Below are 287,170 nucleotides of genomic sequence, written 5' to 3'. Positions count from 1 at the left end.
ATAGCACCCAACGGGCTTCCTCAGTAGCTGTGGGGCGTCCCCTTCTTAGGGGTCTCTGGAAGCAGACTTTACCCTTGTCCTCCAGGGAAGCTGTGGGCGTGAGGTGTGCGTCTCCTGGAAAGACTGGGATTGAACAAAGGATTTTAAAAGCATTCCTTTCTACGGTTTAATTTCTGAAAATAGGAATAGCGATGCAAGGGGCGATTGGTGCTGATGTGGGAAACCACGAGGAGGAAAGGCGAGGGCAGCGCTGCTTCTGAGCAGGTGGGTCCCTCGCTCTGCGGCCCCTTCTCCACGCCAGGCCCCTCTGCTCGGTCTGGGACTTGAAGACCCTTGTGCGGACCTCGCTGGGGAGGAAGCAACCTCCACACAGAACCTCGGGGCCTGCAAGGAGAGCTCTGAGTGGGGACAGAGCTGGAGGGAGGGAGGAAAGGGTCCTGATGCTTCTGTCTGGAAGAAATGGTTCTCTCTGGCAGGATGCAAAAGGGCAGCCTTCCAGGCAGGGTCAGCCTGTGAAAGCAGGCGACAGAGGGAGGAGGGAGCTGGGCGTGGCTGACGTCTGTCTCTGGGCCCCAGGCCCGCAGAAGGCGGGTGGGGCTCAGGGGAGGTGCAGGGGCCGAGTATCTGGAACACCTCCTGCTGTGAGGTTAGCTGTCCCTTCCAGGATGCTTCGAGCTGAGCGGGGGAGCCCATCGAGCTGAGGACGAGCCCTGGGGGCATCCAGACAGCCTGGTGCCCGCTCCAACCACCAGAGGGCAATGCAGATCAGACCCACCCGGGCTTCAGGGACCCGAGAAACCGGACCTGCGTCCTCTTGGGCAGGTGGACGGAGGACTCCTTACCCAGGAGTATAAACATGGGTGCCGGGGAGCCCTGGGGGTGGGGGGTGTCCATCCTGGGGAGGGAGTCCAGAAGGGGTGGTGCTGCACTCTGCCCGCCTGGACACTGGGGTCCCCAGCCAGGGGTGACGGGGGGAGCCGTCCTGGCGGCCAGGGCAGCGGGCTTCTGCCGGCCTCACCCCACCTCCCCGCCCCCCACTCCTGCATCCAGCCTCGGGGTCTCGCAGGTTAGGGCTCTGCTACCACGGGCCCAGGGTCGCTCCCTGTGCGCTCAGCTCTCCTAGAGAAGAGCCCGGCCCACAGCGGGTGGTCAGCAATATTGCCGAGTTCGCGAAGGAAAGGGGGCAAATGAAACCCCGAGCCTGGGAAGGGAAGACCCTCGCCTCCAGCCACTTTTTTTAGGTTGGTGATTCCCAAATTCCGGTCGTGGAGACCCTCCAAATTGGCCAGGAGACTTGTTCCAAATGCAGATTTCGGGGCCGAAGCCTGGTCCTCAGGACCGCGACGCCCCAGGAGCTGCTGTTTTAAGGCACGTCCGTCCCGGGCCGTCCTTGGGTTCACTCCACCTTTGTGATGTCTGTTTCCCCATCACCTAGGCCTGTTCTGGCCGTGCCAGGCGGCAGAGGGAAGGTCCCCAGCCCGCGTGCGGCGCAGACGTGAAGGGCGCCGTGGAGGCGGGTGGGGTGATGGGGCAGGCTGGGTCCTGTGGGACCGTGAGGAGGGCTGCACACGGGGGCGTGAGGACGCGGACAGAGGAAGATGCCGAACCACCCAAGTCCCTGGCGGACCCCCAACCCAGGTCACAGCTCTCCTTCCTGGGGGGGGCGGGGGGTGAGGAGCGTCCTCTGAAGTTTGGGTTTATCATCCCTCCAATTTTTTTTTTTTTTTTTTTTTTTTTGGCTGTGCTGGGTCTTCGTTTCTGTGCGAGGGCTTTCTCCAGTTGCGGCGAGTGGGGGCCACTCTTCATCACGGTGCACGGGCCTCTCACCATCGCGGCCTCTCTTGTTGCGGAGCACAGGCTCCAGACGCGCAGGCTCAGTAGTTGTGGCTCACGGGCCCAGTTGCTCCGCGGCATGTGGGATCTTCCCAGACCAGGGCTCGAACCCGTGTCCCCTGCATTGGCAGGCAGATTCTCAACCGCTGCGCCACCAGGGAAGCCCCATCCCTCCAGTTCTTAAACAAACTTTCCCCATACATGTTGCTAGGTTCTGTCCATCTTTGAAATTTATACAAATGGGCTCGCCCTGTGTTCTCGGAGTTCTCACGGGCCCCCCACCCCGGAAACGGACACACACGGTCTGTGCCGCTCACAGCGGCTACGGGCAGTGAGTTAACGCAGGTGAAGCCCCCAGAACGTGAGCAAAGGCCGTGATTGTTACCCTACCCACGGCCTCTTTCGCTCCACGCCCTGTTCGGGGCTGCCGTGCCCGCGCACGGAGCAGTAGTTCATTCCTGTTTTTACTGTGGAGTGATTCATTTGATGATTAACCGCAATTTATTTATCCATTCCATGCTCGTCTACAGTTTCCCCCATGACAAACTTTGAAACTTCTTGCATGTGTTTTCCAGGTGCCTCTGCGAGAGTTTTCCTCCGATGCAAGGTCGGGAGAGGGGCCCTGCACCCGCGTCCGCGTTGCAAGTTATTCCCACGTGGTGGGACCACCTCGTCCCTCGCCTGCAGCTGGGGAGGGTCCTGCAGTCACGTGCCCTCACCAACACAGTCACTTGTTGCAGTTTTGCTGAGCGTGATACGTTATTTTATTGTGGTTTGAACTGTGTCACCTCGGTTAACAGTGGGTGAAGCTGCTCTTCAACAACACGTTGGATCCACACATTCGTCGTCTGCAAAACGCCTCCTGTATTTTGCCCACTTCCCTGAAGGGTTGTTTGTCTTTGTCTCATTGGTGTTCCAGGCCTTTCTCTGTACTGGTGGCCAAGCCTGTGTCTGTATGTGGGCTGTAAATAATTTCTGGCTTGTAGCTGGTTTTTCCTTTTCTTTCCATCTCTGCACACTGTATTTTGAGAAGCAGAAGTTCTTCGTTTAACGCAGCCGAGTTTATTCATCTCTTTGTGACTTGAGACTTAATCTGAAGTGGTTCCCTGTGTACCTGCAGACGTAAATCCAAGCTCATTTAGTCATTCTTCACATACCTGACATGCTGTTCCAAATTACCTTCCATTACTAATTTCAGCCACATATTTCATTGTGGATGTTTTATTTGGTTCTTGTGAAGATACAATCTGTCAGTTCTGACAGCTGTATTTTCTTTCCTTACGTTCTCCATCTTTCATTTCTTTAAAAAAATGCCTCAAACATCACATTCTCCTTAAACTTGACTTCTGTCATCCTTGCGGGTCTGATTCTGTCCTTGGATGTTGCTTGGTGTGCTGTTTCCTCGTGTGCTCAGCGACTATTGACCATGAACTTAGGTTTCTGTGAACTTTGAGGGAAGGGCTGAGACGGGCGACCTGTCCTTTCAGGGAAGATGCGCTTCGGCTCCTGTCGGGTCCCAGGACCTTCGTCGACACTGTAGCCTGCGTTCCGGCCACTTGGCTGGAATCCCGGCTCCAAGGGAGGCGCACCCCAGCGTCTCCTGGGGTGGATGGGGGCTCCCCATTCACCCGTCTTGGGCCCCCATTTTCGGGGGAGGCTCCAGGGCAGGTGACGGCACCTGGCAAGGATTTATGGAAAAGTTACGACAGAAGCATTCAAGTTGAGATAATTATTTTTTTCTTGACAGCTGGAAAAATAAGATAAAACAAAACATCATGTCATGGTTAGATTTTATTACACCACCTCATTCCTCTGAAAGAATGTGGCCCCAGGACAGCGCTAAATCCTCCTCAGCTTGCGTCCAGGGCTGGAGATGGGAGGAAATCACCCACAAAACGAGACGCCCACTTCGCTTGTGTCCACCTGACATATTTTTCTGAAGTCCCATGACCGGCCCAGCCCGGCCCACTCATGCTGCCTCATTGCTCGTGAAGAAGAACAAATCCTGCCCCAAACAGCTCCCTTACGTAACAGGGACAGAACCAGGACTGGCCCAGGAGGAAGCGATGGGCATGGGGAGGCCCAGCCCCTACCTGCCAAGAGACTAATCACAACGGTCAGTGTGTTTCCACCGTGACCTGGGGTCGTGGACTCATCCCAGGGGAGAGGGCAGCAGCCTAGCTGGGGGTGAGGGCAAGCGGCTGCACCTTCTGGAACGGGGCTGGGCACACGGTCCACAAAGGGTAGGAGAAAGTGTTCTAGTCTTTGTGGGACAAGACACACATTGAATCTCCTGTAGGTACTCGACTAGAGAGAAAGCAGATTCCCACCAATTTTTACTGATGAAATCGTAAACTTTTTATGGACAAGGACATTTGAATTTCATCTAATTTTCACATGTCATGAAATATTCTCTTTCGATTGTTTTTCAACCCCTTTAAGATGTAAAAACCACTGTCCTGCTCACGGGCTGAACAGACGCAGCTGCGGCCGGCTTTGCTGACCCCAGGTGGGGAGCGGAGGCCGAATGGGGCAGGGCGGCAGGGACGGGTGTGTGTTCCCCCAGCACTTGGTACCCGGGGCTCTCAGCGCCCCTTGTAGGCCAAGCACACCGTTAATTTCACCCATAGTAATTCTTGCTTGTAAGTAAATCTATTCAGTGACAAATGACTCTAAAAATTCATCATTTTCGGTGGCAAACCCTAGTTAAAATCCATAACGGGGTGACTCAAAGCCCTGCAGTCCCCTGGCCTTTACGGAGCAGATGCTGAAACCCCTTGTTCTGATGGATTTGCTCTCTCTCTCCGGGCCACGTGGCAACGAGGGAGGGTTCAGTCACCGCCTGGGTGGCGGTGCCAGCCTGGAGAAACAGTTCACCTTCTTTCCATCCTGGGCTGCTTCCAGGGAGAGAAACCTCATTATGTTCAGCTAGTATGCAAGTGAATTCTGGTGGATGATCCCATGAAATTGTTTCTCAGGGTGACGCTGGGCTGGGCTTCCATCTGATTCGGCCCCTTGGGTCACCAGAATTGATTCTTCCCTTGGGGGTTATGGGTGGCAGAGTTGAAGGGTGTCCAGGGCCCCAGGTAACCCCGTCCCTCCAGGACCAGGTGCTTTTCTTACACTAAAAATGCACAGAAACACTGAATTTTCTTCTTTCCTTCCTCTGGGACGTAGGTGCCTACATTTTATCACCGATAAAACGGACGTGACTTACTTGTGACAAAGGACATATAAAACGTGACTTTCTGTGTTCATTATTATGGGCAACTGTGATTTTTAAGAAGAGGTTAGTGTACTTTGAAAGGGAACAACACAGTTCTAGGAAGGGACGGGAAGACTTCCTGCATGGAGTTTCCCACCGAATCAGGAAGCTCCTGGTGTCACCGGAAAAGTAACTTGGGTCTTCAGTGTAGAGACAAACCTCAGTGCCTCTGGTTCAAAAGAACCTGCCTGTTGGGCTTCCTTTCTTGAGAAGTATTTCCTTTTCTCCTGCCTGGTAATGGTTCTGAGCTGAATGTCTGGTTTTTAGGTAGAACATTAAGCTCGATTTCTCAATATGTTGAAAGGAATAAAGAGCAGGGGACAGGAAGTGACCCGGGGGAGCCCATCAGCCAATCAGGGATCAAGAGGAGAGAAAGCACATTGCACCCCAGGGACTAGGGGTTTGAGAGCAGGGGTTACCCTGGAGCATCGCCCCTCACCGGAATTCACTTGCAAATGTGGGTTTTTATTGTGTTCCCTATTTGCCTCTCAAAACATGTAAACAAATAAGACAATTCCAGAGATTTTTTTCTTTAAAATGGAAAGTGCTTCTTTTTCTAATTGAACAATGATGTTTACTGAAAAATCCAGGAATTAGTTTTAAAATAATCACACATTTAAAAATAAAGAAATGACCTGAGGATAGCAGATATGACTACTACTTTAAAGTTAATCCTGGGACTTCCCTGGTGGCGCAGTGGTTAAGAATCCGCCTGCCAATGCAGAGGACACGGGTTCGAGCCCTGGTCCAGGAAGATCCCACATGCCGCGGAGCAACTAAGCCCGTGCACCACAACTACTGAGCCTGCGCTCTAGAGCCTGCGAGCCACAACTACTGAGCCCGCGTGCCGCAACTACTGAAGCCCGCGCGCCTAGAGCCCGTGCTCTGCAACAAGAGAAGCCACCGCAATGAGAAGCCCGCGCACCGCAACGAAGAGTAGCCCCCGCTCGCTGCAACCAGAGAAAGCCCGTGTGCAGCAACGAAGACCCAACGCAGCCAAAAATAAAAATAAATAAATTTATATATAAAAAAATAAAGTTAATCCTGATCATCTAACCATGTGGATTAACATACCTTCTGGGAGAAAAAGCACCTGGATTGTGCGTAGTTGCTGCGTCTGCTTGGCTTTTCCAGTTGGATTTTGTAAAACTCTGCACGGAGAAGTGATTCACTTCCACATCTTAAGTGCCCAGCACACTTGCTGTTGCTCCACGCGTTTGATGAGACAAATGTTTGGTGATAAAAGAACCAGTATGTGTCCCGCAGAGGGGAAGACATACTTGCATCTATTGCTTTGATGTCCCTTAGTTGTAATTACGTTTTATAACATGAATGACTTCACTTTTTTTATTCTTTTTTAAAAAATTTATTTCGTTGACGTAAAGATTGATTTACAATATTGTGTTAGTTTCAGGTGTACAGCAAAGTGATTCAGTTATACATATATGTAATAGTTTTCATCTGCTAATCTGTATTTTTTTTTATATCTTTACTGGAGTATAATTGCTTTACAATGTTGTGTTAGTTTCTGCTGTATAACAAAGTGAATCAGCTATATGTATACATATATCCCCATATCCCCTCCCTCTTGCGTCTCCCTCCCACCCTCCCTATCCCACCCCTCTAGGTGGTCACAAAGCACCGAGCTGAGCTGATCTCCCTGTGCTATGCAACTGCTTCCCACCAGCTATCTATTTTACATTTGGGAGCGCATATATGTCAATGCCACTCTCTCACTTCATCCCAGCTTACCCTTCCCCCTCCCCATGTCCTCAAGTCCATTCTCTACATGTGCCTCTTTATTCCTGTCCTGCCCCTAGGTTCATGAGAACCATTTTTTTTTTAGATTCCATATGTATGTGTTAGCATACAGTACTTGTTTTTCTCTTTCTGACTTACTTCACTCTGTATAGAATGGACTCTAGGTCCATCCACCTCACTACAAATAACTCAATTTCGTTTCCTTTTATGGCTGAGTAATATTCCATTGTATATATGTGCCACATCTTCTTTATCCATTCATCTGTCGATGGACACTTAGGTTGCTTCCATGTCCTGGCTATCGTAAATAGTGCTGCAGTGAACATTGTGGTACATGACTCTTTTTGAATTATGGTTTTCTCAGGGTATATGCCCAGTAGTGGGATGGCTGGGTCGTGTGGTGGTTCTATTTTTAGTTTTTTAAGGAACTTCCATACTGTTCTCCATAGTGGCTGTATCAATTTACATTCCCACCAACAGTTCAAGAGGGTCCCCTTTTCTCCACATCCTTTCCAGCATTTATTGTTTGTAGATTTTTTGGTGATGGCCGTTCTGACCGGTGTTAGGTGATACCTCATTGTGGTTTTGATTTGCATTTCTCTAATGATTAGTGATGTTGAGCAGCTTTTCTTGTGTTTTTTGGCGATCTGTATATCGTCTTTGGAGAAATGTCTAGAATGATTTCATCTGAATCTTGACTAAAGCCCTGCGAAGCCTGGGGTATTTTCACCCTCATTCTACAGGTGGAGAAACTGATGCAAAGGCAAGTCAGATAATTTTCCCAGTATCCCTCTGCTGATGAGCGATGGTGCCGAGCTCACGTCCGGGCTGAGGGTCGGGACCCCCCACCCTGTCACTGGTCACGACTGTCTTTATTTTGCTGTCATGCTGCACGTTGCCACCTCTTGCAAGAACGTTTTCCTCACGCCAAATTGGAGGTGCAGAAAGTGGTCTTGATAGATTTTGGCTTTCCATTTGGCTTTCGATTTCAACATTCTCATGATAATATAATCTAAAATGCATTTAGTTTTTTTAAAAAGTGAATTCTATTAATTTTTCCATCTTAAAGTAAAATCACATATCACGTAAGATTTAGAAAGCTCAGAAAAGAAGAGCTAGAATCTCATTATTGGAACATGACTGTGCTAGTATCTTGGTTTAATTTTTCTGGCCTTGATCGCCTACACCTGTATTTTACACAATTGCAAATGCAAACTGGAACATTCTGCATGCTCCACATAACAGGGAACCATACCTTGATGTCTGCACTAATATTCTGTTGTGTGTAGGGACTAAGGTTTACGCCTATTTCAAGGCTTCCAAAGGGTTTTTGAACTGCTTTTATCAGAAATGGCACTTTGCTGAACATCTTTATGTATAATTTTCCATATTTAGGGCTTTGTTCCTTGGGTTAGAGTTCTTGAAGTGGATCTTGTAGGTAAAAGGACATAAACATCTCTGAAGCCTTTGCAGGCAGTCGTCAGGCAGCTTCCCGAGGCCAGGTGTTAACGCATGTCCATTAGGACGAGCAGGGGTGGAGAATGAAGCCTGCTGTGCTCCAGCCCAGAGGGCATCCTGCGATTTTTAAAATGTTTCTCTAATCCGGTGGGCTGAGAATTGATGTCCTGGGTTCAGACTGTGTCTCGATGCTCCGTTAGGGACACTGGGCTTCAGTGGAAGGCCCGAGTTGTCACAGGCAGCCCGGGACTCTCACCTGGGGGTAGCCCTGGTCTTCGGAAGCTGGCGCCCACCACTCCTCCCCTCGGGAAGGATGCCCCTGCCCGCTCCTCCTCGGACAGGGAACCGCTCGGATCCTGCTCTTTGTTCTGATCTAAGGGAGGCGGGAAGACCATAGCCTTTCGGGCAAAGCCCCCAACAGGCTCGCTGTGAAAATCAGAGGACATAGAAACTACAAGAGCTTTGAAATCTGAGATGCACGTTTGATCTCGGGGAGCACTTCTGGGCGGGCTGTGGCTCTCGTGGCTGCAGGAAGACGACTCTCCCATCCAGGCTGGCGGCCGGCTCCCCCTGGTGTGGGCAGGGCGCCCCCTGGTGTGCACGTGGGGGGCTGCAGAAGAACCCCATCTTGCGCAAACCAGACTCCAAACCCGGGCTCCCAGCAAACACCAACCTGTGAACCTTTCATTTCAGGTCCGTCCAGCCCATCCTCCTGGAGATGAGTCTGGGGCCGCTGCCCGCTGACCACACGGGCAGGAGTCAGGAGTCCTTCCTTCCTCTCCTGGTCGGCCCAGCGCCTTCCTCCCTCCTCCCTTCCCTGTGCTCCATCCTTCCTTCCTGCAGGTCAGGACTCAGGGCCGCGGTTCAAAGTCAGGCTTTGACAGTAACTCCCCTCCCACTCTGGACAACGTACTTAAACTCTTCCAGCGCAGTGAGTGTTACCGGTGTCTGCTCCGGGGAGACGCTGTGAGAAGTAAACGTGTTAACACAAGCCTAGTGCAGTGCCTGGAAAGTCAGCCCCCAGCACACGCCGGCCATTGTTTCCTTCCTTGCTCAGCGCTTGTGGGGCGTTTCTCTGGGGAACCAGCCCCAGGCAGGAGGGAGTGTGGGATGCTTGCTCAGCTGGTTATGGTGCCTTGTCTCTGTCCTTCAAATAGGCGGAATATAGTTTAAAGGACTTTGAATCTTGTCCCTTTCAAAGGACACTGAGGGTGTGTCAGTGCTCACCTTTTTTGCTGCCCTCTGGGTGCCACTTAGAGAAGCATGTTCTGGAATCTTCCACAGGACCATCCTCTGTGTCTCCTGCCCCTCCTCCAAACACACACGGGTTCCTCCTTTAAATCCACCACCCCTGCCCTCTCCTTTCGTCCTGCTGCCCTGCCCCCTCACCTCCACCCCCCCCAACCCCCCCGGGGCGCTGGTACCACCTCCTGCCCCATCCCATCCTCCAACCTCAGCATGGCTACCCTCCACTCACGCTCCCGTCGGGCTCCCGCAGAATCAGGTCGAGACCTGAGCCTGGCGTTCGTGACCTGCCCTGGGTTCATCCCAGTGTGCTTTTCCGGTCTCACGTGGCCGGAGGGAGTCCCACCTCGTGCTCTGAACACACGTCCTCCTCCGGGTACCAGACGCAGCAGGGGCTGGGATGTGCAGCGAGGTAGGGACCCCTGTGACATGTCCCAGGAGGGCGGATGCGGCTGGCATCTTGCATCTTGTACCGGAGAGGACGTGACGCTCAGGAGTTTACACGTGTCCTCTGGGTCACGGGAGCCGGTGGAAATGGCACACGACGTTGTTTCCTTAGCGGGTGACCCACGTGGGGCTGTGACGGCTCAGCTCACGGTGGCGGCAGAGTGCAGGCGAGGAGCCATTGCCGAGGGGGACACTGGGGAGACAACGAGGCTGTGAAGACGGCAGAGCTGGGTGTGGAGGGAGAGGAGGGGATGCCAGCCTTCTGAGGGTAGCTGACAGGCCGTGTGACTGACCCCCCGTGGATTTCTAGCCGTGACAGTGGAGCCGCTGGGAGCGGGTGGGGAAGGAGACCCACAGCAGACGCAGGGTCTGTGGATTTGTTCTCTGACGTAGAAGGGCTGTCACAGGGGAGTGTCCACAGGGGAGGGAAGGTCAGGGGTTTTTCCTTTCCCAAAACAAAATGGTATTTGGAAAATCTCAGTTTTACCTTTTGCCGCTTCTGACCCAAATCTGGAGTCTTCTCCCAGGGTGGTGGTTTACAGCAGCCAGGACGTGTTTACGCAGAAAGAGTGCCTCCCACACATCTTATCTTCCTGGACCACATCCCTCTGGGTCGTGCACTTTCTCAAGGCGTTTCTAATGTGCATCCCTTTTATCATGTCAACATCAGAGACATCTGTGCAAGGTTTTCATGGGCTCGCTTTCCAAAATTCACACTGTTCTCTAGGCTGAAATGAGGCAGTGCCTGAGAAAGATGTCACCACCAGACAGCGTCTGCAAATCACAAATACCACGCTCAACACTCATCTGAAGAGGTTATTTTCTACGCAGGTTAGGCGGTATCTGTTCCAATATAAAAACTAAGCAACTGCCTAGTAATTCAGTCAATATAAACTAACGTACACTCATCAGATCCCAATATTTTACTCAAAAGGAGAGGATTGTCTTGAATTTATTCAGTGTTGACCCGAATTAGCCACTTACTTCACTTTGCTTTGTTTCTACCATTTGGTAATCTCAGACAAATGTCCCCCCACCTTTTTATTTTCTTTTTTTAGCAATCTGGTTATTGTTATTGCTATTAAGTTGCTTTCGTATGTCAGCTAGCAATTACCACATTATTAGTGGGAACAGATTTCTTCCTTATGATGTTAATTGTCTACTGTACAAAATTATTTCTCATGCAGCGTTTAAAGAGATGCCTTTGATGGAGAAGCGGATGGACGTAGTGCGCTTGGGAGCGTTTGGGAAGCTTCTGTGATTCATTGGAGTACAGTTCACGTCACTGGGAGCTTTTAGCCTGACTGCCTGGTGTACGGGACCCGTTCTCCTCTGTGCTTTGATGGAAGTGGAGGAGCTCTCGGATAAACCACCTGCCCTAAGGCCCTGGCTTTCCGTGGGGTTGCGATGGTGTCTCCTGGTGGATACCTGCATTTAAAAAATAGCTGTTTTTTTATGTTCACAAGGAGGTCTTTCAATTAATCACGTGTGGTTTCACGGCTGCCCTGAGGAGGGACCTCAATCCACAGGAACGCAGGCCACTTGTCCTCTGAGGTCCCGTAATTACTCCAGGGTCAGAGGGATAACCTCAGCGTGTGCCCGCATTTGGAAGGAGACATCCGTATTTGGAAAGAGGAATTACTGTTGCTGCCTGGTGAAAATGCTCCAGGACATCAGGGTTTCAGAAAAATAAGGACACAGAATGAGGTGGTAGTTTAAAATCAGATGTACCTTACAACTGAACATGTGAAAGGGAACACGTGGAGACTAAGGGGCAGAGAGGCAAGATCGGGATATGTGAGACACGGCAAATAAATGGCTTTCTGTGTTTTTCCGGACAATTTTCTGAACAGAAGAGAGCTGCACTCAGGAATCTCAACTTTTTGGAGAAAGAGAATGAAATTGCTTCTTTAACACTGCATAAAACTACATTCAAATAATGACACATTTATACAAAAATCGAAAGTATGGTGAAAATAATTTTTCCTTCCTGAAAACAAAAGGGAGCACGTTGCCAATCTGATCCCACCACCTCTGCAAACTTCAGTGTGTATTTCCATCAGCCAGACATGGTCCTGTGGAGCCATAAGTCCTACAACTATCAAGGTCAGGACACTAGCAGTGCCCAATCACTGCCACCTAATCCATAGACCCTACAGGAGTTTCACCAATTGCCAACAATTCCCTTTCTGGCAAAAGAATTCAGGTCAGAATCAGCCTCGGGCTTCTTTGTCATCTTCCTGTTATCTCTTCTTGGTCTGGAACAGTTCTTCAGCCTGTCCTTGCTTTCTGACTTTGGCATGTGTGAAGATTATAACCTGTTACTTTGTGGGAGACTCCTCAGTTCAGGTGGGGCTCATGCTTCAGGTTACACAGTGACGCTTATCCCCATGGCAGCCTGCGGGCACACACAGGCTCCATGGTTCACCGCTGGGGATGTATTTTCATCGCTTGGTTGAGGTGGCATCAGCCAGGCACCCCCGTAAGTTACCTCTTCCCTCCCTGTGACCAAGTAGTAAATCATGTCCTAATGAAGTAGTAGAAAAAAGAGCATAGGACTTTTATTTACTTTCATTGCTTTTTATATTAGTATATCTTTTCTCTTGTGCCGAAAATCTTAGCTTCTAACATTACTAACAGAATAGATTTTGTTTTACTTTAAAATATACCTATATTTGTTTCAAAATTACAATATTAACAATTTTCTAACAACCTGGCTACTGAATGAGTTTAAAATTTATTTCATTTTTTTCCTATAGAATATATCCCACCAGAAATTTACAATCATCTGAATAAAGGAAATTAAATACTTCCCAACTCATTCTATAAATATTACCTTGATAAAAAAAGACTAGACAAGGATATTATAAGAAAATTACAAAGCAATATCCCTCGTGAACTTAGATGAAAAATTCCAAACAAAACACTTGCAAATCAAATCTAACAATATATATAAAGAGCAAGGCACTTTGACCAAGTGGAGTTTATCCCAGAAATGCAAAGATTGTTAAACAGTCAGAAGTCAATCAGTGTAAATCATCATATAGACAAACTACGTAAGAAAAAAGAAAGCAAATGATGACCTCAATAGATGCAGAATAAGCCTTTGAAAAAATTTAACATCCATTCCTAATTAAGAAAAAACCTCTAGGCAAACTAGAAATAGAAAACTTTCTGAACCTGGTAAAGGGCATCTGTGGAGAAACTACATACTCAGGGTGAAAGTCTGGGTGCTTCTAATATGATTAGGAATAAGACAAAAATGTCTGCCTCACCACTTCTATTCAGCGTCATACCGGAAAGCCTAGCCAGAGCTGTAAGGCAAGAAAAATAAAATAAAATAAAAGGTTATTATCTATGTTATTTATTTATCAATAAATCCAGAGCAGAAGACGTGAAGTTATGTTTATTTGCAGGCAATAAAATGCAAAGGAAACAACAAAAAATCCTGTAGAATGAATAAGTGAGTTTAGCAAATTACAGGATACAAGATCAATATTCAAAATAAACTATATTTCTATATATTAGCAAAAAAATACTGAGAAATTGAAATAAAAATGCAATTCCATTTACAATAGCATAAAAATACAAAAACTTGGGAGTAAATATGACAAACCATGTGCAAAACAGGTACAAGGAAAACTATAAAACATGGCTGAGAGAAACTAAAGATGATCTGAATGAATGAGATAGACCTCGTTCATGGGTTAGAAGACTTAACATTGTTAAAATATCAATTCTTTCCAAATTGAGCTATCATTTTAATGCAATTCTAATAAAAATCTCTACGGGTATTTTTGGGTATAAATTGACTAACTGATCCTAAAATTCATCTGGAGATGGAATGGATCTTGAACAATAAGCATCTTTGAAAGAGAAGAACCAAATTGGAAAACTAACACTACCTAATTTCAAGACTTATTTTAAAGCTACAGTAATCAAGACAGTGTGTTATTGCCATAAAAGCAGACAAATAGGTAAATGGCACACAGTAAAGAGTCTAGAAATGGATCTATGCATATATGAACATTTGCTTTTTGAAAAGTGTTTAAAGGCAATTCAGTGAAAAATGAAAAATAATTTCAACCAATGTTTCTGGAAAAATTATATAGCCATATGCCAAAAACAAACAAAAACTTTGATCCATACCTATTTGCACTATATACAAATATTAATTAAAAATGGATCATAGACCTAAATGTAAAACCTAAAAATCTAAAATTCCTAGAGGAAAACACAGGACAAAATCTTTATGACCTTGTGTGAGTGAAGCTTTCTTAGATATGACACCAAAAGCATGATCTCAAACAAAGCAAGATAAAGCAAAACACACACAAAAAACCAAGTTGATAAACTGGGTTTCTTTCAAATTAAAAACTTCTGCTCTTTGAAAGATGCTGTTAAGGGAATGAAAAGACAAGACACAAATTGGGAGAAAATAATTGAAAATCATATATCTAATAATGGACTTGCATCTCAAGAGTATATAAAGAACTCTAAAAAATCAATAAGGAAACAAACAACCCAATAAAAAATGGGCAACAAAATGTTAATAGACATTTCTCCAAAGAAGGCACATGGATGGCAAATAAGCACATTCTTTTTAATTAAAATTAAAAAGAATGACCACATCAAATGCTGACAAGGATGTGGGGAAGAAGTGGAGCTCTCACACACTGTGGTGGGAATGCAAAATGACGCAGCTGGAGAAAGCAGTTAGGCATTTTCTGAAAAAGCTAAACAAACACCTGCTACGCAATTTAGCTCTTCCCCTCCTAGATATTTATGTATCGAAGGAAAAGGAAGCATATTCTTCTACCAAGACTTGGACACAGATGGTCACAGCAGCTTTATTTGTATCAGCTTAAAACTGAAGAAAACCAAAACCCCCATCACGAGGTAAACAGATAAAAAACAAATTGTGGTATGTAGACAAAATGGAACACTACTAAGAAATAAAGGCAACTAACTATTGATACATGAAACACCATGGATGAATCTCAAAAGTATAGTCAATGAAAGAAACCAGACCAGAAAGAGTGCTTACTGTATGATTCTGTTTATATTAAACTCTAGAAAATGCGAGCTAATCTCTGGTGAGAGGAAGTAGATCAGTAGCTGTCTGTGAGCAATTACAAAGCGACCAGGAGAAATTTTAAAAAATTTTTATTAAAGTATAGTTGATTTACAATATTGTGTTAGTTTCAGGTGTACAGCACAGTGATTCAGTTACATATGTATATATATATACATATATATATATATATATGTATATATATATTCTTTTTCAGATTCTTTTCCCTTATAGGTTATTACAAGATATTGAGTATAGTGCCCTGTGCTGTACAGTGGGTCTTTGTTGTTTATCTATTTTATATATAGTAGCGTCTATCTGCTACCCCAAACTCCTAATTTACCCCTCCTGCCTTTCCCCTTTGGTAACCTTAAGTTTGTTTTCTATGTCTGTGAGTCTATTTCTGTTTTGTAAATAAGCTCATTTGTACTAGTTTTTAGAATCCACATATAAATGATATCATACAGTATTTGTCTTTCTCTGTCTGGCTTACTTCACTTAGTATGATAATCTCTAGGTCCATCCATGTTGTTGCAAATGGCATTATTTCACTCTTTTTAATGACTAAGATTCCATCATCTATATGTACCACATCAAGGAGAAATTTTTGAGGGTGACATGTTCAGTATCTTAACTGTAATGATAGTTTCATGGATGTGTCCATATGTTGAAACTCATCCAATTGTATACTTTAAATATGCAGCTTAGGGCTTCCCTGGTGGCGCAGTGGTTGAGAATCTGCCTGCTAATGCAGGGGACACGGGTTCGAGCCCTGGTCTGGGAAGATCCCACATGCCGCGGAGCAACTGGGCCTGTGAGCCACAGCTGCTGAGCCTGCGCGTCTGGAGCCTGTGCCCCGCAACGGGAGGGGCCGTGATAGTGAGAGGCCTGCGCACCGCGATGAAGAGTGGTCCCTGCACCACGATGAAGAGTGGCCCCCGCTTGCCGCAACTAGAGAAAGCCTTCGCACGAAACGAAGACCCAACACAGCTAAAAATAAATAAATAAATAAATAAATAAATAAATAATGTAGCTATTAAAAAAAATTATAAATATGCAGCTTATTGTATGTCAATTATACCTCAGTAAAATTGTTAGAAAAACAACAACTAAAGTTACCAGTAGTAATTTTTTCCATGTTTATGACACCAACTGGAAGTATAGTCAGTTTCATTTGTTTTCAATTTTGGGGTCTGCTGTTTTCTTTTTGATTTTATTTTATATGTAAAAATTTATATACTTCCCACTATAAACTGTAAAACAGCAAACATTCACAGAAATCTCACTCGTATCCCCCTACATAAAGATAAGCTTTTTATTCCTTAAAGTTTTGGTTTATTTTTCCATTGATTTCTTTTGAAAACCTCGTGGAATATGTGTGTGTGAGTGCATGTAGACACACACACTTGCAGACACGCACACTCACAGAAACACACACACACACATACATCCCCCTCCTCCTGTCCCAAGCAAGGCAGTGGTCTTCCAGGGCTATCTTCCTGGGGTCTGGACATCTGGTCCTGGCGCTTCATCAGGCTCAGGGGTCGAGGAGCCAGCTGGTGATTTATAAGGTGCTGTTAAGTCAGGGCCTGCCCTGGGGCCCTGGGCCTGGCTGTCATGTGGTTTAGGAGCAGGGAGATTGATGCCCTGCACCTGGAGGAGCCGCTCGTGCAGCCGGGCATGGCCTCAGCCCCAGGGGGTATCAAGGCCCTGCTGGGAACCGGGCTTGGACTCCACTGAGTCCGAGGTCCCGGCACTTATCTCGGTGGCTCTTGATCAGAGACCCTGTGTGTCCTCCGTGGATGCTCCAGGAGGGCTCTCGGTCCCCAATGACTGGTCCTTCAGTGCTGTCTCCTTCACCTGGATCCAGCCGGACCTGCGTGCACCCTGAGGCTCATATCTAACACGGGCTTGTAGCTCCTTGTTCAGGGCTCAGCTCCCGAGACCCAAGGCCTGGGAGCGGGTGTCTCATTTCTACTCTTGGTGCCTGGGAGGATGTAAAGTGTGGGGAATCGGTCCCCTTTTCTAAAGGAAAACATCTGTCCCAGCATTTTCTGGTGGGTTGCTGACACCAGCACACTCTTGTCCAGGAGCTCGAAGAGCACCGTGTCCACCCCACAGCGGCCCTTTGTGTCTCAGGATCATTTAAGAAAATTGCAGACATTGCAAGTTAGAAAAGCAAGGCTACCAGTTCCTATCCCTCACATAAAAACAGCAGTGGTAGGTCAGTATGCTCTTATAGAAACATTATAAGTATAAAATATGCACAAATAATTACTATATAATAAATAATAATTATATATATAGGGTGGGGGGGTTAGAGAGAGAGAGAGTTCCATGGGTTTTCATATGTTTTCAAAAAGGACTTTATCTTTGAAGATCCAGGATGTGGAAGCATTCTTCTAAGTGTGCGTAGTGTTAAAAGGCATTCTTCGAGGACGAGCAAGAGCCACCCCCGCTCCCCAGGGTGAAAAACATAAAATAAAATAAAGCTTTTTTTCATTCGCAAAGTTGATGGTTCAAATTTTAGCCAACATTGGAAATGGGATCCAGGTGTTGGTGATGACAAGCCTAACACTTTCTGGAACATGCTCTCTATTTATGTAATAAAAATGTGTTTTGTTTGTCAAACATAATTCTGGCATGTGAAATCGGGGTTTGTTTAAGGTAGTTGGTAGTTGGTGGTGTTGAATAGTCTGGCTTCCATGAAAAGTGCCTGGTTTTGGGCAGACAGAGCAGCGCTGGGCCCAGACTGAGAAGAGGAGGGTTAGCAGCTGGGGGGCCGGCCCTCACCCCCTTGGAGTTGGAGTCTGTGCAGCTTGGATGGAGGGAAAGCCCAGGGCCCGGCAGAGCTGATCACTCACATCAGCGTCCAAGGCGCACAGGGCCAAGAAGAGGGTCTCTCCAGAATCCCCACTGCCTGGCCGTCTTCACAGCATGACTGGTGGGTCAGAGGGACCCAGGAGACACATTCAAGTCCTTCCCCAGGGAGGAGGAGGGGCGATCCCATCACTGCATGGAGGGAGATGTCTGCTGCAGGGTTGTTTATAATCACAACAATTAGAAACCACACAACTTCCAAGAGCGGAACCATTGAGTACTTAACTAGAAACGATTGACTAAAGTAACACGCAGGAAAAATAACGGACCCCTTGAAATACTGTCACACCTGGGGAATGACTCCCAGAGGGGGTCCTGAGAGGTGGTCCTGGGAGGGGAGTCCTGGGTGCTGGTACTGGGAGCTGGTGATGGTAGTGGGGATCCTGGGGGGGGATCCTTAGGTGGGGTCCTGGGGGTGACCCTGGGCATCCTCCCTCCCAAGCCTCCAGGGGCAGAAGGGGGAGACTCTCAGGGGCCCGGAAAGTAGAGCCAGGTGAGCCAGGAGTGAGTTAATTGACAGGTAAAGAACTTACACTGGAGCGGTTTTGCACGTATTCAGTCGAGGGAGAAGGGTCTTTTTGGTGTCACATCATAATCCTTCATTTGTGCAGCACACCAGCCGACGTGTGACATGGCCTCCATGTTTTTGGCCCCCGGAGGTCAAAGCCGGGGCCACTTCAATCTGCTCCCGCATGGCGGGCTCCCCGCGGGATGTCTCCCCAGGCCACAGTCCCCCAGGCCTTCGGAAGCAGGGGTCTTCCCGGGGCTTGGGCATCATATCCAAATGCACCCACCTGAAATGTGTGAGGCAGATCTAGGGGCGGACCGGCGGAGCCGACCGCTCGCGGGCTGGAACGGGGCTGGAGCAGAGCACGGAGGGGCTGCCGGCACAGGACGCCTGCAGGCTGGAAGCGTCCATGGCCCGCCCCGCCGGCCCCTGCACACTGTGGTGCGTCTTCCCGAAATCGGATGGACGCCGCTGCTCTGTGCTGAGATGTCGGAGGGGGTGGGCGCTGACCCAGGCCAGGCCTGGTGGTGTGGACCACGGGGAGGGTGCGGGAAGGTGCTGTCAGTCCCGGCTAAGCCCGAACTTGCCCTGCGGAAGACTCTCCCCTTTCCCAGAGGACCTTTCTGGCGGCCTGCTTTAATCACGCACCGGTGAGTGAACACCCACTCCTGCCTTGGGGAGCCCGGAGCCCCTGAAACGTTCCTGATGCCGGTGCCTCAGCCTGAGATGGTGACGTCCTGGGAGAGATCTTGCCATGGGAACTGCTGTTATTTCCTCTGCTTTGGGCCAGAGACAGGGAGACAAGCGTAGGCTCAGTAGAGAGAACGGGGAAGAGGAAGTTCTTTTCCGGGGGGCCCGGGGCTCCAGGCCTGAACCGCAGGCCTGGGCGGGAAGATCAAGGTCAGCGGGTGGCCCCTCGAGGCCCGGAGCAGAGCCAGCTGATGGCCAGATGTCAGTTTCTCCTTGTGGATTGCGTTTCTTTTGTCCTCAAGGCTACCTGAGCTTTGTTTACCCCTGTAACTGGGGTGGGCTGTGCCCTGAGGCACAAATAAAGAATCCCAGTCACGCCTTTGGCAAAGAACCGCTTGGACCCCCAGTGAAGGGTGGTCCCGGGATGGAGGCGTGTCCATGAGACAGAGAAGGTAGGGCAGGCGGAGAAGTCGGGATACAGTCTGGAATGGGAACTTGACGTGTCGCTATTTCCCAGGGGTTCTCAGATGTGAGGACACGCGGAGAGGATGGGGCGGTGGAAGAGTGTGGACACGGACGGGCAGGGGGCGGGTTGGGATGGAGACCCCAGGGGCCGTGGCAGCTCCCAGACTCCACACACACGGATAGGCTGACACAGGAACGAGGTTTGGGTTCTCGCAAGCGCCGGCTCCCTAGCGGCGGAGAGAGTTCACGCCATCCCCTTCCTGCCCAGACATCTGCATGGACAGCAGGTGGCCTCCCCCTGGGGCCTCCGCTGCAAACACCCAGGGACCTGCCTGGCCCCCTGCCCCAGGGCCCTGACTCGCCAGGTAAACCTTTGGCTGAAGAGTCTGGGCCAATGCACCTGTGCAAAACTCCCTTGAAGAAATGCTCGGATGCTCTATTTCACTTTGGCTAGGACTCCTGCGAAAAGAAAGTATCAGACTTCTGTATTCGACAACATGATCTTCTTCTAAAGCCCCCGAACAGAAATGGCAGTTTTGGGAAGAAATACTGTGAGGAGATGTTATTTCGCCTCTGAGTTAGGAGTTTTGTCATCCTCGTGGCCGCTAATCTCCTCCTCTCCTTTTACCAAAGAACGTTGACCCATCACAGGCAACCGGGGGCAGAATGTACCAAGCCCAGACCCCACGCCCACCCCAGTTCTTGGGAAGGTAAGACGGGTAAGGAGATGACACTGTGGGGTGGAGGCCTGGGGCGGGGGCCAGGGGTTTGTATCTGACGTTTCCACATGTCACTCGCGGCCACTGCGAACCGCTCCTGCGATAAGGTCCATCTGCTTTGAGAACAGACCTTGCAGTTCCTAGGGGGTTCCCCGATGGGCCCGGGAGGGACTGAGGGCTGGTGGCACCCTGGTGGCCACATCTAGGTGTCCTTCCCCCTCCTCTCTCCAGCACTCACTCACTTACTCATAAAATACTTAGTAGGACATAGGGATCGGCTCCGTAATTTACCGCTGTTTCCTCCAAGAGCTCACGTGTAGCCATGAAGGAGAATGACAGGTTTGCCTGCAGTCAGTAGTTTGGTGAATAAAGCAGGACACACACACGCGTGCACACACACATACATATACTATCATCTTATTTTGGTAGAAAAATGTATGATAAGAAGTTTGGAAGCTTATCCCAGAGTGATTGTTATTGGGTGGTGGACATACTGTCCTCAAGTAGTGGGATTTGGGGTCATTTTCACCTTGTTCTTTATATTTTCTGTACCGAATATATTTGTCGCAAACCACATATATGTATATCTTGTGTACGGAGACAAAACAAGTACAGCTGTTTCAACATTTAGAATATATTGGAGCACTTCTCCCTAGACATTATTTTTTTTTATTATTTTTTTTTAAATTTATTTATTTATTTTTGGCTGTGTTGGGTCTTCGTTTCTGTGCTTGGGCTCTCTCCAGTTGCGGCAAGCGGGGGCCATTCTTCATCGCGGTGTGCGGGCCTCTCACTATCGCGGCCTCTCTTGTTGCGGAGCACAGGCTCCAGACGCGCAGGCTCAGTAGTTGTGGCTCACGGGCCCAGTTGCTCCGCGGCATGTGGGATCTTCCCAGACCAGGGTTCAAACCCATGTCCCCTGCATTGGCAGGCAGATTCTCAACCACTGCACCACTAGGGAAGCCCTAGACATTATTTTAAGAAAGACACATTTCTCAAGATTCACGGAGAAGGAAGCAGCCGCAGAGATGAGGCAGGAGCCGTCGATGCCACATCCCCTCCCGTCGTTTCAGCAGTGGCCTCAGAGCAGCAGGTGTAGAAGCCGCCGTGAGTCCGGTTCTCTCACGCCACAGAGAAAAGAGGGTCTGAGAGGCTCTTGGACGCTGACCGCTGGGGGAAACAGTCCCTGTGTGGTGGCCAAACTCGTTCTCGGTCCTGGCTGCGCTGGAACCTCCCGGGAACTTCACACATGCTAGTGCAGGGGCCCGGCCGAGGCTCTCCTCTGTTTGGTCTGGAGTGTGGCTTGGTCATCAGGACCTCATGAAGTGCCCCAAATTGTTATAAATATGCCACCCAGGTTGGGACCACTGTTCTCTATTCCGTCCTCTACCCTGGCTTCTTGTGTGTAACCGGGTCCTGGCACCATCCCGAGGAGCATGGTGGGTCAGGGGAGACCAGGATTCCGGCTCGGGTCTGCGCTACCCCTTTCTTCCCTCACAATCTTCAGTTCAACCAGCTCTGCGATGGAACTGGACACTCTTTCTCCTGCGTCTTGGATCCAGGAGCTGGGAGCCACCAAGGATGACGCATGCACACGCGGCGCTGGGAAACCAAACAGCTCTCTAACTTCACTAGAACCCTTCACCAGGCTTACGCTATTTGGGATTCTAGATTAACCCAACACCGGGCAGTTACAGCTCTGTTCTTAGTTGGAGCCTCTAGGTGAACACCTGGTCTCACTAAAATTGTCAAATCTCACCCTTACGCAAAGAAGTATTATTATTTTCATTATTCATCTTGAAAATTATTTGCAGACTTGCTGGCTCACTGTGAATCTTCCAGTATTTTGCAACCCCGCTTCACATATTTCTGCAAGGTTCTGGCAACTGCCATGCAAAATGAGAAAAGAGTGTTGAGTTGGAATCACAAATGTTTTTCCAGAGAGCTCTGAGACCTGGATGGAGAAAGCAGGGCGCAGTTATCTGCTGGTGGTTGTGACTGACCCTGTTCTCATGCTCTCCAGGGCAGAAAGAATTTGTCATCCTTGTGTCCTTTCTGTCTCCTCTTTGCATTTAAAGGAGAATTGGAAGAACAGGAATCACGCAAGGATTTTTATTCTCAGCGCACAAAGCGCCTCTTCGTTGAGGAGGGGAATAGCTTTCCCGGAGGCCGGAACCCGCAAGGCTGTCTGGGCGGAGCCGCCGCTGCCCGGGGCTTCCCAAACCTGGCCTCGTGTGAAAATCAGAAGGAAGAGGGTGGCCTCCCCCTGGCTTTCCGGGTCCCAGGGCTGCAGACTCTGTGTTGGAGGAAATCGAGGGCTGCATTTCTTCTATTCAGATGAACTGTGAGTGTGGCCTCGGGGGAACCAGAGGCCTTTCCCAGGTCCGGGCATCCCCGGCGCTGGAGGGAGCAGACGGGCCGTGGGAGCATCCAGCAGAGATGCGCGCTCTCTTTGCTGAGGGTGCGGTCCTCTCCCTGTTATCTATCCACTTGGATTCCAGGCGTAGAACCAAAACTTGGGGAAAAGGTGACAAAGGCAACAGGACACAGGAATGAAGCCACCTGACAAAGTGAAATTCTGCCATCAGGACCACGTTAGGCATAGTTTTGAACCCCCATAGAGAGAGATGGGTGTGAAACCAACACCATCGTCTGTGGCCTGCCTGCTGGCATTGCCACCATCCTAAGCCTGGGTCTGCATCTCCATGATTCATGCCCACCCCACCTGCCTCTCTTGTCTCCCATGAGACCCCCCAAGCCCACCACCATCATTTCCTGCTGCCCCTCTGCTCTCCCAACACGGCTGTGGAGGTGAGGGAATGAGGGAGGGTCCTTCCTAGGCAGCTAGAGCAGGCTCCCTGGGGCGTCTTCCAGTCTACACGGTGATGCCCATGCCTGGCTCTGCCCTGCGTCTCCGACGGCACCCGTCTCTGCTGCCCTGGGCTCAGCACCACGCCCCCTCCGCCTGGTCGCTCACCTGGGTTCCTCGGCCACGTCCTCCTGGCTTGCAGGTCTCTTCTCCGCAGGGGAGGTGCCTTCACCTGCCCGCCCCCGGGGTGGCCGCCCATCCCCCCAGCACCATCCTCTGCAGTTACTGTTTCTGCACCTGTGTGCTGTCCGTCCATGGCCCCCCTGCTCCCCACACTGTGCAAGAGGGGAGACCTCCACTGCCCCCTCCTCGCTGCCACCTGCACCTGGAACAGGCCGGCCCACGAGGGGAACTCAGGTTCCTCCCTGAATGAATGAGAGCACGCCCAACCGCTGTCCAATCCTGTGCTTCCAAGGCTTCCTCAGGTATTTCAATTAAGAACAGTATTTAGACATTTCTCCAAAGAAGATATACAGATGGCCTACAGACACATGAAAGAATGCTCAACATCATTAATCATTAGAGAAATGCAAATCAAAACTACAATGAGATATCATCTCACGCCGGTCAGAATGGCCATCATAAAAAATCTAGAAACAATAAATGCTGGAGAGGGTGTGGAGAAAAGGGAACACTCTTGCACTGTTGGTGGGAATGTAAATTGATACAGCCACTATGGAGAACAGTATGGAGGTTCCTTAAAAAACTACAAATAGAACTACCATACGACCCAGCAATCCCAATACTGGGCATATACCCTGAGAAAACCATAATTCAAAAAGAGTCATGTACCAAAATGTTCATTGCAGCTCTATTTACAATAGCCAGGACATGGAAGCAACCTAAATGTCCATCGACAGATGAATGGATAAAGAAGATGTGGCACATATATACAATGGAATATTACTCAGCCATAAAAAGAAATGAAATGGAGGTATTTGTAATGAGGTGGATGGAGTTAGAGTCTGTCATACAGAGTGAAGTAAGTCAGAAAGAGAAAAACAAATACAGTATGCTAACACATATATACGGAATCTAAGGAAAAAAAAAAAAAAAGGCCACGAAGAACCTAGTGGCAAGACGGGAATAAAGACACAGACCTACTAGAGAATGGACTTGAGGATATGGGGAGGGGGTGGGGTGAGATGTGACAGGGTAAGAGAGTGTCATGGACATATATACACTACCAAATGTAAAATAGATAGCTAGTGGGAAGCAGCCGCATAGCACAGGGAGATCAGCTCGGTGCTTTGTGACCACCTAGAGGGGTGGAACGGGGAGGGTGGGAGGGAGGGAGATGCAAGAGGGAAGAGAAATGGGAACATATTGTATATGTATAACTGATTCACTTTGTTATAAAGCAGAAACTAACACACCATTGTAAGGCAATTATACTTCAATAAAGATGTTAAAAAAAAACAAAAACAAAAACAAAACAGTATTTAGAGCAGCTCCTTGTTTGCGTTTTTACGGCCTGGGAGGACCGTTCATCTTCCTACAGCTCTTCATTCTCTCACCTCTCCTACTGAGGCAGGAAGAGTCTGGAAGAGGCAGCAGCCCTTGCCCTTCACAGACCCTGAAGCCGGTGCAGGCGGCTCTCCGTCCCGGAGAGGAGCCCCCGTTCCTGACCCTCCAGCGTGGTCTGTGCACACAACACAGAAGACTGCACCGTCCACGAGCCCATCATCCATGCAGACCTCGTATAAAGATGTGTGCACGTTTACCTTTTGTGTTGTGGCCGATTTTGCTTTCCTACAATATAAAATTCAAACCAGCATTTACTTTATACGGTATATATAACTGAACCTTGAATATAATGTCATATCTGACTCTGCAATTTGTGTATTTATATGGTAAACCTATTTTCATTGTAATGAGAAGATGAACGTAAGTATAAGCCGTACCTTTCCATAAACCGTCTGTTTACTACTTGGCATTAAGTTGGTAATAAGGAACACCGTTCCTTTTTCATTACTTCAGGAGAGCAGAGGCAAAGGTTTTGCGCCGCAGTGCTCGCGAGCTGGAACATGAAGAGCTGTGGTCGCCTCCTTAGCAACGCATCAGCGAAGGCGCTCGGACGGTGGATCTGGAAATCCCGTTCAGACGTGGGGCTAGAGGCTGAAGGGCCGGACCTCTGTGCAGTGTCACCTCCTGCCACCAGGGGGCAGACTCAGCTCGCGCTGGACGTGGTCCTGGACGCGGAGGACTGGTCGGGAGGGGCCTGGGGCGCAGAAAGGCCATTGTAGGGCCGTTTGGAGCCCGCGCAGCCGGCTCCTTTCCATCAGCCCAGCCCAGCTAAAGCCAGGACCCCTCAGGCAGCCGGAGCCCGGGAAGATCCGGACACAAGGACCCCCGGCGCAGCGGGTGCCCAAGGATGCACAGGGGCTGGACTCTTCCGAGCCGCCCTGGACAGCAGTGGGGCTGGGGGTCGGGGGCCGGGGGTCTTGTCACCCCTTCGCTTTCACAGGCTGTGGCTCCTGGGATGTGAAGACTTCCTGATTTGGGAAAACCCCCTGCAAATGAACTGTTAGTCTGCAAAGCTGGCTTGGAATGGAGACTTTGGTCAGAAAGCACAGGCTGCCTGACCCCTTTCTGTCATTTGCCCAGAGAAGAGGCAGAAGTGACACCGGGACCCGCGCGATGCCCGTCGGGAAAGTCGGAGGGAAGGGATCCGGCGGACATGCCGGGGCAGGTGTGAGCCTCGGCCCAGTCCCGGCGGGTGGGACGGCCGGTGTCCCCCATGTCCCCACGTCCCCTCGCCCTCGGTCGGCCACCTGCATCGCTGTCGTTTCTTCGAAAGCCACACAAACAAATGGGGCAGCAAATGTTTGAAAAGTGCCCACCCGCACACTCCTGATTACCTAGTGCCTCCCGTCAGCCCTCAGGTCAGGTCTGAGGCCGCGGGGGACCCGCTGCAATTATTGATCAACCCAAGTCCCCAGAGAGCATCATGAGATCAGCCTGAGGCTGACCTTGACCAGCGTTTCTGCTTTGGGAAAAGCCGTGTGCCCCCTATTGCCAAGACGACTGATAACTTGAGTTATGTGAGTACGTTCACTGTTTACAAGGCTTGACGAGAATATCACTTCCCTTAAAAAGGATGAATGTAAGCGTCCTGCGTTCAGTCGCCCTTTCATCTGGTCCCCAAAGGCCACTTTAATTCATCTGAAGTGGTTCAGAGGGGTCACAGCAGAAGCCGCTTCTCCGACACCCAGAGGTGCTGCAGGCTTTTCTGGGAGGAGCTCGGAGAATGTGCACCTGGGCCCAGGAACCGTCACAGGGATCCTGAGATGGGCACGTGGTATTTCCTGGCTTGCTGGCCCCTCCCCTGGGCTCGGCCGTGAGGGTCACAGCAGCCTGCCAAGGAGTAGGGAACAGACCCCGTTGCATCCACCGTACAGAGTGCACAGAAGTGACGTGATTTACCGGGAGCCCCTCCCCCTGCACGCCGTGGCCGGGTGCCGCGTGGACGTAACCCAGCCCCGATGCTGCTGGTAACACTCGGCAAGCCTTGGCGGAAGCTGGAGGTGAAATAGGCTAGTGACTGCCTCACCAATACCAGGAAGCCAGACTTCCAAACCCATTTAGGTTGTCGTTTCTTACCGGCAAAGACAGGTGGCATCCCTTTGTTCCTAAATTCACGGGGCCGGTGCCAGGTGGGGCACGTGGTAGCTGGAGATGAAAAGAAAAACCAGGAACCCTGATCCTGTCTTTACTTACACTTTTGGTATTTGGTCACCATGGACTTTTGCATTAGCTTAATTTTTTAAACACCGTTTTAAATGTCAGTTATCTTGAGGATTGATCTTCTCATTGCGTCATTGTCCTTACCTTAGTCCCAGCCCTGCGGGGGCTGGTTTGGCTTCAGAAACATTTCCTTCTTCAGAGGGATGACCTGCTATCTTCCCCCAGCGTCCGCGCTTTAAGACGATGAAACTCACAAAAAGATGGAAAACCAGACTTTTTCAGCTTTCCTATGAAAGGGTGGGGCTCCTCCTAGGCTGTGGATGGGTCACAATTCCCCTGCAACTTCTCTTCCGCAGCAGCTGCCCTGGGACCTCGACAGCTTTTCTCCTGCCCGGGGCTGTGCCGGCAGCTCAAGGCCACCTCTGGGCCCTGTTGTCACTGGGAGGTGGAGCTACCTCAGGGCCTGAGGCCGCAGAGCCGCTGGCCACATCCACTCCCCGCGGGCTCGGAGCCCCACTGTCCCTTTGTCACCTAAAGACACCTGCACACGTCCTTCCCGCCGGGTGAGCCTGCGTCTCTCCCTTTATCGTTCCTGCACCGTCCTGGCTGTGGATCCATCCATTTTCACCCAAAGCCCACCTCAAACTTCTGACTGTGTTGCGGAATTCCCTACAGAGGGTGCATGGGTTTCCTAGGGCCGAATTTCCAAATAAGGTCCCGTTCACAGGTACCAGGGTTGGGCTTGGGCACATCTTTCTGGGGACACAGTTCACCCCATTATGAGAGGTCAGGCTGTGGGTCCCTCCCAGGCGGGGGCTGCAGCTCGGACTCGGTTTGGGGCCCAGAACCGGGAGGGAGGCACCGCAGGAAGAGCTGCCACCAGAGGGCACTGCTGCCCAGGGTTTGTCCCAGGCCCGGGTTCCTCCCCGCCTGTCAGCCGGGAAACCTAGGGAAACTGATCTGGTCCCGGAGTGAAGACGCGGGGGAGCCGTTTTCCTGTCGGGCTGGAGGGTCTGTCTCCTGCCCCTCCGTCCTGTGAGGAGCACAGCGGGTCTGGCCTTGGCCTCAGTGCTGGTCTCCGTGCCCTGGCTGGGTCGGGTGCGTGTGCCGGTCATCGACAAGGGGGCAAGGAGGCGGCCTGGGTGCAGGAGGTCACAGGAGGGCCTGGGGCAGAGCAGAGGGAGGGAGCTGGGGAAGATGTCGGGACCAAGGCGCCAGCCTTGCTCAGTGCCCCGAGGGCGCGTGCACACACGTGCACACAAGCACACACATACATGTACACGTGCATGCGGGCACTGGGAGTAGACTTCAGCCCTTGGCCCCCTACAGTGTGGACCATCTCGGCGCTTGTCACCCTACAGTGTGGACCTTCCCGGCCCTTGTCACCCTACAGTGTGGACCGTCCCGGCCCTTGTCACCCTACAGTGTGGACCGTCCCGGCCCTTGTCACCCTGCAGTGTGGACCGTCCAGGCCCTTGGCACTCTGCAGGGTGGACCGTCCCAGGCTTTGGCCCAGTGCAGTGTGGACTGTACCCCAGGGTACAGCCCGTCAGAGAGTAGGGTAGGAGACAGCCCGAGCCTGGGGTCTGCCCTGGGGGCCTGACCTGTGGTCTGGAGCCTTGTCTCAGCGGTGGCTCGGGATCTCTCTCCCGGCCCGGACCTGCTGGCAGGCTCACGTCTCTCTCAGGACTGACACATGCCACCTGACCAGGTAACAAAGCCCCATTCACCCCACATTCACTTTTATGACCAATATGTGGTTTCCTTGAGGATCCAGCCACTTTGATGTGAATGTTTGTTCCTGCGGATCAGACACTGTTGATCTGAGCAACGGTCCATCCCCTACGGGCTGAGCTTCCTTGGCTCCCCGTCCCAGCAGCAATTCCAACAGTCTTTTATTGCTTCACAGGTGCCTGCAGCCAGATAAACGGGGCACAGAGCAGTTATTGATAAGGACATTTAATACCTAACAAGGCCGGGGAGCTTCCGCAGGGACTGGGCAGGGGCACGGCTGGACGGGACCCGGGACCCGGACCCGGAGAGCATGAAAAGGGTGATTGTGAAGGCAGGAAGCCGGCTCACCTGCGCCTCAATTAGAGACACCTGTGTTGACTTGTCCTGCGAGGGGAACTCATTTCTCAGCCCGTGTGATGCTTGTTTACCTGGAAAGACCAGCATCTGCACTCGCCCCTTTTCATCAGGAACCCACAGCACCCAAAGACGACTTTTTCCCTTTTAATTTGGGAATGTGGATGAAGGGAAGCAGCCTTAGCTGTGGTTCAGTTCAGACGGCGGTGCTGGGGCTGAGATGGGACCAGAACCACGACGTGGGCTCCGGGCCGAGTTCCGGTGGGCAGGGCCCTGGGGGAGTGGCAAGGGGGCAGGCGCCCCTCCTTGTCACCTTTGTGCAGGAGTCACGGAGCGGAAGTGGCCGCTCCTGGACGCCTTCACTGCTGCTCCTCCAAGTGGCTCTTTCTTTTCTTTGTGGCTCAAAATCTGCTGGGGTCCTTAAAGCTCGGACGGCCCCTGAGCTTCTCCTACGTGTGAGGATGCAGAGCTAGTTGGCAGATCAAGGCTTTCCCCTTATTTTTATTACATACTCTCCAAGTAAAGGTAACAGGTTCAAAGAACGGGTACGGTGGCAGTGAGGCCCTTCAGCCCATTTCTGACAGTCAACGCACAGAACATTTCGTGGTAGAGACGGCTCAAGCCCTGCTTTCTCACGCGCTCATTCAAGTTGAGGATAGGACGTGTGTGGCCTCTCCAGGTGCTGGTCCGAGGTGCTCCCGGTGGAGGAGAAGGAGCTGGGCCACCAACGCCCACACGTCAGGGAACTGGCCACTGGCTGCAGGGGATGCCCAGGGCTGGGCCAGCCATGGGAGACACCGGTGTCCCCAGCAGTCTTGGGGGGGCGCCAGCCATGGGAGACACCGGTGTCCCCAGCAGTCTTGGGGGGGCGCCAGCCGTGGGAGACACTGGTGTCCCCAGCGGTCTTGAGGGGGCGCCAGCCATGGGAGACACCGGTGTCCCCAGCAGTCTTGGGGGGGCGCCAGCCATGGGAGACACCGGTGTCCCCAGCAGTCTTGGGGGGGCGCCAGCCAAGGGAGACACCGGTGTCCCCAGCAGTCTTGGGGGAGCGCCAGCTGTGGGAAAGGCGGGGAGGTGACGCAGAGGGTCATCCTGAGGACCCGCACCCTCCCCCGGTCCAGCTCCGGACACACACTCCCTGTTCCCCAGAGGCTGCTGGGCCTGAACCGACGCAGAGCCAGCCCAGAAGGGATGCAATAACCGGCTTGAACGTGCGCCCAAAGCGGAAGCAGATCCAGACACCAACCGCGAGGAGGGAGGACATGTGCTCCCGATAAGCGGGGTCAGGAAGGGAGTGGACTCGGGTCTCAGCGGCCCGGCTCCCCGAGCCCTGCTTCCTGGGTGACACGTGACCGGGACGCGGGCACGCAGAGCCCGGGGACAGAGCCGCCCGGGGGTCCAGCCCTGCCCTGCCTGCCCCCGGCGGTGGGGTGGGCTTCCCCTCCCTTCTTCTATCCAGAGGGGACAACTGGGGGCCGGACACGGATCAGAGGGACCCTGTGACGCCGGCTGTCGCTGAGGCAGCAGGAGGGTCTCCTCTGCCCATCACCGCTGGTCACTTCCCTCTTCCTCAGGGGACCTAGGGCACACCTCTCCTTGGCCGGGCGTGAAAACCGAAACCCAGCACGTCCCTCCTGGGTCCCCTCTGGCAGTGGCTGAAATGCCAGGGCGCTACAGTTTGGAGATTCCAGGCGGAGGTCTCGGGCTGTGCCCTCTGAGCCCTCGGGGTGTTCAGGGGCCTCAGGGTGGGTCCCCGGGCGAGGGCCGCCCCACCTCCAGCCTCACCCCAACCAGATCGCCGCCGGTTGAAGGGAAAGCCTTTGTTGCCCATCACAGCTCTCAGGCCTGAAGGAAGCCCCATGCTGACCTTGGGCCAGCCAAGCGCACGACCCGCAGTTCCCTGGGGGAGGGGCAGGGCGCAGACCCGCCTGCATGCAGCCCAGGTGCTTGGTCAGGACCCTGTCCCTGTGCAGGTGACAGTGTTGGGACGCAGGTCAAACCGGGTGCATGTGAATCTCGGTGCTGTCCTGCTGTAGCTTCGGGCATTCGGGCGATCCTCTGGCCTCTGGATGGATCAGTTTTCTTATCTGCAAAACGAGCATAATGGTACATACTTCCCAGGAGTGTTCCAGTTAAAGAGAGAGACGTTCCCTGAACACCCTGCGGGGGCCGAGGATGGGAAGGGTTGCCCCCGCTGGTGGTGGGCCTCCCGAGCTCCCCCTCCCCAGGAAGCCTGGAGCAGGAGCCCCTGGAAGGGACCAGAGCAGCCCTTCCCAGAGGGGTCTCCGCTGGACCACCCCCAGGCTCACCTGCTTTCCCTTCTCGGGGCCCCTGAGCCCTTTCTCCCCAGGCTGGTGTGGATGGGAAACCTGGGCCACAAAATTCACAGCCCTGTTCTTTCTGTAACAGCACAGTCAACAGGCGACCGTCGGAGGAAGATTCGAGACAGAAAATGTTAGAAGCGTGTTCTGGAAGGTCAGCCGTGGACATTAGTCCTCGCCCAGGTGAGATACCACGAAGGGAGGAGCTTGAACGTGCGGAGAGTTGTAGAAGCTAAGGGGAATTCTCAGGTTACTCATGGTGGCGTTCTTGTTTGAAAATGGCCTGTGGATACCCAGTAATAATTCAGTTGTTAATCTGGTCTCATATCTTAAAAGCCGAGCTAACCACCTTTAATTTCAAGTTTCCTTTTAAAATTGTAAATGTGGAGTTGTCTCGGGGTGACGTGACACAGAACAGATCCAGGTGTGGCCACCCTCCCCACCTGGCCTCTTTGCTCAGCCTTGACACTTGACACGTGACGGCGTCCCTTGGCCATGTGACATTGCTCCTAACAAGTGATTCAACATGAACATTCCCGCCTGCCTTTCAGAGCCGCGTAGAATGAAAGGTCTGATGCCAGCCCCAGACTCTAGGTCCATCTGTTTCTAGAAGTGGGCGATGAAATGGAACAATTTAAAAAAGCAGTTTTCCCTTCTTTTAAAATCTTCCTCTCCATATGTCTGTTTGTAAACATCTTATCAAGGTAATGGTGTCCATACATTGATAATTTACGATATCTAAGCTAATATATCTTTTTTCCAGGGCCTCATAAAATCTGACATTTATAATCTCCTTGTAGTTACAATTCAAAATGAAAGGCGGCACCGCCGAGTGGCCGGCACATGTGCAGATGGTTAAATGCATTTTTAAAATAAAGGCATTTCTCAGGGGTTTTTTGTTTTTGTTGTTTTTGGTTTTGCGTTTTCATACCACAAGATGCTAAGTAATCTGTTGATTTAGTAAAGTATGTATTTAATCCTCAAAGAAAACTCTCAAAGGGTTAGCATAGAAAGCAGTGAGGGCATAGGACTCCGTTCAGAACCAAGGCCCTTAGAAGGGGCTGTGTGTGCAGAGGACGTGGTGCCCTTTCCAAAAAATCTGGGGTCACCGCACTGCACCGACGCAGGTGGCCTTTCTCTGAAGGTTCCCTTGAACTGGGCGGGCGGAAAACCCGTGTTCCAGAAGGGACAGAGGCAGACAAGCCAAGGTCGCTCTAAACGTGTAATCACGCTGACATTTCTGGTGAGCATTTCTGTTCTTTCCACCAAACTTCAGCTGCAAATTTAAGAGGAAGAGATCAGTGAGTTCTCAAATGCAGTGTTTGTATCTCCTCTCGATGGTGCCTTTCACGCACTGGATGTTGAGAGTGCGGGGGTCCCCCTTGCCCTTCTGACACCCAGGTCACCTCGGCCAGCACCCACTGCCCTTTGCTTAGCAGAACCTCAACGTCTATATGGTGGTCGCCCCTGCACCCCACCAGGCCACACACCGAGAAAGTGTGAGCTGGGTAGAAAGGGTCCCTTCGGCTCACCTGGCCTTTCCAGTGGGTCATCACCCACAGGCAGGCTGTGGACTTGCTTGTGGATTGAGATGTGTGAGAATTCTCTTTCTTGCTGTCCAGTTTGAAGAATAGATCTTTCAGATTTTCTCTTGTCCTTGAATTAAACAAGTACACGTTTCACGCACCAGCGTTGCCAAATCCTGCCAGGACTTGGTGAGCTGAGCCTCTCTTGCGAGGTCGTCCTGTCCCGTCTCTGACCCCAGCTGATGCACGGTCTGGGGGCCGTCGGCGGCCCCGGACGTCCCTATTTTCTTGTGGGCGAAGCAGAGGGCATCCTTGCTGGCCTCTCGCAGAGCCAAGAGGACCGTCCTGAGCAGCTGCTTTCAGCCAAGTCTGCTTCCAGACGCCTTCCTTGACCACCGGACTCATCAGCATCAGAATCAGAACCAACCCCGAGATGAGGGACTTAGTCCTGTAGCAGACGCTGTAGTCACCTCCTCAGCACCTGTCCTCTCCCTCAACAGCGTGTCGCCTTCCCAGCAGAGTGCAGGATTTGCTCAGACACCCCCGCCCCCCTCCCCAAATGAAACAGTATGTCTCAGAGGAAGCTGGTCTCGCCCCAGCTTCGGGGTCAGCCCAGCGTGTCCCGGGCAGGGTTTCTCAAGCTCAGGAGTGTGGGCTCGTGGGCCAGGGAGCCCCCTGTTTGGGGGCGTCCCGTGGTCTGTTACGTGCCCGGCAGCCTCCCTGGAGCCTCTGCCCTCTGGACGCTGGGAGAACCCTCCTCGGTCTCCAGACCCTGCCAGTGTCCTCTGGGGACTGAAGTGACCCCCACTGAGAGCCCTGGTCCCAGCCGATGACGACAACCCCCATCTCCTCTCCTGAGACCGTCTCGGAAGGTGTTCTTGACCCATTCCGGACAATGAGATGTGAGGAAAGTTTTCTGGAGACTTCCTGGGAAAGGTGTTTGGCTCTTTAAAAAGGCACACAAGGAAATGTTCCCTCTTTCTGCTGAATTTTGTCTGATTCGGGGTGAGGCTATGTCCCGTGGGAGCCGTTTGCTGCTATCCCGATAGGACACGTGAACGGGGCAAAGCCAAGCAAATGGAGGGAAGCAGAGTCCGAGCTCACCTGGGCCCCTCCTACCTTGGACGTCTTATCAGGTAGGGTGTGTTCGTTTACAACTGCCACTGTGACAAACCGGCACGAACGTGGTGGCTTAAACCCAGATGAATTCATTCTCTTACAGTTCAGGAGTTCGCAAGCCCGGAGTCTGTCTCACTCGGCTGGAGTGGCCGTTGGGCAGGGCTGGCCCCTCGGGAAGCTCCCGGGTTGTCCCAGCCTCTTCCAGGGGTGCCTGCAGCCCTTGGCTTGTGGCGCCTCCTCTGTCCGCCAAGAGCGTCACTTCAACCTCTGCCTCGTCCTCCTCATCACACGGCCTCCTCCTCTTCTGTGGTCACATCTCCCTCTGCCTTTTTCTTACAAGGACCCTTGAGATGACATTCGGGGCCCACCTGGATAATCCAGGGCAATCGCCCTGCCTCAAGATCCTAAACGCCATCACATCTGCAAAAGTCCCTTTTGCTGTCTCAGGTGACACTCAGGTTTCCAGGGATGAAGGCGAGGGCACATTTGGGGGCCAGTGTTCCGCTCACCACACAGGGTGAGCTCTTTCTTTAGCGTTCAAGTTTGGGCGTGGGGTGGGTACAGCTGAGCATGTCCTGCTACAAACCTTCCACGTTGATTTCCTCGTGGCACCAAAATTCCAGGGATGCCTGGCCTTTGCTGCTGCCGGTGCCTGGGCTCAAGCCTGAGGACCCTTATTTAGAAAGTTGCCCACTTCCAGGCTTAGACTGTGGGCACTTGGCACAACAGGGAGGTACCTCCATTCCAAGGAGATTCGGGTCACATAAAGGAGCCATGAGTCCCTTGCTGGGGTCCCATCTGCACCGGACGCCCTCCCTCCTGTAAACAGTAGGCGTGACATGAGGTCATCGGTAACAACGCCAGCCAGGGGCCCAGGCTGTTTTCTCTGGCATCTTCGCGGGCGTGCTGACCGCTGACAGTGGTCACTTGACCAGCCGGCGTGTGAGTCGATGGCGCCTGTGACGGGCAGGGATGGCTCCCTACGCTTTTCTTCTTATTTTTAATTTGGAGATGGACCAAATCTAATGTCGGGTGCAGGGTGGGGTTGAGGCTCCATATTGAGAAATAGGTGAACTAGAAAAGGCCCAGGTCCCTTCTGCTGCTCTGGACCCAGCTGCAGGTGCTTGCTCTGAGATGCTGCTGAATCCCAGCCCTGTGTCGGGTGGCATCTCCAAGGGTTGCTGTAAACTTTAAAGCGCTGTGGGCCTGGGGCAGGACCCTCTGAGCGCTCCAGGGGAGGGGAGCTGCCTCGTTACGTTTGATTACGCTGTTCTCTCCTCCCAGCACTGTGTCCAGTTCTGTCCGGCCTCCAAGGAGCCTCTGCTCCTCCCCTTAGAGGCCGTCAAGAGCTTCCTCCCCACGAGGTCAGAGGTCAACCGGCACTGTGGGTCCTCGGGGTGGGTCCCCATGCGGCACCCGGACACCACACCTCTGCCTGTGCCCGGACGCCTGACCACACCTTAGGCTCCGAGTGAGCACCAGCTCGGCCGCGCCGTCCTTGCCCTGGCCGGGCCGTGGGCTGGCCTCTCGTTCTCGCCTGCCCTGTGCCGTCACTGTCTCCCTCCGTGGGCTCTGTGGGTGCAGAGTCTCTTTTGCCTGTAGCCCCGGGGCCAGGGCCTGGCTCCCAGGAGGAGGGCAGGGACGGCAGAGTGAACAGATCAGTGAATGGAGGAGATACGGTTCACCACCTTCTCCTCCGTGCTGTATTTTTCCAACCTCCTTTTTCAGCAGACAGCCCCCTTCTCTAAGCTTGCACACCACTTATGACTAAGCAGAAAGTACCTGACGTCACGGATTTCCTTATACATCTCTGCTGCCCCATCCGCTCCTGAAGGAAGAAGCATGTCTGGGTTTGCTCCTCATCCCAGACCTGGAGCAGCCTCGGGTCATGGCAAACAGCTGGTAGAAGTTTCTGGGCCAGAAGCGGGAGGGTGAGTACAAAAAGGAGTGGGGTTTTGACCAGAGGTCAAGTAAGTTCATTCGATACTTAGGCTGCACTCTCCGTGTGTGTGTGTGTGTGTGTGTGCGCGCGTGCAGGTGCAGGTATATGCGTGTGTGTGTGTGCGTGTGTGCGCGTGCAGGTGCAGGTATACGCGTGTGTGTGTGTACAATAGGCACACTGCTCCCTCCTGGAGCAAAATTCATATTAACACGGTAAGTATGACAGCAGGGGAAGTCTGGTGTCATGACAGATACAAATGGCACGACGTTTGGTCCCAAAGCCCCCAGGACCTCAGCCGGGGGGGACACAGGGTGGAAGGCTCACCACCCCCGCTGCGGCCTCACAAACGGTGCATTTTTCAGCCATCCTGCCCCAGCCCCGCCGATGTGTGAGGATGGCCATAATCCGCGATGGGACGACAGTATGGTAGAGGATGGGGGGGTCCCAGCCCCTGGCCCTGGAGCGTGGTCTCTAGCGAGAGCGCCCGCCGGTGTCTCATATCTGCCTCTAAGGACAAGAGGTAAGTGGGCGGGTGGCGTTCGGACACGGAAATATTGGCACTGACGGTACATGTAAGGGGCTTTGCATGGGCATGACAGAAGAGAATATTCAAAATATCAGCCCTGTGCCCAAACAGAAAATAGGGCATCATTTTTGACAAAATGCACAAATTCCAATCTGTCCGGAAATAAAGGCAATTGAAGATTCTCCCGAGGTGCCGGTGGATGTCGCCCATTGGGATTTGACCAACAGCTCAAGCAGTAAAATGCCAGGTCACGGGAGGGGGCAGAGCCACAACACTCTCAGCCCGGGGTGGGCAAGACCCCCGGGGGCCTCCTGGGCATGCAGCCCCCCGCGCGGGAGCTCCAGGCCGAAATCAAGGCCACCGGGGCGCCCCTGCTGGGGAGTCTCTGCAGACGGGCCCACTGGGGGCCCTGCACCTCCTGTGGTTTCCTTTCCCTGAACTTCGCCTGGGTGAGGGGCAGCCAAGAAGGCAGTGCGGGCGGGAAGGGCCAAGGGAGAAGCAGCGAGTAAAATGGGCTCTGATGGCATCCGCCTGGCACGCGAGACCCCACGGTCAGCGGCCTTGCCCGGCCTTAGACGGGCGGCCGCGCTGTCACCCACGCAATGCGAACCCCGCTTCAGAGGCTTGGGTTCCCTCCGAGAACCCCGACGGTTCGGGGCAGTTAGAAGGCGCTCCGCCAACGGGAGCATTTTTTAATAAAAGTGTGACTCTCTTCTTCTTCATCAGCAGACTTCACCGATGGGCTCGGAACACAGAGACGGGGCAGACGGTGGGTCTGAGGGTGTCGAGGTGCAGGCGCCCCCAGCGAGCTTTCTGTCCATCAAGGGTGGAAGAGACCTGCTCTTCCAAGTCTGAAACCACCAGCAGATCATGGGCTGCAAGCTACAACAGCCACGAAGACTCAGTGCCGTGTTCACTGTGCACACGTCGTGGACGGTCCCGCGTGGTCACTATGGACCCGGGAAGGACGGCTCCCTGAGTACAAGGACGCCCGGCTTGGGGGCGGTGTCTGTGTTGCTTGCAGGGTCCGGGGCCAGCCCAGGGCGCTCGCAGAGACCCACCACCCACCAGCAGCCAGCGCGGCCGAGCAGTGAGCGAATCAGAGGTGCGCGGCTTATATTTCCCTTAAAATAAATGTATGCTAAAAATTAGAGGAAAATGTGGTTGGACAAATACATTTGGGGTTTTAATCAAGCCGAAGTTATGTGAAAAACAGCCTGAAATACTCAAGTACCAGAGGCCCAGGAGCCCCGGAGGGCCTGCATCAGCACGGAAGCCTGAGGTGAGTGGGGGAACGAGGGCTCACGCACGTCTGCACTCCCCCCTTCGTGGCGGCCTCTTCCCTGACCCCGAATCTGGGGCATTCCTGACATTTACGAGTGACGAGACAGAGGTCTATTTGAAGCAACTGGGAAGTTTATAAATCTAAATCTGAAATAAACATACCCATTGATAAAAGTGATGTTTTTCCCCCAACTTTCCCTCTTCAGAGAGGCCGAAAATAACCCTTTTGTGACATGAGGGTGGTCACAGGCGCCCCTAGAGAGTGCTAAGGAGGAAGACAGAGCCGAGTGGCTGGCAGAGGCTGATTTCAAGGGGTAAGTCCAGCACCTCGAGTCCAGGCATAGTCCTGTGTCTGATAAAAGTAGATGGAACTGCTATAAACTGACCATGGAAAGGCGGTTTGCATCCCTGGAACACCCTGCAGGCAAACAGGGCACGTCCCCTGATTCATGTTCGGAGCGATAAGAACCTCTGGGAGGAAAAGTCATTTAACAACCCCCCCGGCCCCAGCCAGCAGGAGGCGGTTCTGCCACTTCAGCCTCAGACCCAAGAAGCGGGGAGGCTGCCAGCCAGATGCACAGAGGCCTTTGGCCGAGGTGGCGAGGAGGACGTGCCAGGCCAGGTGTGCCAGGCCAGGTGTGCAGCCCTCATGCCAGTTCTCCCGCCCAGCTGGAAACCGACGGGGACAAATAGCTCCAGGCCCCGAAACTGGGAGCTGTCACCCATTCACGGTCAGAGGAGCTGTAATCCTCGTGGGAACAGCGAGAGAGCCCTGTGTCTGCGCGCGTGTGTGAGCGTGCAGGCCAGGGCACGTGCGTCCCTGGAGGAGGCCTCGCCGCGCTCAGCTGCCCTCTCAGAAACCGGCAGAATCCTTGACGTCAGGTTATGCAAGATCCCAAACTCGGCGGGAGCCGTGAGCTTCTCCGCCAGCGTTCGGCCGGGTTTGCTGCCAGAACCCTCGCCTCGATCAGCCGCTCTCAGAGGCTGGTCGGGCAGGCTTGCAGGGACCCTCTGCCCCAGGCTGGCGGTGTTTCCAGAAAGCTGCCTGCTGGGCGCACCCCTGGGCTGATTCCGGCTCTGAGGGGAGCCCTGCACTCCACAGCCTTCTGGTCTCTTTTATCAAGAGGAGGGGGGAGGCCGGGAGGAAAGACGGGTGTGATTGAAAGCCAGGTGAGCTTTCTGCAGACCTACTTTCTGCTTCTGCATTTCGTGGATTCCCAGAATCTAAAAGTAGTTCCGCGGATGCAAACACATAATTCAGCGCAGGTCGGCGGAAACAAGGGGCGCACAGAGACGGGGCCTCCTCACTCCTGCACCCGTGGAGACGGCCCTGTCATGCTTATCTAAGGGGGGCTTCCATGCCTCGCTTTGCAGGCTTTATGGAGCAGGGCAGCCTGAAGCGTTTTTTGTCCGGTTTTAACTTGTGAAACTATGTTTAACTATGTTTATAAAACAGCACAAGTGCAGGCATAGTTTGGTCTGAGCCCCACACCAGGCCTGCTGCTTCTGCTCTTCTCCCTGCCCACCCGTCCCATCCCCGCAACCAGCACGTTTGGGGGAGGGGGGAGGGTCCCACGGGGGGAGGGGGGAGGGTCCCACCCATGGCAGCTGGAATTTTTTTTTAGAAATTCACGTTCTTTTATTTATTTATTTATTTATGACTGTGTTGGGTCTTCGTTTCTGTGCGAGGGCTTTCTCTAGTTGCGGCAAGTGGGGACCACTCTTCATCGCGGTGCACGGGCCTCTCACCATCGCGGCCTCTCTTGTTGCGGAGCACAGGCTCCAGACGCGCAGGCTCAGTAATTGTGGCTCACGGGCCCAGTTGCTCCGTGGCATGTGGGATCTTCCCAGACCAGGGCTCGAACCCGTGTCCCCTGCATTGGCAGGCAGATTCTCAACCACTGCGCCACCAGGGAAGCCCCGGCAGCTGGAATTTAAGTGTCATTTTAAATGTTCCTGTTCCGTGTTCGGATTCAGAGCTTATGTCAGGGTGACATGGTACAGAGGTTGGCTGGGTTCGCGAGCGTTTCTTCTTTCACGGACAAACGCTCAGGAAGGGGGTCCCGCTGTGATGGACATCGGGGTGTGCCACCCCGTCCCCAGGGCCAGTGGGGCAGGAAGATGTCGAGCAGACTTCAGCCGCTTCCCTCTCTGTTCTCCGTGGCTCGCAGGGCCCTTGGCAGTGAGAGGAGCTGGCAGACACGGCGGGCAGGGGACCCCGGAGGCGCGGTGGTACATTTCCTAACACTGGCCGAGCCCGCGCTTTCCCTTGAGGCACGCTGGCATCACGGCCGCCCCGCAGGGTTCTCAGAGCTTGTGGTCTCTGCAGGCAAACAGGGCACGTCCCCTGATTCATGTTCGGAGCGATAAGAACCGCCAGGAGGAAAAGCCCCCGAGGGGCTCGCCAGCCGGGAGGTCCCCGCGGAGAGCGTGTGGGTGAGCCCGGGCTCCAGATGGGGCAGCCCCGCTTTCTCTGTTCCATTTGTTTCCACTTCTCGGCTGGATGCTTTTGGAGAAAACAATCTGATTCTGAGGCTAAGGATGTGCAGAAAACCCCACTTTAGATTTTAGGTGACTGGTGTATACTTGCTGTGCTAACATAAACACTGCCTGCTGCATGTCAACTGCACACACACCAAGTGAGTGCTCGTCCTCGGACAGCTGTGGGCCTCGAGGGGGCGTCCAGCCCGAGGTTGCAGGGCTGTCAGAGAATTGATGTGGCCTCGGGGCACTTTGCACAAGAAGTGAGGTTTGAGTTGAAAAACCCCAAACTTGAAAGCCATACTAACCTAAAATATTATTGTAGACCATGACAGAGAAATGCAAACATGGGCATGTTCAACCATACTATCCTCTTTAAAAGTACCCATCACAGGTGGGCTTTGTTGGCAACACAAATCGAAAACCGTTTTGGTCTCTGCCCTTGAAAAAACATTGAATAATGTTCTATTCTTTAAAATGTTCTAATCTCCTATAATAGCATGCCCTGGATGCATCTGAAAAGTAAGTTGTCGCCAACAGTTGTCATACAATAATATTCTTTCCGAGGGCTTCCCTCCCTCTGCTGTGCATTTTGTGACGGGCGTGGGCGACACCCCCGCCTCCTGTGCCCCGGCAGCAGAGTCTGGGCCGCCCGTCGGGCCGAGGCCGCTCGTCTGGGCCGGCAGTGCTGGGAAGCGGCCCCCGGCCCGTGAGTGGCCGGTCTGCAAACCCCGGCCCACTCAGCCCTGGTGGGGCAGCTCTTGGGGCATCTCCTGCCCTGGCTCCTGTGGGCTGGGGTTTGAGGCCCCCTTACTGCCCCACACCCCCGTTTGGCTCTCCCTGAACCCCTGGTTCGAGGAAGACACACAGGCATGAAAGCCGGGGGCACAGAGCCCCTCACTGTTGGCACGAACGCCCAGCAGGGAGCAGAGTGGGCGCAGACAGCACAGCCCCAGCCCAGGCCTGTCGGACGGCCTGTCCCGGCAGCACCGTGCCCACTCTCTGAGGCTCAGGCCTGCACGTCCCACTTCAGAGTAATCGGAGTGACTCTGGGGTCCCGGGTGTGTGGGGCTGGGCTGTGCGGGGGCCGCGCTCACCTCCGGCCTCTTGCTCCTTCTGCAAGGGCACCTCAGCCGGACGCCCTGCCGGACACACTGCCGGACGCCCTGCCGGACGCCCTGCTGGACGCACTGCCGGACACACTGCCGAACGCACTGCCGGATACACTGCCGGATACACTGCCGGATACACTGCCGGACGCCCTGCCGGATACACTGCCGGACACACTGCAGGACACACTGCCGGAGGCACTGCCGGACACACTGCCGGACGCCCTGCCGGACACACTGCTGGACGCCCTGCCGGACACACTGATGGACGCCCTGCTGGACACCCTGCCAGACTCACTGCCGGATACACTGCCGGATACACTGCCGGACGCCCTGCCGGACGCCGTCCACAACGTGAGATTCCAGGATGAGAAGAGGCTCGGGGGTGTCTGGGCGCCTCCCTGGCCCGCGGGGAGCTGAGGCCCCGGGGGAGGGAGAACTGATCCGGGCGCAGGTCCTCTCCTGACCTGAGAGCCTACCCCCACCCGGTAGTCGGGACCGCGGACCACGAGTCAGGGGGTCCCGGGGTGCTCATTGGGCAGCTATCGGCCTCCGATCTCACTGGCCACCTCAGCAGGACCCTCCGGAGCTGGAGGTCTGAGCTGACCCTCCGGTGGGGCTGAAGGCAGCTGACAGAGTTCTCCGCCCACCCCGCCCCAGTCCGCCAGCCTCCCCCGACTCTGGGGCTGGGATTAAAGACTCTGCCGTCAGGCCCTCCCTGTCACCGGCCTTGTGTCTGATTACAAACCTAGCGCGTTCGCGTAGGGAAACGAGGGCGTGGGGAGTACAGCAGGAAGGAGGAACTCCTGTAATCCTGACACGGAGGTTTCTTAACATCTCAGCTCATTTCCTACAACACGTGCACACCTGCACGTGCACACGGCGGGCCCACACACGCAAGCACACTTGTGTTCTGTGGCCAAATGGGCTGAATTCAAGCCTCAGAGGAAAGTGCACTTTCCCTGCTCCGTTCTGCAGTTTGAAGATGGGATGATCATAACGGTAATGACGCCAGGGCGCTGTTGAAAATGTGGGAGGGAAAAGCAGCGTGACGCGAGCCCCCGGGCTGCCTGCTTTCATGGTGAATGCTGCACTCACACCTGTGGGACAGCACAGGGACCTCCTGCCCCAGCGCTGTATTTGAAGGTCGCCCAGACGGCTGCCCTGAAGTGTATCTCTTCCTAACCTTCTGTGTGAGTAGAGCTTGGGGGCTTCCCCGAAAGCCCCCCTCAGGGACAGTGTGGGTGTCTCTGGCCACTCCCGAGGGCATGTGGGCAGGGACGCCCGAGGTTGTCCATCCGGCCCAGTGGCCTCAGCGAGCAGTGGACTTCAGGCCGGGCTTCAGGGTGTGGTCTTGCCCCGACAGCAGGGCCTTCAGTCGGGGGGATGCGCACCGACCCGGCCCTCGTCTGTCCAGGGGGAGGACAGCCTGCCTCATGTCCTCACTCCCTCGGCCCCGTCCACCCGCTCCTGTCTCCTTGTCACCAGAACCACAACTCTGTGCACGGGCCACCAGCTTGTGACACCTGGCCGTGCCGGTGACGAGGACGAGGCTGGGCTTGGTGCCCCCGTGCAGGAGGCGTGAGGGTCTCCCTCCGACAGCCAGGCTGCGGGAGAGGTCCCCGGGGACCCCAGCCGGCCGTGCTGGTCCGGGCGCTCGGGGTGGGGGGGCTCTGAGTCAGCAGACCGGGCCCCTCGGGCTGGAGGTCCGGGCGGCGCACACTTGGATGGAACCCGAGTTCGCCACATGCCACCTCCTCCTGCTCGGCCGCCAGCCCAGCGTCCCTGTCCCTGGGAGACGAGCAGGAACGGTTACCCAGTGAGGACTCACCTGGGCCGCAGAGGGGGGTAAACCCTGCGCCCTCCCCGGCCAACCTGACCCCCCAGTGCACTTGCCCCTCCTTTCAGCTGCCCGTCCTTCACCGCCCCCGTGGGCCGCCGTCCCACAGGGAGAGGAGGGCGGGGCCAGGTCCTGCGGAGACTTTGGGCGAGGGCCTTGGGATGCAGCCGTGGGCCCTGGAACAGAGCAGCCGTGTGAGTTTGTGTTTCCCGAGGTCCTCGTCGGGAGCAAAACTGACAAAGCAGCTGCCCCAGGTCTGCTTCAGAAACTGAGTTTGGAGGGTTCCTCCTTGTCAACGTGCATGTGTGAGGCTGTGTGATATGCGAGTGTGTGTGTGTGCGTGTGCACAGGGCGTTGTGTGCCTGTCACCTCTGAGCTGGGACCTCTCCACAAAGGACCATCCAGGTGAATCTCAGAAAGGCACACGTCAGGCCGGTCTCTGCCCTGCATCCCACGGGCTCTGCTGGGAAATTGGAACAGGGAACACACGCGCCACGTCTGTAATCCCCCGTAATCACTGCAGACTTGGTTTGGGGCCAAACTTGGACTTTTTTGATGTTTTGTGTTTGTTCATTCTAGGCAAATCACGAGGTTCTGCTTTGAAGAGAAAAGGATTAAAAGGCCATTAAGAGGCCTCTTTGACATTAAATAACTTTAATATTTCAAGGAGGTAAATGCAAATAAATTGGAATCAGACGTGAGGCTCCCATTAGATCTACCATGTTAAACATTCAAGGGCTGAGCACGTGATCAAAAACGTGCTGAGGTTCCGAGCCCCCCAAGTGAGCCCTGCATCTACATCCTATGTCCTCTGTCATCAGGAGGAGATACGTGTTCTCGACAGGTCCACACAGGTTTTCGACGTGACTCTGGGGACAGCAAAGCCACACTACGTCTCTCCCGGAACAGCCCTCCTGGTGGCACCAGCAGCAGCCACGTAAAGGACGGAACTTCTTCCAACTGAAGTCCATCCCAAGGGATGAGATGCTCTCCTTCCTCATGGAAACCGAATTTTCAGTTTTGGTGCAAACTGAACATTTTTTCTTTGAGTGAACCTACTTTGTAGTATTATTGTTCAGTCATTAAAAAAATATGTTAAAAATCTTAGGTGGGGGGCCTCCCTGATGGTGCAGTGGTTAAGAATCCACCTGCCAATGCAGGGGACAGGGGTTCAATCCCTGGTCTGGGAAGATCCCACATGCTGTGGAGCAACTAAGCCCATGTGCCACAACTACTGAGCCCTCGTGCCACAACTACTGAAGCCCGTGTGCCTAGAGCCCATGCTCTGCAACAAGAGAAACCACTGCAGTGAGAAGCCCCTGCACTGCAACAAAGAGTAGCTCCCGCTCGCTGCAACTAGAGAAAGCCCACACGCAGCAACGAAGACCCAATGCAGTCAAAAATAAATAAATAAAATAGATAAATTTTAAAAAATTACTAAAAAAAACTCAGGTGGGAAGGAGAGCATCTCTGACAATAAGTAGCTCATGTTCCATGGTGCATCAAGTCTTCGTGGCCACAGGCAGCGTTCCTCACTGTGGCCCACTCAGAACACCTGGGTCTTTGTCAGACTATGGGATCTCAGCTGCCTGCCCACTCCCCACCTGCTGTCAGAGTCTCGGGGGTTGGGGTCCAGAAATGGCATTTTTAACACGTCTCCTAGGTGATGGACCCAGTAACATTTAAGAACCGTTACCCTAATGGGTGCTTTTTTAGGGTTAATTCTTCCTGAGAAAGGAAGTTTGAGGTCCAAAATATCTTTGAGTCCTTGAGAATTATCACAGATTCTTTCATTCCAAAAATATTTACTCCTGTGCCAGACGCTGGTGGGTGAATTCTAAGATGACCTGGGTGGGTCTCCCTCTCGGACAAGCCCCTCCACTTGGGTGAGGGCAGAACCTGCAGACATGACACGTGACAGACACGACTCCCGTGATTAGGTCCTCAGTCAGGAGACTCAGTCCGCAGGGCAATCTCGTGGGGGTCTGACCTGATCAGACAGCCCCTTCAGGGAGGATCTGGAGGCCAGAGTGGAGGATGCTGGGAAGACCCACCCAACTGGCCTGGAAGGAAGCCCAGGTCCCGGTGTGAACCCCCAATGGGGCCCCATGACAGGGAGCGTGCAACCCCAGGACGTGAGAACCAGCCAGGAAAAGACCCAGATTCTGCCAGCACCTGAGGGGTGTGGACCAGAATCTCCGTCCTCCGAGGAGACCTGAGCCCAGCGACCCCTTGACCTCATCCTGGTGAGACCTGGATGGAGGGCCTGACCTCACCAGCCTCCTGATCACAGAAACCGTGAGATGCTGCCGGCATTCATTACGCAGGGCAGGTGACTCGTGCTCAGGCTCCAGGTGAGGAGAGAGAAGGCTGCGTCCTCACGGGGCTTGCAATCTAGCAAGAAGACACAGCAGAAAAGAAGCCATGGTGGATTTTAAAATGGTTATGAAGAAAATAAACTCAGGTAAAAATACAGGGAGTAGCCGGGGTGCAGGTGACCATGTGAGATTCGGAGATGAGAAAGTGTCTGGAATGGTGACACCTGGTGGGGACACAAGGATGAGGGCAGTGTGCCCGGCGGGGCCGTGACAGGGGCATGGAGGGGGGGGTGAGTGGGAGTGCAGGCTGGCCCCTGGTGGGCCTGGGCTGTAGGAGGCCGCCGTGCAGGCCGCAACCTCTCTGGTTCACTTGGCCCCGGGGCTTTAAGCATCTAAGAGTGGTGACTTACACATTGCCCACGTTTGTCATGTTTAATGCTCAGACGGGACTGGTGTTTGTGAGGAAAGATACAGTCCGTGAAGTTTTCTCCTTGTCTCGTCCTTGCCTGTTTCCTCACCCGTCAGACGAGGTGTCTCAGCGGTTCCAAGGCCCCTTGCTCTCCCCAGATGCTGTGGTTTGAGTGCCGCCTGCAAACCAGGAACACAGCCGCCCAGAGGGAGGGGCCCAGGGTGACCCCAAACTTTCCCGGGACAGGTGCCGGCCTTGCTTTCCTCCTTGCCTCTGCTTGCCCGGTGAGCACGTGTGTCCCTTGGAGCCCTGCCTGAAGGACAGCGTGGACCCGGAGGGGCCCTGAGGCCATCGTGTCCTCCTGTTTTGGTTCCGGGAACCTGGAGAAAGTGACAAGGGCTGGGTTGAGCCATGGGCACCAGGGCCCCTGCAGCTGCCAAGGGTCCCCCAGCTCTGCCGCCTGGGCAAGGCCAAGGCCCTGGGACTCCATTTCCTGGGTCCTTGTGCGTCCCCATGAGAAGCAGGGAGTATGGGGCCCGGACAGAGCACCTGCCCCTCAGGGCCGGCAGGTGGAGGGGCCCGGGGCTGGTTGAGCATGTGGACACTCAGCCCTCGGATGGGACCTAGCATCGGGGGGTCCATGTCCTCCACCGACAGAAAGGAAGCGAAGGGCCGGCCTCACGCTGTGTCCTGGCCAGAAGCAGTTCGAAGTTTTAAACTCTGGGCTTAACCTGCACACGCCAGGTCGGCTCCATCACTCCCTTCCCTGCCCCGACTCCAGAGACCCGGTCCCTCCAAGTGTGGCCAGATCTGGGGAGAGGGCCGTTTCAGATGTAACTAGATAGCACAGGTCCTGCTGGGGTGGGGAGGCCTGAGCCAAGGTGACCAGAGTCCTGATGAGATGACGAGGGACGCCTGCGGGGGTAGGGCAGAGGTGCGGGCCGGGCAGCCCCAGAGCCGGAGAGAGGCAGACCCCACGCCCGTGTCCTGAGACGGGGCCCCACTGCTGCACCCGCTCTCGGACTGGGAAGGAGAGGGCCCCCTGCTGAAGGGGAGCCGGGCAGCCTGACACCCCCTCCGTCAGCTCCACGCTGAATTGCTGTGCACACCCTTGGGCACGCGGCCCCTGGTTTGCCCTCGTGACGAGTCTAGATCTCTTTCTTCTTCTCCACCTGCCACAGCTTACACCCTCAGAGCTTCGTCCGCTCACTTGTGAATCTGATCCAAACTCCGCAGGCAGGTCTTTCTTCTTTGGCTCCCACCATGACGTGGCCTCTCGCTTTCAGGCTGGAGTCTAGTTTAGTCGCTACGAGGACCCTCACCCCTCGCTCCAAGCCCTAACGTCCCGCAAACGCACGGGCCTTCCAGGCACTGGTGGGTGTGCCGGTGCCGCCCCGGCTCCAGCTCCGATGGCCTAGCTGGGCTGCTCGGTCGCGTGCCTGGCGGGACCTCCAGAGCCGGAGAGCAGCCATCGGGAGGTCTGGGATGGGCCTGGAGGGCGCGTCCCCGGGACCAGGGCCGTCACCTCTCAGAGGGACTTCACCCCGAGCCCTGCAGGGGCGGCAGGCTCTGGACTTGCACCACTGTCGTCTAAGCCCCCTGAGACCCCAGGCAAGTCGCCTCCCCTGTGAGCTTGCCCGGCTGCCCGTCGAAGTTCCTCAAATGACCAACAAAGGAAACAACAGAAACGTCCCCTCCCGCGGATCTGGAGGCTTCGGGTCCGACATGCGGGTGCGGGTGGGCCCAGGAGGGTGCCCGGGCCGTGCTCGGTCCTCCTAGGTTGGCGGCCACACCCTCCAGTGTCCACGGGGCGCGCTCCCTGTGTCTGCATAAGAACCCCGGTCGTGTCGGATTAGGGCCCTAACGGTCTTGTTCTGCCGTGATCCCTCAGACAGGCCCTGGGCCGAGGTAAGCTCACACCGCGAGGAGCGGGCCGGGGTCAGAACGGTGCTTCTTATCTGGGGGGACCCCATTCACCCCGCAATGCCCTCCAGTCTTCAGTTTCTTCCTCCGAAAAGATAAATGGTAACTAACGCACAAGACGGTTCCAAGCATTTCTGGAGCTAGTGGATATAAACTCCTTAATTCAGTTCTGAACCCAGGAATATAAGTGATTCTCTCAGAGAAGCACTCAGGTCTGGAAGGTGGTCACTGGCGCAGGGACTCTGAGGCCACACGGCTGGGTTTCTACCGCGAAGATCCAAAGCTTTAGGCCGCACGCCTGATTGAGCCGAGGGCAGAAGGAACTCGAAGGAACCCTTTTAATCTGAGGTCCGATAGCTGGACTTGCAATTTCCTCCTCGGGGGCTTAAGAGATTCTTGACAACACGGTTATTCCCAGACAGTACAGTCGTGGAAATACAAATGCAATCAGGGGCCAGGACTTGTATGTAAAGATAAACAGATCGGCGGGAACACGTGTGTCATCACGCTGAAATGAATCTATTGAAAACCGAGAGGTCTGCGAGGAGACGGGGAATGTAAATAGACCTTGTTTTATAAACGGCACATTAAAGGTCCTTCAAATAGAGCTTGCGGACCGCCTGCGTGGGAAAATTTCCCAGTGATCTTTCCAGGGCTGTTGAGATCAGGCCCCGGATATTTCCTGTTAAATAAAAACCCTGGGACGTGCAACAGATTTAGTTGAGCAAACAGAAGACATTGCTGAAGCTGATAACTGCTTCCCGGGGGGCTGTGTCTCCGAGTGGATGGAATTTTGGATGCAGGAAGGGCAGGCACAGCCAGGACGCCTTGCTGCCAGAGGAGCATAGACTGCACGATGGACCGCGCTCTGCTTCTCCAGTCTCCCCAGTCGCCTCCCAGCAAAGCCGCGTGCCTTCTGAGCTTGTCTGATGGCAGTAACCTGGGCAGCCAGATACGCAGAGGGGCAAACGTGTTCTCACTACGCCCGTGGACGAACGCAGCAGCCTTGCAAGTCGCAAACAGATGTGTCCTAGTTAGGCCGGTGCAGATTCATCATCGTACGGGCATGAACTCCCCGAGTTTCATCCAAGAGCAGAAATGGACATGTTAATGCATCTTCATTTTCACATCTTCTGTCTCTTGTGGTCAATGAAATGCGTTTTCCAGGTGACTGACTGGGGTCAGAAGTGTCAGCTGGGAACAGAGGGAATCCATCGTCCTTCTGCAATGCATTCAAGATGTTACAGGAAATGAGTGCATGCTGATTCGCCTACTCAAAACAACTGATACTCCACTTTATGCTTTAACCTAGGAACCGACTCCCAGACTTTCTGTGGAGTGCCATGTTATGTATCCCCAGAGAGAGACAGCAGAACCCCCTACCCGCCGCCTTGGAATCCCTTTCTCTATGTGAAGCCAAGGCAGGTGTGCCTTTCCAGTTTGCTCACGGTGGGCCACCTTTTGGTCCATGTTTTAGTCAACTCACCCAGCAGACTCTCGGAGTCCTTCCTAACTCCCTGAGCTGTGGCGTGGAATGCAGACTCTGCTCAGTGGGCCCTTATCCATGAATTCGGCCGGATCTAACTTTGTGTTTTTTCCACCAGTATCCACATGTTCCCTGGATTTCTATCTGTATAATTAGAAAAATCAGGGAGGGAGGGAGGAGGGAAGGAGGAAGAGAAAGAGAGAGAGGGGCCAGTGAGCGACAGGAGCCGTGGTGACTGGTGGCCAGGGTGCAGACCACTCAGGCTCCTGAGGCCACACCAAAGATGTGGAGCTTTATTCTGATGGCACTGGAGGCACCGAAGTGTTTGACCAGGGGACTGACATTAGGAGACTTGTGTGCCTGCTGTGTGGACAGACTGGGGTCATGGGTACAGAGCATGGGCACGGGTAGAAGCAGCTGGCTGAGATGTAGTCTAGACAATCCTGCAGCTCAGGCCAATGTGGCAGTGAAGGTGTGAGTAGTGGTTAAAGCCTGGATAAAGTTTCAAGGCCGAGCCAAGAGAGCATCCTAACTGATGGGGTGTGGGATATAAGACAAAGCAAGGAATCATGAGTAACTCTGAAATTCTTGACTTAAACAACGGGAAGGATGGAGCCGTCCGCAGATGATGGTGCTGTCCACGGATGGTGGACCCACAGATGATGGAGCTGTCCATGGATGATGGAGCTGTCCCAGATGATGGAGCTGTCCCAGATGATGGAGCCGTCCACAGATGGTGGTGCTGTCCATGGATGATGGAGCTGTCCCTGATGATGGAGCTGTCCCAGATGATGGAGCCGTCCACAGATGATGGTGCTGTCCATGGATGATGGAGCTGTCCCCGATGATGGAGCTGTCCGTGGATGAGGTGGGTTAAACCATGGGGGGAGCAGCATGGGGGGTGAGGGGGATCGGAGGTTGGGTCTGGGGTGCCGATAGACACACAGGGAGAAATATCCCTGGGCAACTGGGTGTGGCAAGAAAGAGGGAGGGAAACTTGCTTCCCGTCTGGTGCCTTTTGCACGTGATGAAATTTTCTTATTCTGTGTTCATTATTACTTGCATAATTTTAAAAACTGAGAGTTGCAAGAAAACAGGGCTATCTAATCCACTGTTTGTTTTCTCGGTTGTACGATGAGTTCCTGGCACCCAGAGAACTTCACTGTGAGACCTACTGTGTGTGAGTGCCTTAGCTCCGGTTGATTTAAGAGGAAACTGAAAAGGTAAACTAGTGACTATAGACCGAGAATGGCTAGCGAGGTTGCTTGGGGCTGGGAGTCAGCCTCAGAGTCAGAGAACCTCTGCGGGGCTCGGGATGGGGGGCCCTGGGGAGCACCTAGACCTCGGGGAGGAGACCCCAGGATGATGGGGCAGAAGGACCTCTTGGTGCTCCCCCGGCTCCTTCAGAGGGGAGAGGCCCTCACTCTGCTCCCTGGAGGTGAGGCCGTGTGGGGACGTAAATTTGCTCACAGTGAATGAGGCTGGACGTCCAAGACTGAGGTCCGCAGGGGTGGTTTCTGGTGGGCCCCTCCTTCCGGCGTGCAGAGGCCGCCTGCTGGCTGTGTCCTCACGTGGCCTCTCCTCTGTGTGCGCAGAGAGGGCCTGGGGGGTGGGGCTCAGGGTCTCCCTTCTTCTCACAGGGACACCAGTCCTAGTGGACCGGGGCCCCACCCCCATGACCTCACTTAACCTACTTAACCTCCTGAAGACCCAGCTCCAAATACAGCCGCGATGGGGGCGGGGCTGCAACGTGTGAATTCTGGGGGCCCAGTTCAGTCCATAACAAAGTCGCTAGGCGTGAGCAGGAGCCCTGCTGTGGTGCAGCGTCTGGAGCCCGAGGGCCTGGGTTTGACTCTGTGTGAACCAGGCAAAGTTTTCTCCATAAAAGGAGAGCTCTGTCTTTCACCTCATCATGATTCTGTTTTGAGGACGAAATGAATTTCAATGCAGATAGAATGCTCAAAGCCGCTGCTAACGCCCACAGGCCGCCGGTAACAGCAGCAATAACGCAGCAGTACCGAGTGTGGAGTCGGCTGTGTGTCCGTCCTCTCTCCCCTCGCCCCCACCTCCATCCTCCTCGGGTCACAGCCGGTCCTGGTCACAGGCACGACACAGCCACGCCTCTGCTGAGCTGCAGGGGAGGGCAGTGCACACGGGAAGCATCGTTCAGCCCAGGAAGCCTGGGGATAGGGACGGATGCTGGAGAGCTGAGGTGGGCAGAGCGGCCTTCCTCGCGCTGGGAAGCTGGGGGAAGGGGACCCGGGTTCCCTCACAGGCATCCCTCTGGCTGGTGAGCCTGGCTGGGTCAGGGTTTGAGCTGGGCCTTCTCTCCCCAAATGGGGGTCTCTGGAGATCATCAGACTTTAAAACTGGGGAAAAACAGGATCCACCTGGCTTTTCTTTTTAGTTATTATAAACATATGACTGCCTTTCCTAATCTCTTCAGAAAACTGCTTTCCCCTTTTCCACAGAGAGGGCTGGGAGTCATGATCTTTGTGTAAAGAAGGAGGAGGAGGTGATACAGAGGGATCCCAGAGACCCCAGAGGGAGAACAGTGCTTGGCCAGCCCCACCCGGGCTGAGCACTGTGATTTCACGGTGGTTCAGGTCTCTCTGTTTTAGGCACTGCTCCTGATTTTACCTGAAAGTTCTCTTTTACGTCCAGAAACTATTAAACACTAAACGATTCACTGAGAAAACTGAACCATAATTACGGAATGAATCATATGCAATTTAATAAAGACTTAACTCAAATACTTATGAGAAAAGCTAAAAATATGCTGGTAACTGCTGTGTGGTTCTGATATTCAGCCAGGAGGGCGAACGGAGAAATCTCCCCCCAGCTCTCGCTTCTGTGTCTCCTGGGGGAGGGACCAGGGATCCCCAGGGTGCTGAGCTGTCCCCCTCACAAGTCTGGGAAGATGCTCACGTGATTCTCCAGCTCTCCAGCAGCAACCGTGCGAAGTTCAGACCAAGAGGTGCCTGCCGTTCCACATACTGCATTTCTCTATCTCGGTCCTTCTGCCTCTGCATTAGACAGGGAGCAGTTTCTCTTTATGAAAAGTCTGTTTCAGAATGATTCCTTCTATGTGTGCAGTGAGGCGAGATTTTATGGTTCTCCTGGATTCTGACAGAAAGATAAATGATACTTGAAACAGCCTGGATTCTGGAAAATGCAGAGAACTATGCTAGGAGCGTCTTCAGGGCTAATCCCAAGCCAGGTGCTGGACAACTGGGCACAAATGTGGCCGGAGAGGTGAGCTGTCTGTGACTCCTGGGTCACTGCTCACAAAGGCCGCCCGCCCTCTAAAGGGGACACGGCGTCTCTGCTCGGCTCCAAAGCAGAATTCCACAGATGGGCGGCTCCCGCGACAGACAATATTCCCCCCACATCCTGGAGGCGGGATGTCCAAGACGTCCAAGACTAAGGTCCGCAGGGGTGGTTTCTGGTGCGGCCCTTCCTTCCGGCTTGCAGGGGCCGCCTGCTGGCTGTGTCCTCACGTGCCCTCTCCTCTGTGTGCGGAGAGAGGGCCTCGGTGCCGGGGGGGAGCTCAGGGTCTCCCCCCTTCTCACAGGGACACCAGTCCTGTTGGACCGGGGCCCCACCCTCATGACCTCACTTAACCTACTTACCTCCTGAAGACCCAGCTCCAAATACAGCCACGATGGGGGCGGGGCTGCAACGTGTGAATTCTGGGGGCCCAGTTCAGTCCATAACAAGGGCGCTAGGCGTGAGCAGGAGCCCTGCTGTGGTGCAGCGTCCCACCCTACAGCTGTCTCCTGGGACTTCCCTCCTCCCACCTGGGCCAAGGACTCCGTCCTTTACTGGGGTTACCCTCCTCGGGCTGTCCAGCCGACCGCCCCCCAGCCCTGCCCCGCCCTGCCAGCCGACCTCTGTGTGCGGAAGGCAAAGGAAGGCTCACAGAAGCGTCCCGGGTGCCATTGCGTGGTCAGATGGGCTGCCCTCTGTCCCCACGCGTGGGCAGCTCTAGCTGACGAGGCTGCCTTAGGGGAAGGCCTGTCCCACCTGACTTTACACACGAGAGCCTTTCAATGTCCAGTTCAGCTCTTACTTCTGGCATTTTCTTCCTCGGGAAAGCGAAAAGGCTCTGATATTTGAGGAACAGCACCAGTATTTTGGGGAGAGGAAGAACGAATCTGTAGCCCTTTGGTTGATATAAATAAAGACCGTGTCCACAAACAAACCAGGCCAGTTGCGGGGAGAGCCCAGACCTGCTCCAGAAGCAAATGAAATCTAAATAATTTGTCTCCACCACTTAGAAATTATGTTGGAGGGCAAAGGAGACTATTTTTTTAAATGCTCTCTCTCATGACTCAAAAATAAAACACAATTTTTGTTCAGTCTTAAGCATTCACACAAAATCACCTCTTCGGAGGAAAAAAAAAAACAAGACTAAATGGTTTCAGCCAAAAAGTTTTCAGAAAGTTATGAGTCCTGTATATAGGGTTATAATGAGAGTCTGTGAGTAAACTTGAGCGCAGCACAGTGTTCTGTCTTGTGTGCGACGTCACGTGCACAGAGAATAGAGATTCTGTGAAACTACCGCTCGCTCAGGGCTTGTGTTTATCTTGGCCTGTGGTGACTTCTGCTCCTGGCTTTGCCAGCTCCTGCCTGTTGCCTGAAGACCCAGCTCCAAGTTCAGCTCCTTCAAAACCCTTTGCAGGTTCGTCACCCTCACCCAGATCCGTTCATGCCCACACGCCCTCAGCAACAGGCTGCTTTCTTACCGTATCATCTTGCAGCTGCTGACATATTGTCTCGTAAATATTTTCTCACACGTCCACAGGCGTTCTGAGCTTTAATCAGACTCAGACTCATCTCTGGGGTCCTTGTGTCTTTCCCACAGCGCTGATGACGCCGCTCTGAACACAAGTGCTCCCGATGCCTAAACCAGCTGCCGGTGGCGTCCAGATGTGCCGCCAGCTCCCCAGGGCAGGGGGCGGGCACCGCTGCAGGGCAGGGGGCGGGCACCGCTGCAGCTCCTGCGAGGTGACAACAAGTAACGGTGGCGGCAACAACGTCCCAAGAGGGAAAACAGGGCTTTTCCAGGAGATCCCCCAGCGAGCCCAGTGGACAGCATGATGGGACTGAGGTGGCTTCTCCAGGCGGGACCGGGTTGGGCGACGCTGAGCGGCCGCCCAGGGAAGGGTGCTGTGGGTGTGAGCTCCCAGGCAAAGGTCAGGAGGTCCTGGGGCTTTGACGGGGGGCCGTAAAGTCTAATAGTGAGCTGTAATCAGAAGCCAAGGCGGGGGCCATGCCTCCTGCCCTGACACATGCCTCGTCCTTCCCCTGTGGGTTCTGGTGAGCCCGGGCCAGACCCAGCCGGCCTCTGGAGAGCAGGGAAACATAAGCTCAGCAGGGAGGAGGGAGCTGAGGGGCTGCTCCCTGCCCGAGACTTTGGGGGATCACATTTCATCCTCACAAGTGTGCTTCAGGAGGGTGCAGCCTCCTTACTTTATATGGGGCGGGGGGAGACTGGTGTCACTTGCAGCGTCCAATCTGGAGGGCATTTTGCGTGGCTTCAAACTGCTGCCTGAAGCTGCCTGGAAGGGATCAGGCCTGCCCTTCACGATGATGTCCCTGGCCCCCGCTCTGCCCTAATTCTCTGTGCCCTCCTCAGGGACCCAGGGTGGACTGAGGGAGGCGTTTGGCCGATGGAAGCAGCTCCGGGATGGCGTGGCTCGGATGCACACGGTGGACCTCCAAGTCAGATGCCTCAGCCTGCCTCTCCTCCCCGTGCTGAGAGCCGGACCCAGATACCCTCGCTCACATCTGGCCCCATTCCCGGCCCCCTAGCTGTTCCTGGCAGCCCACCAGATGGCTCAGCGGCACCCGCTCAGAGACCTAGGTCTGGGGTTACACGGCAAGGCCCTGGCGAAGAAGGAACACGTCTTTATAATAAAAGCACAAACGGTTCTCTGGCACATGACCTCTTCCTTAGATATTTATCAGGTATGTTAAAAGTTGGCTTGAAGCAGCATGTGATTTACCAGGAGCCTTCCTTACAGCCGGAGGAAAGGAAGAACTCGCAGGGCGGGTCTGAGATGACTTTGCCCACAGCCCACGTTGCTGGCGAGCGAGCGGCTGAGCTCACCTCTCACACGTGCCCACGCCCGGGTTCACGCCTCCTCCCCATGACGTCTGTTCAGCTTCGGAAGATGCCGGGGTCTGGTCCCTGCAATCTGCGTGGACTGCGGGCCCCGGGCCTGTCTCCAGTGTCAGGAAGTACGCTTGGCTGGAAGGATGGAGGGCAGGGCTTTCTCCACGCGGAGAAGCTGAGCTGGCCAGGAGGACGTCAAGTGTCCTTAAGAGAAATAAATCAACAGAAAGAAAAATTAAGTGCCCATGTGAGTCAAACATGCTAACATGTAGTTGCACCATTTGGGTAGATTTCTCCATTTCCTCTCCTCTTCCCCTCCCCCCCCCCAATCTATCTTTAGAGGAAGAGATGTTAGGCCTCTGCTGAGGATTAATTCAACACTGACTTTGGAAAGGTTCTATGAAAACGCGGAGACTGGGTGTTGCCAAAGACACTCAGCAAATTTTCCTTGGGACCGTGTTAGAATTTCGGGCAGCAGGAGGCACCGTGGCTGGTGCAGAAACGGTAGCCTCAGAGTGTTCTGGTACCCTGGTGCACACGTGGAGCAGGCCTGGCGGGCAGAGGGCCAGCGCCCCGTGGCTCCACCCCCAAGCTCAGCTCTGTGGACACAGGGAGCCCCCGGTGCACAATGAGCTCTCATGAATCCCATCTTTCTCCTCCTAAATTCCCCTCCATCTCGCAAAGCAAACTTCCTTTAAGATATGTCAAAAGTGGTACACGTCCCAGGTGGGCCAAAGAGGAGGCAAAATTGATGTAAAACGAGCCAAGAATTTTCATTTGTTGATGAAAGGCAAGATTACACACCTGGCCCTTGCCGTGCAGCTGAGCCAGCGAAGAGCTGGTTTTCTCCGTTCTTTTCTAAATACATTTGCTGTGCTGGGCTTGAACAGAAACGCTATTCACATCTGGCTGAGCAGACCTCATTTCCACTTTCTCTGGATGTGCTCCGAGCCTGGGCTGCAGGCGATCTGGTCCCGGGGAGCCCTTGCCGACTCCGACCAGATTGCTAATATTTTAGAGAGAATAAACATCTTCTGAAGTCTTTTGTCGCCTACAGCCAAGGCGTGCCCGGGAGCCTTCCGAGAGGATGTGAGAGGAAGGAAAGGCATCCACACGGAGGAGAGACCAGAGGAAGAGCCGAGCGGCTGCAGGAAACATCAGGCTCAGGTCCCAGGGAAGGCGACACTCATTGCCAGGCGCTTACCCTGAGCTCAGCTGTAGCCCCACTTGGATGCTGCCCAGGGATGTCTGATGTAGCTCGGGGACCAGGTGAAAGTGCCCCGCCTCTGCGTTCAAGGACCAGCTCACAAGATTCCTGAAATTTAACCCTGGACTCTGCAAGCTGGCGGGCTCCTTGGCATCCAAGTCATGAATGTGCTCCCCTTTAGAGGAGGAGGAGATGCAGCAGGAGCTCAGGGGTGACCCTGCAGGCACCTGACGTTTGTATTCCAGTGTGTCTGCAAGACTGATGCTGTAAAGAGAAAAAAGTGGGAAAAAACTGGTCAGACTGACACAGATTCTGTGGTACGGCAGAGAGAATGAATCTTGCCTGCATTTTCTCCCCTTTACAACAAACTCCCAATGTCTGGGGAAAACACTGGGGCTGTGATGCAACGCGACAGTCACAGGACAAGGAAGAGTCAGACACCTCTTCGGTTCCCTCAGGCCAGAAACGGGCTGTCTTAGTCATTTTAGGCTGATAAAACAAAAATAACCATAGACGGGGGCTTAAACAACAGACATTTATTTCTCGCAGTTCCAGTGGCTGGAAGTCCAAGATGAAGGTGCCAGCGGATTCCATGCCTGGAGCGGCCTCCCTCCCTCCTGGGTCCTGGACAGCTGTTCTCTCGCAGTGCCCTCGCATGAAGGAAGGGGTGAGGAGGCTCTTAGAAGGGCACTCATCTCGTTCATGGGAGCCCCACCCTCCTGACCGCATCATCCCCAGAGGCCCCACCTCCTGACCCCATCACGTTGGGGGTTAGGGTTCAATGTGTGAATTCTGGAGGGATTCAGACACTCAGTCCATAATGAGGCTGATGTGATCTTCACGGGGGCACTTTTCTCACGAGGCCTTTGGGGAAATGAATCCTTGGAGTAACATGGTGTGCTTGGCTTCATAATTTAAGATGAACAGTGACGACCTGTAGTGAAGTCCCTCCCAACCCCACAGGCTCCAGCCCACATCGGGGCTCAGAGGGACCCTCCCCTCCTGTGGCAGGAGGGACACAAAAGCCCATGAGACCCCAAGGCAATAGGATTTCCAAACAGAAAAGGACAGGGCAGGGCCGGCATCCTTAAAGTCTTAAAAGCGCAGGACCTGGGAGGAGAGAGGGGGCAAGTCGGCAAGTCAGAGGGCCCAGTGAGAGGGTGTGAGGCTGCAGACTCTGGGACCCGCCCCTCCAAGTGACACAGGTGATTCAGTGCACGAGGGCCCAGCCCCCAGGCTACCTGCCCTTCCTCATGTCCCCAGCGAGACTTCATGAGACCTCGGGAATACGTTTGTAAGGACTGCAGGGCCCCGGGGGGAGCAAAGAGCAGAGGCCGTCAGCACAGGGCGTGGCCCCTCCACAGTGACCTTGCGGGCATGGGCATCGGTTCACCTTCATGGTGGTTTCCCCGAGCATCCCGTTCCCAGAGGGGCCCAGTGGCTCTGCATTACTGGACTAGTGCCACATTAGGTGTGTGTGACTTCAGCACAAGAGTCAGATCTGTTCATGCACACCTGGTCCACGCGTTTCCCTCTGCCTGGAACGTCCTTCCTCACTTTATCCACCAGGAAACTCCTGCTCGTCCTCAAGTATCCGCTCGGTGTCACCTCAAGCCACATTCACCCCACACCCACAGGGGCTTGGATGCCCTCTTATAAGCACACACACAAACGTACAGGGCGTCTACTCCCGTACACCAGCCGGACATCTTCCGTCCTGGACATCTTCTGTCCTGGAATTCCCTAAGACTTGGAGGTTGAGGTTGTATGTCTTTGTTAGTGATCCACTTCTACTTTACTAATCCATCTTACAAACACTTTTTGAGTGTCTGCAGCATGTGGTCCCAAGAGCTGGGACCATCAGGGACCTGCACAGGCAGAACCCCCTCCCAGCCCAGAGCTGACCTCCCTGTGCGTCCGCTGGGCCCCCCGGAGTGGGCCGGGCTTCTCGGGGGGCGTTCTGCACCGCAGTCCCCATGGGGATGCTTGTTCCAGACGAAGATGCCTTGCTCAGCCCAGATCGACTGAATCGGAGCCAACTCTGTGGATGGTTCCCAGGGCGCTGGAACGCTGGCCAGCCGGCCAGATGGACCGGACACAGGCTGAAAGCTGGGAGCCGCTCCTCTATGGGCTCAGAGAAAGGAAGGATACTAAGGAAAGATGCATTTTCACAAAATACCTTCTCCCAGAGGTGGGACAGCATCACAGGGGTAGCTGAGAACCGGAGGAGCAGACAGCTGTGTGTGGGGCTGTGGAAGGTACCCAGGGGCAGGCAAGCCAAGAAAGCAACCAGCTTGAGTCCCAGAGTCTCCAGCCACATGAAACACTCGAGAGGAGCAATCACTGATTGCTCCCCAAAATCTGATATACAATTAGCTTATTTTTTGGTTTTGAATGGGTAATATGCACGCATAGTACAAGTATTAAAGAGGCCCAGTGGAAATGACACCTTTGTTCTTTAAGCCAATGATTTCTGGGGTTTCTGGTTACTAAGCAACCCACCCCACCCTAACTAAAACTTCCCTTAACGAAAGCTCCTCTTTCCTCTGAGAGCACCTCCAAGATACACAGAGTGAACCAAGCCATTTCCAGGACGACGTGTCCTGGATGCTACCGTCTGCTGAAAACCGTGGCGAGTATTTGGGGGGAAACCGACCCACTGGGAGACGGGGCAGAGGGAGAACACCGTGATCTGTCGCTGAGGGCTGGCACTCATGCAAAACACTGGGATTTTGAATTTTGTACCATGTGAATATGCAATCTATAAAACAGTAGCGCTGAAACTAGAAAATAAGGAAATGTAAAAAACGGACAGAGGCACAATGGCGAACAGTGGGAATCAGCCTCCGCCGTTCCTTTAACTCCTTAGAGATGCAGTACTGTGCGTGGAGACCCCCGGGGTGGGCCTTCAACCTGGGCCTCAGCTGATGGAGAGGGAACCGACTCAGAGGAAGGAGCACCAGGCGGGGGGCACGGTCTGTGCGGTGGGACAGACAGAGGAGCTGGCGGACAGGACAGTCCAAGTTCCCTACAGCGGCTGGACATAGGGTGTGGCGTGGGGCACCAGCCGGTGACCTTAAAGCGAAAAAAGGCAGGGGGAATGCAGGGGGGAGTGAGCTTGATTCGTGGGGCCTGGAGAGGGTCCAGGAGGAGACGGCTGGTGCTGAGTTGACTCTGTGTCTTTAGAGCATCAGGCGTCAGCAGTGGAGATAATGAAGGAAATTTTCAAAGTTTCTGGAGGCAGGAATCTCAGATTCGATCCTGTGCTCCACAGAGCCAGGGAGGGAGACTGGGGGCAGGTGAACTGTCGCATCCCCCCTCCACCTCAATCGGTTTTCCAGAATGTCCACTGTCTACCCCTCCCAGCGGCGGTGACTGGCCACCCTCCTCCTCTACGTGCTCACCGCACGCACCCTTTCGCTGTCTTTATCTTTTATCCCTCTTGATGGTGTACTGTTATCTCGGCTGGTTTTAACTGGCGTTTCCCCGCTGGCGGATGGCGTAGGACATCTTTCCATGTGCTTATTTGCACTGGTCTATCATATCCTCTTTGGTGAAATATCAGCTCATGTCTTTTGCTTATCTTTTCATTGGATTTTTTAAACGGTTCTTTTGACAGTTCTTTGCATATTCTGGTTACAAGTCTTTTCCTTTGTTGGATATGTGATTTGTAAATATTTTGGGGGGGTCAAGTTAACTCTTTTGCTCCATGATGAATTACCACCAGTGCGACATCCTATTCATTATACATTTCAACAAACATTCACAGACTAAACAAAATTTCAGTTGATAAATGGACATGAGTGATTGAAAGTGTACGAATCGCACACGTACAACATGTGGCTGGCTGAAATTGTCTATCATGTAGGGTTTAGATATGAAAAGCCTCATGCTGGTTGTTGAACAGCTCTCAGACAAGGCTTGGCTCCCCAGGTTTTGGAGTAAACATGGGGCTTTCAGACAAGACACAGAGATTGCACTGGGACCAGAAACCCAAAGCCTGAAGGGAAATTTGAATGAAAGGGCAGTGGTAAATTATGAGCATATACATAGACTTCAAAGTGTGGTGAACATGTACACAACCAAGATCCAGGTAAAGACATCCTCCCAGCCCCCAGCGAGCCCTCCCGTCCGGCTCCTTCCCTCCCCCTGGGAGAGGACAGTATTCCGAAGTCTCTGGTCAGCACTGCCCTGTGCTTCTCTAAATATGACCTTATGCCACGCAGCTTAGTTTCATGGCCTTCACTTTTATACACTTAAAGCAATGTATGTTAGTACTTAGATTGACTGTTCTTTGCTACTACAGCCAAACCTACTTATGAGTTATAAAATAATGCAGAAGTAATGCAGAGTGGGTGCTTCCATCAATAATGAGCTAGTCGAAGCTTCAGTTCTCTTTTTCATCTGGTCAAGGCTCTCGTTGCCTGTACCTCTGACAGGACCCATAGGGACCCTCCCTTGATGAAATCCTTTTATTCCCTGTCCTCCCGCTCGACCCTATTAAGAAGCAGGAAACATCAAAACGAGGAAAAAGCAAAGGAAGCAGACAATTCACGGAGTGAGCTGTCCACTCTGACTTCTCAGGACTAGATTGTCTTATCTGCTCTATCTTTCCTTTGGAGGCGGGATCTCCCTTGGGGCAAGGGCCTCGTGCAGTGCCAGAAACATAGTGGCCCTTTTATTGTGCTTGTTTACGATGCTGTTAGTAAAACTCTGTACTGTCAGAGACCCCTTCCTAAAGAACCACTTTCACTATGTGCCAGTTCTACAATTTTATTGTTGATGTCACTTCCACCTCAAGAACATATAGTGGCTGGGATGGTGAATTTTACAGGTCCACTAGGCTGGGCCATGGAGCCCAGGGCTTGGGCAAACAGCAATCTAGATGTTGTTGTGAAGCTATTTCTAGATGAGATTAACATTTACATCAGTCGACTTTGAATAAAGCAGAGGACCTGCCATAATGTGGGTGAAGACACTAAGAGAAAAGACTGAGGTCCCCAAGGAGGAAGGAATTCTCCTCCAGACTCAGCTGCAGCATCTGCTCTTCCTGGGTCTCTGCCTGCTGGTCTGCCCTGCAGAGCTCAGATGTGCCAACGCCCACGATCATGTCAGCCAGTTCCTTCAAATCAATCGATCTCTCTCTCTCTCTCTCCCCATATATATATATATATATATATATATATGCATATGTATATGTTCTGTTTCTCTGGAGAAGCCCAATTAATACAGGCAGACCTCAGAGATAGGACAGGTTCAGTTCCAGACCACTGCGTTAAAGCAAATATCACAATAAAGCAGGTCACAAGAACTTGTTGGTTTCCCAGGTCATATAAAAGTTATGTTTACACTGTACTGTAGTCTACTACGTGTACAATAGCGTTATGTATAAAAAACAATTTTTATACCTCAATATAAAAATACTTTATCGCTGAAAAATGCTAACCGTCATGTGAGCCTTCAGGGGTCGGCACCTCTGTGCTCGGGGAGGGTCTGGCCTCGATGTTGAGGCTGCTGCCTGGTCAGGGTCATGGTTGCTGAAGGCTGGGGCAGCCGCGGCCGTTTCCTAAAGTAGGACAAGAGTGAAGGTTGCTGCACAGATGGACCCTCCCTTTCTAGAACACTTAGGGGGCGCTGTAGGGTCGTTACTGGGTCTAATTTCAATACAGTCATGTCTCAGGGAACAGGGAGGCCCGGGGAGAGGGAGAGACGGGGGAACGGCTGGTCCGTGGAGCGGTCAGAACACACACAACAATATCGATCACGTTCACCATCTTATACGGGCGCGGTGCATGGCGCCCCGAAGCGATCACAACAGGAACGTCAAGTATCACTGACCACCATAACAAACACGATAATGAAAATGTTTGAAATAGTGCGAGAATTACCAAGATGTGACACAGAGATACAAAGTTAGCAAATGTGTTTGGAAAAATGGCCCCGATAGACTTGCTTGAGGCAGGGTTGCCACAAACCTCCAATTTGTAAAAATGCAGTATCTGCGAAGCACCGTAAAGTAAGCACAATAAAACGAGGTCTGCCCGCACGGTGACTCGCTACTGTTCGTTACAAAAAAACAGAATTTTTTTCCTGAGATATAAGGCTCACCACAATTGGGTCTGACCTTGGACAAGGAACTTGATTTACTGCTAGGCTTGCATGAATTCTTCTATCTGGTCATGGAACCACGATCAGCTCATACTTCCATGAACCGTTTTCCTGCTGATGGGAATGCCTCTCTTTTCTTATCTAAAAACTAAAAATAGAGCTACCATATGATCCAGCAATCCCACTCCTGGGCATATATCCTGAAAAAACAAAATCTGTAATTCAGAAAGATACATGCACTCCAGTATTCATAGAGATGAGTGGATAAGGAAGATGTGGTTCATATATACAATGGAATATTGCTCAGCCATAAAAAAGAATGAAATAATGTCATTTGCAGCAACATGGATGGACCTAGAGATTATCATACTAAGTGAAGTTAAGTCAGACAAAGACAAATATCCCATGCTATCACTTATATGCGGAATCTAAAACAAATGATACAAATGGTTTATTTACAAAACAGAAATAGACTCACAGACACAGAAAACAAACTTACAGTTACCAAAGGGGAACGTGTGGGGGGGATAAATTGGAGTCTGTGATTAACAGACACACACACACTACATATAAAATAGATACACATCAAGGACCTACTGTACAGCACAGGGAACTATATTCACTATCTTGTAATAACCTATAATGGAGAAGAATCTGAAAAAGAATATATGTGTGTGTGTGTCATATATAACTGAATCACTTTGCTGTACACCTGAAACTAACACAACATTGTAAATCAACTATACTTCAATAAAAAATAAAGTAAAAAAAAATCCTCTGCACTCTTTAAAGTTCGTTCAAGTTCCACGCCTTCTGTGACTGTATCTAACTTAATCCACAATGGTACCTACCTTCCACTCCTCCCTTTTTTTTTTTTTAAATAAATTTATTTATTTTATTTATTTATTTTTGTCTGTGTTGGGTCTTCACTGCTGCACACGGGCTTTGTCTAGTTGTGGTGAGCCGGGGCTACTCTTTGTTGAGGTGTGCGGGCTTCTCACTGCGGTGGCTTCTCTTGTTGCAGAGCATGGGCTCTAGGCGTGCAGGCTTCAGTAGTTGTGGCTCACGGGCTCTAGAGAGCAGGCTCAGTAGTTAGGGCACGCGGGCTCAGTAGTTGTGGCTCATGGGCTTAGTTGCTCCGCTGCATGCGAGATCTTCCCGGACCAGGGCTCAAACCCATGTCCCCTGCATTTACAGGTGGATTCTTAACCACTGCGTTACCAGGGAAGCCCCAGTCCTCCCTTTATAATCCAATAATCACTCCCAGAGAAACCTCGTGTGTGCCTGGTGGGGACATGAAGACACAGTGTCTGTCATAGCCTCCCAGCGTAGAAGAAAGCTTGTGCTATAACGAGGTGGGATGGAGTGGCAGGGGGCAGGGGACAAAAAGATGAGCTGCTGGGGGGCAGGAGGGGTGTGAGGGGCTGGCCTTCGACCCAGGCCTGGAGAAGCAGGGGACCAGCTGGGAACCAGAACAGCAGATGTGTTAGTCAGAGACATTCTGGGGAAATCCAGCCGGGTGTCAAGTTCGATGAGTGCCTAGACAACTCGGAAACACGCAAAGGACCTGATCTTCTGTCTGGTCAGCCAAAGACCCTTCTCCCAGGGACACGGACGCCTGAGGAGCTCAGCCCAGGCTGACAGTGAGACCGGGCAGGCCCACAAGAAGAACTGTCCCTTTGAGCAGGGATGCAGATGAGAAATGAGGGCCAGAAACTGAACCCTGGAGGGAAATGTAAATTCTAGACGGGTGCCCAACTGCAGATGCGATTGTATCTGTGACTGTCCGCAGCTGTACATCACTTGCACAGGCAGCTCTGAGCTGAAGGAACGTTGTGCGTTCCGGATGCCTGTGTGCTGAGCCCACGAGCAGGGGCCAGGTGTAGTGTGGACACCGCTGTCCCTGTCACAGCCAGCACCCAGCAGAGCAGTCACTGGCCCTGTGCAAGATTTAACGTCCTGGGGAGCAGCCGCGCCCTGTCAGCCATCACGAGCTGGGACCCCTATTCTCCTTTCCTTTCCTCTCCCTACGAGAGACCAACTGACCAGTCATTTTATCCTCACAGTGTCTCGGTCAGCCTCTATTTCTAACCAGGTGCTTTATATCCTGCCCCCGATTCTGTGGAAAGTTATTTAAAATCCTTTCTCCCCCCCTGACACTTGTGACCAGCAAGGTTGCCCTCTCATTTCCTTGTCTGAATCCTGTGCAGTGGGCGTCCTTGGCAAGGGAGCCCGTGGGCTGGGGACAGCCCTGGTTAGGGACAGAGGCAATGACACTCTGCGACCACCCAGCATGCTGAACATGTGACATTCTCAGAGCAACCTGGTGGAGACACAAGTGTGTGTGTGTGTGTGTGTGTGCATGTAGGCATGTGTGCACGTTTGTTCACTTCTGTGTGTCTATGTGTGTGCGCATGTAGGCATGTGTGTGTGTTTGCCCGCTTTGTGTGTCTATATGTGTGTGTGCGTCTGCGTGTGTAACTCTCTCATCTCTCGTTACCCTTGCATGGCTGAGCAGCCCCAGGCCAGCCTGACTGGTGCTTCCCTGCAAAAAATCTCCTTTTCCTTATAGCTGTTTGAGGGGCTGCGTCCTCCTTTGTCTGCTCTGCTGGCTCCTGGGGATATGCCTGAATTTTCAGACTATTTTCCTTCATGTTTCGAGCCCTTGGAGGTCCTTTCAATCTCAGAACTTGTTTGGGGTTCCCAGGAGAGTGTGCAGAGCGTCTGTCCTGTTCGCGGTTTGGAGGGCCCCTTTTGTCCGCTCTCTGTTTCCTGGGAAGGATGCTCAGCACCAAGGGGTGGGGGAGGGGTGGGCGAGCCACTCTCTCTGCAGCTGGGCATTTGTTTCCATTTCTTTATTTAAATTTAAAATGTATTTAAAATTAAATTTTATTTAAATGACAGAATCACTGCATTCCTCAGCCACCCCATCCCAAGATCCTGGTTCTTAAGGAATCTTTGAAGACCCCAGCATCCCCGTCTTCTCCTTCCTGCCCACCCACTGCCCACAGCGTGGCCCCAAGGGCACCCCTTCCACCCCACACTCCCCTCAACAGGTCGGGGTGGGGCACCGCTGGAGGGAAACCAGGAAGGAGGTTACCTCTGCTGCTACTTTTACAGAAGTATCTTTGGTGGCGACAATCTCCTTGTCCCCCTGACTGTGAAGGACCTAGTTTCGTGTCTGTAAATATATTAGCAAGCAAGTCAGACTTGGGTAGGTCAATTCATGCCGTCTGGGCAGCAGGATGCCTGCTGTGAGAGCACCGAAGGGACTTTGGGCAAGGAGTGCAGCAGTTACAGGAGGAGGCCCCGGGGTCAGCCTGCCCGCTGTGGCGCCCTGTAGAGGCTGGGGCTCACTCCTGAGGGCTGAGGAGGCTGGAAGAGGGGGCCCTCCATCCTGCCCCCTTCTCTGACTTGGTCTGGGGGCTGGGGAAGCGGGAGCATCCTTTCAGCTCCTGGCCTCAGAGCGCCTGCCTTTCCCCACATCTTGGTGGGCGGAGGTTCCCAGGAGGCCTCCTTCCTGCAGGAGCCCCACAGAATGTGCTCCCTCGTTGCTGTGGTGAAGGCGGGGCGGGCTCTCTATCGCGACCACCCCAGATTCCCTCCCAGTGGGGGGCACAGGAAGGAGGTCTGCCTCCCTAGCCAGCTCAGCTCCTGGCCCCGGGATGGAGGGGACAGCGTTTGCTCTCAGGACCAGTTAGGAAGTCCCAGGTGGGTCCTGCCCTCAGCTCTCCCACTGCCATCCCCCGACCCACCTCCTGGGGGCCAGGCGAGATGTCTGTGCCCGGGCAGTGGGGCAAGAGCAGAGGTGGCCAGCCTTCGCTGTGTGACCCTGCCCTCCACCCCCTGCTCTGGGCAGTGTCAGGCACGCAGCAGTCCCCAAGCCCTGGTCCTGCTGCCTTGAGCAGGAATAGTCTCGCTCTTCTGCGGGAGAGGATGGGCTTCTTGGGCCTGTGAGTTTTCAGCTGGGCCCAGAGCTTTGTCTGCAGACTCCAGCCTCCCGAAGGTTCCCTGGCCTTTCCCTCTGCCATCGGTCAGGTCATTTCCACATGGGCATTTGCCTTCCCACTTTTGCAGTCTTCCCCCACGTCGTCTCCTTTTCTGCTCTCTTTTCCCTTGTAAATTTGTGGCTTCAGAAACTCTACTGCCCTCTCTTTGGAGGGATTTCTGTAGAGAGCAAGGAAGTCCCGACCACGGTCGCTGAGTGAACTTGGGCTGCGGATTGGGCTCCTCTTTTGTTGGTTTCCTTTTTTTCTCTTTGCTCTAATGGGTATGTACTTCTCTTATTTTGACCAAAATTAATAAACCTAAATATAAAACAAACCCATCATTAGCTATCACCGTTGTTCCAACAGCAGAGAGCAGATACCCGATTTTATACATTTGGGCATCTCTGATGGGGATGGATACTAAAGCATTTGTAAGACTCTGTTGTGTCATGACTTAATTGGAAACATTTTCTCCTTTCGTAGTGGTAGGAAAAATAACAGCATGCTTCCTATTGACTATGTTTTCTATGTTCCAATATTTTATAGGTGGAAAATAAATTAGGAATGTAAACAATTACTGAAGAGTTATAAAATAACCTGACAAATTCTTAAAATGACAAAACAATTCTCTAAATCAATAAAGGACTAGAAACAGCCCCTGATGATCCCCATCACCAACACTAAATAAACAAAAAAATAAAATTTGAGGACATTCTTTTTTGGCTAAATCTTTTCAGGCATACTTTCGTGCTGACCAGCATTCCAAATGATGTTCTTCAAAAGCTCAAGCACTTAGAAACTCTCCCTTAATTAAACATTAAGCAGATGTTTAAGAGATTGTAATATTAGTTGCATTGTCTGATTAAAGCAGATTTCTTTAGTATCCTTGAACCTCCTTCTAGATAACAGATTCAATCTGAATAGTCAAGATTCTCTCCTAGTAAATCAAGATGTGTTTCCATGGAAATAGTTTCCATGGAAATATATATATATATATATATATATATATATATATATAGAGAGAGAGAGAGAGAGAGAGAGAGAGAGAGAGAGAGGTCTCCTGTGAAACCGAATGATGCACATCTTATGTTGAACATCTCATCACCAAGAACCCACGTCAAGCAGCTTACCATCTGTTTTCTTCTAGGAGTTTTAGGGTTTCAGGTTTTATCTTCAAGTCTTTAATCCATTTGGAGTTAATTTTTGTGGAAGGTGTAAGATAGGGGGTCAGAGTCATTCTTTTGCATGTGGCTGTCCAGGTTTCCCAACACCATTTGTTGAAGACACTGTCTTTTCCCCACTGTAGATTTTTAGATCCTTTGTCATAAATTAATTGACCATATATGCATAGGTTTATTTCTGGGCTCTTTATTCTGTTCCATTAATCTATGTGTCTGTTTTTATGCAATACCATACTGTTTTAATTACTATAGGTTTGTAATATAATTTGGAACCAAGATGTATGATGCCTCCAGCTTCATTCTTCTTTCTCAATATTGCTTTGGCTATTTGGGGTCTTTTATGGGTCTGTGCAGATTTTAGAATTGTTCTATTTCTGTGAAAAGTACCATTGGAATTTTGATAGGGATTGCATTGAATCTGTACATTGCTTTCGATAGTATGGACTTTTTAATTATATGAATTCTTCCAATCAATGAACATAAAATATCTTTCCACTTATTTGTATTTTCTTCAATTTCTTTCATTAATTGCTGTGGCTAAGACTTCCAGCACTGTGTTGAATAAAAGTGGTGAGAGTAGACATTTTTGTCTTGTTCCTGATCTTAGAGGGAAAGCTTTTGGTTTTTCACCATTGAGTATGATGTTAGCTGTGGGCTTGTCATATATGACCTTTACTATGTTGAAGTATGTTCCCTCTATACCCACTTTGTTGAGAGTTTTTATCATAAATGGGTGTTGAATTTGGTCAAAGCATTTTCTGCATCTATTGAGATGATCATATAATTTTTACCTTTCATTTTGTTAAAATGGTGTATCATGTTGATTGATTTATGGATGTTGAACCATCCTTGCATCCCTGGAATAAATCCCACTTGATCATGATGTATGATCATTTCAATGTATGGTTGAATTAGGTTTGCTAATATTTTGTTTTGGATTTTTGCATCTATGTTCATCAGGGATATTGGCCTGTAATTTCCTTTCCTGGTGGCATCCTTGTCTGGTTTCATATCAGGATGATGCTTGCCTGGTAAAATGAGTTTGGAAGTGTTCCCTCCTATTCTAATTTTTGGAAGAGTTTGATGAGGATTGGTATTAATTCTTCTCTGAACATTTGGTACAATTCACCAATGAAGTCAGCTGGTCCAGGACTTTTGTTTGCTGGGAAGTTTTTATTTACTGCTTAATTTCCCTTGCTAGTAAGATTTTCTATTTCTTCATGATTCAGCTTTTGTAGGTTGTATGTTTCTAGGAGTTTATCCATTTCTTCTAGGTTGTCCAATTTGGCATATCATTGATCATAGTAATCTCTTATGACCCTTTGTATTTCTAGGGTATCAGCTGTAACTTCTCTTTTATTTCTGATTTTATTTATTTGAGTGCTCTCTCTTTCCTCTTGGGGGGTCTAGCTAAAGGTTTGTCGATTTAGTTTAGCTTTTCAGAGAACCAGCTCTTAGTTTCGTCGACCTTTTCTATTGTCTTTTTAGTCCCTACTTCATTGATTTCTAGTCTCTCTTTGTTATTCCCTTCCTTCTACTAACTTTGGGTGGCTGCATTTTAATATTCAGCTTAGAGTGGGGGAGAGGAGGGTTTTAATGGAATACCACCCTGGCATGTGCACTAGGCTAAGGAAGGGTGAGGGGTTTCTGAAGGTAATTGAAAGGTTTCTTAATTGGAGTATCTTCTTACACTGCTTTCTGTTGGTATAGCTCATATCTGTGTGGTCCACAGGCCATGGAGTGTTTCTGGCGAGTCATATTTCTGTTGCCATTTAAAAACTTTTTCCTTCCCTCTAAAGGCAGGTCTCACAAAAAGAAAAGATGCCTCCATTGTGGTTAATAAGGAGGGAGACTCCAAAGGTAGTTTAAGTCATCTGAGTTAGGAGGAGTTCGGCTGCTATACATTTGACTAGCTCTGCATCTCTCCAGTCTCACATGCCCACCATCATTAGTCTTGGTAGTGATGGGCTCTTTAAATTATTATTACTTTAGCTCTGTAGCTGTTATATTCTATACATTTCATATACTAATAAAAGTGATTTCATGAATGGAAAGGCAAAAATCGCTTCTGGTTGTTCTGGATACAAACAGATTTCAAGGAGCCTATGCTGGCTCTTGGCAGCTGTGCCGTGTTTGACCTGATGGAAGGTTGGTTCCTTAGACTGGGTTTGTCTCTGGCAGCAGAAATACATCCTTTCAGAATGATGCAGTCGTGTCCTGTCAAATTTAGAGGGAACATGCTCACTGTAAAAGTAGCAATTTTGTACTTGGCTTTGCAAAACAGAACTTTCTTTGAAAACGTTAAACCTTACCTTGGAAAACACTGCAGTGGGATTGAAGCATCACCAGTGAATCAAAAACAACTGCAAAGTGCTTTTTTTACTTGTTTGGTGGTGGATCTGAAGTAATATGCCAAGCAGCGCCAGGCAGTGATGGCGTCTCTGTGGCTCAAAGGTGTGGACGGTGTGGAGGAAGGGTCCGGCACTGCAGGGTCCAGGCTGGGCTAGGGTCCTTCTCCTACCACTTACTACTCCTGTAAACCCGGGCTGGCCCTGTAATCTCCTTGGCCTTATTTTTATCATCTGTAATATATGGGCTTTGCTGAGTTTCCATCGAGTTAATTAGATGACTTGTATCAAACACCCAGCACATTCCAGTCTATTAAAAATTTCCATAAAGTGCCTGAAAAGTGTTGTCATAATACATATCATCAGGCATCGTGAGATGGCAGAAGAAATTTGTCCACATGATTTTACTGAGAACAGAGACAGATTCAAGTTATCTGTTACTTAAATGTCTACAAATAGGGACAAGAGGCTTGGGTCAGGCTAAGGGTCCACCCAGTCTGTGCCTTAACAGAACCTATCCCACTGACTTCGTCTCACCGTCACGGCGAAGGCCAGCTCCCTGAGCACTGTCTAACTGTGTCAGACCACAGTCAGCTCTGTCTGTCTGTGACCCCCTCCTTGGCACTCGGGTTTCTGGAGTTGGGGGGCTTGAGCTAAAAGCCCAGGACTGATGTGAGGGTCATGGGCTGAAGAGAGCAAACTTAAGGGAAGACAGAGCTCATCCAGGTGAAGAGGCAAAGAAGAGGCCGGAGAGTCCAGAAACCACCGGAAACTGCCAATTCTCTTGGACAGAGTTAAACTCTGGGGGTAATTCTGAGAGTTGACAGGACACACAGGGACACAGAGGGGACAATTATCCAGAATTTACCCAGGGGAAAGAGAGTGAACTTCAAAGACTCTTCTTGCCAGAGTTAAGCAGAAACTGGGAGAACATATTAATAAGTGATTGACGGTGATTGGTGGGTGGGGTGACATCCAGGGCACACACACTGGCCAGGGCTCGCTCATGCCCACTCAGCTGACCCTCAGGATGAGTGACTCCCAGGTAAGTTCTGTGAGACACCGAATCAGCAGGGACATTTGGTTAAAGATCTTATGCTTTGCCTATTGAGGTGGGAAAATGAGCTGACAAAAATTTTCTGGCCAAACACGAATTAGCCAGAAATAATAATTAAATTATATCATGCCTACAGCAAGAAAAAAAATCCTTTTGCAATTTTAGCATAGTAAAATAAATAAAACAGTAAGCCAGTATGCCTTATACAGCATTTTGCTGATGGCCTAAGAGGAAAAGTCAGTTCAGAAATGTGAGGATGGCTGGAGTAGTGGGTCATTAGTTTCTCTTTATCATAAGGTTCATCAGTGACAAAAATTTAAATTCTGAATCCATAATTCACAATTTAGAATGGGCCCTTATCTTCACATTTCCAAGAGAAGGGAACTTCTTCAACAGGCTTGTCTGTCCTGTAGGGACTGTTTGGAAAACATTGAGCTGATTATTTCCTGTCTTAATTTTGAACTAAGTGAATGTATTCTTTCTAACACTGCACCCATCTGGTATCCATGCCAGTAATAACTTTCTTGGAGACATAAGAATGACAGACAGACATAACTATTTCCCAGTGTTTTTAATAAATGTATTATTTTTCTCCGTAAAAATGGAAACTGCTTGTCTCCCAGCTCTACTTCCAGCTTCTCTCAGAAACTAGCACTTGGCATTCAGGACCCTGTGAGAACCTCCGGCCTGAACCAACAGTCTTTGGACATTACATTTCATTTATCTTTCTGGACTCCCTGAGGTTTTGTGGTTAATACGTGAGAGATGTGTTGAGATTCTTGAATAAAAAGCTAGAGAGCCACGGGGGTTTCTTTTGCCCCCTCCCCTGCTTCTCCCTACCTCAAAGGAGGTGCGGTAGAAAAGCCAGAATTGCAAGTTTTGGCATCTGGGGTCTGGTCCTGCCTTTGTTGCTCATGTGCTCTGACTAAGACATTTGCCCTCTTTTGCTTTGTTCTTCATCTTGAAGTTGTGAGGGTGAATGAATGAACATGCTTTCAGTCTTTTGACTTCTATAGAAAAGTGCACAATAGCAAATAAGTATTTCAGCTATCGGCTTGTAGTTCTCTCAGTAAAGTAGAAAGTAAAAACAAAATTTTTAGCAGCGAATGCTTTTAAAGGTTTCATATGCAAATTTTCCTCTTTGGATGATCTGAGAATTAGCCGTATGCAGTATTTACTTTGTAGTTTTACCTCGATTTTTTATTAACGTTTCCTACCAGCATTCCTTAGTTACTTCGCCATCTACAGCTGCTCTGCTCACCTGTTTCTCAGACCCAAGAGCAGTCCCAGTTTTATTATAATTTCCTTCTGAGCCCTCAAGCCAGGAGGAATGTGTTTAAGTACTTAATAGATTTTCTGGGCTCTGGAATTTGAAGGAGAATTCACAGAGCAGCCCTCTTTCAAGAGGAGATACTTTTCTTCCCCATCTTCCCATGGCTCTATGTGTGTCGCTTTCCTCCTGAAAATACCAAGACCTCTACCTCCCTCCCCCGTGTGGGACCCAGTGGTTGGAACAGCCCCGCCTTTGTCTCAACAGCCAGGCCCCAAATCTGCTGATACAGCCCTGCCCACCCCCCAACTCATTGCCAAAGCTTCGGATTAAACATGGGGTTAAAAAATGCGATTTGGATTTTCTGTTTTGTTCTTTTTCTCAGTGCCCCTGACAAGTCAATCGAAGCATTGTTCTTGAAAATCTTCACCCCTTTGGTTTTCTGTGTGAGCTAGAATTAGGGCTTTTTCCTGTAAAGCTGTAAGCCAAGGAGAAACTATTTCAGCAATGTTGTCTGCAATGGATACTGTCCACAGTGCAAAATTCTCTTGGTTTCCCACCAGTCTCCACCGACGAGTCTGCAACCTCTGCACCCCCTGTGCTTGCTTCATAAACACCTGAAACGCTTTAAAAGCAGCCACATTCCCGCCAGCCACACTTGCCCCAGGTCACTGCTACGTGCAAGTCAGACCCGAGATCTCTAGGTCCCCTAAAAGCCCCCGAGTGGATTCACCTGCAAAAACATGCTGTAGGTGCGCCACACTCCTTGAATCTTCTGGACGGTGTTGCGTGTGGTGCTGACAGCTGCCCTTACTGGAGAGCCAGCTAATCAATCAGCAAGTTTGACAGGCGACATTCTGGGCTGGACGAGGTAGCATTAGAGCCCAGAGTTCCAGGAGACCCAAGGATGGTTGGGGACTGACCTAGGCTTCGAGTTAACTCTGTGGGATGAAGCGGCCACTAGAGCCGGTCTTGCGCGGACCGGGTCAGGGCCCTGGGATGGGAGGAGGGCGACGCGCGTCTTGTGGTCGTGCCGGGAGCTCTCCCAGGGCGCGCGCGCGTTGGCGTGGGCACGCGTGTGCGTGTCCGCGTGTGTGCATTTGCGTGCGTGTGTGCACGCGTGTGCGCGCGTGCAGGGAAGGAGGCAGGCACACGCAGCACCCACGGGATAGAGCACAGCCCTGGTGGCCCCCTCTCCATCTCCTGCTCCCGCAGGCCCGCGCCGGGGCGGCCCCTCGGCAGAGCGGGCGTCCGAGCCCAGCGAGCGGGGCGCGGCGGCGGGCGCGGGAGGTGGGGCTGGGGGGGGGGAGGGAGGGCGGAGGGCGGGCAGGCGGGCGGGAGGAGGAACCGGGAAGCTCGGCAGTTATTTGACAGGAGCCAGGGAAGCCGCAGAGGACGCGGAGGACCGCCGGGTGCCGGGAGGGCAGCTGGTTGAGTCCGGGCCGCCCGGAGCGCTGGGGAAGAGGACCCCGAGCAGCCCCTCCGCCGGCTCCCCGGCCGCCGCGCCAGCGCGCAGGGCGCGGCCGCAGCTCCGAGCGCCGCCCTCGCCCTCGGGGGCCGAGAGCCCCGCCGGCCCCGCGCCCGGTCACCATGCTGCTCCCCCGGCTCTGCTGGCTGCCGCTGCTCGCGGGGCTGCTCCCGCCGGCGCCCGCGCAGAAGTTCTCGGCGCTCACGGTGAGTCCCGGCCCCGGGGACCTGGCGGTGGCGCCGTGCCGCCTCCTGCCCGGGTCCGGCGGGGTCCCCACGGTCCCCTCCGGCCAAAGCGCCCAGGCGCGGGGAGCAGGTGACCCTCGGGGAGGTGGCGCCTCCTTCCGCCCGCGCGGCCGGAGCAGGTGGGGCCTGGGCGGGTCGGCGGCGTGCGCGCGCGGGGCTGCTGGGGTCCCCCCGGCACGGGCGGACGGGCCGGGGGTGCTTTCGGGGGTCCCGTGCCGCCCCAGCCACGGGGGGTTCGCAGGGCCGCGCGCGGAAACGAGGTCTGGGGACGAGGGCGTCGCCCGGCGGACTGTCCGAGGGCGGCCCCGGCGGGGCCTCGGCGCCCACCCGGCACGGTGTGTCCCGGGCTCGGCTCTCGGCGCGCGGCCGCGCGGACCGCGTGGCGCTTGCCTGGCGAGGGGGCCCTGCTCGTGGGCCCCGCAAGCTTTGCCTGACCCTCCCGGAGACCCTCCCTACGTGCACTTGGAGGAAGCAGATGACACGACAAGTGAAATTGTTTTCCTTCCTCTAAGCAGGCAGAAATTGGGGGCCCCCGGGGGCTCCGCGTCCTGCGCTCCCCGGCGCCGGGGCCCCCGCGCCGGGTGTACCGAGCACCAGGGTCACCGCACCGACCGCGGCGGCTTTTGCTTTCTTAGCTGCGACTTTTCGGCGGGGCCCGGCCGCCCGGCGCGCAGTGCCAAGCGCGGAGCTCCGCGCAGAGGCCGAGCCAAGCCGCCGGCCGCCGGCCGGTCCCGGGTGTCCCAGCCCCCGGCTTGGGCAGACCTCGTGGGCTTGCAGTGTTTGCAAACCCATAATTAATGCAATCTGCAGAAATGAAAACATTCCACTTAAATGTGTTTTTGAACAAGTGCTTGAGAAAACACGAAGGGAGAGAGAACACCTCTGGTGGGGAGATGCTTTTAAGTGGCCGGGGACTCGTCCTGAAGGCGTTTATTGTATCGAAAATACCGACGGGTGAGATGGGCCGTAGTCGGGTTCTGCTTTTCAGCAAAGCTCAAGCAGTCCCCGGAGCCTCTTTTTTTTTTTTTTTCCTTTCGAGCAGTACCAGGAGGGAGTTAGTGAGTTCACGGTTCATACCTAAAATTCTTCTGAGGTCCCTGCCTTGTGTCTCACAAATGACTTGTAGATTAGAAACTGTTAACTGGAGCTTGAAGGAGGTTTTCACACGCTCAGCTTTCCCTGTAGAGCCTTTATCTCCGCAGAGGGGCGGTGGAACAAGGCTTGCTCTATGTATCCCTGTGTCTATCCATCTAGACACACATAGGCGCGTAGACGCCCTCCCCCGCCATAGCGCATCCAAGGCCGCAGAGAAACTGAGACCAAGTCTCAAAATGAGACCCCACGTTTCTTCCAGAGCTGAAGCAGCAGGTTATGTATGGTGGCCACAGATTTTCTGAAAGTGCCCAGAGTACAGGTCATCTGGCTGCTCCCCTCAGGGAACCTCCTGGGTTGGAAAAGCAGAATAGGGCGTTAGTTATGGGAATAACTGAAATCTCTACAAATTTTCTTCTTTTTTCTCCCCTCCACTCTTCTTAGTTAAGCGTTTACTTTAAGCCCCTCGTCCTTTGCCTTCCCAAGGCTGCTGTCAGGAGTTCCCGGTGGCAGTGATGCCAGCTACAGGTGGGATTCTTGTGCGGAAATGGTACCTATGTGGCCCCCTTTGACTGTACTTCCCGAGGAAACTTTTTGCCTTAAAACTGCTTTTGCAAATAAAGCGCTGTGCTGCTTTTGCGCCCAGGAGAAAAGCTTAAAGCCACAACATATTTTGGCAAACTCTCCCCCCTCCCATCTAAGGCATCAAGAAGTTTTGCTGATGGGCCGTGAGGGAATGTCGGAGGTGCTGGGTTTTTCTCTGGTGCTCATCTCTTTTCAGATCGTTTCCCAGTATTTGGGGGTCTCTTGTTTCCAGAGCAATGGCTTTCTCTCTGCAGGATTTACATCTGATCTTTAATAAATCAGAGAGACAGCGCCCGTCCCTGGGAGCCTGGGAGTGATCACTAGGCGTCTTCTGGATGTGTGACCCTAGGCAAGTTACTCAGCTTTCTTAATTTTCAGTGTTCTTATCTGTAAAGTGGGGATAAAGCAATCCCCTCTGTTTAGCACGCTGCTGGGATTAAAGATAAGGCTTTTAGTATACGTACCCGGCATGTGTCTGTTCTGTAATTCACCTTGTTTCTGATGGCAGCCGTGGCGTTGGTCCCGATGCCATGGTTTTCACAGGTGGCTGTGTCATTTAGGTGTGGGGACACTGGCCTCACGGTGGTTCTGTCTGTCAGGGATGTGTGTGTAGAGCATTGGGCTTTTCCCTGGGTGAGTATGAGCTTTACAGAGGTGGATGGTGTCGGCGTGGACGGGCAAGTGAGAAAACTCGCCTGTCTGCCCCCTTCTGTCCCACCTTTTCTTCTCACGTAGAGACAGGAAGATGCACCGCCTCTGGGGGTTAGGAGCTTGTCGCTGGCTTCCCTGGATGACGCCTTTGTCTTCCTCTCCCCATAGTGAACGGTCTTGGTTTGGGGGACAGTGTTGCCAGAATGTGTCGGTGGGTTTGATCACCTCTGCTACTTGCTGTTTAAGACTAAGAGAATCTGCTTTGCTTGATAATTATCTTTGTTTTTCCCACCTAAGTTATTCTTCAGAAATGGCACCTCTGTGTGTTTTCCTGGGACTTTTTGAGGGTTTGCATAATCGCCTGGTCATCCACGAGCCCCGTGTTGTTTCCAATCAGCAGATGGTGTTGTGAAGTGTATCGACCCTTCCCGAATCTTGGGTCCCCCTCTATTTCTTCCTTCTTCTTCTAAGGCCAGGTCATGTCCATTTTTCATGAGAATGGCTGACTTTTAAAAAAATTTGTGCTCATGGCTGAGACTAGGGAATAACTTCCAGTATAAGTCGTCTGGTTACACATCATTATATTCCTCAGAGATGATCACAGTTCATACTCCATCATAGGTGCAGTTATACGGATTTTGACAGACAGCCAGTAAACCCGGACCTGGGTGTTTTCTTCCGGGGTGTGAGGCGCAGTATGCCCCGTGACCCCTTCCCCAGAGTGTCTGGGGGGAGCAAGTGGATTGATTTTAGAGCTGCCTGAGGGGAATTCTGCCCACACTTAGAACGCAGAGGCCTATGGCCTCCCTTCTCACGTGGCTTCTGGCCACCCGTGAGGATGCTTCCCCGGTTCGTGTCCACTACCTGAGCTTTCTTTGCTCCAAGGGCACCTTGTGTGTGTTTTCTCGTGGATCTCCCAGCAGCCTAACCAGCAAGGCTCTGCCGTATCCGTATTCCAGAGGCCCTGTTGGAGCCCCGGACACTGCCGTGATCCAGATGCTTAGAAGTTCAACCCGAGGTTGTTTTTCTTCCCTAGGCAGGGCGGAGGGCTTCCCTGCACTGTTAGCTGGGTCTCCTCTGAGAATGGTCCAGCTCGACCCTGCCCCTTCCCTCCCAGCCTGGCTGGCCTCCAGCACACGGTGAGGGCAAAGGACTTGTCGGTCGGGGAGACGTGTACCGACAGAGTTGAAGTGGCTGTTTTCCACCCCTGTGCGTATTTGTTTGCTTTGAAAGAGAAGGAAGGAGTTGGGAAGGCAGGATTTGCTCACACAGCCGTGTGACAGTGTGTCATTACTGGCACAAGAGGGTCGAATGTTAATGATGCTGGGATGTTGGCGAACCCCTCCAGCTCCAGGGCGACTGTGGACCGTCCTGCTGATGCTGTTCTCACTCACTGCCCAGGCTCTCCGGGAATGATTATGGTTTCTTTCTTCTCCCACTGCAAATGCTCTGAGTACATTTGCTGCTCTGGGAAGGCTGCGTTTCATTCATCAGCAGAAGACGGACCACGGAGGTGGTTAAGGAAAAGGAAACTAAACATCATCAAAATTTTCCAACCTAGAAGCCCATTTACATGGCGACTAAAAACCCAAACATCTGGAGGAGTAACTTTAATTTTGACTTGAAATCAAGACCATAAATAAAACTATAAGCAACTTCAGGCTATAACAGGATTGTGCAGTAAATGGGCATTGATCTAACCAACACAGGTTGCAATGGTTCAGAACAGAGCAGATTTCTAAGTAATTCTATATCAAAATAAGCCTTCCTGAGAGTCTAGGAATTTAGAATGAGGCTGTTATTAAGATTGGCAGTGGAACACTGGCGTAGGGGGCAAGGGTAACGTTTCATATTTTTGAATTTTAAAAGGTACACTATTCCACACATACAAGTCATAGAGTGATGAACTTCCAGGTAGATTTTGGAATTGGAGAAGAAAAATTAAGAAATAATTTTCTGAGTTCATTTATAGGAAACTAGAACTGTCACCTTTATGTTTCCCCAGTTGATGGTGTTGGTCATGGCACAAGGTGTCCCTATTAATATTTGTACATCTCTAGAGCTTAAATAACACTTAATATATTGAATATTTAACTGAAGCCCCAGAGAGGAAAGGTTTCAGAAAATGAAATCCTAGTTTCATATGGGCTAAGAAGAAATTATTCTAAAAGTGATAATCATAGGCATTCTTAGGTGGTTTTGTAGTCCCAGGCTGAAAATCAAAGAGCAAAGATGTGTAATAAGACACAAATAAATAGAACCCAGTAAAATGGTAACTCACATTTATATTGTCATGATTGAAAAACAAGAAATTATAACTGGAAACTTGTACTAGCTGTCCAGATTTAATCAGAATTTTCAACATGGAGGCCCTCTCAGAACGTCTAGTAACACTATAATTATATTCAGATTTTTATTATGTATGGCATAATGTGGGATATTAACCAATTAAACTGGCAGTTAAGTGAAGGTGAAATGTCAGTACAGTAAGTGAACTTTTTCTTCCTTCAACACATATCTTCCCCCTTTTTACTTTCTTCTTCTCCCTGGTCATCTTTTTTCTTTATCTTTTATGCCTCTGCCCAAATTACAATTAACCCCCTTTGCTTCTCCTATGACCATTAATGCTACTATTTCTATTTTAGCACTAGCTGAGATCCATAAGAGGTTCTCTAGTTTCTTCCCGTCATACTCTTTCCCCTAAAAGCATCCGTAGGCCCCTTTGCCGCGCTCTGTCCTGGGGCTGGCTCGTGGCAGTGGGTAGGCCACTGCAGTCACTTTACCCCCAGCATCATGTTACCGGCCCTGTCCATCAGCAAGCCCATGCCAATGGCAGACTTTTAAAATGTTTTTGTCGGGGGTAAGCCAACTCTTACCATTTGAGGTTGCTGGCAAAGAGTCTTCCAATAATAATGAAGTCGCAGAAAGCATGACGAGTTTAGATGCACACGGTCATCTGTGGTGTGTTTGATCCCTGGTCCAGAACACTTTAGGATGCATGGCAGAATCTATTAGGCCCATTTCATTTGGGATGTTCTCACATCTGTTGGGTTTTAGTCACTGCTGAAAGAACAAGTTCATCACTTTGTGAGCCCCAAAATGCTCTAATCTATAGGTTGACCTTGCCCAAGGTGGGTTGTTTTGTGTATTTATCTTTGACTCCGTTCAGTATAATCAAGGCTCCAGGGGCAAATGGGTCCAGCCTACCTACGAGATGACAGCATGGCAGACACGGGATTTCCTTCTTGGCACTAAGAAAATCTGTCTCATTTCCCATGGCTTTGCCCGCCCTGGTCAGGTCCCATCCCAGCCCCTAGCGGACTGAAAAAGACAGACCCTTCCCTAGCCCAGGCCACGGTGGCTCGTGAGGTGGGGCGTCGGGGCCTGGGAAGAAGGTGGCACTGGCTCTTGTCTGATCCAGACGTGAGTGCTGACTGCTGGGCAGTGGACCCCTTACCCCTGCCAGGGAGCTACAGTTCTCCGTTTCAATGAAAAGTGCATAAGAAATGTTTTTTTATTACTCTGAGGAATGATGAAAAGTACATTGCCCAGTGGGAAGACTGATGATTTTAATTTGTTAGGGCACCTTTTCAGTTGAGGACGGTGAGATTGGTGGTTACCATGGTTACCTCTGGCGTGGCTGACCAGTCTCACGGCAACTCTGAGCGTGTCAGGTGTTGTCGCTCTGGTGCGTTACTCACGACTGAACCCTAGTGTTGAGGTTTTTACAGGTAATTGCTCGTTTCTCCCTTTCTTTGCTCATATCTAACCGCTTTTGGGGCCCATCTTCATCCTCAGAAGAACCTAGCGTAGACTTGCCTTTTCCTCCTTGTATCTGGGTAACCGTTTCTGGTTACTCACGTAGCTAACTCAGGCACAGGTTCATTTCTCTTCACGTGAACTCCATCCACATAACTGCACTTTCCTTGCGCTACGATAATTTTTCTTATAACGTTGAGAAAAACAGACAAATGCAAAGAAACATCACAGAGCCACTCTGGGTCACTTCCTCAGTTTCGGACGTCACTGTGGGGTCCTTCCCTACATTACACAACAGATGCACATAAAGAGACGTCATAAGATACAGTCATGCCATTGATAAACACTCAAGTATGGAGCAGAGAGTACAAAATAAAAATAAAATAATTCCGTTTATGCTTATCATTTTAAAAACAATTCAAGAGATCTGAATGAAGGTATCTAGCAGAATTTAGCGCATTGTCTGTTTTCAGTTGTCTATTCATTCCGCAGAGGACTTGGGTCTGTGTCATCAAGAATTAAAAAAAAAAATTTAAAAACTTGACCTTTGAAAGACAAGTGACTGTCCTGCGGTTTTGTGGTGGCTGCAGGCTTAAGACGGCCGAGTGAGTGGCATTTGGGAATTTCATGGCCAGGTTTGGGGTCAGGGTTCTGGGCGCCCGGTGCCCTTCCTGTGACGCGACATCAGCTTTATACAGCAGGAGATACATGTGAAGGTTTCCCTCACTCCTTCTCAGAGATCAGCCACTTAAAGTGTTCACTGCCCCTGTTTTAAGAGACTGTCAGCTTCTTCACAGGGAAGTGGCCGAGTCAGGGGCAGCCAGACGGAGCCCACTCTCTGTCACGTCCACCAGTGGTCAGGGCTCTGCTCTCAGGGCCAGGCCCGTCTGTGCCAGAGGGGCAGGAGCTGTCGGCCAGGCCACTGTGGCTCTTGCGTTGCACGTGCTTGTGTCAGAGGAGGAGGAGAGGAAGGTCCCTTTGTCCCGTGGCACCAAACTGACCGTGACATCAGGGCCCTCGCCAAGGAAAGTCTAGGCGAGGGAGACCTTTGTCTTTGGTAAACAGATACGTGGAAAGTTTTAAACATTAAAAAGAGAGATAATGCGAAATTCTGGTGCCCTGCGCTAATGCCGTTGACGATGGAATAAAATCTGTCATCAGGCGGGTTCTCTTTGGACCTGGGTACACTGGAGGACCTTGCTTTTAATGCAGGCTGAGAATCATATAATCTTTAAAATTGTCGTCCAGTGATGAATCAGAAGTTCACAGCATCTGCTTTCCTTGAGCCACGTGTTTAGGTATTTAAGGGAGATCACGAGGTCTCTGAAGCCCAGATGCCCTCCGTGACTCTTCTGTATCTTCCCGTCCGGACCCTTTCCTCCCAGGCCCGGTTCTGTCTTCCCGTGTTGGAGGGACTCTGAAAGTGAGGTGCGTTACGGACATCAGTGGCCCCACGTTCACCTGCTCCCACTTCCCACCCTCCCTTCTAAGGCATCCCCGCGGGTTCCCCCTCTGCTTTCTGAACCAAGCTCCGTTCTGAGCTCTGGTTGGTCCACACCCTTTGACGAGCCCTCAGGACCAGACACAAGATCTCAACAGGGGAGCATGGCCTTGCTTGATGACACTGGGGTGTGGTTGGCCCACTTGCCCAAATCACTTTCTGAATTTGAGGTTCTGTTAAGCCAGTTCCACGCCCCCCCCGCGCCCCCCCCCGCACTGTTTATTTGAATTTTTTGAACCCTTAAGTGGTGTATACGTTATTCCTGTTAAAACTAGATTTGCATCCTGACCCCATTACCAGGTCGGAACTAGCCCCTCAGGCTCACATAAATCTGCTAAGCGCTTCTCCACCTTCCTGTAAACGGGTTGGCCTGGGGACATTGAGGGATGGGCTGGGACTCACTCCCAGGAGATGAGACCCAGGGCCTTTTCTCTCTCTGCTGCATTGATTCCCTGCACCAGGAAATATCCCCAGGGGATTTGGGTATGTGCCCCCGCCCCCCCTCCCCCGAAAGAATCAGTGACTTAAAAATCATCAAACAGTAACTTGGACTCCCAAGTACGCCTCCTGTGACTCTTACTCTGTCCCGGTATTGGCACTTTGTGAAGGAAGGTGTTGGACCCGCTGCGAGTACTCAGGCAGCGCTGGTCTCCACCGCACAGGGCTGCCGTCTCCTGGGCACACGGACTTGCTCTCCCAGCACCGGCGTGGGAACATCCCGCACGCGGACCGAAACTTCAGTGTAACGCAGTAAACGGTCTTTACAGCCTGCACTTTCCTCTCGTAAAGTAGAGCCGGTTTCCGGTGCTGGTAACAGCCCTGCCAAGCCGCCCTGTTCCTTTCGTGGGTGCGTGTGTTTTAAATTTTTGCAAACCCCTCAGGGTAAGGAAAGTGAGTAAGAGCTCTGACCTGAACGTACACGTCGGCTAAGCTGCAGCTTTGCAGGATCCACACATGATGGGCTCGTGCTCATCAGGTCTTCATTCTTCAGAGGTTTATCTTTTGGAGGGAGTTGCCAAAGCGAGATCTTTCTTTTCACTCGGAGATATAATCCAGGTGGAGTCACGAATCCCTTTCTCTGTGCCCTTGGCATCTCTCCGCCGTTTACAGCCGGCTTGGGACGCAGGTGCGGCTCCGGGGGAAGCGCCTCTTGCTGCCGTTCCCTCGCCGGCCACACGGGGGCGCCCGAGAGCAGCCTGCTCCGCCGGGGCGGGGGGGCAGGGGTCCGCGAGTGGGCTCGGGCTCCACCGCCCGCAAAGCTTCTGCCACTTGACGACTCGGGTCGCCACTTAGCCTGGGTTCAGGCGCCATGTTCAACTTTCCAGTTTTAGAGGTTTGACTCATGATGCAGGGACACTAAATTAGAGAATTAACAACTAAGGAACGTTTTTATTTGAGGTTTCTAGCAACTTTCTTTGGAAGTCTGGGATATGCAGGTTAAATTCAGGGCGATTACTCAGATACCAGGTAAGAGTGCTGTGTACCCGGGGCAGGAGTTTAGCTTTAATAAATGAAGCCAGGAGAGATGCCCCAGTGGGCTGTCTGCTGGGCCCGGCTGCCGGCAGATGCACTTCCCTTTCTGCTGCAAGATCTGGTCACTTAGTGAACGGATTTTATTTAAAGCAGTGGCTTCCCTTACTTGTAGGCTAAATTAATATTGTACTTCAGCGTTCTTCGGGGATGGACGTTCTCAAACATGTCCATTTTATGATGGATTTTAACCCGAAAGAACATTAACTGCAGAAAATCAACAGTCTGTGCTAAGGCTTTCAAAGCCTTTCTTCCAGCCGAGCCTTTTCCCAATAAAATCTGCAGACTCCCTTTGTTGGGGGAAGGCTCCGGGGAGGTGCGCCCCGGCCCTGCTTCCCTCAGACACCTTCTTACTGACCTTTGGCCAGAAATCATTTACATTTCTTTGCATCCAAAGATTTGAAGGTGGTTTAAAAAGTCCTAATTGGCCCCATTCAAATTCTCACCAAGGTTCCCTTCCCCTTGCCTCCTTTTGGCTGCCGTTTTCTTCCCTTGTTCTTTTTTTACATGACAGAGGAAGGCCAGCCTCACCGCCTGCAGCGGTGGCTGCAGGTCGTCCCGCAGACTGATGTCTAAAGGTTGGGCGGAGGGGCCACGCCCGTGTTCTGAGGTCCCTTGGCTGCTGTGACCTCTTCAGAACCTGGTGCTTATTTCCAGGCTCAGCCCGGCCTCGCCGTGGTCCCCGTGTCTATGAGGGGGACTCGGGGAGCCGGCAGGTGACGCTGGGTCCCAGAGGCTTCCTGGGGCTCCAGGGGGCCTGGACGCCCGGCGTCGCCCCTCTGCCCCCAGATGGCAGCACGGTGGCATGGACACACCCCGGACGCTCTGTCCTGTCCCTGAGTGTGGAATCCTCCGTGTGGGTGCACGTGCAGTGTCCCCCGAGTGCTAAGGTCAGGAAGTGGGCTGTGGGCTTAGGCCTGGGGAGGGGCCCCCTCAGGCCTTTCTTCCTGGGGGCTGTTGCCACGTCAGCCCTGGTGCTCTTCTTATTCAACCCCCTAATTTAACAAAAAAGGGTACAAGAATTTCATTGGCCAAGAATGGTAGAGAGTTCGTTAATCTCTCTGTCCCTCCTTCTCTGTGTGTCTCTCTCTCTGTCTTTGTCTCTCTCCAGCCCTCGGGCTTTCTGCAGTCTTGCCCCGTGTGCACGTGGTCACTCCCAGCCGGCCTCGCCCTTCGTCCGCGCCGTGACCCTGCCAGGCCGCCTCCTGCCCACACCAGGGAGCTCGGGTCTCCGGTCAGGGCAGGGAGGACAGAGAGGCCCGAGGACTGGGGCTCAGTGAAGTGAAAGGTCTGAGAAAATATGTAAATTAACCCAGAACTTGACTCAAAGCCAAATTCTAACTTTTTAAAAAAAATTACAAATGGTGTTTTTTTTCACTTTTTCTTCTTTAATACTACTTTCTGGGTTTTCCGGTTTCACTGAGCGCTCAAAACAGCCCTCTGTACCTTTGCAGCAGTGAGATCCAAGCTCTTAGGACGCAGCGTCCCTCACTGTGTCGGAATTCCCAAGGTAGAGCAGGGGACGGGTTGGAGGTCTGCCGGCGGGGCGCCCAGCTGTGCCTGAGGTCGGGTGCAGGTAACTGCCACATCCTTCAGCCCAGCGCTCCATCAGTTTGCTTTTGGGATTCCCTTAATGCACATCCTGGGGAATGGAGGGGCTTTGATGGAGAAAAGGTAAACAAGAGCGCTGTGAAATGTGTAAGTAAAATCGTACGGCACTCGGGCTGTGTCTGGACGTGCTCGGAGGAGCGATGGACCTGACCTCTCAGCTGGGTGCCCGTCGCTGGCAAACAGGTCACTGCCCAGCGTCACGCGTCCTTTTGTCCAGCAGACGCAGCAGTGGACAAGGGTTGGGGCCAGTGTCCAGATGTCACTGTCGGAAATGTGGCTCTCAGCTGAGCCCTGAGGGTCTGGGAGGCAGCCAGGGGGGTGGGAGGGGGCTGGGAGCATCCCGTGCAGAGGACCACCCATCAGACAGGTGGGGGCCTCATTCGGGGCCCTGGAGGGATGCAGGGGGTGAGGGGAGCATGAAGGGCCCCGAGGAGGAGGGCTGGGCAGCCAAGAGGAGCCTTGCAGGGTGTCAGAGCAGAGGTGCAGGCAGGCTCCTGGAGCGGCCCTGATGCTGGGCGGGGGGGCAGGCTGGTGGTGCAGGTGTGATGCTGGGCGAGGAGGCCCTCGGCCTTTCCAGCTGTTCCGCTGACTCGTCTTTACTGCAAGGCCATGTTCTCTCCTCCACCCACACCCCGGACGGGAACGGGGCAGCTGACTTGGGGCTGGTATACGAGTTTTCCTTAAAAGGTGAAAGAAGTACACGGCGAACCTTGTGCCAAGTGGCAGTCTCCCCCAGAAGGAACAGCAGTGCCGGGCGCCTGTCGGCACCGGAAGGTCCGAGGGGCGTCCCTCCAAGCGGAGGCACCGAGGGCGGTGGCCGTGCTTCCTCCCCCTGACGTCCTGCCTTGTGCTGACCGCCGTCGGGTTGGCCTCGTTTGAATTGGCAGCAAAGCCAGGCAGCCTGGTGCCAGATCAAGGTGAGATGGGAGAGAAGCCTCAGCACCTTTTCAGGACGGTGCCTTGGAATCTGGGGCGACAGGTGCAGTCGACCAGAGGAAGGGTGAGGCTTCCTGGGAGAAGAGCAGAGATTAGGTCCCCTGAGAGTGGCGGGCACGCCTGGGCCCTGGGGAGGGGCTGGTGAGAAGCAGAGGGGGCTTTAACAGCCCACGTGGGGACCAGGCAGGAGGTCATCACGAAGTCGAGTTAACGAGCATCGTCTTCATAGTTCTGCCTGCGAGACGTGCGCTCAGGGAAATAAAAGTGAGACTAAGGCAACAGGAATTGTAAGAAGACCCAACCAGGGGCACGATGACACACGTGAATGTAATGTGGCTGTTTTTCCACGTCGTGCTGGAATGTTTTCATCTGGGCAAACGGTACGAAATTCGGAAGGGCGGTGCCCCTCCTGGACCTCCTCGGTCTCCTGAGATCCCCCCCGTCACTCAGCCCCGCTTGCGAGCTGTTGTAACCTGGGCTCTCCCGTGGGGTGTCGAGTGGGGTAGATGCTTAAACACTTTGAACCACAGCGTGCGAGGCTTCGGGTTAACTGCATCCCAGGAACCAAAACCTCAGAGCAAAGGCAGCCACTGCGTGGCCGCCGCCTCCACGGCCTGTCTTTCAGGGAAGCCGCGTCCTGGGTGAGCCTGGAGGGCTGGGGACTGACAGGCAGTGACAGTGGCTCTCCTGTGGGACTCGCTAAATGACAGTGACTCGTTCCCTGTGTTTGCCTCTGAATTGTAAAGTGACCCGGAGACACCGTTCGTAGAGACGCAGGATGCTGGATTCCAGTCTCACATATGTGGTTGAAATCATCCTCTCACAGCACTGAGGTGGCCGAGGACACGACGTCTCCCAGCCGCCTCTGAGAGCCCTGCGGGACGGGGGTGGGATGGCAGTCTGGCCTCTGCTCCCGGAGCCCGAATCCCCTCGGGGTCTTGCTGGGACTCCGTCTGGACAGTAGGCCCGGCGGAGGGAAGGCGCTGGCTTTTCCAGAAGCTTTGCTTTTCCAGAAGCTCTCTCCTTCTCTTCCCTTTAGTCTAAGGGGAGCATCCCTGATCTGTTTCGTCTCTCATTGTAGCTGTTCCTGGCTCCCTGGCCTCGGGTTTGCCGTCCTTCTCTGATGGACACTGTAGGTCCTGTCATGAGACACACTCAGATGTGGGATTTAGGACAACTTGGGCCTCTAGGACTTGTTTGGAAAAGACTGGAGGGACCTTGTGATGATGAAATCCTGCAGGTGTGGCCCAAAGGCAAGGGCGTGGCGGCTCTGGTGCAGGAGGACGGCTCGCTGCGGCCCCGTCTCTGGTCCTCGGAGGTGACTAGTGGTCATGGCGGGACTCAGCCGGCCTCCCCGGGGGGCGCTGGTCTCACGGTGCCCACCCATCCTGGGGCTCTGGGGCTCTGGGGCCACCGCTCTGGTTGTGATTCCTGGATTTGCGGATCCTGGAGGGTTGGGTGAGCCACGGGCTCAGCCTCCTGTGCTGCAGGAGGCGGACTGCCCTCTTCTGTCACCACGTGGGTGACCCAGGCTGCCCTGGTCACCTTGTCCCCCCCGGGGCTCTGGCGGAGAGTCCGGCTCCCGGGAGGGAAGCAAGGCCCCGGGCTGGACCAGCCCCCCCAGGAGCCCTCCCCCCGCCTGGCTCTTCTCGGCCTGGAGGTGCCACGTGCCGTCCCTTCTGCTGCAGCCTCGCCCGACGCCTACAGTCAGCCTGCGTTTTGTGGGGCTTTGCTCGCTTCTGCCCCGCGCTCTCCACAAACACCAGCTCTTTCTCCAGGAGGCCTTCCTGACCCTGTGGTCGGTCGACAGGCCAACTCCACGTGGAGGAGCGGAAAGCTAGGGGGTCTTCAGCTATGTGTATCATTACTGCCCTTCTCCTCTTATAACTAAGAGCTAATTTGTTGGGTGCAGCTTGGAGATCCGCACGATGCAGCGGTTTAACTTAGGGAGCTTGTGAAGGGCTCCCGCTGCTGTGGTTGGTAGCGTGGAGATCAGGGTGGAGGTGACGTTTCCCGCGTCCAGGGCCTCGTTCTCAGTGACCCCCCCCCGCCCCCCCGTGCTGACTCCTGCCCCTCCGGTCCCCATGCAGTGGGCGCTCAGTTCTTCCCATTTTGCAGATGAGGAACTTGGGACACGGATGATTAAGTGAAGGGCCGCCTGGGCCGGGTTAGCTCCCGGCACGAGGGAGGGCTCACGTAGGCGGTTGCTCTCGGCTCAGGTTCTGTGTGAGTGAGGCACTCAGGCCGGAGGCTTGAGCCTGGCCGGCCACGGCCACAGTGTTTGTGGTTGATTCCGCTGGGTCCTCGGACGAGGACGCTGGGTCATGGGTGGGAAGCTGGCTGCGGCGTCTGCAGGGAACGTTCCCCAAAGGGATCCTTGGAAGGTAAGTTCTGGGAATTAGTCACATGTCGGGCGACCCCAGGGAGGGCCGTGGGCGCCGTGGACCTGTGGCTGGGCCCTGGGTCGGGGTGTTTGCCTAGGGGGTGTCCTGGCGGGAGCAGCCCTGAGTCAGGGTGGGGCTTTCCCGGGACGTTCTTCCCTGTCCTTTCGTTTCCTGGCGTCTGAGTCACACGTAGCTTTCAAATAGCAGGTGTTTGGCTTTTATTGTCCTGATTGATCCATGTTTCTCTCACTGAGATTTTAAACTCTTCAGAGACCCTTTGAAGATACCTTTTAATTAATTGCAAATAAGATAAAATTCACTCTGATTTACTGATAGCACAGAAGATTTTCTCAGGTGCACTTAACTTGCCTCAAACTTACAAGGCTACACCCATGCGATGCCTGCTTGAGACACGTACAGTGAAAAACCCTAGGACTCCTCAAATGGAATAACCCCTGAACTCCAGCCCCCCCAAGCAGTTTCTTAGGAAGGAATGATGGGATCTCCTTCTCAGGAGACTGGGGAATCAGAGGGAGCTTTTGGGGATCTGTTCATCAGCCCCTTCATTTTATAAGGAGAACCCTGAGCCCCCGACGGTGGGGGGCAGCCAGGTGTACAGCCCAGGTGTTTGAACTCTGCTTCACCCGATTTCTGACACCCGCCTCTGCTGGCTGCACGTTTAAAGTGAAATTTAATGCCAGATTTTAACAGAAATGATTTTAGCATCTAAATCTTCCTCGTGTCTTACATTCATTATTATGAACAACTGATTATGGTGGCAACTTGGTAATAGACAACGACACTACTGTTTAAAGCTAAAAGATGCAAAATATTGTGAATGTCATTGTGGCTTTTCTTCGGCTGAAACGTTGGTTACGTGACAAAGTAGTGACCTGTGCCCTGAGGACGTGAGGAGGGGCTGGAGGAGCCCCTCGGACCCTGGTTCCAACTCTACGAGTCCTGCACGTGTCCCCAAGATGCCTTACGCGGTGTGTGGTGGAAAGGATAAGGAAAACCTAACTGCATCCCCGATGGTGTTGAGCCCACTGTGAATTTCAAAGAATTTCTTGTAAGATCTTAGGCACTTTTTAGAGAAGACCTAAAAACAAGGTATGCAGGATAACTTTCAGGTGTCTCCCCTTCACTGGAAGCAAAGTAAGGTTTAATCTGGTGGCTTTTCATTTGGCTGTTGTGCTCCGTGTCTAATGCTTTCTTTCGATATTTAGTAAGAACCTGATGTTGAGTTTCAGTGCAATTGAAAGCATTTTGGATGTTCACTAAAATCTTTGCTGTAGTAGCACCTTTAATGCAGTAGAATCTGCACCTTTAATTCCACAAAATCCATCTTTACATGGAGACCTACGGTTCTCATCGTTAAATTGGGTAAATTAGCAAAGAATAGACACGCCCAATGGGAAGCTAGGCAAGAGGTGTTGGAAACACGCCCCCTCCCATGACATTGACCCTCCGCATGTGTATAGGATGCTCAGGCCGTCCTGCTGTTTTCCAGGTGCTGGTACTTGAAGCTGTGATGTTCCAGGTCCAGGACGTGATAGGCGTTGAGATGACACATTGGTTTCTCAGCAAGGTGGTCCCACTGGCCACCACCCACCCTGCTTTCTCTCCCCTCGGCACGGCTTCCCTTACAGACGGTCCTATGGCAGGTTTTGTGCAGTTGACCAAGAGGCCTGAGCTGTGCCCTGCCCACACCCACTAATCCTCTGATCTCCCCCCTTCACTGTAGGCACTTCTCTGTTGCCTGAGTGACACGGGTCCCCAGAGCCCATCAGGGTAGCCTGCTTCTTGGGTAACGTAGGGATCCAGTGCCCTGAAGTGTAATGAAGTTAGTGCTGACCGACCTGTGATAGGTTGTCCTCGGGGAAGCTTGGCTTTGCTATGAGTCATGAACGCACTGGTGTCTGCGGATTGAACGGTCCTTCCTCTGCGAGGTGCGGCTCCTCTGTCCCAGGCCCTGCCCAGGCGGCCTTGGTTTGAAGGTTTGGGGCTCCTCAAGCTCTCCGCCAGGACAGTGGGCCCTGTCCTCCCTCCCAGCAGGTCCCTCGTGGCCCAGGCCTCGTCTGCCCCGTCCAGACATGGTGCTGGACACGCATGAGGCTCCCACTGGGGCTCTGACGACCGACTCCAGTGCCCACCAGGGACGGTAGGGAGGAGGAGTGGACGGTGGGCTCAGAGGACATGGGAGGAAAAGCTCGGCCGAGGAGGCGCCAGTGTGGGCCATGACCTGAGCTCAGGGGCTTCCCGGTTGTCTTGTCCGCTCAGGCTGTGGTGTCCTGACACTGTGAGGGACCAAGAGCAGGAAGTACCCTTGGAGAAGGGCCAGGTGGGTGATGGGGAAGTAGGAGAAACTGATACTCCTGCAGTAGCCAGATTCAAACGACGTCGTTGTAGGTTACCTGTAATACTAAAAAGCCGTCAGGTACAAAGGTCCCCGTGTTCATTTGAGGGCGCTCTTTGAGTCCCATTCCTGCAGAAGGCAGACGTGGGCCCCCAGGGACATGTGCTTCTGAGTCCTTGTGTCCTCAGGGGTCACCACCGCCCTCCCCGTCTACCCAGGCCTCAGGTTCTCTGCCCTTAAGATACTCCACTGACCCAAACCAGAAAACAGAAAATATCAAAATGCAGGGGGAAATGATCTGCATAATATTAAATAATGTGCCCCTTTTCTCCCCCTGTGTTTGCCGTAAGGATGATCTCATTTTAGCGCGTGGAAACGTTCGTTGTGAAGACGTCAAAGCTGAGGGTGCTTGCCGTTCTCGGCAGAATGAAACAGGGTCAGTAGTTGAGGTGGCGGTCTGTTGACCGTTCTGCATTCTAGCACACAGGAAGAGTGTTCCCTAGTGATCTAAAGGGAAGAGGCATGATTTCGAGTGGTTTGAGAGGTTGCTAAAATCCGGTAGCTTGATTTTTCCATTTGATGCATGTGGACGGTGGAAGGCATTTGCTATCAGAACATGAAGGAACGTGAGGGCTTGGGAAGGAATGTGGCCCCAGAAGGAGGTAAATCTGATGAAATGAAGTGAGGTGTCTGGACACGGATGAAGAAGATTAATGTCCTTCTGGATAATATCCTGCACTCCGGGAAAGCACCAACCTGAAAAGTTTTGTCTTTCCTAACACTTCTCAGAGGACCTCAGGACATGGGGCAGAGGGCCAGGTGGGGCTCCAGGGCGTGTGCTCAGATGGCATCACCAGAGGGGGTGGCATGAGGGTGGGGAAGGAGACTTCCCATGGTGGAGCCGGTGAAACAGAGCTGGGATTGGGTTCTGCTGGGCGTCAGTTTATCCCTGGTATTTAAAATCTGCTTCCACGTTGATAACAGCTCTGGAAGCTGGCCCTGCAGTAATTCCTTCCTAGACAATTAACTGTCATATGTCCAAAATCCACCCACAGGGCCGCTGTCCAGGGCCCTCTGGGTGTAGTATTGTCATTGTGGAGCAATAGACAGGTTCTGCAAGAAGGAAACCAACACTTGGGGATGATTAGCACGTGACTGGCTCAGACATAATCAGTTCTGTGACTCTTCCATTCCCGTTGCTTTCTAACCTACCCATTCCATGTAAGGCTCAGAAACCCAAGTGTCAGATACCAGTGGCATGATGTACCCACCAGCCACAAGTAGACGGGCCTGCAGACATCCTGTATCCAATGTGTAACAGACTGTTACACATTGTTGAACTTGTAAGTAGTCATATTTTGCAGGTTTCCAGATTTCCCTCAGGACTGTACCAGTCAACTTTATTCTACCATCATAGAAAAGGTATCTCTGGGATAACTTTGTATTAAAGAAAATCGTTTGGGAAAAGAATGAAGAGCATAAAAGTACCAGAGAGTGAAATTCCAGATAAGCTCCCCAGAAGCCTGAAGTCCCTTCAGGCTAATCCCAAGATGGATTAGCTGCCGTCCTGTGGTCGGGTCTCCAGGACACCAAGGGTGCCGTGGTCTGCATAGACGAGTTGAGGGACCAGTGTTCTGAGGAGGGCGAGGGCTCCACAGCCCACAGGAAAGCCCAGCCCAAAGGGTGGGCTGCTTATTTCTGGAAGATGCCCTCCCCATCACTGCATGTATCAGCACTAATCGCCCCCCATCACGGGAAGGGAACCGACCAGCTTCCCAGTGTCTTGCCGCTTCATTTATTGTGCAAAAAAGTAAGCTATTTGCCAAAGCTTCAACACACTCATTCTTTTCTTTTTTTAATAAAAATGATTTTCCCCATGGGTTTAAATGCTTTTTACTCAGGAAAAAGCAGGCATAAATCCGGCAGCTCTCACTTTCTGGAGCCTTTTTTAAAAAATTCTTTTGGTTCCAGACCGAAGGCCAGCTTGCTCTTAACTTCTGGACACTTCTGAGTCCCCCCAGATGTGCTGGGCTCCGCGTGGAGAGATGTGCTCCAGTTGTCAAGGTTCAGATGCTGCTGGGCCGTCAGCTGAAAGAGGGTTTGTGGTCAGTGCCCCCTGGGGCAGAGGGTCACTCGGCTGCTGGTGGACCGGTGACCTCGTGGCTTTGTGAGCTTTAAAAACCGCACTCGTTTCTCACCTCGAGTTCTTTGTTCAAAGGACGCGTTTTGTGAAGCCTGATATGAAATGAGATGAAGTTGGGGTCCTTGGGAAAGTGGGGTGCCCCCCGAAGCCAGCGGCCTGGGCTGAATTCGGGGCCTGTGTTGTTCGAGGGGAGGGGCTGAAAGGACCTCTGGGCAGCGTTGTAAGGAAGGGTGGACGTGACCGTGGCTGGGTCACCACCTGCTGGATCTGTGGACCAGGAGGCCGCTTTTCTCATTCAGAGTCAGGGAACCAAAGTCTGGAGGAGAAAGCATGTTTTTCGGGTCCTGTGCACACGCCCTGTGTGTGCTCCAGCCTTTGTCCCAAGGATGTACTCTTCACCCCTGGATGCGGGCGCACGTGCCCTGTTCACCCCTGTGTGGGTGAGGCTCCCACAATCCCCTGCGGCTGCAGCCTTCCGTCCTGAGCCAAAGCTGCAAACCGAATAGAACTTGCGTCTCGTCCGCGTGCGTCTCATGGCAGCTGAACTGGGCCCAGCACGCCTTGTTGTGAACAGTTGTGTTTCACTTTCAGATGCGCCCCTCCTGAGTTTATTCAGACCTTGCCTGTGCACCAAGGATGCTTTTCCTTTTGATCTGCTGAGCATGGTGTTATTCTTATTTAGACTTTTCTTAAATTCAACGTGACGCCTGTTATGTGAAAGGATTTACTGTGTGTGTAATGAAACTACAGCAAAAAGTTGTAAGCTAGTCTATGTTTCTGAGGAAGCACCAATAATTATGTTTTTTTTTGTTTAATGGATGCATTTCATTAGTAATTATTCCTGAAAACCACTCCAGGAAGCTGGTAGGTTTGCAGCCTTTGACATTCCCTGGCTTAACTAAGACACTCTGTGAATCAGTATCAACAACACGGAACAAAATAAGGAGCTGGAAACAAAATGCTTGGAATACTGACCCGTGTTTGTCTCCAGGCAGATAAATGAGAAGCTCTAGGGCTTTCACGTCGCAGGGGCTGAGAGCAGATACGGAACGTGTGAGGTCAGGGCCCTGAGGGTCCTGCCGTGATTCTGGGAGCCAAGGTCCTACAGGGAGGGACACCGCTAAAATCACTGTGAGTGTTGATGCTGATAATGAAGTCTTCTAACCGCAAAACTCATTTCTGCGTCACAGGCTAGATGTTTCCCAAGTGCTATATTAATATTTTAACAAGTCAAGCGGTTTTATTGATGATTCTGCTTTCCTGTGTCTCAGAAGGAAACCGTAGTCATAGATAGCTGTAACAATCAAGTCTTAGAAGTTAGCATTTTGTGCTAATTGCATAAGGCGGGTCTGGCTGCCCTTCCCTGGTGGGCCTGCTCTTGCCTGGGCTCGGGCTTCGGCTGCCCCAGGACCAGAGCAGGGACAGGGCAGCCCCCAGGCCTCCCCAGGGGCCAGGCTTCCTTTCCCTAACTGTGGGCTGGCTCTTCTGCAGCCCAACTGCTAGAAGGATCTTATCCCAGGATAAGAGCTGTGTCTTCCAGGGTTTGTCTCTGTTTACTCCCTGCCTTATTCTCTCAGAAATCCCAGAGCGGTGCATTCCCCAGTGAGGCACATTTGGCAAAACTGACAGCAGGCGGGTTTTGCGAGGGGTAATTGAGCATGTTTTGTAAACAGATCCCGGGTCACTAGTTTATATAAACATGAAGAGTTGGTTGGTTGAGCCTAGAGGAGCATTAGGATTCTAAGGGTCAGGATTTGAATACAGAAGCAATTTTCTAAACCTTTCTGTTTGTAAATGGTGTCCTGAAATCAATAAACTAGCAATTCAGAGCATCATGCAAGTTCAGACCGGTACCAAAAGCCAAATCGCATGCCTTTGTGGTAAAAATAAGCAGAGCATTTGGTCCCTACTGGCTTAGCTGGTCACTGCAGATGACATTTCAAAGACAAAGACCGTTTACCACATATGAATGTTGCCAAGATTCCCAATTTGCAGTCTCATTAGAAATGCTTTCTCATCTCTTCAAGAAAATTGAATGGAAATTTCCAGTTCATTCAATGAAATGGTGCTTATGTCTTTTTTCCTTGTCTTTGGGATGGAGGACTAAATTAGAAACAATAATTTTCTCTGAGCTTGATCTGTTCATAGGAAATACATACGGAATTTTAAATATATTCATTTTCTCAAAATTGGCCTTTCTAAGTGACCGTGTGTGTGATTTAGTGCAGAATCTCTTATAGTGCGAGTCAAGGCTGACGTCCATCAGGACCACCTACTGTGCCAGATAGAAATGTAGATTTGCATCCACTCTTGGTCCCCTGAGTGAAGATCTGCAGGGTAGAGACAGGCTCTTTTTGAAGCAGAATCTCCAATGATCCTTAAGGACACCAAAGTCTGAGAATCACTGACTTATCTTAGTTCTGTAGAAAGTCTTTTAGATGTATGGCATCTTTTCTTTTTCATGAAAAATGATCTGCCAGTCAACCTATTTTGCCGTATCTGTATAGTTTATTGTTTAAAAAAAATCCAATTTTTAAACTTGGCCACCTGTGACATGACTTTATTTTACGTTGAACAAGGATGGCCAAACTTGGAAAGATATTTCTATTCCAGTATTCGATAAAGTGTTTCTCTGACCTTTTATTTCTTAATGAAGCCATAGTTGTTGCATCTAAGGCCACAGATGCCAAGACCCTGAAAATCAGCGAGAAGTCTGAATTTTCTATTCCGTTGCCATTTGAGGCACTTCCGGGATAATTTTTACCAAAATATCAAAAAAGAAAAAAAATACCAAATGTGAGATGCTGAGAGCTCATCGTACATACATTCTGCTGTATCTGTTTCATTTTATAATAATACTGTGATTTCCACTTTACAAATCATCCTTAAAAACCTTGAAGATACGTGATGCACGTTGTGGGGTGGACCACAGACTCCCACCTTGGATACTGGGTGTGGGCTGTTCACGGTAACCCTGCTTCCTGTTTATGTGCAAGGAAGTTTCCACATCACGGTGATACTGCCTTTGGGCACCTTGATTTGCTACTAACAGTATAAGCCTTTTGCCAAATAGATACCATCATAGATCTCATCGCTCGTGAGACAGCGGATGGGCAGGCATTCTTCCCTCCGAGGCTTGAATGAGGCCAGGCTGCAGAAAGAGGTCACTGTCCTAGGAACAAAGCCATTTTTCCGCATTCCATTTTTCACAGCTACTGTAGGGTCAGCGGAGAAGCCCTCGCAGCTTATTCAAAAGGCCAGGACCGGAGTGTGTGTGGCGTGTTGGGAAGCGGTTCCCTCGCCTCTGCTTTGCCCCAGGCGGTCTCCCCTGTCCTGTGAGCATCACGGGCAGGCGGGCGGGTGATCTCAGGGCACCTGGGCAGGCGGTGACTCACGCACCCAGACAGGCTTCAACTCCCCCCCGGGCTGTCGCCCAAGATGGCAGGACACTCTGTCTTGTGGCGGAAACGTGCTTTGGCGTGTGGGGTTGTCAATCCAATCTCGACACCTCAGCGTGACTACAGTCCAGGTGCTGCCGGGTTCTGGGGGGCTGGGGGGGCCGAGGATGGCGGCCTGCTGAGCAGGTGCCGGGGGGCTGTCCGAGATGCGAAGTCCTGCGCTCCCACCAGGACAGTGAGATCGCGGGTTCGGAGGTCGGGGCCCACAGTCCCAGCGGATGTGGTTCCTTGCTGACCGGCTGGGCTCCTGTCCTGCGTCACGGCCCTTCTTGCTATTTGGGTCCCTTTAGTGAGTCTGGGGGCTCAGCACCAACCCTTCCCGCCTCCTCTCCCGGGTGGGGAGGACGGCCTAGGCCTCTCGTGCTTCTCTCCAAGGAGAATGCTGCATAGGCCCCGAGTCTCCCTGGAGCGGCCCCTGGGCACCGGCTGGCTGGGTTGTGCAAGCTTTGGAAGTTCGCAGAGCTGTGAGGTAGGGGCCACGTGGCGGGCCCAGGACCCTGGCGCTCGGGGGACAGCAGAGCAGCTGGGAAGCGGGTGTGGCGTGTCCAGCCCTGCCCCCTGGGAACTGGACGGCGGGGGCCGAGCCCGGCTGATGGCCCTTCCTCAGTTCATGCTGCGGGTAGGGGGTGTCCTGTAACGGGGGTGAGTGCACCGCAGTGAGTGTGTGTGTGTGTCTGTGTCTGAGCACGTCTCTGTACCTGGCACCACACACACACAGCCCAGGCCGTGTCAGGATCGGGGTGCCCCGTGTGCCCCCCGCATCGTGTCCACACCCCCGGACTGGCTGAGGCCTCCTTCCCACGCGTGGGCACTTAGCAGCATGGGGAGGGGCGGCGGGTGGCCGGGAGGAGGGCGGCCCGGCTGGGCCCACGTGCCACCCTTCCTGAGCGTTGGCTCCGTGCGTTTGTGCCCAGGAGAGGGTGATGCTAACGGCCCCCTGGGCCTTGGTCCTGAGTTAGGGGGGCTTTGGGGCACCTTGGATGCGCACACAGCTTCCTTGTCACCAAACGTCCTGCTGGGCGCCGTGGCCGCCACCCTCTCCTGGATTGTGTCCCAGCGCTGCCTGGTCTTTCCTGTCCTCCGCTCCGGTGCTGAGCGCTCTCTGTCTGTCTGCCTGGTGCTGGGCGGGGCCCTCTGGCCTCCCCACACCCTCCCTCCTGGTAAAGCCACTCCACCCATGCCTTTTAATACCACCTGCACTCCAAGCGTTTCCAAGTGTCTCTGTCCAGCCAAATTCCAGACATAGTACCACTGTCTCCCTGGTCTCTCCATGGCTGAGGCTGCCGTGCACAGTCGCACAGGCTACGTACTGCGCAACTCTGCGGGCGTCATGCGTATACGTGATAAAGCACGTGACCAGCCTAGGGTCACGGCCCAGAAAGCATTAGTTATTGGCACCGTTGTTGGATTTAGAAAACGTGGAGCAAGTGACAGGGTATCAGCTACGCAGTTCAGCTCCTGGGGCATCTTAACTCTCAGCACTTGGACATGGGTGCGTCTGAAGAGGTTCAGGCTGTGGACTGCGGTTTCTTAAGCTGTTGGGATGTGTTAATGTGTTACTTTTAGATGATAGAAAATTAGCTTCTAGCCATAGGACTAAGGATTCAGATACATCTTTAAAGAAAAGAGAATGTAGGATAGGTGTAACTGTAATTTCAGATTCGCTTACTTTACGTTGAGTCGACACTCATGGTACAGAATTTCATCCAGTAGTTTCCCGTGTAAGGAAACCGCAGAGAGACTGGAATCGGAAAGGTCACATCCTGGCTCTGTCGCTGGGTGACTTTGGCCAGTTAACCTCGCCAGCTCTTGGTCACCACCGTGAACGTGACGCTGCTCTGGGCAGGTTCCGGGGAAGCTCCAGGAATGGCCCCCGGGAAAGTCTCTTCACCCCCCCAGACGTGGATGAAGGTCACTCGTTTACTTGTTTATTCCTGAGACGTCTGTGAAACGACTGCCACGTGCCCGGCACACGCAGAAGTGCCAGATGGATAGACTCTGTTCAACCCGCTCCAGCCTGTGACTCTCAGGGGAGTGCCCACCGTCTCACCCACCAGTCGGATGTGTACATCAATGGCCGGTCCTGTAAAAGATCCATGGAAGCCTTGGGGAGAGGAGGCGACGAGGAGCCCGCCGGGAAGGGGATGGGCAGGAGGCTGAGGTCACGTGGGGGGAGGCGGAGGACCACGGGGGGCTCCCAGAGCCGCCACACACAGCCACCCGGGGTGGGAGGCTCGGCGCGGGAAGGACAGTGGCCGGGCCGGGAGGAGGTGAAGATACACCTCAGAGATGCTGCAGGTCGGGTCCAGACCGCCACAATAAAGCTAGTATCACAGTAAAGTGAGGCACATGAAGTCTTTGGTTTCCTGGCACGTATAAAAGTGACGTTTACCCTACACTGTAGTCTATTAAGTGTGCAATAGCATTACATCTAAAAAGGCAATGTGTGCACTTGCATTAAAGTACTTTATTGCTAAAAAAGTACGAACCATCGTCTGAGCCTTCAGTGAGTTGCGTTAGCAGCATCAAAGATCACTGATCACAGAAGCACAACGAATATACTAACGAAAAAGTTTGAAATATTTCGAGAATTACCAAACTGTGACGCAGAGAAACAAAGTGAGAAAATGTTGTTGGAAGGATGGCGCTGATAGGCTTGCTTGATGCAGGGTTTCCTCAAACCCTCAATTTATCAAAATCGCAGTATCCGCAGGGCACAGTAAAACAAAGTCTGCCTGTACCGACCAGAGGGGTGAGGTGCAAGCAGGAGAGAGAGGGGAGGGGCTTGGAGGGGGTGGGGGTGAAGGGGTCGGGGTGTTGGTCCCTCCAGGCACATAGAGGTCATCCATGGTGGGGCTGGTGCCCTTGACCAGGTGGGCAGGCGGGAGGAGGGGAGGTTTGGGACAGGGTGACCTTGAGGTGTCAGGATGTGGTGACTGTTGTCTGCTGAGTGACCGTGCACATTGACCCTTCACATGTTTTGTGTCCTTAAACCTCCTACCAGTGCCCTGGAGAAGGGATTGTTGTTTCAGTTTTATGCATGCAGGACACACAGGTTGAAAAGTCCAGGTATTTAAGTATTTCTGATCCAAAGTGTTTTATTTTGTTTTTAGTTGTCCTAAACTGTGCAGAGGGCAGCTGGAAGTCCATGAGAGTCTTGGCTACATTTCAGAATTGGGGGAGTCAACACAGACACGGTGGTGATAGTCATGCTGGAAATTTGTTTTCGACCCACAGTTTTCGTTATATGTGATCAGTCACTCATTAGACGGGAAAGTGACATCTAAACTTGTCCGAGGGGCATAGAACGCATGTTTTCTGTGTCTTGTTAGATGTTTGGGGTATTTACTTTCTGCTGTTGCTTTTCATAATTCATTCTTTTTTCTTTTTTTACTATTGACACGTCTATTTGGGTGATGGGCATATAGTTATACGTTTTCAGTAGGTTTTAAGTGTTTTATAAGTTAAAAATAAAATATATAAAACATGATTTTTTAAAAAGTAGCTCAGGTCCACTACAGAAATTTGAAAATAAAAGAGCACATGAGGAAAGTACCAGTTTCCTGTAATACAGTTGCCTAGAGATTAAACACTGATACAACTTTGCAGTACTGACATTTTGCAATCTTGCGTCTAGGCTGTGTGTGTGTGTGTGTGTGTGTGTGTGTGTGTGTGTGCTGGATATGGGTATATATGTACGTGTGTGTGTATGTAAACGTGGGATCATGTTCTACATTTTCATTTTAAATAATTTTGTTTAAAGATATTTTCTGCCTCTTTTATATGATTTTTAATGGATTAACACATTTCTGTTGTATGGATTTAATTTGTTTATCCAAACCTCTATGGTTGGATATTTCATTTCCTTCAGATTTATTTTGCTATTAAAATAATATTGCCGTGAGCACTACTGTGCATACTTAGTTATGTGCTCTCTGATGTTTTCCATCACATATACTTTGGATGCGGGATTCTTGGGCTTCAAGATTGTAAAGCCCTCTAATACATAGTGTAGAATTAGCCAGGGCTTCCGTGAGATGGAACATTTGGCACCGCTGGGACGGACTGCTGAAGCAAAGCACTCCTGAAAGTTCAGAATCAGCAACTTCATTTTCCTTGGTTTTTGATCTAAGAATCTATGTTCATTATAGACTTTTGTTTGCAATAGTACTGATGACTCCAAACCTTGAACCAAAGTTGAATTAAATTAGATGCTTTTTGAGTCTCAATTAAGGTCGGTTCACTTTAAAAGCTCCAGGCTCGGCACTTTCATTTTCCTGTGGTTCTGCACTTTTCAAATCCTCGTGTGGACGAGGAGCAGATGAGCCCAGAGCCTGGAAGAAGCGTCTTTGCTGTGGATGTTCCAGCTCCAAGACGGAACGGAATCGCTCGGATTGATGGCCAAACCTCAGGCACATGTGTGACCACCTCTGAGATCACCGACCACAGCCCGCCTTGCCCTTCCCCCGCCAAGCCTCCAAATCACTGCTCTTCACCTTTTCAATTTGCGGAGCCTGGAAGTGCATACTTTGGGCTTGTCACACGATCCTTATTATTAGATGTGTGCCTAGATGGACTTCCAGTCATCTGTTTCTCTCCCCTGGAAAACTTGACCAGTTGGTATTTTTCTAACTTCCTTTTTCTGCTGCGAGAATGAACAAGTATGTTTGGAAGCTTTGGGCTTTCTTTTGTGATACCTCGAGGCCCGAAAGGAAAAAGATGATGGGACTAGAAATGATGAAGAGTGGTTTTGCATATTGTCTGTGAGTCCTGGCTGTTTGAGGTTGGGTGGCAGCTGGTGGAAGTGTGTGTGTGTGTGTGTGTGTGTGTGTGAAAGTGTGGGGAGGGAACTCGGGGAAGGTACTTTCCTGTGTTGTTCTAAGGAATTATCTCCAAATATACTTGCCTTTTTGGGATCTACTCCCAGTGAAACCCAAAACACACACCAGAGCTACCTGACAACTCTCCAGCATTGCGTGCTCTGCAAAGCACCCCACCCCACTTGGATCTTCTCAGGACGCATGACCATGTGTTACCGCTGCAGCTTCTCCCATTTTCTCCCCCAGAATAACTGAGCACGTGGGAACGCGTGAGTCTTTGCTGAGTGGATCTCAGGCCTGCCATACCTCTGATGGCCTGTAAGACCCGTGAAGCAAAGTGGGGCCTCCGACAGCTGCCGTGTGCCCACCCATTGACGGATATTGGGGGTGACGTCCAAGAATCACCGCCACAGTTCCTGGCCTCGGGGGTTCAGGCCAGTTGGGAGCACAGGGACGAGAGGAGAGGCCAGAGCACCAGTTGTACCGATGCGCTGGAGAGACGGGTTGTGTGGGATAAAGGATATTGTCGCTGGGGACGTGACCGTGGCTGGGGTAGCCTGAGTCTGAGTGAGTCCCCGAAGAAGTTCAGGATCTTCGCTTGCAGAAGCGGCCAGCATGGCATCGTGAGATGGGTGGGAAAGTGGTGTTTCTGAAGGAGGGAATGAGGGCCATGTGCTGAATGGGGTCTCCTAGTCCAGTGCTGTGACTGGCAAGGCAGATGGGGAAGGGGGTTCACCTGAGGCAGAAAGCTTTCTCTCGACACCTCACCCCACTAGAGTTTCAGGTGCCGCGATGTTGAGCGTGTCTCTGTCCGTCTGAGCCCGGAGAAGGTGTCAGGAGCATCTGAGGAAGCATAGTGTCTGCTTTTGAGAAACCCTGCTTTATAAATGGTGTTGCCATTAATTTGCAGTTTAAGATACAAAACTTGAGGGGCTTCCCTGGTGGCGCAGTGGTTGAGAATCTGCTTGCTAATGCAGGGGACACGGGTTCGAGCCCTGGTCCGGGAAGATGCCACATGTCGCGGAGCAACTAGGCCCGTGAGCCACAACTACTGAGCCTGCGCGTCTGGAGCCTGTGCTCCGCAACAAGAGAGGCCGCGATAGTGAGAGGCCCGCGCACCGCGATGAAGAGTGGCCCCCGCTGGCCGCAACTAGAGAAAGCCCTCGCACAGAAACGCAGACCCAACACAGCCAATAAATAAATAGATGAATAAATAAGTAAAATAAATAAAATTAAAAAAAAAAAGATACAATACTTGATTTATATTTGTGAGTCCTGGCAATACTATTATGTATAGTTGATCATTTATAAACATATTAAAATGTATTTATAGACTACATTTTAAGACACCTCTGTTCCATAGGGTGAAGAGCCAATAAATTAAAAATGCTCGTGGTTTCCATGTATTAGCAATAAAGTTCGAAAGGCAATGTGACTCTTCATCAAATTCAAGAGTACTCCGCATAATAGAATTATTTTCTGATATTCTGAGCAATCTGAAGCCCACAACAACTGAGCCCCAGAACACGTAGACAGTTGGGGCAAGAGTGAGGAAGCTCCTTCCTGATTATTCTGGATGGTTCCTGCCTAGGATTTTATAATAACTGACCTTCTTATTTCTTCCTCTTTGTATGTGCCTGTAGTTCTTTTCTTTCTTTTAAATTGAAGTATAGTTGATTTACAATGTTGTGTTAGTTTTAGGTGTACAGCAAAGTGATTCAGGTATATATATATATATATATATATATATATATATACACATACACACATATATCTATTCTTTTTCAGATTCTTTTCCCTAATAGGTTATTACAGAACACTGAGTAGAGTTCCCTGTGCTCTACAGTAGGTCCTTGTTGATTATCTATTTTACATATGGTGGTGTGTATCTGCTAATCCCAACCTCCTAATTTATCCCTTCCCCTTGATCTTCTTACTTCTTCCTGTGGGTGCTATTGTTTTGGCCACTCTGGTCCAGCCGTTTCTGGCTCACTCACTGTTGACTGATCCAATGAGTGAAAGGGTTTCATTCCCAAAGTCACTGAAACCAACCGAATGGCAGAAATCAAGCATCCGATGTCTCGATTCTCAACGCCATGGGACAGGATTCATAGATTTCACACCCCGTCACCTTCTGTTTGTGTTCTGCGTGATGGGAGGCCTGCAGTCCCTCAGTCTCTGTGCCATGGAGCAAAAGAGGGGGGAAAAAAAAGACAACTTAAGGAAAAGAACTGCATTGTGTCTTTGGTCCTTATTCAAAGACTAGCAGTGAGCAGTGTCGCCGAGATCAAAGTTTGATTGGCATATTGTTAGGCTTAAAGGGCTGTTCTCTATCAAGTTCATCCCCGAGTTGCGCCCGTGGCTTCCTTCCCCAGAGCGGTATTGGCTGCGAGCACATCCAAAGCCATCGTGATTCACCATGAATCAGTAACAGCGTTTTGGAGGCTGATGCATGAAAACCTATCTGATTCCCTGTTGAGTTCGTTCAGATTCTATTGTGGTTCTACAGTGTTTTACAAAAAAAATAGTCCTGGTTCCAACTCTCTGCCATCCAAATCCACAGCTTGTAACGTTTCATTACAGAGTCAAGGTCCAGGGTGAGATCTCAGCCCTACACAGAGCTGCCTTTCCTGGAAAAGAAGCATAAACAAGGGCATTGATTCCACCATCCCGCAGGGCGCGTCCGTGTGTGGGGGGCCTCGTCCAGGGCGGCTCTGTGCCCTGAGGTCCTGGCCAGCTTTGGATGTGGCCGTGACCAGGCCAGGGAGGTGCAGGTACTGGAGAGTGAGTTTTTGTCTTTTTATTGTTTAGGTCACTCATTCATTCATTCATTTTTGGTTTACCCTTTATGTACCACATAGGAGCAGATAGAAGGCGGGCAGCTGGGGCTGGGGGCTGAGAAGGTCAGAGGACGCTGCTGGCCAGAGCATGGGGCCCTTAGACACCTCCCTGCCGCCGCTGCCCCCGCCATGTGGGCCCGTTCCCCCTGCAGGAGCCATCATGCTTGTGCTGGGCTGTGAGGAGACTTTAGGTGGCATCAGGTTGTCCCTGAGCAGCAGTCTCTGGCCTGGACACATCCTGTCCCCTCTCCTGGGCACGCCTGCCCTTCTCTCCACCTCAGCCGCTCACTGATTTCTGCCACACGTCGCAGACTCATTGCCATTTGTCTCTGACTTTTCCTTTCCTGCCGATGGAGCAGTCTGAGATCAAGGTGTCTGCAGGGTTCGTTCCTTCGGTGGCCGTGAGGGGGAATCTGACCCAGGTCTCCCTCCAGCTCTGGTGGTTTATTGGCATCTTTGATCTCCTCAGGCCTGTAGATGCGTCACCCCATCTCTGCCTCCATCTTTATATGGCATCTCCCTGTGCTCATGTCTGTGTCCAAATTCCCCCATTTTATAAGGACACCAGTCATATTGGATTAAAGGCTCTTCTTCATTCAGCATGACTCAGTTTAACTTAACTAATTGCATCTGGAATGACCTTATTTCCAGATAAGGTCGCATTTTGAGGGGATGGGAATTAGCATCTCACATATAAATTTTCGGGGGAACTCAATTCAACCTACAGTGTCAGTGGATTTGAGGTCCACTCTCATTGAGTATAACCTCATCTTAAATTGATTCTATGTGCAAAACCCTTGTTTCCAAACAAGGTCATATTCACAGGTACTAGGGGTTCAGATTGAACATATTTTTGGGGGGGGACACCTTTCAATCCACAATAATACCTACACAACGTACTTCCTTCCCTTAGCTTTCAAACTCTCAGCCTTGCCGAGGCGACAGTCTTAGCTTTCTGAATGTTCTTGTAGGGGGAGGAAATAAGGTTCTCAGCCAAATCATCCCAGCCCCTCCCAGTAAAACTCTGTTTTAGAGTAAAAAATATTGGGGGGTGGCGCCGGGAACCAGGAGAGCTTCCTTTGAAGGTCATGGTAACGTGTATAGAGGTAACTGCTGTGGACCAGAAGGAGGTGGGCTCCAGGGTGGATGGTGACCCCTTTCCAGGGCTGGTGCCCCGCAGAGAGCGCCCCTCATGCCACCTCCCCTACGGTTCACGGGGGGACACTCTGGTGAACTTGATGGAACCCGAGAAATCACTCGATGCAAGCCCCCATTTTATAAAGGCTGAAATCGGCTTTGAATTAGGGAAAACTGTCACCTGGGTGACAGCAGACTATGAAAGCTTTGAGACTGCAGGTCGGTAAACACGGATGCCAGGCTGTACTGGGCTGGTCCTGCCTCACTTCACCCCACATCCACGGTCCTCAGTGCCATGTGTCGTGGCCACGGCTTCACTGTGACCGTGGCAGCGGGGTCTGGGCTGAGGCTGCGTTTGGGATTTGAACTCCCTGCTCAGACTAAGTGGGTGGGACGTGGCGCGGAGCCTGCCGCCTCTGCTTGAGCATGTTCACGGGCCACTTAGAGCAGGGGACATGCCTTCCCTTACGAAGGGTGACCCTGTGTAATTCTGGGCAGTTGATCTCTGACAACAGGACATATTTCTGGATCGTCGTGTATAATTTACAGCGGGTTGGCCCAATTCATCGCATATATTTCTCCTATCGGGCCATCCTTATCGTGTTTCTGAGTAATGCAGGGGTTTTCATCTGAGTCCAGTTGAAGCTGGATGAGTCTGAATTCCAGAGAGGCCAGAGACAGACAATGCTGAACAGAAAATCGACTTTATTAAAATCACAAGTGAATTTGTGCACGTGAAGTTATAGATGCTCAGATAATGTAGAGAAGTTATTTCCAGAATGTTTGAAGGGTGGGATGAGAGTAAAGGGCGAGAACTGGGAAAGGATGCTCCTGAGACCCGGACAGTCCGAGAAGATTCTGGAAGGTGGAGTCTCCTTTGGTTTATAGAGTCTTGTGATGACATCGTCCACAGCACCTGTCTTTCAAAACAAGGTCAGTTAGCCCTAAAACACTCATGGACGACTTCGACCAGAGTCAGGCCGAGCTCCAAGTGACTATCTACAGATCAACATTATTATTACTAATAACAATAAAATGCTTAATGAAAACTTAAACCAAAACATTAATTCTGTACTTGCATTAAAATATCTGCCCATATGAGCTGCAGGAATGTTTTAATCTTATCAGATGGACATAGATGCAGAAGACCTGTTAGCTTTGACTTAATTGTGATTTTATTTTGTTAGGAAATTGAGACACTGCTTTTAACCATTTTAGGGCCATCCACTCATTCTCCCTCAGTTCTCTTTCTTTGATGAACCTAATTTCCTCACTTCAGAAGCGAGTCTTCTAATATATTGAATACCTTTTAATTAATCAATCTCTTTGAATTTTAATTAGTTTTGAATTTGCTTCTGGAATTACCAGTGAGTTTATTTAAACAAAATAATGTCTCCCCCATTTTTTTACTTGCGCGTGAAAAGTGACAGTTGTATTTGAAGAGAACATTTCTTGCAGAGGCAAAAATAAGGAGCCTTCCCTATCTAAACTGAAAAACTCAACTGCACTTAAAATGAAAGCTTCAATCTGCCGTTCACATGAGAATACTCTTGGCCTGGAGCCAATCCTCTTAAAGATACACACACACACACACACACACGCACACACACGCACCCATGCGTGCGTGCATGCGTGCTGCTTATTTTTAATTCACAAGACTTTCATTTTCCCTACTCTGCATCCCCTTTAGTTCACCTTATATTTTAGAGGCAAGAACTATCAGAGGCGTCAAGGGAGACCCTCGTCCCCATGACCAGCAGCGGCGTCAGTGGTCAGGTTCTCCAGCGACTGGCCCATCAAATGTGGTTAATCCGAACCTGGCATGTTCCCCCTTCTGGGTTGTCAAGCCCATGACGCAGGCCACGGATGGGGATGAAACCACATGGCCGAAGTGCAAGCCTGGGCGTCAGTTACACATGTCATTGTAACCGCAATGTGGGATGATGTCACTGAACAGCAAAGTTGGTTCATCTAAATGAACTTCTCTCTCGGTTACGAGGCGACCATGGCTGTGGGGTCAGTGACACTCTGGGGGATAATGCTGTCTCGTAGGACAAAACGTGGACAGTGCAAGAGGCACCCGTGTGTTCTGGCCTTCCCTCCTCCCTCCCTACACTAACCAGTGTCCTAAAGGCAGCATCTTTCTCTGCTTCAGTGTCACCACCTGCACAATGAGGGGAAGTTTCTTGATTTGCTTGTTGAGGGCTTGTTAGGTTCCAGTGAGATTATTTAGGAGAAAATTCTCTGTGTTTTGGCATGAAATCTTTCTGAGTCCTTCATAACTTTGCGTGAAGGTATTTTTGATGGAAGACTTCACAGGTTTGAACAAAAACTAAACCAGTGGGAGATTTGGATGCACTCAGAAGTGACCTCTTTGAAGGACAACGGACTTGAACTTTCATCTTTATTGGTACAGATTTGTTAAAAATCCAATTCCCTTTACTTTATAACCTTACCTTGTGCAAGAAGTGGTGTAGCTTTGCACAGTGATGGAGGGAAATGTTTGGTGAATGGTGTACAAACTTGAAAGTAAGTGACAGGTTTCCAGAACCAAAGGAAAACTCCTGTTCAGAACATGGCATTCAAAATATAAAGGCCAAGGTATCTGTAGCATGGACCCCATTGTGATAAGATTTGGTCCTGTAATAGTGTTACAATTTAAACTGATAATAGTTTGATATATTAATATCAAATTTCCAGGTATATTAAATCCTGGCTCATTAAAATTAGCTTTAGATGAGCAAGTTGCCGATGTGGATATAATTTATTTTCAAAAAGATATATAAATCCTAGTTTCCTTTTTCTGGTTAAACGGCAGCTAAGGAAACCTATTTCAACTGGCTCTTTCATCAGACACGTCTTCTGGTTTTAAACTGTCTTTGCGTTGCTGCTGTTTTCACTGGTTCTTGCCCCTCGGTGTGTTTTCTGACAAGAACTCCTGAAGGACTTTGATTCTGTGCAGTAGCCGCTTTCTGGAATTTTGCATGTCAACAGCCGTGGGCTCAGTAACATCAGAGCATTAGGAGTGTGGAATCATTCTCATGCCTTTGGAACAATCCTAAATTAAAGTTTTGTTTCTGTTTCCATTATAAACCTCATTGTTTTCTTGGTTTGAGTTTATTCCAGTCGTGTTGGTTGAAATCTTGGCGAGTTTGTTCAATAGTTATACCAGACGTTATTAAGAGTAGTTTTTCCACTTAAGCGTTCTGAGTGAATTTATTCTTTATGAAACGATCAAGTTCAGGGTCTGGAGCCAGGCCGCTGGGCACCAGGGAGTAGGCACCAGGGTAATCCTGTCTCTCGTTCTAAGTAGGAGATTTTAGGGGTCCAAAATGCTAATTCACTTAGGAAATACATAAACATAGTGGGTAGGTCTCTTCTTTTCTTCCCTCTACTCTTTTTCTGGATTTAACACCTAGAGAACATTTCTCTGGATTTTCCTTGAAGCACTTTACAAGGGTCACAGAACCCATCTGAATCCTTCTGGGTCAGTGAACACATCCTCACTGTCAAAAAGATGGGACAACCTTATAAGTGCGCAGGAGATTAGCAGTGCCTCTGACTTGTCCTGCTTAGAGGTCAACTGATTTTCCTGGGGAAGACATAAATGGACAAATGTAGTTTCCCGACACGGATTTTATGTGATTCTTTCCCCCAAAGGCGGTGAATCCAGCTCCAGGCTGGAGCAGCCCATCCCAGGACAGAGCCAGCAGGGGTGGAGGAGAGGGGTCCGCTCAGCCAGCATGGGGGCACTGGTTCCGGGACCCCCAAATCCCACCTCTCATCAGCCAGCGTGTGTGTGTGTGTGTGTGTGTGTGTGTGTGAGCCGGGCCTGCGTGTGTGACACAGGCTCCCTTCAGCGGGGATTTCTGTTCCCCTGAATGAACCCTGGAATCCAGGATGCTGCAGTGAAGGGAAGGACCAGCACTGCTCCCTGTTTTCCTGGCCCCCCCTTTCTGCAGGTTCCCCTCCCCTGATGGGAGGCCACGGCTGCGACCTTGGCTGCAGTGGCCTCGGGGAAGCAGCCAGAACAAGCTCACTTGTTTAGGCCCTTTTCTCTGCCTGGCACCTGCTGGTGGCCTCACCCTGCCGGGCCGTCTTCACGTGACCCTAGGCGGCGTGGTTGGGGCCCCTCCCAGGGCTCTGAGTTCTCCCCCGTTTGTCATCCTGTCTCCTGGGAACATGTAATCCTCTGGAAAGCATGGGCTGCTTTGAGCATCGTGGAAAGCGGTGCAGACGTTTGTGACGGGCTAAGGTGCCCGTCGGGAACACCAATTTGGAAGAGGCCGAGGGGCCTCCTGGGACAGACGGTGGTCTCTTCCCTCTTGAGCCCCTGCCTCACCCCCGCGTCCCCGCACCCATTATTCATGGCAGGGGTCAGCCTCCCCGAGGACAGGGCCCCTCTCACGTCACCCGTCCCCTCCCCCCTCCCCTCCCCCTCCCCTCCCCCCTCCCCTCCCCCTCCCCTCCCCCCTCCCCCCTCCCCTCCCCCCTCCCCCTCCTTCACCGCCTCCCCAGTTTGGACTTGCTGGGCAATCATTTGTCCCCCCAGGGGGAGGGGAGCTCAGGCCTGTGTGAGGCTCACGCACCCCCCACCCCCCGACCGCCGGCCGGTCCCTCCCCACCGACGCTGCCCCCCCACTCCTTATCACCGTCTTCTGGTACCTCTCAGGCCCCTCACAATCCTCTCTCTTCCCTCCAAGTTTCTCCTCCTCCTGTCCTGAAAGTATTTATCTTTCCTGTCTAATTAAAGGTGTGAATTTCAGGATGACTTTTTCAAAAAAATGATTCTTTTCTCAGCATTTTGTATTTGTCTCATTAATACTGTAGCCTGGAATGGGTATTGACTTGTCTTTTTGCAACTGGTCATTTAAAAACTGGGGTTTCGGAAGCTGGTTTAGGAAGTGAGTTACCCTTCCTCGTTGCTGCCAGAGCAGCGACTGAAAGAGCCGCCGGTGATGACAGAGACGTGTGTTCTCCCTGCCCAGGGCCGGGCTGCAGGCCCGGGGGTGCTGAGAACGTGCATGCAGCCAGTGCGGCCGGCCTAGCAGCTGCACTTGAAATTTCATTTCGCTTGAATTAACTGCAGCGCAAGCAGCTGTGTGGCTGGTGGTCTCCGCGTGGATGGTGCCCCACGTTCCAAGGTTCGGGTTGAAGGGCACGTGGGGCAAGTCGTGAGCTACCTGACCCTGGACTTCGAGTCCTACCAGCGAAATACCTTGTGTCTGGGGGACGCACACAGATGAGGGTGGAGAGCTGGCCCCCCCGCCGCCCGCGTTAGCACCTGGGAGAGGGCGATGCGGACCCCCGCCGAGGGCGTCGGGTGATGGACCCCAGAAGCGCCAGCAGCCCGTTTCTGCCAATCTCCGAGATTGCGCTTGTGCACTACAGTGACAATGATAACTTTGAGCAGTGATGTGCCAGCATCGGGAGACTCAGATGGTCCGTTTCAGAAACCTGGGAAGAGAATTCCCCTCGAAGGCCCCATGCCTTGGCTATCTCCTAACATAAACAGGGGCTCTTAAAAATGTGAAGAATCTGTTTTAACGTGTAAACCGAGGTGACGGGGGAATAGGCCATTTTCCACTTGTGCAGATGCTGATGTGAATCACCCGCAGGCCCAGAGAAGGTGGAAACCTGCGAAAGAGACGAGAGGGCAGAAGCGGGGCGTGCCCATGGCACCCCCTCCAGCCCCTCTTCCGTGTGTCTTTCCAAGGCTGCTGTTCAAAACCGGGTCCTGTGCGTGGGTGCAGGTTGAAGCCTTTGGAGTGGGTGCCCTGGGGCAGGAAGACGCACCCCTGACCCCCGGGTTGTGTTCACAGCCTTGCGTGATTGGAGTGAGGAGCAGGGACCGGGGCCCAAAGTCCTGGACTTGGTTTTAGTTTGTCCTGGACGAGCTGGGTGACCTCCACTGGGAGCCTCCATCTCTTCTTTGGTCAAATGAGGCAGCGGGGCTGGTGTCCTCTGGGACCCTCGGTGTCTTCATCGGTGCCCCTGTGAGCTTCTCCCACCCAGTCTCCAGGCCCTGGCGGCATTCCATGCTAAAGGGGCATCCTCTGCCCTTGCCCCCAGGGCGTGTGGACCAAAGGCATCCGGCTCTTATTTCCACAGAGAAAGGGAGTCAGACTTCCTGCCATGGGTTTCTTTCTCCTTGGGGTTGTGGCTGTGTGGACGCGTGGAGGTGCACATGGGGGAGGGAGGGTCTTCTCTGTGCCTCCTCGCTCCCTGGGGACCCCTCTCTGCCAGGCCCAGCATGGCGCGTGCACGTCCCTCAGTGGATGGTGGACCGTGGATGGTGAGGTGGTCCAGGCTCCGGATACAGAGGGCTCTCAGGGCTCATTCCCTTCTCCTGCTCCTTCACGCAGCAGATGCTTGTTAGGAACCTGCTTTGTGCTTGGACCCGCGGGGAAACCGTGCAAGAACCAGACCAGGGACCGTCCTGATTCTCATGACCCCGGTCTGCGGCTAAACATCCTCACTTTCGACACCGTTCTTGGGTATACGTTTCACCCCAGAAAGGGCAAGATCACGAACACAGGAGGAAAGATGGGGTTGGGGTGTGGTTAAGGATGCAGACGATGTTTCGGATGTTGTACGGGACTCATCAGAGCTTGGGTGTAGACTTGGAACTGAACTCTGCCTCGTCTCTGTTGGCAGATCAGAGGCCCCTGGCCTTAGGTGACGTGTTCATTCTCACTTTTAAAAAGTAGAAATGGTGTGAGCGCGCTGGAGACTTGCTGGCACGTCCCGGTTCCTCGCCCAGGGAGCAGTTTCTCTCTACCTGCTTCGCCAGCAGACGAGACCGTCTCGCTGCGACATTTTCACCTGTTGTTTCCAGCAGGGTTTGGCCCTCTGGTTCCCACTTTACTCCTTTCGTTCTGTCCTCAGTGGAAACGATTCCACCCTGTAGCTCATCGTCTCCTGAGGTTTGGCTGAGAAGCAAACTATCTGGTGTTCCTGCTTTCGGATGAATTCCCCCTGCTTTTGCAGGTCTCTTTAATATTCTCTAACATGTACTTTAGTGTAATTTGCTCTAAATGCTTTGAAATGAGCAGGAACCTTGAAAAAGACACCCTGGCTGAATGCCTTTGGAAATGTCACTTCATCAAGGAGCGCGTTGATCTTCCAAGGGAAGGAGAGCAGGGAGCAGCTGGGGGCCGTGTGCCGTGCGTTTGGCTGCTCCAGAGATGGGGAGGCTGTCGGGATTTCTGAGCGATATGTCGTGACAGAACACAAAGGATTGGCCATGTCCGGACACACAGAGGCGGCAGCTTTTCTCCATCTCTCTCCCTGTCATCCGGCCACGTGTCAGCGATGCCACCTGCAGGCCCCTCTCCGAGGGCTGCTGCGCAGAGCACGGTAGGGCCCCAGGCATCCCCACGCCCTGTCTGTGTGCACAGATGTACCAGGCACCGTATCTGGGGTGGAGACTAGGGACCCTGGGGCTGACCGGCCGCCCAGCCGACGGTGACGTGGCCAACTGCAGTGTGTAGAGTGGAGGCTTTGGAAAATGGGGTCAGACACGAGCTTAATACTTATTTTCCTGGTTGATTTACCCTTTTGTTTTTAGACACAGACAGGGCGTCTGTATGATCTTTGTGTGCTTCAGCCTGGGGGTGTTTGAAACACACATGAGAGCGGCGCCCCCACAGGGGGTGGCGATGGGGGACGGGCCTTTCAGGTTGTAGGGCAGGTGTGTCTCCTCCCAACACACTTAGAGCAAGAATGCTGGGGTTTCGATGTCTGTCCTAAAGTTTCAATGTCTGTCGTGGCCTCTGCTGTTTACTAGTCCCGAATCCCTACGCCTATTAGTTCAAACATCTTCTTGCCCCTGCCACGTTCCCGGGTAACTCCATAGCGGTCCCACCTGGTCATGTTACGGCAGCTCCTCAGACAACGAACATTTATTGAGCACCAACTGTAGACCAGACGCGGTGCTGGGGCGCGAGGCCTCGTGGATGAGCACGTGCCATCTCTACCCTGAAAGAGTTGTGGTCCCAGGTGCTCGAACGTGATGGGTCGAGGGTCCACTGCAGTGTTCTCCCATACCCCAAACGTGCATTGTCTCACAGAGCTGTAGCCTGAGAAAGACACGTAGCTGTTAAACATCCATTTTGCCTATTCCTTTGTCCTTACTGGGGTCCTGGGTGAGAACTGGCACTTAATTGTAGGTAAACTCATGAAGATAGTGCCTGCCCAAAGTCCTGTGAACCTTCCTTACACATCTTCAAGTCATCAAAAGGGTGGTGACACCTTCAGAACAACTGGCGTGGCTTGTATGAGCAGAGGTTCAGCTCCATTGCAGAGTTTTTAAGGCATTTGTAGAATCCACTTTCTGCAGACAAATCACCTCTGAACCATAAGAGTAACGGTTGAATGTTGTCACGTAATTTTCAAGTGAGGATCAAGGATAATTCTTGCACTAAGGTAGCACTATCTACATGATATTTTTATTAAGAAGAATTTTAGAATAACGAAGTTCCTACTGACTCTCCAATAAACTTAGTCTGGAGCAATCAAGACCCAGGAGTTTCTTGAATTATCTCCAAGAAGTACTAACAAGAAGAAAAAATATCTGCTTTCATCATTGAGATTAATATTGATGTGGAGACACGGAAGGAAAGTAAATAAAAAAGAAAGGTTTGGGGGAAAGAGAAGCGATTTGCAGAGCAGGAGGTGTGGCCGGACATCTACTGTCCCTGGTTGTGGGATCAGGAACCGAAGCCCGCCGTGCAGACGGTGACTGGAGGCCAGGGCACCAGAGAGAGGCTGGGTCTGGGACCCGAAGCGAGCAAGGACTCTGGGAAAACACTTATAAAAAGTCTCACGTCCACTCAAACAAAATGCGAAGGCAGCCCAGAAATAAAGAAAACAGTCGCCACGGCCTGCGTGCCCCGGGGGGTCACTCCTGCCCGTGAGAAGCGTCTGGCACCCGCGTTTCTCAGCCAGGCTGTTGGCGCTGCATTCCTCTGGGTTTTCTCAGTCCTGGGAGGGCTGTCTTTGTGTCCTACACGAGGTGGACGACTCTTCCGTGTCCGGTCCTCCGTGGGGTCCCTGCAGCCTTTGCTGCGGCCCGTCTGCCGGGCCCCCTCTCCGGGCATGGGCACCGCCTCCCCATGGACCCTGCGTGTGGAGCCGACCTCCCTTGCTCTCTGCGTCTTCCTGCAAAACCTGCTTCTTCATCTTGACCACCTAACTGAGCTCCCTTTCTACTTCATGCTCCGAAGTTTCGTTTTGAAAACGACCATAAATGGGAGGATCACTTAATGCTCGTTCAGTGGACTTGAAACCTGTGTGGCCGTGTGAAGGTTTACCAGAGCAAACTCGCCCTGTGTTTGAATACCTGCTTGGGAGGGCCTATTCCAAGCGGCATCTGCATGTCTCCTCCAAGCATGTTCTCCTATTTCATTTCATTTTCCCAATAATGTTGATGGAACAGGCAACAGTGTTACCACCTCCATTTCACAAATGAAGAAGCCAAGGATTATTGGGCTAAAAGGACGACTGTCCCCGGTCACACAGCCAGCTGCCCGTCTCCAAAGTCAAGGCCATTTCTTTGACCACTGAGCCCTGCGGTGCAGACCACCCGCCACACACACTCGCATTTTCCAGCACAGACTGTTGGCCACTCTCTCTCTCTCTTTATTGGGTTTATAGCTTTAATCTAGTCATAAAACCTAAACAAATTCATCCCAATAGTTTGCCCTTGGTTTTTAAATTCCTACAGATGCCCCATAAATACAACGAAAAGGCACAAAGAGGCCCAAAATGATGACGGTGACATACGTTATCACTACATTGCTATCTCACTGCGTTATTTTACTCAGGGTCTTAAACTTCCTAAGACAGAGCCCCCTTTGCAGGCCCACAGTCTGTTGTCTTCGCTTCACGTTGCTGGCTTGTTTTTCAAGTCGGGAAGGCAGGGGTGGGGACGGGCATCTAAGAGAGAGCCGATCCCACCGTCTCTGTTGGGGTCCGTTCCTCCTGGTGCCATGCCTGCCTTGGAAAGGAGGCAGCTCCCCTGGGGGACACACGCCCTTCCCACCCCGTGGTTGTCTTCATCTTGTTCTCCACAGTGTAAACCTTGTTATTTTAGCTATTCTCACAGCTACCTCAAAGCCGGCAGAGGAAGTATTATTGCTCCCGTTTTACAGACAAACAAATCGAGTCGACACCACACTCTTGTAATTCTGACGGTTTGCTAAACGTCCTGAGTAGCGTCGAGCAGCGGCAGAATCCAGTTTTCACTGGTTTACAGTCAGTCAGCAGCCATGAATGCTGCAGTTGGGTCGAGTTAATTGCAAAGGACCGGAGAACCGTACCAAGTGGGTTGCTTTCTGTAAGACTCTGTCCGCTGGCGTCATCTGTGTGTAACAAGGGGAACACAGGGTTGGGAGTGTTCTGGCGGCAGGAAGGGGACCCCTGGCACCCCTGAGCCGCCCCGGTCCTCAGGGTGCCTCCCAGCTCATTGGTCCGTAGGCCAGTCACCAGACTGACCCCACAGCAGACCTGCATGAAGCCACTGTTCTTGTTGCTTCTGGTGATCTGTGCCCTGGGATTCCAGGCCACACCCCGTCTCCTTCCTGGCTTTTCCAGTCTTCTCAGATGGTCTCTTTGAGGGGCGTTTTCACACCCCACACCAGATTCAGCAGGCTCTCCTGTAAGGCTCTCGGACACTCTGTTCTGCCTCGTGTGACCTGGTGATCATGCGTCGTCCTGCACGACACGATAGTTATTCGTTGGCCTAGATGCTTTGTGGTGCTGTATTTGCTGCCCTCTGGAACTTAAGCTCTGTGAGGACAGGACCGCCTTTGAACCCCACCCCATGCCCCTCCTGGAGTCCAGGAAAAAGCCTGGCAGAGGGCTGTCCCTCAACACTTACTGAACAAGTTCAGTTCAAGCTGGACCTGACTTTTGATCTGCCTTAGAAATGCAACGTCCTTAAACAGTGTGAAAAAGAGGCAGACAATTAAAATACTGCAGGAGAGTGTTTGTAAAACATGCACAATTGGCTTTTGTTAGTTCCAGCAAATGAATGAATGGGTGAATGAATTAATGAGTGAGAGAATGAATGAGCAAATGAATAAGTGAGGGAATGGATGAATGGGTGAATGAGTGAACGAATGAATAAGTGAATGAAAGAATGAGTGAATGAATTAATGAGTGAGAGAATGAGCAAATGAATGAGGGAATGAATGAATGAGTGAACGAATGAATGAGCGAATGAATGAAAGAATGAGTGAATGAATTAATGAGAGAATGAGCGAACGAATGAGGGAATGAATGAGTGAGTGGCTGTCTCTCTGGGGGAGAACTTGGGGCAGCAGCTGTGTTTGACTTAAACGCCTCAGCTTCAGACTCGAGGCTCTAAAACACCATCGCCATGTTCGTGTCATAGGTTCGGGTTCTCTATTCCACTGAAATGTAGGGAACTCTTTCCTGAAATCTGAGAACGCGCAGGCTCTAAAGTGGAGAAGTTGCCCTTAAAGCAGGTGTGTTTATAACCGTGTCCCCCGTGCCCCCACCTTCCCCCCATGGTACGAGGTCACTTACTCTCTCACACCCCCTAGACCCGCCCACGCCCCAGACGCCCTCGCGGTTCTAACCCACCTCACCCCCAGTGTACGAGCCTGGGCCTCGCGTCACGCAAACACACTTACTTGGAAGCTACGTTCATTTTCCGGTGGCTCATTATTTAGAAGGTTCTTGCTCTGGGGAATCTTGCAGCTGCCGGATTATGTAATTCAGCGGTGTTTTCCTTAATGTTAACCCATACCATGTGTTAGTCCATATTCTAATCAGATATCAATATCACAGTGGGGAAATTCATCCGTATTAAGAGTGTTTTAACCCATTTCTTACATGTTTTCATTTTGTCCCCGCTTTTCCTCTGGCTTAAACCCATGCATTTATTAAGCAGAAGATGGATCGCATCTTTAATCCGTTTGCACTTGACCTACTTTTTCTACTGCAGGAGTCGCTTGACCTCCAGGCAGACACTGCACATGCACCCCCTTAGCTTCCTTCTGCCCCTCCCCCCACCCCCCACGCACCTGTGCAGACAGCCCTGCTTCGTGAAAGCAAAGGAGACGGGCCCTGGGACCCTGAGGTCGTTGTTCTAATAGTGTCGTTCAAGGTGTAATTGATTTCTTTCTAAATTTGACAAAGTGCCTTTTATCTGAACTAGTTTGAAGACCCTCAACCAAGTTCTTTACTGAACACTAAATTCTTTAGAATAGGACTATTTTATTTTCCCTCCAGGGCTTTGTTTAGCAAAGAATCCAGCTCTGTTAAAAGCTCATTTTCCTCTGTACACTGTCTCCCCTGGAATTTAATTGCTGTTAAAACTGGGGAGGGGGAGAAACATGCAGAAAGTGTGAATTCCCTCATTTCTGAGAAAGAACAGTTCCATTGTTTGTTCCACACCATTAAATTATTGAGAATTATGGTCAAATTCCAAGCGCCTGAATGCTCAGCCTTTTTTAAAAATAAAAAATAGAGAGGCTGCCTCTCTACATTTAGAGAAAATGATAATTACGATGTCCTTCCCTAAGTCATCTGCATTTCCTCACTTAGGGTTTCAGGAAATACAAATAGACCACCTCTTAAACACAAAAATTAGCAGGATGCAGGTTATTTCAGGTTTTCATCTAAAATAGAAGGGAGCTGCTTCTGGGCGGGCTCCTGTGTGCACTGGGCCTGCGAAGGTCCCGAGATGTTTCATGGTCAAGTTTTCTCCCCTGGTGGCCTCTGTCTCTGTCTCTGTCTCTCTCTCTTTCTTTCTCTTGCACAAAACTGCTGTGTTCCAGGCCAGCTGCAAGTCATAAGAACAAGTCTACGAAAACTCAAATGCTTGTGAGGAGAGGAATGAGGTAAGGCAGTGACTTTGTAAGAGGAGCAGTGTTTCACACGGATGGAGTTCCCCAGGTGCGGAGCTCTGGGCGCTCCTGTCTCCTGGGAGCCTGGGGTGTGCCATCGTGTGGCTGGATAGTTAATTCTCATGAATCAGTTTCGGGGAAAGAGAAGAAAGGGGTTGAAACCCCTCAGTGACAGAATTCAATCAAATGTGCTTATGGGCTTGTTCTACCCACTTTTATGTAAAAGAACATTTGTTGTTGTTGCGACATCTTGGAAAGGTAATGATCTGTTTTCACTTGCCTCTTGGTTAAAATAAGCACAGATCATTTTAGCAAGTGAACTTCTTCTCAGGAAAAATGAGAGCCTGCAGAGTCTCTCTCCTGTGTCCCGGGGCCCCACTGAACAAAGAACCGTCCCCCTCCAGGCGCTGATCACCTGCCTCCTGGCTGGAGTCTTTCTCCAGAAATCCGGGAAATGGCCAGGGACCTCAGCTCTCAACCCCACACGCCGAGAGATTGTCCCTCACACCCTCCCTGCCACAGTGCACTCGCAGCCCTTCCTCCCCAGGACCCCAGGTGGGGCTGTGAGGACCCCGCCTGGACCCCAGGAGCAATGTGGCTCTCTGGACAGCCGTCCCCCCCATGGGGCCTTCCTTCCCCCGTGGCTTCATCTCAGCCTCAGCTTCGGTAGGTCTTTACACGTCGCCAACGAGGACACTCAGAGATGCAAGGGGAGAGTTTGGGTATCTTTTTAAGGAACGAAGCACCCTGAGTTTGAGAATTTCCTTTCTTTATCTTCCTGATAAGGGAACAAGTTGATGAGGTCCCTGCAATTTTGCTGAAGTCCATTGCCACTCTTCCTCCAGCTCAGACTGGGCCAGGAGAGGGGTTGCTGTGAGTAGAGCTGTCTCTACCCCTGTAAATATTACCGGGGCAAACATGCCAAACAAACCTGTTCAAATATACACAGAGCCCAGGGCTCCACACACTGCTGTGGAGTATTGAGTAGTAACCACAGCTTGGGGTTTTCTCTCTTTCCTTTAATAAATCGCTAGGGCGCCATAAATCAGAGCAAACGCCTGTGAAGGGCAGGTGACATTCCAGTGGCCAAAGGCTCGTGATGGCTCCACTTCCCAGAGCTTGAAGCTTTATTGGATTCATCTTCGTGTTTGTTGTTTCGTCTGGGGTGAGGAGGACTACACAGGACAGAGGGTGGGACGCATGGGGGTTTGGGAAGCCCGGCGGGTGGGCAGGGAGCGCCATCAGTGTTCCAAGGAGGGCAGGTGTGGGAGCAGGTGGCCGGATCTAAGCCGCATTGGGAGATGCTGTGAGCTCTGAAGCCCTGTGCCCGGGTCGTCAGAGGGGCCAAGGAGAGGATGGGGACCCCAGAGCGGTCAACGGGGGCTGCGTGGAGGGGCCCCTGGGGCAGGGGCTCTGTGCTTGCACCACCCCGGCAGCCCTGGGTCCTGGGACGAAGGTGAGATTGTGTGGAGCTGTCCAATAGGGAGAGACTGCCCCCCAATTCCAGGCCGACAGGGCGCTCCTGACGCCCGCGACTTCCAAGGTGATGGTAAAACCTGGTGAATGCAGGAGTCAACCAGGCACTGAATTCCCAAACTCAAAGAAAAGCATTGCTCTTCAGACTATTAAAGGTACACAGAACATGTGCACCCCCGTGCAGACCTGGACGGTGTCCCGGGCCAGTGGTGGAGCCTTCAGGGGTTCAGCTACCAAATGCCGAGCAGAGCAGAGAAGTTACCAGTTATCCAGATGTGTGAAACTGATGGAGGTTGGAGTTTTCAGAGCTTCCCACCATGTGTCTGGGACGTCCCCTGGCACGAAGTGGCCTTAGATAGCCTTATGCTTTCCATCGAACACTCTTTGAGATGTCTGGCTTCTTTTTTCTTTGCTCCTCCAAGTTTTTGAGAGTCGACCAAGACAAGGACAAAGACTGCGGCTTGGCCTGCGGGGGTCCCGCCCAGAAACCCCTCTGCGCCTCGGACGGGAGGACCTTCCTGTCTCGCTGTGAATTTCAGCGCGCCAAGTGCAAAGACCCCCGGCTAGAGATTGCTTACCGCGGAAACTGCAAAGGTAAGTTGCTTTCCATCATTTGTTCAAGAATCAGTCACTGAAATGTATGCCCATGTGCTTTATTTTCATTTGGCTAAGGTTTTCTATGTAAAATGTCAAGGGTTTATGTTCAGAGCACGTAGAGTCATTTCTGAATCTTTTTTTTTTTTCTTGTTGAATGCTCTCTTTTCTTAGAATGTTTTATGACATCATGACACAAATTTATCCAAGGGTTTCACAGAATGTTTCCAAAGTCTCCTAAAATTATTCTCACCAAAGGTTTTTTTATTGGTTCTTCCAACTCTTTCTCATTTCACCTTTTAGCCTGTGGGGAGTGTATAATAGCACCTGTGCCATTTTCAGTGATATTTTTTGGGGGGCGTGCTGATTTCACACTTGTAATTTTCAATTTTCCTGATCTAAGAAGCAGATTTGGAGTTAACAAGCTCACTTAGAGCAAAACATTGAAATGCTTCCCACGTTAATGAAGGGTTTGACTCAGCAAAACATGCTGATGTTTCAAGCACAAATGGAGTCAATTTCAGAAAGAGATTTAACCTTCTTTTTCTTATTATCTAGGAAAAAAGACCACACAGGCTAAAACACCCTTGAGACTGTGTTCTGCTGTGTTCAGCTGTTAGCGCCAACAATCTGCCCAAAGAAATGCTACTGTCTCGACTCCGTGCTTGGCCAGGTTTTGAGTAATTGCTCTTCCTTTCATAATGCGACACATCCTAGGTGAACAGGTTGGAGCCACTGCTCTACGTGACAAAGACAGAGTTTTGCCTGTCCTTGGACGTGGGCCCCACTCCCGCTGACACCCCGCGGGACACTCTGCCCACAGGCGTCGGGGCAGCCCAGCACTCACCTTCCACGTGCGTCTGATTTGTGTGCCCTAAACACGTCCCTCGGGAGAAAAGTTTGGATGTAACTTTATGCCTTGATTGTTGTTACACACCTCAGGTATCTGTGCTGAGAAATGAGAAGTGACCTAAGAATAAATTCAAATATCCGGTGATCTACCTTTCAGAGACCCTTCTAGAAACAATGGCCTGTGCTGACTTAGCTTGTGAGAACAGGTGCTGTGGAGGTGGCAGTAAAGTTTGAGTTTTACGATCCTCTTTGGTGCCTTGTTCCTTTAGAGAACCCACATCAAATGTCCTTTAGGAGGATAATTCCCATCAAACACTCTGTCGGAGGACGATGAGGAAGCCGCCATATTAAGCCTCTGCGTTGGCCATAGTCTCCGTGGGCGTCTGTGGTGGATTCATTAGACAGAGGCCAGAGGCCGTCCATCTGTCTGGGTGGACGTTGACACCGGAGGCCTCTGTGTCCCACAGTTGAGGTCGCTCTCCCGAGCCTCCCACGTCGAGCTCTGCAGAGTCCATGGTGGGTGGCTTTTGCACAGGGAGGGTACATTGGAATTAAGCACAGACGGCCTTCTGGTGATGTCATTGTTAGCTTACTTGTGTTTGGATCCAGCCTAATTTTTTTCTGGGTAATTCCCTTGGTTGGGATTCTCACACCTCACCGAAGAAATTTCATACCATAAATTTGTGGCACAAAAAATGTGATAAGGGACGGGACTTCCCTGGCGGTCCAGTGGTTGGGACTTCGCCTTCCAATGCAGGGGGTGCAGGTTCCATCCCTGGCCGGGGAGCTGGGGTCCCACATGCCTCGTGGCCAAAAAACCAAGGCATAGGCCAGAAGCAATATTGTAACAAATTCAATAAAAGCCTTTAGAAATGGTCCACATCAAAAAATAAAAATCTTTAAAAAATGTGATAAGGAAGAAGTAGGTAAAAACAAAACTTATTTCCTAAAAACAAGTTTAATTTAAATCAAAAGGATTAAAATAGAAAGAATGCGAAGATACCTGTCAACTTCGAGGTCAGGTTTATCTGGTGCTTTGGTTGCCAAGGGTAGCAAACATTAAAGTTACTTTAAAGAGACATTGTTAGTTGTACAACGTAGTTTGAAATAACTGGGCATCAGGTACCTCTGATGCTGTAGATTTGGGGGAGTTGGAGCTCTGAAGCGTCTGCTTCCAGCCCGCATCCTGTGGGTGAGCTGAGTCTGGTCCATGGTGGGGCTGCCCGGAGAAGGGCTTCCCCTTCTGCAGTGTTTTCCCACAGACGCAGCGTTTCCCTGGAGCCGAGCTCTGAGCGGAGCAGAACCTCCTCAGACAGGATGGGCTCCTTCATTCCGGCTCATTTACTTTGCCGGTCGTTTCCCTACCCTGTCGCCCTGTGTCCAGCATTTAACACCCCCCAGCCTGCCCCGGGACCACGTGGCAGGAAGGGTTCAGGGTGAATGGGAGGGGACCCTGGTGCTGATGGACCAGAGACAGGTGTCCTGGCTGCCCCGGGCAGGTGCTGCTGTGGCATCCCTGTGTCCCCAAGGGCACAACCACTGCCAGTTCCGCACCACACCCAGGTCGAGAGCTTTCTGCTGTGAAGGTGAGAGCGGGAGAAGGAGATTGAAATGGCACTTCCACTGCATGGGATACGAATATTCATCCGCATTTGCTCTAAATTATTCCTGGTTTTGAAGTTGGCTGGTATATCGTAGTATCAGCTTGGCAAGTGTGAAGCTGCATAGTTTGAGGGCATTTCCACATATTTGGTTGGTGACAGTTCCACAGGCCGGTCTCTTTGGGATGTACTAGTTTGGAAACGATTGAAATATTTCAGTATTTAATTAAGTTGGATTAAAATTTTTTTTGTGCATTTCATATTATGCTCTAACTATTGACCTTGAACAGAAGTGCACTGGTTTACACTGATGGATTTTTCTCATATTTTCTTAGAAATTTGTGGAGTTTGTGTTTTTAGAACTCAGCAAGCACATTAATATTTTTCTTTTGATCTGAGACCATTGGGCCTGTCTTTCTTTTCAAGAAAAATCTCTGGCATTGAATAAAAAAGCCAAAAACAAAAAACAAAAAAAAGAAGAAGACGGAGAAGAAGAAGACGAAGAAACGTCAAGATGCCGGTAGTTCTTGGAACTATTTTGAGATTTCTGGAAACAGAATTATAAAAGATATCTGACAGAAACAACTTCCTGGAGATTTCCGAGACCCGGGGCTTTTTAGTGAACAACGAATAAGGAAAGGAACATTGTTACAAAGTGCTTCCTGATACTCGATGTCCCCTTTCTCATTCGCTGCCCGAGTCTCATGGCCACTGCCCTGATCGTCATTGCAGAGCGACCCCCTGGCAGTGTTGGGGTCTCCGTGGGTCACAGCATGGCCGGCATACGAGCGCGCAGGGGTCCACGATGTCGAGGAGACAGACCCCTGTCCCACGACAGGGGTTATTATTAATATCGCGGTTATGGCGAGTTTCCAGAGCCCTTGTTCTCTCCCTGCGAAAACCCTGGGCTTTCACTCTGGCCACATCGTGACCCTTGGCCTAGAAACCTCAGTGTGACTTGCGGGCCCTCTGTCCCTGCTGGGCTGCTGTGACCAGGCGTTACCTTAGCGCTCTCTGGGCAGGCCTGGCCCTCAGGACCGTGTGACCGTCCTCTTCCCTGTGTGTGACCCAGGCCACTTGCAGGGGGCATCCCGCTGACCTGGGCTCGGTGTGCACTCCGCTGAGTCCTGCAGGGAGAGAGCTCAGGCTCCCAGCACTGCACTTCTGGAAATTCCGAGGAAGGCGTAAACCACACATGTGGTCAGCAGGGCTGTTGCCCCTGAAAGTACCGAGGTTTTCAAGCAGAATTTCTGCGAGGCCCGAGGGTGCTTGTCACCCCCAGTCGGTACAGTACCGCCCTCTCTGAAGTGCTCTGTGTACTTTGATTTTATTCAAACACATGATGTACAAGCTAACAGCGGTGGTGCCCGCAGCCCAGCAGCAGTACCTCTGATGCTAGTGGCGTGGCCAGGCAGGCAGCCGGCTGTGGATCTCCATGTGGGGCGGAGATGGGGGCGGGAGGGCGAGGTCCTGGCCGCTGCACCTCGCGAGCTCCCAGGGGCCGGGGGACCGTGGAACCAGCGCGAAGGGGCCAGGCCATGAGGGCTCCACCCGCCTTCTCGCCTCTGAAACAGGGCGGTCGGGTCAGGTGAACACGAGGAATTCTTTCCCTCCGAAGAGTCTTCTGATCATAAAGGTGTGCGCCTCCCAGGCCTTTACACTTGGAGAGCCAGGAAGTGGGCTGGAAGCTTCATCCTGGCCATTTTCCTCAGGCTTCGGATGACACTGCCTTTGAGGAAGGCAGAGCATCTGGCCGTTCCCACGTAGCTCCACCTGCAGGCTTTGTTAACCCACAGCGGCGCCGAGGACCAGGGTGCAGTTTGGCTGCTGGAAATCAGTTAACCTGCCATCATTTTCTTCAATGACACAGGTATTTCCATGAGAGGAGTCTGCGCAGGGTGTGTGGCACGTGTGCATAGGTACACGTGTGTGTGTGTGTGTGGGCACGTGCCTGCGTGTATGGGTGTGTATGTGTGTCTCGTGCGTGTACATATGTACACGTGCGCGCGTCTTCCGCCCGGTCCTCTCGGGGGTCTGTGTCCCTGCTTCCTGCTGTGTCTCATCAGACTCCTTTCGCCCACAAGCAGGCTCGGAAATGCCCTTTACGTGTGTGGTTCCAGGACGTCTTAATCTTGCTGGCGCTTGTGCCTTGCAGAAACCCTACCCCGGTCCTGTTGACCGTAACTCCTTCATGCTGTTCTAACGGGTCCGATGTTAGAAGCGCCCTCGTTATAGACTGAAGCAGACACAATGACAGGTAGCGCCATTGCTCTCACGTTCAAGCCAGGCTCAGGAACACAGCAGAACTTTTTGAAATGTTCGTGAAAAAGATCTTTTCTCTGTTTGCTTCAGCAACCCTGTATCCTCCAAGGTTAGTTCATCAGAGGCGCCGGGACAGGCACAACGCGGCCTCAGTCAGTCTGCCCCGCGAAGGTCTGTAGCCAAACTTCATACCAAAGGACCCTGGGGTCACTTGCACGGGGACCTAGGGTGACGCGTTGATGGCTGTGGTGATCGGTCATCAGAGAGCTGCTTCTGATCAGTTGTTTCCTGGATGAATGTTGTAAGAAACGTTGGAATACTTTTATATATTCTTGCAGGCGTTTGCACTTTATCTTACTCTTTTTCCTTTAGGACTGGGCCACCGCAATTATGTACCCTGGCTTTTCCTGTTCTAATTTGTTTCTGTCTTTATGCGTTTACAATGGTAATACTTAAGATGAAAACTCAGTTTCTTTCTCCTCAGCTCTAAGATGCTCTCTCTGGTCAAGGGACGGTTTGGACACTTCCTGTGGCTCTGCCCGAGCTGGGCGGCTGCACGTGGGTGGGGAGCCTTCCTTGGAGTCCTGTTGGCCCTTTATCACAGCACAGCCCTCTGTATCATTTATGACAAAGAACATTGCAGCACAGAATTCTTCACTTTCCTCGGAGGCTGGCCTTCAAAATTACGGGTGGGTAAAATATTCCAACTTATGAAACACAGGGTCTGCCTTCTTTCGATGCCAATAAAATTAAAGGCCTGTCACCCTCGGGCTGTTGTTTCTGCGGCCACTACCAAGCGAGAGCTGGCTTCCTCATCAGCTTTGTTTGTTCTGACCCCAGCCTTGTCTGAGCAGCCCCTGTGCTGGCCACGGGGACCCAGCGGTGAGAACTGTGTCCCCAGAGAGTTGACACCACCATGCTCAAAACCATCACCATGTAGTCGCCCTGCTAGGTCCAGGGTCAGTAGGTCTATTGACCTGAAAAATACCCAGTGTAGCCTTTCATTGTACATTTCATAAATGGGACTCTAAAATAATCCCATATCCCCAAGGGTTTCTGCCTCAGTAAGGAGCTTGCTGAGCGGCTCTGTCTCTGGGGTGAGGACTTACACAGGAAGAGTTAAAGGAAACGCGATCCGCTTTCTTCTGGGTAATGTTTCCATGTCATCCTGTGTGTGATGGACAGAGGACCTCACAAGAAGAGCTCCCGGGCTCGGGGGCGGTCAGGGTCAGGACCGCCTGTAAACATCAGTGCTCCATGACCTTGTTCTGGCTGAGCCTCCTCGGGTCCTTTTAACTGTTCTTCTCCAAAATTCTTCTGCATAAAATGTGCAGCAAATCTGTCTCTTCCAATAATTGCTTAAACCTGTTCTGAGTGATTTTAGCAAAGTAGGAAATGGTTTGCTTCCTGTTTAAATGAAAACCATCATTAGGAACAACCACTATAAAACATGGCCGTTTATTTCTAGTTTAGAGCAAGCAGTGCATCTTGATAGTTTCCGTGACTAACGTATCTTGATGCGTAGACACGTTTTGTGATCCCCTTGGAAAAGGAATGTCTTTTACTTTGCAGTCGAGAGAAAACAATTAACAACCAGGTAAATAAATTGCTTACAAAACTCATTATTACTAACAAAGAACTGATCCAAAAATTATTAAAAACCTGTTGTTTGCAATGCCTTGCTAAACACAGGGAAGAAATTATTTGTAAAGTCTCTGCTCTTTCAGATAACAAAAACTTTCTTAAAAATGTGATCAAATTTGCATCAAAGCAAAAGTCTTTCTTTGGTCTAGTAAAAAAGTGATTGAAGTCCTTGATTAGAAGGAGCTTAATGCTTTGATTTAATTAAAATATTATAATTTTCAGTTAAGCTGGATTTTCCTATGAGGTAAAAATTGATCATAGTTTAAAAATGACTATGAACCAAAAAGTTATGTGATACCACTTCATACCCACTAGGATGGCTATCACAATTAAACATGAAAAACACAGAAAATAGGTATTGGTGAGAATGTGGATACATTGGAACGCTTGTCCATTTTGGGGCAGGAATGTAAAATGGTTCATACACTGTGAAAAACAGTTTGGTGTTTTCTCTATAAATTGAACACAGAATTATCATAGGACCGAGAGATTCCCCTCCAGGTATATATAACCATAAGACTTGAAAACAGAGGTTCAAACAAAAGCTTGTACGTGAGTGCCCAGAACAGCATTACTCATAGTCACCAAAAGGTGGAAACAGCCCAAATGTCCATCAGCACCAGAGCAGAAACACACACTGCGGTGTGTCCGTACGATGGACATTCTTCAGCCCTGAGCAGGAATGAAATGCTGGCACAGGTAACGCCGTGGATGGACATTGAAAACACACTGTCACACACTTTGATTCCATTTATATGAAATGTCCAGAATAGGCAAATCCATAGGGACGGAGAGCATAGTGCTGGCGCCGGGGGAGGGAGGGCTTCTCAGTGGGCATCGGCTTCCCTGTGGAGATGAGAATGCCCTGGAACCACGTAGAAGTGGTGGTTACACAACATTTCGGATGCGCTAAACACCACTGAATTGTACACTTTAAAATGGTTAAAATGACGAATTTTAAGTTTTGCGTAGTTGTCCCACAGTAAGGACAAATTATCGTGCTCATGTTTTGAGGATTTAATTCTCAAAACAGTTAAAAATGAAGTGTCCAGAGTAAAATCGCAACAAGGCCCCTGAAGAGTTAAGCACCTGCTTAAGTTTTAATCTCACCACAGGAAGCGTAAAGAGAGAAAATATAATTAGGGAAGAAATGTATCACCTGTAAATTCAGCTCCAAGACTGTTGAACCTTTCTGTTCTACTTAAAAGTGATGGACAAATTAGAAAAACTGAGAATAATATAATTCTGAGGCTGTGCTTAATATATTGACTTCTATAAAGAGTGGCATTTAATTTAGCCTCAGGGTGTACCTGTTAACCACATATGGTTTACAGCGATGTTAAGGGCGCAGGGGAGCGTTGCAGCCGCTCAGGATGAACCGTCCGGGACCTCGGCCGGGGGACACAGCACAAGGGGGCGTTAACGACAGTGCGCTGTACACGCAGAAACTTTCTGAAAGGGTCAGCCTCAGGTTAAGTGACCTAACCACCATAAAATAAAAAACAAAGTAGAAAGAACACTAGCGAGATGTTGCTAATTTGGGGCGAACTCCCTGGCGTGTTTCTGTATTTCCGTAGGATGGATGGGGCAGACTCTCTTCCGCCTCTTCTCAAGAGTGAAGGCCCTGCCCCTGACTAACGCTTTCCAGGATCGGGAGTAACAAACAGGCAGTTGGTGTGAGGCAAACAGCACTCCTGTCTAGTAGGCGGCTATAGACTTGCTCTCAGGGATGCTTGACATGGGCCCTGCAGTTCCTGCTGCAAAGTCTTCCTGGTTTCCTGTGGCTGACTCCTCAGCCACGTGCCAGATGTAAACCCGGAACTGAATGTGCCGTCCGTGTGAGGGGTTTGAGAGCTCTCCCGCCAGTGGCAAGTGCGGAGTCTTTTCCAGAAGCCTGGAGCCCGGAACGGGGCCCGTGGGTGGTTTGGGAAATGTATGCGTTTTTGGCGTGTTCCACAATAGTTCAAATGTTAGAAGTAATTTGTAGCCCCGTCTGTACCCTCGTGGAGACCTTGCAAGCTGAGAACTCATGTCACTTTTCCTTTTAGACAGTCAAACCACAGGTTATGCTAAAAAAATGAGGACAGAAGTCCAGCAGAGCAGTGATTTCTCCTCAGCTAAAACACAGGCTGCATTAAAACCACATGTTGCCGAGTGCTGGCAAAAATGCAGATCAAGACGTGAGGCCTGAGCCTGCCTGGACGTGTTCCCCGAAGCGCAGGCCCATCTTGCTAGAGGCGGCTTCCACGGAGTCCAAGATAAGGGTTTCCGGCAGCAGAGTCAGTGTTCAGACACGGACACTGCAGGACAGGCAGCCCCGAGCCTTGGAGCTCGTGCCCACATGGCATTTCTCTTGGTTGTAGCCAAGAGATTTTACTACCAAGCAATCAGAAAGTCACCATCTAAAACTGCTGGGCAGTGGACACGTTTGAAGCAGTATCTCAGTGTCCAGAGGGCCTTCCAGATCTAGACAACTTGTAATTTAAATCTGGAAACACTTAAGAAAAATGGGGAAAGCCATTCTTTTCAACTTATAAAATTCAAAGGAGCTACATCAGATGACGGTCTAAAGAAACAAGACATGTGCCTGGGGTGCTGCCTGAGGGCGTGAGGGTAGTGGTGGCAGCCCTGGGGACATGCTTCTCCACGGTGGATGCAGATTCTGCACAGCATATTTTCTTGGCCTGTGGTCGTGAGAAGAGGGGCCCTTATCGGGGGTTGGCCCACCCGTGTAACTCCTACCGGGTCCTGAGACGAGCACCAGGAGTGAACAGGCTCTGGTACTGGTTCAGGTGGAGCAGGCCAGTGGCTCCCAGGCCCTGCCTTCCCACCAGCGCAGGTCCGGCAGCTCCCGGGCCCTGCCTTCCCACTGTCGCAGGGCCGGCGGCTCCCGGGCCCTGCCTTCCCACCAGCGCAGGTCTCCATGGTGGGTCTTGGTGTCTGTTTCCTCATTCCTGCCATCCAGAGCTGGGTTAGATGTGCTTGACTGTTTCAGTCTTTTCCTTTTCTACTCGTTTATGGTGTCCCAGGGGATATCTTCCTAAGGATCGGTAGGAACGTCGTGCTTTGTATCAAATCATCACGGTGTAGTATTTTCATGTGAACATGTGGAAATTTGTGCTCACTTGGTGCGAGGACTGATAAAGAGATTTGACCCTTTAATCTGATTTATTGTCGGACTTTCCACTTGAGGTGAGAAGCGCGGGAGCCTGGTATCACTCTGACATCCTAAGAAACTCAGATGCAGAGGAAAGAGGCTGCCGGGTGGACCACAGATGGGACGGGTCCCCTGGGCTGCAGCCGAGGGCAGGAAGCCACGTGCCTCAAGGCTGCCTGCCCGCCCCGCCTCCCTCCAGGGCAGTGCCTTTGGGCTGAGTTTCACTGTGGCTCCTAGACCCGGTCCCCACTTGGCACGTGGCCTGGCCCCTGTGCTCCGATGGACCCCCTAGGATCCGAGAGTCTGTCTGTGACCGACGGGGCTACTGCCCGTCTTGCACTGTCTGGGAAGCAGAGTCGACACTTCACCACGGACAAGCCGAGTGGCCTTTTAGAGCCTCGGCTTCCTCGTTCACTGGACGTGGGCGAGCGTCCCTTCCCGCGCTTCCTGCCGAGACCTGGCCTCCCCACAGGGATCCCGCTCAGCGGCTGGGTGCCCGCCGGGCAGCCCCCCCCGCGCCAGGCCGCCCCGGCCCCCCACGCGGCACCTCTGCCGTGCATCCCGCAGCCTGACTGCCACCTTCGCCCTGTGCCTCCCTGCAGATGTGTCCAGGTGCGTGGCCGAGAGGAAGTACACCCAGGAGCAGGCCCGGAAGGAGCTGCAGCAGGTGTTCATCCCTGAGTGCAACGACGACGGCACCTACAGCCAGGTGTGCAGCCCGCGGAGGGGGCGGTGGGCCTCTCCCGGGGCGGGGGTCTTCCTTTCTGTCTCAGAGTGGTTCCTCCCGAGGGGGTCACTGTCGTAAACAGGGCGAGTCCCTCCCCGGCACAGGTGCCCCTGTCACGGCCGCGCTGTCCACCCTCACTGCTGGGAAATGGACGGCACAGCTTCCTCCAGGCCGGCTCACGGCTGAGCCTCCGGCTCCAGTTCAGCGTTAGTTGTGGAGGAGAACACGCCAAGGTCACTTCCAGCTTCTGGGGTCACCTCGTTAGTCAGTGGCAGCGTCTAATCACCCAATGCTCTACCTGGAGTGGGTCAATATTGTTATTGTCAATACTATGATTTCTTATTAAGGGAAACAAATTCCTGAAGTACTATGCTAACTGACATAGCTTTTGGTAGGAAAAACAAACCACACACAAGACAGGATCTGCTGTGAGCCATCCAATAATCATGTGAACTCTATGTGTTTTTACAACAATCATTTGACCTTTGAAAGACTCAGGAAGGGGAGAGAGAGAGAGAGAGAGAAGCTGGAGCCATGGGTGGTGTCCACGCTGGCTGGCTGGTGGTGGCGGGGAGCCGGGGCCGTGACGGGACATCCCGCCGGCAGCCGGACCGCAGTCTCCTGTCGATCCTGACTCCTTGGTGCCTGGGTTTCCCTCTTAAAAGATGCGGGCTCGGGCCCCATCGCAAGGATGAAGGATTAGATACTGAACAGTTACGGGCTGGCGCCCACCGGCGTTCACTGTAAACGCCTCTGGTCCCTTTCGTGCCTAAGCTCCCAGGTTCCAGAGCATTACAGGTTGTTTTCCGGGTGTTCAAACGCAAGGACTCAGGAAGCACCGGGCCTCCGGGACCTGCGTTGGAAATGAGGCTGGGCCGCAGGTGGTGGAGGGGGCCTCGCGGAGGGCGGGCGCCATGCGCACTGACTGCCCCGTCCCATCCCGTCCCTCCTGCAGGTCCAGTGCCACAGCTACACGGGGTACTGCTGGTGCGTCACACCCAACGGGAGGCCCATCAGCGGCACCGCCGTGGCCCACAAGACGCCCAGGTGTCCCGGTAGGTCCAGTTGAATTTACGAGGTGAAACTGCTACTGACATTATTGGCTGCTTTCTGATCATCTTACCGATGTTTGCTCATAACTGAAAAGAAATTCAGTTTAGGTGGAATTATGAGGAATGTTGGGAATGGATTTGAGTCACTGGACAAATCCCAAAGTATTATGAAAACTTTGTTTTTAAGAGAGCTTAGGAATGGAGGATCTGGGTCTGAACCACGGTAGGTTATGGCAATTCGGGACTCTTAATTTTTAGAAATAACCACAAGGACCGTGGTCATCAGTGGAAATGACCAAATGCTTTCATTGGCCGAGAAAAGCGAACATTTCTGTGTTTGTATGTATATGTTTGCAAAGAAAAAGTGGACCATTCGTCACAGATCCCTTTCCAGATGGTTTATGTGTGTTATTTTATTACTCATAAGAGGGCTTCATGTACTGAAGGTAATAATATTGGCAGGAGAATAATCTATAAAATGGTCTGTTTTCCATTAATATTTTACCAAAAATGTTATAAAAGATTCAGATCATTTTTATTTGAAAATGGTCTGCAGCTTGAGTTTTGATTAATTGGTGAGGGAGACCTATCAGACCATTTATGAAGAAATTTCATGATATTTGTGTCACAATTACTAGATTAAGCTTACTAGGGAAAAACATACTGTTATGTAACAATACAAAACATCTTCCTGAATTTTCATGTAAAATATTGAAACGTGTATTTACAGTTTACTTTTAGACCCCTTTTCTGTTTCAAGACCAGGCATCTTATAATTAGAAATTCTGTTCATGATTCAGACATTTATACCAGGAGCCAAGGCACAGGTCAGAACTCATAACTGCTTCAGAATGATGACGTACGTAATTAACAGTAACACAAAACCTTATATTTTAAGTGACTGGTCATCACTTAAAAGCCAGGGGATGTGCATAATGTGGAATTAAAATATACTTATTTTTAAAACTGGTTTGTCATCCAAGATCTAAATATTGCTGTAAATATATTTTTAGTGAACTTACAGTTGCACTTAATAATTCTTTTACAAACTCGTGGAGTAAATGAAAGAGAAAAAAATTAGCATAAGGAGTTGGCCTCTGTGTGTGTCCCTCACTCTGAAAGTTACTTGCAAATGCTTATTTCATTTCAACCAAGTAACAGCATTTTGAGTCAAGCCCAGCCTTATTTTACGAAGGAGACAGCAGAGGAGATACCTATTTCCGTGATTTTAGTGACACCTTTTGAGAAATTAAGTAGTGTCTGAAAGAACTTTCTTAGAAAACCATGAGCAAAGTTGGCTGGATTTCTTATAACTTCCCTGTAACAAACACTTCGTTTCTAGAATCAAACCACTGTACTGTTCACTCACATTATTTTTTCCAACCAGGTAGCAGCAATTTTTGCTGTATAGAAATGCTCCATTGTTTTCACTGCCCATGTGGATTTTTTTGTTTCAAGTGATGGGTTATGGAAGAAGGAGTATTCTTCCCTTTTGCTTAGAATCTGGTGTTTATTGCATGGAAAATGCCAGCGGGGGCGAGGAGGGCGTGTCTCTGAGGACACTTGTGATGTGGGCAGGGCAGGCTTCCTCCCAGACTGGAGACGGGGCTCCCTGTAGGAGTGCCTCCCTTTCCACCCCCGTGGCTTGGTTTTGCAGCTTGGCCAGAGTTATGGGAAAATTCTATGAATCCCCAGCTGTATTCATGCTTTTATTCTGCAGAGATATGGGTGGGGGAGAGCAGGTGCCTGTGCTCGGAACACGTGTGGAAACTGTGCGCTGCAGGGGGTTGTTGAGAGAACCTTGGTATTTAAGGGAGAGTGTTGGGAGGACTTAGTGCTTAGACACAGAGTTGATGATAGACTTTTGCACAATGTAACATAACCTCTTCCCGGATATTGACACATCCTCCCCAATCACTTGCAAGTGCGGTAATGAGCATCACTTTGTGAGAGATTGTGGTTAATAATGTGTATGTCAGCTGGTCAGTTTCCATCTGCAAACCCCTAGGGGCATCCTCCTCCCTTCCCTGGGACCCTGGCTGACACCTGCTGGGGCTGATAGCTTTGTCCACTCTCTGTAGAGCCTGGGAGTGATTTCCATCTAGTTTATTACAACTGGGTAAATGTCAGCAGTCAACAGTAGTCTTTGGCCCTGGAGTTCGCATGGAGCTTACCGTATAAGCACATTCTATAGAAATTTGAAAATCAGAAAAAGATATTAAAACTTAGCAATAAACAATAACGGTCACTTAGAATGCATGTGTGTGTTTATTATGAACTGGTGCAGACACACATTAAAACTTAGCAGTAAACAATAATGGTCACTTAGAATGCATGTGTTTATTATGAACTGGTGCAGACACACGTTGCAGCAGCCCCAGGGGAGGGCGGGGGACGTCCACTCACGGCTGATTTCAGTGGAACAGAGGGGGCCCCAGCATCCACGTCCCTCCGCCCACTCCTCCCAGAAAGACCTTCAAAGGGAAGGATTCTTTTATTTCACAGTCATGTGTTTTTAAGCCATTAACCAAATCACCAAATTCCTATGGATCAATAAGAATGGTATAATGAAGGCCATCTAGCAGAAACAGACAAAAGTCTTGAACAGGCAGCATTTTATAAATGAGGAAATCCTAGGGACCAGCGCACATAGGAAAAGGTGCTTGTGCTCATGGGTAGCAGGGAAATGCAAACCAGCCTCCCAGGGAGACTCCCTGACACCCAGGGGAGGGGTAGCAGCAGTGAACCCCGGGGGGCCCCGACGTGCCATCAGCTCGCCTCTGCAGACGGGGCACAGGACGAGCAGACAGGGGCCCGCTTTGTAGCGGGAGGCGTGTGAGAGAGTGTGCATGGCACGCTGGTAGTGATGACCAGATCCTGGAAGCCAGCGAGTGTCCACTGGTGTCGGAGGGAGAGATCACGTGCTTGCCTGGCCCTCGGGTAGGACATGAACGGCGAGAACACAGGAGCTGCTGCAGCGAAACGCGGCTCTAGTGAGTGTGTCCGGGTGAGGGGGCCGGAGCCCGGAACACCGCAGCTCATTTAAAATTCAAAAACCAGACAAAACTCAGCTTCAGTGGTCAGACTCTAAGGACAGCGGTGAGGTGTGGAAGGGGGGAGAACTCTGAGATGGGAAAGAGGGCTGGGCCTGGGGGCCCCTCCCCCTGCCAGGACACTGTTTCCCTGGACCTATGGTGATAAGTCACTGAGCTGTGCGTTTGTGTTGACGCACTTCATGTGTGAGGGTGATGTTTCACAGATTCAGAAAGTTAAAGATGCAAAGCCCACGGAAGGGGTAACACACTGATTTAAATTCTCCCCGAGGTCATAAGTTACCTGACATCCTTTCCCGAGGATTTTGACAGAGGGAAGGTGCTGGATGTCTAGGAAGCGGCAGAAGGGGAGGTGGGGTCAGGACGGCCCCTTCCCTGCAGGGGAGGGATGGCAGGAAAGAGACTGCAGGAGGGTTTGGGGAACCCCAGTGTCAGGGCCAGCCTCTGCCAGGGGATGCGCAGGACGAGTGGGGAGAGCAGGCCGGGAGCCCACGTCATGGCGACAGTGGCCGGGCTCACACTCACGGGGCTGTCGTGTGTCAGTGTCACGCCCCGAGGTAGAAGTGGTTTTACCTTCCATTTACAGGTGAGAGCCTGACCCGAGGCCCCTGCGCATGTAAGTGACGGGGCTGGGATTTCAATCTATGCTTTTGTCTCCATTGCCCACATTTTCTGCCAGATACCATAATGTGACTTCATGGGCCTTGAGTTCCTTATTTATAAGAAATCATGAGTTCGAACATGTGTAACTCCCAGCTCTGAGCTCCATGACCACGGGGCTGTGTTGTCCAGGCCCCAGCGAGGTGCTTGAAGGACAAGGAGGGCCACTGCCCACCCACTGCGGTGACTCCTCGGTGACCCTGGAACCCACCGCCGGCTTTAATCAGCTTTCACCAAGTCAGCGCACTTCCTGGACCACCGCTGCTCGGGCGCTGACAGGTAATCGCACAGATTTTCACAACGAGGGGAGGACCTGCCTTGTCTCTCCCTCCGGCCACGGACTCGGACTCGTGACTCTCAGCGGAGCTCAAGCCTTAGGGGGCAGGGAGCTTCGGGGGAGAAATCGGCCCCTTTGGCCCCTGTTGGCACCTGCTTCCTGGTGACGGGATCGTTCCCACGCCGTGAGGACCCTGGGAACGGGATCAGAGGCGACCCTTCAGTGTGCGGTAGCGGCCAGGCCCCGTGACGCTCGTCCTCGTGGAGGCTCCCCCTTCCCTCCCTAGAAACCCACCCGTCGTTTCTCGTTCACGACCATCTCCACCAGCAGCACTTACCGAACCTTCGCCAGGCCAGGCGCCCACAGCTGGACACAGCCGTCGAGGATCTGGGAGTTCAGTGCGGAAGCCGCGGGCCCCCAGAGAGGGGCGACTCACCGTCCAAGAACGCGGGGAGGCGTCTGGAGGAGACACTTCCCAAAGAAGAGGGGCAGAACTGGCTCCTGCCACTGCTTGGTCTCTAGGGGCCCTGGGTCTGCTCTTCCGCTTACCAAGTCAGGTGGGGAGGTGAGCAGGGGCGGGAAGGGCTTTCCCTCTTCTGGGGAAGCAGCAGCATGTTGCCCTGAGATGTGTTCAGGACCAAACAGCTGCTCTTTGAGCTAAATCCAAACTCACTCCCAGCCCTGCCCTGCCTGACAGCAGGCGCTCCTGGAGGTTATACCCCCAGCCCTGCTGGTCTAGACCCCGGGTCTGCTGCGGGGAGGGGGTTTCACTCGCACCAGGCATGCTCAGGACGGTCAAGGCAGTGCCAGGCAGCCCACTGGGTCTTCCCTCCGTCTTTCTTGCTGCTGAGGGGCCGGGGCCGCAGGTCTCCATCCGGGCACAGCTGATTTATATTTATTCTGTAGGGATTTTCTCTTGTTCTTCTTTCTAAAGATTTGAAGACTGACATTGCTGGGGGCGGGAGAAGAGCTTAAAAACAAAGGACTTTTTTCCGAGGGAGGATTTCTGTAGCTGGCCCATTCTCGATTATTTGGAAATGGCTTCGGGGTTTTAATCTCATCTCCCTCTGTTCCCGTGCACCCTAGCCAAGAGTTTATTCCTGGCGTGAGTACAAAGCAGTCGAAGACATTGTAAGCCGAGCCTACATGCAGGAACTCTTAATATTACAATATCCAAGGAATCTTCATATGTAACTCAGCTTGAGGTATGCGTTTGAAGTAAGCTACAGACCTCGGGTTATAGAAGAGACGAGAAACACCCATAACTGCGGCTTGAGATTCTGCCCGCGCCGCCCTGCACCCCTCTTGAAACCAAGGCCAGTTGTAGGGACAGTGTTTCTGGGGAAGGAGTGGAAATCTTGTTCATCCGGCCATGGCCACATCAAGTGTTTGAGGAGTTCCTTCTCAAAGTGTAGAATACGATCTACTCTTTGATTTTAATGATGGAAAGCTTTGCAGGAATGAGCAAGTCAGTGGTCGTTTCTGGGAGTTTACTCAGCTCGTATGCATTCTGATGACAGCTTCTCGGACCAACTTCTAAATTTGGGTTTTGGAAGACCTGGTTATAAATGACAGAGAAACTTGGATTAGATTGAATAACTTTTCTATGTTATTTACATTAATTGAACTATGATCTTTGCAGTTTCCTACCATGCCTAAAGTTTTGGCCTCTACCGGAAATGGTAGAACTCCATGTTTGTATGAATATCCTTATGATTTTTGAAAATTTTGACTTTATAAAGAGAAGCTTTTTTTCACCAATGAATTTCCCTGGTAATAAGTTAAGGGCCCTCCATAACTGAGGAACTTGAAAGAAACATCCAGAACAACTGAATTCCCAAATATTGAAATCAACAACACAGCTGTGCCTCTGAAGTACCTCTTGATGAGAATTATTCAAATACACATTCAGAGTCCTTTGCTTGATGGGAAAGGTTACAGATCAGAGGGATCAAAATGGCTTTTTCTTCAGGCTTAACAATTCTCTTCCTGAAAACGATACTTGTTAAAATAAAACATTTGAATACCTATTGGTGAGGAAATGTGAAAGAAACAACTGTAACAAGTACGTAGAAAATGCACTGAACGGAGCCGCATTTCAGATGGAGGTGAGCCCCGGGGGAGGGGTTGGCTTTGCTGCCAGCCTTCACTGCAAACTTCTCTAAGGAAGTGATTTTTTAGAAAAAAATATACATTATATTACTGTCTAACACCTACTGTTATGACGATTTTTGAAGTATTGAGGAAATTAATTTTACATCCATGATGAGAAAAGATAGTAATTTGATACAGCCAACATGGGATATGTAAAATTTCTGATAAAAGTTCCAGACTGTGGAAATTTCAGAAGGTGTTTAATTGACACTGAAAGGTTTTTTAAAAATTAAGTCAAATATTCAAGGAAAAGACCACGAGGTGCGGTTATTGTGCTAAACAAGACTTAGAAGCCTGTTTGAGAATCAGCATTAAGGACCTCTGATGACCTCGTCTGACCAGCACCAGCCAGGAGGCAGATTTTCCCTCGGCCCTTGCCTGGCCGTGGTGCTGGGGCATGTCTGCGCCCAGAGCCACAGCTGTCTGTCTGTCTGTCTTTTCCTTTTCAGTTTGGACTTCTTTTGAATTATTTATTTACCTGATGGGCAACATTTTGGTGTTGTTAGTTTTCCTTTCTGGAAAAAAGTACTTTCTGGTGTATAATAGTTGATTTATATTATAATCTGCTCTATTATTGTACTCCATTATACATTTAATTTGGTGGCTACTTTATAACCTCATCTTTCATTACTTTAAAAGGGTACTCTATAAACTGTCCTCTTCCACACTTAAGCCATAAATAGCTTCTTTTCTGATATTTTCTAATATTTAACAAAACTTCATAAATTAAAAGGTCTTTTAGAAGTAAATGATCCCAGAACATATAACTCTATATAAATAACAATGGATAATCTCTTCCAGAGGTATCCCATGTCTCCACATTAAAAAACAAGTATATGTATTTTCCTTATTTTTTTTCAACAAACAGAACAGTTTTTTATGGCACCTTTTTCAACGTACAACTGCAATGGTCAGATGTTGGGAAGATTCATGAAACTATTGACTGTGAACGACCCTGTTGCAAGAATGACAGTGATGTTTGTTTTCTCTGGCCACTGAAATACGTTAACATTCAGACATTAAAGTAAAAAATATAAAACAGAGACGTTAACGTGGACACTGATGGAAAGTAAATCCAGAAATAATCTCTCAATTTTTTAAAGCAAAATTTGTGCTTCACTGATTTCTTCTCTTACCATCCTGAGAAGGGGATTCTCAGACGTGGGTCAGGCAGGTGCTCAGCTCAGACTGGGTGAAGCCTGAACATCCCTCTTGTCTGATGCCCGTCCAGCCAGGAATCACTAGGTAAGAAAAAAGACGCACGGAGGGTAAAGCCAAGGTGACACCCCTTGTCCTTCGGGACGGGGCGGGCCTTCTTCCAGCCCACCAGTTTTGCAGAGGCTCACTGCGGGGAGACGAGCCGATTTTGTTTGGTTTCTGGGTCCACAGAAATATAAAAATAGGAAAACAGGAGCCATCGTGGTGGCTCTAGGGGAGCCGCTGGGGCTTGACAGACGAGACATAGGCAAGTTCATAATAACAAAAAGAATATAATAATAATAATCATCACTGCAGAGAGCACAGGCCAAGCCCTTTTCCTTAGAGCTCTGGTGCCCAAATTTTGGTCCACAAAGGGGCCTGACAGCACAGATTCCTGCCCCCAACCCCAGAATTTCTGATTGCGTGGGTCTGGAGGGAGGCCTGAGGTCTCGCTTTTTTGACACGTTTCCCGGTGAGGACGCCGGTGCTTCTGGGCAGAGGGGCGACCGAGAGCCCCTGCCTGCGGTGGCCCGTCTCCACTGTCAGCCCCTGGCCGTCTCTGGGCGAGAGACACAGGGCCTGGCTCCGTCTCTCCTCCAAGTGGCCTGACCAGCCTGCTGGGGTCCTGGCTCGGTCCCACCGCCCGGACGTCACCTGAGCTGAGTCGGAGCGTTTGGTCCGAGCCCCTCGGGCGTCTGGTGGAGGAAGTTGTGCTTCGGCAGGTGTGCCTGGATGTGAGAAGGTGGGTGTGGCCGCAGGGGCTCCCCAGGGGCCGGGGGCAGGGCTTCCCCTGGGGCACCCAGGTCTCGGAAGGGTGCCCGAGGCCTCCCCGGCACAGGGCCGGGTGGGCAGTCTGGAGGGGACCTGGCCTGAGAGCCCCAGCGTCGGCTCCGGGGAGACACGCGCCTCTGCACCTGGGCCGGCCGGCTGTGCTCCAGAGGACGCCCGCCCAGCTCAGAGGGACCACTGCCCGCCCCCGGGGCCGTTTGCTTCGCTGGAGGCAGAGGGACCAGGGGCCCCGGTGCCCACTCCAGATGATCCTGTCTTTGCTGCCCTGTAGGTCAGGCTGCCTCACCCACTGCCCGGCTGGGCGCACCTTCCTGGAGCCCGTCCCCCGGCCTCTGGCCTCACAGGGCGGCTCAGGGAGGGCCCTGGTCACAGCCAGGTCACCGGAGTGTGTCCTCAAGGGTTTTGACTGCAGAGGGCAGGCTCCTTCTTGTGCCAGAAGCACTGGGTAAAAAGCTCTGGCTTTGTGGGTGGTTTCTGCCGAGGGGGAAAGCTGCTGAGGATGGGAGTGAACAGTGAGGTGGCTGAGAAGTGGGGTGAGGCGCCCGAGGTCACGGAGCGGTGCCTCACTTTACTCAGCCAGCGGGGTCCAGCTGGGGAGGGGCCGGGGCAGCGCACGGCCCCGGGGCTGCCCTGATGCCGTTCTGAAGGTCCACGTGGTGCTCGGACTTCCCAGGTTTTCAGCTGCTTTGACCGAGACGTTAACTGAGTTGCAGCCCCATCAACGTTGGGAAGTAAACTGCGGGGCATAACGCCGTACTGATTTATTAAAAGTCACCCCAATGGCCCCCACTGTACATGCTGGTTCAACTGTAGGATGGGCCCCGGCACCGACAGAAGGGCCGTGGCCCGGGCTGTTTTCAGGAACTCTGGCTCCAACGTGGACTCGACGCCTGGCCCTCGCATCCCCAGCACGTGTTCCAGGCAGGGCCCTTTTCTGACTCTGCTCTCCAGTCCCTGGGCCTGTCCACAGCCAGGAGTGCGTAAGCAGGTCTGACGTCAAGCAGTGCTGTCAGGAATGGCCAGGGTTGCATTAACCTTCAGGTTACGCCCAGGCCTTCCACACGCGGGCTCCACGCGCTGGTCTCTGCAGAGGCCGAGGTGAGAGGAGAGCCTGCCTGTGTCCTTGCAGACAGAGGATGTGTGTAGAAGGACACAGACATGGTGCTTACAGAGAGCCGTCTGGAGCCCGCACGTTGGCTGTGCTCCAAGACCTGCTGTGCTCCTGTCACTGCCGGCCTGTGCGCTCGGCTCCCCCCTGCTGTCCTTTCTGCCTCATGGGGGTTCTCTTTCCAACCTCCTTGGGGAGGCCAGCCCTGACTGCTCAGACCAAGTTAGTTCCCCTGCGGGCTAAAAGCACAGCCATGGACCCTGGGTCTGCCACTCACTGGCCAAGTGACCTTGGGCTGTTACACCTCTCTCTGGGTCTCAGTCTCCTCATCTGTCTAATGGGTATAATAGTGGCACCTACTTCAGGGTTGCTGCCATCATCAGATGACTTAATGTATGTGATGTTCGTAGAATGATGACCAGCACACAGAAGGAACTGTAGAGACTATGTACACGGTTGTAATATGAATTATTTGAATAATTTCTGTTTAATGCCTATCACTCCAAAGTAGATGGAACTTTTTCGTGCTGAACATGTTGAATGAATGAATGAATGAATGAAAGAAAGTGGCCACAGAGAGGCCGAGGTCACGCGGGTCTCCTGCCAGTGGCTGCACATTTTAACCATTTGCTCTTGAGTGGAGACAGTATTACTCTTTGTTGCAAGCGGCTGTTACCCTCTTGACCTACAAAATATACGTACGTGAAGAGAGAGGCTACAGGAGGAATTAACAACACGCAGATACCTGAGTGTCCTGAAATATTTTCAGTGAAAATTCACTGTGGCCTCTTATGTGTTGATTTCTCTGCTGGCTTCTTCCAGCCTGTGAGGGAGGTCCCCACGCTGCCATTTTACGGACGAGGAAACTGAGCTTTGGGCAGGTGAGGGCACCTGCCCAGGGCACAGAGCTGGTAGGTAGTGATGTTCGTTCTGTCACCCACGTTCTGCCCTCTTCCCACAACACACAGTCGCCACGGTTATGCACGTCATCCGCACGTGGTGCTGACCAGAAAGTCCGAGGCAGAGCAGCCAGACAGCTCCTGAGAAAAGCCAGAAGTCCTTACCCTGGAGGAAGGGCCCAGAAGGATGGTGAGACCTGGTTTAGGTGCAGAGCTTTGTGGGACCTCTGCTTTCAGAGCCCAGGGTCCACAGTCTAGCGACCAGATCAAAGGAGCAGGAAGAGAAATGCTCGTCCAGGAGGTACGGAGGATTGTAGCCTCTCTGACCCTTCTACTCCCTTTCCTTCTTTCTTTCTTTTTTTCTTTCTTTCTTTCAGTCCTTCTTTCCTTTTTTCTTCCTTCTTTCTTTCCTTCTTTCCTCCCTTCCTTCTTTCTTTCTTTTGTTCTTTCCTCTTTCTTTATTTCCTTCTTTCCTTCTTTCTCCCTTCCTTCCTTTCTTTCCCTCTTTTTCTTTTCCTTTCTCTCTCTTTCTCTCTTTCTTCCTTCCTTTCTTTCCTTCCTTCTCTTCCTTCCTTCCTTCCTTCTTTCCTTCCTTTTTTTTCTTTCTTTTTCTCTTTCTTCCTTTCTTCCTTTCTTTCTCTCTCCCTTTCTTTCTTTCCTTCCTTCCTCCCTCCCTCCCTCCCTCTTTCTTTCTTTCTTTCTTTCTTTCTCTCTCTCTCTCTTTCTCCCTTCCTCCCTGCCTCCCTCCCTCCGTCCCTTCTTTCCTTCCTCCGTTCTCTCCCTCTCTCCCTCTTGTCTCACTCTCTCTCCCTCTGGCTGAAGCAAAGCCACGTGACATTGCAAACCTGCTCCTGGACACGAGATTCCAGAAAGGAGTAAATCACTGCAGCTTGTTTAACGGTGTTCTGAAGGACCATCAGTCTACTTGCTAAGCAAGTGCCTGCCTGCAGTGAGCTGACCTCATTAAACCCTCTCACGGCTCCTCTGGCTGTACACATTGCAGCCCCTCTGCCCCTTACTCATTTCTAAAGTGCATTGAGTGCTTATCAAAAGGGCTCATCTTAGACCACCAACCCTTTCAGCAAACACTGCACCCTGCCTGGCGCTGTTTTGGCAGCAAGTGGGCATTGCTGAGCGTAGCTGGATTTGAACCAAGGACTCAGGACCACAGGGCTCATTATTCTTCCCCTTGACCATAGCCAGTCCCCTCACATTGTCCTTCTGTGGTTTCCTCCACCAGAAATGCATACCTGAATTGCTAAAAAAGCCACCCTTCTAAAATAGCATTTAAATGGGATGAAATCTCACAAATGGAAGGAATTCAAATGTGTCCTTTGAAATAGGAATCTGACGGGCAGAGTGTTCCTGCCTGAAGGTTCAGCCAACCAGCCCATGGTCTGCAGAGCTGTTGACTGCCCTCCACACTCCTATGTCTGGGCTCCCTTTCTGCACTTGCATCCTGGAATCTCACCTGCTCCGACTCTTGGGAGTTCTTCAGGGAATTCGTACCTCCAGAAAGATGTAATGAAAGAACAAGAGTGGCGTTGGGGTTCTGGGTTCCTGGATTCTCCTTTGCCCAGCGGCTTTGCTGTGTGGAGAGTGATGCCCGCCTGTCTCCCGAGTCCTTGAGGACAGGGAGCCGGGGGAAGCTGGGCGGGAAGGAGTGGAGGGGCTTCTGGTCCAGAGGCAGTTGGATGAGAAGTACATGCCCTGTTGGGATTGCCCACCCCCCCCCAACCCCCAGTTCTGTGCAGCAAAATATTTGGAGCGGGCTTCCCTGGTGGCGCAGTGGTTGAGAATCTGCCTGCCAATGCAGGGGACACGGGTTCGAGCCCTGGTCTGGGAAGATCCCACATGCCACAGAGCAACTAAGCCCGTGAGCCACAACTGCGGAGCCTGTGCGTCTGGAGCCTGTGCTCCGCAACAAGAGAGGCCGCGATGGTGAGAGGCCCGCGCACCGCTATGAAGAGTGGCCCCCACTTGCCACTACTAGAGAAAGCCCTCGCACAGAAACGAAGACCCAACACAGCCAGAAATAAATAAATAAATAAATATTTAAATAAGTAAAAATTAAAAAAAATATATTTGGAGCAGGTTATCCAGGGATGCTTAGTTCTATGTTAAAATTATTTCTACATCTTAGGAACAGGATGGAATTAATTCCGTGCGGATTTATTTAAGTGAACACAGATTGGATTGGCGGTGGCTGGTGAGCAGGCCACACACTGGTTGGTTCAGAGACAGAAAGGGAGCCGAGGGAGCAGGTAGATACTCGCTCAATATTGTCTTCAGACCTCAGCCGCTAATCAGAGCGTGAACCAGCAGCTTGGAGACTTCAGGCCCTAGGTTACAAAATATTATCTTGATTCAATCGAGACGCTCTCTTGGGGAGGGGGCCTTCTAATCGTTATTTGGGATGTTTGCATTTAGCTCAGAAGAGTAAAACCTACGTAGTCGTATTCAGAAATATTACTGAAATACTGTCATTTCCCAGTCAAAATAGAAAACATTTTTTGACTCTCTGCAGAAACACATGATAAAAATAAACCAATGACTAAGAAACTTAAGCCCTTTAAGAAATCTGGATTTGTAAAGAGATGCTACAAAGGGAGAAACGAGCAAAGTAGGATTTTGAAAGCTTTGTCAGAAGGCCACACAATGAGCTCACTTTATATCCCTGGGAATTCTCACCAGAAGTAAAGTCCTGTGTTTTGACCCTGGAAAGCATGTGACATTTCACTGCATGGTACCAGCCACAGCTGGGAAATAACCAACAGCTGCTTTGGGGAGCACCTCAAATACTGTGCAAATAGATGCACCAGGAAAATCTGGTCCTTTTTACCTATTGACCAAACTGCATTTCCAGATGCCTATGATTCAGGTATTTCAGACAAGCAGCTGGGGTGGGGAGGACAGGCTGTGTCTCCTGTAGAACCCCACTCAGGCCAGCTAGTGTCTACTGTTGTATCTTGCTCCTTCCTGTAACCCCTGGGCTGAGTGTAGGGGAACCCACGCCCTCAATGTCATTTCTGTCAACGTTTGGAGGGATGAAAAGCATCCCTGCCTTATACTGTCTGCCCTGTCCTTCGGGGTTGCGTCTACAACGAACTGCTCGTGCATTTCCTGCTATAGAACCATTATATTTCCAAGACAAGATAAACATTCCAAAATGTCCTAAAGTTTATATCTTTAGTATAAATACAAGTCTGTATTTCAATGTTATATTCGAAATTGAAAAAAAACAAGCAATGAATTTCAGGTTTTATTTCATGAGATGTTCTAGCTGTGGAGTCTTGCTAGCATATGATTAGGGGAATTCTAGATGAATCCTGGATGGAATATTCTAAACTGGACGGGCAGATAAACTCCAAATTAATGCTGAACAGAATTTGCTTATTCCTCTGAGTAAGTGTAATAACGGTGAGGAAAATGGTGGTGCCATAACGGTTTCAGTCCATGGGGAAGGCAGAGCAAGGCCTCCTATTTGTAATGTAAACCTTTCAGTGTAATATAATTGTTAAAATTTTGTTATAAATTACTCAGTTAACCTTAGCGTATTTGCTGTACTCCCCTTACAAAAAGATGGTTCTTCAGTTTTCCATAAATCAGAATTCAGCTGAAACCAGGGTTTTTATTTATCTTTAGTTGAATAACTTTTTATTACTTTTTAAAAGTTTTTTAAAAATCTAATTCACTCAACTATCCCCACATAGTGATGTATGTTAAAAAGGTTAGTATCATATTTTTAATGTGAAGAAACCGCTCTATTTTGTACCCTAGAGGGTCTTATGTACAACCCAAGCCAGGTAACCAGAGAAATAGGAGCTAATCTTACATTTCCTAGTTTTGGGCTTGTGATTTCAGATGACAGAGTCACCCCAGGGCACTAGGTAGCTTGTGTAAATTAACTAGAAAGTGACAAAGCCCTGTGAATTAATCAAAATTGAATAAAATGTTTGTGTAACAATTAGTGATGAGCATTTGAGAGCCAAGAATAATTTTATCCCTTATTTTCCTCTTTTAGGTTCCGTAAATGAAAAGTTACCCCAACGGGAAGGCACAGGAAAAACAGGTAACTATCTTAAAATGAACTTCCTTGATATATTACTACAGCGAATCCAATCTATGCCTTAAAATAACTTCTCAAGTTAAAATGTCAATGTATATCAGTGATGGTAATGAGAGCTGAAGCCCTTTGTTAATTATTTATTCATTCAGCAAACGTTTATTCGACCCTTAGGGTTGTTGGGACCTGGCAGGTGCCGGGCACGTGACCTGCTGGGTGACCCACTTGTGTCCGCGTCAGGGCTTCTTAGACGTGGCTTGTGTTGGGACCACCTGTGGACGGTGTTAGGGTCATCCCGGGTCTATATCTGTGCAGAGGACTCCAGGGCTGGCAGGAGCCTCTAGCACAGCAGCTGTCGGAGGTCACTAATGGAGCTCTGCCTGCTGTTCCTCATAAGAAGGTGGCTGTTTCCATCTATGACAGTCACTCCTTCTGGGACCAGTACCCCAAGAACCAGACGGAGCAGGGAGCATTTCCTTTGGAAATCATCCCACGGCTCCTGGAGCATCTCCGCTGGCTGCCGCAAGCCCACCGTGACCTCTTTGCCCTTCCCTCAGCTGTCACCCGTTAGTCCCAATGACACATTTTCTGTCTTTATATTATATCAACCTGTGAAGTCAGAATCTATTTTTAAGATGAAATAAAAATAATGTACCAACATCTTAAGTACTTTTTTTTCCTGAGGTAGGTTATAGTATATGAACCAGTAATAGAGAAAAGTGATAGGAAGTCAGAAGACCCCAGTTTTATTCAACCCAGGTCTTTTAAGTGTGTATTGAAATCACGGTGGCCACTGTCCTTGCCCTGGAAAGATTGTAGAGTCTTTGTATCATTAAGATGAATCCATGAGATCCACACAGATTGGCACACGAGTAAATGCCAGCTGTGTAGACAGCACGCAGGGCAGGCGCAGACGAGGGCGGAATTGGAGCGGTTTCACAGAGGAGGAGGAGTTGAGTGGAGCACGGTGGGTGTGAAAGCTGGGGCAGGTGTGGCGTGGGCAGAGACCCTCACAGGTGGGGAGAAGAGCCCAGTTCGTAGGTGAGAGAGGGACCGGCAGGTGGGGTCAGGACACTGGCTCGGGACAGGGTTTCCATGTGGGAAGGGGGAGATGAAGTTGGGGTGAGCATTCTGGTATGTTTTAGAGGAGAGGAAGTATACATGTTCGTGGTGAGAAACAGGAATCAAATGCTGAAAGGGAGGCGGAGGGAAGTACTCTTCCAGGCGCCCGCACCCAATCCTGTTCACGGTGATACAGGTTGAATCCACTGTAAAACTACTTAAAAAATCCCCGGGGAATTGGCACGTGGGCTCAGAAGTGGATTTAAGGGAAGAACACGTTCCTTCTACTGAAGCCCCTTGATCTACGGACGTGCCTGTCAGAGGAAATACCTGAGAATGAGTAACGAAGCTGGTTTATCGGGAAAAAGAGACATTTAACAAACTCCCCTGGAGGGAAAGTGAAAGGCACCAAGCTGTCCATGACTTTGCTTCATTTTCTGAAGGCTGAGCCCAGTAGGTGCCAGTGGGCTAGTTGCACCGGGACAGACTCTCAAGGGGCCAGAGCATGGTGGTGGGTGAGAGGATCATGCTGCCCGGGGGCCTACGGCCAAGGCAGGAATGTAGGGGCCTCTGGTGCTGGCATTAGGGGCGGGGGAGGGAGAGGCGTGGGGGCCGGCAGCCATCATTGTCCCTCAGGGACGCCCCCCGTCACCTCTCGCCGTGGTTAGCTCGGCTGAGAACTCAGACTGGCCTGGACCCAGGGATCAGATTGGGGCTGCTGGCCCCAAAGTGGTGGTCTGCTTAGGCCTCAGCAAAAAGGTGCAACATTAGCTATGTACTTTACGGTTGTCATTCCAAAGGATGTTTAAATATGCTAAGACTTTTCTCAGTATGTTCTGTTAAGACTTTCAAATATGTTAAATATGTTTTAAAAATGTTCCCCATTTCATTCTTGGAAGAAGATTATAGAATATTCAATAGCAAAATACTTCTAGTTTATTGCTACTATCATTATTTGACTTGGCTATTTCAGATAAATGATGTACATTTTGTCAGTATCTTGACAGATAACAAGCTTTTTTTCTGGAGATAGTTAAATGTTAAAGAATTTTTAAAATATTCTTTTTGCTTTTCCCCTGAAAAGAACTTATGGGAAACTTCATTTTTACTCTTCAGATAGCTGGGATAGACAGTAATGAGTCACAGTTAGCTACATAAGCCAAGTGGCTGCTCCTTCTCTCTGCCACTGCTTGCTGTATTTTGATTCTGAAATTATTAAAAAAAAAAAATCACACGAATAAAAACACTAGGATGGTTCTCGAGAGCCCCCCGCAGTGTGCCTTGTAACAGCGTCCCTGGCTGGGGCCCCCTTGCCTGGGCGGCTTCTAGAAGCTTGCTTACCAGGGAACCCAACGAGTGTTTTTCAACTAATTCCATAAAGACTGTGTCCTTGGAATAATGTTTTCAGTGAAATGGCGTAGAGCTTTCTAATGCACACTCGTCCCTCTGTCCTCTGACACTCTCAACCGGTTCCCCACCGGCCTCTCACGTGTCGACACAGGAGGCCTGAGGGGTCGAGAGACCCACGGGGCACAGTCCGGGGCCTGGGTCTCCATCCCTGCCTTCCACTCTGGGACACAGGGGCACAGCAAGGATGCCAGACCCCCGCCCCCCCAGTCCCCCCATTACTGCCGTCCCTCCCTCATCCGTCCGGTTGGCTCCAATGGTTTACGTCACACCTAACCCTTCCCCTTGAGGTCTGTTTGGAGCTTTGAGCCTCTGTATGGTTTACTGAGTGCTGGGGTGGGGTTTGGTGGATTGTGGGGTGTATGCAATCCTTAGGGTCCATCCTGTATGCACACTTACTTCACTTACTCTCATAATTGTAGTCTCCTTGCAAATCTTTTCCGTTCTGAATTCAGATGATGCCTCAGCTCCAGCGCTGGAGACACAGCCTCAAGGAGATGAGGAAGGTGAGTGTCGGTGGGGAGTTGTGTTGGGGGTAGGGCGCGGGCCTGGGGCTGCAGCCACGTCCTCTTGCGGGGACTGTCCGGGACGGGCTGGGTTGGCCTTTCCTACCTTTATGAGGCCCCGCCATCCTCCTGAGGGCTCCTGAGTGTTGCCGTGGTGCTCTCACACAGCGCACGCAGAGGCCTCTGTTTAAGTCCAAGTCTCTCAGTTGAAATTTTATCTGGATAACATGAAATATATATTTCCAAAGGGTGCGCTAACATATGCCATTTCCCCCGCTCATCCTTCATGTCATGTGATCACCACCTTTACAAAGACCAGTTTTGTGAAGTCACATGTATAGAGATGTTTCGGAGGCTTACTGAATTTTGTGGTTATGAGAAGGATGGATTGCCTACTCTTAGCCTTTAATACATTGTTGTAGGTATTTGCCACTGTATCACCAATTCTCGGGTCGAAAGGGGTCAGGTTTGAAGACCAAGTGTAAGGAATGCACATAATAAATAAATCAAAGATGAAAGGGTAGGATGACATCGTGCTTTGAAAATAATAATAACAAGGATAATCATAATAACTAACTTTTGCTTGGCACTAAATGCCATGGATTCTGTTACTTGAGCCCATTTGAGCCCTCAGAACCCCATATCACAGATGAGAACTTGTCCGACGCCCCAAAGCCAATAGATGACGAAGGCGCGTCTGACCAGCTGGTGGGCTTCAGTGTGGTTCTCGGGCACGTGGTATACTGATCACACCGTAAATATTCAGTTACATTTGTTAATATTACTACCGAAGATCTGTTCCCAGAATGTTGTAGGCAAAAATTACGTTTTACATACTGCACTTTGTATTGAATCTTTCAACTGAGTGAAGACCCTGTGTGTTACATGAATATCCATCTTTACCACACAAGGATATGTTTTTATACTTTGGGACTTTTTGCCAAAACCTGTTCTTTCCAGTGGAGCCTGTCTGGACTCATATCACTTTTATTTATACTTTTGGACGAAGAAAGAAAGGAAAAGGCATATGCTAAAGTTTTTAAAAATGTATGTTGTTTCCTTTTGTTTCATGCACATAATCATTTTATTATTTTTAAAAAATATCTACAATGTGTGTCTACTGATTATATTGATTTTTGGGGCTTTTAGACTGCTGAAATCTTTGAGAGACTGTGTTTTCATGATGAATTAAAATAATCATTTTATTTTGGTTCATTAGATATTGCATCACGATACCCCACGCTTTGGACTGAACAAGTTAAAAGTCGACAGAACAAAACCAATAAGAATTCAGGTAAAAAGGAGCCCAATGTGACTTAGTTAATGGACCTGGAAAGTGGTCTTGTTTTCTAGAAGTTACATGCAGAGCACATCTTTTTTCCTGGTTACCAATGAGTCATGCAAATAATGCCATGGCTTGCCCACCAAAATATAGTTCAAATTGGAGTGTTTTATTAAATATGGTAAGTTATAGAACATATTATAGAATAGTTAACATTTTTTTCTCAGAAATTATCATTATGGGTAAGTTTTTCCTATTGCATAAAGACATTAACCTGTACATTTCTCTTGTGAACTTTAGAAACTGAGTTAGTTTTGTTCAATCTTGTCACTGTATTTCCAAAAGTTACCTAATTTGGTTTGCTTCTGTACCATATAGACTAGTACATGGGAAATTAGTTCAAACACTGAATGTTTCAGATTTATCGGTGGACCTTGACATTCAGGGGATTTCACTGCTGCTCAGGGGAGCATCAATGTGGCAGTACTTAAACTTAATTTGAGAAACAAATATAAAATTATTGTAAAAATGTCATTGGAAATGTACATTGTTTTAAAAAGCAGTTTTAATTGTCAGTAGGAAGCTATTCAGGGTTTGACAGAGTTAGTTCCATATAAGTTCACAGAACAAGTACGTTTGTATTTCACCTATTACTTTCTATTACCAGATTTTCAGGCCTTACATGACCTGTCAATTATAATTAACTAATAAAAACAGTGCAAACTTGCAGTATTTAGTGGGACTGAAAATACTGCTTCAGGAAATTCCAGTTTACGTAAGTTACCCTACACTGTAATTTGATTTAAATCAGCCTGAATGTGTAGAACACAAAAAGGTGACATTGAGTTGACTTGTAGACATGGGGCATGAAATTATGACGTTATATCTGTATTTAATGCCAGTTGTCCAGATACATGCTCTTTCTGAGGGTCCAAAGGAAGTCAGCCCTAGTTAGTATTTTCAGATGTTAAATATAGTATTTACTTTATTAAGTTTAGTGATAAAATGGCAAACAATCATAGATTTTACATAATGACCACCATTGTCACTGAGATTTCAACGTCAGAAGAGTTTCGTTTGTACTTAGTTTTTATTTTTAAAAGATACTTTTAGTAATAATCTTCTTTGGTAGAAGTAGACACATTTATTTAACAAAACATAAATAATTTGTGACTTTTTGTTATTCTGTGTTTTTAAAAATTTACCTTGTTTGTTGGTACTCTTTCATGTTCCTTTATAGAAGAAGCCAAACCGAGAATGCATTGCTTTTTTTCTCTGGTGTTTCTTTATATCAGTTAAAAGTGCTATTCACCACCCCCCCCAAGTTTGCACTAAAATAACGTAATACTACTTACGTTACCAAACATGGGGAGTATGATTGCCACGTGTAGTGACGGAGGCCGTGTGGGTATGGGCAAATGTACTTTGGATCATAAAGTCATAGTCGTTTTCAGAAGGGACCTCCTTGCAAAGGAAACAAAGTAATCCGAATCTATGAAAATTTACACGTGATAGGCACTCAATACATGTTTATTTATTCCACGTGTTCCACGGCCACTTTGATGGTATCATTGCATTCTTATCCAAAGCAAACTAAATGAAACAAAAAATAAATACATAAATAACTAAAAGTTTGATCTAATCTACATACCATGACAGTTTCACTGCTAGACTTTTAGTAATTGAAATTTCAATATAAATATAAATGAAATATTCTTCTGTTGGTTCATTATGCAGGAAAAGCATCATTTTCATTATATGATTCAATATACATTAAGTGACAAAAACCTAAAATTGCATTTTACTTAAGAATGCGTGACTCAGTTTTTTTCTATTAATATATAATTGACAGTGTCTATTTCTTTATGTTCTTGAATCATCTTATTATATTCAATTTTATCATTCTATTTATAGAAGTTATAAAAATTGATTATGAAATTGTACCAGACAAGAGATTTTGTGACACACTGTTTAATTATATAAAATTAATTTATATCTCTATTTATTAAACTGATACTCTTGCCCTGTGGTACATTAAATAGGTTCTAGATTTCTGCCTGATTTCCTTTAAACCAATCTAGAATATTAAAGAAGAGTGCACTTTCTTTGTTAGTTGGAACAACAGTGATAATGGTAAGAGCAGCTAACGTTTCTTGTGCTTATGATGTGCTGGTACCTCACATGCACCGTTGCGCCTCTGTCCTGCTCCGCCGACACGGCAAGCCAGTGGGGCTGCTGCACTTCCCATCCCTGAATCTCAGAGGAGGAGAAGGCGGTTACAGCCAAGCCCAGACGGCAAGGGCAGGGTCTCTGAGGATGGGAACTGCAATGCCACCTGACCACCCCACCCCCGGCCGTGCTCTTCGCCACTGGCCTTCAGAGAGGGGACACCTCCTCCGCCCCACTGAGACATGGGGGCTCCTGGCATCACTGTCTGTGCTCACCTGGGTGACACAGCCGGGCTCCTGTTAAAATGCACCTGTGCTGCCTACAGCCATTGTCAGCCGTTAAACCTTCAGTTCGAATCCTTCATCACGCTGAGGGGACGGGGCAGAGAAAGCTGGAGGAGTGGGGACACAAGGGCGTTTCCCACGGTGGCTGCGGACGAGCGATGGGGACGGACCTTCTTGTGTCTTCCAGCCTGACCCCCCCGCTCGTCCCCTTTCTCATTTCCCACAAGACCCTTCTTCCTGGACCTCTCAGACCTCAGACTGCTCCCCGAGCAAACCGCGCACTGTCTTACCTACATTCTTATCTCCTATCCCTGCTCCTGGGAAGGCGCGCTTTGCTTTTCAAATATTCTCAAGTCTGGGTCACTGCTGGGTCTGCTGGGGCCCAGCTCCTGGCGCGCAGACGGCCTCGTCCCGGCCCCCGCGCGCGCCCACCTGCACGCGCCCCCCGACGCCCTCCGTCTGCGCGCACGCTGGCATCACTCCTCCCGTGCGCTCCGGGCTCCTTTTGCACGCTTAGCTCTGCCCTTGTGACGGGACCCAGCACACAGAGCCCGAGCGTGCAGTCCACACCCCCAGGTCCCCAGGGCAGGGCGGGGGTCGGGGGGCTCCTCCCTCAGCCCTTCAGGGGGTGGAGGGGCCGCGTTCCAGGGAGCTGTCCCTTCTAGACGCGGGACGGAGGCTCCCGTGCAGCCCGTTTCCTCGGGTCGGTAACCCGTCCAGCGGGTCCCCACGGCCAGCGGGATGGCTCACTGCGCGTCCACCCGGCCGAGCCACGGCCCCCAGCCTCTGGGTCAAGCACAGATGTTCCCGTGAAGGCATTTTGCAGAAGAGAGTGACGTTTAGATGGGTGACTGAGGAAAGGAGGTTCCCCTCCACCCTGCGGCTTGCTCACCCAGCAGGAGGGCCCCCATGATGGCCCGTGGGGCGTGGCGTGGGCAGGCGGACTCTGTTTATCTTTTCCATCAGGAGAGAACGGAGGGCTCTCTGTTGTCTTATTGTTCATTTCACGTAAATAATGTATCCGCTGAGTGGGCCCGTGTGCTCCTGTGCGGACACTGCAGTGCACCGGGCGTGCAGGGCTCTGCGGGGGACCCAGGGCTTCGCTGGGGTCCACGGGCGGGCAGCGTGCAAGGTGGGTCCTGCGTCGGCGTGTCTGCCCTGCTCTGGGGAAAGAGATGCGTTCTGGCTTTGCCCCACACCTCCAACGGTTGCCCCCGGAAACGTGAGCTCTAAGGGCCCGGAGTGGGTTGTCCTTTGACGTGTGCTGTGTGACAGTCCCCCTTGGAAACACCCGTGTTGGCCTCAGCCGTGATGCACGGACACCCCCTCGTCTATTCGCTTTAGGAGTCTGCGGTTTGGGAAGGCTGAGGTTCTTCCCCACCCTACTCAGGCCGCTGTCACCATCTGGGGTCACGGTGCCTCCGCAAAGCCCAGCCTGGCCAGCTAGGAGGTGGGCACTGGCCGGGGGCACTAGCGCCCGCTCCCAGCGGCTTCAGAGCGGGTGATGCTTCCTGAAGACCGAGAGCGCCAATCTGGGGCATCATCGGGCGTTTTGTTTCATTACTTATTCAAATCCCAAGTTGGCAGGGGAGCATGTCTGCTTTCTCTCTCTGCCTGTGGCTCTTCCGAGAGCTGAGCTCAAGCCAAGGAGATGGCCCCTTGGAGACCTCCAGAGGTGGGCCCTGAGTTCCAAGGCGCTGCGGATGGCTGCAGACCCAGGGCACACGCAAGCCGCTCAGCCGGCTCTGATAAACAAGCCCCTGGCTTTAGTGGTCTTCTCATTTGCGGTCTTTTTAAGTTTTGCATGTGAGCTGGAGGAAACCTAGAGGCCGCGGTTTTGCCATCTCTGAAACCCTCCTCCCACTTGGAAGAAAAATATTTTTTCCTCCCTAAACCATTAAAAATAGCTCTGTTTTATATCCAAGAGATGTTCTGTATCTCAGGATGTTCCACAGCTTTATGGGACCCCCTCAGTGGAAACATTTTTCTGTTTTATTCGGGGTTGATAATTTTTGTTTTATTGCACATATTAAAATGATTGCCAAAAGATTATTATCTTTTGATTCTGCTTTAAATCATGGTAAATTGCATTCCCTGGGGGAAAAGAACACCAATTATATTTTCTTTCTTCCTTTTTAAGTTTTAAAGCATTACTTCCGCATTTCCCTTTCTATTCCATTCTTCAAACATGACATTACAAAACATCAAGATGCCAGCTACATTCTTATAAAGTGTTGGTCATTTGAAGAGCTTAAAATATTAAAATAAATCAAATAGCTCCTTTTAAGTGTGGACTGTAAAAGTGTGTTGTTTACCGATATTAATTAAGCTACCTAAAAATGTACAAGACAATTTATCCAAGTTTCCTAACTATAAAAGGGAGTTTTAATTCCAATCATATTTAATTCTTAGATTTCAGTATTCAAACTCTGGTTAAATAATCAGGATGCAGCATTTCAATGTAAGTACAGAAAAAAAGCAATGGAAGTAAGCAAATTGTAACTGAGCTGGTTGAAAACATGCACCAGCCTATATACACGCAGACCTTTGTATTCTCACCGTGTGAAAAACAAAAAAGGGTGTTCGACTTATTTATTCTCTCTGTATAAATGAGACTTAATCCATCGTTGAATTAATGAGGTCTGATGTTAAATAGTGTCCTTTGTAGGGCCATAGCTTACAATTTGTGGAAAGCTTATTTTGCATCAGGCGGAGTGCTATGTGATTTAATCATAATATAACCCACTTCTCACTTTCTTGTGGGTAAGAACACCTTTCAAAGTCTCCAGGTGGCTGGCAGGGGTTTAGCCCAGGTCTGTGACTGCACATCAGACACGTGTCCCTTTCAGAGCCAGCCACCTTGCTGTGATGTGACTTCGGTCCCAGTTTCCCGAGGTGCCTCTGTTGTTGACGGTGGGTTAGGAGGCTGCCTCGCCCGGAAGCACCTGGACGGGTGCTGGCAGTTCTCGCCTGGCCGGGCTGTCCTCTGGGGAGGGTGGTGGCTCCAGAAGGGACGTGATGGGAGGTGACCCTGGGCAGAACCGCTCTCAGGCAGGCAGGAGGGGCGCCGCACACGAAGCCCCTCTTCACGTGGGAAGGCGCACAGGGGACCAGGGCGGGGGCCAGACAGACCGCTCACGGCACGGGGACGCGGTGAGCTGAGCTGCTGTGGGCCCAGCCGTCCCTCTCCCCGAGGCCCTGGCTCTAGTGCCGGCTTCCTTCTGACGAGTTATAGCTGCTGCTCGGAGCCCCCGGGGCCTCGGGAAGGGCAGGGGCTGAGCTGGCTTCCCACAGGCACCGCGATCCCCATCAGCCTCTCTGAGCGCCAGTTCGGCACCTCATCTCCACGGCAACGGTGAGCTGACCTCGCGGGAATCGGGGCGTGTCCCAGGGAGCCCTGGCGCCCAGCGGGGCCATCAGAGTCCAGTGTGTAAGTAGGACTGGGGTTAATGCCCACTTGTTCACGTGCGAGCTCAGGCCTGGACTTTGCAAATAACAAGAGGACATTTCCTGAGAATCTCACGCACGTGTGTGTTCACTACAGAGGTACTGGATACCTGCTTTGGAGAATTCGGGTGCTAGAAAGTGTGCGACGGGATTGGCAGGGCTGAGGGCAGGTTTCTGTGGCGGTGAAGTTCGTAGGGTTGTGTCCCGTCCTGGGCTGGTTTGCCGCGTGAACCAAATGAAAAGTCTCTTCTTGCTCTTCACACGTGTGAATAGAGCGTTAACAGGCCAGGTATCGCTGTGATCCTGTTTCTGTGGTCTTCCCATCAGTTGGATTAGAGCTAAATCAGGACTGATGCGGCTCATAAACAATGGAGGGTCTTTTTGGAAATGACTCACACAGTGAAACCCAGACTAGAAGTCCCGCCTCACCCGCAAGGGCAGTGGAAGGCTATTCCGCCAACGGCCGCCTCTTCTCAACGGGCCCTGTCTTGTCATCCTCGCCGTTTAGACTGCTGACTGATGCCCGGCTCTTGCCCAAGCCTGATGCACGGCCAGTTACAGTGACCTGCGTGACCTGGCTGTGCGGCTGGCGAGTTTGAAAAACGTTATTCAGTTGTTAAGGCTTTTGATTCACTCCCGGGAATGCTGTGGTGTGTGCATGTGTGCAAGTGTCTGTATACAATCAAGCATGTATTAAGTACTTATTTTCTATCAAAAAATTACCTTTGTTTTTTAACAGATGCAACCTTTTCCCTTACCTTCATTTGTCTTCATAGTTACCATCTTTCTCCTCTTTGCCTGCATCCTGAGTTTCCGTCTCAGCTAAGCACTGGTCTGGAAGTGTTCCTCTGCTTTTGCCTGAAAATCACATTAGTGGCTAAAGCCAGCATACATCAGGCTATAGTGTTTCAGATGAAAAAGCAGACCAAAGATCTGCCTGTTACAAAAGATCTCATTTAAGTTATGGATTTAATAAAATATCTGCATCAAAACACAGAATGTCTAAGTAATATTACAGTTCTGTGTACTAAGACGTAGATCTGAAGATATTAGTAGTTTCTCAAACTACTTAGATCTTTTGTACCAGCCTATCTTATCCCAGACATACAAAAAGAGTGCAAAAATTTACCTAAGCAGCAGATCCAGGTGATTTGCTTAATGTTCCAGTTTACTTTGTATGATTATCATGGGGGCATAGGTTTCTAAATGACACACCAGTGTTTATGAGGAAGGGGAGGTGTAAATGTTGGAAGAAACGCACCTGCAATTCCGTGTCTAGACAGGAAGCTCACAAGTTCACCCTCGCTCTGGGGACCATCCCGGGGGAGCCCTGGTTCTCTGCGGCCATGCGGGGACCCAGGTGCCTTCTCTCCTGGGCTCTGCGGCCCCATTCCGTGGATCGGTTTCAGGAAGGGGAGTGCCACACGGAGGGCAGACCCCCTCCTGAAGGTCCAGCCTGACCTTGGACCTGCTGCCTCCTCTCCCTCCGTCCTGCTGCCGGAAGCTGGTCTCTTGGCCCAAGGTCTCTGCGTGTCAGGCGCTGGTTGAGCCCTGGTTACAGCCTCTAGGAAAAGAGCAAATACGATCATAGCTTCACTGCGTGATTAGGTCCTGTGATTATGTCTCACTGGTTAGTTTATGTTTCCTTTTGCATCATTCGTATGGTTACACACACACACGTATGAGTGTGTGTTCACGTTATTTATATATACGTTTACGTTTTGCTGAAAATGGGTGTGTGCTTCGGTCCCGTCTCCCCAGCTCTGTGCTCACGCCCCGGGAAGCTCAGTGCTGCCTTGTGCTTGCTGGTTCCCTGTGCTTCCCACAGCCCGGTGCTGCCTGTTAAAACTTGTGCCACCAGACCTATAATCCTGATTAAAATGCGTACTCCTTATCTCACCCTCGATCAGAATACCGGAGTCTCTGGGGTGGGGCTTCTGAAGCTGCATTTTAAGCAGCTTCTCTGGTGATTTTCGTTTATGTGAACATTTGAGTCCCACTGCAAACACGTGTTAACTATTATCAGCAAGGTTTTGGCCATCTTTAAGTGTTTTCTTGCCATTACACATGTACGTAAAACAAAGCACTGTTTCTGGAAGGCATCAGAGTACTAGACCAAGGCCACACAAATACCAGTTGTCCTCAATGCTGTGTGACCCTTCCTTTCACACCTCCATTCTGTCCTGCCTCCGAGGTGTGTCCACGTCGTCCACTTCCCTCCAGGCCCGCAGCGCCGGGCTCCCTGAGGCATCTGAGCTTCACTTGGCTTGGATCACCGCTTGGATTCTGAGCGTCTCCAGGCCTCCCAATCTGTGTTTCTGCTTCAGTCTTTCTTCCCACTGCAGCTTTCTCAACATTGAGCTTTCAAAGCAAGAGCCACGTCTCTGTTCATAGTTCTGCAGCGGCTTCCCGGGTCACCTCATCGTAAGGCCGAGTGCCTTCTAGGGCCTCTGGTGGCCTCCAGGCGGCCGCCCATTCTGCAGCCTCTTAACCCACCTCTGCCCATCCGCGCTCCATGCTGTATGTTTTCTTTAAGCAGCTTTATTGAGATGGGATTCACATACCGTACAGTTGACCAGTTGGAAGTGTGCAAGTCAGAAGTTTTGGTAAAGTCACAGAGTTGTGCCATATCCCCACAACCTAATTTTAGAACATTTCATCACTCCAGAAACCCCAAACCCCATATTCATTAGCAATCAGTCCCCATTGACAATCCCCAACCCTTGGTAACCACAGATCTGCTTCAGGCTCTGTAGATGGACTTGTTCTGTCGTTCCAAGTGTGTAGAAGCTTACAATATGGGGTCTTTTTGACTGGCTTCTTTCACTTGCCATCATGCTCAGATGCGTCACCCACGTGGCAGCGTGCGTACCAGGCCCGCATCCCTTTTTATGCCTCAGTAACTTTCCCTTGTATGTATGGACCACATTTTATTTATCTGTTCATCAGCTGATGGACATTTGGGTTGTTTCCACTTGTCAGCTATTATGAATAGTGCTGCTATGAACATGCCCACACAAGTTTTTGTGTGGACATACGTTTTCTCTTGGGTTCATACCCAGCAGTTGAATTGCTGGGTCACATCGTAACTCGATATTTAACATTTTTAGGGGCTGACAAACTGTTTTCCGAAGTGGATGTACCATTTTGCATCCTCATCAGCAACGCACAAGGGTACCGATTTCTCCACGTCCTCTCCAGCACTTGTTATTTTCCATTTTTTTGATTGCAGTCGTCCTGGGAAGTGTGGAGTCGTGTCTCCTTGTGGTTTTGCCTTGCATTTCCCTGATGACTAAGGATGTTTGGCACCTTTTCGCGTGCTTACTTGTAAATCTTCTTTGGAGACATGTCTATTCAAATCCTGTGCACATTTTATTGTTTGGTTATTTGCCTTTAGTTCTGGAGTTGTTAGACTTTATTCTAGATACAGATCCCTTATCCAATATATGATTTGCAAATATTTTGTTCCATCCTGTGTGTTATCTTTTCACCTTTTTGATAATGCCCTTTGAATCACAAGGGTTTTTAATTTTGATGAAATCCTATTTGTCTATTTCTCTTTTGTTGCTCATGCTTTTGTTGCATAACCAAGGTCTCCCTTTGTCGCCCAGAGTTGGGACCCCCTTTTGGGGAAGACAGGGAGGTGCTGCAGCCACCCGCAGAGCCTCACAGAGGCCTTCATGCCCCCAAAGCCAGGGGTCTTCCTGCTTTGCAAAAATATGCCCTTATACCGTCCTCTTCCATAGACTAGCCTGAACCTTGAGGGTGCAATTTGGTGTTAATCCTGCTGGAAAATTTCCTCCCTCTAACTTGAATTTTCTTCTTTCAGCTGGTGAAGTTGGCTAAAAGTTACATCAACAGCAAGTCTGAGTGGGGAAAGGATAAGAGAAAATGTTATAAAAGAAAAAAATATAAAACTTGCATGGGATATACTAGAACTATTCTTCATTTATCTGAAATTCTCATTTTACCTGGTATCCTGTATTTTGTCTGGCAACCCTGCCTGTCAATGAACACACTTCCTTGTTTTCAAGCTCTGTTTGGCTAATCTTCAGCAGAGGAAGGTTCCTTGGGCTTTCTTCAGAAAATCAAGTTTTCATGCAGTGTATCCGCCTGCTAGGGCTGTCATAACGAAACGCCACAGACCGGGGGCGGGGAGCTGTTTATTTCCGGTTCTGGGTGCTGGGGGTCCAAGCAGAGGGGCCAGCAGGATGGGTCCTGGTGACAAGGCTCTTCCTGGCCTGCAGACAGCCACGTCTTCTCTGTGTCCTCTCACGGCCTCTCCTATGGCTTCTCCCAGTCCTGGTGTCTGTGCTTCCTCTTGTAAGGACTCGGGTCCCATGACCTTTATGACCACATTTAACCTTAATCACCTTCTTAAAAGCCCTGTCTCCAAAAACAGGCATATTGAGGGTTAGGGCTTTACCCTGTGGATTTTGGAGGAAAACAGTTCGGTCCATAACATACAGAATAGGATAATTTTACTGTGCTTGGATTTGGATGTTTGCATTGAAAGCAAAACCTATCAGGAAAAAGGCTCAGCGTGGAGGTAAAGGGGCTGTTGGTGTGCCCCCTTTATGTATATCTTCGGGCCCCCCCTGCATCCTTCTTTTCTGCAGTCACCCCAGGCTCCAGGAATCTTTCTCTTGAAAAGTCCCCTTACAACAGGAAAGATTTTGTATTTGGTTAAAGAAGTGTAATACTCATGAAAGCTATCTGGGTAGTTTCTCATCAACCTTTGATAAAAGTTTCCATGTTTCACTAGATTGAAATTTATTCCAGTGTATCAAATGTTGGCTGAAGACAAAATTGAGAATTTCCTCCAAACTTAGTATTGCTTCAATGGCCACAAATATCTTATATAAAATGGATATTCTTCTGTTTTAAAATTTTTATTGAGGTATAGTTGATTTACAATGTTGTGTTTAATTTCTGCTATACAGCAAAGTGATTAGACATATATATACATATTATACATATATACATATTATACATCTATATATTATATGATTATACATATTATACATATATATATATTCTTTTCCATTATGGTTTATCACAGGATACTGAATATAGTTCCCTGTGCTGTACAGTAGGACCTTGTTGTTTATCCATCCTATATGTAATAGTTTGCATCTGCTAATCCCAAACTCCCAATCCTTCCTTCCCCGCCCGCCCCCGCTAACTTGGCAACCACAAGTCTGTTCTCTATGTCTGTGAGTCTGTTTCTGTTTCATAGATAAGTTCATTTGTGTTGTGTTTTAGATTCCACGTATAAGTGATACCATATGGTATTTATCTTTCTCTTTCTGACTTACTTCACTTAGTGTGATCATCTCTAGGTCCATCCATGTTGCTGCAAATGGCATTATTGCACTCTTTTTAATGGCTGAGTAATATTCCATTGTATATATATATACCACATCTTCTTTTTCCATTCATCTGTTGATAGACATTTAGGTTGTTTCCATGTCTTGGCTATTGTGAATAGCACTGCTATGACTTTTTTTTTTTTTGGTCTCACTGTGTGGCACATGGGATCTTAATTCCCTGATGAGGGATCAAACCCACGCCCCCTGTGATGGAAGCACAGAGTCTTAACCACTGGACCACCTGGGAAGTCCCCAGATAGTGCTGCTATGAACATAGAGATGCATTCATCTTTTTGAATTATGGTTTTCTCCGGATATATGCCTAGGAGTGGGATTGCTGGATCATATGGCAACTCTATTTTTAGTTTTTTAAGGAACCTCCATACTGTTCTCCACAGTGACTGTACCAATTTACATTGCCACCAACAGTGTAGGAGGGCTCCCTTTTCTCCACACCCTCTCCAGCATTTGCTATTTGTAGATTTTTTAATGATGGCCATTCTGACTGGTGTGAGGTGATGTCTCATTGTAGTTTTGATTTGCATAAAACGGGTATTCTTCATTGTGATTCTTTTTTATTATTTTTTTGAAAACCAGCCAAGTACAGCTTACATTAACTAAGAAAAAATGTCATGTATTTTATGAAGCCACCTCAGTGTCTGCCACTTCTGCCAGCAGGGATGTTTGTTTCCAATATTCCCTGTGCCCTCTGAGACCACCCCGAGTATTCACACAGCTGTACAGGTTTTTAAGAAATACATGATTTTCATGCAGTAATGGATATTATAAACACAACATGTAAGATTTTATAGACTCTTGTAATGGACGATCTGCCTTTACTTTGTATACCTGTGGACTTTATATAGCAGATTTTGCAGATCATAGTGTGTGGCACATTCAGTTGTGCTGGAGGACGCACCACCTATGAGATGAGTAGTTGGGAAGATGTGTAGAGAAGCCTGGACAGCACACCAGCCAAGGGGGGAGGTCCAGCATCTTTATCTACAGCTGCTCCCTTGACTAAGAATGCCAAGAAACACTCTCTCTAACCCCCTGTTTCTATTGCTCATAACTTTTTGAACTTAACTTGAGAAATACATTTTCCAAGATTAGCCTCAGCTGAAAGGCATGCTTTCTTTTGTTGGAAACTTGGAAATACTTTGTTTTTCTGTTTTGGTGTGATTCTGCATCCAGAGAAAGATGGGTACTTTCTTCATTTTAGAAGTCAGTTTTTAAAACTAAAAGAGAAAAAAAGAAAGAAAAATTCCTCTAAAATTCTTCTTGGGAAGAGAGTTTTCATTAGCTCAAGAGTTTTAAAAAAATTTTTTAAGTGTTTTTCAATCATTATGTGTTCTCATGATCACTGGACTGTTTTATCTAAAGCCATTGCTTTAACTTTTGAAATAACAACATGTTACAACCAAACTGCCTAGGAAGAAGTAGACTTATGGGTTGAAGCAGATGTTAATAAATTACTGAAAATATTTCTCCTTGTTTCATGTCTTGCCTCTCTGTTTAAAAATTACTGCCTGCTATTTCCTTGTTGTGCCTTTATATAATTTGTAAATCCACGGTGGACGTCTAATAGATGCTTAAGTCAGTACTGAATGCCTGTGAATTTCCTATGGTGACTTGTAACATTTTAGATGTGACATTAGGTGGAGATTTAGAGTTTTGAGCCAATAAGATGGTAGTGAGAACCCAGAATGACTGGGGGTCTTGATTAGGTCGGGGACCAGTCCTGTGGGCATAAGTGAGAAGCCACTCAAAGACTGAGAGGGAGTCAGTTTCTGTTGTTAGAATTTCACACTCACATCTTTTCAGATGTGGAACAGTATTTTAATTGATTTATTTTATTTTTAACATACTTTATTTTTATAGCCCTTTCAGGTTTACAGAAAGCACAGAGTTCCCACGTACATAGGGAACTCACCTGGGTAAATACCAAGGAGTGTGATTGCTGGATCATATGGTGAGGGTATGTTTAGTTTTGTAACAAACTGCCGCACTCTTTTCCAGAGTGGCCATGCCATTTGCACCCCCATCAGCAATGTGTGAGAGTTCCTGTTGCTTCACAGCCTCACCAGCATTTGGTGTTGTCCGTTCTGGGTGTTTTTTTTTGGATTTTATCCACCCTAATGGGTGTGTAGTGGTAGCTCGTTATTGCTTTTATTTGAAATCCCCTAGTGACCTATTATATTGAGTATCTTTTCACATACTTACTTGACATCTGTGGGTCTTCTTTGGTGAAGTATCTTTTGTCTATTTTTCCCTTGGATTGTTTTCTTATTTTTGAATTTTAAATGTCCTTTGTGTATTTTTGATGTAAGTCTTTTTCAGACATGTGTTTTGCAGATATTCTCTTCCTGTCAGTGGCTTATCTTTTCATTCTATTAACAGTGTCTTTTGCAGAATATAAGTTTTCTATTTTGATAAAGTCCAACTTATCAATTATGTTTTTCATGGATCATGCGTTCGGTGTTGTATCTAAAAAGTCATCACTAAACCCAAGGCCACCTAGATTTTCTCCTGTACTGTCTTCTAGAAGTTTTATAGTTTTGTGTTCACCATTTAGGGCTGTAATCCATTTGGAGTAAATTTTTGTGACGGGTGTGATGTCTGCATCTAGATTCGTTTTTTGGCACTTGGATGTCCTGTTGTTCCAGCACCATTTGTTGAAAAGATTATCCTTATACCATTGAAATGTCTTTGCTCCTTTGTCAAAGATCAGTTAATTATATTTGTGTGGGTCTATTTATGGCTCTGGAACAGAGTTAAGACTTAAAAATATTCAGTAATTGGCTGTGGATGGGTCGATGACTGGGAATAGAATTAATAGAGACCAGAAATAAGGTCTAAAAGCAAAGGAATGAGAGTTTAGATGTTGTACAGGAAGATATGGAAAAGATGCGGGTTTTTGGCCAAGTCTCTTTGGGAACAGCCAGGGGAGTCTTGACAGCTGTCAGAGCTGGTCTCGCTCGGGGGCTGCTTCCCCATCTCCATGACCCAGGTCTTTGCTGTGGACCTTCAGCCTCAGTCTCAGCCAGTAGGAAGCATCTCTCCCTGTGCTCGAGGCTGCCCACGGGCCATGTTGCTGCCACTTTGAACAGAGGTGCTGAAGGAAGTTCTGGGAGACGAGAGCTTGAAATAACATCTGTTTTCGACAAGACATGTGGAGCATTCACGAACCTGGGAGAAAGTCTCCCTGGGACTTGAGAGATATTTGAAAAGAAAACTTGGGTACTGGGGAGAATTCAAGATAACATAATTTTAATTACTAAGATGTGTATTTTAAATGCTCTGCTGTGGATGGAAAGTGTAAGACAGGTATTATTAGTGGGAACATCTCTAATCCTTCTTTGCATTTATTTCTGCTTTATTTATTTATTTTTGGCAGCATATTTTATGAAATTTTTTCTTCTTTTCACTTTTCATCCCTTCATCTTTTCCAAGTGCCCGGGAAAGAAAGCCAAGCCAACCCATAGCCAGTGTCTCCCTGGCCCTCTTCTCCATGGACACGGTTTCTGTGGCTGAATACCCTACTTTGGGGGCGACCAGCGTGCCTGGCCCCCAGAACGGCAGAAGGAGGGCAGGGAGGGAGCAGAGGACGCTGGGGGGATCACCTGGTGCTGAGAGTGTCCGTGGTGGGGTCGGTGGGGGGATGAAGGTTGGTTACATGGGGTGTCCGGGCCCCAGTGACACAGAAGGTGTGGCAGGGAGGGAAGGCGAGCCGGTCCGTGGGGCCTCGCGGTGTGAAGACGAGGTGCCCTGAGCCTGGACCCTGTATCACAGGCCGGAGGTCACCGTGAACCTGGGAGCCCGGGGCCTCGCAGGCCGGAGGAGGTCCAGGAAAGTGTGGCTCGGAGCGGGGCCTGCACGGGGGGGAGGGGCCTGCACGGGGGGGAGGGGCCTGCACGGGGGGGAGGGGCCTGCACGGGGCGGGGGGAGGGGAGCACACCTTTCCCTGGAGAGTCGGCTGGCATCTGGAGCATCTCAGTTTTCTGCTTCAATCTTGCGGGCAGCCATCTGGGCCGAGGTCCGGCGTCCGGCGTGTGTGCCATGTGACAGAGCAGCTTTTCTCTTCAACTGCCGACCTGGGTGTGGCCTTGCTGACCTCTGTGGAGGTCACACTCTGTCCCCCACTTGCTCCCCACAGCCGGAGGGCTCTTCTCTTGCAGATACTGCAGGCTCTCAGCCAGCCTGTGGGATGGCAGGAGGCCGTCTGTGTAAACCGGGCCCAAACGTGGCCTTAGTAGGTAACGTGGTACCAGGCGTGCTGTTGGCTGGAGCTTGGCTGGTGATCTGCTCTGTTTGAACACTTCTGCCAAAACGTGTCTTCAGATTTCCTCCCCTGCAAAAGGAAGGGCTTGTAGGGAATGTTTGACCCTCAGGGCCACCAGCGGGACGAGGAGCAGCTCCGGGCAGCAGGGGCGTCCGGACCCCAGGGGCCATCGTCACAGGGACCGCTGCCCACTCCGCTGCTGCTTCTCACGGCTGCACAGCTAAATACAGTTACTCTGTGACTCAAAACCCAGATGAGGAAATGGGCACGACACGCTTCGGTAAGACCGTCCCTCTTTGTAGCTCCGTCCAGCATCCTATCCACATCCTGCTGGGAGACGTACACTCACTGCGCAGCGGTGGGCGCGGAGCCTCTGACCAGGACGTGGGGCTCCCACCAGCGGCCGGGACGCGGCGCCCGGAGACACAGGGAAGCCTCCCTTTGCTCTTTGCGTCTTGGCGGAAGATGGAAGGTCCCGCACAGGTGTGGGCGTCTTCTTGAAGGAGGCGCAGCACGCCAAGGGCCTGGCTTGACTGAGGAAAGGAAACGCGAGCAGAACCGTTTGAGCCAGCTGCAGACATCTGAAAATAAACTCCCCCAAGCAGTGTGAAGCGATCACGGCAGCTGAAGGAAACTGCCCCGGGCCTGGGACCAGCCCCCCTGCCTGGCTCTCCTTCGAGGACGTCAGCCCGGCCAGTTCAGACGCCCCCCTCCTCGTGTCCCCACCCCTCCGGGTGGACGGCCTCTCTCCTTTGCGGTCACTCATCTGTGAGGTCAGATCATCCCTGAGCATGAGACTTCCCGGATTTCAAGGCTCTCACAGCTGCCCAGCACAACGCCGGGCTGTCCGCATCTGTTGGCCACACAGCCAAGGCAGCCGGTCCTCCAGGCCCTAGACCGGGCTCCTCCCCGGCCGGCCTGCTTGGGGTCGGGGTGTTGTCTTCCTGACGTTTCTTCCCTCAACTGTCCAACGGGCAGAGCTGCGTGCAGCAGACAGAGGGGACGTGGAGACTGGGCCTCATGTGGATCTGCCGTCACCAGGAGAGCCTACTACGTGCTCCCTTAGAAAATCGATGTATAGCACAAGGCTCTTAGCCTCAAATGGTTCAAGTTCATGGGCTAGTTCGGCAGCTCTCAGACCTTCTGGTTTAAGAATCGCTTTATGCTCCAAGAACTTACTGAGGCCCCCAGAGAGCTTTTTAAACATGGTCTCTATTGATCGGTATTCATGCTTAGTATTAAAACTGAGAACTTTTTAATACACATTCCCTTGACTGCCATCATGAGTCTCTCGTGAGCCTGAAAAGACAAAGGGCACCTCGGTATTTATAGAAATAGTTCTGACCTCGTGGGCCTCCTGGGAAGGGGTCCTGGGGCCAAGCTCTGAGGACCACCGGTCAGAGTGCCAACAAGACGGACGCCTCAGAGCACAGAGGGAAGCCCCGGCTCTACAGAGCCGTCCAGGACGGCTGAGAAATAAAGGGCCAAACGAAGCACCGTGGAGATTCGACAACAGCATGAACCCCTTGCTGGTGGACAGAGGGGGAAGTGTCACTGCAGACGGGGGACAGAAGTTTTGTGGTCAGGCCTCTCCAGCCCGAGGCCCATCTTGGATCCAAACAACACAAGGACTTACATCCCTAATCGGAACACTTTGCTTCTCAGCCCCAGACATCTACATCCAGGTGATTCAGATTTTTCTCCAAAAGCAAGTGTGGAAGTTCACTCTGTATGTGGGGCATGAAGCATCCTTTCTGAAGGTTTCCTTAGAAGAAAGACCCCCCGGAAGGTGAATTCACGCCGCTCTGTCCTTGGAGACACTCATTGGTTTCAAATGGCCGTTTGCCCATTGAAATCTGCCCACATTTCATCAAAGAAAACTCTTAAGGCCGAAGTTCGGTCGGGGCGCCTATCACGTGTGCGGTCTCTGTGCTCCCAGTTCCAGGGTTTGCTGGAACTTGGACTCATGACCTTCGCTCTTTCCCTCCCACCCCGATCATGGCTGATGGTTCTGGTTTCCTTCGGGATGCGTATTTCGGGTCCAGTGATTAGATGGAGAGGAACCGGAGAATATCAGAATTCCTCGCTGTGGGCAGTCCGGGGGAAACACTTACCCGCGGGACCGGCCTCGCTAAGATCCCCAGTGGCTGATGGAGGTGAGGGCATCGCTGTCCGGCAGCCGTCCCAGCAGCGGTGCCTCGAGCCCTGTTCCTTTCCAGGAGCGTCTCGCTTACTCTCAGACCTGGGTCAGGTACGGGCGCCTTCAGGTGGGGCGTTGACCGAAGTCTGGACAAGGTGAGGCTGTGATGGCACGGTGCCTCCCGTGATGGGTTGGTGCCTGCGTGTCTGGGGAGCTGAACCAGGCCTGGGATATTGCCCCCGGGAGGCCCGCCGTGGTCACGGCTGACCCCACTGCATCAGTCTTCTCTCTGTTTGGGGCTCTGTAGCATCGACTCAGGGTTGGAGACCTGGCTTGTGTCCTGCTTCTACTGTAACTGTTGGAGGCCTTGGGAAGGTCACTTAATTTTCCACCCTGACTCGCAAGAGTTGGCCTGTCATTTCTTCCCAGTTATGAGGGTTAAAGATCTTCCAGTACAGGGCCTCTCATCCTGAAGTAAGATGCTTGTTTGCAAGGCCACCTCCTCTGAGCAGGCATCTCTGCTGCCCTAGTCGTCTGGGCCCTTACTTATCAATCCCGCCCCCGGGGGAGAAAGGGGTGCCGCGCTCGGAGGGCGGAGCATTGTGTGTCAGGGCTGTGTGCACCTTGCTGAATCCAGCACTCCCAGGGGCGATGCAGATGGGCCCCGTTCTCCTCACCCTGTAGACGGGGAGCCCCCAGGACACTCGGTGAGCGAGTACTGGAGCCTGGGTTGGCATCCTTCGTGGGCCACGGTGTGTCCAGGACACCAGGGTGGGCAGTATGGCAGAGGCAGTGTCGTTTGGGTCAGAATGTTGCTTTGTGTTTTCTTTTTCTCACCTCGGTTTTGTAGAACCCACTTTTGTTTGTCCACTTGCAAAGAAAACTAGTTTGGAGAAATTTGGCCACCTCTGGATATTAGCCTGAGTGGACACAGTGTATTTTAAAATAGGTTGTAATCAGCTGCATTGGCTTAAACCACTGGTCTTAATGGGAGGCTTTCTGGACAATGGAAAATATTCTGATTTCTTTTGTAAGGCATCCAAATATAAAATCATACTGCTTTCCTTAACTTCCTTTTGTCATGTCTCCTAACTCTACAGAACTTAAAGGGAAAAGCAGGTAACATTTCTAGCGCACATTTTCGGTGCAATGATGTGTTCACCCCTCTCTGACTGGGCATAGTTCCATGAGTGAGAAAAGGACGTGGCAGCTGTTGTCCTGGAGAAAGAGGGGTGCTGTGCTAGGGCTGACCCGGGTCTCGGGGTCCTTGAGCAGCGGCAGGAGATCCTCCCGCAGTGGAGGCCTTGGTGAGACTCGCTGAGGCCAGTGCAGTGAGGGTGGGGACGGGGCAGGGGTCCAGGGGGCACCCTGGAGAGTTAGGGTCCGTGCGGAGGAAAGAGTGGAATAAAAGGTACCCGGATTCAGGTTTTCAAGAGTGATGCTGGTGAGACTGTCCTTGATAAAACAATCTAGAAGATACAGAGAGAGGTTAGGATGGAAGGGGGTGTGGTTTGGGGCCATTGTCTGTCGGGGGCTCTGAGGTCCTTCTGGGGTGGGTGGTCTTTGCCGGGGCTCACGGGGCTGGGTCGCTCCTCTCCCCCGTCTGGGACTCGGGTTCAGGCTGGAAACGGTTACTTAGGTCCATTGCTACAAGAATAAACATGGGAAGAAAGCAATTAGAATGGACACCCGGGGTCACTATTTTCTTTCCAAAGAAACTGTATCTGTGAATTACATCCAAATCTTTATTTTTTTTGGAAATATACGTTTGACTGGGGGCTTCCCATGTTACCTGTTTATAGCATTTTGGGGATGTTTCTAGACAGGACTGTTATGTGGCTTCCAAGGGCAGAGGGGCAGGGGTGCCGTGTGTGGGATGTGGCTTGTTTGCCTCGGTGTGGGTGTGAATTCTCACCCAGCTTCGCCTGACTCTGCCATCCTGAGTAAGATATAAAACTTTTCAGAGCCCGTGTTTCCTCACTGGTAAAATACACATGGTAATATATATACCTTGGTCTGTTATTACCAGGATTAAAGGAGAATACGCATAAAGCTGGGTTCTCTGCCCACCATTCCTGTAAATGTTATGTCAACAATCCTGGATTTAAAAGCTAATCTTAAAACTCTTCCTTTGGAATTAAATTATACAATTGATCGTAAACATGTGTCACTTAGGCGCAAAGCCTTAGCACCATGAATCCCAGTTTGATATTTTACTGAAAGTGGACATGTGAATAATTATATTCCATCAAAACTGTAAGTTTCCAGGTCTCCCCCCGCCCACTCTGCCATTTCTAGAAAATCAGATTCTAAAGGGGCAACTCTTTTTATTTTTTTCCTTCTTTGATCATCTGTGTTGTGCAATTAAAAAGAAAACCACAGACAATTCCATGACTGATGAAGACAACATATGTAAAAATTAAGTAATCAACTCTGAGAGAGCGGGCCTGGCCTCAGACCAGGACTTCAGGGCCGGGATGGCTCAGTTTAAACCCTGTCTCTGACACTCTGTCTTTACCTTCTCTGATTCAATCACGGAACTTGCAAAATGATAACAATCCCACTTCACAGAGTTATAGCAAAGTGATTCAGTTATACATATATGTATTACACATTCTTTTCCATTATGGTGTGATTAAGCAAATTAATACCTAAAAGCAGGTAGTCTTAAGGACCCACTAAATGTTATCAAGTATCAATCTCCAATCTCTGCTGTGTGTAAAACTCCTATGCTTTCTTTTTCTTTTTAAAGATTTTTTTGATGTGGGCCATTTTTAAAGTCTTTATTGAATTCATTACAACGCTGCCCCCATTCCATGTTTTGGCCTTTTGGCTGCAAGGCATGCCGGATCCCCGCTCCCTGACCAAGGATCAAACCTGCACCCTCTGCATTGGAAGGTGAAGTCTCAACCACTGGACCACCAGGGAAGTCCCTCATATACTTTTCATAAGTGAATCCTACTTGACAGATTGTTTATTATTTTATCCCCGAAATATTTTTATATGTGAAGTCCTTTGTAAACCTCAGAATACTTCACAGACTTCCATTCTATGTAGCAGTTAAGCTTTTAGTATCCACCAGCTAAGCAATGTATAATCACACACAGCAGTTAGGTATCTGTATTAAAGAAAATAATGTCCATTTTATGAACCCCAATAGCAGTCATATACATTTTAAGACAAGTAGAGCGAAGGTGCGAGTCTTTCTGTTGATTCAATGTCCTGATGAGGGTGGTATGCATGTCCACATGAGGGCTTCTGGAGGTGACGGCATCCTTGGTCCACAGGGGAACCGTGGTCCCACCTTTAATTTGGTACCTCGTCATTGCCTCGTGCCGAATTACCTGTGCGTTTCTATCTGCGTTTACTAACGTTCCAGGATTTGTTATTTTCTATCATGTGTGTCTGGTAGTCTCAGATTAAGCCCTCGTTATCCCTTGTAGGGACTGAAGACAGTCTTGAACTGGTCTTTTGTCTGAAAGCTTTGCCAGCAGGGTTTTAAAGCACAAATATGATCCTGGCACTCATCCTTACAAGGCTTTCTGCTGCTTGTGGAAATTGCTTTACCTGCTCCAGAGCCCCCACTCTGGCCCCTGCTGCCCGGCAGCCCACCGCTTGCCATGGACCCTCCCTCTGAAGCCCTGCTTCCTTGTGGGAAGGCCAGCCCCTCATCCACCGTATTTGCTGAGCACATGTTAATGTGCCATTGATCTTATGCATGTGAAAGGCAGGGGCCGTGTACTGATAAGGGCAAGTGGCAAAATGCCAGGAGAAGCAAGATATTTGGTGGTTTAACTAGGTGTAGTTTTTGAGAGAATTCTGAAAATACTATAAGGAAGTGCATAGAAAATAGAAGATGCTGATTTTTGCCCTCTGAAGCTGACACCAGAATGCCTGTTGTATCTGACAGCTACTGCTTCGTAACAAATAGCCCCAGGATGTTAGCTGTGATCAGTGACAAGTGTTCATTTCTCATGCATCTGCTGAATATGGCTGGGCTCTGCTGGGAGGCTCCAGGCTGCATGTGGGTCTGGGTCTGTCCCATACATCTCTCATCCTCCTGGCCTGAGTGAGGAGACCGGAGGATGCCCTGCTCCTGGCAACACCTAAGGGCAGGAGAGTGGCCCACACGCATACAGGTGTCCAGCCCCAGCCTGCAGACACCCCACAAGCAATGTAGTTCCCACGTCTGAGCCCAATGTCACAGGACAGGGGAGACACCCTGCCAGTGTTGGGGGTAAGCCGCAAAACCCCTGGTGATGGGGAGAGAAGACGGATTGGGCCAACATGTCATCAGTTATTCCTGGAAATCAGTACATAATTATTCCGAGTGAGAGAAGCTGAGGGGATGGGGCTTGAGGGCCCAGCAGAGCGCCGTCCGGATGGCCGTGAGTGTTGGATGGGGAAACGAGGCATTTCCGAGCCATCCAGCTGGTGGCTGCCATGGCAGCTGGACTTGGCCAAGGCCTTCGAAGATAAACAAACTAGTCCACGCAGGTCCCGGCTGTGCAGCAGGGTGGCCAGAGCAACAGGATCCCGGCCAGCAGAGGACACTGAGGCAGAACACGGGGACTGCCCCCAGGAAGCTGGGAGGAGAGCAGGGGGACAGATGCTCTCACCTGGTCATTTCTGCAGCAGATTTGGCTGGATGTGAGAACTGCCCGTAGCTTAGACATTCCTGCAGAGCAGACTCATGCCCGTTGGACGTGGGACCTGAGCAGATTCTGCACATTCTCATTCTCATAGCAAAAACTGTCCTTACCCAATTCAGTCAGTACTTAGAGGCCCGAGAACCTTATTATTATTACTATTATTATCGTCATTGGAGTCCAGTTGATTTACAATGTTGTGTTAGTTTCAAGTGTACTGCAGAGTGAATCAGTTATACATATACCTATATCCCTTCTTTTTCAGATTCTTTTCCTGTATAGGTTATTACAGAACATTGAGTAGAATTCCCTGTGCTCTACAGTAAGTCCTTATTGGTTATCTGTCTTATATGTAGAGGTGTGTATATGTCAATCCCAATCTCCTAGTTTACCAAGAGCCTTATTATGAACAAAGCTGGCCTTACTGGTGTAACGTCAAGCTTGCCGTGTTTGTTTAGTGGGTAATGGAACACCACGTCCTGTTGGACAAAAGGAAAGAAAAGACTAAGCATTTGTTAAGTACTGTTCCTGGGAGCCAGCGATGGACTCGCATGCGTATTTGGTTTATCACTGAATCCGAGATACTGTCCATCCTCAGATATACCAAAAAGGCAAATAAATATATTGCCCAGTAAAATGTGGTCGATATTTTCTCATATCTTAGGATCTCTATTTTATTTTTATCAAGAGAACTTTTTACGCGTCATTTAGGTGTCGACTGTCTATCGGGAACGTGTCTGCACGGTGAGGTGGGCTGCGGCGTGTGTGTCCCCAGGACAGGACGTCTCTGCCATCGCCGATGCTCTCAGGCTCTCCCGGGCCGGGCCTTCCTGGAGGCCACCGCCGCTTAGGTTCCCATCACTCGACGATCATTTTACCCGCGCTAGAGTTTTGTATAAATGGAATGATGGCACCATATAACTCCTGGTTTCTGCCTTTTTTACTCATTATAATAGTTTTTAGATTCACTCTTGTTGGTCATATTTGTTACCCATTTATTCTCTAGTTTATATGCACAATTGTATATTGTATGTGTGTACCACGATCTGTGCATTTTCCAGTAAATGGCTATTTTAGTTGTTTCCGTTTGGGGGCTGTGATGAGTGAAGCTGCCGTGTGCATTCTGCACTCATCGCTCTGTGGATGTGGGTTCTAATGACTCTTGGGTAAGCACCTGGTGTAGACTTCACACTTGTGGGAGGAATGCAGGAGGGTCCCCACTGCTCCACATCCTCGCCAGCCTCGGGGGCCTCTGGTGTGGGTCATGAGGGCCCCTCCCGCAGGCCCACGGAGGTACCTCCTGTGGGTTTACTTTGCATTTTCCTGGGGACTGGGGATGCCCGGCAGTTTTCTCACTGCTTATTGTTCAATCACATACCTTTCAGTTTGAATTGTCAGTTCCAATCTTTGCCCAATTTAAATTAGATTATTTGCCATTTTTATTGATTTGTAGGGGTTATTGACATAACCTGAATCTTTGTCAGGTGTGTGTGTTACGAACATTTTCTCCCCATCTGGGCTTGCCTTTTCACTTTCTTAATAGTGTCTTTTGGTGAGTATAAGTTATAAAATGTATTAATAGCATCCAGTTTACCAAATCTTTCATTTTGTGGGTAGGGTTTTCTGTGTCTGCCATAAAACCCCAAATATTAATGGGAAGCCCTTAAGAAGGAGAGCTGACCACAGAACTGACAGCCGCAGTGGGCATCCTTCTGAAATACGGCCAAATCTGAGGACCACGTTTGTAGAATGGATACGATTTGTTATTGCTGCCTATAAAAATGCTTCAGGCTTCATCACACTAAAATCAAGGATCCTCCGTTTAAAGAGATCTTCATTTAAGAGTTTTTTTTTTCCTTTAAGTTTGTAAATGTCTGGCAGCCATTTGTTATCATCTATAATCTAATTCCCTTCGGTTGTCAGATTACTTGAACAAACTGTCAGACACCTTTTAAGTCACTAAAATCTGCTAGTTTGGGAAATAAACTAATTTTTTAATGGAACTTCTACCAAATTTACAGAGGTAGCTTTTCTAAAAATACAGAATTGTTATATAATTGCACAACTTAAAATTGACAGAAGCAAATTGGAATTGTACTCATGTTTCTAGTCTAATACGATAATGAAAAAATACTGAGGCAGACTATCTCAAAAGTGCTAATTACTTCTCAGAAGTCTGCTCAAAATGGGGTGTGTAGCCCCCGAGACGAATATCCAAGCATTAGAGAAGGCACAAACACAACTGCTTGGAACTAGAAAAGCTTAAATAAAATTCATCATAGAAGAAAGTTCAGTGCAATCACCATAATCATGTTGAAGAGTTAACGCATTTCCATGTAGGGTCAAGGGTCACAGTACCAGCAGGAGAGTTAGTTAAGCTGAGGCAAGAAGAGAACCATCCAGATTGCTGCAAAGCCAGTGGCCTGTGTGAGAATGGGTTTAATACACTGAACGGAAGGTTGTTTTTTTGTAAAGAATGTTGAGATTTGACAGCATGACAAATTACATATATCATTTTGAAAGTGAGTAGACATCGCTCTTACCAGACAAACTGCAGAACTTGCAGCTGCAATCTGATCCATTTAAATTCTCGTCTATTACTTGAGACTTTGTTATATCCCGTGACTTGATGGGTCAGGTAATTAGGACAGTGCAGCATAAGCATGGGTGTTAATGAATCCAGACGTTCAACCCAATATTTCCCCATTCCGGTGCTGAAGTTGTGGTTTAAGAAGTCTATGTCTGTGGTATTGAATACGCGTAAAGTTTTATTTTGGGTTATGACTCTGGTTGTTCTTCGTAGGACCTTTTGCTCTTTGTGTTTCTATGTCTAATGGGTTATGTTAAACTTTTGCTCAATGTTAATAATAAATTCGCCCAAATCCTTGCCACTTTTCACGTGTGATTCCACCAACCACAATGACCCGTGAGGCAGGACAGGCACAGAAGAGGGTATCGGATCTGTGAGGTGAGAGTTTTGCTAAAGTTCGTCAGACTAGTAATTCAAGGCTGGAGAACAACCAGAGTCTGTCTCCTAGTCCAGAACTTGACCTGTGCCCCTACGGCATGAAGCTGGCTCAGAAGAGCCATCCCGTGTCCCATAACTGCGCTAGGAGTTTCATATCACTTCCTAATTCTCTAGGGACACGAGCCTCATTTATTACAAAGGCTGCTTTTCTTTCACCTCAAAGTATGTTCAGGCCTCTTTCCTTAGGAAAAAAATCTTTATTCAACCCAATCATCAATTCTAAATAATCTCTCAACTTTTCCTTTGCCCGCAACGTATTCCTCAAATGGGAACTCTCTTTGGCTGGTTTTTCTTGGACAAATGCAGTGGCTTCTTCCGACACAGCTCACCTTCCTTTAGATGCCCTCACATTAAAATTCCTTCTGTTCATTTTTTCTCTTTCAATTCTTCTTCTTTCACACATTAACTCCTCAACATTCAGTATAAGAGAAAATTATGTAGTTAAAGCTCTTCTGAATAGGAAAGATGTCACGGTCGGTCATACCATGCTGAACGTGCCCGATCTCGTCTGAATGGGAAAGAAAACGTAAATATTTTTATCTAACCTATTAAAGTGGATGGTATAATTTGAATTTTGTGAGCATTAGTTATTTTATTTTCTTGCTGAATTATTTCCAGAATCCCAAACTTTATTTTTATCCATTGGAGGACATTCTTTTGGAATGGATTCAAACCTAACTTTTCATGAGATAATTACTGTAAAACTCCAGCTTTGGTGCCCTTTGCAACCCTCACCCATCAGCCAGCTGCAGGCGTCTCCACTGGCACCCACGCTTTCACCTGGTCCTCAGCCAGTCCTGACCAGAACCTCACCAGCGCCTTTCAACCGTCCCTCCTTCCCTCTCTCCTATTTCCACCATCGTTGTTTGGTCCTCTCCATTTTTACTTTCTCTAAAGAGTCCCTTTTTCTGTGCTCTTTCCTACCGTGTGATGAGATCTCACTGACAATTTTCTAAAACATGGTTGGGACTTGTCTTTATGGAGTCCTGTTCCTGTGTGTCTCAGTGACTGGGTGAGCGTCCAGTGCGATGAAATACGACTTGTTGGCCGTTCACCTCCTTTTCCAGGCGCGATTAGCATCCTGAACAGAACAGGGGCATCTTTGCCGGAGAGAATCCCGCTCCAGGAGCTTTTCCCCTCAGCCATCTCATTGTGGCCCCAGCGGGATGGGGCAGAGCTCAGCTGTCTCAGGAGGGTGACTTTTAAACAGATAGATGGGACAGCCCTTTAGCCTCTGTTCCCTTGGACCATCATGAATTTGTTTAAAGAAGATCTACTTCCTTCCACATGGCCCTAAAATGTAAAATGTAATTGCATTTCTCCCATAAGAGAAACTAAATTCCCCGCACGGAGCCAGGTTTACCAAATAAAATTGCATAAGTGAACGGTTCTAACTTCAGCCAGGATGTTTATATAAACAAACACGGAATCTCTTCTGACTTGGCAATGATATCTGCCATATTTTACAACATTCTCAGCAAATTTTAAGAGGTGGTTGACTTAATCAATACTACCTTGCTTATGATGAGCCTTCAAATATGATGTAAAATCCTCAAAAGGGCCATTTCAAGAATTTTCCAGAAGTATTTCTATAGCTACAGTATGTTCTTGGATAGAGCATGGAAAGCATTTTGTGCCCAGATAATCACACCATAAATTCTGTTCACTAGTAAAGCTTCTGAAAAAGGGCCAAGTGCACAGGAAAGTAAGCAGTGTGTCTCCAGGAGAGCTTCCTGGAGCAGGCCCCGCCATCAGCTGAGCCGCATGTATGTGGAACTCCAGTTAGGGACGGGCCAGCTACTTTGAGGGTTTCAAAAGACAGGACCCAGTTGCCTCTGAAAACGTGTAGCTCAGCCTCCATCCTCCTTAGGTTGCCCGCATGATCTAAAGTAACGAACTGGTCACTTCAGAAAGAAACATGAGGCATTGTCATTTTGATTCCAAGCCAGTTTCCTAGTCACAGTTGGAGCGAAAGCCTCGTTAAATTAACCCTGTAACACAGCGGTCGGTTTGATTTATGTATCTACCTATTTGCTGAACAAAATCTAGAGTGCATAGAACAGTACAGAACTTATAGGAAACAATCAGTATGAAATTTTTAAAAAAATTGGGTGGTGCTGTTATAAGAAATGCAACACCATTCATTTTTTGTGTGTATTAGAGATGAACCGTGTATTAGAAATCCCCTACACGGGTACCCTGTTAGCACCCAGAGCAGTGCCTGGTGCAATATTTGTTGAGTGCACCGATCAATGCAGTATGACTACTGATGGAAACGAAATGCCCGATCCTGATGTTGGACTGATTTAGAATTGTAACTTTGCTATTTAAAATTCTTAACTTGCAGACTGCCCCCACCCCGCAAAAAATGATCCACTCCCGGAAATTAAAGCCACGGGGAATTTAATGGAATTACATGGATGCCTCGGAGAGCAGAGGGCAGCTCAGACAGCTCAGGGCCCCGGAGTGGGCTCGGGACCTGGTCCCTGGTCCACACGCTCACAGACCACATGCCTTCCTAAAGGGGGCGGAAGCTGAGGGTGCAGGGCTGTCTCTGTAGCAGCGACCAGGGCCCTCGCTGTTAGGAACAGAACCGCGTGCCGTGGTTCAAGGGCCATTTCTTCCGTCTCCTCTCGTGTCCATTAAACAATGTAGAATGACTGTGAGATTTGAACCACCCTGGGCTTTGAGATTATCCTACAAGACGTCGGTCTGGACACACGGCAATACAGCTTCCACCCTCCTCGTCCATTTTCAGGAGGCTGAGGTCAGCCAAGGAGGAAGCACTGTGTCTTCTGAGTCGGAGCGAGGGGAGAATCCCAGGTGCCCCGTACCTTTGTGTTCTTCCAGGACGTGCGCAGGGATGCCATGCTCACACAATAGCAGCATCCGGTAACACAGTCAGGAGATGAACTAGTCACAGCGTTAAACGTACATGTGACTGTCCTCAGATTGTAAATGGAATTACTAAAGGGAATGGATTACTAAATGGATTGTAAAGGGAAAGAAAATCTAGGTGGTTTTGTAACGATTAATGTCATGACTATGAGTTATCTCAAACAGATTTATTGAGTGCCTGTGATATGCCAGGCATTTTTTTAAAAAATTATTTTCAGGCATTTTTTAAGTGCTGGAAAAATAATGAAAATGCGAGCTAACCTTTATGAAACAGGGTTTCTGTGACAAACTGCATATGGAACCTCCTTCAGTCTGGTCACCTGAGTTGTCACGTGAGTCAGGTACCTAACTCCCAGGTACCATGCCCCCATCACCAGCCACGGCAGCACTGACACACAACGCTGTGTCACACGCTTTCCCAGCTTTCGGGGGTACCCCACCTGTGCGGTGTCACATCTACCGTCACAACCTCCCTGCAAACTGTAGTTAGTTCGTTTCAAAGCAGGCTGAAACATAGTTTATGGAACATTACTTTCTAAGCAGGAAATTGCTCTAAAGATTTTATTTAAAATATATTCGTCCAATATGTTGGCTGTTTTCTTTTCCCTTTTACGGAGAAATAGGAAAACAAAAGAATCTTTAGATCCCAAAAGACAGCTCAGGTGAGGGAGAGCCTTTTCTGAGGTGGCCCTGGGTCCGAGGGGGAGAGGTCTCGTGGTGGGCTGTTTGTTCGTGATGGCTCTGATTCGGTGCAGAGGCCAAGCCCAGAGAAACCCCGCTGCAAGGGCGGAAACTGGAAACTAGTGCCCACGTTTGGAATTCTTTAACACGAGCGAGGAGGAGGTGGGTTCGCTGCTGTGAATTTTTAATGCCATGTCTTCGGGCTGGAAGGATGCAGAACAGGAACATTTGGAATATTCTGTGCCCAGTGTTTTCTGGATTATATTTTAAAGCTCGTGTGAATCTCTAGTGAGGGATAAAGTGTTCTTCACCTTTTATTTGACTCAAATTCATTACCGTCTGAGGATCACTGAGTAGCTTGGACTCATTGATATGGTTCTAAGGCATTCTCGGTGTGTGAGTAGCTTGGACTCGTTGATTTGGTTCTAAGGCATTCTCGGTCTATTCGGGGCAGAAGATGGATCTAAGTTAGCTCATGTCCAAACGCAAAAAAGAAACGGAATTTATTAACATAAAAAGACATAAGCCTTTATACCTGGAAATACCCGGTTCTGGCATTTTTTTAAGTGATCGCTTAGTTTTCACGTGGATGAGCTTCAGAGGTAACCCCTGCACACAGCTTTAAAACAAAGTCCCTCATCTTCTTCTTCTTGACTAATATCCAGAAATGCAGCCTGTTTTGGAAATACTGCAGCTGGAATTTCCAGACTCAGCCTCAGTCGGCCCTCGGGGCGAGTGGGGGGCTGCTCTTCCAGGACCCTTCTGGGGGGCGTGGGTAGTGGTGTCAGCATGTGGGGGCTGCAGCGGGAGGGGCCGCGAGGACTCGCTGGGACTGGACCACGTGCCCGCCGGCCCGGGGACCCAGAGCAGAGGACCGCGGCCGTCCCTGGGGCCTGGGTCCCGCCTGTGGCCTCCGGGGGTCCACGGGGCGTCAGATCCACCTGTGGACGCGGACCGCCCGCCCTGACCCTCCTCGCCGGCCCCTCCGTTTGCTGTTCAGTCTCATCCGCCATCGGCTCCCTGGGTGACCAGCCACAGGCTCACGCGTGTCTCCTTCTCACTGCAGCATCCTCGTGTGACCAGGAGCAGCAGTCGGCCCTAGAGGAGGCCAGGCAGCCCAAGAACGACAACGTGGTCATCCCCGAGTGCGCCCACGGCGGCCTCTACAAGCCGGTGCAGTGCCACCCCTCCACAGGCTACTGCTGGTGCGTCCTGGTGGACACCGGCCGCCCCATCCCGGGCACGTCCACCAGGTGAGGCTCCGTGGGGCCGGAGACCCCGGAACGCAGAGCCCCCGTGGTTCCCACCGCTGCAGATGCGATGCCCGTGCCCCGGACCTCGCCCCGCTTCTCAGTGCGGCATTAACGCCTGTGCCCACGGGAGCCCGTCTCCCTGACGTCACCAGGAGCTGGCGATGCCAGCGACGGCACGAGGGTGGTGAAGACAGACCTTTTAGGCAATTTTGCTCCTATCCGTGTTCATGCAGGCTGGAATTTTGAAAAATGGCTCTGGTGTCCAGGCTGGGGTGGGCACCTAGAATGTTATCATCTATCACCTCAGCTTCTTTTGTCCCCGGTGTTGGCAAAGGGAACCTCGCATTTCACAGGAACCGATTGCCCAGGACGGCTCTCTGTAGTCCAGAGATACCTGTCTGCTGAAATTACCACCGAAACAGAAAGAGCGTGCTGAGATCAGGGGCAGCAGTAGTTACTCAGGCTCTGAAGTGCAAACCGACCCACTCATTCGTGTTTTGCGCGGGTCCGAGCCAAGCAGGTCATTTTGTAAAAGCACCAGGAGAAGACCTGATATTTGTTCCTGGAAATAGAGTGAACAAGTAAGGGTGTTTTTGCGGCTCTTGGTCATATGAATTGACCTTTGGTTTTTCATAGATTGGAATAAAAGTAGTTTACAGGTAAAGGACACTAGTACCTCTCCCGTGTGATCCAGTTTAAGCCCTGGTTCCCTCTGCAGCGCTGAGGCGTGAGCACCTTGAAGCTTCCCCCAATTTCTCAAGGGTGACCATGGTGCGTGTAGAAGGGGAAATGCACCCATGTAGATTCCGGGAGCTGGAGGGACAGGCAACCAGCTGACTTTTCCTCGTGAGAAAGTCCAGCCACACCTGGAGCCCCATCTGGCTCATGCGGGAGACCAGGCTCCTTGGGGACGGGAACCCCAGGCCCCGGCCTCCCTGGACACGTGGCCTGCCCTGCACACACACGACCCCGATGGGGTGTCCAGGCCAGAGGCTGAGGTTCCCTCTGCGGGTGGTCGTAGGAGATTGTTTCAAACATAAAGAGAACATAAATCTTCCCCAGGTTTTGTGTGAGAAATTGCTCTTCTCATTCCTGAACGCGTCTGTAGGCAGGGAGTGCTCATTTCTAAGAAACCTTTCTTGGGAAATGACATTTCCATTACTTCAGACTCAGGCTTGTGGACTGTGTCTTTCAGTCGGGCTGTTTGTTCCCCAGGCCCAGCTGCAGGGGCGCTAAGAACGATCTCGTAGCGCCGGCCCAGCTGCAGGGGCGCTAAGAACGATCTCGTAGCTCCGGCTAGCAAAAGTCCTGACGCTGTCAGAGCCAGGCCTCCGCAGACGGGCTCAGAGGCTGAGATCAGCTTTATCACGCTGTCCCTGTAGAACCTGTAAACGTTTTTATCTCACAGTCAGACGAGAAACACAAGAAGCCCCCCTCCCTCCTGTCCGTCCTGATTTCATTCTGCCCAGACGTTTGTGGAACACAGTACCAAGTTCTCATTTTCCCTATTCTTTGTACAGGAGGGAGGGACTCCCTCTTCTTTGACTTTCAAGAAACAGACTTAAGTTAGACCCAGGGGAGGAGACCCCTCAGACTCGAGCTGTACTTTCCTCTCATTCGTTCATTCCTCTGTTCATCCTCTCCGGTGCTGACTGTCAAGACCCCGACACCATCAGAACTGAGGCTAGTAGCGAGGGGGGTGTCAGAACCCGCACGTTGCCCACAGGGCTCCGTCCGTCGAGGCCAAGCTGTCCTTACGGCCCACGGTCTGGAACATGACCGCTCCCAACGCTCTCGGGGACAGAGGCTCCGATTATTTCCGCAGTTAAAGGACATGATTTTCATGAGCCATTTTTGTTCTCTCTGCTCTGCATCTTCAGTGCACCAGCCTGCTCTGGCCTCATTCCCATCCTGGCTTCTAGAAGCATCACACAGCCGTGACAACATAATGTGGCTTTTCTGACAGCAAGAAAGGCCTTCCCCATGGACCCGCGGTGGGCCTCCCCTCACTCTAACTGGCCAGAATGTCACCCTCTGACCAGGCTACTGCCCGTCAGGGAGGGCCCTGGGCCCCATCGTTCAGCACCCAGGCATGGACGGGGCCACCCCCTGGGCCCCCGAGGCCACGCAGAGCAGGTTCTACGTGTGACGGAGTTTAGCACAGAAAGGATGCGATCTCTTAAAGCTCCGAGAAACACCCCTCCCTGTCACCCAGAGTTTCACTTTTTATTCACTAAACGTTTGAAACCCCTCAAAGTTGCAGGCACCGCTCTAGGGGTTGGGGGGATGCAGGGAACAAAATGGACACAACCCTGTGCTTGCATGGAGCTTACGTTCCCATGGGGGGAAGGGATGATGAGCAAAGCGCATAAGCAGATAAGCTGAATGTGAGTTAACACGCCGGCCTGTGGTAGCTGCACTGGAGGACAGTGTACAGGAAATAGGGGCCCGAGGGGGGCAACTTCAGCGGGACGGCCGGGGGCTCCCAAAGTGCTGAGGTCGGATTCCGGTCCAGAGGAATCTGGGGAGCAAGCCGATGATGTCTGCGGGGGGCAGTCCAGGCGGAGGGGGGGATGTGGCCCCCTGACAGCATAGGTCCCAGAGCCAGAATCTAGTTACGTTTTGACCAAAAGGGAGGATGTATCGATTAGGAAGCTCTTCACTTCTAGTAGTGGTAAATCTGACAAATAGGCATGAACAGGGAGGGACTATGTAATCTAAAGAAGAGGTGCAGAGATGGAAGAAATTCCCTTTCAGTGGGTGCTATGACTTGGTGATGTCACTGAGGACATAGAGTCTCCCAGGTCTTTCCTCTGACATCCTCAGTGTGTTGCCTTTACCCTTGGACAGACTCCCCTCATGGTCATAAGATGGCTTCAGGGATCCGGGCATCTCATGCAGACACCACATGCTCAGAGGACACACAGCCCATCTCTCTCTTTCTCAGGAACCAAACAACCTTTCCTAAAAGTCCCCTAGCTGACTTTAGTCATGGATTATTGGCTGTAATTGGATCATATGACTACAGCTGAACCCATCACTGGCAAGAAAAATGGAATTGGTTTAAACAGATTTCTACATGAATACTGGGAAATCAGTCAAAATCATCAAGTTTAAGGCATATCTTATGAGATGCTGGCCAGCTTCACCAGCCCTCACTTACCCCTGCTTCTACTGTGATTGAGTAGCAATGTCACAGAAAGTCTTCTGCATTATTAGTTAAATACTTTCTGGTGCATAAATGCTATTTTCTTGTGACTTTTCTGAAATAAGCCATTCCAGGGAGATACTTTATAGTTTTGATTTATATTTGGGTAGACAGTTCAAGTTTCCGTCCCCCCCCACCCCAATCGTTCTCTATATTTTCTGATGGGGAAGAATAATTTAAAAATCCAAGAACAGTAAGATGACATAAATATAAAATGCATTCTCATTATAAGCTAGTTCTCCTTTCCTTGTGTCATCATGAAAGGTAATTACAAAGCACACATTTTGTTACAGGCTTGTGCCAAAGACAATAAACACACAGAGGCAGAGAGCAGCTACGGGGCAGAATTTCTAGGGGGGTTGGTCGTCAGGTAGAAACATGAGTTGGACCGGGCTGGTGCATCTGCTGGTCTCCCTGCCTTTTTGAGTCAAAACTGACATCTTGGCCGAGGTGTTCAGAGCCCCTGCAGGCCGGAGGCCAGGCCACGCGTGGTGGGACAGGACCTGGGAGGAGGGGGGCAGGTTCCAGCCTGGTCGCTGATTAATAGAGGGGAGAGCTGGCGTGAGCTGTCACGTTCAGCGTGGATCAGGCTGACTGCCAGCTACTACATTAGCGCCCAGAACGGAGGGATTTCTCTTTCACTTTCTTGATGGCCAGTGAGGGTTTGTCCACCTGCCATCAGGCTGCAGGCTGCTCTGACCTGGCACGAGGACCCCATTCCCAGACTGTGGAGCCCACGCGGCTTGCTGGCCTTGTGAGCATGAAATCGAATTTCTCCCTGGCAGAGAGCCTGGTATCTGATGGGCAACCAGATGATTAAGAGATGTGCTTTCTTATCTTATACAAATAAGTTAAAACAAACACTATTGAAAAGGATGCTGACAGATGTCAACACAGTTTAAATGGCTTTATCTTCAAAGGCATTGATTCTATTTGTTGAGATTGTCATTTCCGCAAGTCACAGTATTCTTTACAAGGAGCAGAATGCTGTCATTTAAACATACATTTTTGTATCAGCATCAGCGCTGGGATTCTTGAGGCATCTACAGCCCAAATATGTAGCAAAACCAGGATGATCACGCAGTAAGGTTAATTTCCAGGCGGCTTTGAAGTTAAAGCTTCAGAACGGGGTTGGCAGTTTTGTGGTTTCTTATCACCACATGGGGGATACCGGTGTTGACTCCGAGCCTTTGACAGGCTGTACACAGAGTTCATACTAACGGTCCAACCTCTTAACACGACAGAACAGCTGGCGGCTGACGTCCTCACAGATCAAACATCCCAGGAATGGCTGGGCCGTTCGGCCTCCCCGGGAGCCCCATCCCTAGTTGTGCCTGCTTGGTTAGGAGCTGGGACTTTGCTTGTTCTTTCACAGCTCACGTTTCACGGGCTGCTGGCTGAAGGTGTCAGCTCTAGCGTGGGTACCATTTCCAACCTCCCCAGCCCCACGGACGCTGATCTAGAGTCTGAAACGAGGATTTTTCAGTCATGAGCACGTGCTCAGTTTCCCCAGATTTAACAAGCGTGAGTAACAGCAAGCTCTTAGCCATCTCTCCGTTACCTGCCTTCTTTCCTGAATGTTCCCCTAGGGAATTTCTGGCTCCTTACCTACCTGCCTCAGTCCCAGGTGGGAGAGGAGACACCAGGTGGGTAAGAGGTCCCTTCACCCCCGTTCATTCCCGTGACCGTGGTTCCAATGCCATCTGCACGGAACCCCACTGCATTTCAAAAGGATATGAGTTAATGGCTTTTGGTGAAAATGTGATCGCTTAACTGTTAGCCGGAGTGTGTCGGGGACTCTTTAATTTCAAAAACAACATTTCAAAAAGGCATATTAAGTTTGTGTGAGTGGGGTGTTAAGTTTTCTGGTATCAAAGAGGCTATTCAGGGTGTGAGGGGCTGGAGGAGCTCGTGGTGCCCTGGCTGTGTTTCAGCCGCGCTGGACCCGACCCTCCAAGACCGGCCCCGGCTCCCCGGGCGCCAGGGAGGGACTCTGAGAAAGGATCCCTTCAGCGGGAAATTTCATTCTTTTATTTTCTAGGGTGGGAAAACAAGAAATAATGAAAAATAAGAATCAGAAGTGATCCCTATGAAGTAAACATGATCTCGTACCTCTTTCTGAGAGAGTGAAAAGGAAACGGGCAGCAAAAGAGGGTGAGGCCTCAAGGGGACTTTGTTCACATCCTGAGAATCAGCAGCCCCTGGACCTGACCGTCCCTCCTGCGCCCACGCCGACTGGCTCTGACTGTCGTTCGCGTTTTCCAAGAATCTTTCCTGACCCCTGAGACTGCATTAAGGGCCCTAAGGGCAGGTTCTCACAGCTGCCAGGCACGCTACCGAATCATCGGTGTCCCCTTAAGACAGGGAAATGCAGTTTCCCCAGGTGATGTGCATCTCCCTGTGTCTCCCACCAAAGGGGCAGGTGCTGGGAGTCTCTCCACGTATCCCACCCAAGGGGCTTTATAAAGAGCCTTGAAGGAGGCTCCACTGGGCAAGCTGTCCACCTGGGCCTGGATCTGGAGCCCAGCTGGCAGATCCATCCAGAATCACTGTCAATACTGGTATCCCCGAAGTGCCCGCTGCCCGAAGTGAAGTAGCCGGCAGGCACCCCGGGTCCCGCCTGCTCAGATACCAAGGGCCACCCTTTTCCTGTTGACTCCATGGGCCCAGAACATACACGTTATTCTTTGAACCCTGAGACAACCTTTTGTAGCTTCGGGAGTTAGATTTTGAATTCGTTGGTCTTTGAGTAATGTATCAGTCTAGAGCTCTGAGGTCCTCTCTGAGACTTTGCACTCTTTCCCGGGGGCTGTGCCCCCTGCCCTCGCTTAGTGCTTGTGCTTGCATTTCCCCCTCCTCAGCCCCTCCCCACCCTGAACCGTACCAAAATCCCGTCCTAGGCAGGGGCGTTCGGCAGCCACTCTACAGGTTGTGCTTCAGAAACTGGATGGAGAGACAGAGCCCTGTGCGCCATGCTTCTTCCTACTGACTGTGAAGAATATACTAAATTGCCACAAAGGTCACCAAAGGTCATACATCCCGAGCACTGTAACGTGAGGATGAGACGCCCAATGTGTCCCGGGGACCAAGGAAACCTGTGGTGTGAACACACGGGTACGGAAGACAACCCCCATCTCAGTGTCTCAAACTGGCTCTTTTCTCTTTCCTTCCCCTCCTCGTAGGTACGAACAGCCGAAATGTGACAACACGGCCAGGGCTCATCCGACCAAAACAAGGGATTTGTACAAGGGCCGCCAGCTCCAAGGTGAGTAGAACGACGGGTTCGGTCGGATGCGCCAGCTGCCACTTCGAGTTTTCTTGCAGATTTAGGATGAGGAAGGATCTCAAGCGAATTTAGTTGCAAAGAATGATTTCAAATGAACAGAGGTGGTGAGTTTAACCTTATGATTATTAAAAATACATTCCCAGAAATGTTTGATGGATGTTCTCTTTCATCAAAAAGCCCATAAGTGTTTGTGATACACCAAGAATGATGATTTCAACAGTTAAACCTCAAGCCCCGCCTGGACCCAGCGTCTTCCAGGAATTCATGTGCGATTGAACTTGGTCGTGTGGCGTGAGCCCCGCGCCGGCCGAACCCCGCCGGGTTGCAGTTATCTGATGAGATCGCAGAGTTAGAGACAGGACTTCTGCATCATGGCAGTTTCAGCGGCGTCGGTGGGGTGCTGCAAAAAGCTGGATGCTATTTTGCTTCATTTCCATCCTCATTTCTTCCTTTAAATGCCTCCAGATTGTGTACATGTAGCCACAGCCTCAGAGACCATGAAAACCATTCTCTAACGTCTTTCTTCTAGCGCAAGTGTTGGATCTTGGTCTTACACAGAGTCTGGATAATTTCCTGTTTAGAAAAATTCTGTGGTCCTTGCATGATTTGTACTGTCATTGATAAAGAGGGTTTTACACTCCGAAAGGTAAAGATGTTTCTCTGCTGTGAGCAGAGGTAGAGAAGACTAGAGGGTCTCCCGTCCACCTCCGTATCCCTCCAGCCATACCTGGAACGAAGGCACTGGACACAGAGGGAGGGGAGAAGGCAGGACCTGGTCTGGGGGTGGGGGGAGCAAAGCACAGCCGTGCCCAGACCACTCCGCTGTCCCATGCTTATCCTGAGACATTTGTCGTGGGTCTTCCGCTGTTTCCCCCCCTCCACGCCTTCCTTTCGATGCAGGTGGTGGAATCTCTGACATTATTATTATCATCGCACGATGTCTGTCTGTGTGCATGGTCAGTGGGGTTTATGTTCATGAATCAGGCTGCTTTCTGGATCCTGGAGCTCCCCGAATGGTGTCGTCCAATCAGAAGGGCGCTCTCTCCCTCCCTTATCTGGGACAATCTCTTGCTTCTGAAGTCAGGTTTTAACACCGGTGGACAATAGCTTTCTTAACAGGAAATAATGAATTTAGCATATGCTTGGTCCATGGAAAGACCCCAGTGAATGTTTGCTCCTTTTAGCTAGTCTTAACCGTGCCGCAGAAACTTCAGGCAATCTGTTCTTTGTCTCTGAGGTTCCAAGACTCTCGACTTTTTTTTTTTTAAGATTTTTTTGATGTGGACCATTTTTAAAGTCTTTATTGAATTTGTTACACTATTGCTTCTGTTTTATGTTTTGGTTGTTTGGCCACGAGGCATGTGGGATCTTAGCTCCCCGACCAGGGATCGAACCCGCACGCCCTGCATTGGAAGGCGAAGTCAACCACTGTTCCCTCAACTTTTTTTTTTTTGATAATCCAAAACTGCATTCCTTCTAAATTGAGCTGCATGTGGTTTTTGCACATATAATATGGATGTCATTAATGAATGTGTGGTCAAGCTCTGCTCTCAATGGTTAGAGATGCTACGACAGACAGAACACAACCCCTCCCATCTCCTCTTGGTGGGTGCGCTTGGCTAGGAAGGAATCTGCGTTCATGGTGGAATCCGGTACATGGAACCCTGGGCTGGACTCTGGATTTAAAGGCTGGAGTGGTCATTCATCTTATGGGAAGGGCTGATCCTGGATATTGAGAAGTACCATGTGACATCATTCCGGGCTCGTCTGGGAGTCAGATGGGCCATTTAGAGACAGAGCATCTAGCACTTCAGGGAAAACCATGTGAAGAGGTGCCCATCAGAGCTACAGAAACCACACCCCGTAGGAGAGGAGGTTGGTTAGGCTCTGAGCACAAAGTGCCCTTTCCTTCCCCCACCTTCAGTGAAGCCCAAGTCCCCAAGCACGAAAACTATTTTACACAAACTCGGTAAAGGTCAGCTCATTTTGCAATTATAGATGTTTGGGAGTGTACCGTTCATGACCACTTCATCATTTTGCTTCTCTGGAGATAATTATCCTTATTAGGGAAAAACAAATAGGTCTTAAAATAACTCCCGGATCAAGGCTGTTCTTGTGGAGAGGAGAAAACAATTTCCAGAATAATACAGCACCGTGGTGGGTAGGCAGACACTTGTTAAGTCACATGCCAATGCATTTTCTTCTAAAAAGGGATGGTTTTCATTTTAAGCAGTTTTTCTAAGTTTCGGCCAATAAGGGTCCTTTATTTTTCAAGCCAGGCTGATAATATCCTCACACACAATTCACTTTTTAGGGGCTTTGTTGACTGCCAAATATTTATTTACATGCTGTGTAGGAGCGTACGCAGATTTCCCGGCTCCCACTAATGGAGGGAAAATGATCATTTACTCTTCGGAGGCCAGTGCTTTACCCTATGGAGAGATCAAGCTCCAGCCTGAGGGGTCACTTCCTGAGAACTGGGTCATGATTTTGGCTCTCGAAGATTCTTCTTTTCTTCTGTAACTTTCCTCATACGACTGTCATACCATCTTGAGAGAAGTCAAAAACCAGCGTGAGGGAAGTTTTTAAAAAAAGGCATTAGACCACACCTTTCTCCCTCTACAAACCTGCCCTGCCTCATTTTGCGCTGGCATCTCTTAATCTCGGTGGCTTTTGGATCAACCTATCTGCCCTGCTCGCTGGCCTGCCCGTCACTTCCTTCATCCCCTTCCGCCTTCCCTTGTCTCTGCTGAAGGCCTCCTCACAGCTACGGGGAGTCTCCGTCGCCAGGATCTTGCCCATCACCCCCTTCTGCACCTTCCCCGGTCCTCCGTGCATCCTGCGGGACCCGGCTTCTTGGGGAGGCTCTCCCTGGCTGACACCAGCCGTGTGTGCTCCCACTGCATCCAGGGTACCTGATGCCGTTTTGCAGGTGCTGAGTTACAAGCTCCGCCCTGTGTGCCACGTGGTCCTCCTGAGAGATGGGCTGACCCCTGGGATGCCCACCCGCCAGCATGGCAAGGAGACCACAGGAGGCCCTGGGCGCCTGGAAAAGAGTTTGCAAATTAAGGGCACCAGGCAGGGTTTCTTTTCCTATTCTGAGCCTGTCTGACTCTTCTGTATTGAGTGATAACTGGTAGACTTAGACTTACCCAGTGGTTTTCCTGACTTAAAGGGCACAGAGCATGAGTCTTCAATGAGTGGGATTTCTCTGTGGGAAGAGGGTGACCTGATAGACAGAGTTCATTGTTCTGATTCGACCTCAGGCTGTTCTCTGACCAGGGGAAGGAGGGAGAGCCCACCCTGTTCTCTCTCCTTGGTGGAGAGACTTGCACACCCACGTGTGGCAGCTGAAGGCCACGGGAGGCCACACACGTGACCATCGCAGAGATGAGATGTAGGCAGAGGCCACGGCGGATGGAGATGCGCCTGCACTTGGCGCCCAGAGAGCAGCCCATCCACAGACCTGGGTCCCCCATCCCTGTCGAGGAACTGGTTCCGGAGGGAGCTGGTGGGAAAGATTGATGAGGGAGAGTTTATTACAAGTAAAGTCACAATAAGTAAGCTTTATGGCGTAGTGTTTATGACCTCCTCTAACTTGTACCGATCAGATGATTTGTGTCTTTTACACTTAAATACATTTTTTTGGCTGATTGTCATTCTGAGGTGCAATTTTATTATTTATTTATTTATTTATTTATGGCTGTGTTGGGTCTTCGTTTCTGTGCGAGAGCTTTCTCTAGTTGCGGTGAGCGGGGGCCACTCTTCATCGTGGTGCGCAGGCCTCTCACTGTTGTGGCCTCTCCCGTTGCGGAGCACAGGCTCCAGACGCGCAGGCTCAATAGTTGTGGCTCACGGGCCTAGTTGCTCCGCGGCATGTGGGATCTTCCCGGACCGGGGCACGAACCCGTGTCCCCTGCATCGGCAGGCAGATTCTCAACCACTGCGCCACCAGGGAAGCCCTCTGAGGTGCAATTTTAACAGGATCAACAGGCTTTCACTCTCCTCTGGCCTTTTGCTTCATTTAGTCTCTTCTGATGGAGCAGTCACTGGTTTTGTTAGTTACCGTGCAACACAATCAAATATTTGTAGGCCTTCGATAAGGAAGAACCTAAAGGCAGGAGGGCAGGTAGAGAGAGTTCTGAGATCAGTTGAGTCCACAGGGAGAAACCTCATTCTCTACTCTTAGCCTTTCTCTCCTCCACCAATTTTGGGGGAAGCTCTGATGTCCTTCTGGGGCTTCAGAGTGTTAGTGGTATAGCCCCAGCACCAACAAGAGGGTGGTGAAAAGTGTCTGAGGTTTTCTGGTACCAGAAAATGGCCTCCTTACTTTACTGCTTCATCCCCCAAACCGGAGCCATCAATTGTCCCCTGCCCCACAAATCTCCTCCATGCTGGCACCCAGATCTGCCACGTGTATTTATTTTGATTAAACAGCCCCGCCCATAGCATCTCCGGCGGCAGCTCTGTGGACCTCACAGCAATCAGCGGCGATCAAAGCCCCCTCCCTAAACTAAAAGCCCCTCTGAGGGAGAGTTAAGCCACCACACAGAGACTTTTGAAGTCAACAGCCATGAAAATCTCTTTTCTCAGGGCCTTAGTGATTGCAGGCACAATAGGGTCTTTGATTCGATTAGAAACCCTCAAAGCACCACCCGGATTTTCCAAGCAATATTTTAGCACAACTCTAAATGTTTTCAAAATTAGTTATGATTTCCTGAAGCAGCATAAAATGATCCTTACCTTTCCCTAAGACACTTTCCCAGAGGTAATTAGACCCTGAACCTGGCATCTGTGCCGAGGACTGCATGGCACTTAGGGACCAGTGTTTACTCCCCTCCAAAGTGGCCTGGGCCTTTGAGGCTCTTTCAGAGACAATAGGAGATGTCAGTATTTCACCCATGAGAAACGTCAGCCTCTGTGATTCCGTGTCAGATCAGGTACTGACGTCACAGACAGTCGTGAGTTTAGCTGAGCCGGGAGCACACTCGCTGGGGACCCTGCATGTGCTCTGCACCCGCGGTGCGCTCCTCATCGCCAGCTTGGAGAGGCTTCCTGGTACCTGTTTCCCAGCACGAAGCCTCGTGGAGGTGAGGACAGGTGCGCTGTGTGTAGGAGAGGGTTTTAAACAGCGTTTTGCTCCTAAGAGCTGTCTGATGACTTTATAGCTAAACATCCTTGCTGGTTCACTCGGTGTCCAAGTGTGGGTTGGATTCCCATGTGGAAGGGACTGTTCTGAGTAGCAATGCTTGGGACAGAGAGTGAGCTCCGTTATTTTGTTTTTCGACTGGTGAGCTTGATGATTAAACATGAAATTTAAAGTATTAAATCTGTAGCTGAATAAGATGACTAATCCTTTAGAAGAAAACTGCATTTTGTAGAAAGCACGACAAAGAAAGGGACCATTAAAGCCCGTTTCCTTGAGGACAGGATGTTACGAGTAGAAACTCAGTTAAAAGCACATGTGTAATTTACATCCCAAAGATTCATAAGACAGGAATCCAGGAACAAGGGAAGCCAGGGGAGTCCAGGGTTTGGGAATACGTGATATCCCGCAGGGGTGTCCTGAGACGCGGGCTCTGTCTCAGATGTCACAGAGAATCACTCACAAGGAACTGGGGAAAGCCTGATCAGACACGAGGGAACATGTGTGAAACAAATCCTTTATTTGGTACTTACTGTTTCTTCAAAAAAATAAAAAAGTCGATAGGATGCTAGGATGTGCAGAGGCATCCAGAAGACGAGAATAAAACGTAACCATTGTACTACACTTGGCAGAAGTCTCAGATTTTTTATTAGAATATTTAGTTCAGTTGATATTTTTCTCCGTTTTTAAGAGAATAGGAGAAATTGGAGAAGGCTTGGAGGAGATTATGGGAATTACTCATTCGCGATAAAGTAAGAACAAATAAAGGCAAGTCGAGGAAGCAAAGGCTATTTTTTTTTCTTAACATGAAGAGGAAAGAAAAATAAAGGTCAACTGAAAATGTTAAGTGACTTACAAAAAGGCGTTGGGCGCTTCTTCCATTTATTAAGACTTAGCTGAATGGAGAAGAGCGAGTGTTGAGGCTATTTCTTGATTTTTCTGAATGAACCTAAGAGGAACAACCTTACCCTTTAAGATGTACCTGCACGGGGAGCTGAGAGGTCTAAACTCGTGCAAGTCTTCAGTATTAGGTAGAAACGTGGTTTAAAAGGGGCAGGAGAATGGAGAGACCATCTGTTTCCTTCATAGTCTTTCAAGTGAAATCTACAACTCGAATTCACTAAAAACAGTTTACACACTTGTCCTGTGCCCACAGCTGGTGGGCGGCCTGCTGGTTTCGACTTCATATTCTCTCTCTTTGTTGCCGGCGGCGCTGACTCCCTCCAGCCAAGTTCCCAGACGGGCGCTGAGCAGATGTCTGACCCCTCATCCACAGCAGCAGCAGAAGCCTCTTAGGAGGCACGGGCCGGCCAGGCGTCCATCCTGGTGGTAACGGCCGTCGCTGCCAGATGAAGTCGAAGCTTGGATGAGGCCATCGAGCTTCACCCTCACACCTTGCCCCTTCTCCCCACCATGAAACCCACATCTCAGCCCAGCGACTCATCTGCTCCAGGAAAGGGATGCGTGTGTCTAGAAGTCCAGTTCTCTCTCAGTGACTGGCCCTTCATAACCATCGGCCTTGTCGGAAAGTTCTTTACATCAGAGCTGCAGCTGTAATTTTACATTTTCGACATCTTTGTTCCTTTCATTGTAAATGCGCTGTTTCCCCAGTCTTTTCTCAGCACACATAACGATTCCTGATTTGGTCTTGATCTTGGATAGGCTGTGGGCTCCCAGGTGACAGCCTGCGATCTGCAGATCCCCCAGGCCTGGTGGGCACACAGGCCCCAAAAGAAAGTGTTCCCTGGTCCCTCCTCATCACCGAAAGAAGCGGTTCAGACCCCCTCTGTTGCCCTCCTCCTGTCTGTACTTCAACCCTTTACTGAATCATTCTCATCGGTCCCATTATCCTCCTGATTCTCCCGTGTTTTAAATCCCGAACTGGTCTGAACCCTGCAACTGCACTTACCTGCTCTGCTTTATCTTCCTGTTGTAACTTAGGATTCCTTCTTTATAAACTCAAGCCTATGGAGTGGCTGGCCCAAGGCCAGATGCTTTGGGGGACGCAGAGCTCCTTAAAACCCAGGGCCAGCACTCTGGAGGAGAAGATCACAGTTTTATGATCCCAGGACTGATGATCTTAAACAAGACAGCAACGCTGTAACAGTTAGAAAAATCAGGGAAATGGAGACTGGTGCGTGACGAAAGTTTCCCCTTCTATCTGAAAATGTCATGTTATCGTTCTTAAAAGCTCTTTTCCAGCTTTTGTGCCAACGTCAGGACTATTTGCCCGCCCCCTAGATAGCGCTTTTTGGGTTAGGACTCTCTTGGCAGTCTGCGGTCAGCCCAACGCTGCACAGTCCTGGGGAGTGAGAGTTAAAAATCACTCCTGCAGAAGTTTTGAAGGGAATGGAGACAGGCAAAATGCTACTATCCAGGTTGGATATTGGCCAGAGCACTGGGGTTATTACTCCTAGAATAGAGGCAGGACTAATGAAAATGGCCCAGTGATGGTAGAAATTGAGTTTTATTCTTCCTGATAACTTAATTCCCTGCAAATTCAATTGGACCAACCAAGACCACAGGGCTCAAATACATAAGCTGTGTGTTGGGCTGCTTGGACACTCCCCAGTGACCAATGATGGTGGAAACTTCTCAAAACCTGGTTTATAATGAATACCAGCAGGCCATGGAAACTTCTAGAATGATTTCACTGACAGGATGATTTAATTTTTTTCTTCGCTCTCTTCTGACCTGTCAAATCGAGAACAATTTTTCAGAAAAATCAAGGGTTTCTCCCTCTGAGGGAAAAAGATAAATTGACCGCTCTTTGGCTGTTCATTAACTTTCAGAAATTCCTAAGACAGATTGTTCAAGAGTGATTTCCAGCAGAAGAGTTTTGGGTTATGAGTTCTCATCCCACTTCTCCGTCTTTTCTCTGTGCTTTTGCTTATTGAATTAATTAACTTACTTAAACTGTATATTGTCCTTATTTACAGAGAACCTGAGGCACCTCCCTCTGTTCAAAGTCAGACATCTCAGAATCTGACAATTGATGCGGAATGGTAGTGTCATCAGAGATTCCTTAAATTCAGGAAGTGTTAGATTTCTGATTTTTAAAAAATCTCCTGGGAAACATGCATCGTCTGTCATGAAACAGCCCTTCTGGGAGCACCTTTTGACAGGCTCTAAAAAGTGTGGTTGAAGTCAAGGTTTTGTTTAATGCTTTGCCCTGTTAAATGATCCCCACTTGGTATCTTACACAGGGGTAAATTTGCTTATTCAAATGCAGCCGAATAGGAATTTTATCTTTGTAATTTCTCTAATGGAGAAAAAGTTTTGAAGAAAAGAAAGGAGCAAAATAGATACCAGAAATACAAAGGGATAGCTGTGCACCCCCCCATTCCCGGTAACCCTCCCTTTTTCCTAGTCGTGCCATGTCATTTGTTGACCTCACTCTTTATCATTGAGTGAACCAACTCTTTTTGCCCATCCTATTTTCCCAGAATGCACCAGTGGACTAGAGTCCACTTCTGCATGATGTCTGATTGACCACTTAACACCTAATTCAGTAGAGGTGAGGAGGTTGCCCCGTGTCCCGGAGCGGCTGCTATGATTGTCTTCCCACCACTAATCCAAAGCCCTTTCCACCGCGTGACGCTGTTTCTCATGTCAACAGCTCTGCAGAGAGTCTTCTCCACTAAGGAGACGCTGAGATACAAAATGCTTTAGGGCAGAAGTGGGTTGCTTTTTATACCCTGGTCGAGGAAGTGTTGAGGACGTGACATGGGAAGCGCCCATGACATGCTCCCTTCACCTCTGACCAAGCAGAGGTGTGTGCCTAAGCTTCCTGGCAGTCACCTTAGCAAACACTGGAAAGAGCCATCTTTTTCGGAAGCCCCTCTCTAGGGAGAAGGTTTAAATTCATAGCGCATCTATCTGACAGTGACTTCGCTCTATTTTCACATAAATGAATATGGATGAAATGATCTCTTTGATTATCTTCTGGCTCTACCATCCAGAGCATTTCTATAGAAATTCTTTAAATATATGAAACCAAAGAGGCCAGTAGAGACTCATGCCGCAAACCGAGGTCATCGTACAATAAATGAAGACAGGCTGGAGGCTCGGTGAGATTGAGACCATACCCATTAAGGAGTGTGGACTGTATCCTGCGGCAGTGTTGCCTGAGATGTGGAGAATTCGTTTTTTATTTAAAAAAGCCACTGACAGGTTTGTGGTTGGCGGGTCAGAAGTGCCCAAGACAAACAGCAGTAGCACCGAGAACCACAGCAGCGTGCGCACTGGCAAGGATTTACTGAGAACTTACAAGGTATTGGTCGTGAACCTTTACACACAGTAATACAGTTAATCTTCACTACAGCTCTGAGGGAGGGTTATTTTCTCTGGGCTTTATAGATCAGCATGTTGATATTAAATAGACCAGGTCTGTATCATTTAGGTGTCACCACATTGATACCTAAATTACATAGGTGACACCTATTTAAGCTAGAGAAATCATGTTGAAGCCAATCAGAGTTACACACACACACACACACACACACACATATATTTACATGAATCTTATTGGACCAAAATTCTTTATAGTATGGCTCTCATTATAAGGTGGACTATATTGAACGCCTCTGTGATTTAGTGTTAAAGGAACCAGAAGAAAATTGTTATAAAGTTGTTGTGCTTTGTCATGGAACACAGAGACACACACATATGCACACAGACACACACACCCACCACAGACACCCTCTGTGTCCAGTTGGAATGAGGCTCAGTTTACCAAAATTAATAGAAATGAGTGGAATCTCTCTCCACCCCTCCTCGTTCCTTAGATCTGTGAAGCAGGGCTCTTGCTCTTCTTCCAGAGGTCCCTGCACAGGGTTTGCTCCTTGAGGCCCCCGGATGCCTGGGCCCCTGGCCATGGGAGACACAAAGGGGTCTGACCCGATTCCTCCTCAGTCTGGCTCAGGTGTCTGGGACGGCGCTTAGGATAAGGACACGCAGGGAGGGATGATACTAGAAGGGGATTCTCCAGGAGGCCTCACCACACCGACAGAGATGGGAACTAGAACTTGAGGGGCTGGAGCTGCGGGTGAGCCGGGGAGCAGACCCCACTCTGCACCCTGAAGGGAGGGTCTGCACGAGGCCACAGCCAGTGTGGGATTTTGGACTAAAAGTCGGTCTGCTCTCACGCCGGTGTTCTTAGGCTTTGTTTCTTCTATCTCGGCCTTGGGCTTTGGGGGTTCTATTTTTCGTGCGCTTTCCTCCTATCAAGAATAAGTAGGATAGGTTCAAATCTAGGAAGCATTTACCTTGTTCTAAGTTTGCCATTAGCTTTTGTGCCCCCTCTCCTGGGAAGTGTGCTTTTCATTCTGGACTCTGCGAGGGTGTCTTCGCAGCAAAGGCGGGCAAGGGGCGGGTCGTCTAGGACTCCTGGGCCTGGCAGATGGACGTGACCTTGCGTGTCTGCCTGCCCCGTGCAGAGCGCCCACTGCGGCCCCGCCATCAGGAAAGCAGCTCGTGGCCCAGAGAAGACAAACTGAGGTCTTTGGGCTTTCTCACCACTGCAGGAGGAAGTGAGTCTGTGTTTACAGCCTGTCACACACCTTCCCAGACGCCACAGTGAAGACACCGAGCTGGCTTTCATAGTCCGTGTGAGCCAGGTAACTGCTGAGATAAGAGTTGCCTTACAAAGAAAACGAAAAATCAGCAATCTGCAGCTTTGGTGATTGCAGAAGTCTCTCAGCCCGACCAGGGTCAAGTTCTGAGTATATGACATGGAGAGGTCCTGATGCATTAAAGAAGCGAGGTCCTTCCACTGGTTAGAAAGGAATCTGAATCCCGTAAGCAGTTACTCTACTTAAGCGTAGGTGATACGAGCCTATCGCCAGCTCGGTCGAGGCCGCCCCGCACAGCACGATGCTCTGCTCAGCGGCCTGGACCGGACTCGCCATTTCTGCCTCAGGTGTGGAGGCAAGGCCACTGCAGCTCGGGGTGCTGGAGACAGAGCCATCTGAATCCTTCTTCTGGCCCCTGTGGTGTTTCCTCTTTGGAAAGAATTGGCCATGTGTGCAAGATTTCCGCAGACAAAGCTCAGATTACTTGAGATGGCCAGGAAAAGTCTAGGATGCAGCTGCCCTTTTATGTGTATTCTAGTAAAGAGTCAGTGTTGACACAGTTAACAGGGGAGCTTAGCCATGATATCCCCACAAGCATGCCTGCGGCCACTTGGGTCTCACCTCTGTTGGCTGCAACGTTCTACCACAGTCTTGCATCTCTTGGGCCATAGAAGACAATGTCCTTGCTCTCTAAGTATTGCCTCCAAAGACGGGCTCTGGGTCAATCCTCCTACAACTAAACATGATCATTTACTGGTGTATAGTTAGCAAACCTACAGAGAAACTTACCTCCATCTGGTACCTAAGCATATGTTTTCCAACCTGCTTACCTTGGAGGGTCCATGGGGAGGCCATGTCACTTGGAATCAGGGATCTTTCCTAGCATTGGAGGCGATGGCTGAAGGAGGCATTTGGCTACACCTGCTTAAAATCTGTTAGGCTGAAAATGTGGTTGTGGAAACTCAGGACCTTCTTGCCCAGTTCTCTGTGTGCTTGAGTGGAGCCCAACTGCTTCTCGAGGAGAACCCCATCCTGCCATCTGTAAAAAGGGGACATCCTTCTATCCGGTGTCTTATTATTAGGCTTCTTATTTCATGTGATTCTGAAGGCCAGCAGCTCCTTGTGTCACCAGCTTCAGAGAAAGAGATTACACTCCAGGCCCCCAATGTCTGGGAGGAGCTCAATTTTTATCAAAATCTGAGAAAAGCGTAGACGATTTGCATGAAAGAATTGCCCCCCACTCTTGGTCTTCTAGCGCCTTCTCTTTGGCTTAGCTGGAGGTGAGTATATACAGACCACCGGCCTCTCCTCTACTGAGTGATTCCGTCCACTTCAGGGCTGTGCCCCACGCCTACACTGGACGTATCTTATAAAAATAGCTCCCTGCAGACTGTTGTTTGTCAAGATACAGGTGTGTGTACTGTCAGCCCACCTGCACAGCTGTGGTTAGGGCCACGAGGACGGGTTCTCTCTTGTTTCAGGATCAAGAAGTGGCCCTCATCTCTGTCCAGTTCAATCCACTCGGTGCTTTTTCTTTTGATGGGCTTCCCCTCCCCGCAAACACGAGGGCCGTTTACACCAAAGGCGCGTTGAGATTAACCTCACTCTCACGTTCCACTGTCTTCTTTACCCTTATTTTTTCTCAGTGTCGCTATCTTTCCCATTTATTAAGTTTAATTTTATTCTGAAGCAGTGCATGTGCTTTGCCATCCTCCTGGAGTTAAGTAAATACTCACGTCTGCACGGCACATAGAAAGCACGACTGCTCTCTGCTGAATCTGCACGTTTACCAGTGAAGACGTGCAGAGTGTAGGCTGAGGCCACAGTGAAGTCACAAGGGAGACAGGCTTCACCAAGGGTGGTTGATTGTGTCACAATTTGTGGGCAGGATATTGAGAAGGAAAAACATGTTTCTTCCTGACAAGGCGACTGGCACATACAGAAGCCGGTGATACTGATGGTTGCTCTATGTGGTCAAATCCAAAGAAGCAGGAGACTTAAATTTCTTGGTCCTGTCCAGGTTCAAAGACCCTCCAGCTGCTAAGAGCCTGTGTTCTAGTGGGGTGGGGGGCACAGCAGGCTCCGTCGTACCCCCGGCGGAGATGGGGTGTGATTAGCCCAACGCCAGAGGGGGCATGTTGCAGGGCCTGTTCCGGCCGCGGCACCGTCGTGCTGAGGACACAGAAGTTGTTGGAAAGAGAACAACACGATCCTGTGACCCCCGGAGGACAGTTAGCTGTTCTGTGGCCGCCTCCCCAGTAAAAACATTGGATTGCAGAAAATATTTCTGCCTTCGTAGAACCTGAAAAAATATAAATAGACATTGAAACGTTTGAGTCAAAGCATTCCATTCCAAAGTGACACTGGATGTCTGTTTCTCCATGTCAGTGACAGTTTGTGACAATCTGTTTAAACAGTCTCAGGAGCGGGCTGGGCCTGCAGAAAATCTGTAGGAGCTAATGAACCCAGATTCAATATTCAGAAAGCAATCGAGTGTATAATTTGGAGAAGTGGTCTGAGTCTGAACGCATGAGGCCGGCGGGGTACCCGGTATGGCGAGACACGTTCCTCCTGGTCATCTGAGCTTTCTCACCGCTGGGTGTTTACTTGGTGGGGTTTCCAGAGGGTTTGCGGACCGATCACTGAGCTACGAGCAGAGCTCTGAACGGGGTCAGGCAGACTGGGGTCACCTGCATGTCACAGATGCCTCTGGAATCTGCGGTAGGGCTCCTGGGCACTGCTTCCCCATTGTGGCTGGTCCATCCAGGGCCGCCCTGCTGGGCAGCCTGCGCCTTGGGGGAGGGCAGCTTCCTGACCTCGAGTGGCCGATCAGGGTGGGTGGGAGGGGAGCAGGTCCATCACTGAGGTGAAGATCAGCGAGGGCCCAGGACAAACCCCGTGCAGAGACGTCTGCCCCAGCCTGGGCCAGTGGACGGGGAAGGGCGTTGGACCATTTCTGTTCCCCCTTTTCCCACGGTAGACGTCCTTTCACAGCCCAGCTCGCTGCCTTGAAAGGAGTGTCTTCAGTTCCTAGAGCAGCGTGCGTCTCGCTGGGCTGTCCCCTCGAGCTTGGTGTGCTCGGTGTCTGATCTCGTTCATACTCTGGGAGCAGGCACGGTGGGGGAGCCTCTCACCCAGGCTTCGCTTAAGCCCTCACGTCCTGTTTTCTGATATCCCGCTGGTCGCCCGCACGTGCTTTGTCTTGGTTCTTCCGCTGTAAAAACCAAGCTGGGACCGGACACCTGGAGACGCCCCTGTATCACTTTCCTCCGAGCGTCCCTTGCTCTCAGCGCCTCTGCACTCGGGTGGCTATAGGAGGCTGTGCATCCTGTCCTCCGAGGGTCTGGGCTCATCTGGGAGGCGTGGGCTACCTGAGCTCTGCTTTTGGAGGATATAATTAAACTGGTGTTTTGTTATCTGGGGAGTTTTCATCCAGCCTGGCTTATGGTACACAAATCATTCGGCCAGACTTTCCACAAGAAGGAATGCCTTTACCTATACACCCCCTTTCAGGGTTAACGGCGCGGCTCTGTGTTACGACCCTGGGCACCTGAGTGTCATCAAGGTCAATCGATCGTTCAGACCGTTTGTTAAACAGAGGCACTGCTAAGTGGGCAGCTGGACGCGTGAACGGAGGAGTAGGTGGAGCCGTGGAAGGCAGGTTAGGTCCGGAAGCTTCCTTTAGTGTGTGCAGTGTCATGTGTTTGAACGTCCATCGTGGTGCCCATAGTTTGATGGAAGTAACTTTTAAAGCCCTGCTGAAGAGCAGGTGTGTCCAGTGCTTACGCCGCTGGCGTGCTGACCCCTCAGCTCATAGACCCTTTCAAAGCTTAGTCATTTGCTTGAAACGGGCAAGTGACCCGGCAGAGGTCGACTTCTGGGAAACAATAATTATGCTGTGAGAAGGTAGGACTCCTGTGCTGGTTCTGCAGTGAAACCTCACTGCTCAGGGCTCCCTGGGTCAGGGAGCCGGGCCAGTCTCTCGCCAGCTGCACTGTCTTATTCCTTTCCAGCTCAGGGCTCTCTTCCCTTCAATAGCCGTCCTTGTCAAAGGTTTGTAGGGTAGAAAGACGAAATATACACAGCTTGGTCTGATTCCCTAAACTCGACAAGAACCTGTGCTAACAAAACTGACCTCCGTAGCCTTGGAGATGACCCGTGGGAAGCATGTGGCTCTGAGCTCGGTTCCAGGAAGTATGAGGCTGCTGGTGGTGTCAGGACATCGGAGGAGAAGAGGGTCCATGCCCGCTGCACTAGGCAGCGGGTGGTCCTGGAGAAAGTGGGCTTTGAGCTAATTTGTCAAGAATGAGAAAGATACAAGTGGGCAGAGAACGGATGATGTTTCAGGTGTAATAAACACTTGGACATAAAGCAGAAGTAAGAACTATGCGATTCATAAACCCAAGAGCATGTTTGGAAGAGCTTATATTCCAGGAGGAAGGGGATGTTGTTTCTTTGGTTTTGTGTTCACATCGAATCATGTTGTTACATTTTTCTAATGAGGATAGGATTTCCAGTTACAGTCATCGATTGTAGATCCAAGTGAAAAGCAAACATGTCACCTTTTCTTCAAGGATCCTGCCCTTGACCTGAAACCCTACACTGGAGCCATGGCTTCCTGGATCAGGTTCATACTTGTTTATGGTTTGGGTGATGCTGACAGAACAGGAGAAGGAGAGAGCTGCTGTCTGTTAAACCAGTTAGCAAAACAGAATCTGGGTTGCAAATGCAGTTGTAGGCAATCAATGCCCGTCATAACGATCATGAACGACCACCGTTCCTCTCATCCAGCATTTACAGACTTGATACTTTATAAGCATGAAATAGAATAATTCCAGAATCTTAAAAACATCTTCATTTGAATCTTTCAAATGACAGGAGGCTATTTAACACCTAGTTGATTATTGTTAACTGGGTTGGTTGATTAATAGTTAATGACTTAACTCAGGAACAAAAGAAGTAACATCCCATATTAATGTTCCATACCAATAGCCAGTGCTTCCTTAATTATTGGGCTGGCCAAAACATTCGTTCGGGTTTTTCCGTAACATGTTACATTTGAATTTCCAAAATCTGTTTTTAGCCTTACACAGTACTAGGACAGATTTTTCACAATATACTTATGCCAAACGTCAATAACTTTTCTATTTCTTGACAATTTATTTGTGAGACACAGTTTTTAAAGGTACAAAACCAAAACCAAGCATGGAAATGATCACTCATTCCTTACCCTTTCCCTTTGTTTCTTGCTGGATCCGAAGGTCCTTCCATGCTGCATAGCGGATCAGATTGTCCAGGCATTTGTCTCTTGCTGGATGTTAAAAACCAGTGATTATCTGTTGTGTAAAACACTGTACATCCTGAACTTGCACAATCGACGTGCGGGACTTCAACTTTCTTGGTTATATTTCATCTTGGTATCGGCTCAATGTCCAGCCGCCATGATCGTTTTGAATCATGATTTTTAAACTTCTGCTCTCCAGCCTATTATAGTCTATCCTCATTTATGTGCTCGTTCCAAGCTTGATATGAGAGCATTAAAGTCTTCTCCACCCACGACATTGCAAAGATTTTTTGAAAATGAGAAAACCAAAGACACGACCTTGCGGCCCTTCCTCAAGAAGCTCCCTAGAGATTAGTGCTATTCCATTGACTTAACACCTTGTTCCTGAAGCCTTTGAACCAGAGGCAAGTCCACTGACCTCTGTCTCCGAGGAGATGTAACAGGTGGTCAAAGGTGAAACCTGGGAGGTCCCGTCCATTTGGATGCACGTCCCCTTGGAACAGAGGCTGTTCCAAACTGCAAGGAGTTCATTCCCTCTCTCTTACATTAAAAGTGTTGGTGAGAAACCAGACCAATCCAATTCCCACTTCTCTTTTAAGAATGTGAACTAAAATACCTTCATCATTCTTCTTTGGATAGTTTCCTTTGTGTTTCTTCTGCCCGGAATAAGCAGGGGTGTGGATGATCTGGAAAATAAACTTTGGGAAATTTGCTGTATTCAGATAATCATTTGAACATTGAGAAATGCAAACGTATGAAATCTTTTGATATTTGAAACCTTCAGAAACCATATCAGACTTGCTTCCTCCCCAGAGGTTTGAAACACATTTTCCCTATTTCTTCATTTCTGGGGCAAACACCCCCATCTCAGAAATGATGGGAAGGTGAGCCCAGGACGGTGTCCTCGGTTAAGTGATGGGTGCAGGCGTGCCGTGATGTAGACCAGGGGTAAGAGGACATAGACACACTGCCCTCGGCTGTGTGGATTTGGGGAGCCTGGTGCGGCCACTGTCCAGCAGCGTGTCCTGTAATTGCTCCCTTCTGAGTCTCTGCTTATCAGAGAAAAGGGGGTGATGCACACCTGCTCCCCCAGGGCTCCTGCAGGTGGAGCTGAGCCCACGTCCTAGGTTTGCTCAGCACCGGCTCAGTGCCTGTAATACTGCACGTTGGCTGAAACGAGCTGCTGGCCACCTTCATGGGGACTTTTCCCTCAGGGACCCTGTAGGCTGACAAGTGGGCAGGAGGCCCCAGGACCCCGCCACTTCCCGCCCAGGCTGTAATGGACATCGCCAATACTTAGCTCTCACCAAAATAATCCAGGTTTCATTTTTTTTTAATTAAAGAAACAAATTCAGGGGTCCCATTGGATTATAACGTTATATAAGTTTCACGTGTTCAACATTATATTTCTACTTCTGTCTACACGACCTCGTGCTCCCACCAAAAGTGAGTTTCCATCTGTCACCACACAGTTGATCCCTTTATCTGTTTCTCCCCTCCTTCCTCCCTTCACCTCTGGTAACCTGTTCTCTGCATCTGGGTGTTGGTTTTCGTTTTGTTTAGTTTGTTCATTTATTTTGTTCAGGTTTTGTTTGTTTTTTACATTCCACATATGAGTGAAATTATATGCTATTTGACTTTCTCTTTCTGACTTATTTCACTAAGCATAATACCTTCCTATTCCATCCATGTTGCTGCAAATGGCAAGATTTCATTCTTTTTTATGGCTGCGTAATATTCCTGTGTGTGTGTGTGTGTGTGTGTGTGTGTGTGTGTGTGTGTGTGTGTGTGTGTGTGTGATTTCACTACATCTTCTTTATCCATTCATGTATCGATGGACATTTAGGTTGTTTCCATGTTTTGGCTATTGTAAATAGTGCTGCTGTAAACATTGGGGTGCAGGTATCTTTTTGAATTAGAGTTTTCATTTTCTTTGGCTAAATACGCAGAAGTAGGATTGCTGGATCATATGGTAATTCTATTCTTAATTTTTTGAGGAACCTCCATACTGTTTCCATAGTAGCCGCACCAATCTACAAGGAATCATCGTTTTGCAAGTATTCAGAATATATGGTTCTCAGAGAAGCCTGTAACTGAAATGGGAGGTGAGCATTTGCAGCTGGTTCTCAAGGGTTAGGTTCATAGACTGAAAACTGGTCGACCTCTGAGCACCCCATCGTTTGGGGGGTTTCCTTGGGGCAGTTGTGCCATTTACACCTTACACAGCATCAGGGATGGGGGCCGTCTTGGGCCTTAGTGTGTGGCCCCTGCTTGAATTCCAGGCACAGCAGAAACATCAACGCTGTCGGCTTCCCTCCTGGTTCCCTCCTCTCTTTAGAAAACGTGTGTGGCTCTTGGTCACTTGGTGAGCATTATTCCAACATGACTTTATGTGATGTTTGACTCGGGTCCATTGCCGTCCGCTTTTCAGATGCTCACTCGAGAGCGACTTAGAGGCACGGCCCCCTCCAAGGGCTGGGAAGTGCAGGTCCTGAGTGGAGGAGGGCAGAGCAGTTGCGTTGGAGCAAGAAGGCGGCCCCCAGAGAGCTGCCGTTGGGGGGGGGTCCCCTCAATGCCCCGGGGAGAAGCCCCACGAAGGCCTTTAGTCCAGCCCTCAGAGCTGTCTCCCTGGGGTGCAGGTGGTGCCCAGACTCCATGAAGGATGTTACCCTGCTCTTCCGATGGCATCCAGGCCCTGGGTGGTGAAGAAGGTCACTCAGAAGACACGTCGCCAAGCTGGGCAGAGCCAACAGGCGTGGTGCTGAGGCAAAGCCTGTGGGGATTTGGAGTTCTGGGCTGGGTGGGGTTCCAGGGCAAAGAGCTCCCCAGCTTACTGCATCCCCTGGACCGCCCTCTCAGTGGTGCTTTGGTCCTCATGTGGCCATCCAGCCCTCCTGGTCAGCATTTCATTTTGTAAGTCTTCCTTTTCATCAGTGTTTTGCGTTAAAACTCTCTCTCTCTCTATTTTTGGAGGCAGTTTTGGTGTGAGTTCATCTGTTTTAAGGCAGCTTTGAAAGCACAGATTTTCTACATAGAATGTTCACTGGTTTAACAGACAGTTGTTGGTGAGATAGGCCCAGGGCTTTTGCTTCAAGTCATTCCAGGAGGTACAGGAGAATAAATACAAACATTTGCTCACTAATTAATGCGTATCCTAATTTGAAAGCAGTGTTACATAGAATGGACATCTGGCAATGAACCCTGGGCGTGGGCTCTGCGCGGACACACAGATCGGGGGACGATGTCTGTGCCAGGGCGCCTGCCTCTCACCGGAAACCTCAGCTGAATTTGTCCACGTAACATGTGATCCCACGGTTCCGGTGTAGCCACACCAAACCCCAGAGGGTGGGTCATCGGCTCTGTTCAGTTGCGGGTGAGTTTCGGGGCCCAGCGTGGGTGTCCTGCTCCCAGCCGCACGCCTACCCCCGCTGCCCGGACAGGAGCTTGCGGCTCTGCCAGATTCCACCTGACCAAGACCCCTGGACCCTTTGGGACCTTCCGTGTGGACACTTACGGGGCAACAGACTTTAGTCCCAAGAGAAATGATGCTGCCTTTGAATGACGTTATTATGCATTTTATGACAAAAACAAAGTATAGGCACAGACCTCTTTTGACTTTGTGTTCAATCCCAAAAGCCAGCTCTATCACCTCTTGTCAACCCCAGAAAACCCCATATTGTTGGACCATAGCTTTAAAAAGTGCCTGCCACTGAGTTAGACCTGAATTAAATATGTTTTTTCAGAGTTTCTTGTGGCAGGGGTACTCAAGTAGCTCTGTTTTACAGTAACAGTCTGTCTTTGTTTTTGTTGGGAGCTTGGAGGAAGGGTGGGGATTCTAGCTTGGAGGGTCCTGGGCAGACGTGGTGGGAGGAGAGCCCTGGAGGGAGGCTTCGGGGGCGGGGGGTAGGTGGGCACAGAGGACCCTGTGTGCAAAGGAGTGAAGCAGAGGTCGGCTGTGGAGCTGCAGGGCTGGTGATGAAAGTGGAAAATTTCCATCAGGAGGGCACGTTGGAATCAATGTGGTCCCAAGCCGCACTCTACCCATCTCCTCACTGACACGATGCCAGGAAGACATGCATGATTGGGCGAGAGAATGAATCTGGTGAAAAGTGTAGGGTCTGTAATAGTTTAGGTCACAACATCAGAACGACTTTGAAGTCTGCAGTGTTGTTCTGTTATCATTCTATTTGTGACTCAAAGAGAAGAATTTGAAATTTAGGCAAAGAGTAAGTGATATGAGGAAGAAACAAACTGTTTTTGAAAAAGAGAAGACGACTCCTGTGTGCTTTTGTTCGTATACATTTACTTTGAGTTGGACCCAGCAGACCTTGGGGTCCTGAGGGCTTGGCTCCATTGCCCTAGAAATGTCTCAGAAGTTGACACTTTCAGGATAGAGTATTCTTTGTTTAGATTCAGCTGTAGTTTCTCGTCTCATTCATCAAATTGTCGACTGAATTCACCATTTTTGGCTCTGCATGGCTGGTCTAGACGTAGAGAAAAAAAAAAGAACAACTTGTTGCTTCCAAAATGTGGCCAGACCTTCTGCTTCTGCAAGACCCCACCTTCGGTGATTTGCCCACATTCTGCCAAGTGTATAACTGCTTCCATCCCACAGGGAAGAAAAAGAAAAATCCTTGAGGCAGCCATTTCTGACTGTATTTACCTGTGAAGGTTTACAATAACCTTTGCATTGAAAATTGACTACAATTGGGACTTGTTCCTAAGATGCAGACATTCTAGCAAATTCCTGGGATGAGTCCACTCTCCGATTCGGCTGAGCAGAGAGTCTGCAGGGCCATTAACCGGCACAGCGGCTGAGGAGGGCACTTCCTCAGACGCGGTGTCGTTTCTACCTCTTGTCCCTCACGTCTGTTTAAAATTCCCCCCAAATCATGAGATTACAGAGCTTGCAGAGATGGCCCAGGTCCCCGTTCTATTTGATGCCCGCGGCGGGGTCCCTGGAAACATGAGCGGGGGCGGCCCCAGCCCACGTGCACAGCCCTCGGCTCATGGGGACCATTTCCCTCACCGGCGGCAGCACAAGAATCCCCCTCTGTCATCACCTTGGCTTTGTTTCTGTGTCTGGGGCTCTGAGGAGGTGATTGCAGCATGCGTTTGGGTGATTAAAACCCCAGATGGCCCCAGAGATTGGCTGGTGGTCGCTGGCCGTCAACGGCGCTGTCCCTCGCCTACTGTTTTCTCTAGTTCTTCAGGGACCGTCACGTAGTTTTGTTGCTGCTGTTGGTATGTGGCTCCCATCGGGGATCTCCTCCCCGTGTCCATGGTAGGGTTCGCTGGGGATGGGGCATCTGACCGGCCAGCTCAACGGGGCGGAGGGGGGTGAGGAAGAGAGCAAAGTCAGGGCAGGCGCGGGGCCTCCACTGACGCCGGGGGCGCCGGCGGCCGACCCCAGGGCTCCGTCCCGGGGCTGCGGTGACTCACGTGCTGACTGACAGTCAGGGAAGCAGCAGAAGTCACCCATCCCGTTATGGGATGGCCACGAAGACACTTGCTCACTCTTAATATTTTAAAGTTTAGTAAAGTGCAACCTCACTTGAAATCCAGTCAAGGTCATGGGTGCTATAAAGTATAATTTACAAGCACATCGTAGAGCAGAAGCTTATTTTTTTATGACAGAGGTGGATGACTTTTTACAGGTGCGTGGTTTGAGCCATCTATCTGGTGGTTAAGCCCGTGTTCTTTCCTGGATTCCTCGTAAAGGATATGAAAGAACCTGTATTGTAGAGCAAACTATCAAAAATAAAAGTAAATGAACTAGGAGTTTGGAAAGAAAGGTTTCTCCACTGAAGTGGAAAGCAGAGAGATTGCAACCAGCCTGTGTCTGAACACCTGGCCTGAGTCCGGTTTTTCCAGCCTGTGTGCTGGGGGGGACACGTCCGGCCCCGTCGCTGGGCCCAAACCACCTGCTTGTTCTTTCCTCGTGACCGGGCCAGGCAGACGCTGGGCTGTGGGGTGAGGGGCACTACGCCCGCCAGGGTTCCCACGCCGAGCTCCTGGAAAGGAGGAGAGCTCCCCGCGCCGCCCGGACCCGGCTCACCTGTACCTGGCCAGGCCTCTGTCTGGTTATGCAGCCCGAGATCCCATCCGATGTTCCTCACCCATCCGTCGGACATCAGGTTAGATCCCGCTGGTCGGGGCACAGGTGTGGCCCCTCCCTCCGCCGCAGGTGCCGTGGGCAGTGCAAGCGTGCGTGCCCACCGGCCGCGTGGCTGTCATCCCTGGGGCTGGAGCAGGAACCGCGTTGCTCTTTCTGTTTTCCCAGGCCTAGAACACGTGGTAGTTAGCAACTGTCCTTACAGGGACAGCCAGCTCGGCTCCCACAGGAAGGCGGTCCATTGTCTCGGGAAATATTTCAGAAATCCTCTCAGAAACACGCGCCCGCACTGCTGGGTGCGTTGGTGGAGGGCGGGGCAGAGAGTAAACAAGCGCGTGTGTCCACAACCGGGAAGCGATGCTTCCACACACAGCACAGCAGCACAGCGCTCTCTCGAGTCTCACGTGCACACACGCAATTCTTGGGCACAGTGACCTCGGTCTTCCGAGGGATGCCGGGACGCCGAGCACAGGCAGAGCTCCTCCCGCGGGTCCTTGGCGCCGCGTGGACCCGGCCGCGTCTCCACAGGAGCCTGTCTCCCCTTCGTGGCTCCGCCCTCTGTTTTGCGGAGTTGTGTCGAGGGAGGTGCCTGCACAACCTCAGGTCACATCTACTAGAGTGAGGATGGCTTCCCGAAGGGCCGGGGTGTCCCAACCTTCCGAGAGAAGACAGTCCACGCTTATCCCTTCTCCGTGGTCTTAAAGATGCGCCACCTAAGCATTTCACTGTCAGTTTGGTAACATTCAAAATATTGTGCTCTGGAGAAAATCCAAGCAAAGGTAGTTGTTTTGTTGCTCTGAGTGACAGTGAGAGGGAGGGAAGCCCCCTGACTCAGGAAAGCCTTGAAGGGATGATCAGAAGTAACCCTAATTCTGCCAACAGTATCTGTTGGTCAAAACACCTCGTTACGACGTGGACCCGTGTCCTCAAATGCTTCCTGTTCCTCGGCCGACAGGAGACCTCCAGAAAGTCTGTGCTTCCCGCAAAACTGACATCTGTCTTACTCTATCACCATAAACCCTCCTCTCCTGTCATCAGTATTTTACTTTATAAGCTCCTTAAGGGTAAAAACAGTGCTTTTCACCCAGCATGTGGTTAATAAGTAGCTATCAAACGAATGTTGGAAGGACATAATATTGTCCTTGAGAAATGTAGGGAGACTCAGGAAACATAAACACTGTCTCGGAGACAAGTATTCACGGTTAACTTATCAGCTATTACGAATTCCTAGTGCACACGCTGGACTCAGGTGACCCACCCAAGAGAGAAACAAAATCAAAGGCAGAGAGTGTCTCGAACATCACAGCTGAGGGAACCTCAGGGCATCTAGTGAACGAGAAGGCGGATTCTCTGAGCCCCGACTCTCTCTGACCACATCTCCACGAGAAAAATTTCTGGAGTCCATTTAGGCATCAACTTTAACCCAACTCCGATATTACTAAATATTAAGTAATCAAAGCCTCAAGCCTACAACCTCAAGCCTACAAACCTTTTTGTTTAGAATAATGAAAAACTGTGTTGAAAATATGAAAAAGTAAATACAGTATATAAAATATGTAAATACAGAAAAGATTTTAAAAATTAAAGTTAATACATAAGAGTAGTGATTTTGATTTTATCTTAAGAGTGGAAAGTTTCGTGCTTTTTCTTTAGGGCGTTTTTTGAGGATGAATGTTACTCGCTGTCTCCCATGTGGACGTTTTAAAGTATGAATAGGCGTCCTGACTATGTGCTTTCCTGCCGTGCAGGGGCCACCTGGTTCTAACACCGTCATCTTGACCTTGACACAAACAATTCCAAGTTGGAGGGAGGATTTATGAAGGTACACTTTATGTACCTTTTATTAGCTACAGATATTTTATGGATCTTACAATAAGCGTGACCAAAGAAACTTTTCTAATTATCTCTGTTTAACTTTTTTAAACGTTTAAGCTGCATATAAAGTTAAAAATTAAGAAAAAGGCACTTATTAAATTAAGGGAGGGACATAAAATGTTTCATGGAGAAAGTGTATCAGGACACATCATCTTTCACTCTTTCTGTGACTGTAGGAAATTCGGTGTGAGCAACTTTATAAGAATGGATCTGGGGACTGAATCCAAGTGCACCCTTTGCTGAGAATGTCCTCTGTCATTGTCATGTTCGGGAGGCTGTGTGACCTGGCCGTAGCCCCAGCCCTGGAGCGCTGCCCCCTCCAACCCCTGATTTCCCCTGAACCTACTTCTCAGGTCTCTGGGCTGCACTCTGACCTTGGTCTCAGCAATCTTGTCCCTGGACCACAGGCCACAGCCTCAACCTGGGCTCCCGGGGACCCCACTGTCCATCGAAAGCCCACAGAGTGGGCTCCGTGACACTCATTAATCACATGGTGGGGCTCCTCCGAATCTTCCAAGGGCTGCGATTTCCCTCCAGATCAAGTCCCAGCTCCTTTCTGTGGCTGCCGGGACCCCGCGGTGCCTGCACCCGATTTCTCACTCCCGCTGTCCATGCCCGTCTTGTTCCACGCACCCTGGCTTCCTCTCAGCCCCTCAGCACGCACGTGTCCCCAGCCCCAGGGCCTTTGCACAAGCTTCTCCTTCTGCCTATTCAAGAGGGCTAGCTCCACACTTCAGGGCCCGGGTCCTCAGCAGGGAGATGTTAATTCGTCTGATGTCACCATCCACCCGCAGGAGAGGGCAGGTCCCTGGCCTGTTTGTGCCCCTCTGCACCAGCGCAGTGACTACAGCCTGGCAGTCTCTGAACTCCTGATCAGTGAGGGCGATGCAGGGCCCCCACCCCGGGGGTTACAGCTCTCCAGCTCAGCCAGAACCTCAATCTTCCACTTATCGCCTCCTTCCCTCCCTTCCTCCTCCCCCCTCCTTTTTCTCCTCTCCCTCCCCTCCTCCTTCTCCCTTGGCAGAACCTTGCCGTGATCACCAGTTCGGCAGGTTGTCCTGAGGCGGAAGCATGGGGGCTGGAAGGTGCAAGTCAGTGGAGTAGCGCAGACCCCAGGCGCGGGGACCCCCCTCCGTGGACCCCGGGGGCCCCAGGTGGGATGCGTGGACCCCACGGCCCGAGATGGGCGTGTTGTACGTGTTCAAGGGAAGTCAGTGCTTGGGAAACAAGCTATGAGCTCAGTGTTTAACTGAGGAGAATGTGGACTTAGAAGGCGGCCAGCGTTTCGGCCGAGCGAGAGCGCAGGGCTGCCGTGCTTGTGGACTGTCGGCGGGGTCAAGAGCAGACTTCGCAGCCGAGTGCCGTCAGAGCCGCCGCGGAGCAGAGCGGGGGTCCCACGTGCTCCTGGGCCAGAGAGCCTCTCTGCAGCTTTGTCTCTGGGTCTCGGACGCCCCTGACTTAGTGGCAGATTCTGTAGAGCTTTTCTTTCTCTTCTCCACCGGATTGTTGTGTTTTAAACGGTGAGGATGAGCGTCCCAGCAGTTTCATTTCCCGTTTCTCGAGATGATCAACCCCGTGGATGGTTTTATGTGATGCCTCACTTTCCCCTCCTCAGCTGCACGAGGAGAGCCTTCCACCAGGAAACCCACCCACTGTGTCTGCACGCGCAGACCCAGGCAATATCCAGGGTCCAGGAGGTACGTGGTTCGCACCTGGGGCACCTTGCAGGGCCCTGGTTACACACAGGGAAAGAACACAGCACGATTCATCGTGTGTTTACACTTACTTTCAGGCAAAGGTAATTGAGAAAGAAATTACACACCACTCAGCTGCTTTTATGTAGTTCAAAATATTGCACATTAAAGAAAGGGATTTAAAATCTGGTGCCTAAAGTTCACGTAGAGCTAGCAACCTTTAGACTGTGTTAGTCTTCAGGCAAGAGTGGGCCTAATCCATTGCATAGAGACAGTTATCAGGGCTTTTCTTCACGTTTCTAGAGGAGCGGGTGTAACTTTATTCCCATTTCTCACAACCCTTGAAGGCAGCGAATGGTGGGTCTCAATTCTGACCCACACCCTACAGGTAAAATGCATTCATATTACTCTGGGGGAAATTGCACAAAACTAGACTTCCCTGAAAATTTCTATGATACATTCTTAAAACTTTGGGAGAAGGACTAGCCTTATATGTGAGTTTTAAATCCTGGCTTTATTACCATAAGACTTTGATCTCCAGGGATTTTGTGTTGCAAGGAGAATTTTCTATCTGCCCAAGTTCTTCTCTCTGGTTTTTTTCACTGAAGACACTATACAGGCCTTTGGGAATGTCCAGTTCCTCCATTAAAGTTCTGACCAAGTCCAGAAAAATACCACACTTCCAGGCTTCTGCTCAGCTCTGTTGTGGCAGCCATGGGCCAAGGGAGAAGGGATGCCTGCATCTTACCTCCTGCATCTCACCTCCTGCATCTCACCTCCTGCATTCCACCTCCTGCATCTCACCTCCTGCATCTCACCTCCTGCATCTCACCTCCTGCATCTCACCTGTTTCATCCCACCTCCTGCACCTCACCTCCTGCATCCCACCTCCTGCATCCCTACCTCCCCCATCCATGTGTCTCCCTACTGCCTCCTCACAGGGAATCCTAAGATGCCATGCCAGACTTCTTTGACAGACGTGACACATACCTGATAAAAATTTAGAGAAATTTGTTCCCCATTGGCTGACTTCCAAATTTGAGGACTTAAACCTATAAACAGAGAAGTAGGTAATTATAATGGAGTTAATAAGTGTGCAGGTATAATACAGACACACCCAGACACACACACACACAGAGACACACACACACAGAGACACACACACACAGAGACACACCCAGACACACACAGAGACACACACACACAGACACACCCAGACACACACAGAGACACACACACACAGAGACACACCCAGAGAGACACACCCAGACACACACAGAGACACACACACACAGAGACACACCCAGACACACACACACACAGACACACACACACACACAGCTCCTCAGAGAGATCTGAAAAAAATCAGAGAAAGGTGTTATTTTTGTTTCCATTTCATTTTATTTCTCACCTACATTAGCTTTCTAGACATTTGAAATAATAAACCAGCCAGATGAGGACTTGAAGCTGCTCACTGTTACATGCTTGGAAGCTAGATTAAGTAGCGTCATTGTCCTGTGAGACTTTCCATCCCATCAAGTCACCTGGTCACCTAGTGGGATCCCTCGCTCCCGGTTTCCCTGCCCAGCGGCCCACAGACCTCACCTGCTGCGTGACGCTCAGGCTACAGTTAGGGACCCGTGTTGGTGACATGGGTGCAAAACTACGGAGTGTCACCATTTCACGCCTTCTCGTGGTACTTGCAGGAGGACGTTGCCACCCTCCGACTTCCCTTCCTCTGGCGCCGGGTTTCCTTTAGGGGGTGGTCCTGAGTGCTCCAGGTGACGGGAAGGAAGCGACACCAGTTCCCGTATGGAGTGGGGATTCGTGATGTGGTCCAGGGAGCAGTCCTGAAAATCTTTCCATCTGTACTTTAAAGAAAAAGGGAGAAGACGAAACTGTATAAGTAAATTTGCTGAAATCAGTCATTTCTATACCAAAAACTTTTGTTTCTTAAAATAAGGATGTTTTGTAGACAGTGTAGAACACATTCATTTTAAGAGATATCAAGTGAAATAATTTTTGAAGGCATCACATATGAACCAGTTTCCCTGGGGCCGAGTGGCGCCTGGCATCTCGGGAACCAGCAGCCGGTCGGCTCATTGCTAACAAGCAGTCGGGGTTGAGGCTGGGGACAGGCGGGCGCGGGGCTGCCCTGGGATGGGGCCGCCAGCTTACTGGGGGACAAACCAGGATCAGAACCCAAGGGTTTGCACAGAAACGCAACAGGATGCCGAGTATTTTCCTTGGAGTCCACAGATAAATGAAATCAGCTAGGCATCTTCAACACAAGCTGGCTGTTTTATTTTGCCTCAGATTTGTAAATAAATGGTTGGAGTCATTCTGCTTCTAGCTTTGAGAAAGACAGTCTGGTTTCCTCTGTCTACAAATGTTTCTTTAGCTGGCCGTCAGTTCTCCATGGAAGTTCCTGGCACGGGGCCGTCCCTGCCCTGCGTCTCCCCTGACCCAAGCCTTCTGAGCTCTGCTCCACGTCCCGCAGGGAACAAGCTTGTGGGTGGACACAAATAAAGAGTGACGAGGTGTCCTGTCACGGAGCCCGCAGGCTGTGGTTTCAAGGACACAAGATTTCTGGGCGCTTCTGGCCGCATGGAGGCCGCGCGGGCGGAAGGGGAGGTGAGCTGCTGGGAGGAGGTCGGAGGTCCCCGGGGGGCAACTCGATGAGCTGAGCCCAGGACACGGGAGGCCGCGTGGCCACAAGCATGGTCTGCGGGCAGGACCCAGATCTCCGCGGTCGTCACCGTGGCCCGAGGGAGCGAGTGCTGCCCTGCGCTTTGCAGGGAGCCCGGCGGTTTGGGGGTGCGTCCCTTTCACCGCCAGCCCCGTCGTTCCTTTTCGAGGCCTGGTCCATTTCACGGTGGTGAAATTTTGATTTCATGGTACTTATGTCATTTCTCATATAATGAAAATTCACTTCTTAATGACGTGCTAATTTTTCATTCTGATTTCTTCTCATTTTTACAAACACCGTGCCAGGATGAGCATGCCTGGGACCCTCGTGTCCCCACGAGGAAGCGTCCTCTCAGGATGTTTGAGTAAAGGCACGTGAGCTGAAGTACAGATAGTAAGCGAAGGCCGAGGTCCTTTCACCTCCTCGTCCTCAGTCTGGTCGGCCTTCGAGCCCGCGCGAGCCTGGACGCGCAGGGACTGTCTTCCCGGAGTGCAATCGCTGTGGGCGCTACCCCATCCCTGCTTATCCACGCACTTACTTGGAAATGGCGCTGCTGTTGCTATTTCATTAGTGGTTGTCCTGAAAACCGGGAGCCACACATCTCACAGTGCCAGGTCACCCTGCATCTCCGTCTCCCCGTCAAGCGAGGTGAGGACCTCGGCCCTGAGAACCGGGATCTGACGGGTCTGGGAAGATCGCTCACCCCCGGACCCCAGACCTCCGCCTGGGTCCCAGCAAGTGTTCACTCCGAGCGGGCTTGCCCAGCAGCAAGTCGACTTCGTGCGTGCACAAAGCACGGGGCGGAAATCGCCTGGAGGCTGGTCCCAGGATGCAGCAGCTCTGTCTCTCTGAGCCTAAACCGTTTTTCCCTTTTCTTTACTTAAGTGAAGTTCAGTGTCTTTGCAAATAAATATGAAAAGTATTCTTTTGGTGGACTAAAGTAGCTCTCAACTGCGAAATATAATCCTTAGCAGAAAGATCTGTGCACTTCGCAGTCTGTAATTTATACCACGTTAAAAACATGCTATAGCAGGATTGATTTAATATTTCTTGGTTTTAGAAGTAGATTAAACTTAACTGCTTGTTGTGTTAAAGCCTTCTAAAGCTTTTAGGTGCAGTTAGTCTTGTGTTTCCTGATGCATATATATCATTTTCTAATTAAAAATCTTGTGTTGCTTTACCTCCTTTGGGGGGATATGATAAAATTAACAGCAAAAAATAACCGGGGTGCATTCCCACTGAAGTCATACTCACCGCACAGAACACAAGCGTAATGCTTTCTTACACCTGCTCAGCCCGGAGCCGTTTCTCACCAGCTCAGGCTTTTCCCAGACACCTGCGTGTTCCCTACCTGCACCACACCCCTCCCGGGGTACCTTGATGCCAGCCGGGCTGTGGGACTTCACGGGGGCAGCTGGGACCGGGGCGGGTTGTGCACAGCCCCTGACACAGCCCTGCCTGCCTGCTTGCTGTTCTCTGTTCCTCTTGGTGGTCAGGCGAGCTGCTCTCAGGAGCATTCATTACTGTGACAAAGGGCAAAGGGCACTGCCCTGTCTCAGAGCTGGCGCTGACAGGGCTGCAGGAAGTCCCCGAGGTCCCCAACGGTCCCAGACACGCCTGCAGCCTCAAGTCTGCTGTTGCCTCCCCAGGGAATAGTTAATGAGATAATTATTTTTTTCTTGAAAAGTAACATTCTTGCAATCGTCCTGGGGGTTTCCCTATGGATTATAATCTATCTTTCCAGTTGTGTCCAAAGGGAGAAGGGGAGTAACACAGCTCTATTTTCGCCCTTCCCTGACCCTTAGGGATTCGCATCTGTTTTCTGATATGTGTATTTAACGAAGTGGAAACTGGTGTAAGTGGATTCCTGCTCTAGGCAATTAACATGTGCTTGAATAATAATAACAAAAACTCGTGTCAAAAGGAAATTTATGAAACCCAGAGTTCTCTGTGTAAACACGTTGGTCTTTGAATGCCTTGGCCGTCATAACACAGCACCAACATCCGGTCCATGTGGAATGTTCCTCCTGCTTCTCAGAGCCCAGGAAAGACATGCCAAGCTGCATCTCTTTATCCCGAAACGGCGAGGAGGGTGGAGGGGAGTTTAGGGATAGTTAACTTGTAGGTAAAGTATATTGTAGAATGTTAAGCTTCAAGTAAACTCAATTACAGAATTACTCGAAGCCCCTTCGCTGCCTTCGGACTCAGGCTCCCCTGACAGGACTCTGGGGCCGTGTCTTCTCCAGCCATGTGAGCTTGGGGTGTTTGCCAGCATGCGGGGCCTCCTGCGTAATGTGGGGACGTTACCTGCTGGGATTGCAGCCTTGGGACCAATGAGATGATAGTGCCTGGGAATCCCTTAGTCTCACATAGTAATAATTCAATAAATCTCAGAGATTGTAATTTACAGAAACTGTTTTAAAATCAACATATATGGATTGCAGCGTGCTTACAAGTGTTCAAATGAGCTCATTGATATAGGGCGCCCGACACACTGATTTTTTTTTTAATTTTTATTTTATATTGGAGTATAGTTGATTTACAATGTTGTGTTAGTTTCAGGTGTACAGCAAAGTGATTCAGTTATACATATAGCTATTCTTTTTCAGATTCTTTTCTCATATAGGTTATTACAGAATATTGAGTAGAGATCCCTGTGCTATACAGTAGATCCTTGTTGATTATCTATTTTATATTTAGTAGTGTGTATGCGTTAATCCCAAACTCTTAATTTATTCCCCCCACCCCACCTTTCCCCTTTGGTAATCCTAAGTCTGTTCTCTATGTCTGTGAGTCTGTTTCTATTTCATTGATAAGTTCATTTGTGTCATATTTTAGATTCCACATGTAAGTGATATCACTTACGATATTTGTCTTTCTCTGTCTGACTTCACTTAGTATGATAATCTCTGGGTCCATCCATGTTGCTGCAGATGGCATGATTTCATTCTTGTTTATGGCTGAGTAATATTCCATTGTATCTATGTGCCACATCTTCTTTATCCACTCATCTGTCAGTGGACATCTAGGTTGCTTCCATGTCCTGGCTATTGTAGACAGAGCTGCAGTGAACACTGGGGTGCGTGTCACTTTTTGAATTATGCTTTTCTCAGGGTATATGCTCAGAAGCAGCACACTGATTTCTGAATCCTACGTAAGCCTTTCTTCCCATTACAGAGAAGAATCTGTTGTACTCCGTGAGCTCTGGGAAATCTGAAAAGCTGTCCATACTTGATTTTTTTCAGGCTGTCCTGGTGCCAAAAAGAACGAGTTTCTGACGAGTGTGCTGGACGCGCTGTCCACAGACATGGTCCACGCCGTCTCCGACCCCTCCTCCCCGGGCAGGTGCGTGCGCTCGACTGCAGAGCAGGAGGCTGGGAAGAAGCCCGGCATAGAAGGAATAGGAATAGGAGTTCCTTCTGAGAGGGAACTCTCAGAAGCTGGAGGGCAGACTCCAGACACTGGCATCCGAGGCCTGATCAGCTTAGCGGACACGGCAGGGCCTGCAGGAAAGAAGTCCCCTCCCCAAACCTGAGGTCACTTCCTTTGTCTGGGGGACATTTGTTTAGCAGGTTCTCTTGTAATGCGATCAACCCAGGGAGGATGTTGCCATCAGGGACAAGGCCCAGACCTTGGGATTTTCCCAGGTTCCATCAGGCAGGGGTGAGGGCGGGGGCAGGGGGAGGGGAGGGGATGGGAGGACCCTGGTCCAGAGGGCTTCCCGCTTTGGAATCGCATTTTAGAGCTATTGACTGGATTTTAAACACTTTGAATTAAAATGTTCAATTTAAAATTCTCAAAATAGGATTTCTTTACAGTAAAATATATATGACATAAAATTTACCATCACAACCATTTTCAAGGCTGCAATTCAGTGGCATTAATTACATTAACAAAATGTTCAAAATCTGATTTCTGAAACTCTGGAAACTTGCTCTGTGCGCCTGGTGGAAATTATGCAGTTCTGGGGCTGAGGCTTTGAGCTTTGCTTCCGGAGAGACTGTTAATTCCCCGAAGCTGTTCGTCTCTGTGGGTGACGTCCCTAGGAGGGTAGTTTGCGGTGTTTAATGGATATAGTGTTTCAAGCGTTGGATCTCCCCTGTTAATTAGTAATAATTAATCTCTTTATTTTAAAGCACATTTTCTGATTGGGGATCTCACTGTCTTTATTTCCTTAGAGCACTGGCCTTCTTCCCTGCCTGCCCCAAACCTTGATTATTTCATCTATTCCAGATAATCTAAAGCTTCCTGGTCTTCTTCAGCTCAAAGCCCGCCTCTCTCTGTCTCTGCTTAAGAGTAAGATTGCAGAAGAAAAAAAGGCAGTGCTAATGAATCCAGTAGTAAATTAAATGATGAAACAAAAAAAAAAATCACCCAATTTTCAAATTGACCTCTTACATTCTTGGAAAGATAGATCTCTGTAAAACTAAAATTGAAAGCAGTAAGTGAATGTCCATCCTAGAAGGTCCTCTGAAAGTTTGGGACGTAACTAATAGTATCAGAAAGCCCTAATACCTGGGAACTTTTGGTGTCTGACTCACTCTTTACACTCATGGAAACACAGAGACCAACAGCCAGACAAGGAAGGAAGGACCAGGGATTATGTGAGCACGTGCTGCACCTTCCACTTGGTGAGAAGGCCCAGTGTAACATCTGGGATGTCTCCAAGATCAGCCTCAAGGCCAGGCCTTCTGGAAGAGCTTTGTACTTATATCTTAAAGTATCAACCTTTTTTTTTTTAATCCAGGGAAAGATGTCTGGTTACCACTTTAAGGTGTATGTTGTTTTGCACCTTTTAGTTTACCCATGGCATAAACAACCTGCCCATGAGTCACAATTAAAGGAGCAGAGAACCTCTGGGTCCCAGGTTGAGTAGGTGTGCGATGTATGAGCCGATGGGCCATCCCCACGGGGCTTTGTCCTCACGACTTGCCAACGCCCAGTGTGTGATCGGCCTGCACAAGTTCACTGTGCCATTTGCCATTTTGAAACCAACTTGAAAATGTCTTGCCAAATTTCTAAGTTATTTTTAAAAATCATTATACCGAACGGCAAAGCCACGCAGCCTTAGGCCTCAGGGCCGAAAGCGCAACAAGCAGGGCCCTTCTTCCAGGAAAGTCAGAGCACGGGGGCCCTCGCTGGAGGGACCAGGGCCGGGGTGGGGAGGCAGCCAGTCTGCGGGGGCCCCTGACCACCTGCGTGTCTTCCAGGCTCTCGGAACCTGACCCCAGCCACACGCTGGAGGAGAGAGTGGTCCACTGGTATTTCAAACTGCTGGATAAAAACTCCAGTGGGGACATCGGCAAAAAGGAAATCAAGCCCTTCAAGAGATTCCTTCGGAAGAAGTCCAAACCCAAAAAATGTGTGAAGAAGTTTGTTGAATACTGTGATATGAATAACGACAAGTCCATTTCCCTGCAAGAGTTGATGGGCTGCCTGGGTGTGACCAGAGAAGAAGGTGAAACTAACACGAGGAAACGGCACAGTAAGAGCCTTTCTCCTTATTTTGCTCCCATGCGTGTCCACTCTCCACGGCGTCTGTTGAGTCTTAAGATGTAGAGATTGTCCTTGCAGTCTGAGGGTGGAGGGAAGTCTGATGTGTCATGTGACTGTAGGTCACCCATCCGTGGAAACACTCACAGACCGTCGTAAGCGGTCAAGGGGAAGCCGGGTGGGAAAGGTGGGAGCTGAGTGGTGTCTGGGGAGAAGTCTTACTGTTCCGTCCGGGGGGCGCGGGGTAGGGGGTGCCCTTCTCCAGGGGCGCCTTCTGATGCTGAATAGCAAACTGGGGACCCTTGGGAGTAACTCGGGAACCCCATGCGTGACCCCGACCAAGCATTCATCCCGGTTTATTAGCAGTTCAGTAATTCCTGTTTCCAAACCAGTTATTTCAATGGTTGAAACAATGTTTCAGCTGCATTACCAGATGTGTGTATCTCTTTCCGGAACCCAAAGGCTGTCAGCAGCCCAGGGGCCGTGTGCAGACTTGATGGTTTGCAGAGACCTCTCCCATCTCTGCTAGTTTATGATTCTGTTATTCTGTTACCAAACTTGTAGCATATTTGAAACATGAAACAAGTTTGAGAGTAGATTCTGGAGCATCGGTAGATGGTGGTCTTTACGCCTCCTTGTATTTGCAGCTCAGCTGGGACACGGAAGTCCTGGCCGCTGACCTCGACTGTGGGCTTCGGGAAAGGACTGCATCCGTCTTACCAGTTTCTGTGTCCCGAGCACTCGTCGTAATAGTGATTCCACGTAATTCAGCCGAACTTGGTTCCGGGCTAGATCCCTGTAATTGTGAAAGGACTCTTGCTAATTTTCCTGTGAGAAGTTACTCCTGGAAGAGTTGAGTTTTATCTTGAAGACCTCTGTATGGGGTCTCGGAAGCTAAGTGCGCTTCATGTTGCCCCGAACATGTCCAGACCGCAAACAGTGGTAAAAATAAGGCGGCCGCCCCCTTTGCTGACCTTGCGGGGTGATGATGGCATTTCCCGGCAGGATGTGGGTCCTTGCTGCCCTCTGATGGGGGTCAGACTCAGAGGCTCTGGTCGTGGAAACGTTGTGTGCCGCATTCGCCTCCCTGCTGTGTGTCTGCAGGCAGGGGGAGGAGCTGGGCTTCCACCAGAGCGGGTCAGGGGGTGACCGGCCCCCATCACCATCCTGCCTCACGGTCCCCCTGGCTCCTTCTTTTCTCCCAGCCAGGCCGGGGATGGGGGTGAGGCTGTCATTCTCACTTGCAGATGAGAAACCCAAGAGCGCCGTGCGGGTTCCAAGCCTTACAGCCACCCGAGGCGTACGACGGGTCCACCCTGAACAGCGGCCCAAGCGCACGGGTCCGCACGCAGGAAACCGGCGCCTGCTGGGCTGCAGCTCCTGTCGGGGTTTCCTCAACCCCGCGCAGGCCTCCCCTGCAGCCCCCGGGGTGGCCTTGGACGCTTTCAGCCCAGGCAGTCGCCCCCACCCTTGCTCTCCTTTGTTGGGGCCTAGGGTCGCTGTCTGCTGCTGTCTGACACTGCCTGTGATTCTTGGACCTGGACAGACGTTCTCACTCATCCTATGCTTTTTTTTTTCGATTCTGGTCCCCCATAAGGTCCCAAGAGACAAGTGACCTATTGCAGTTTTAGGCAGAAATCCTGGCAGCCAGGCATCTCGGAGGCCCAGGGGATCACCATGGGAGCCAAGGGGGAGCCAGCGGCCGGCCAGCTGGAGGCCGGGGGACTGTAGCCCCCCCCGCCCTGGGCTCTGAGGATTGCCGGGGAGGGGCATGAACACTGACCCAGTGACCCGTTTCAGCTGTTGCCGGGTTGGCTTGGGGCCGCGGTGGCCCTTCCTCTGTTCCAGAACCCAGTCTTGAACTGAAAGAGTCCAGTTTTGTGGTTTCAATGAGCAAATTAAGTGCAGGCTCAACAGTGTGTAGAATCTGCCCTTTTAATCTTTAATCATCACCCCTTTCTGGAGGGCCCAGGCCAGTCCATTGTTTGCAAGGACCCCCCCCTCCTGATAAGCACCCAAACCCCTGAGCCTCGTCCGGTGCCTGAGGGACGTCCCTCGCCAGGGGCACGTCCTTTCTGCATGTTTCTTAAATACAAAGGAAGTCAGCAAATGGAGATGCTTGGCAGGGAGTGTGGGCGGGGGGAGGCCCGGTGCACGGCGGCTTTGCCAGGAGCGCAATTGGCCTCAGAGCAGCGGCGAGTGTGAGGCGTTCTGAGATGGAACGGGATCCCTCCAATAGTTTCAAGATGAATTCTGAGCAGCGGAGAAACTACTCTCCTGGATACCACTGCCTGACCCAGGCCTTTGGTTCTACAGAGACGGCCACGCTCTCCACCCACCCCCGCTCTCCGTGGCTCAGTCCACAGTGTGGATGGGTCATTTCCAGAAGCGTTAACCACGAGTGGGCGTGTTGTTTAAACAGCAGCACTTGGTGCGAACTGGTGCCGCGTAGCCTGTGTTGAGCCCGCGGGTTCCGGGGCATCAGGAACCACTGCGCTCGTGGGTGAGCCCTGAGCTTCTGCAGAAGGTACAGATGGTGCTGGGAAGGGTGTGCAAATCCCACCCCTCGGTCAGGTACAGGGCTCTGACTTTGTGGCTAACGAAGTGCTTAGTTCCCTTAGTCATTCACCTTTTCAACACAAACGTCGAGGATCTGCCGTGAATCACGGGGCGGAGGTGGGAGCTGAGTCTCAGAAGCTCCCCAGTTTGTAGGGAAGATAGAAAAGCCCTAGAACGGCCCGTGCTTGAGGCGTGGGTGTGAGCGGGCTGCTGGCCGGGCCCTGAGGAGGCAGCTTCCAGCTCGAGGACTCGGGACAGCGTCGCTGGGCCGGGTACCTGAGCGCCAGCCCAGCGGCCAAAGGGATGGACGGGACGGCCCAGACCCTGTGCCAAGCGCCGGGACACCGGTGCCTCCCCTGGGGCATCTCAGATGCAAAGCCTCCACACCGCCCGGTCAGAGCCCGCGGCATGAGGGGTAACTGCGTGACCCCCCGAGGGCAGCCTCGCCGGAGAGCCCGGGGGCCGTGAGAAGGAGCTGCTGCTCAGGCGTCTGCCAGCCAAGGGTGCCCTCGTGGGAGAGACAGGATCGGAAGCTGGTCTTCCTGGAAACGCTGAAGGTCGGTCGGTCCTGCTCTGCTCTGGGGACAACACGGCAGCTCTCACCCCGCACGCTGAGGCTTCAGGAAGCTGACGTGAAGCTGGCACCTTCAGGGTCCCGATCCTGGACACCCACCCTTGGTTGTAAACAAAACTGCCTCAAAACCCCACCTCCCTGTCAACACCAGCGTCGGACCTCTGAGTTGGCTCAAGGGCCTTAGCCGATCACATGCCCTATTGTTTTATAATCTGGTTAAATAATGGAAAACTAGAGGTGTGGCCAGTCCAACAGATCAGGAGCCAGTGCCGTGGAGAAGACGGTGCCCACAGAGGAAGTGCACTGCCCCGGCCCCGGCTGCTCTCGGGCTGCGGGCTGCTGCCCTCTGTCCCTGGGTGGGGGGCAGGGAAGGGGCATCTCCACACCTCTCCTCGGGGCGGGGCTGCGTCCTCACAGAGGACAGAACGCACAAGGGGACCAGAGAACACGTTCGCGGGCAGAGCGGACGCACAGAGGGGGTGCAGGCCACGTCCTCTTGCCGAGAGGGGTCCAGGGTCTCTGCACAGCCCTACACGGGGACACGGAGGGGGGGGTGTGTAACGCTGCTACCAGGGGAGCGAATAACAGAGTGTAACACCTTGATGTCATCACCATTTATCAGAAATGTTTAAAGTACTGCAGAATCTTGAGTTATCTTCTTTATGTGCCTCTGACTAAACCGATGTGTCTGAATTTTATTGTCTCATTAGTAACCAGGAAGATAGCACGTATAGTCCCCTCTCTTCCCCCAGATAAGCTAAATTTGGTAAAAGTGGCAATTTGGTCAAAAATGAGCATTGGGGATTTGGATACATTATTAGCTGATCTTTTTTTTTTTTTTTTTTCACGTTCTTTCTTTCTTTCTTTCTTTCTTTCTTTCTTTCTTTATGACTGTGTTGAGTCTTCGTTTCTGTGCGAGGGCTTTCCCCAGTTGCGGCAAGTGGGGACCACTCTTCATCGCGGTGCGCGGGCCTCTCACCGTCGTGGCCTCTCTTGTTGCGGAGCACAGGCTCCAGACGCGCAGGCTCAGTAATTGTGGCGCACGGGCCTAGCTGCTCCGCGGCATGTGGGATCTTCCCAGACCAGGGCTCGAACCCATGTCCCCTGCATTGGCAGGCAGATTCTCAACCACTGCGCCACCAGGGAAGCCCTATTAGCTGATCTTGCAACCCTTTTTTTTTTATCTTGCAGAATTTCTCTAAGAGTTTTTCAACTCTTAGTTTTTTTTCAACTTTATTATCATTTATTTTTTCCTACCCTGTGTAATTTGAAATAGTGAAAAGTCAGAAGAACCTAAATATTCAGGAAGGGGTTAGTTGGGACAGTCTAAATATCCAAGTGGTTACCAGTTTCTTTTGTTTTCTTTATTTTTGCTCACTAGTTAACAATACATTTTATTCTAAAAAATATGAGAAATTAAATAAAGAACATAAATAACACATGACCTTTTATTCTGAGACAAAATAAGACCAGATCTATAGCTTTCCAAAAAATATTTCTATGCACATATACATACGTATTTATGTACTATGATTTTCACTACAAAATGGTGTCATAATATACATACTTCATTAATCACACTTATTTTAAGCAAGTGCACAAGATTTTGCATTTAAATTTTTGCAACTAAGACATATTATTGGGAGGTCGATCTCAATTTTCACCATTACACAAAATGCAAAAATGAAGAAAAACCCTGAAAACTATTGAGAACTGATAGAGCCTAGAAAAAAAAAATTTCTGAAGAATTCAGAAAAAAAATTCACAAAAGATGATACCATGCCCTCATGATTCTGCAAAATGACCATTGTGCAGAAAATCAGCAATTAGGAAATATTCATTTTTGACCAAATTATCTTTTTCAGCCAGACTGCCATGCCAGCTACATACTCTCAGGCATATTGCCTTACAGCCAAATTGCCATTTGCCATGTCACCTGGAAACAATCACTATCATTCGGTACTGATGAAGCCACCCTCCCCGCCACACACACACATCCATCGCTGAGCTCTGTGGTAGGAGCTGGAAAGTACATACTCATTTTCTCACCGAAAAGTATTTTTATTGATGTGGCATGGCTTCATATTTATTTTCATGATGTACATTCTGTTTCATTCAAATTAATTAACAGTTTATTATTTTTCTGCCCTTCATGTATCTTAAATGGAGCTTTTCCCTACTCCTTCTTGAGTGGAATATTCCACCCAGTGTCATTAATGAAGTTTATATTCTTTTCATCTACATAGCAAAGTTCTAAACACCAAAAAATGTTAACTTTTCTTGCTGTAACCTAACTGTAATCTGTAGCTACCTCCAATGACCAGTAGACTGATATTTACTGTAAAAGAAACCAAGAAAAATCTGGCAATTGTTGATAGTGCAGTTGGTTTAGATTAGATTCAAAGTATCAGTTTAATATTCTTTAAATTTGAACCAATGGCGTGAAAGCCTACTTTCTCTGTAAAGTAGTCATTTCAGGCAAAGCAAAGTGGAGAGTGGCAACAGAAATTATCCCGATCCTTGGATCATTCAAACTACAATGGAAAGAGATAGTCCATTTAGCTACCATTTATTTAATATTTTTGCAATTTACTTAATATGTTTGTGTTTCAACTTTTCATGCTCTATTTCTGTTTGCTTGAATATAGCAAGAGAAGAAGTTTGAACACAGAATAATTTTGCTCTTTATTTTTTTAATTGAATGGATAGACATCAGCAATTAAGGCATTTGGGATGAGGGATGCTGCCCTCCGTCTACTGATTCATTCGAAAGATATTTACAGGTGCTCCCTGCTCTAAACATTGGCAAAATCTCAGTAAATAAAACAGACAAAAGTTCACATCCTTCTAGAGCTTACGTTTTAGTGTGGATGCAAGAAATGAGATAAATAAGAAAAATCCACTGTGTGATGGGTGATGCTAGCTAAGGTGGTGATGGGGGGAGGGGAGGGGGAGGGCTGGAATTTCAGGTGGAGGTTTGGGGCAGGAAAAGTGCCTCCACAGGTGATGTCCCAGGTCCCAGTCTTGAAGGAGGCACAGACGGAACCAAGCAGGATTTGGGAACAGTTATTTTGAGCCAAACAAGTTAAATAATTCTCGTGATTTAACTATAAAACCAAAAGATTTCAAAGACCTGGTGCTGGTTCCTAGACTTAGAGCTGCCTGGGTCCTCTGTCCCTGGGAGATTTTTCAAACTCGGGGAAGGAGGTCTCCACGGCTAGTGGACACGCCTTTGGAGTTTTGGGTAAAATGGAACAGTCTTCTAAAGTTGGGCCAGAGCATTTGTATTGTTGGGAATTATTTACATCGTGACTTTTATGATCCACTGTTTATAATCTATGCTCAGCGTATGTGTAGATGCATATTTCTCATGTAAACAAGTCTGCCAGTGGACGACACTTTCCTACAGTGATATGGATTTCTTCCTGAAACATTCTATTTAACCTTTTACTAAATGAAGAATATTTGGTTTTTAATCTTTCTTTTTTTTTCCCTGTTAGCCCCTAGAGGTAATGCTGAAAGCACTTCTAGTAGACAGGTGAGTATGTCTACATTGTAGCCTTAATAATTTACTGCTTTAGTTATAGGCAATAAAAATTGAGGTTCTGTCAATTTGTAAAGTGAAGTTCCTTCCAAGAAAAGAAGCAACTTATCGTGTCTACACCCCTGCGAGGCCCCAAATAGCCGTGCAAGATTCTGCCAGAAATTACCAACTTGCTGAAACATCAGCATAAACGTTTTGCCCTAATTATTATTTTCTTGCTACTTGAAGTTTCAATTATTTTATTATTTTTAGAAAAATTTCTGAGTCCCCTTATTTTTGGAAATACTTATTTTTAAATAGTTCTCCAGGATGTGGATTTGTAATTTATTCCTTACGTGTGGTTAAGGAGATTGCAGGGACGGGGAGTCTTCTTTTTTCATCTAGGGATCCGAGTGAGACAAGTGGCAGCTCCAGAAGGGATTTTTCACTTCCTGCCGTGTGTGTTCATAAACATACTTCTGTGCTTCTGAACCTGTATTTCTGCCTGTGCAGTTAAAGGAGATAATTGTGGTGTCTCTCCCCAGTATCCCAGGCCACAAGCTCTCCAAAGTCTAGAATATTCTCCAGAAGATGAACACAAGCGATTCATTTCTCCCTCTCTCAAAGCCAGGGCCACATCTTCCTTTCTTAAGACCACTTGTCAATTTGTTACGTATTTTGTCTTCACCTGCTTGATGGCAGGTCCCCGGTCCCTAAGGCAGGCCCCCGTATTTGTGGTGGGCTTGAAGTGGAGACCTCCCACGCGCACCTTGGATGCAATTTAAAACCATTTCATTAGGAAAGATGTGTGATACTTTCGGTCTTCTTTGTTTAGCAAGTGTTTATGGTTTCAAGTTTTAAAATCCCATCGCAAATCACTTGTGCTTTAGAACAGGGCTGGTCTGAAAGCAATGACCTGGGCTGAGCTGCGAAGACTTCCAAACGGTTGTTTTCCTAAGATAACGCCAATGACGGGCACATGGGTGCTGCCTCGGCCTGAAATAAACTCTGTTCCAAACACAAGACTCACTCAGCTTTTTCCCAGAAGAGGAATCCAGAGCGGTTTCCCCAGCTCTTTGTATGGTGTTTATCACTGCAGACTGTGACCCTGGGATGGCATCCTGCAGTGGCTGGCACGTGATAAAGTGATTGAAGACCATGCAGATTTCTGTGAAGAATCAGAGTCCCAACCACCAAAATCTTTCACTATGTTAATAACCAAACACAAGAACTATGAAATGAAGGGCAGCAAGGGGGATGCGTGAAGCTTATATTTAATCGAAAAGTGAGCTGTCTTTCTTGGTATCTTCTCCAGTTTCCATCACAGTTTAGCCGTCATCAGGACAGTGCTGTCAGCCACTGCTGGCACAGCTTACAACGTTAGTGCCACCCTTCCTCCAGCAAATCTGACCAGCTTTAGTTGCTGGTAGAATACATGGATGGCTTATCTTTATCCTCACCTAATTAAAACAAAACTTCTTATTCACTTAATGCAAGAGATGCAGTCTCTCTTCTTGTCCCCTGTTCATATATTTATCTGGGAAATAAAAGCCAACACAGAAGCCTCCTGAATGTTCAAGTGTAATTATTTTAAATAGACCAACTTGTACTGGTCGGAATGGGTCTACGTGGAGAAATAAACCTGGAAGATTGTACTTTGCTTCTCCTTTTCATTCTATATTATTTTTAATTGGCACAGTGCAGAATTCCAATAATTTAGTAAACAAACTTTTCAAGTTGTATTTCTTAGAGAGGTCAAATAGTGAATGGAAAGGATGAAAAGAAAAATGTTAAAAAAAAAAACCCATGCCTTTATCAAATTTGAAGCATAAATTAGTATTAAAAGTATTTTTATATGATAAATCCATGGTGATTGGAGATTCTGCACAATGTTTAACGTATTGAACACACTTACAATCCTTGAAATAAATGCTTTCTCAACTGATATATTTTTCCTGATATTTCTGATCATTGAGTGGGAGGAAAGTGCTAGAAGTTGAGAAGTGTCCACAATGTTTTTATTATTTTTTAAAATTCTTACACCCCAAATAAAGCACTCTTTCTTTTCACATCTATTTTAAAATATTGCTTTTTTTTCCTTGTTTTTACCAGCTGGTAAAACCAGCTGGGTTTATTTTATTCCTAAGAGGCAAGTCTTCATCTTCAGAGATGAGTGATGCAAATGTCTTAATACATCTCTTTTTTGTCTTTTTTTCAGCCAAGGAAGCAAGGATAAATGACTGACACATCCACGGCGGGTCCTAGACACGTGGCCGACTCCCTCACCAAAAAGCAATTAAAAAAACCAAAACAAACACATAGTATTGCACTTTGTACTTTAACTGTAAATTCACTTTGTAGAAATGAGATATTTAAACAGATGGCTTTAATCTGTGAAAATGGAAAGGCTGGCTTCAGAAAAGTAATCACATACAATGTATGTGTCCTTCTTTGACCTTCAAAATCTGTAGTTGGTGGAGATGTACTTTGAATGGATTTAAGCTTAATTTCTTCCTCCTACGCATGTTAACCTGGCAGAAGCCTTGGCCTAAGGCGCTCTGGCTCCAGGCCTGTATCTCCTTACCGGGGCCGTTACTAATAGTCTCGCCAGGTTGGCATCGTTGGAAATCTACTGCCCTGGCAGCATCGCTGAATCCATGTTGGAAGCTTCATGGCGCCATAGAAGTTTGTAATCCACTGCTGTCTTCGGCATGCAGTTAATGAGTGCGTGGGTCCTTTTGTTTCTTGGGATTTTGTGTTAGTTTGTTGGTTTTCCTTCCAGAGTTCTCGCTCACGCAATGAGTTACCCAACCACTAAAGCAATCTTTACAGGTAGTGCCCTGGTAGAAAAGAAGGTTTTTCAAACTCTTGTTTTTTTTTTGGTGGTGAAAAACAGCTGTTTTATTCTGCTTGCAGATTTTGTGGGTCTGGAATTTGGACAGGGTGCAACGGGATGGCTTGTCTTTGTCCCCGATGTCTGGGTCCTATGCTGTGCCTGCTTTTTCCACTGCAAGCTTCTGTTTGAGTTTTGCCTCGGGCTCAGATTATTCATGCAGTAAATGCTAGAGAATTCTTTCTGCATTTCTGAGGCAGCATGAAGGGGTCCATCGTTCAGAAAAGTAAATTTAATCATGACCTGACGAAGCCAGCTAAACACGCTTGTCAGCCTGCTTTTTCTCTTACACCTGGCCCCTACCCATCCGACCGTGGCCCACCCAGTGGCCCCCCGGAAGGTAAAACTGTCCCCTGAACAAATTATGAACAGTCCCCTTAAAGAAGGCACAGCCAGGCGAAGCTGTGCCTGGGTCTTGATCTTGGCAGCCGGGGACAAAGGCCTGTGGGTCCCCCACCTTCCCTTCTTCTTTCCTGGAGGCCTCAAGGGCTCAAGGGTTTGCCGATGGGAAATTCGTCCGAATGGGACTTGAGAGGGGCGGGTGGGGAGCTGAATGCCCCACTGTGAACAGCAGAGCGGGCCCTCGGGACAGCCGGCTGCCCGTCTCAGAGCTGGACCCCGGCCTCTGCAGATGTGCCCACGGGCTCCATGAAGCATTTAGGGGACAGCCCCGGAGCTGGGGTGACACGCTGTGACGCTGTCTCGGCTCTAGCTTTTGGTTTGGGAAAAAAATCTTCACAGCCCCAGACCGCCCAACACATGTTGTGTCAAACGATCTTGAATTTGCATGAAGACGTTTCAAGAGGCGTCTCATTTAAACCGCGCAAAAGTCAAAACGGAAACTTTGGAAACACAAAACCAGCTCCAGTGTGTGTCACCATTGTTTAAGAAACAGGATCCTAAATTTATTGGATGATCTTTTATATTTCTGAACTTTGAATTTAATCATTTTTCTTAGATTAAAATAAAATATGCTATCAAAACCATACTTGGCCTCTTGCTTCGTTCTGAGCATGTTTACCATTGGCAAGCAAGGCAGGGACCCTGGGCTGGAGTGAAGGTGAACCCGGGTTCTGCCCCTCTGGCCATGGGACTTGGGACAAGTTACTTAGCCTTTGGGGGCTTCAGTCTCCTGCTCTATCAACAGGGATGACAGTGGCATGCACCCCTGGGCGAAGGTTACGTGTATCCATGTGTGTAAAGGGTGAGGGCCTGGCACAGAGGGTGCAAGTGTTTGCCCTCGTGATGGGAAGCAGCCGTCCACTCACTAGGTACCGAGGGCTGGGAGGACTTCCCGTCCTGCCGGAGGCGGTGTGGACCACGGAAGAGACAGAAGAGGTTCTTGTTGTGGTTAAAGCTGATGCTGTTCACAAGTCACACCGCCAGAGACCCTGTCAGGCCACGTCTCTTGGTCCCCAGCCCCAGTCTCCAGACCCAGTGTCCGCCCTTGGTTAGACGCTCATTATACCTCACCTGGACCATTGCAGTAGCTGCTGCTGCTCTCAGTTTTGTTGCGAGGTAATTGACATACGCCACTGTGTCAGGGTAAGGTGCGCGGCATAATGATTTGACTTCCATGTACTGAGAAGTGGTTGTCACAGTAAGTTTAGATAACATCCAGCATCTCACATAGATACAAAAAAAAGTTGTTTTTTTGTTCCTGGTGATGAGAACTTTTAGGATCTACTTTCTTGGTAGTTTTCAGATACACCAAACAGCAGCGTTAACTATGGTCAGTCATGGTGTGGTCACTGCAGAAGCTTCTTAGCTGGTCTTGCTTCCTCCAGGACTTCCTGTTCCTTCCTGGTAAATCTCCCTGTGCCCCACACTAGTTTTTTCTCTACTCAGAAAAGTGTGATCTTTGTAAAACTCAACCTTAGCATTTCAATTGTGCAGTCAAGATGTTGCTGGAAAGGAATTAAGGGGAAATGCTCCTCGAGGGGCGGAGGTTGGACGGGTTCTGGAGCAGGCGGGAGAGGACGCGGGGCCCACGGAGGCTGAGAGGCTGACCCAAGGCAGGGGTGAGGTGGAGCCCTGGAGGCAGCGGGGCGGTGCGCCGGGGCTGGAGCAGGTGACTCTTATTGCGAAGTATTAAGATTTCAAATCCGAAACGGAAATTGTTTCCCTTACGTACCTGGTGTAGCTGTTTTTAGGGATAGTTGCCTCCCCACCGAACCTCCCCTCGCCTCCTTCTCATGTTTAAAAATGCTCTCCTGCATCCTTGTCAAAAATCTCCAAGTGGGAGATTATTTAGAAGTGCACTGACCAACTCATAAATCATGCCCGTGAACGTCACATCCAGAATTCTTTAAAGTTATCGAGATGAAAGGTGTCAACTTTTTGTAATCAACGTGCAGAAATGACCAACATAATCATAAACTGCCAAGTGGACACTGAATCATATAAACAACAAGGCTACTCCAGAGAGAAAGTAAGAATGTAGACAGCGCGAAGCTCAGTGGTCTGTGGTGATGGTGATGGTGGTAGTTGAAATGGCGGTAATCATGACGATGATGATGCTGATGATGGTGGTGGTGGTGATGGTGGGGATGGTGATAGTGATGGTGGTGATGGTGATGATGGTGACGAGGGTAATGGTGGTGGTGCTGGTGATGGCAATGGTGATGGTGGTGGTGGTGATGATGGTGATGATGGTGGTGATGATGGTGATGATGGTGATTATGATGGTGGTGGTGATGGTGGTGATGATGGTGGTGATGGTGGTGATGGTGATGATGGTGACGAGGGTAATGGTGGTGGTGCTGGTGATGGCAATGGTGATGGTGGTGGTGGTGATGATGGTGATGGTGGTGATGGTGATGATGGTGATGATGGTGATTATGATGGTGGTGATGGTGGTGGTGATAATGGTGATGGTGGTGATGATGGTGGTGATGGTGGTGATGGTGATGATGGTGATGGCGATGATGGTGATTATGGTGGTGATGGTGGTGATGATAGTGATTATGATGGTGGTGATGGTGATGATGGTGATTATGATGGTGGTGGTAATGGTGGTGATGATGGTGATGGTGGTGATGGTGATGGTGAGTGATGGTGATGGTGGTGATGGTGGTGATGATTTTCTCCCTAATACCATTTACTACTACATGGGCCAAAATTTGTAAAGATTTTTGACTAATTAGATATTTAGACATTTTTGATATTTCTTCATTCTAAAAAGCTTCATTCTTCATTTACTATAAAGCTGTGAACAAGCCACCCCAAAGCTCCATGGCCTAAAACCACCCTTGTTTATTCTTGTCACCCAGTGCACGTTGGCTGGGTTGTCTGGGCTTGGCTGGACCTGCCCCCATGCCTCACGCCTGGCCCGGGACAAGTGGGCCTTTGGGGCATATCTCTGTGGTTGTGGCTAAAGCACAGGGTGATGCGCCCAACTGCATGAGCGCATTTCAAGCTTCAGCTTGTAACCTGTCTGCTCACATCTGTGGACCATCATGGGGCTCCGAGCAGGTCATGGGCAGGGAAGCACACACCACCCACCCGGAGGCCCTGGTAACTCGTGGACGTAGACGCTGTTGAGTGTTGGAGATTGTGCCCAGCTGCAGTCCAGCACACAAGTGCATCCTGAATCTGGGGGCAGCAAAGCTCCACGCGTGGTGGTGCAGATGGAAGGAAGGGGTGCACATCGGCATGCCGCCTCGGACGGAGAGGAAGCAGGAGTCATGCGGGGAAGCAGATGGAACTGGGCCTCCCACCCATAGAAAGAGGTTTCCACCCCTCCCTCTCAGGGCTGTGCAACCAGCATAGATCATGCACACAGCCCACTGTATAAGCAGGCACTCCACAAGTGGCACTGTGGAGTCACACGGGTGCCAGTGCAGTTCTGTATCACATGGTTCTGAATCTTCCTCTTCAAAGAGTCCAAAGGACGGGAAAGCTTGAATCCAAAACCCTGAACCCTGCACATCAGGATAAAAACTGCAGGTCTTTCCCTAAAGGAGGAGACTCTTTAAACATGGCAGGGATGGAAGTTTATTCAGACTCCTCTATCGTGGGGAATTGACTGCATTTATAAGAAATAGAAAATAGGAAGCAGACAGACAGAAATCAGTCAGCTCAGGGTGGAGGCAACCAGCATCCCGGGCCTCGGCCTCCCAGGCCCCTTGGATTTGTTCTGCCGTCTTTAGAGCGAGGCCTTGTCCCGGGCACTGGCTGGAGGGGCAAGTGTCTTCATCAGGGACCGGACATGGTGGAGGGCCTCGGGCCAAGACAAGAGGCCAGCTGCACATGGCACATGTTATGTTTTATTTGTCCTGAGCCCCATTTAGCAGGTGTCTGCTGAAATTCCTTGGCCACCGACATCTCTTCTTTGCATCTCCAGCTTCAGAGTCTTAACTGTACACTTGCTGCCCAGGACAGGGTGAGACAGAGGGCTGGCTGCCCAAGAAGCAGGAGGGGGCATTGCCACGCCCACCCTCTGACATTTAACAGTACATTCAGGACACGTGGTGTTTACTCCGTCTTCTACATCTTATGTGAAATAAATGTCTTCTTTCTGTCCAGTTTCCTTGGGCATCTGAACGCTTGCTCTTTTCTGATAAAGCTGACCAGTTAACTCAATCCATGTGTGTTTCATAGCGGAAAGGTTTCATACACCTTGTTATTAATATTTTACCTTTAGAACAAACATTTGGTTTCTTTCAGTTGCAGCTGAAATTATGCTCAGTCAATAGATGGCTTCTTTGTTAATAAAAGATGGATTTTTACACTCCTGACCAGCCTGCCTACGTGTTGTGTTTCCAGTCTTCCGTGGCTGCCGTATTTCAGAGGAGAGGTGCCTTTTTTTCGCTTCCTCAGATCTTGTAAGTGTGCCTGAGGGAACCACCTTGAATGTTTCCGTTTAAATTTACATATTCATGATGCTCTGAGTATTAGAACAGAGAAGCTGAGTTTTATTACTCAGACTATGTCAAACTCTTTGCTTTTTCATCCAAGAAAATGGTCTTTCTAATTTGGTAAGCAATGTTATTAACTGAGCCCTGTTATAATAAAATAAACATATTTCTAGAAGTAAGATAAAGTAAATAATTTAAATGTGTTTTGAAATAAGTTTAGGATGTTGGTTTGGTTGGTGGTCCTGAGAGGTTTCTGCAGACAACTTCTGGACTTTCTGACACTGACTCTATACTCGCTGAGCCTTAAATTCAAGTCCTCCCCTGGTTTGGGAGAGAGGAATAAAATAAAAGCAGAACCTATCAATTCTGATGTTCAAACCTGTAACGAAAGGCTGCTCTTTCTGGTGGTCCTGCAGCACTTAGCATTCCCCAGGTTGGAACAAACCAGAAACACTGCACCTGGGTCATAGAATCCTCCCTAAATGTGCACTTGTATGTTGTCAGGTCCCTGAAGCAGAGCCTCTGGCTTAGACATTTCTATTCCCCACAGCACGTAGTAATCACATGAAAGGCTCAAAAACTACTTTTTGGATGGATGAAAATGGTCCCATTATGCCATGAACATCTTAAATAATAAATAGATTTTATAGTAAGGTTCTGTCTTCCATTTTATCCCTTTCTCTCTAGCTTTAGTTACTGTTATTTTTGACTTTTCCTAATATATTTGCCTGGAAGATATGTGTATCCAAAGAAATCTTGAGAAATGAGTTATATCCTGTCATTCATTACTTCTATCAAGACAGAGAAAGGAAAATAATAGCAGAAGGTAGTTGGCAACTTTGGTGGTGAAGCTTTTCGGAGATCAGTGGACCCCCAGCAGGCGAGAAGTGCTTGGTGCTGTAACTCCAGCTTCTGTAACTCAGACCAGCCATCTCTGTCACAGGTTCCACAGGTTGTGGCATAAAGTCTGATCTCGGAGGCGGTTCTCCACATTGGTCAGTCAGTTTGACTATTTTGTCACCCAAATGTGAACAATTTCACTTTTTCCCCCATACCTGAAACCATTCATTCCAAAACGTGCTGTTTGAGTTGTAATTCACTGTAGCTCCCTAAGGGCTGTCGAGAATTCCTTTACCTGCAAATTTTGAGATGAATACATCCATCTGTTATTTCTCCTTTTAAGTTTGAAAATCCATGTGCCAACTAAAGAATATAGTTCTAGATACCATAGATCATGTTTGTAATAACATCAGTTATGTCATTAAATCAGGTGCCCACTGTTTTGAAAACCTCAGATTCAGCAAAGAATTGTCTGTAGATAGCAGTTCACATCAAATCAAGACCTGCTTCATGATTAAATTAATATTTTCTTCTCAATAAGTTTGTTTCCATTATCTTCACTTATCTTCTTCTTCACATTACCTTCTCTTAGTTAACAGCAATTGTTTTCTTGTGATTTTTCTATTTTTCATATTTTTCCTGAGGCACAAAAATGCTACTTAATACATTTGCAGTGGGCTTGCTATTTTTCATGTTATTTAGTATTTCATGCCTGAAAAAAATGTACAACAACTTATCTTTTTGTTAAATGCTAAACATACAAATTTTCCAGTTTCCTCTTTGGAGAGTGAGGCTTGGAGGCTGTATTCCATCTTGTTGATGAAACGCACATTAACTATTAAAAAGAAAATCGTTCATGTAAATAAAACTTGGAAAGGAGACCTTTTACCAATCCCAGTTGGTTACCTCTAGGGTGCTGAAAAGCCCCATAGATGGCTATCCTAAGGCAGTGGGCCCAAAGTGTCCTTATTTGATTATAAATTGGATGCGTTTTCAATCAATTACAACGTGTTCGGTTTGGACACTTTCTCTTCTGAGACAGATCCACACATGCTGAGAGCGAGGTGGACCCCAGTCATATGGCCTCGGGGCACCTCTCCTGGTTTCGGATCCCAGGGCTCCTGTGAGCGCCCCACTGCTGGGTGTGCCCCGGCCTGCCTTTCTCTCATCAGTCATAACATTTTCTTCTTTGAAGCATTCCTAGTACCGCGAGATGGCACAGAAGACTCCGTTCATGTGTGTCAAGTGCTACTGAGTGAATAATGCCCTTTTCTAAAAGAAGGCAGTGGAAGTCTGACCCCTTCCTGCAGGTGGACCGTTGGCTCGGGAGGGGGCTGTTTGACCTGCACTTGCTCTAGTAGTTTGTGATCTTGGGCAGAATTTCCAGCCTCTCTGAATCTCAGTCTCCTCCCTGGAGAAGGAGGACATTAATGTCTGTCCCACGGTGTTGCAGGCGACCCTTTCCCATGCAAGGCCAGTGCTGTCCTTCTGTACATGTCCACAGCCTTCCCCTCAACCCTCCTCGCAGGGAAGCCCTGAGGATTCTACCATCTGGTCCCCCGGCGGACGCCAGCCTCTTCCTGGTCACCCCTTGCCTTCCTTGACCATTTTAGCCCCGGGCTCCCCGGCTCCCCTCCACCCGGTTCCCTCCACGCCTCTGTTCTCGTTGCTTATTTTCTGCTGCGAACGTTTCCCTCCCTAGACGTGCTGTCTCTACAGATGGCTCGCTTCCATATCCCTAAATCCACGTGTCCACTCCCACAGCTTCTGCTGCTTCCAAACCGAGGGAGCCCTGGAAATAACCTTCCGATCCCAGGAACAAATCCTGCCCGGCCTGACCAGACTCATTCACTTTGTCCCCACTTGGGCCTTAGCCTTCCTCTCTGCTCGGGGCAGCGTCTCTGGCTGGTCCTCAGCACCTGCCCCTTTGCAGATGTCATCAACCTCTGCAGCATCCCCTGCGCACCTGCCAGGCGGAGCCCCAGTGCTGACAAACCCAGATGTGCTTTACCTGCACCCGATGCCTGGGCGGCGAGGCCTGGCTGGAGAAGATTTAGAGAATCTCCCCACTTAGCATCACCCTCTGATGACACTGGACTCTTCTGACTCAGCTCTGCGTCGCATCTCCTCCAGGATTATTTTACACCTTTTTCTGGGCCCACCTTCCCCCCTCCCTCCCTGACCCCCAGCGTTCCCTGTGCGCCTCGGGCAGGGCACCTCCTGCCTTCAAGGCTGTGGCTGGGAGACTTCCTCTCCTCCACCCCTCGGATCTCTGGGCTGACGTCCTTCTCCCCGCTCTGTGGGGCGGGCCGGCCCCTTCCTCCCCCTGGCGGGCGGCGCCCTCGCCTGCTCTGGGGCCGTCCCTTCCTCCACACCTGTCACCTGGCTTCCTCCTCTCACGGTGGGCCCTCTTCTCATTCTGCTGTCAGGTCTCCCAGCTGAGAAAAGCCTCTCTTGATCCTTTGTCCTTCTTCTCCTCCCCAAGTCCTGTCCTGGGCAAGTCCTTGTGGACAGAGCTCTCGACTCACAGGTGGGGATGTTATCAGCCACGCTCCGGCAGGACAGTGGGACGGGGCGAGGAGGGCGGTGTGGCCGGGGGGTCTCTCTGGCCTGAGGCCCCAGCTGGTGGCCGGGGTGGTTTCTGCCCCCCCAGCCCCTGTGGATGTCCCTTTCTCTCTCCCTGGGCCTCCACGGGAGAATCAGGATGGAACCCAGGAAACACCACTTTCTCAGTGTCAGCTCCGTCTGTGAGGCCTGGGACTGGCCTGCCTGGGTCTGTGAGCTTCATTTCCACCAGCCCTGAGCCCAGCCCACACCTCCTCAGACCAGGCCTGAGAAACAGGCCCTCACACACTCTGCCAGCAGGGACCGCGGCTTCGATTCCAAACCGAAACACTCCATGCAGAGACTCCCATCCTGGGTGAAGCCACTCCAGTCCAGCCGTCACGCCGACTCTGGGCGGGGACTTCCCTGTGACCACTTCTCCTGCCATTCACATCGTCCCCCTGGAGTCACCGCGGGTCCTTCAGAGGCATCAGGTGCTGTGCACGGCCATCTCCTCCAGGAGCTGATATTTTTAACCCCTTGATCCAGTGACCCCGCCACTCCCAGCATTGTGGGCCCTGGAGCTGCACCCTCTTCTGGACGGGGTGTACGTGTGCCAACTCATTAGTTTATTCCTTTTGTCCTCTTCCGACGCCCGTCCCGAAGTCAAGGAGGGCAGAGCTTCCCCCCGTCTTGCTCATGAGTTTCCAGCTCCAAGCGCAGAGGCTGGCGTGTGGTGGGCACTCGGTGAATGTTTTGGGGGGTCTGGGGCCTGTTCACTTGCTTGACTGGTTGAGTGGGTGAGCCTTGTGCAGCCCAAACGTTACCGTGAAAAATCATCCTTATCACACAACGCTATTTCCTTGCCCACTTGGTTCTCTCATCCTGAGATGAGCATCTCTTTGTCCTTACAAAGAAAATCCATACCCACCCCCCCTCGCCCCGCAACTTACCCACAGGCGTCTCTATTTCTGCAGCTGGTCTGGGGCAGTCCGATCACTTACACCCCATTTTTAGCACTTGACTGTTCCTCTTCTCCACTCTGGCCTGTTCTTTTTTGTGCATCCCTGTATTATCATAGATGATATGGGAAAATACAAATCAAATAGAAAATACATACCTGGTTCCGTACTGTTGTTACTCACCACACTTCTGACACCAAGCATGTGGTGTTTTACCGACACTAACAAATGCTTCAGTGCTCTGGACCCACCTGGGTGTCCTACAGTTCAGTTCAGGTCTGACACTACCTGCAGTTAGCTGAGACCTCCCGATACGCTCACACTGGGGGTTAGGGCTTCAACATAGGAAATTAGGGGGGGTGGGCACGAACATTCAGTCCATGACAGGTTCTCTAAAGGGACTGTTTATATGTCAACTCACCAAGAAGTGAGAAACAAAAGTAAACTTGGGAGGACCAGGCGAAACCCTTGGGTGAAATGTTGCAGAAAAAGCAGATATAAACTGAAGCAGGCAGGTGAGCGGGGTTTGCACGTAGTGACAATGACGGATGAGAGGGCCAGCGGGGAATCCTGGAGGGGGGAGCAGACAGGAGAAGGATGGATGGCAAACGACGCGAGGTCGAGTGTGTGACCAGAACCGGCGCCTGCATCGAACCCCACCCACTGCCTGTCACACAGTCCTAAGGATTCAGGACCCTCCTCAACTAACCTACCTCGACTCTTGCCCTCCACAGGGACAAACCATTTACGTTAAAGGCCAGCTCCTGGTCCCCATGATGTACACGTGCAGGATAGGTAAAGTTCAATATGAAAAGCTAAAGGAGACACCAATGTATATTTGCACGTCAATAGCAGATTTCAGCAGGATGAGATCTGAACCATAGCAGAGATGAATTTCTCTTTGTAAGTTTTATATACTAAGGCTTTAAGCAACACCTAATTCCATAATATATTTTAAAATTTCATTTCCTATAACAATAGATCTTTTGAATGTTTGGCTGATAGAGTAATTTTATTTATTTATTTTGTAAACCTATTGATGATGAAGGAAATAGTCAAATGTTCATTTTAACTTTTTTTGGTGGTTCCCAGAAGTCTTTGGTCTGTCGTAGTTAAAAAAAATAATTATTTCTTAAAAGCAGAAGTTCCTGCATAACTCATTTTTGTCGAAGACATCCCATTAGAGGTCCTTTCTACTGGAGCCTTATTGGAATTGAACGGCCATATTACCAACACCCTACAGTGCTTGAGACGCCTGATACCTGAGAGTCTCGGGAACTCCAAGAGCAAGATATTATCTGTGTTGATAATTTTTCCCTAATCTTTCCTCTGCCCATTCGGATCCCTGCCTTCCTTCAGAGTCAACACCAAAGCTCAGACACAGAAGCCTGAGAGGCTCCGTCCTTTTCTGGAATCACACTGTTCTGAGTCTGAGCTTCAGTTTCTGCATCTGGAAACTGAGACAAGATCAGGGGGGTTCTGGGTGATTCAGTGGGATGTGGTATATATACAGCATTTAGTGAAACAATGGGCACCGACTAACTACTCCATTAAAAACAGCTACTGTGAATTACACCTGCAGCTGGCTCACTATTTTTCACTCTTATTATACATTGTCAAAATGCTCACAATAAACTTGCAGTGCAAAGCCTTTGAGGCTTCAGGGGACCAATGAACTCAGGGACTGTGGCATCTACAAACTCACACAGGGAGGGCTTAACCGGAGCTGGGGGTGCTGCGATGTGACCTGCTTATCAGGACTCAGCTGCCCCAGGCCACCACCTCCATATGGTCACCTGAACTGCAGGGCCATTCCCAGGAGACCCAGTTTCACAGCTGCCCCAAAGGTCCACGGGGGGCTCACGGCTGCCGGACCTGCGCCAGACGGGGTTCGACCAACTCGGGAAAAGACGGAGCAGTGTCTGCCCGCCCGGCAGCGCAAACGGCCTGTGGTCCTGGGAAAATCTTAGTTTCCCAAATAGGAAATAAACCAAGGAAGGAAGAAGGAACGGGGGGGGGGGTGGGGGGCAGACTGCAGAGGAAGAGAGGAGGGGACGGCCCAGAAGAAGCGAGAGGATGCAAGAAGCCTTCGGATGCTGTAGAATCGAGAAATAGGGGAAACCGAGGCAGAAACAGGTGACAGATGCCGGCCGAGCATCCGCTCTCCTGGAGGGTCTCACCTCTGGGTGTGTGAGTCTCTCTTGTCTCCCCTGGTTTCCCGGCTTCCCACAGATGCAGAGGCCGTGTTCTCCTTGGAAATCTCCTCGGGACCCTGCTTGTTCAAGCAGACCCCAGCGTGGCGTCTTTTTCTGGAGACCCCGGCCTGGGCCCTCCTGGGAGGGGACGCACTGCCTCCTTTCTTTCCTTTGCCTGGACCTGTCTCGGGTTTTCTGCCTCACTCACCCTGAGGCCCCTAGGCCCCGCCCGTGTCCGCTGTGGATGAGGCCGCACGTCAGCCAGCACCGCGTGCAGGACAAGCATTCCGCGAGTTCTGGCCCGAGCTGAGCACAGGGGCGCGAGGTGGCCTGCCCACCATCCCGTCCCCCCTCGCGCTCAGGTGCCTGTCCTGCCGCTACAGCAGAACAGTTCAGGACGACAGAGGGTTGTGTGTTTGCATCAGAAAACCGTTCTCAAGGAAAGGACTCTCATTGCTCAGCCATGACCTCCACGGCCTTCTTGCTCAGTTTCCTTCACATCGGAACCCCAGCTGTTGCCCCTGCAGTTTCTTTTCTCTCATTCGTCTTTCAAGCACTGTGAATTATTCATATTTCCCAGCAAAATGCAAAAGTGTTTCCTAATGAAACTCCGGTGCCCTCCCTCTGTGCATTATTTCATTTCAGCTGAGGAACATGGCAGGTTCTTTCTTGTTTCATCACTGTGCAGGGTTAGGAAGCCACATCAGAGCTCAGCCGGCAGAATTCTGGGCACAGAAGCAAAGACAGGCATGACTTTTCCCAGCTGAGTTTGGCCCGGTTTCCAAGGAGACGATCAGAGAGGCACGTTTCTCTGGTCAATCCAGGAGCCGTGAGTCCCTGGGGACGTGCGTGTCCGGGTCCCCTCTGTGCCTGGGTCCTGTGACCGGGGACACGGCCCTCTGTGTCCCTGCGGCTCCGAGGCCATGCGAGGCCAGAAGCCCTCAGCCGTCCCAGGATCCGCGAGGCCCCCAGGATCTGCAAGGCCCCCAGCATCTCGCGTGGACGGTGCCCCTCATCCTGAACTGACTCGAGTGAAGCCGTCTGTCTCTGGTTAAACGAGGGGATCCATCAAGAGTATCAGCTCATGGCGGATTTGTAACGGTCTTTCCTCCTCTCCGCTCTGGAGATAATAATCGGTCTTGGGCTTTGACTTTCTCGTGGTCCCAGGAGACTTCCCCAGAGACAATTCATGTAATTCCATTGTGACTCAGAAATATCTCCAACGAAAAACAACCAGTTGAATGCGAGCCTGAAGGCCAGGGTGAGTCATCCCAAGGCACACTCACTCTTGTGGGTTATTTCAAAAGCTAAGCAGTATTACGGGATCACAAGAGAAAATGGTTACAAGACAATGAGTTCCATATTCCACTGCTTGGAATTCTTTAAAACATGCAAATGTGAAATGAGTGCTCATTGACAGCTGTGACTGTTTTAAACGGAACTTTGCTTTGGGTTGGCATCAATCATATATGTAAAACATGAAGCATACGGCTTAAATTATCACATGAGCGTTAATGTATATTTTTCTTAGGTCTATTTTCATGTTCAAATGCTCTCATGCCCTGCTATAGATCTAGAGGTGAAATAATAATAATGGCCTCTCTGTTGCCTTGACATTTTATTGAAACATTTACGTGGAAGTCATGACAAGTCTTGCAAAAAGCTTGGAGCTCAACACGTATGCTAGGCTGACGGCAAACAAAGCTAAAAGCTTTCACTTTTTAACTGGTTTCTCGTACAGACTCCACGCGCTTGGGATACGGAATTCCCATCAGATGGCAAGAGTCAAGGTTGCAATTAGTTTCTTTTAAAGAGATGAAAGGAATTGGTGATGGAAAGGGCCTATTAGGTAATTTTGCCCATTCTTCTGTTGTTGTGCTATTTACCCATAAAGACTGTCTGGACCTGTCATGTACTTAAGCCGGGCTTAGGTTGTATGCGGTTAAATGCTGTGTACAGTTACGTAGAGCTAAATTACGTATTCATCAGAAAACTGTGCTCAGAAATGAAGTGATGGAATAACTTTCGAAGGTCTGCATGAGTGTAGGAAGGAGGGCAATGCCTGTGTCCCTGAGCTGGGAGAGGCGCCGGCCTCATCAGTCGTGGCTGGGCTGGGCCAGCTACCTTGCCTGGAAGGGCAGGGGTCTGCTTTCTGCCCCTGAGGATGGAAGCTTGGTCAGAGAGGAGGAGGAGGGTCAGGCCTGTGCTTCTTCCAGAGTAGAGAAGCAACTTCTTCCTCACCAGCCCTCTCACCACGTGACCTTCATTTACAGGGAGTGTCAGGTGTCCGCAGGTAAGGTCCACCGCTGGCCCTAAATTTCCGATTGATCCATGTCCTGCTGCTTGGGACTCCTCTATATGTCTACGCTTTTGTGTCATGTTCTTCCACATTTCAAAGCAGGGAGTTTCTGTGGACACCGGGCTCGCAGGGGTCAATGAAGCAGCTGCTGTTGACTTGTGTCCCGTGTCCCCAGCGCCCTGGCCCACAGCTGAGCTCGTCCGAGCAGGACTGGGACCCCCTCGAGCTCACCGCTTCCCACCAGTGTGGCCCTCCTGCTTCTCTGCCACAGGCCGGCCTCACGGCCCATGGTAATGCCCAGCCCCTCGAGAGGCAGACCGAGGCTGCCGTGGGGTAACCCCGAAGCCGGGAAGGGCAGAGGTGGCCGGATCAACGCCCACCTTCCACGACTCAAAGCAGGGTGATTTCGAGGAACATTTTACAAGATCCCTCAGAGGGTCCTTGGAATTAAATGCTCCCTCCTCAAGTTGATTACCTGCCCCACGTCTTTGCTCCTTGGTCTGCTTCGAGGACCACAGATGAAGGCTGTGGGATCTGCACTTTGTCCTCTCGTTCAGTCAACAAATGCACATCAAGTCTCTGCTGTGCACAGGTCACGATCGACACCAGCGAGCGGGCCTGTGGCTGGTCAGGCTGAGAACTGGAACCGTCTTCCCCTCGCTGGAGATTTTAATTGGTTTCTTACTCATTGTATCAGTCACCGTTCTCCAGAGAAACAGACCTATTGTGTGTGTGTGTGTGTGTGTGTAGCTGGAGACTCGGGGAAGAACTGAGTCTGCTGGCAGAATTCCTTCCACTTTAGGGAACGTCCGTCTTTTCTCTTAGTGTCTTCAACTGCTTGGATGAGGTCCACCCACCTTATGAGGGTCGTCTGCTTTATCAAAGTCAACTGACTTAAATGTTAATCTCATCTAAAAATACCTTCACATCGACATCTCGGCTCCTGTTTGACCCAAAAGTGGGTAACATGGCCGGGCCAACCTGACACATAAAATTCATCTCACACCCTTTTACTCATTGACCAGGCACTGAGCCTTCACCACATCGAGGCTCCGTCAGGAAACAGAGGGACTGGCTTTGCCAAAAAGCACGTGATCTTTCTATCATCTCATTCGGCTTCTCCCAGCTAAAGGCACCCACCGCACTGATGTCACCAGTAATGGCGATGGGACCACGGAGCTCAGAGCCAGAGAAAACAGGGGCTTTGTGTCCATCCAGCCAGGGTGCATGTCCCGCCCGAGCTGTACGCTCATAACCCGCGATCCCTCGTGGAAGCCCAGGCGTCCAGCGGCCAAAGAGGAAGATGGTTTTCAGGCATTTCACACTTGCACCACTATTCTGGACTCTTCCACCAGGAGACGGCTGTAAGGGAACTCTGGCTGGATGTGGTTCACACTTACTGCCTCCCAAGGGTGAGTTTGTGATTGATTAGCTGTGCCCTCAGTGGGCCTGGGCACCTGGACCTGGTCCCCGTGTTCAAACTCGCAGCCCACACACCTCTCAGACCCTCGGGTCACTGAAGCAATCCAAGGTGGGCCATTTGGGGCCCGGGTGGCACCTGCGGCTTCCTCTGCCTTGCAGCGGGGAGCTGGCGGCTCCCGGCCGACACGAGCGACACTCACAGCTTGGGGACAGCCCTGGGCTGATCGACCCATCATCTCCCTGCCGTCTCTGGGCTCCCACAGCTCATCGTCATGGGGAGGGGTGGTCTCCGGACGGTGCGGGGGCACAACAGGAAGGAGATGCAGTCTCCAGGGAAACAAGTCCAAACTCTCTCTCTTTCGCCCTGTTCTTCTCCAAACCCCCTTTAAGGCCATTGTAGAGAGAAATGACTTTTAACCCAAAGGTGCTTCCAGCGTTTTGCACAGTCACACACAACCCCACTGTGGGTGAGGCACCTGCATACGAGGAACACTGCTTGACGGATTTATTTCCAGCTGAATGTAGGAACTTAAGGAAAAAAAAGAAAACACGTAATGACCCTAAAGCGCACCATCACTCATGATTGCTTCTGGAACTCACATGTGAGCTTCGTCGTTGGAAGCTTTTCGACTCCGGGCTGCCTTGTTTTTGGTGACTAGCTGTGAGCATCACACGTCTTCTACAAGGTGACTTCGCCGTGGGGCTGGCCCGCCCACTGCATTAATGAAGGTCAGGTTACTAAACCCTGTGTGCCCGGTCAGACAGCCTTCCTCCAAAGTGAGACCTTCACTCAAATCGCTCAGGATGTTTCCAATTTTGATGCTGGTGCATCTTCAGAACTTCTTTAAAAGCACTGAAGGCTGCCCAGAGTTTATGGCTGGGGTGGGGTTTGGGGGGAATTGAAGTACACACTTGAAAACACTTTATGAACTCGGCCCAGCGGGCAGTGGGTCCTCTACTCCGTGAAGAGAACTGCTGGTTGTTCCTTTCCCCCCAGGGCCAGGTGTGAAGCTGGCTGGCCATGCTTGTTCATTCAGAGAATTTTAATTATGCCTTGGAAATTCAATCGTATCTGAAACATCAAAGTGTCATGCTGCGTCAAATTCTGTATTACTTCTCTGAGAATTGGCTGAGCTGTGACACTATCTTGATTGAAACTTCTGGTTGACCTCCCTGATCTGGTCTCTCGTGATCACCTTACAGGTCCCAAGGCTGTGTCTTAAGGAAGCACAGAGCATGTCCTGTGTGGCGTTTGCACTCGTGACTCTGCTGGGGGAGGGGCGTCCAGCCGTCCTTGTCCTTGGGGTCCAGGAAAGTGTGTGCTGTGCAGGAAGGAGAGTAGCAGTTGGCTCAGCGACTGTCGTGGTCAGGGCCCCACGCGCAGGGCCTTTGTCTAAAGCTGCACTAGTACTTCAGCTTCTAAGCACCCCAGTCATATTCTGGTGGGGAAGACCCAACACTGCCTCTGACCAGTACATTTTCAGAAATCAATGCGTTTAAATGGATCAATGGATGAGTGGACGCTCCACCTACAGACGTGGTACCACGTGCCCTCATGGCAGCTCTGACGCAAGGCGCCCTTTGGAGCCGCAGAGATGACCTCTACCCCCATCCAGACCAATGGGATTATGTGGGTGGGCAGGTGGGCGGGGGCAGGGCCGTGGGAGTGGTGCACACAGATGACAAAAACAATGCGTCTCTTGGCATTGGCAGAGCCCTCGAGTCTATGACTTCCTTTTGCAAATACTCATCAAATTCAATCCTGAAACAGACCAGGTGAGTATTATTATTTGCATATTTCAAACGAGGAGAGGCAGGGCTTGTAAATTTGATCTATTTGCCCAAGGTCACAGAGTTACACATTGTGGGATCTAGGACTCAAAGCCAAGTCGTCTTTCCTGACACCCCCTGCCTCTGGGTGTCCAGGGTGACACGGACACAGCAGCCTGGGAGGCTGGGTCTCCATCAGCCGCCTCCACCTTTGTAGACGGAGCTCCTTGGCAGCTCACCTGGAAGGAGGTATCATTAAGGACAGTTTGCTGTGGAGACAGACACAGAGGGCTAGAAAGACCCCCTGCGGGGATCGGAGAAATAAACTGGCCAGATTCTTTATTTGAAGTAAAAGGTTCTTTTTGGTGAAAGAGATAAAGAGGAAGAGAAAAAGCTCCTCTCTCCATGCGGGTCACCTTTATATACATTATTTATTACATTAATTTTCTGCTTCTAAATCCAGGTATCCCTGAGGAATTCTAGTTTAAGGGCAACTGAAGAGAAAGCCTTTGAAGTACGTCCAGCCCCTGAGCTTGCTTTCCTTCTTCACATTTGGGAAGAAACTAGTAACATGCCCTCTCCTGTAAGGGGAGGAAAAACCCTCAGTCTTCATAATTCTCCACAAGCCTTTGTCGACCCTGACCTCTCACTTCCAGAAAAACAGCATCTCTCCTCCAAACCCAACACGAAGACATTTGGAAGGGCCGTCACTTGCAGAGATCCAGTCCAAGCACCAGTCCGGGCTGCTCCCTGGTCCAGCACCGCCTGGACCCCACCGGCCACCATTCCAGGGCCCGGAGAGGCTGGATGGAGGGGTGCCAGCTTCACAGTCGTGTCTCCTCAAATGCTGTCCCAAAGTCTGAGCACAAAGCTGCAATTCCTTCTACTCTCACCAAATCTCCTCAGCCCTTACCTACTGCCACAAGGGAAAATGGAATTCAATGATTTAATCCCCAGCTATTTGTCGAGAATAACACTTGCTCATGTATAAAAGTCATTTCAAACCTTATGAGTTCAGATGTGAAATATGTAGGGTTTCGAGCTAATTGTTTTTACAAACATAAGATCTTGACTTTGGGAAAACAGTTAAAAGTTCAAAAACTCTTGAACATCAGATAAGTATTACAAAGCAACGTTTAGATAAGTTTCAGTAAGACTAAAGGAATTAGAAACATATGAGTCATAATTTCCTTTAAACCCCACTTTCATTTAAAGATTAAGAGGCAGAGAGATACTGATTAACCAAATGTGTTCAAGTACTTAGTAAAGCCAGAATATTTAAAACATAATGAAGACATTTAGGGAGGAAAATAGTTACTCAACGTCATTTAGGCCATGCAAATAAAGCAGTGTTTAGAGACTTCTTAAAAATTATTCATGGCTTAGTGTTACTTAACTACGGCCAAAATGAACCATGAAAATTTGATTTGTGCTACCTTTACACAACTTTTCAGATTTCCAGTTAGAAAAGTTATATTCAGATTCTCAGAGTTAGTGATTAAAGGTGCTGATAGCTAAAGAATGAAAAATAATGTGGCAGGCTCTTTTATCATTCCTTGACAAATTAGTGTGGCTAATTTAGATTTAATAAATATTTATGGGGTACTTTTCCTTCTGTCAAAGGCTCATTTTTTCCTCAGTAAAGGCAGTCCAATATATAACTGTTTCACAGCTTACAAAATACATCTATTATATTAGGAAAAAATGGATACAGTAGAATATCAGTGCAAATAGAATATACTTTTAAAAGAAATAAAATTAAAGCTTCAGATGAAGTTGTTGAACCAAACACACACAGAGTGGACCATCCTGGTGGGAAAACAGCTATAAACGTGGTCTTTCTAGCAACCAAGGCAAAGAGGGAGACATGGTACTTTGTCAGGAGTGTCTGGAGAAAGGAACTCTCCATTCCAGCACAGGCCAGAAGGAGGAGAAAGGAGGCAAGTGTAAAATGTAAAATAAAATTTCTCTAATTGCACCAGTAATCCCAACAAATATAAACGGAGCTGTCTTACCTCATACGACACAGAGAAGTGTTTTGAAAAATTGAATTACGTTTTTATAAAATTTGAATGAAAAATGCAGCTTTATGTGGCTCATGGGGGACATGGGACATTAATAAGATAAAGAAACACAAAATAATTTGAAACTAAGAGGAAGGAAAACCATAACAAAACTGTGATACAGCAATAATAATGTTAAAGTAAAATATAAGGCAAAATCAAGAAGTAGATAAAGAGGGTATGATGGGTTGAATTGTGTCCTCCCCAAAATAAGATGTTGAAATCCTAACCCCAATACCTCAGAAAGTGGAAATATTTTCTTTTTATTATTTTCAAATATTTTATAATTTGGACATAAGTGTTTAACAGAGGTCATGAGGTTAAAATGAAGTGTGACCGGTGTCCTTATGATATGGGGATACGTGGACCTTTAGGTGGGTATAAAATTCTAGGCTGGACGCATCCTTCTGGTGCAAACATGGCTCCCCAGCCTCCTGCCAACATTTACTTCTTCAAGTGAGGGACAGACACTCAGACAATAATGTGTCCCCTCGTCTGGGGACCTCCTGTGTGTTCTAGGCTACACCCTTCCTACCAGGCCTCTTTGAAGATCTTACACGTACATAGTTTTAAATCCTTTTCAGATTGTTTACAAAAAATTTTGTGTATAAACTTCCTAGTGAATATTTAGTTTTTTTTCAAGTTGACCTTCATGGTGTTATTGGGGGTCTGCGTTTTGAGATTCTGTCACGTCTCACCTCTCCAGAGTCCCTCCCTCCCTCACCTCCTGAGCTCAGCTCCTTGGTCCACAGGCTTGTATCGCGGTCGGAGGACCGTCATCCCTGAGGGATGTTGCCGTGTCAGCCTCCTTGGGGTCTGTGCTGCCTTCTGGTTGCTGAGCCGTGTCTGCTGTCTCTGGAGACCCTTTGCTTCCCTCCCCAGGTGCTGCTTCTCTCAGTCTTCAGGTGGAGCCCCCCTCCTGAGCCCCTGTTTCAGATCATCGCCTTGCTGGACCCCTGAGTCCCTGCAGCTCCCTGTCCCACAGCCCATGGTGGGGGGAGAACTCGGCCAGTCCATGGGGGGATACGGATGTCGGTCGTGAGTGAGACTGTGTCCAGTATATTTTTCTGTGTCGTCTAAAGTTCCTGAGTATTGGAAACACGTCTGGGTAGGTTCTCTGAAAGTCACATCTACAAAAATAGAAGCCCCATAACCTGCTGTCTCCTGGGCACAGAGCGTGATGCCTTCCTCTCCCAGGATGGAACCGATCACTAAACCAGAGGGAAAATGCAGGGGAGTCTTTGTTTGCGCTTTTTAATAGAAAATTTTCTGGAGCACAAAAGTGGACTTGAGGGGAAGAAAGGGGATTTTTTTTTTTTTACATTTTTAGAAGAATGAACATCTTTGCACTCAGAAGGGGATAATGGTATATGTATATAATATACGTAATGTATATATAATGTGTGTGCATGTATACATATATATACACACTCACATATCTATAAAGTAATTTTACAGTAACATTAACCCCTTTTGTCCTCTGGTTTTAGAAATGTTCTTTCATTAACTCTTCCATCAAGTGAGGGAAATATGGAATAACTGTCAACCATCGGCACCAAAAAATAATAGCTATTAATATTACATGTTTTCATTAATTAAAATAATACTGAAACCTACTGGAGGTGCAAGGCAGGAGCGTGAGGTTGGCTTCACAATGAGGGAGCTTCTCCTGTCTGTACTTCATGCGTTGCCATCTGTTTCAATAAAGATATTTCCTTTCTCATTGTTTCAAAAAAGCTTAGTTCAAAAGAATGAGTGATTCAATAGATGCATTAACCATTAACGCTACTAACTCACTTAGTCTTTCGCTCCAAAGATCTTTGTATGCATTTTCTTTTCTTTGTTTTGCTTAAGACTTCTGTGCTCTATGTAAATTCATAGAATTATAGGGTGGGCTGTAAAACACTTCAAAAGTAGTGAGAAAAGGGCGAAGAGCCATCGCTGGGTGTTACACCAAGTACGTTAGTTCAATGAACTTAGCAGATTCCATACACTGTTGTCTGCACACTGACTGCTCAGACTATGGGCAGGAGGCCTAACTCTCCAATCCTCTCTTTCGGGGGTCAGTCTGGGTCAAATGTGGTTAAAAGGGCCCTAAGCCAGCACACTGGATCTGCGCATCTTGTAGGAACTCACTGCCCACAGAACCTTCTTAGGGGCCCCCATCTAAATAACTTTTTCTTCCTGACGACATTCCCTAAAATATAACCTGCTTCTTCAGAGGAAATTTGTGTCTCTCGAAGGAGTCAGTTTGCCCTGTTGATCCAGGTCGATACTCGCCAGATACATGATAGCGGCAGAATGCAGAGACCTGAAATGATGTAGGTGGTAAGTTCAGTGTTACAATTTTCAGATAAAATCTTTCACGTTTATTCTTTTTATTTTTTTATTTTTTAAAAGAAATTTATTCATTTATTTATTTATGGCTGTGTTGGGTCTTCGTTTCTGTGCGAGGGCTTTCTCTAGTTGCGGCGAGCGGGGGCCACTCTTCATCACGGTGCGCGGGCCTCTCACTATCGCGGCCTCTCTTGTTGCGGAGCACAGGCTGCAGACGCGCAGGCTCAGTAATTGTGGCTCACGGGCCTAGTTGCTCCGCGGCATGTGGGATCTTCCCAGACCAGGGCTCGAACCCGTGTCCCCTGCATTGGCAGGCAGATTCTCAACCACTGCGCCACCAGGGAAGCCCTCACGTTTATTTTTAATGTCACCATCCAGGTGGAAACCTGAGATCCGTCACTTGCCATTTGTGTGATTTTGAGCAATTGATTTATCCTCTTTAAGCCAAGGTCTTGCAGTAAAGTGGGCATTTTCACAAATCACAACGCCACAGCCAGAATTGTTGTACTGAAAAGGATGAGGAATATGGATGTTCCTAGAGCAAAGTCTATTCATAGTAGTCAGCTGGGAACTAGAGTGTCTTTTCCTCTAGTTCACACACAGCACTTCCTAGCCTCAATTTTCCAAAGACACTCTCCACCCCCCGCCCAGCATCACTTATCCGTGTGTTACTGACGGCATAGGACTCTTCTCTAGAGAACATGACTGAGTGATGACCCTGCAGGTAGCGTCACACAGGAGGCTGCAGTGTAACGAATAGTTTCCTTCCATCAGAAAACGGTCCCTGTAGCCACACAGGGAGCCAGCAGCGGCTCAGACTCCGAATTCCAGGATCAATGCAGGACCAAGGCTACAACCTTTCCAGAATAAGGACCTTTTGTGGAGAGGTTATCACACTTCTCAAACCTGTTTTCAGCGATATTTGTCAGCCTAACTGGTCATCCTTCTCTGTCCAGGGAATCGGAGCCCTGACCTGAAGGAGACGTGGGGTCAGAACACCCAGGAGGGGACACAGACCTTGCGCTGGTGACTGGGGCTACCCTGGAAGGTGCCCCCCGCTTCTCCGCAGGCAGCCAGAGCAAACTGCCCAGAGTCTCTGCGCCTCCCCCAGAGAAAGATGACACATTTAAGCCACACATTCGCCCAGCAGACTGACCGATGCGAAGCGAACGAAATCCTAAAGAAAGCTATGTTTCTTTTCTATTCAAAGGGAGTATTCACAAAGGCAGTTACTCTATAAAAATAACAAAGGGCACTAAATATTCAATAGAAGGCCAGTTCACGTTAAGTTTTGGTCCCCTCTTTTCTTTTCATTCGGGAAAATAATTCCCACACCCTCGGTAGGTGTGATTTGCCACGGCTGTGCGTTTGCACACAGGAGGTGAACACAGGCTCAGTGTTTCTCTTGGGTTAGAAACTCGGCGACTAGCAGCTCGATCGGCCCTTGACAATTTCCCAAGGATGTGAACGCACTTGCCGTGCACTCAGAATGTATTTTTCAGGCTCTCGGGGCTCTGCTCCACGTGGCCGTCTTGGACATCCAGCAGGCGCTGAGCTCGAATAAATGCATCTTTTTGTTCCGCTCTTGGCTTTCGGAGACCCTGGGGACCTCGCCCTCACTGTGCTCCTTGGTTTTCAAGAAGAGGGTTTTATTCGGAGCTACAGCAGAATATTTTGCTCGTTCTTTTCATTGCGATTTAAAAAAATTCTTAGTATTTTTAAAATTCATATAAAATGAGAAATTAAGATGCCATTTATTTTCAGTTTTTAATGGGAACTACTAATCTATCCTCCAATGTGTTAAAAACAATTCACTGTACCCACCCTGGTGCTGCCGTCTGCTTTGCAGGGCTGGGCGAGGGCGCTTTGGAGCTCTCTGTGGTCCAGGTAGAGATCTGTCTCCCCCAGAAGACAAATTCCTTGAAGGCAGGGCCTGTGTCTTTTTCAAACGTGTATTCCCTGTAATCAGTCAAGTTACTAATAAATAGGTACATAACTGATGAAGTGGTCCAGCTCAGGCCACCACCAACAGAGGGTCCAGATCGGTTTTAACAGAATTTTAAGGGCTTCAGAGCAATTCAGCTGGTCTTCAAGCCAGACTTAAAAATGGAGAAATCAAATACCCAGGCTCAGAACCCATGCAAACCATGATACGGTCCTGCTGTAGGCCGGGAGACGACGTCCCGTCCAGGCCTGGGTCCGGGAGTGATCACAGTGAGGGTCAATGCCCGGCAGCGGTGGGGGCGGCTCGCGGGCATCTCCCTCTGAGCCGAGCAGTCGTCCTGGCGAGAGGGGTGCCTCCCTGACAGGCGTGGGCCAGGAAAGTGAGTTCAGTGCAGCTCTAATCTACACTCACACTGGGTATGTTTTACATTTACAACTTAGTTATGAATTTTATTTCAACTCCCGTGTGGCTGAATGAAAATGCCTGCCTCATGTTTTGGTTCCCAAACCCACATTGTGTGTGTGTGTGTGTGTGTGTGTGTGTGTATTCCCTCTATACGAATATCTAGAAGGAGGGTGGGAATACTTTTGTTTTCCCAGGGTGCCTTTGTGGGCACACTGTTAGTTTTTCCATTCCTGCTATGGGCACCATCCCTCAGAGGATGCTGGACCCAGAGGAACACGACAGAAAAGTGTGTTTTGAGCAAAAGGCAAAGGGAAGGCAGGCAGGGCCGGTGAGACAAGAAGGTGGGATAACGAAGCCAGGAGAGCGGAGGGGGAAGGCAGGTCCCTCCGGGCACCTTGTCCACCGCGACAGTTGAGGTCCCGGGACAGCGGGGATAGTGTGGCCGGCGAAGTAGCAAAGAGTCCACGCAGCATCTCGGAGGAGGAGGCCAGCGGCTTAAGGCGAAGCGGCTTCTCCCTTGGCCGACAAGCGCAGGGGCCGGGTGGGTGGCAGGCTGGTCGCCTGCTTCGCGAGCAGCGATGACCCGTCCTCCTCACGCTTCACGCGGTCCCTCTGTCCTCAGGTTGCGGCCAGGTGGGGCCTCCCCCCTGCGGATTCTAATGAACCTTGTTGAGTTTAGTCATGAGATGGTCTGGAAATAGACCATTTGTGGTGACCTAAATGGAAAGGAAATCCAAAAGAGAGGGGATATATGTATACATAAGGCTGATTCACTTCACTGTGCCGTGGAAACTGACACAACTACACCCTAATAAAATAATAATAATAATAATGAAAGGCAAAGGGAATCAGTCACTCATTGGTCTGATTTCAAGTATGACTCTTAATAGAACCAGGAATCCAAAACTTTCAAGCCACCTCTTTAAGGTTTTACACATCCTTTCTTGATCTTTATGTTAGCGCATTTTCTTAGATTTTTCTATGCTCTGCAAATTGATAGGTTCTAAACTCCTAAATCAAAACATGTTTCATTTCATTTTGGAACTTTTTTTTTGGAACTACTTTTTTTGGAACTACTTTTTTTTGGGACTACGTTTTTTCCTTTGTTTTCTCCCTGGCAAACAAAAGTTCCTTCCTTTCCTTCAAATTCCAGAGATGTGAGTTTGTGAGCTGAGCAGACACATTTACACGAGCTTTCAGCCCTTGTTCCAAATTCGTTTCTTTAACGTTGAGCATAGTTATTTCTTGATCTTGGTGTGGGTTTCCTTAGATTGTTCGCAGCTGACTTACATGACCTGATGATGAGAAATCAAAACACAGATCATCTTTCTGAAAACAATATGCTTTACTTACGGGTAAAATACTTTGTTTTATGGATTCTCAACTTCTTTTTTAAGATACAATTCCATTTAAGAAGTTTCAAAAGATAAAAGAGATTGCTGAAAAAATATTTTTAGGACTTAATAAACCTCGACAACATAACTAGTCTACCTTTTCAATGAATCCTGTTACCTGATGCGATTACCCAGCTTATAGTCACTCATCAAGGGCGGCTTATCATCGGATGAGTAAATAAGACAAACTCCACGAACTTCTGCGACACACAAACGCAGAGGTTGGTGCCTCACTTCATGGAGAGACCTGCGTTTTGAATGTGACCTGAAAGTCTCTGCTCTGGACACTGAAGCACGAGTTCTGTGCTGCTGTTTAGCCAACGAACACGCTGCGTTGGTCCGAGGGGCCGGCTCCCTGCAGCCCGTCAGCCACGCCGCCCCCGGAGGCATCCACCACTTTTCACCATCTGTTTCCAGACGTGGTAAAACTGTAATATTTCTTAACAGACTGTGCATTGGTATTTGGATCCCAGAACATTCTCTGCACACGGGGAAGAGCTGGCAGCTCCTGAGCCTGGGGGCAGCAGAGACCTCGTGAAAATCTAGGCTGAGTGACTTGTTCTAACGTCAAAACTTCTGAGGCTGAGGTTTGCTTTTTATTTGCTTTTGGAGAATGAGAGTCTGGGAAGTGAAGGTGGAGGGCCTGCCTTGGAAAATCAAGGGATTTGTCGATTGAGAATCATTGCAGTTCTTCACCAGAATTGGTCAAGTTACTCACTAGAAATTCTCATCTATTTTTATATTGTTGTAGGTGCCAAGTGAAAAAGCTTAGTATTTCAACCTGTAAAAATATTTGAAAATGTTCAAGTTTTGAAGCATTGAGAGACAGTAGTGAATATTTAAGACTCTGTAACATACAAGAAGACCCCCTGACCTCTCTAAGTGCGACGGTGTGTACATGCACACCTGTACGTGGGAAAGCGCATGTGGCATTGATCACCTACGTGGGTGCAATGCCAACTCCACATGGCTTTGCAATCTCTGATTTTTGCAAGTACTTTTTCTTCTTGAATATATTCTGTGTTGATTAAACTATTCATCATCCCCCGCCCCCAAATAAACATTACTCAGCATGTACCACTGATAACCAACTGAGAGAATTCTACTTAAATTTTTTTCAGAGAAAGAAAATTAAAAAATTAAAACTCACCCGATTATTTGAGAACCTACGGGCTTTCGATGAAGAGTCTGGTGGAAAACTAATTCTCACACTGGTCAGTTACTTCTCCTTTTTAGGTTTTTATTCTCTGCTCTCACATACCAAACAGGCTTACTGTGCATCTGAAGTCGCCAAAGGAGGCCTGAGCTTGTCACCCCTTCCTAAGAACTTCTTTGTCTGTTTGGCCTGGGAGTGACCTTCACCTGGAGTCATGCTTCGTGTTGGACGCTGGCGTCTGCCTTCGCGCCTCTGTAATGGGGCCGCGCAGATGGCAGAGCTTTGCTCTCATTTACGAGGTAGGAGCAACTTCCATACGGCACTTAATCTCTCATCCCTTTGGTTCTGATCTGAAGTGACTGTGGGTTGAGTGATCGGAAGAGACCCTCGGTCCTTCCAGGCCTCCCACAGGTTCCCCGGTGTGATTGGTGTTTGCTGCAAAGAGCACTTTAGTGCGAGTGTTATTTTTCTCACTGAAGAGGCGGGCTCGGGTATGGGATGAGATTTATGTAGGTTTTTCTTCCTGAGAATAGAAATCAGCGGGAACAGATGCTGGCTCTGGGGTTCGGTGCAGAGGGCGCCTGCGGCCTTCGCAGAGTCCAGACACAGAGGTGACGGAGCGTGCGTGTTCCTGGGATGTAGGCGAGGGACCGAGAAGCAGGTTACAGCGCTACCCGGTCCACCCGGGGGGAAAGGTAAAAAAAAGAAGCTAAAATAATGCCACTAAAGTCAACGGAATAAGAGCAAAAAGAGTAAGAAAGAGACAAATTGTAATGCAGGGAGGAGAGAAGCAGATGGGAAGTGAAGCGATTTTTTTTTAGGATGCCTCCAGTATGGGAAGCCAAGTCATCGTGGGAATAAGCATGAGGTGACGCAATTTATGCAGCTATTTTTAAAAAGTCAGCATCCTCTTTAGAAACGGTCAAAGCACTGTGTGGGCTTTGATCAGCGCTGCAGGGCTGTGCAAAGCCCCGCGGTGTAAGCCGTCCACGGCCCCTAGAAATTCCAACCGCGACTCGGTGGCACTGGACCACGGGAGCGACCGCCCGGGCTCGTGGGGGGGCTCGTGGGGCGTGCTCACCATCGGGGTGTCGGGCTGTGGGATGAAGGAGGGCGCCCCCCTGCCAGGACGAGCAGAGCGTGGGCTCCTGGCTCCGGCAGGGGAGCGGGCACCACAGGTCGTGTCCCCATCCGGACAGGAGGAGGAGGAGAGACGGGTGAGCAGGTGCATTTCAAACCTCCGCTGTGTTGCATCTGCCAACGCGGCCTCGGCTGGACAGGCAGCTGTGGAGGCCGGCGCTCCCGGGGGGCCCCCGCCAGGTACGTGGCGCAGGAGGAGCACCTCAGGGGGGACTCCGCCCACCTGCCGGGACCCACCCTGCTGAGCGCGTGCGCTGGGGCCGGGCCCACCAACACGCTCTCTCCCCGCTCCTCCATCCGCGGTGAACATGGACGCTTGGCTCCAGGGTACAGTAATTTGGGATACCTTTTTATTTCTAAAGGACTTGGGTGATAAAGCACGAGGCAGCAGCCTTCAGTCTGCAAACCGGTAGCTCAACACCCCCTCTGAGCCCGGAAGGTGCCGGAGCCCAGGGTGGGCACGGGGACCTTCCGCGTCGGTGCACAATGGCCGTCATGACTTCGGCCGCGACCTGGGCCAGGAGCAGTGCAGGCCGGTCAGTGCTGACGGCGGGCACCCTCACGCCCGCACACCACACAGAAGGTTTCAGCATCTACTGAAGTCTGTCAGCACCAGGCCACCAACACGGCTTCAGCTGAGTCACACATTTCTGAAATGCTCCCAGTTGGCTGGTCTGAGCGGGTCGGGGACCGGGCCCTCCGGGTCTTTCTCACTCTCACTAAATTTTTAGAGCCATCACTCGGCACGTTTGCAGGTAAGGGCATCCCTGGCCTCGTTTCTCCCCCCGCCCCGCTGTCCGTTCAGGTGTGGGCCGGGATCAGGAGCATCTGGGCGTGTGCGTGCCCGGGCCCCGCTCTCGGGCCGGGCAGCTGGCTTGGCCCCAGGGACGGGATGCTCTGCTTTGCGAGGGACCACCTGGCACCCTCCGACCAGGCCCTCCGGAGACCCCGCGGTCCGTGGTGTCAGGAACTGGGCCCCGGGCGCTGGGGAAGCGGCAGGGAGGACACACACCCAGAGAGCGGCGTTAGGGAGCCTCTGTGCCGGGCCACAGCTCTTTTTCGGTCTCAGCGCGAGAGCCCACAACGCTGCCCTGTGGCCCCACATACAGTGACCCCTTGAGCACAGCAGTGATATTCAGAAGGAAGAAAACTGGCGTCAAGCGCTCCCTCAGTCAGTCATTCCTTAGCTGAAGGCCCTGCGGGAACCTCCCCCAGACCCCCTGATGGGCTCCTCTGTTAAGGCACCTGCCCCCCCCCCCCGCCCCCCGCGCAGCACTCGGGCACGCAGAGCACTTCGCCTACTGGTCTCCGAGACCCACGACAAACACGTACTATTTTCTGTTTACAGGGAGGGTAGCCTGGGGACCACACGGCCACCGGAGGGAAAGCCAGGTGGACGTCAAGCTGGGGACCCAGCCCACCCCTCATCCTGGCGGTGACCCTGGGGGACAGAGATGATTTTGGGCAAGAAAGAGGAAACACACTTTGCTCTTGTGTGTTCTGGAGGAAAAGTATAGCCAGCGCCAGTTCTCAATAAGCTGGACTCCAGGCCCTACTCAGTCCATTGTCCCCTGGGATTTCTTGGTCCAAATTAACACGTATTTGTCCAAACTGCCTAACTGCACCCCGGCATTATGACCTCCTGTCTCCCCACTCAACTCCATTTCAGAACCTCTGCAAGTAGCCATCACCCGGGGTAAGAACAAGGGAAAAAGCAAGGATGACAGATTCTTTACCGCTGCAGAAATCCCTGAGGGCAGCTGAGGGCAGCTGAGGGCAGCGACTGAAACCCCAGCATGGGGAAGGCCTCCGAGGACTGTGAGGAGGGGCAAAAATGAACATGACTGTCTGCGTTTTGCAGATGAGAAAACTGTAAGAATCTATAAGAAATGTAAATTTATATCATGCCCCAAGGCAGGTAAATGGTCCCAATAAGCAAATGCAAGTGAGCGGACCTCAAAGCCACTTCTCCTTTGCAGTCCTTTGCCCCTGGAGGACCTGCTTCAGCCCCTTCCCCTCATTGCAAACTTGACATTTTAAGCATAATCGGGCTGCTCCTATATTATGGTAAGTGACACAAAATGCTACCAGCATAATGCCACTAAGAAAAGGACTGATTTATTCTGACCATGGTTAGTTTTGAAGAGGTGCAGATTAACAAACAAACAAAAAATAGCATCACCAAATGGTCGCGGGGATTCTCACGGCCCATTGAAGACATGTCACCAGAGCAGGCAGCTAGCTCTGTGCCGTTGCCAAGAACCCTTAGAAGGACCAGCTTGGGGTTGACTCTTGGCTTTTATTGCCACCCAGGGGCCCTGGGACGGTTACTCAGCATTTCTAGACCTGGATTTCCGGACCCATAAAGTGTGAACATCACAGAGCTGTTAGGAGGTTGACAGGACAGAAGGGCATCGAGCCTATAGCACAGGGGCTGGGGAATGAGAACCAGGGTTTGTATTTTTAGGTGATTGTTCTGGGGAGGCTTCCCTGCTTGATGAACAGGCAGTGTTCTGGGGCTCGTGGGTATTTGGGATTTCATAAAACGCTCTCTATGCCTCTGATTATTGTGTGGAGGATATTCATTCATCTAATCTGTCCTAGAGCCTCGGCAAAGACTGACCCTAGCAGTAAACAACGAGTTGAGTTAAGAGCTAAAGCGCAGTCTTGTTGTTTTGTAAATTCTCAGTTGCTTTGGGTGCAAAGGTCAAGGTCAGTCTTGAGATCTCAGCCAAGGTGACCCAGCAGGACGCTCCTGGAGACATGGAGGGGTGTGTCCTGCAGGGAGAAATTTATCAAACTCTTGGTCTTATTCCTCCCAAAATATGCTCTCAGGCCCGTTGAATGGCCGGTACCCTCCTTCCATCCTGACCAGTGTGTTGAGAACGAAGACACCCAGGACGATAGTTGAGAAAAGTTCCCTGTCTGCATGTTCTGGGCGCTTCCATGAGGCAAAGAGTGTTCCTTCGTGAGCATCAGCAGGTCCAAGGATCCACGTTCTTCAGATCATGGCACAGAGCTGGCTTGTCACAAATGTTCAGGGTCTGGAATCATCTCTCCCGGCCAGGATGGGGGCCCCAGTCCTGTGCACACCCCACCTCAGTCCCCTGGATGTCAGGGCCCCCAGTTACCCTTGATGGGAACAGCTTGGGCAGCTTCTCCTTCAAGAGGGCCCTTCTCCTGCCAAGTCTGGCCTTGCATCCTGGGACCTTCAAGCCCAAGTCTGGAATAACTCTTTGCAGACACAGTGAAAGTGAATATGTCTAAAGTGATTTATGGGTCTGTTTGAACTTACATTCCTATGTTTCGCTGCTTGCTGTGGGCAAGAATTTTCTGATGGCTTATTCTGAACAGAGTTTATATTAGAAGCTGCTGTTTTACTTTCTGAGACATGAAGTGGTAATTTCATTAAGGGCCTTTATTAGATCTTGGTAACTTGCAAATTTTCTCCAGTTTCATTTGCATACGGAACTTTATAAATATAAAGGGAATTCTGTATTTGTCATTTGAAAAAAGATTCAAAATTGCAGAATTGAGATGGATAACATTGTTTTTATATATGTACATGTTGTCGCAGAGGTGTTTGTTAAAGTTTCCATGGGAAGAGTCCGTGCTCCTTAGTCGTGATGTAAGTGGTTTCGATGATCTCACAAGCTTATCCATTATCTTCAAACAGGTGAGTGGGGGAGATGTGAGATTACCGTGGAATGCGAGTGTCCCTCAGAGGGTCATGGACTTGCAAGATTGTGTTTAGAGCCTTCTCATTTGTCTTTACTCAGATGAAATAAAACCTCCTCCACCTTGAATTCCTGGAAGTAGGATGCAGATTTTAACCCTTTCTTACCCTCCAAGGCAACCATTTTAGAAACAAAAATATACTTGTCCTCTGGGGTAGAAGTAAGGATTCCCCGCTGGCCTGCGTGTCTGAGCACACGTGCCTACAGGAAGCTGTTGCTTTGACATCTTTCTGGATAGGATCCCGTCTTGATCCCCAGAAGATGACTTAACTAGAAGTAAAGCAGACAGGTGCAAGAAGACATTTAAACACCGTCCTTTGTTGCAGGAAATTTGTTTCTAAGCTCACTCTCAAGTCATTGTAAAATATGATGGGAGGAGATCAAAAGGAACCGAGGCACAGAACCATGAGACTGGTTTCAAAGGCCCTGCCTGTTTCCAGGACAAGGTTCCTTTCATGATGAAGCTTGCTGGATAATAAGGTATATGTATAGCTTCTCTGTTGGGAATGAATTTGGGGGAGGGTGCTTTTCTGTAGTAAAGTGACTACAATGGCACCATAATTTTAGCAAAATGAAGGGAATAATTAAAATAAACACATTTTATGCTATGAGTTTTTCTGGAAATTTCCTTTTTGTTTGTCACATTGTGACTCAGTAACGAAATGCTGGAATGGTCTTGGGGGACTGGGAGGAAAAAGTGGGAATTGGAGACTATTTGCTGTTAGGTATGGAGTACAAGGATACAATAGTGATTCAGCCAGAAAAAACTCACTAGCAAATTTACATCTCCAGTGACACTGAGCTCATTTCACATAACAGAGCCTGCTTCATAAGCTTACGTAAAGATTAAATTGTTAATAAATACAACTAAAAATTAAGAATGTAATATTAAAATTTTAATAAAGACTGAATCGTTCATAAAACTCAGAAGAATATCTGACACAGTTTAAGTGTATCAATCAATGTTAGTTATTATGGTTGTAGTTTGAAATATCGATTTATAAAAATTAGAGTATACATAGAAAATATTTGCAAATGATATGACAAATAAGGGGTTAATATCCAAAATGGATAAACAGCACATACAACTCAACATCAATAAAAAATAAAAAATGGGCAGAAGACCTGAATAGACATTTTTCCAAAGAAGACATACAAATGGCCAACAGGTACATGAAAAGATTTTCCACATTGCTAATCATCAGGGAAATGCAGATCAAAATCACACTGAGATATCACCTCACACCTGTAAAAATGACTATTATCAAAAAGACAATAAATAACAAATGTCGGCCTGGATGTGGAGAAAAGGGAACCCTCGTGCACTGTTGGTGGGAATGTAAATTGGTGCAGCCACTGTGGAAAACAGTATGGAGGTCTCTCAAAAAACTAAAAATAGAACTACTATATGATCCAGGAATTCCACTCTTGGATACATACCTGAAAGAAACAAAAACACTAATTCAAAGAGATACATGCACCCCGATGTTCATAGCAGCATTATTTACAATTGCCAAGATATGGAAGCAACCTAAGTGTCCATCGACAGATGAATGGATAAAGATGTGGTATATATATATATATATATATATATATATATATATATATATATATATATATATATATAAAATGGAATATTACTCAGCCATAAAAAAGAGTGAAATTATGCCATTTGCAACAACATGGATGGACGTGGAGGGTATTATGCTAAGTGAAATAAGTCAGAAAGAAAGACAAATACTGTATGATATCATTTACATGTGGAATCTAAAAAATACAACAAACTAGTGAATATAACAAAAAAGAAACAGACTCTTGCATATAGAGAACAAGCTAATGGTCACCAGTGGGGAGAGGCAAGGGAGGAGGGTCAATAGAAGGGTTGGGGATTAAGAGGTACAAACTATTATGTGTGAAATAAGCTACAAAGATATATTGTACAACACAGGGAATACAGCCAATATTTCATGGTAACTATAAATGGAGCATAACCTTGGAAAATTGTGAATCACTATATTGCACACCTGTAACTTATATAATATTGTGTGTCAACTATACTTCAATATAAAAAAATAAGAAAATCTGAATTGGAAAAAAATTAGAGTACACATTCAATATTTTTTCAATTTTTTGTTGACAATGTCTAGCATATTAACATAATCTAGTTATAAATTTAGCAAGAACACTTCCTTAACTACACCCATCATTTAAAAATTCATCATAATAGCAGTTCATTAAATCATCCTCTACTTTCACTTGCTGTGACCTTTTTTTAAAATCTATCACGTCTCTCTGGAATTATGTTTATGATTTGATATTTCTGTTATAGGAAAGAAGTCATGCTGGTCAATCGAGGGCCATGAGAGGAGCTCTAAAAACCGGTGTTTACGATAAACACAGGTCAGGGAGGCAGACTGTTACATTACTTTCGGACCAGAACCTCGGCAGCACTTTCGCAATTATGAAATGAAATCACTGTGTGTTTTGTTCTTTGCATTTTCTTTTTTGACATTTATTAGGACGGTGGACACGCGTTTGACATCATTATTTTGAAAGTCTAGGCTTATCATTTCGTGTCATAAATAAATACAGCTGTTGTTTCAAGAAAACAAAGCACAATCAGTTCAAAACCAGAAAGCAAATAGTGGCTCCACGGAGAACAGCTGAAATGTTGTGACGATGTAAAGTTTGGAGAAAAAGGTTGGCACTGACAAGAACAATGGGTCACTGTAATGACTAAACTCCAGGCTGAAATCTCAGGGGGAACATGTAGGTGGCAGAATGAGGGAAGGAGGTGCTGTGGTCTCGGTGTTTGTGCCCCTCCCCACGACCTGTGTGCTGAAGCCCTGACCTCACGGTGACGGTTAATGCGGGGGGTGATGAGGTCAGGAGGGTAAAGCCCCCGAGAATGAGACCAGTGCCCCTTCAAGGGGACCCCGCACAGCTCCCTGGCCCCTTCCACCACCCGAGGATGTGGCGGGAAGATGCGGGTCTGTGAACCAGGGGGTGGGCTCCCACTTCCTCACCAGACCCTGAATCTCCCGTCCAGCCTGCAGGACTGAGAAACCAGTGTCTGCTGCAGACAAGCCCCCCGGTGTGTGGCATGCTGCTCTGGCGGTGAACGGACTGAGACAGGAGGTGAACGTGGAGGGGCTGCTGGGCCCGCGGTGAGCGCTATTGGGACCAAGTGTTTTCCTGGAAAACAGAGGTTGAGGAAGGGGCCGCGCAGCATTGCGGAGAGATGCAGGAGTGGGCGGCGTCGGGGCTGCTCTGCTGAGCACTGGGTCTGTGTGTGTGCGCGTGTGCGTGTGTGCACGTGCGTGCGTGTGTGCGTGCGTGTGTGCACGTGTGTGCGTACGTGTGTGTGCCCGCACTTGTGTATGTGTGTGCGTGTGCGCACGCGCTTTGTGTGTGCGTGTGTGTACGTGTGCGCGCGCACGCTTGTGTGCGCGCGCGTGTGTGTGCGTGTGCATGTGTGTGCCTGTGTGCGCACGTGTGCGTGTGTGCGTGCTTGTGTGCGTGTGTGCGCGTGCGTGCGCATGTGTGTGTGACACCCGACAGCTTTCCCATCACTGAATGCAGACCGCAGCGCTTCCGAAAGGACAGTAGAAGGTCGTCACCCCGTGCGACGCTGAGTGTGTGCTCAGGACACGGCCACCGTGGCTCCGCAAGGCACTGTCAGGGTGGCTGAACACCGCCCGGGAGCTCCGGGGGTGCTGAGAAGGTGTGACGGATGAACTGGAAACCGACACTGATGACCTGAGGAGAAGAGGCCTCCAGGTGGGGATGGGAGCCCTGCGTTCTGACCGGCACTCGCGCCCCCGCCGTCTGTCAGCGGGCAGGTGGACCGACAGGAGGATAAGCCATCGTCCCACCTTCACCCTCCGACCTCTGCCCACCATCATCTGGCCCGAGCTCCAGGAGGGCTTTCCCCCTGTGGTGCCTTCTGGGGGCCCCCGAGTTCCGGCTTCCTTGTCCCCCCTAAGTGAAGTCGCCCACAACCTGCCTTCTTCTCCAGCCGGGGCTCAGCTGGCCGTAGACTTTGCATTTGGCCTGACAATTGTGTCCTGATTGTTCGTGTGTTGAAGGCCCAGGTCCCAGCACAGGCGGAGGGTTTACGGTGTCCCCCAAGCCCCCCGAAGCTGAGAGACAAACAGCCGACCACCCCGTATGCAAAGGGGGAAACACCACACGACTCCCCTGTCCAGTCAGGCTCAAATCAGTCGTCTCACTCCCCTCCTCCTTCCCTCGCCTGGCCTCTCCCTGCCCCTCCTTCCTGGATGTGAGAAGACCCCCGGATCACAGGTGGGAAGGCAGGACGGCCAGCGGGAGGGGAGGGCTTTGGGGAGCTCTGGGGAGGGTCCAGGCATTAAGGAGCTTGGTTTTGAGCTCAGGGAGAGAGAGCAAAGCTGACAGACGATGATTCTCACGGGGAAGTTTGAATCCTGCGGGAAAGTGAGGTTATGGGAAATCTTCCTGGGGCTTCGGCGGGGACGGAGGTGGGAGGAGCTGAGGGAGGGGCGTGAGGGGCATCGAGGCCAGAGCCCCAGCACGCAGGTGGGAGCCCCCTCCTCCCATAGCCAGACCGCGTCCCTGCCGGGGACCGTGCACGCCCTGTTCAATCAGGTGATACGTGTCTGCATTCACCCTTCTCGCTCTGGGACAGGAGTCCTTTCAGGGTTACTGCTTTAATAACAGCCCCTGAGCTGGGTGTTTGAGGTTTTGCGCACAGAAATCCATCTGGCTGAAATGCTTGGAGACCAGATTTTGATCCAAGTTCCATTTCCTCACAAGAATGGGTAAACTAAGCTTTAATAATCGAAGGTGACCTTTCCAAGGAAGCTGCGGCGTTTGGAAAGCGTCCACCGAGTATCTGAGAACAATGTCGAGGCATCTTCTCGGCTGCAGCTGGTGGGGCTGGCGTCCCTCACCCCCCGGGGATCTGGGCGAGTCTCGGAGGGGACGTGTCGGGTGGGAGACTCTGGCTGGGCCTGGGCATGCTGCCTGCTGGGTTTTCCTGCTTCTCGGAATGTTTATGAAACCATGATTTTCGTTAATCTCACAGCACAGCCTGCCACCCTGATGGACCACAGGGCAGCCTGGGGACGGGCCCCTCCCTAGAGAGGGCAGTGCCAGGAGCAGCCATGTCACCCCGGGATCCCGGCCGCGCCCGGGTCACCCACCGGCTGGTGGCGTCTCCAAACCCTTCATTTGGTCCCCGGGTTAGTTTTTGTCTTAATTTGCATGGTCTCGACTGAAGTCATCTGGCAATATTGAAGCCCAAAGCAAAACCAGCGATTTCATCTGCCACTATTGCGTGTAGGTTCGTGAGGTTTTGTGGTTTCTTCATCAAGCATGTAGTTAAATGTTACAAAATGAAACCATAAAAACCTTGTCTAGGAAAAATTCATGTCTCTCCAGAGGCGCCAAATGTGCTTTAAAGCTAAACGGTTGGGGAGGCTGGAAAAGGTTAGTCTCCAATTTAGTAAACTTGCTTAGATGAGACATTAAATCTAGCAATTAAATTGTTTTTAATAATTTAAAATTTTGAAATGAAAATAAACTTGGAAAAGAGGGCTGGTACAAAAAACAGTGTCCTTCTGAATATTCCAGACCCTACAAAGGTCAGATGTTGAATTACGGCTTTGACCAAGATCCATGGGATCATTTGACATTAAAAAAATAAATCACCACTTTCCTCAAAGACTGTGAGGCTCGGACACCGGTGTCTGCACCTCCTGCCTGCCTTGTGCCTCTACTGCTGGCCGTCCCTCCGTCTGCAACACGGATTCTTTCATTTTTAAACATTTTACTTTTACAGTGAAAACTTTAGACTCATTATTGATAATAAAAATATCAAGTGCCTTTAAGTTCTAGGAACTTCTTCTCTCCCTGCCCCGCTTCTGTAAGTTAATATGCAGTGGGAAGAAATGTTTCTGCTCGACAGGAAACCAAAATGATGGGATGAGCATTCTGCTGAGTTGCTGAGTTGACTAATTCCTCGCCTGCACTTGCCATGCCTGCCCTGTGTGTAGGGGGGGCGGGCGGTGGGGGGGTGGTAGAGCTCGTCTCTCCTCCCCTCGGGACCTTAAATGCTAGTAATAAAGGACAATCAACCAACGCATACAAAATACATCAGTGCTGGTAAGAACCACAGGGAGAAGTCAGGGAAATGGGGGGCAGGGTGATATTTTATACAAGCCCAGGGCGGCATCCCCGCCCCAGGCGGCGACATCCAACTTCCTGCAGCTCGTGGGGGAGACATGCTGCAGGCACAGGGACCGCCCGTGCAAAGGCCCTGGGGCAGGGCAAGCCCGGCTCCGCTGGGAAGCAGCAAACAGCCCCGCGTGGCTGACAAGCAGTGAGGGAGGGGACGGAGCCCCAAGGTGGTGCCTCCGGGGGACCTCGAGGTCGCTGTCAGCGCGAGGGGTGGTGAGAAGCGCTTAAGCAGAGGGACAGGTTTGCAAGCAGGGCCTTGTCTGCAGGAGGACTGGCCGGGGCAGAAAGGAGGCGCTGACCCAGAAAGGGACCCGGGCCTCGGGGCCTCTGGTGAAGGTGAAGCTCGGGAAGGTTCTGGCTTTAGCAACCGGACAGTGGTGGTTTTCTGGGGGGAGGAAATGGTCCCCCCCAGGACATCGGTCAGAGGTCCACACCCTTCCCGTCTGCTTGGTCCCCTGGGTGCCTCAGGCCTGCGGTCCCCGTCCGCCTCTCCGTGAGGGAGCACCGCGTGGGGATGCGGTGTGCTGGGGGAGAGTGGTGGGTGAGGCCCAGTGCTTTCATCTTCTCGCGGAAATGAGATCTTGAAGATACCAGATTTTGGATAAATATGTTCTGAAATTTCAGTATAGATAAAGATCTGCATTCCAAATGCCCTTCCAGTGTTTGCACATAGCAAGGCTTCTGGAGCTGTGTGACGTTGTTAGAAGAATCCCGAGGAATCTGAACTACGAAGGGACGGGGAGTTTAATGTGCATTATCTTCTGGCAGCTTCTTCCCTGCATGGGCAGCTGCGCTCCTGGCAGCCTCAGCGGGGCTGGGGGCGGGAGGCGGGGCAGCACACCTGGGGCCAGTGAGTCGCAGAGACAAGGTGACTCGATCGTGGTCGAGGCGGGGTGGGATTCCGATCTGGCCCAGTGGTCCCCTGGACTCCTGCTCCACGCATGTCTTTCCAGGTAAGAGTCTGAGAGCAAAACGCCATTTTCCTGCGGGACACGCACGCAGACAGACACAGGTGTGACCTCGGGAGGAAACCCACCCCGGAGCCAGCTGTCACAGACGGCCTCAGGGCCTTCGGGGGACCTGACATCCCGACGGCTTTCCGGGCAGTGCCTGGTGGGGAGGACACACCTCCGAACTCCTGTACATTCAGTTGTTGCTCATCTCAGCTCGTAGCATCCACCGGGCGCACGCAGGGAGGCGAGGGACACAGACCCCCGCTCGTTGTAGAGGCTGTCACGTCAGTAGAGGGAGGTGCACATACAGGTGGGGACGGTACAACGTCCCAGGGAGGGGAGAGATTCGGGGTGAAAGAGACCGCAGGGCCAAGGAACCCTCAGTGAATAGCTCGCCCTTTGAAGCAGGAAGAGGAAAGCTCTCAGCTCACCGACTAAGCTGCTGGAGGAAAGCGGTCCCCCATCCCAGGAGCAGCGAAGAGCCCGTGTCCGCAGAGTCGTGGTTTCCTACCGGTTTCTAGTCTCCCTCTGAAATGTGCACTTCTCATTCTCATTTCATCGCAAAGTACACCTTTTTATTTCAAAGACCATCCGAAGCTTTACATTTTCTCTCTGCACAGTTTCTCTAGAGGGAAACGTTTATTTCTTCCCTCTAGGTTTACTCCAGATGACTAAACCTCAGCCACTGTCCTCACCTGGTCACCTGTGAGGTCACCTGCCAGGTATGTCCACTCTGCCGCCGAGCCCTCTCGCCGTGTCTCGTGGGTCAGAGCCATGCCCACGGCTGACCCTTCATAGCCACTTAGCCAACTAAAAAACGGCATAAATATTTGTGGTTGGCGAAATGATAAATTCTTGCCGTTGAATATCTAAGAAGCAAACTACAAAATTATCAAATCCCCAAATAAAAACACGACCTTAAAATACATCAGTCCCAGTGCTTTTCAAACATCCTAGCCATGCTGTCCCTTCTCCAAACTCAATTTAGTGAGAAAGCCCAGAGTGAAGACACGTATCACCCTGGAGCTGCACTACCTGAAGAGGGGAGTGGGTCTGGAAGCCCCCCAACCCGAGCACCCCAGCTCCGCCGTGGCCCCAGGGAGGCCCCAGGATTTGGAGGAGCCAGGTTTTCAACTACCGCTCAGTTTAACTTTCAAGCCAGTGCTAGAACCGTCTCTATAACAGCAGCCTTGCCAAGTGACCGTGTGTCTACACAAAATTACCACCACAAGGAGGGGTTTGCTTCCTCAGATACGTCCTTGTGCTCACAAAACACAGTTGGGCAGGAAGGAAAGATGAGGCTTCCTCCTCCAACTGTGGGCAACGTCCTGCAGGACGGCCGGACGTGGAGCGGTCCAGTTCTAGGTTACAGAGTGGGACAGTTTAGGTCTTAGTAGCCACAGAAGCTCAGCACATTACTTAAGCTTGTACACAACTTTGCGGGGCTTAGTTAATAAGTGGTGGCCCTTGTTAGGCAGCCAGCCGATGTCTGCTACGATGCTGGTGCTGGTGGTGCTGGTGACGAGGATGGCAGGGAGGAGGCCGCAAACGCAGGGCCGCTCGGAGGAGCCCCAGGACGGCGTCCCCGACGCTGGCTGCCGGAGATCGGCAGAGAGCTGTGCCCAAGAGCAGAGCCTGGAGGACCCGAGCGCTAGCTGGCTGCGGGTTCAGACTTTGTAACCCCTTGTGCGAGATCACTATTTTAAATCAAATGAGAAAAACGAAGTAGGCACATAAAATTCTGTTTTTAAAACTGAGGACCCTAGTTTTCACTTTGAGGTTTTGATTTTTTAATTCTATTGGTGTAGAGGTGTTTGAGAATGCTTCTAAATAATAATGGGCCAAGCAAAAAAAAAAAGTGAACGGAGAATACATTTTGGTAGAAAAAGACCAAAGACAGGTTTCTCTTGAAGAAAAAGCCCCTGTCCCCTGGCCCTAGACACACAACTCTCGGTCCTCAAATCTCAGAAAGCCACCTTTCTCTTCCTGAAGCCTAAGAACAAGTCCAAAATTCAAAACAACTGAGATGTATTGGTTCACATTTTAAAAATAGCTCAATCGTCTATTTGTATCTATAATCCTTTTCTATAGCGGTAAGTGACCAGCAAGAAAGGGATCAGAGTTTGAATTTTTCTTCTTTATGGAGTGACGCGGTGAGGGTTTCGCATCGTGTAGATGTTGATCCCCTGACAAAAGCTTTCCTTTTCAGCCTACCCCTCCAGCTCCCCCAGACTCAGCCGGCTCTGGTCTCAGCGTCCTGGGTTTACGAGGCCCACAGGTGCCGTAAGGAGCGACCTGGTGCTCTACTGACAGGTGTGTTATGACCATCGGACCCTTTGGACAGATTGAACAATGTCTCTAAAAAACCCCCGAACTGTTCATTGTTCACTTTTACAGGAAAAGACGTCTCATACCTGCAGAGGTAAAGGGGGGACGAGCTCATAAAAGCAGGAGCAGCAAAATTTTCTTGTTACAAAGGGTTTTGATAGGAGGGAAAGGTTGAGAGGTGAGAGCCCTTCAAAGGCAAAATGACCAAACCCCACAGACATCAAGGCTGGAGAAGTAAATGGGGTCCCTTGAGGATTGCTGCTTCCCCAGATGCTCCGAGACAGACGTCAGGCTCTGAGCTCACGGGGAAGTTCTGGCTTCGCGTGAAGCAGGCGTGTTATCCTGGAGTCGGACAGGGTCCCAGGGAGAGGAGAGCCAGTGTGGACAGAGGGAGCGTGCACGCCCCCTCGGCCTGGCCACACCTGCTGTTCACGCACCTCACGTGACCCCAGGCTGCTCCTCGGGACCTCTTTGCGGGGTCCACACCCCCACATTGCTCTGCCTTCTCTGTGTGCCTGGGATAAACTCTCACGCATCGTAGCACCCGCAGGCTGGGCTGCAATGCTGGCCTTGGGATGTGGGTTCCTGAAACGCACGGAGAAGGGGAGAGGGACCCTTGCCCGGCACTGTCACATCTTCCGTAGGAGGCATCCCCAAGGCTCACATCGCTCAAGCAACATTTGAAACGTAACAGATAAGTGTTTCAAGATGGCCCCAGAGTCCTTTTTTTCCACTGATTTTTCTCAGGTTGCGTGGGTTCAGAGCCCTGGAGTCCCTGGGCAGTCACAGAATGTGCGTGTCATGAAGAGCCCTCAAAAGCCAAAATTGTTCTGACTGGTTCCCCATTTTTTTGTGGCTGTCAGAAAATAACCTGTATTTATTTTGAAATAATGTTTCTGCCTTTTTGTTCTATATAAATATAATTTCTATTTACTGTAGAAAATTAAGAAAATACAGGAGACTATACAGAAGAAATTTAGATGACTTACATTTCTGCCACCCAGAGAGAACTCCTGTTAACATCTTGATGTATTTTCTTTCAGGTTTTACATGCATATATTTATACACTGGAGATTATTCTGTATACACACTTTGAGACTCTGTTTTTCACTCAGTATTACATTGTGAGCAATATAGTCCAATCTGTGGTTACCCCATAATAAAGTGGCCCATTCCTCTGTTGAACTCGTAAGTTCCTATTTTTCTAATACTACAAGGAATGCTGTGGCAAAGTCTTGTGTGCCCCTGCCTGACTTGATGGTTATTTTCTTGAATCCTAAAAGTGTTATGGGGTCCAAGGTCACAAATATGAGGCTCTTGCACAAAAGTTTGCACTCATGGCGACATCTCACACAAATTGCTGCTAAACTGAACATTTCAGCTACTTTGCACAATTTTGTAGTTTATTAGAGGTAAAACGTTACAGAAAAAAATCTGCTTTCTTCTGTGCTATTTTTCGTTTTTAATTTAAGTTCTGGGAGGGCCGTGGGCAGGACTCGGGAGGCTTGCTAAGATCGTGGCTGGAAGGCAGGACCATCAGGGCATCTACTGGGCGTCCCCCAGAAAGGTGTGTTGAGGTGGGAACCTCGGAGCCTGGGAACTTGGCCTTGTTTGGAAACGGGGCCTTTGCAGAGAGAATCAAGTCCAGGCGAGGTTGTTAGAGCGGCCCTAACCCAAAATGACTGGTGTCCTTGTAAACGGGGGAGATTTGGACGCAGGCCCAAGGAGAAGCCACGTGAAGACAGAGGCAGAGACTGGGGTCAGGCGTCTACTGCAGGCACCGGGGTTGCCGGCAGCACCCAAAGCGGAGGAGGTGAGGGCGGAAACTACGGGGTCGGACACCTCGGCCTCGGGCCTCTGGTTTATTTATGGTCCTTGCTTACCACCCCAAACCCTAGTGCTGCAAAGCCCTGTCACTTCCTGGATCCCAGTCCCCGGAGGGAGGGAGCATTTGTCCTCTCTGCCGTTTAGCAAGACCTGCTCCCAGCATCCCTTCCTGGGACTGTGGAGGCTCTGAGGCGGCAGGTGAGCTGCGAGGCCTGGTCCTTCTCTGGGCATAAACATCACTCAGAAGCTTCAGAGGAAATGCATTCAGTTATGTTTCCAAAACAGTCCTCAGACCCCTTCGACACAGACAGGCGAGGCTCGACGCTGGCCCTCCAGGGTTACACGGGGGGAGAGAGGGCACCGGAGCGTCCCCAGGGTGTGGCCCCCCCAGAGCGTGTCCGGCAGGAGCGCACACACCTAGGCTCACGGGAGGGAAGTGTCGCCGGCACGTGCAGGACGCTGTGGAGACCTCCGGGCTGCCGGCTGAAAAAGGAGGAGTGACCCAGAGAGATGGAAACGTCTTCCTGTAGTTACCAAGGGGAGCTACCTCGGCTAGAATCACACGGTTCTTTATTCCGATAAAATCCGGTTCTGCTCAGTGACAAACATTGCGAAGACAGAGAAGGAAGGATTCGCGGCTCCCCGTGAAACAAGCGTCAGTCCCACAGACCCCGCGTCCATCCTGCTGTGGGTCCCGCAGTGGCGGGCCGGGAGGGCCGGGAGGGCGGGTGTGTTTACCTCCCTGCCATTTCGTTCCGAGTCCTCCTGTCCCACCTCAGGGACTGGGGATACTGGCCCGTCTGCACCCCAATCAAAGTCGAGGCCTCCGTTGATTTTACTCTTTCCGTTGAGAAGGGCAATGGAGCGCCCGCCTGCCTCCGTCGCTGAGCCGCTCACGCTGACAGGTGCACCTGCTGGGGCCACCGGCTCCACGGTCCACAGTCGTCACCCACCGCAGCCCTGCTGGGGTCCTTCTGCGATTTGGCGTGGAGCCCCACCCGGAGGCCCGTGCCCTGCAGCTGGACAGACACAGGATTCCAGGTGCGGACAGGTCAGCTGTCTCAGGGCCACGGGCTCACCGGGCTCACGGCTCCATGGCTGCGCCTCCGAGAGCGGGAGCTCGGCAGGTGAACCTTGTGCGGGGGGAGAGGATGGAAGGAAAGCTCCAGAGCAGGTGCCCTCGGGCTGCGACGCCCCGTCCCTGCGGCCCCTCCCCCTCCCCTCCCTCCCCTCCCCTCCCCCTCCCCCCCCCCCCCCCCCGCAGCCTCCCCGGAGGCTCCCGCGTCCAGTCCGGGCCCAGAACTCACCCCGAGGGCCCTCCAGCTGCTGTTCCGGCCGCCACTTAGACCACCAGGCCCTCACTCGGTTTGCGACACGAGTCCTCCAGCTTGGGTGGGAGGTCCCCGAAGAAGTGGCTTACCGGGTACTTCCTTCCCTCTTCACCTTTTTCTCAAGGAGGGGGAAGCACCTCTCCAGCTGCAATTATTATTACTGCTGCTGTGATCGCCGGCAGCCCCCCGGCGGGTGTGCGCGGGGCCCTGCGGGGCTCCTCCCAGCCCCCCACCCGCCGGCCCTGAGACTGACGGGCGCGTGCGTTGCGGCCCAGCCCCGGGTCCGTCGCGGCCCCTCACGTCTGTGGGCGTCTGCAGTCGTGCAGGGTGTCGTCAGGGCGCCCCGGCAGCACGAGCAGAGGCGACTTCAGGCCCCGCAGGAGCCGCCGCGCCCCCAGACGAAGCTGGGCCCCCGGGGCGGGTCTCCGCCCCTCGCGCACGGCTGCCTCCGCTGCAGAAGCCCCGACGTCAAAGTGCCCCATTCGCTCGTCCGTCCATTCACTCATTCGCTCGTCCGTCCGCCCAGCCTGTGAGGAGGCAGCTGCCGGCTTTCGAGAACAAAACGCAGACACTGCGGCTGGATGCACGGGGGTCGGAGCAGGCTCTGTGCGCACAGGAAAACGCCCTCAGCCCGTAGCTTCCAGAAGCAGCAGGCCCTGCAGCAGCGCTGACACCACAGTGTTCGGTACTCAGGCTGCGCCAGCCGGGGACGCTCCCGGAGCGCCCTGAGCGCGGAGGCCTCACCTGGGCCGTGGCTGTGCGTCCCATCGCGTCCCAGCCCTCACCCCCGGGACCTCAGAACGTGGGTGTGTTTGGAGACGGCGCTGCCCCGCAGCTGGCTCTGCACCAGCTGAGCTCTCCGAGGGCGGCACAGGGCGCCCCGGGCCCTCCCCGTGCCGGCCTGGCTGTCGGGCGCCGGGACCCGAGGGCGGGACACAGGTCCTGGCTGCGGCCCGCTCTGCTCTCTCGGCCTTACCCCTCCGGGGTGTCCACAGCTGCTGCCTCATCCCCCGTGGGCACACACCAGCCTTGCCCGCCGCCAGCACACCTTTGAAAACCCTCCTTTCACAAATACCCGTCCCAGACCCTGCTGGGTGTGCAGTCCATTTCCAAGGGTCCACGACCGAGGGACAAGCTAAAAACAAAACGCCTCCCGGTGCCCAGCCCCCTGTTGGGCAGGCAAAGGGCGCTGACGGCAGAGACGGTGCACGGGCTCACGCTCTTGTGGGTGGACGCTTGGCCCAGCGAGCGCTGGGGCCACGGGGAGTGGGAGCCAAAGGACCACGTGCCTCGTCCACGGGATGCTTGCTTTGGCCCAAAGTGTCCCGACTAGGGAGCCCATCGAGAGCACAAAGCAACCCCCGGCAGGGCAGGTGCACGTCTGGGCCTGGAACACTGAACGCCCAGGCTCATCGGAGGGGGTCCCGGGGGCACCCAGTGCAGGACAGCGTTCCTGCTGCCTGATTAAAGGAATTTTCTTTTGTGAATTAAACCACACTACAGAAACCCCAAATTGTGCTGGTACCAGCCACACATGCAGTCGTTCTCAGAATGCTGGGGGCCACGAGGCCGGGCTCGGACCACCCGGGATTTTAGCAGCTTCTGTGCCTCCGTGGGGACCACCGGTTCCTGTAGGGGGCTTCAGAGAATCATGGGAACGGCTACGAGAAAAGCTCCTTTCCCTGCTCTTTTCCATAATTGCCCTTTCCCAACCCAACGTGATTTAAATGGGAAAAAGCAAACACATCCATTGTGGTCAGCCCTTTTTTCTCCTCTCCCTTAATATTTCTTCTTTCGTTTACAGTCCGTGAAGGCCGGCTGTGGCTTGTGAGTGGGGGTTGAGGTCCAGCGCACCTGGGGTCCTGGGAGAGGCTGGGTGGGCAGAGGGGAGGCCCTGACCGGAGGGAACGGCTCTGAACTGAGAAGTGGGTGCGCCACGTGGGTGCTTCGTGGGAAGCAGATTCTGGCTCTTCTCCCTTTAAATCAACACTGCAAGTAGGAAGTATCTGTCATCTAAACAGAATTATCCCATCAAATAGGGTCACTGCAACTTGTTAAAAAATAAACATCAGAGAGACTCCGGCGCCTGGTCTCATCTTGAGTGGATGGCCCGGCCCCTTCCCTGCTCACCAAGGGAGACCCTGGCCTTGGTGAGGCTGGGTGACCTTGCGAAGGTCACGAGGTTTGTCCCTGACAGATGGTCACTCCCGCCTCTCGGAGGAGTGAAGGCCTGGGGTGGGAGCGGTATCTCTAGGGCAGAATCACGTTGAGAAGAGAGCCACAGGGCGTGCTGAGAAAGTGTGTTTTCTCATTTCGCACAAGAAGAGGTGTGCCGGGCACCTGAAACGGGGTCCAGGAGCCCACACACCCTGTGTGTGCCAGAGGCTTCCGAGGGGCTGAGCCGGAGCTGGGGCTACAGGCTGGGCTTGTATTAAATAGAAGAGGTTGGGGAGGAGGGTGTGTGGCCGCCTGTGGGGAAGGGCGGGGGGGTGGGTGCGGCCAGGGCCGCCCCTGAGGAGGGCTGGGGTACTGCACCTGCTGAGCCAGGAAGAGCCCTGCCCTGGATTTCCTCCGGAAGGAGGGGGCTGGGCGCTCCGAGGCCCTGGCTCCACCTGGAAGGGACCCAGGTGGGGAGACTGGCCAGCACGTCCTCACGCCCGTCCAGGTGGGGAGAGAAGGGGATGCGCTGGCAGTTCTTCGGAAACACAATTGGTGAGGCTCGGCCAGAAGCGGCTATTGAGCCGCACGGGTTTAAAGACCGTTGGGTAGTGATGTTTATCAGTTTACAAAAGCGAGGCTAATTCTAGCTCCTGTAATTTTCTTTGCCTTTTATCTCTACCTGTCTCTCTGTCTCTGTCTCTCTCTCCAACCACGAGGACATTTCTTTCCTCCAAGCGTGTGTAAAGAATGGTGAGTGACGCTTTACTGTAGGAGGGGTGGAGAGAGGTAGCAGTTCCTGGCATCCTGCATTTCCAGAAAGGATCAAACCATGCTGAGTCCCCAGCAGGGGCTGACCACACCCTCCCAGCACCCAGGTGCTTGTATTGAGGCCTGTCTACTCCTGAAAGCTGTAACTATGAATGACCCGTGGTCACTGCACCGTCGGCCCCGAGGTGATGGGGCAACCCGTCTGGTCTGGCTGCCCCTCTGAGAAGCCACCTGGGGCAGGACCCGCGAGTTCTCTCTTCCTGCCTCGGATCGCCAGGCATTTTAAAAACCTTCAGATACATTTAGGCACCTTATCCTTTGAGAATCTCTGCCTGAAAAATTAGGAACCCCTTTGGAGCTCTGCCCTGGGCCATCCTTTATGAGTACAACTTCTCTGACACTGGGTCTTGACTCTGTCCGTTGTGACACAGCAGACAATTATCAGAAAGATGTGCTGAAGAGCAGGGAGAAAAAGGGGGAGGGGTGCTTAAAACACTCAGAGAAAGCAAACTAGGTGCCTAGAACTCAGTAGGACATGAACTGCTTCCCAGGGTGTTTGGATGAGCGTAGCTACTTTTGTCTCTCATCAGTCTTAGGTAAACCTGAGATAAAATACGGTAGAATATTTTGAAATAACCTCTGGAATCGGTTAGGTCTGACAGGATAATTTTACAATTATCTCAAAGATTATAAAAAAAGAAGACACATTCTCCAATTCTTAGAAGTGAAAGGCCATCGCGTGCCACCACGTTGGTAGGAAACGGAAAGAGAAGAGAATCTGGAGGGAGGAGGTGGAGGGAGACCCAGACCCTCGGTTGGGGCAGAGACACCTCTCTTCAGACAGAAGCCACAGCACAGGTCGCTCGGGAGACAGAACCCACGTGTCTTCACGGCCCCGAGGAGGAGTGTCCCATCTGGAAGGCTGGGGCGCCGCATCTGGCTGTGAGTCAGCGGCTCCGACCAAGCTCCCTGTGTGGCTGTGCTGCAGGTGCAGGAGGACGGCGCCCGCCCCACCCGGAGCTCCAGCTGCAGGAGCATTTCGGTCACACTCCATTGCCAAGAAGAAGTCCTGCGCTCACCACTTCCCCTTGGCGACCGGTCCTCACCGGGCCTGCTGGGCTCAGAGCCAGCTCCGTCCATCCCTCACCTGCCCACGGCTCCGGCTGGGCCTTCGCTGAGCTTCGTGCACATGTGGGTCTCGGGGCGCCTGGCCCAGAGCCCGCACTGGTCCAGCCTTTGCTGAGCTTGAGTGACAGCTCAATTCTCATCTGTCTCTGTGGTGGGAACCAGGACTCCTCTATCATTTCCGAGGGTTTTAGGAGTTTAATGGAGATGGAAACTTGCTATATTTATTTTAAAGAAATGTCTTGAGATGAGAAGGAGGAGAGATTTCATGGTTACTATTTTACTGATTTAAAGAAGAGGCGGAGAAGTTAACCTTTTCCCGCTGATCACTGTTGGAACTGGAAACCAGACATCATCCGAACTCAGCTGCTGCTTATCTACCCACACAACATGGTATTCTAAAAATCTCCATCAAATACACGTACTCAAAAGAGAAATACGCCTTGTATGACCTAAAATAAATGTTCATCAGTGAGAAACACTTATTTAGGCTTTAGTGTTAACACTAAGGGGAAAACAATTTCCTCATCATTCAGCTCACATGTACACTGGAGTCCAGAGGCTGTCAGTCAAGAAATCCTCAGTTTCACTGACTCCACTGGGGCAGGGGTGGAGGGTGGAGGGTGGAGGGTGGGTTTAAATTGCCAATCCTATCAAAAAGTACTCCACGTGTGAACGAAAAGAGCCCCAACCTCTACTAGTTCAATAAACATTTCTAGTAATTTGTTTTTAAAAAAAATCCCTTGGTTGACCATTACATGACACATCACAAGGAGTGATAAGAAGAATTTCTTTCAGCCATCTGGAATGCTCTTAGAACAACATATTTTATTCAGTCAAGTGAGAAAAAATCCACATACTTTTTAATGCACATTTAGAATAAAAAGTGAATATATATATAGCAAACTACCAATAACTTCAGTATTTGAAAATTATTCCAGATGAATACAAGGACTCTGGGTATGGAACATGGAAATTGTGTTCTGTCTGTGGGTGAGTGAAGAGGAAGACACGGAGCAGTTCTCTTCCCTACAATCTTCTGCACGATGTTTACATCCTGTATCAGTTTCCTGGGGCTGCCATAACAAAATACCGTAAACTGGGTGCTTTAGAGCAACAGATGTTTGTTCCTTCGCAGTTCAGGAGGTGAGAGGTGTGAAATTAAGGTGTCACATTACCTCCGAAGGCTCCAGGGAAAGCTACTTCCTGCCTCTTCCAGCTTCCGGTGGCCCCAGGCATCCCTCGGCCAGGGGCCCCATCACTCAAGTGTCTGCTTGGTCTTCACACAGCTGTCGTCCCTCTGTGCCTGTCTGTGTCCTAATCTCCTCTTCCTACGAAGACACCAGTTGTACCAGTTGATTGCTCACCCCAATGACTTCATCTTGCATCTGCAAAGACCCTACTTCCAGGTAAGGCCACAGTCACAGGTCCCGGGGGTTAGAACCTGAGCATGTCTTTTGGGAGCATAATTCAATCCACAACATGTCAGAGCTCTTGATGCGTTAGTTCACTGATCCCCAACAGCCTCTACCGCCAACCCAGGGAGTCAGCTTAATGAGAAAAGCAAAGCGCCTCCTGGACCCTGAGGGACCATCGGCTCCCCTGGAGGGGCTGGCCCTAGAGCAGCACAAACGCAGGAAGGACTGCCGCCTCCTGATGAGAAGACCACCTCGGCGGGAAGAGCCGGCCTCGTGGGAGCCACCGGCTACTGCTGTCCCGTCGGTCAACACCCACAGCTTCACCGCATCCTTTCAGCCCCTCAGAACCAGAGGGAAATTGGCTCCGACCACCAGTTTCACAGGCTGCGGTGGCCCGGGGCCCTGGGCACCCACGTCCTCTCTCCAGCCACCCCGTCTATCAAACCCCGGTGTGAAGCTGGGCCGTCCTCCTGCTTTGCACCCAATTAATAAATCTTCCTGTCAAACCTTGTGCAGGTTATGAATATTGTTGTCAGTTTCAAGCAGGGGCAGGAAGTAGTTGTATCAAGAACTATGCAAATTCCTCCTTTCCTTGCCTTCATTCTCCCCTTCTCACCTCACACCCCAACCCCCGAGGGCTATGCATTCTCGCCTTCTTCTCACACAGGAATGCCCACACACACTCAGAACCCCTTACAGACCCACCTTCTCCACCAAAACACCATCCAGCTCTGCATGCACCTGAACACGGCTCTGGTCCACCAAGGGATGCTGGGAGTCCACTGCCGTCTGTGAGAAGAGGAAAGATTCTGCACATTTCGCACTGCAACGGAAAGACACCCTACACGGGAAAATTATTCAGCTAGTATGTTCTTTACAATAATATACATCTAGCTCGCCATCCAGCTGTCTAATCTAAATGAGCAAACACCTATTGCAAAGAATAGAGAAATTGCACCATATGGAAAGGAGTCTAGGGCTTCCAGCATAATGGGGGTGAGGAGGGGGGTGAGAAGGAAGATAAAACTTCAAGTAGGTAAAAGTCAAGTGAAGAACAGTTTAAACATTTACGGTTCCAAAGCATTCCTGAAGGACTGCTTGTTTATTGTGCCAATAAAATCATATTTGTCTTAACCACAAATATTTTCCAGTTCAACCTACATTCCATGGAAGACTGAAAACAAAACTGATGTCGCTGAATGAAGATGAGCAAGTTTTGGAAAAAAAAAAAATTTTAAATTTATTTCTCCACTTTTACACCAGAAAGTTCTATGAGTGCATCCTTTGAAAACTCGAAGGCCTCGAAATACGTGGGAGATACAATTTTTGGCAAGTTACAAAGATCGAAGTCCAGCCTAGTGGTCACAGAAACAGCCTCCGGAGTGAGCAGCTCCCCAGACACCACCATGGCCCTCAGAAATCCCAGCCCCCCTGCCAGGGGTCACTTTGTCAGCTGTGCGGTTCTCACAGGCAGCAGGCTTGCGATCAGCGATCAGCGTTTACAGCCTTCATCTGAAGTTCAAATATACTGTGAGTCATTCTAAAATTTCCCTTTCATTTCGAGTCCCCAGATTTTCTCAGTGCCTTTATTAGTTTTTCTATGGATTTAAAAAGTAACAACATGACTAATGCAAAGTCTACGTGGAGCCAGGGAATCATGGGACCCAGACTGGCCTCCCCAGTGCGTCTGGGTGCCACATGCACGGCCCATCTCGGGGCCATGGCACCAGCGCCCAGGCCAGGTCAGGAGTCTGTCCTGCAGCAGGTGACCCTGTGAAATGGGGCTTTGTCACCGTGAAGACAGACTCTGCAGTTTCTTCATACTTCAAGGGAATAGGGGGAAAAGCCAAGATTACCAATCCAATAACATGCCGATTCAGGGACTTATCAAAATTGCCTTTTAGAAACAAACTAGGTCATTGTAAGGATTTTTTAATGAATCCGTAATCCCATCAGAAATGGGTAAATGGATTTAAGATTTTGATCTTCTGATTAGGAATTTTAGTGGTTACGTGGCGTTCTTGTAAGTGGAGAAGTTGGTTCTACCAAGAAAGTTGTGATTATCTTTTGGAGGAAACTAAAAATACTTTTCTGGAAAACATGGTCGTGATTCAAAGCCAGTGCAGAGATTTGGAGCTCTTCCTCTGCAGAGTTTGAAGATCGTTCCGGGAATGTAGGAATGGGGCTGCATTTTTAAATGTCCGACTCATAGTATAAAATATGTATAGTCATTTTTTTTAGTTCACAGAATGCAGTGGAAATAATAATTATAACATTTGCATTTTGCTAACTAAAAAGATATATTGTCAATTGAGATAGACCTTAGTTTGAAATAGGTTGTACTGTTAGAATACAGAGATTTCATGGACTCAGAATTTTCTAATAAATTTGAAACTGGCAACATACAGTTGCCGAGTCCACATTTTTATATATTTGCCAAGTAAACTTTATAAAGAAATTTTTACTACAATCTACTATCATCTTTGTCTCATTTTTTTTTTAAAGGCAAAATCAAAAGGAATAGATTCTAAACATTAATGGTAATCTTTTACATTGAATAGATTTAGCATTTCTTGCCTTCATTTTGTCACAGACCAATTAAAATAGCACCTATTTGTTCAAGTCAGTGAATTTGAACTTGGGATATTGATTGTAAATCCTGGCTCCACCGTTTAGTACCCAGTATGAACTAGGGCACATTACTATGTGACATGAATGTCTCTGCGTTTTATTTTGCCTCACAGATTTGGTTTGAAAATTAATTGAAGAAATGTATGTCTGCGTGATCAGCACTTGGTAGGTCTTCAGAAAATGTAATTTCCCTCCTCCTTCGCTCTTGTCTATCAGGGTGGGCCATGTGCCATAGCGCTCGGCCCTCATAACGAATATCGTGGAGATGTTCACTACATGATTACATAATATCTGCTCTTCCCCAAAGCAGCTGTGAGACAGAAAAATAGGTGCTCCTCCTGTGTTAGGAATCAAAATAGAATTTATAATTTTAAGTAGTGATCTGTTTAATCTTTCTCTCCTATTATAAAATGCAATCGTTTTACGTTTTGAAAAAAGAAAAATTCTTGTTGGTATTGTTTTGTTACAAGAAATGTTTACAAAATTTGTTAGAAGCTTTTCATTTTTATGTGATCTGAAGAGAAGTGCAATTTTCTCATCTCCCCATAGTTTTGAAGCCTCTTATACTTTTCTCTGGCTTTTTATTCAACCCTAAATCAAATGATCTGCTTCTTTCCTCAGATTTTTGAGTGATTGCTTCATAAAAACACAGGTACTATTATCTACATCTGGGAATTGAATTCAAGTTTCATAGATACTCTTTAAATGAGGTAGAATAGCTGCTTTGAGTTTGAATTTTAATTAAATAGAATGGATATTTATTTAATTAAGGCATGTATCAATCTTAAGCAGACTTACAGAATGATAATCGGTATAATAATAAACAAATTATTTAATCATAAATGTCAATAGTCCATCGAAAAGGAAGGATGATATATGCTTCCTGATATCAGAATTAAACATACTGTTTCACTTGGGCAGTATAGTGTCTCTAAGTTTTCTATTTAATTATGCAAACACTTTTAATCGTCTGAGAATAGGAACATTTAAAATTCACCAGCAAATAAAATAAAATAAAAATAAAACGAAGCAGTATTTTTTCCAGAAACCAAACTGACATAGGGCAGATGTTTTGTTTCACTATGCAAAGAACATGGGGGGGGGGGTCTAGTAAATATCATTAACTCTAGTTTTTCAAAAAGGCAGATCTTCTGTGAAAACAGAAGCCATGCTGTAATATCAAAAGCAGCAAAGGCACATCTGTGTGGCGTCCCATGGTGACAAGTGAAGTAAAACACGTTTTACTACCTGACTGTCTGTGGCTTATCACCTCCCAGCTCCAAGGTGCCAGGAGAGCTACCCACTGGACCCACTGGACACAGAGAAAAGCAGCCAACACAAAGGAGGTGAAGTGCCCGGGTTCAGCACACTCCCGCGGGGTAGGCAGCTGTTGTTACTATTAGTTTTGTGTTGGGTAATATTATCATCTCAGAAAGGAGTTTAAGAACTGCCTGTTCTGATCTTCATTTGGTGACTGAGCTTGGCATTTCTCTGTCTCCCCTGGTGCTTAGACTTGCAATGAAAATCCCTTCAGCAAAGCACTGCGGTCGCTCTGTGAGCAGCGTGAGGAATCCCTGTTTTTGGAAAGCAAGCTGCACTCTCTAATCTCGCAGTTTCGTAGGCATTCTCCAATTAGCTTCCTTTTAACTGTAAATGGAAGGAAGACAGGAAATAACCCTTCTTGGCACCAGCTGAGGACTCTGCTGTGGGCTCAGTCCTTGGGAATGTTGCTGTGAGGCACCTTAATAATTGTAGCAGGAGGAAACTTTGTCCCCCAGCCCGCGCAGGCGAAGGCTTCTTCAAGAAGCTGTCTGTGGACTTTGCGATGAGGTACTGCATCTATTTACACGCCCTCCGCCGTGCGGGGCACATTCCCACAGCTCCTCATCTCACTTCTCTGTATTCCAGGTTGCAGAGCAAAGAGCATCTTGAGCGGTTCTCACAACCAGGCTGTCAGTAGGAGGGTTGTTTTATCATCATCGTCCTACCAAGGAGCAAACGGACCTTCTGAGGGGACAGGTGGTGCCCCAGGCCTCTGGTGGGAACTGGCAAATCCTGCGGCCAGGCTCCGGGTTCAGGACAACGCAGACTGAGAGTCAGAGAAGGCATCTCATACACACTGATGGGTTTTTTCCCCTTTATTTTTATACTAGAAGAAGAAACTCTAATTTTGCTTGGTTTTACTTCTTCCTTCAGGGTGACAGGACTCTGTGCCTGCTTTCCTGTGCCCAGAGGAATAGACAGGGCACATGTCCTTCTGCCCCAGAGCTGCACACACTGTCTTCCCTCCCTCCCTGCCTCTTTTCTTCCCCTCCCTTCCTTCCTCTCTCCCTCCCTCCCTTCCTCCCTTCCTCCCTTCCTCCCTCCCTTCCTTCCTTCCTTCCTCTCTCCCTCCCTCTCTCTCTGCCTTCCTTTCTTTCTCTCCTTCCCTTGCTTCTCCCTTTCCTCCTCCACTTCTTCTTCTCCCTCTCCTTCTTCTCCTTCTTCTTCTTTCCTCCCTTCCCTTCCTCTCTCTCTGTGTCTCTCTCTCCCTCCGCACCCCATAGCCTAACTGTAGTTCATAATCACGACACAGTCTTTATATGAGGGGTTTGAAATGTGAGAAAACTTTGCCTCTGCAGCTACCCAGGAAGTAACCTCTCCTACCAATTACCGTAAAAACACCAGCTAAAGCCAAGGACTCTGAACTTAGCTGGAGCCGCTGCATTAAGGAGGGAAGTCATAGTTTAAGAAGCCCCGTGCTGGCTGAGTTTCCTCTTTTAGCTCCTGGCTTTGACCTGAAGGCTGCCCAGGTTAGGAACTGCCCAGCCGACATAAACAGTGCATTTTTAGACAAACTCCATCTATCCATCCGAGGACCAGGAAGAGGATCTCTTGCAAGACTAAGAGTGTGGGAGAAAATCCCTTTTCTTTTTTTTTTTCTCTTTTTTTTGGTTATCTCTTCTCTCTCCTGACCCTGTTCTTTTGGTAGTTGAAGTCCCAGGGCTCTGTGAGAACCTAAAAACTTAAGAGAAAACTTGTCTTTCTGGCCAAAGGAAATAAACTTGATAAAAAGGACCTAGTAGTTTAAGAGTATGAAAAATACTCATTATTTATTTTTCCTTCTCTTGCCTCTGGCACACCAAGTGGTCCTTCACAGGCACCTCCAACCCCGAGGGAAAACACAGTGGGGCCCTGGGAACTGGGAAGGATCTCAGAGAAGGGAGCCCTCCAATTCTGTGTGTGAAGTGACACAACTCCTAGGCTCATCTCTAAACTGCACATGTGCAGAATAAACCCAAAACATCTTAACAAAGCACCAGACTTTGGGCACCGAACCATGACGTAAACCACAGCCCATGTCCTGGGTAGCAAGGTGGCATGATAGTGAAACTGGAATACTGCCCATAAAGATAAGACACTTTCAACATAACTGAGTTGATTGCTTGTTAAAAGTGATGACAACAACAAAATTTAGTATTTTCCAGAAGATTTTAATGGGAACCAGAATCTCATAACATAATATTTTAAAATGTCCAGGATACAATCCAAGAATATTTGACATACAATAAACCAGAAAATTAAGACCAACACTCAAAGGAAAAGACACTCAACAGATGCCCATCTCAATATGACCCATATGCTGGAATTATCAGACAAAGACTTCAGGTCAGCTACCATAACTATGCCCTTTGAGATCAAGGTAAACACTCTTGAAATGAATAAAAGTGAAGTTCTCAGGAGAGAATGAGAAACTATGAAAAAGAACCAAAGGGAAATTTTAGAACTAAGAAATGCAATATAATAAAATTGAAAAATCCCTGGATGGGCTTGTTAGTAGAATGTAGATGGTAGATTGAAAAGTCAGGGAACTTAAATATCGATCAATAGAAATCATTCAATCTGAATGACACAAAGGAAAAAACAATTGAAAAAATGAACACAGCTTTAGGAAGCTGTGGCATAATATCAAAAGTCTCACACTCACAACACTGGAGTGCCAGAATGCGGACAGAAAGAGTGATGCTTGGAGAAAAATTATTTGAAGGAATAATGACTAAAACCTTCCCAAATATGGTTCAAGACAAAAATTTGTATATTCAAAAATTCAGTGAACCACAAACAGAATAAACTCAAAGAAAACCGTGCCTAGATGCAACCTACTTGGGATGCTGAAAATTAAATATACAGGAAAATATTTGAAAAGTGAGAAAAATAAAGTTTTTCACTAGACACATATGAACCAATGTGTTCTCATTAAAAAAAAAATCATCTGTTACTGTTTACTTTTGCATAAGACATTTAAATCAACAAATAAAGTGGAAGAAAGGGCATTTTGGCTCTGGAAAAGGATGTGCAAAACATGAAGTAAAATAAAAATTAGTGGGTAAATTATCTAAATATTTGGAACCTCAAACAAATATTTGGTTTGATTTTGAGGCAAATAAACGACTCGGTTGCTTCTTTTTTTATCCCCTCTGGCTCATCATCTGTGGCGATGACCAACAAATGAAAACATTGTAAGGTGAATGATGAAATATAATCGGGATGGCTGAAGAAATTGCCTGTTATACTTCTGAAAGCCAGGGGGACTTGGAAGCTTATTTAAAAATGATCATGGCCCCAACTGCTTCATTCTCTAACTTATGTGATAATCATGGCGTTTCTCAATTGAAACCTATTAACATCCTGGGATGAAATCAAGGCTTAACATTGAACTAGCCTGAAAAACGTGTCTACAATACTTAGGAGGTGTGTGGTCCCAAATGCAATCTCCTGCTAGTGTATGAATGGCCCTACATGTCCTAGAGGACGTTGTTTCTTCATGTATCACAAATAGTGATGGTGAAATTCCCAGTGATTTAGCAGTGTGGTCCATTATGTACCTGAAATCAGAACAAATCTGCTAGTGTGTAGACTAGAACTACTGACTATATGAAATGAGGGTCCCCTTGTTGACTGAAGGCATTTTATTAGCACATATTCTTTATGTCTTTTTGAAATGCCAGTTTCCAAATTCCTAAAACTTAGCACAAAAGCGAAAAGTACTGTAAAGGTGAAATGTGCATAGAAATTTGAAGAGAACATAGATGAGAGCCTTTATTTGTTGACACGTGGGTAAAATGGAATTTAATTGTACCTTCATTTATACTGGAGTCCATTTAAAATCTCCACAGGCCCCTTTAGCACCTTAGGTCATGTTTTAGAAGGTCATGGTTTGACCTCTAACGTATCCAAAAGAAATAAAGCAAGTTATAACAATGGTTTACTCTCATCCAAAGAAGAAAGAACAGGTAATTTACGATCCACTAAATACAGGCTGAGAACTGAAAGAAAACTATCTCTGTCATCAAAATGCAGTTAATATGTGTCCTGATTACATCAACTTGAAAAAGCATTTGTTCATAGCTTTGGAGATGGTAAGAGCATTTGATCATTTTATATCCACTTTTGCTGCTTTTAGTGGTATTT

General features: G+C 50.0%; 1 protein-coding gene across 5 annotated transcripts; it reads left to right on the top strand.

Annotated features, from left to right (window-relative positions):
* The first annotated feature begins 73,883 nt into the window (after window positions 1-73,883).
* SMOC2 (SPARC related modular calcium binding 2) lies at window positions 73,884-230,877 on the top strand. 5 transcript variants are annotated; one of them, XM_082475831.1, is made up of 13 exons: window positions 73,884-74,228; window positions 119,847-120,018; window positions 130,137-130,243; window positions 131,217-131,316; window positions 145,478-145,525; window positions 148,444-148,494; window positions 149,714-149,788; window positions 179,793-179,979; window positions 186,370-186,452; window positions 218,095-218,194; window positions 220,060-220,334; window positions 226,976-227,013; window positions 229,217-230,877. In XM_082475831.1, exons 1-13 carry the CDS (start codon window positions 74,145-74,147, stop codon window positions 229,232-229,234), a joined length of 1,338 nt encoding a protein of 445 aa, XP_082331957.1. In that variant the 5' UTR covers window positions 73,884-74,144; the 3' UTR covers window positions 229,235-230,877. The 5 variants fall into 5 exon arrangements, with proteins under 5 accessions (XP_082331957.1, XP_082331956.1, XP_082331959.1 ...); XM_082475830.1 differs by having other exon boundaries at window positions 148,411-148,494; XM_082475833.1 differs by lacking the exons at window positions 130,137-130,243; window positions 131,217-131,316.
* The last annotated feature ends 56,293 nt before the right edge of the window (window positions 230,878-287,170 follow it).

Source organism: Balaenoptera physalus (assembly GCF_965194825.1).
Source record: "Balaenoptera physalus genome assembly, chromosome: 9".
NCBI classification, from domain to species: Eukaryota; Metazoa; Chordata; class Mammalia; order Artiodactyla; family Balaenopteridae; genus Balaenoptera; species Balaenoptera physalus.
The sequence above is the reverse complement of the archived record's forward strand: the minus strand, read 5'-3'. Positions and strand labels throughout refer to the sequence as shown.

Bases quoted from the DNA above. Each gene is read 5' to 3' on its own strand.
- SMOC2 (XM_082475830.1), top strand. From the start codon at position 74,145: ATGCTGCTCCCCCGGCTCTGCTGGCTGCCGCTGCTCGCGGGGCTGCTC. The intron at 131,317-145,477 runs GTAGGTCCAGTT...TTCCTCTTTTAG, and splicing joins CAAGACGCCCAGGTGTCCCG to GTTCCGTAAATGAAAAGTTA. The intron at 145,526-148,410 runs GTAACTATCTTA...TCATAATTGTAG, and splicing joins GGAAGGCACAGGAAAAACAG to TCTCCTTGCAAATCTTTTCC.